The sequence below is a fragment of the Colossoma macropomum genome, unplaced genomic scaffold (assembly GCF_904425465.1).
Source record: "Colossoma macropomum unplaced genomic scaffold, Colossoma_macropomum, whole genome shotgun sequence".
NCBI classification, from domain to species: domain Eukaryota; kingdom Metazoa; phylum Chordata; class Actinopteri; order Characiformes; family Serrasalmidae; genus Colossoma; species Colossoma macropomum.
Window position 1 is genome coordinate 35,619,132 of NW_023494793.1, and position 273,271 is coordinate 35,892,402.

The following is a 273,271-nucleotide window of genomic DNA, read 5'->3' on the forward strand; positions in this document are numbered from 1 at the left end:
AACAGACACAACTTAAACTTGCTCTGGCCTGTGTATGTAAACCTATAAATCTATTAGTTTTAAATCTAAAATCACATTTTAAATGTTTGATGGAGTCTGCCACAAATATTTGCCAGGTGTTTTCAGATATACTCACTGAACAGAATGTTTTTCTAAGCCAACTGTGCTAATGCTAGTACCTAACCCTATTATCCATCGGTTAAGCCTAACTAACCAGGCTAAGTAATTTCTAAAAATATCTAGTTAATGCTAAACATTTAGCCTCAAGGGTCTCAAGGACGTTGTATATAAAGGGACATGTTACCTTGTCATGGCAAATGCAATTCAAGTTTTGGGTTTCACAGTGGCCCTTGTTTGTCAAAGTTGCGTATGGTCAAATCTGATAATGAACAGTGCGCACAAATTTCAACCACAGTTCTATTATTCATCAATTTCATCTTTGGCATATGTGTAGGATCGTAGGATCAAACTCATCAAACTCACTGGTTTGATCATGCACATACACACTCTGAGTTTGTGTAAATATGAGTATAATTAGTTTAACACCCTGAAAAAAACACTTGATTTGCAGTTAACAACCCTAAACTATAAACAATATCATATATAATAACAATAATTAGAATAAAATTAGAAAATAACAACAATACTAATACTTTATGCACATGACAGTCCAGTACAAAAGGGGATGTACATATTTTACATGCACATTGGTATAAACAAATGCTGCAATTAGTCCATATTCATATGCCAATTTAAGACATATTATACTTTGTCTTTGTTTTATACTACTGACATTTGCCCAAAAAATAAACTATACAAAACACAGCTAGTGCAGAAACATCTGATACACAGCATCAATACAGCATTTAAATTGTTATTTTAGGAAAATAATCACACTAGACAATCAAATCTTTCTACCATTCTAAAAATGATGGTTTGTTTGTTTCACATTTTATTCTTTCCAGTCGTCATAATTTTAACACTGTGAAGTTTGGTCAGTAGGTGTATTCACTGCTCAACATCAAACTCCATGATATGTAAATGAGGTGCTGGTAGGCTAGCACTTGATTTCACGCACCAAAGCTGGTTCATCACTTGTGCTCAAATATCTTCTTGAATCCACTTCCTACGAAAGTTTTGCGAATCAGACACCGAGTAGTTCATCATTAAAAGGGATCAAATATTTACTTTTTTAAAGCAATGTTAAAGAAAGAGTCTGTTTTTATGTAAAAAAAATAACTGAATTGAAATGTAATTTAATACAAATGTTAATATTCTGCAGGTGTGAGGAAAAGGCCCAAATGCATGTACTTGTGGACCGTGGCCTTAAATCTAAAATGTAAACACTCTGAAGCTTTGTGGTAATTAGTCTCCAATCAATAATTGAAAATCAATAGCTTCAGTATTCCACACAACAGCAATTACCTTACTTCTTTTGCCTCCTCCTCCCTTTTGAAACCATGAACATACTGAAACACGAAGTGTGGTATAAACTGAAACCTCCAGCATGTTGTTGTACTGAATGCTTACTGAAGGTGTTGATCCTGTGCCTTAAGGCTTTAAGTTTACTGTACTTTGGAGGATGGCTTCTGTCACTGGTGCTAATTCTCTCCCAGATTTCACAGAGCCAGGATCAGGCCTGTAATCCTCTCACATACACTCATCCTTCTGACCCCCTCCACAGGCACACAGATGTGTTAAAACCATACACAAACACAATGATAATATCTTAATCACCGCATAATCATACTCCCACAGAGATACTAATTTGTGATTATTAAACTCCATCCAAACAATAGTAAACAAACGCTGTCCTCACGCATAGGATTACTGATTCTATTGCTGCGCTTCCGTTCGGAGAGCAGAGGGTGCCCATTTGGAGTAGAATATTCAAAACAGTACCAAAGTCAAAGAGATCTTACTATTGAAAAAACGTACAGTAGTACAGAATAAGTGACATTACATAACAGGGCAGCTGAAGCAGAGTAGTAGTTTCAAAATTGCATTGCAAACAAGTTATGCGCCCTTTTAATTCCATCTTTTTTCCCTCCAAGCCAGCGACCTTGTTTGGTCAAATGTTAAAGTCATAGTTGACTATTCATTTCATATCACTCGCAAGCCTGTGGCGTGCAGTGTTATGCAACCAAGCAATTAAAGTGGTGCAGGTAGACTTTAAATGAAAGAGAAATGCAAAGTTATGAAACTAGAACACAATATAAACCCTGACACATAATACAAAGCATTTAGACAGGTTTGTAAGTAATATTGTCACATGTAGGCCAAATGCTCTATTCAATTTTCCTGCTTATTATCTGACCAAGGTTGTACACTGGCAAGTGTGCTCTTCATGTAGACTATGTCCAAAAATCAGGAGGTTTGTAGAATGCAATGTATTCTTTTGAATTTTCTTCTGAAGTCAAGGGTGTTAATCAGGATTTGTCCCCTTTTGCAGCAAAAACAGCCTCTACTCTTTTGGGAAGGCTTTACATTAGATGCTGAAACATTACTGTGAGGATTTGATTGCATTCAGCCACAAGAGCATTAGTGAGGTCGAGGTCAAGTACTGGTGTTGGATGATTGGATCACTCCAGCTCATCTTAAAGGTACTGGATGGAGCGTCATCAGTCCAGAGAACACATTTGCATTGCTCTGCTCCACAGTCCCTCTAGCTGACACGTGGTCTTATATCATCTCTATCTATATCATCTATAGCATATCTATCTATCTATCTATCTAGCTATACACACACATATATATATATATATATATATATTCTGATTCTATATGTGTCTGTGTGTGTCTGTGTGTGTGTATATGCAGTACAATAGGTTGAACACTGTTGTGCAGAATGTAAATAAAAATAGAATGCAATGATTTACAAATCATGTAAATATTGTCGTTGCAAATCATGCAAAGACAACATTTCAAATGTTGAAACTGGGAATTTTTTTTTGTTTTTTTTTTAAATATATGCACATTTTGAATTTGATGCCAACAACATGTTCCCAAAAAGTTGGGACAGGTGCATGTTTACCACTGTATTTCATCACCTCTTCTTTTTAACAACAATCTGTAAATTTTGATTTGTCGGACCACCGGACACTTCTCCACTTCCCCTCAGTCTGTTTTAAAAGAGCTCGGGCCCAGAGAAGATGGTGGCGTTTCTGAATCCTTTTGCACTATTTGCCCGAGCAGTCTTTCACAGAGTGGTGAACCCCCTTCCCCCCCATCTTTACTTCTAAAGACTCATCCTTTCTGGGATGCTTTTTTATACACAATCATGTTGTGTAATGCTAAAAAAAAGTGTTTTTTTTAGCATTACACAACTTTACCAGCCAATTGTTGCCCCCGTCCTGTTGGCATCAAATTCAAAATGGGCATGTATTTTTCAAAAAACAATGAAATTTCTTAGTTTGAACTTAGAAATCACTTATATGTTGCCTTTGTACTATTTTTGATTAAATATAGGGTTTAAATGATCTGCACATTTTTGTTTTTATTTACATTTTGCACAGTGTGCAACTTTTTTGGAAATGGGGTTGTTCTTATTAGGTAAATTGCCTACACTAAAAAATGCTTTCACTTGTGAAGATATTCCTTGTAGTGAAGAAAGCTGATCATATTTTTTTAAACTGTTAATATACAGCAATAGACATGTAACAACTGAATACACAATGTTGGAACATGCAGCCTTAACACATCTCACTTTCAGCGACAAGAATATAATGCTTTTCCTATTTAAGACGATGACGCTGATTTCAAATTAGGTAACATAAAAGAAATCCAATCTGTTGGAGCGATTCTAAAGACGGTGTGCTGTTAAAGGCCCAGAGCTCTGGGAGATATCGGCCTTCTAGCCTCCTCCCATCAGTCGGGTTTACGTAGGCAAATGCTGAATCACTCTGATTCGTACGGTGAAATTTATGCTGATGAGAAACCTTGGTCAGATAATGAGCAGCAAAGTGCGCCTGGCCCATGGGGACTTCATCTGCACTGGAGTCCCCCTTAGGCTTTGTTCTAGAAAACTCCTCCTGTCTGTGATCATTCCTCTGCTGCAGATTATGAGTCTTAATCAGAATCCTTCTTAGAAGTGGCACTAAAGCTTCTCTGTGTCCGGCCAGCTCTCAAACCTAGATAATTACTCCAGCAGCTGTGAAGGCAAATGTGAGAAAAGACGGACACTCCTACTGAACGTCAGACTTGGCCACACGCTCTCTGAAGCATTCTGTAGCCTGGAAGTGAACCTCAACAGGACATGGCCAAGCCTTTAAAGAGCCCATATTGTAAAATGTTCTTTTATTTATTTTGTTTCTCTCAGCTCCACTTATGATACTTGAGTGATTTTATGTTAGAAAAACAATCATAGTTCATTTTTTCATGATCATTTTGCGGTCTCTCTTTGTTCCTCATGCTTAATTACACAGAAGCCACAAATTAATAATGTCTCCACTCTTTGTCTTTTTTACAGCTTCCATTATTTTCAGGAGACTTGCTATCAGTATTTCATAGAAATCTGCAGGGATATTTTTCCACACCTCCAAAGTTCAGTCCTAGAAGTTGGTAACATTCTCTGCTTCTCACGATCCCAATTGCAATTGTAGAGCCATCAGTCGCCTTACAGTACATCACAGATGTCCAGTTTCAGTGTTGTAGTAAAATTTTTCTTTGTTTTTCTTCTATTTTCTTTTCTCAGAAAGCGCTTCTTAACAGCTACACATCCTTTCAGACCCATAGTGCTGAGTTGTCTTCTCACAGTGGAAGGATGGACAGAAACACCTGTGGATTTTTTCAAATCTGAAGCAGCTTGATTTTCTCCTCTCTCTCAAAGATGAAAGTACTGTTTATCTGATGGAGACAGTTTTGATAGTCTACCAGGTCTTGCATGGTTGTTATGAATCACATTTTCTGTATCTTTCAATCATTTTTTGAAGTCCAATTTTGGTAAGTATTGTTTTTTCATTATTTTTTTCATTGTACTCTCTTTTTTTCCTTATGCAACATTATCTTATATCTAATCCCCTTAGAAATATCTCCTAAAAATTAATAATTTGCACTTAATGGCAGTTTTGACTATGAATTAAACAAATGAAGGGTGGTCTCTGACTTTTGCACAGTGCTGTGTGTAAATGACCTCTGCTCTTGTTATCTGTCCCGCATGTGCCACATTCAAAAAACCGTAAGCAACTCCTTATCAGTTCAACATGAATAGCTGGCTGCTATTTTTTGTGATATCAAAAAAAAACAATTAATTTAGGGCAGGATGTTTTTGCAGTTTAGGTTACATCTATGGACTGTGGAGTTAATAGTATGTTTTAAAACAACATTTACATATCACATCAAACATTTACTTCAAAAAAGTGAGAGATTTTTTTGATATACAGGCCCTTTACTGTCCTCCACAAGCAGAGGGAGGGGCCTGGGCAGTGCTGTGACATGACTGGCAGCAGAGAGGTGGTTAAACTGGTCTAGAGCAGCTCAGGGACGTCAGTTTCAGCTTTACGCGTCAGATGTAATCAAAGACGCGGGAGTTTACGCTGGGATTTGCCCCCAAAGCTGCCATGCTGTCTAGTTAATTAATGCAATGGACAGCCTTTAATCTTTAGCCTTTGCTAAGACGACTGATGGAGAGCAGAGGTCAGTAAATCACACCCTCTGCTCCTCTGGCAAAGCCCGAGGAGCCCACACGCATCGTGTTATCTCACGATCAACTTATGGTAGATTTCGCACAATGTTGAATTCAAAGCTCCTCCAAGAACACAAAGCACATCCAAGAATGTTTGGCAGGACGGGAAGCCCCTCATGTGCTTTGTGGTCGCTCCGTGCTTTGTGAGAGATGTAACCTAATTACAAAGATCCATTACATAGCGGGCGATCTTTCAAATTCAGCGCACAGGTTTGTAGAGTTAGCGTAAGCACTAATGCGAAGTACATTAAAAATGATCCCTAAACACAATGGTGTAATTAAGGAGCAGATTGGTCCAACTCTCAGCACCCAAATGTTCCAGCTTTGTTCGTCCGGAACATTGCCATGCTCCGCAGATGAGAGCTCCGCATTGCGAGAATCAGCACAATGCTACCAAGCTGTTATATTGCAATTTGTATGTGTATGATTTAAATAATAGTAACTGTCTAACGAGGTTTTCCTTTATATAAGCTTAATTTACTCAATGTCAGTAAAACGTAAAGCATGTGCCACGTCGGCAACCCTTATTAGTCTGCTGCAGTGGAGTTTGGTGGGCTTGTTATGGGTATTTTCTGGTGCATTATGTCCCCGGTGTGTACTTTCCTTTCTGGCGTATTTCTCTGAATTAGGTGTCACTTTCCGTGTTTGTGCCAGCGGCAATAGCCAATCTAATGCCACAGACAAGAGAGAAAGCAATAGTCGCAGTAATGAGCAAGAGGCAAGGGCCAATTCAAGCACTCAGCAGCCTTTCTAACACTTCACTATAGATATCTAAGCCCACACCTGTTTATCCTCGATATTAGTACAAACATTTATATTTTCTTGTGGTGGCCTGGACGATGACTATGTAGACAAATGAAGACCGAAAGCGAAGACTAATGAACCGACAACTCTCTCTGAATCCATGACACAGCAGAGCGCCTCGATGAGCTAATTAATTCATCTCTTAAAACACACGGATTTGCAGGAGAGGCCTCGTTTCAATAATTCAATAACACAATCACGCAATACCATGAAATGTTTTTAAACGCCGGTGGTACAGATTTTAAGTTGTTTCTGCAGGAAGCCCGCAGTGTGTGGAACCTCGCCTGCTCCGACGCTGGCATGTGAGGTTTGTTTTCGTGTGTCACGGCGCGGTCAGTTCGGAGGAAGTCGTGCGGGGATCAGAGCAGAGCACGGGTACACAGGTGCCCTCGGGGGAAGAAACAGCAGGTGTCCGCTGCACGCCTGCGCTGCTAATTACCGTAGCCCTTGTGTTCTGAATGCAGACTAACTGCAATCACCTTTTGTTGGGGTCCGCAGTTGTTGTCGGTCATTTCCTTTTGAGCAACGTTTTCACTACATTGTTCTGCCTCAAATGTTAAGGTCACTGGTCAGAAACAGTTTGACAAGCGTGTGTGGTTGTGGCCTAAGGAAACACTTATAAGCCACTTCATTAGAAACGACCACCTTGCTGGAGTACAGTTAGAGTGCAGATTGCGCTCTAGCCCTTCAGTTTCTGACCACAGAGCCACTCTTGGCTGGATATTTTTGGGAGGTGGACCAGCCTAACAGTGACACTGATGTTTTAAAACCTCAGCAACACCACTGTGACTGATGCACTGATACCACCACCAGACATATTGCCTTATGAGTGTTACTGCTGGGTCCACCACCCTAATAATATCTTGACAAAAAACAGACCTATTATGAATGGGGTTAAAGGGAGCTGACCAGAGATGGGCTACAGTCCGTAACTGTACACCTAAATAGTGGACCTAGAAGGTAGGTGGACCTAAAAAGCTGAGCAGAATACTGAGTGGATGTACAAAGCAGATGTTTCTAATAAGCGAGTGTATGTTAGCAACAGCTAGTGATGACTGAAACTCTCAGGTCTAAAAAGAGGAATATGCCTATAATTGTGGGTCTATATAGTGGACCTATAAGGTAGGTGGAACTCATGACTACTACATAGGTGATTTCAAGTATATCCCAAATATGCTTCATTTATTTAATTTCTAGACAAATGGACATATTTACCTCTTAAAAAGCCATGGGCCCTAGGTTTTATTACACACTTACTATAACCTAAGAATAGATCAACCCATTTACACTGGAGTCCCCGTAGTTACTGAGTAATAAGCCTTAGCATTTTTTTTTAGATTAGAATAGATTCAACTTTGTCATTTTGCAGAGCACAGAGACAGAGGCAATGAAATGCAGTTAGCATCTAACCAGAAGTGCAAAATACAGTATTATTTACATATAAAGTGCAGAAGGACAGTAGAGTGGTAAAAATATAGATATGCAAGTATAAACGTAATATACATATATGCAGAGTGAATGGAGAGAATGTTAATGTAGGTTGTATGTACTGTGAGAGCAGCAGATGTAAAAGATAAGTATGCAGAGTAAAACATGTACAGTAACTGTCTGTGCAAACATGAATAGTGCAATAATACCAGGAAATAAAGTGCAATAACAGTGCAGTGAGTGGAGAGATGCAGTTAAAGTGACGGTGTGGAGTTCAGCAGGGACACAGCCTCAGGGAAGAAGCTCTTCCTGAGCGTGGTGGTTTGGGAGCAGAGGCACCTGTAACGCCTGCCAGATGGGAGGAGGGTAAAAAATTTATGTAGTATGTAGCAAGCCTGAGATTTTAAGGGGTTAAACAGAAAATTACACAGACGTCTCAATAACTAGAAATAAGATTGTTTTTCAGTATTTCAGTATTTAGTGTATCCACTGTTTGCCTTTATTACAGCTCACATTCTTATCAGTGGATTTTGTAAAGACATCTTCAGAGATATTTTTCCATAGCTGCAAAGTTTAGTCTGAGAAGTTGGTTGCATTTTCTGACATCACAATCTGAGTAATCCCAACACATTCCGTGATTTTGAGGTCTGGATTCTAGGGCGACCAGTCCATTGTTCTGAGAACAGCAGCAATAACACCTGCAGATTTTTTCAGATCTGAAGCAAGAGTGGAGCTTGAGGGATCTCCTATGTCTCAGAGATGAAAGCTTTAAGCACTGTTTATCTGATGGGGACAGTCTTGGTGGACTAACAGGTCTTGCATGGTTAGAAGTCCCATTTTCTCTGTATCTTTTGTAAACTCCTCTTTTTTCACAATTTTTAATTGACTTTTGCCTTTTTTGCCTTTTATTTCGAAATGTTGCCTGAAAAATGAATTTATACTTAATGTCCATTTTGACTAGAAATTAAATTAATGAAAGATGGCCTCTGACTTTTGCACAGTGCTACTGCGAAGGAAGGCCTTGATATGTTGGTCTAGTAGCTCATTTCACTTGTGCTGTACTTTCTAATAATTACCATACAGCCTAATTTGACAATGTGGCTTCAGGAGATACACACTCCACCAAATTAGGATAAGGTTATGTCTCTAAAACAGGAGTCATAGTGGGGCACTGCAATTTCCCCTCATTGCAAACGGAGTCAAGCTCTGTGAAAAACTTTTCATTTGATTACATAATACCTCCACCGGAGAATTTAGCAGCTAGTTTTGCATGGTACGCACCCTGAATATTGATCGGTACTTGAGCGAGTACTTTTAATATGGCTCTATTTGGTAAATCAATATGGGTGAGCCAGAGAGATGAGTCAAATCATTCCGCCATGCATGAGCATGAATTATTCAAAAGCGATCCACCAAACAGGTAAACAAAGGCCAGTTTCAGTTGATTGGGTGTCTGCAGCTCACCTCTTGGGGCTGCGTGTTAGCTGCATGAGATGACATCGTTTTGTTTCCAAAACTTTTGCTGCCAAAAAATTTGCAAGTGTGGCTCAGATTGGTTTTTATTTTTAAGCTCCGGGAGTCTACCGACCTCCGGTTGAAGATGAACCACACGAACGCGGATCCGCCTGAGCCTGAAACAACCATCTGGGCGTTTATTTAATCTCAGTAATATGCACTGAAATACTGAATGCATGATAATGCTCTGACTTTGTACCTTTCATCATCACCCACAGGCTCTGCACAGCTCTAGCTGACTGGCATGTAACTATTATCACCAAATAATGGCTTTATAATCAATTATGATATCCGTAACTGCGTGTTCCGAGGTGAGTCACAATTCATCTGAATATGGAAAGCCTCGTTTTAAACATGGCATATGCTAATGCGCCGAGCGCTCTGAGGAAGTTATTCTCAGGGAGTGTTAAGGTATTCAGAAAGCTGTGCTTCTCCCAGAACAGATGGATTTCAGGTGGTTTGGGACAGGTATAAGTAATGTAGTGGGTCACGGACAAGGACAAAAACAGCCAAAGACTGTCTTGTTTTTCCCACCCGTGCATGACCTTTTACTTTAACGTCCCCCAGGACACAGGCAGATCACTCAATTCGTCTGCTACTCAAGTTACAGAGGTAAAAATATTAGTTGCATCAAATGGGTCAGCTTGGCCGGTCTGCACTCAAGGGACAGAAAACGAAATATATATATTTGTACAAAAGAGCCAGGAGGAATATTATTGAACTGAGAGCAAACTTGCATTTTCTCTCATAAACAATTCATGGCCATCTGCAAAGTAAAGCGAAACCCACCATGCAGTGTTGAGAGCCCTTCCCATCCTGTTCAAAGCACACATCACCCCCTACATTTCAGGAACCAGATTACTTCTGATTGTTTGTTCAAGCGGTGTTTGACATTTTGCTATGTTTGCTGTCCTCTTTTAAAGGTCCCAAGCTTAGAGACAGTTCAGCATTAATACCCTCATAGATCGATTTCAAAAAAATGAAATATGAGTCATCAGCGTCAGTCCGTACTCATGCTTAATTAGTCGGGACACTCACTTTCGTGGTTGAGTTTGTAAGCTCCACAGACAAAAAATTAGACATTTTCATGTTTAAGGTGGTGGTAACTTTAGGCCCCTGCAGACGGGGTTGCTCGAGGATGATCAGGCGATAAATACTTGCGGGGTGTACGACGGGATTCATAGATTGAGAAGAGGTGGTACAGTGCAGCGAATGTCTTGTTTGATGTGATTAGAAATGGGTCAGAAAACAGATGTTAAGGATTGGCAGAAAGGAGTGATTGCATTTAGGTAGTTAAATTTGCAGGTGTATCAAAGCCTACGGTCATAACGGTCTACCAGCAGTGGCAAAAAACCCTACAGGAAATTCTTGTCAGAATTGTGGCCAGACGAAACTGAGAAACAGGAAGCGCTGGCGTATTTCACGGCTTGTGAATAAAAATAGCTTCGCTTTTCTAGGCAAGAAGTCAACGCAGGTCCTTCGCAACCAATCTCTAAAAGACCACATTGCAGGGAACTGCATACCATGAACATATGGCCTTCGCTTACTTCAGCTCAGAAAGTTGTCCGGTTACAGTGCCACAGAACTGCACAATTCTTTGATGCAGGAGTGGCTGAACATTGATGTCATCTACATCCAGAAACTTGCCAAATCGTATCACAGCTGTTATTTGTGCTCTTATATGCTATTAGGTACGTTTCAGTCACAGGTGATCATGCAGGCCCAAATGTTTACATGAAATGTAACATGAATAATAAAGAACAGTGGTGAACTTGCACTGACCACTAGGGCACCTAAGCCAGTTAAAGAGGAATTTCACAGATTTTTCAAAATTTCAGAGTGGTTTGACATGAAATTTGTCATTGTAGATAAAGTTACCAACTCAGATTTCTTTACAGTGGTGATGTAGTTAGTACAGTACATTTATTACATGTACATTTGTAAAGTAGGCAGATGTAGTTATCTTCTTTACTATTCAAAACCACCAGTGAACCTATAGATGACTTTTGAGTTTTTATATGTAATGTTGATGACGGTGTAATAGTGGTAAATTTGAGAACGTTTTCTGTGGGGATTATTTTGCCTCACAACACCCTGCACATGCCTCTCCACTATGAATTGATTTTTAGGACAAAAACCTTCAAAACCTTTTTAAACCTTTGCAAAAGAATGTCTCAGTCATGAGGCAGCATTTGTAAATAATTTATGCAATAATTTTCTGCGAGGGGGCTTCTAGAGGAGGATGTCTGGTTCCTATTATCGCCGCTGTAAACAATTCTGACTCAATGAGTTTCTCTAGAACAGAGCGTCTCACATCAAACCACACTGAACGGCTTTGTTCACATCTTAGCAATTAAATTATGCAGAAATTTGAAAACAAAAATCTGTGGAATTCCCCTTAATCCTGTGACCAAAATTAAAAATGTGTGGCCTGAATAATAAAACATGTTTAATGCATTGTCTTTATAATTAACAAGCACTCTTCAGTGTCAAACATCAGTCAGTGTTGCTCTAAAAACAAAATTTGTTAAAAACTTTACATTAAAGAGAACATTGCATTTATGATGCCAGGAGGACCAGCTCGGCAGATGGGACCACCATGATCACCACCCAGCGACACAAGCAGTGGCTACAGCTGCAATTGCAACAAAATCTGAATTTTATGTGTGTCTGGCCAAACAGGTTTGTTAAAATGCAGAAAAGTATGCAAAAACATGTCCAACACAAGAGGCCAATTAGGACACAGGCTCTGCATTTGTAGTGGCCCAAAAGTGCAATGTTGTGGTCAGCTACCCCTGCTTTGAAAGCAAAAGCACCTTTCCTTGATTAAGCCCTTAAACTGCAAGCCCTTGTGCAGACAAATTTCTGAAAATTAGTAAAATTCATTTTCATTACAAAGTTTCAACACACAACTTACATATTAGCTTCATAGTAATTACCAAACAATTTATTGCAGTTATTAAATAATAAGTCTTAATCTTACAGACTGAATAATTATTCATAGGACGTTTAAAGTATGCTATTTCTACAATTCAGTGGTAGTTTCTCTGATATTGCAAGCATCGATGTACATGTAGGCAATCTCTTTTAGTGACAGCATCATCCTAGAAACGGTTCTTATCAGTGAAGCAGGCAAGGGAAGATAAAGTATCACACAGGGCACGCACAGGGTCTGCCAGCGGTATGCTAGCTTGCCTTGAGAGCTGTAAGACCTGCTTCCGGGCTGCCCAGGGGCATATTCGCATCAGTCTCTGCCAGTTGGCCACTCTAAGAATCACACCATAAATAAACTGATTTGCTACTCAATGTTGGGCTGACTGACTCATGAAAATGTGGAGGTCAGAAGCTGAGATATCATCTCTCCTGCAACTGGCGAGCTTCATCATTAGCTCACCACGTTCATCCTCTATTGTTAATATACGTCCCTGGTAATCTTAACCTTAACCCTTAAACTTGCTGGCATATCCAGCCTTCCTTTCTTCATTCACATGGCAACATATCTCACATACTAATTTCAAAGTAGTCCCTAAATGATTCATGGTGGTTAGGGGTTAATAGGACTAATGGTCATTGACTCTGATGGAAGCTAGCTTCTTTGAAACTAGGCAAATAAATAAGCCCTTTCCTTCAGTGGTCCGTCAAGGCCTTGCCCAAAAACACATGCATGTGCATTACTAGAACAGCTGGATGCTGTTGCTGATAGAGTTTATAAATGGCTATTACAAATTATGCCAGTAAGCGGATGTCCACGTAGCTGAGTAGCTAGCTAATGTTAGCTAACACAAGATCTAGTTTCAGTGTGGCAAGGGGTAACTGGGAGTGAGAATCTAAAAAAATTGGGAGAGTTCCTTTGGGCGGGTATGGCTATGGACTGGTCACTATGGGAAACAACACATATAAATGCACACATTAAGATACGATCGCACATACAAGCTATAAACATCACAACCAAGTCCATTCTTGCAGTAATGTAGCAAGGTATATCGGCAGCCCCCTCCTCCTCAAATGGTACAGCAGCATTTTGCAGATTGTAATTGGGCAGTTAATGAGGCTAGTACAGTGTGTACAGATTAGCCTGTTCAAATCAGCCATGGTGATATGGATGTGGTAGTGTTTAACACAAAGGACGTTGTTGTACGGATAGCATTGCTGAGCAACGTAGCCAACTTAATTCATACGAGAGTAATATGAAAATGAACAGCCTTTTATAAGGCAACCCTGTAAATTCCTTTCTGAAAATGTGTCCCATTCCAGCCCTGCTTGTTGCACCTTGGAGCCCAGAGCCCACTTAGCTTCAGATATGAGCATTTGCTAATTGAATAAATGGAATTATAATAAGAAGGCAAGGTGTGTAAAATCAGAAAGAGTTGTAACTCGCAGGCAAGTTTTGAGCTCTGTAGTCGACTAGTTTGCTTGCATTTTGGTCTTTTACGATCATAAATATAAGTAAAGGACAATTTCTATATTGTTTGTATTGGAAATTGTCCACATTTTATATTTATAATTTACTACATTTTTCCTCTAAGAAGTCACAGAGCAGTGTCCTGGCAGTAATCTTTCCTGCTGCACTTTTGCGGTTAGCTTTAAAGTGGCATCGTGGCGAGTCTGCAAGAGGCTCCCTCAAGTGCAGGAGTGATCAGTTCATGCCGACTGCCAAACGCTCAGGTTCCTCTGGTAAAATGGCCCCCTGCTGAGAAAGACGCTCACTAATGGGCCATGTTTGGAGCACTGCTGAGAGAGATGTGCCTGAACGCTACACGAGAATGCCTTTCATACATTACTGGTGTGTGTGTGTGTGCGTCTTTGTTTCTTCTAGACATTCCCTGCAGACAGCCCCACTGCCGCAACCTCCATGAGCCTGATTGTCTCTCTGGCTCCTCTCTCCCCACCTGTTTCTTCAGGGCTCTCTGAAGTGCCTCATAGCCGAGCGGACTATTTTGAGACAGACCCCGCGACGAGAGATCTCCAAGGGACACTCGCAATTCCACACGCAGCTGCATTGTTCGAGGACCTGTTGGCATCTGTGTGGCCGTTTCTGTGCTGCCACCTCCTCCGTGCATGACTGCCTCGCTGCCTTTTCCACTGGCACAAATAGATGAACAGATTTCCGCTTCATAAACAAGGTTTTGGTTCCACTCTGCTTGTGTCTGAATTACATTTAATCAGCTCCGTGTTCAAATATCTGCTCTCTCCGCCAAGCACCGGCCTATTCTTATTCTCATACGGTAATTACGTTGATGATGACAGCAATAACAGTGGAGGGTATCATTAGTTTTATCAATGTCATTGTTATGAGTGCAGCTGACTCCAACAACCTGTGACTGACTAAGAATTTCACCTCACAGCCAACAGAAAGCTGCGGCTGAGTGGTGGAGCAACTCCGAACTTAATTTACCTTCATTTCTGTTTAAATAAGATGTGTAAAAAGAGGTGTAGAACATATAACCTCATGCTCTTTCTAAGCCATTTTCAATTGACTTACACTACATCTCCAAAAGTATCAAGACACCCATTCTGACTAGTGAATTCAGCTGTTGTCAGCAACAGGTTCAATTGCGCACAGATAGCTTTCGTAATCTTCATAGAAAAGTGCTGCCGATAGAGTGGAGCAGTCACGCATGGGCCTAAGGTCACCATGCCCAAAGTCAAGCATTGGATAGAGGGGTATAAAGCCCCCCAGCAATGGGCTGTGGAGCAGTGTAACTGCATTCTCACGAGTGATAGAGCTCCATCCAAAATCATTAGGATGAGTTGGAGCGGCCAGAACTAATTGTTCATAGTTTTTGTCAAAACATCTAGATTTAAGTGGGTTATAGTTGCAAATGAATTGTGCTTTGTATGTGCGTGAAAAGTCACACTGTTTTTAGAAAATGTAATCAGTTCTATTGTTAGCATGGTGGCAATTTTGTTGTTGTCTCAAAACTAACTAATTTTAATTATGTATAACAGCACAGACCAGCTCAGTAGCAGACCAATTTAAAATGGAAACACAACATTGTCCAGTGACCTAACAAGGACCTTAGGGGATAAAAAAGAATGACAACCCCTGCTTATGAAAAATTTATTTCAATGAATAAAAAATGAAAAAAATGATAATGCAATTTGCTTGTTTACTTCCTATTCTTATGTTTTAAACACGTTGATGCTCTGAAGGCATACCACTATCGCATGTCATGTCTCAAAACAAAGGTTTGTCATTAGCTTGAATGGGATTTTTGCAATGTAAAGCTCCTCCAAACAGTTTCTACGAAAGGATATGTTTGTGAGTGAAGCATAGGTAGGTCAAATGGTGAGTAATGGCATTTCTTGCCGGTATATTCAGAAACAGCTCTTTGAGTTGCAAGGCATTTAGCTTCACAGCCCTGTATCCGCAATTACAGCCTTTCAACAGCACAGGCTACACAGCTGTCTCTCTGTCTCTGTGTCTCTCTCTCTTACATCCCACCTTTTCCTCACATTCTACTCCCTCCATCACTCTCAGTAAGAGCTCTCTAGCTCTCTATTTTGGCATCTCAGTGTCAGCAGATCTCCCACTGCACAGAACCACCAGCTAATGCTGAGGCTAGACTGCCTGTTCTTTTATTTCGATCATATTATGAAAATATGAAGTTAACTTACTAATTCAAGACAAGGCAAGGCTGTAGGCCTGTCTCTGCGCATAAATGTATTCAGTCTTCTGCTCAAAATAGTTCCATCGACAACTATGTCCATGCCATACATAAACAACTGTGTTTGTTAGATAAAGTGAGGAGTCTGAAAGTGTGTTTCTGCAATGTCTATTAAAGAGAGCAAAAAAATCTGTAAAATCTCCTTCACATCCCACTATGCTCAGCCTTAAGACGCTGAATCGAATGTGAAATTACTTGCAGCCTCACGCTAGCATAGACAATACCTTCTGAAAACATGAATCCACCACAAAAATCTATCCACCACAAATAAGCTCTTTACTGGAACTGAGTGTAGCAACAGGTTGATTGCAACAATGTCAAATCCACTCTTGCAAATGAGCTCCTGTAAACAAGGATGGCCAACTGGTAGAAATCAGCCTTACTCTCATTAGCTGGAAGAAGTCACAGAAAATATTATACATAAACCTTATCTGATAGTGTTTTCTTCCTAATGTAACTGAGCCAAGTGTGGGCTAAGAACAGTGGAAATCCAGACTGCTACACACTTACAAAAGATGGTTCTTCAAGGGTTTGTCAGTAAAAGAAATGGTTCTATTTAAAACCATGGATTCTATATAGAATGTGTTGTATATTGTTCTATATGGAACCTCTTTAAAGTAGTTCTGTATTGCACCAAAAAGGGTTCTTTTATTGTTACAATGTCATGTTTGTAACAAGATGTTACAAGATGGTGTTATACAGAACCATATGTAACACATTCTCCATCAATCTGAAGAACCATTTCACCATGCAAAGAACCATTAAACATGGAAATGGTTCTATATTGAACTTATGGTTCTAAATGTAACCTATTCCAAGTACATCTGTTGTAGCTGTAGCAACACCAAATTTGCTGTTAACTATGCTAATGTGTTGCATTCTTTCATTTCTGAAATATTGTGAATTTATTCTCCGTTCAAGATAACATTTACAACATAAATAAAAATTGATAAAATAAACACATTTAAATGCATTATTTGTGGTATAATTACTAATAATCAAAATCAGCAATTCTATCACCAAGAAATGTAGGTTAGCCCTGCCAGAAAAATTAGCACAGACCAGCTGGTCACCACCAAAATCAGCACATTTTGTGTTATGCTGGTCAATAGCACTGAAAGATGTACAGATCACCACCAAAAACCAGTGTATGTTGAGTTTTGGACACTGGTATGCTTGTCAACCAATGCTGGGTATCCAGCTAAACCAGCACCAGACCAGCATTAGACCAGCACTAAACTAAACCAGTTTAGACTATGTAAATCATGCTGGTGTAAGCTGTTTATTCAGCAAGGAGTTAATTCAAGTGTGCTATTGTTAAGAACAAGAGCTTCATATATTGCATGATGCTAATTTCCGCTATTGCCTCACTGTGATTACCTGTGTTGTGTTAGCATCAAGCTAACAGTGTCACACATTTGTTGTCTTACACTGGGTTGAGGCAGCTCTAACAAAAACATGACATTTCAAGCATGGATTACATTCAAGTAACATATTGTTTTATTTTGTTTTTAGAGAATCATTCAGTGATTCAAAGCCTTACACTAAATACTAAAGGAGCAGTTCAGCCTTTTAGCTATCGTTAAGCCTGTTAAGCCGGACTACTTTCAGCATGGTTGTTAAGAAAATATGTTCCCAAATAGCAAACGTATACCTGTCCACTGTTTGCCACTGCTGGTCCACCCTTGGACCACCCAGATTATTGACCTGCATACAAGCTCTAACTTGTTTTTAATCTCCCCATACAGATTTTAAATGCACATAGCCTTTTATTTTAGAAAATAACCTTTTAAAAATAAAATTTTACAACCAAGAGAAAAAAAAAAAAATGACCACACCTAATATAAAAAGATTTCATTGAAAATGTTGTTGCTGACACTGCTAGATTAAAATTGTTTACTAAACTAATTTACAAAGTATAACTAAAGAAAGAAAGGAAGAAAAAGACTGTGAGAGGAAAATGAGCCATGATAAATAGAATTTTGTCTATTACTCTGTTTAACCACCTGTGGGCCACCCAGAAAACACTGAACAAAACGCCAGTAGACCGCCAGCTTTGCCATCAGTGGACCAACAGTGGTCCACTATCCTCTTGCTGTCAGGGTTTAATCAAAACTAGGTTCTTCATCTATCAATGCACTTGGTGGTCCATGTTATCAGCATAACAGTCCATTCACAGCACAATGACTTTTTAGTGAGTTGGAGCATTAATACAGAATTTACTCATGAGACAGTCATGTGTGTGTATATTGAGCATTTTACAACAGCTTAAAACATGGCTCAGCCAATCAGATCTTCAGACTGAATCTATCCATTTTATAACAGTTCGTTAGGGGTGGTCGTGGGCTGGAGGTTAGGGAACCAGCCTTGTGACTGGAAGGTGGCTGGTTCAATCCCTGAGCTAACAGACCATGACTCAAGTAACTTTGAGCGAGGCACCTAACCCCCAACTACTCCCTGAGTGCTGTTGATAGGGCTGCCCACCGCTCTGGGCAAGTGTGCTCACTGCCCACTAGTGTGTGTATGTATTCACTAGTGTGTATGTGAGTGTTTCACTGCACAGATGGGTTAAATGCAGAGGTGAATTTCCCTATTGTGGGATTAATAAAGGGTAACTTATTATTTCATTACTTATTAGTCATGTTTATGAAGGCTAATGTTTAGCACTGGTACCAAACTACTTAACTTTTATGTCCCTTTCCCTCCCTCTTACAGAGTAAGACAATCACACAGGCATGTAGGCCTACTGAAGGCATTTTATACCAAAAAAACTGCTTGCTTAGTAAGATATATGTAAACAATACCAAGTATGCTTGCTCAACCCACTACAAAGACACAGCTTAATGAGTGAGTTAATAGAGCGTTTTGTTCAGGAAGCTTTCACATTACTGTGATAAATAGCTTATATGTTTCACTTTAATAACCTGTTTTACCAGCATAAAGGGAGCCCTAATCTTTCATCTTCTATTGTAATAATAACATAATGGCTCTCCCGCATATGTAGATATCTGTGTATTCCCAAAAGCTCTTATCCCCAAAAGCTCTTCTCCTGGAGAAATTAAAAACACGGCCGAGCGATAGTGCTACGTGCATCCGTCATACCGTAAATTCTCTCTTTTTATGTACAAACTAATTTATATTTTCATTGAAAATATGGAAAGCAATAACAAACCAAAGGCTTAAATCCAGTCCTGTGTTTATTTTGGCTTGCTGTAATCCCTCATCCTTTGGAGGAATCCAGCAGAAAGCTGTCATTCGGAGGGGAGGCCTCAGTTGGCTAACCGCACTGGAAGTGTTGAATATGCAGAGCTATCCGCTGGGCTGCGTCAGTGATTATGGGAAAACTAATAGAGCTCCTGCTCTGTTCTCTCCTCCACGACCTCTGACTCACTCGCTCCTCGTTTATAACCCCTCGGCTGTTTATCATTCCCCACAACAGAAAGCTCCGGATCTCTCCCTCTCGATATCCGTGCTGGAGCCACCGAAGACCCCGGGCACGCATACTTCTGTGTGGGAGAGTGTTTCCGAACAAAATCTGACAAGCTTCACCCGTGGGCATCAGTGTGTCAGAGGAGAACGGGCCTCATCTTTTGAAAGTCGTGATGGTTGGGGATGTACAGTGAAAACACAAGCAGACAAGTTGAGAAGCCTCTAAAATGGGGCTTTATGGCTGCAGGTCTTTGTAGATTATTGTAAGATGAGAAAGAAGAAGCTGGAGGTACTGCAGTCTTTTGAACTGCTTTGTGGTAAAAGAACACAGAAGAAGAAGTAAACTGGTCAAGTCAGTGATGATCTGATAGAATACAGGTAGCAGAAAGAATATGTAGGATATGAATATATGAGGGATGTAAAGTATGCGTTGTTTCTGTTTTAGTTCATAGAAGGCAGAGTTATTACTGGTGGTACACAATGCATGATGAATTCTGTTGCAGATTCTATACTTTCAGTGCATACCACATTTGTTTTTGTGAGTAAATGAAATATTATTATTTGAATTTTCATTTTCTTTATATATTTGCAATGTTTTTGTCATTTCTCAACATCGAAAAAAGTCTCAAAAGCTGTTGATATAGAACCATTTTTACAAATGTTTTTTCAAAATTCCTAAATTCTGTGAAATGCTCTGTTCCGGAGAAACTTACTGATTCATAACACTGTTGCATGAAATGATTGTGTGATGTCTGAGACAGTGTTTTGCAAAAGTTTTGAGATAAAACGTTGCCCTAAAACAATGTATTTTTTAAATATATTGATGGTGAAGAGGTACGTGAAGGGTCAAAGGGCCAAATACTCCCAAAGAAAACATTTTTTTTTACATCAACATTACAAATAAAACTCAGAAGACGTCTAACTTCACTAGCCATTTTGGATCGCAAATAAAATGGCTATATTTTTGTTGAAGACATTGAGACCCCTCGCTCCTATCACTACTACTATAAAGAAATCCGAGTCAGAGTGAGTTTCTACGCCGAACCATTTCACTTCAAAATACTCTGAATGACTTTCTGTACATCTTAACATTTGAACTATGCAGACATTTTGAAACATTGGTGGAATTCCCCTTTAAATAACTTGAGACTTTTAATGGTTAACTGAGCAATTACAATACAATCTATCTTAGTGTCAATCTAGCTTAATGTTCTGTTACAGCCTTTTTTTATCCATGACAATTGACAGCCTTTGTTTATGGGCCATAATACTAGTTTCTTAAGACAAGCCCTTTGTTTCTTAATGTTCTTAACAAGACTCAAATCCAAAACATTTAGATTGCCTTCATAAGATCCTTATCAATTGTTCTAATACTGTTTTTAGCACGTTAACTTAGCCCCACCTTTTTCCCTCAGGGGAATCCACTGCTTCTTCTTAAGGGCCATTCTATTAGCTCGAGTGTGGTGTGTTAGATGAGCCTCAGAGGGTTACGAGATTGAGCGAATATAAGTGTCGACTGTGGCAACAAAATTTTCCCAGAAATTACTGCAAAGTTTCCCAGAAATGACTGCAAATTACTGCATTTCCCTTTTTAAGGCCAAAGCTTTGAATATATTTATAGCAATAAAATACTTTTTTAATGTCTACATCACAATGATTGAATTATGTAAATGTTGGGGGGAAAATGGTGGAATTCCTATTTTGATTTCAGTTTGCTATGTTAAGAATGGGTTTCAGGGAGCAAACTACACCATCTGTTACACATGACTGGTGATACAAGTCTGCTAGCCGGCTATTTAGCAAGCTAAAGGCTGCACAGCCAACAACATAACATACACCACAATTTTGAAGCAAAGCTTATAGCCAGACAAAGCAATTATTTACAATATTTATGTATGTAATTTTCAGACATCTTAAAAAGTATTCTGCATAACTGGCCAAGTTTGCATGATTAGCCAGTTAGCTTGCTGAGGCTAATGTAGCCAACCTTCTCCCCTTACACTGAGAGTGGCCACTTGTGTAACATAGTAATACTACAACTACTACTACTACTACTACTGCTGCTGCTAATAATAATAGCAAGCATTTGATGCTGTTCTAAGCTGGTCTATGCAGGTCTTTGTTGGTCTAAGCTGGTCTGGTTCTGGTTTAGCTGGTCACCCTAGCATAGTCTTGCTGGTTGACCAGCATACCAGCATCAAAACACAATATATTCAGTTTTGGTGGTGATCATCACATCAACTTCCATTGCTGCTGACCAGCATAGCAGCATCCAAAACACAACATATTCGGTTTTGCAGGTGTCAAGCTGTGCTAGTCTATGCTGGCTTTTCTAGCAGGGAGTTCCAGTGCTAAAATCTGATTGGCTGAGCTGCGTTCAAAGCTATTGTGAGATACCCCATATATCACACCTATGACTCACAGCAACTGAATTATGTATTACAGCACCAACTCAGTAAAAACCCTTGTGCTGTTAACAGTCTTTGGCTGTAATGCTGCTCGCATGGATCACACAGTGAAGTAAGAACCTGGTTTTGAAACTGAGGGGCTGACAACTGTTTTTCTGTACTAGAACCAGGCCGATTAGCTAGCTAACAGGCTAAAAGATAGCAAACATGCTAAACACCTCCATCATCAGTATCACAGGCATGAATTAAAGTACTTAGTATACGATTCACTGTACAAGTGCCATATATAAAAAAAAATTAAGAATATGCCACTTGAATGTCTTTACACTTCAAATGTCTGTGCTTTAGTGAGAGCTGCCATAAGCTGGTTTCTATTTCAAGGTTCCTCTTGCGTTCTTGTTGAAATGTCACACAGTACCTCACTCACATTGTTAAAAGTTAAGATAAAGTTAGTGGGGTTTTTTGCTTATTAGATGCTTCCTGAACAAATCAAATGTATCAGGCTGTTCAAACTTTGTCATATTGCTGATTTCACAAACTCTGCCTCTGGTCTATTAAGGCTACTTCAGCTGTGTCTGTAGCGCGGAGAGGAAATTAATGTGATGTGCCATTAAAAGCTCAGTGGATATGAATTAAAAAGCAGTTGACAGCACAAAGGATAAATGCCTTCCTTCCATGAAGTGGAATCAGTGCACTGGTTTCTAGAGCTCTGATAAAAGTGCTGTTGTGAGGGATGTGTGGTTGTGAGTGTTAGTGTGAGCAGTGTGTGGTTGTGTGTGTAGTGCTTGTGTGTATTTCTGTACCATTAAAGTGTGACACTTTCACACCCACACATCATCACCCATCTCACCTTCTTTATAGGACGATAGTACAGCCATTGTCCATTAAGAGGAAGCCTTTAGTTGGGTGGGGGGAGGGGTGGATTCATTATTTGAGATGGTATATATGTAATGATGGTGTGGAATTATCACGCTGATTGCTCTTTCACAGCTATATTTTCCCATCCTCTCCCCCTCTCTTTCTCCCTCTCTCACAACATCAGGTGACATAAATGGCTTTCCCTCCTGCTGTATGTCCATTGGATGCAAGGGAACCTCCATCTGGGAGGCCATCTGCCCATCTGCTCCCATTACCTGTGTGGTCTCCCAGGCCTAAGTCCTTTTTACTCACAGGTGAGTGGTCACACACGAGTAGTCTTTTCTAAAGTGCTTCTTAAAGAAATACTTCAACATTTTCTAACCTAACCTCTATATATCACTTCTGTTTAGTGTCATCAGTTACTAGTAAACCAGAAATATTAGAGCTAGGCCTTCAGTTTAGGCCATAAATGGCAAAACTTGGACAAATACTAAGAAAAAAAACTCTACAACTATACTAACTTCTCCTAGCACCCCTATGGGATGCTAGTAGGAGGACAGCACTAAGCTAATGGTGATTCACATGAATGTTTTTTTGGCCATTCAAGATTAGACACAAACATTCGAAGCTTGTAAAAGATGCATGATTTCATGTCTTATTTGAAACTTGTAACAGATACGTTAACAAGTGTCGTCGCTATTGGACAAACAACTTGTATCTACAAAATGGTAACTTTTCAGGAGACGGAAAAAAACATTTTTAAGTTGTAATAAGCTAATGTAAAAATATTTTATCCCAAGCTATTTTGGACCAATTTTCCAAGTCCATTCACTATGAGATGGTATAAAGGACAGGTAGTGTTTTCAGATGCCAGAAAAAGAAAAACAACAAAAGTGGTGATAAAAGGTTTTGTTCCAACAGCAATTATCTGTTGCCTTGTAGCAGTTTTACAGTGACTCTTTCAGTAAAGAGTCCTGGCATAAAGCTGCCACTGTTTTCCATTTCTAACAGCTGACTGAATCTGGTCACTGGTCAGGCTACGACTTGTACTCACAGTCAGGGACAGATCTAGGACTTCCAGAAGGCCTAATGTGACATTTTTGCTCATAACATTAGTCCCGTTCATAGTAAACCAAATGGGATAAGTTAATTCTACTGTCAATTCCTAATTATGTTTTTGGTTGATCTGACACATTAGGCTTTTAGTTCAGCTCCTGAAGTCCTAACCAATGGGAGAGCGAGCTTGGCTATATCTACTCAGACATAACATGGGAAAAACTGTCCTGATGCGATAATTTTCCATTGGACATTTAAGACTTTAACCCTTTTGTTTCCAACCAATTCCTAACAGCAAAATAAGAGTATTACTAAAATACTGATGGCACAATGAAACTATCAAAAGACAATGCACTAAAAATTATGGATATGTGTTTTTTATTTCACAGAAATCATTAGGCTTTCTCCGAAGGCCTAGAAGACCCTGAGGCTTCGCCACTGTTGATAACCTTGGACAATAATCTAGATGCATAAAAGAACAGAAAACATGTAGACTCAGGGCTCATTTATATTGGAAGTCATTGGGCAGGTGCTGAAGTCTGTGAATAAACTTCTGAAATATCTGACTACTTAATACAAATGTGTACGAAAACTTCAATTGTTGTACTCTAAAGCATGATGAATGTCACTCTAAAGCTGTGATTATGAAGTTTTATCCAACATTTAAACATTGGAGAAACAAAATAAAAAAACAATTCTGGTTACTTTTCTTTTCCCTATGGTTTCCTGGTGACTGTGAGCTGGAAAAAGGGGAGGTCTTTACACTAGGCAAACGTAGGCATCCGCCTAGGGCCCCCATTTGCCAAGGGTCCCAGGAAAATAATAGAAGAAATACTATATATGTTAATATCAACAAACCTATTCCAAAAACATACATACAGTTTGAAAATAGCTGATATTTGTAACTGTGGTGATTATTTCGAGCAACTCCATTGCAGCCTCCCCCCGAGTCATGGCTATAACTACTATACTGTTAACATTCAACCAGAAAATCTTTCCTATGGAAAATTAGTCCCATCGTTGAAAGAGCTAATTAGGGTAATATATATATATATATATATATATATATATATATATATATATATATATATATATATATATAATATTGGGTGCCTCAACCAGTGGGGCACATCAGCCAATAAACAGTAACTCTGCACTATAATTTACAGAAAAATGCCATGTTAAGCTCCCTGAAGAGGATGTTTAGGGCGGATGTGACTCAAGCCAAAACTTGCCATTTAACTAAAAAAAAGTTCAAACTTTTGCATATGACTGTATATAGATTAACCCCTTAAATGGCCGGGGTCCACCAGCAGGCCCCACGTTTTATTACACACTGCTATAACCTAAGAATAGCTCAAACTGTTTGCATTGAAGTCCCTGTAGTTACTGAATAATAAGCCTTAGTATGTAATAAGCCTGGGATTTTAAGGGGGTAACAGATTTTTATAGAATGCATTTACATAGAATATTTACTGATGGCATTCAGCAGTTCATCCTGCCCAGTGCCTTCTATTTTAAGTGTCTTTTGAGGCAGTCGGTTCTCTGTTCTTTACTAAGTGCAGGTAGATATATCAAAATTATTGTCCAAAGTAATCAACCTTATGCTACTTCTACCTCAGATAAGGTTTAGGCTGAAAATTACTCAGTATTCCTTTAAAACCTAATCTCTTTCTTGTTGGTACTAAACGCCTTTATACTGTTTTGGTAGGTATGCAATTTCATAAATGGATCCAATTTGATCTCTGGCATTCACAAATGCTGTTTCTCATGGATGTGTGAAATGTAAATGGCAGTAATCCTTGGCAAAGTGCAGGATCAACAACTCTGCTCCCACTCCACTCCCTGCTAGGAGCCCTGGCATTTACAGAGTGTAAAGACACACACCTGAGTCAAAGCCAGACTGTTAAAAAGACGCACCTAGGGTGCCGCTACCATCCCTTTAATGCCTCGACATTATAGCATGGGTCAGTGTTCATTGTAGCAGAGGGGTTATTTACACTCACCCCTGTTTACATTTCCCATATCTGCTAGTAAACCCTCATAGACACATTGAGAGGTAATAGCGTTCTGCCTGAGTGAGCATCCGCTATCCAGGGCCTCTCCTCATTTTCATGTGGCAACAGACTGACAGTACAGTGCAAACATGCTGGCGTTTATGGCGTCTGGGGAAAACTACAAACAGTGCTCTTTTCAAGCCTCCTAGTTTCAATGCATTTTATACTAAACGTACAGTGTCAACATTTGCCTTTTGTTTTTTAAGGTGTCCTATTTATTCAAATTTAACCAATTCATCCCTTGAGTTAAAGGGCTCACAGTCTTTTACATTTTTTCCCTGAGGCCCACTTCTGGTGTCAAAAATGGGCTGTTTTTAAAGACCCATATCCTATGTTTGTAACAGTTTATGTGGGTTTATGTCCCCCAAACAGTCATAATTCATGACCATTGTTCAACCTCGCTTTATGCGTTAGAGTAAAACAGGCTGGTTAAGCTACTGTGGCTTTAAGACTAATATTTGTAAATGAGCTCTGTTCTGATTGGCTGCCCTGTATTGTGTCTTATTCAAAAAGCAGTCGAGGCTAAAACACTCCTTATAACTTCAGCATAAATGGGCAGGGCCAAACTACTGTAGACTGACATCATGGAAACAGTAAAGCTAAAAAGGGCTGTTTTTGTAGCTTATTTTCCATAAATGGACTGTATGGACTGGAGAATGACTGAAACGTTTTGAAACATTAAAAGTATTACCTTTGTTTTGATTGGCTATGTTGTATTGTGCCTTGTTCAAAAATCAGTCCAGGCTAAAATACTCCTTATAACTTTAATGGGCAACACTAAACTGCTTTAGGCTAAATGGGTAGATATATAAGCAATAGCACTGGCTTTTATGACATCATAAAAACAATACATTCAAAATGGGCTGCTCTTCACTCCAAAGTCAATACAGTTTTCTGTGATGTGGGCCCTTTAATAGCCGAAACATTTACAGCATTTGGCAGATACTCTTATCCAGAGGGACTTACAGTTTAATCATGTTTCAGACATGGGTGATTGTAGCATTAGGATTCTTGCCCAAAGAGTCTTATTGGTATGGCTGCTTGCTTGGGTGGGGAATCAAGATTTAGTGTTGCCCACTGCATTATATCATTCAACATAATACTGACAGTTTTACCTGAAGACCTTTATTGTGGTAATTATTTTATGTGCTTTTTTGGTGGTGGGCCTGGTGTTGGTGTTATCCACTAGGCTATCAATTTTAGTCTGAATTTAAAATAGTTTTGAGGACAAATAAAGAACCAAGCAATGAACATTCCTAGTTCATTCATAGAACTCATATCATGAACCACTGCAAACCTTCTTTTCTCCATCGTAATCCTAAAATCTTCAAATAGTTTGTAAAATTCTACACATCGCATGCTTACTGTACCTGTAATATATACCTGCTATAGCAATTCCAAGTGTTTCAAATGATGGATTTCCACTTCCTGTAATCTGATCTTGCCTTCCTCTCATTTGTTGTATTTTCATGTTTAAAAATATGAATGCAGCAAATACAAATCCAGCCCCAAAGCTATAAGTTTCCTCTACCTGCTTGTGCGTCATTTGATTTTCACCACAGAGTATTTATCTTTTGTTTAGTGTTTTTCCCCTGTTTGTCAAAAGATGCTGAAGACAACAAATCCATTGCCTAATCTTTTTTGCAGTTCGTCTAAACACAGTATAAGTCTGTTGCTAGTGGACAGGTGTGCTGTGGGGGGATTTGATGTATTTTACCTGCAAGGATTTCAGCTTGTGGAGCCGCTGACTGAAAAAGCATGATAAAACCAGATGACGCTAAACCGGTGGACCTAAACCCTGCCAGCAAACAGTATGGAAAAAGCCAGGCAGGTTGGCAGAAACGCACACACATACATAGAGGCATAGATAGTGACGCGCACACACACACACACACATACACACACACACACACACACCATACTTAATCTATCTCTGCCCCCTCCGTTACTGGAATCACCATCTTCTCTAGTAATGAAAGTGTAAGAGGGTTTTAATTCCCTGAGATGGGGCCTGCTGATAGTGGATTAATGAATTCAGGCTGGACCGAAAACCTCCTTCATGCTGTCCAGGCATTTGGAGTGTCCCAAACCCTGAGACAAAGGCTCACGCATGTGTGACATGCATACCTACCAGTATGTAGCACGTACTCTCTCATGAATACATTATCTTACAGTCAGATTAGCATAAGTGCTGCTCCTCAAACTGCTATTTTTCCTCCAAAAACCTGTGAAGCTATTGTGAGCTTGCGGTCATTACTGTGTACGAAAAAAAAATTCCCTGATAGCTTAGAGCCTGATGTATGCAGTTATTAATGCGCCCAATAAAGTCAATGCAGCTGTCAATGCAAAAATTCCTGGCAGTATCTGCTTTCAGAAATAATTGCCTATTTACAAAACCACTGAAGTGTCTCGGCACAAATAGAGTATAAAATGCGAGTGTGATGAGCCTGTGTCAGCCCCGTCAATGCGGCGCAGGAACCTCATGATACCCCCCGCCCCATCGTTCACCTCCTCACCCGTTGCCCAGCCCCCCTCATGAGATTTTGTCTCCCTGGTAGCCCATCGAAAAGCCGTCACACTCCATGCTTTAGTGCCTTCTCCTTTCTCTGCCTACCTTCTTTTGAATATTGCAACACAGGGAGATATCTGTGTCACTGTGTTACAACAGTAAGGAGAGGCCTGCCCTGTGTCTTAATTCAGGCACATTGTTCTTACACTGTACCAGTGGGGATCCCTCAGGGCCTTCTAGGCCTTCAGAGAGGCCTAATTATATCTGTAAAAATAAAAAAGCATGTCTGTTATTTTTAGTTTCTTTTATTTAATATAATCATCCTGCTTGTTGTATTTGAACTCTGCAGTGCTGTAGGAATACTCTTATTTCATTGTTAAGTTTTGGGTGGATTTGGATTTTATCTCAGTAATATCTATGTACAGCCAAGCAAACTCTACCACTGGGAAGATAGCAGACATTAGAATTAACATTAGGATTAGGACATTAGGAGTTTGGCTGACTTTTGGTACATATTGCCCAAAATAAAGGCCTAGTTTTAATAGTCACCTCTGTACTTTACTTTACTGTACTTTAAGTATTTCACTACCAAGTGGTGAATTGTTGTAGGATATTATTATCTCAAATTAAATGCAAAATTTTGGACTAAACAGAAATTACAAAATACCATGACTTATCTCATATTATTTAATCATGCCTGAATAGCCACTGAACAAAAAGCACCAGTTTTGAAATTTATCTGTAAACATTGTGCTGACACTAAATACTGAGCAAATTGATATTATATTCTTTTATATACATATATATATATATATATATATATTACCCCTCCAAAATTCTGCTTCTAATGATTCAATCTCAATTATAAATGTAGACTGATCTGTCCATAAAACCTTGCTCCACATCACAGCTGTCCAGTTTTAGTGTTCTAGTGCTAATTTTCTTCTTCTCAGTTTCCATTTCTCTTTTCTTTTTTGTTACACATCCTTTCAGACTCATAGTGTTGAGTTGACTTCTCACAGTGGAAAGATGGACAGAAACACCTGTGGACTTTTTCAAATCTGAAGCAAAAGTCGAGCCTGATTGTCTCCTCTCTCTCAATGATGAAACTTTTAGTGCTGTTTATCTGATGGTGATTTTAGTGGTTTACCATGTCTCGCCTGGCTGTTAGGAGTCTCATTTTCCCTTTATTTTTGGAAAATCTCATTTTCACTTATCTTCCTTTTCTTCTACAAGTGGATTATCTCATATCTAATCTCCTCAGAACTATCTCTTCTATCTCCTTTTTACATGAACATAAGAAAGAAATTGGAAGGCCGCTGAGGTGTGTTTAGGTAGTCGCTTGTGCAAATGTTATTGTGCCTTTAAAGGGCAACAATGAGTGTCCTTACGTGAACTTAATAATCCGATAACTGCAAAAATCAGATTTTGTCAGTGATCCGATCAATGCATTTACATGCATTTGGGTAATCAGATAATGGGGAAACTCTCGGTCTACATGGGTCAGACAACAATCGAATTTCTGTTTGCAACCAGCCAATAAACTCACAGAAGAAGACGTGAAGTCAACAGATTGTAAAACACCAACCTTCATGCCGCGGCTTTTTTTTTTTAATTGCGCCACTTTACCTGAAAATATTAACATACATCATCTAGAAGATGAAGAATATTTAAACCCTTCATTTCATCAAGCATGTGTTTGGTTTCAGCATCACTCCAAAAGTGTTTTGCTGCCATCTCACTGCTCGCTTATTTCCGGTACCGCCGTCTAAATCTGAAAGAAATCAGAGTAAGAGTTTACATGCACTGAGACATCAGATTACTGGGCTAAAATCCAGCTCTCTTTATCAGATTTCTTCATTGGATTTCTAGACCTTACTTAAAGCTAAGAAATCTGAGTATGCTGTTTACATGACCATTTGAATAATCAGATAACTGCAGAAATCCAGCAGCTTTTGTTGGGAGGACGCAGCTGTATCTCAGTGGTTTTAAGATTAGAAGAAAGGAAGGGTTAAAGTGGGGGTATTATTATATTTAGTGTTGGAGGCTTTTCTGTGAAATGTTTTTTTCTGCTGCTGAGAAATGAATAACATGTACCTATTCTGACTTTGCACAGTACTGCATGGCAGTATAAACAGGCCAATAACCCACACTTCATTTTTGAATATTTGAATATATTTCCCAGGTATCACCATTACATCCTGTTACATTTCCTAGTGTGAGCACACTACTGCCACTAAGGGTAGCTATTACAATATGGAAATATCTCAAACAGAAGTTCACTACCTGGAGGATCTAGTTTCATCAATCACTTATGTCTGCTGAGTTATAATCTCTTGCTACATAACACAGCACAAAGACTGAAATAAAGGGAACATGATGAAGTCTCACTCTGTTGTGTAACCCGTTTCTTAGGGGAACTTCTCAATCCAGTCCTCTAGCCAGTAGATATTTCTGTTCTACTCCAGCTCCCAACACACCTGAGCCAGGTAATCAGAGTAATACAGAAGCATACAGAGTTTTCTATTATGTGGCTCAGGTGTGTTGGTAAGTGGAATACAACAAAACTGTGAACTGACTGGGGGTCTCTGTGGACTGCGTTAGGAACATCTGCCATGGAAATCCAGCGCTGAAACTGAAGAGCTTGCCTTTTTCTGTTGATTGATGACTGTTTTGTAATTTTTCCTACACTGTCACAGTGTTGAATTAAACAGCCCTGCAGATCCCCAGACAAGTCAGCATTAACAGTTGGCACCAATATAGTAGAGGTAACTACTTTCAGGCCTGGATGATTTTACTGCAGATTTCACAGTAGTTGAAAGTGTAACTGGTTTTAGATGAGCGTAAATGGCTAGCTCCTCCTGTGACATTAACCTAAAATCAGTGCTCTCCCTCCGTTTTACTCTACGATCACTCATCCCCAGTCCCAGAAGATGTTACGCACATGAGTGAAAATGGCCCATTCTCTCTCAGTTCTAAATGGCGGAAACACATCCAAAGATATTACATACGCCCACTCCTACTTTGCCTGCGTACTGATCTTTTTCCCCTTTGACGGGCTATTATTTCAAATCACCTTTCATTTGTAGTCATGAAATATCTGCCATGGCCTCCCTGGCGCAATATTGCAATTTTCATTTGCCTATTTGTCTTCACTCATCGACAATTTGCACTTTTATTTATGCGCTGGAAATGATTTAAAGGAAGTCTGGAGGCTTCCCCCCTCTCAGAGGTGGGTGAAGTGGGTCATTTTTCTCTCCCTAAACAGTTAATGGCTTGTTAATGGCTCATCATTTAGTTCTATGATAACTGCTTCTACAAAGTGTGCGAGAGCTCTATTATGTTCATTGTTGAAGTATAATCTGAGCCTCTGTTATAATACTGATTAGATCTGTTAGCTAATTCCCGTTGTACTGCATCATTCGTTCTCTTCCTCTTAGGCCTGTGTCGGTGACAGAATCCCCTTATTTGGAGAACCATGTGGAAAATAACCACGGTAAATGGTCAAACTGGGTTCCAGTTGAGGGGAATCTTTACTTTGCTCCACTGTCCACTACAGTGTTAGGAAAGGTCTCAAAATTTGTGGAAGAAAAAGTTTTCCTGTTATTATTATCTCTAATCTAGAACAATCTAGAACATCATTGGCTGTGTTTACGTGCAAAGATTTTTGTCAATCTGATTGAATATATTCCGATTATAGATTAAGACTGAGGTGTTTATATGCTCACTCTACTCAATAATCTGATGGAAAATCTCCATTTACATGCAGACTACAAGTAATCTGATCTAGAAGTACCACTCAGTGTAGACGTTACCATGACAACGAGCATCACGTGAGTCCAGTCAGAGTGAGACAAGCAGCAGTGGGCAGTGCTTGTATTTTTTAATTGCTTTAAAATGATGTCAGACTCAGGAAAACGTCCTTCACATGTCCTTATTAAAGAAGGCCGAGAGGAAGACGTCGCGTTCTGAGACACATAAACTGGACACCCGTCCCACCGCCGTCTTTTAAAGCTTAGAGCATAAACTTCGTCTCCTCTGCAGACCAGTTTCTGCTCCCACCATGTTGAACTTTATAAACGTTCGCTGTGATGCAACACGCATGCGCCAAACGTACTTAAACTTTCTGATTTGGAATGTAATCGGATACAGGCGTTTACATGGTTATTATTAGTCTGTTTCGATTGAGGTGTTTACATAAACGTATTCTATTCCGAATTGAGCTATTAGTCGGATTATTACGGATTATTAGGCTGCATGCAATTGTGGCTACTGATTATGTGTCTAGAAGGAGCAGATGTATTTACACAGATACTGCTATGGTTGATAATAGGAATAATGGGCAATTATTCCTATTATCTAGGACAATTTTTCTTCTTGTAATTTTGAGACTCTGGCCCTAACTCTGAAATAGACGCAAGTTATGGTGTGTATGTTGAAGCTTAATCTTTACTAAAATAAAACAACATAATAAAGCATGTCGGAACCCCGACACTGTGATCTGAGGGCGTCCTAAAATGTGCAGCTTAGCATAGGGGGCTTTTTGTTCAGGCAGGATATTTGTGTAGTGCATTCAACCAGCACAGCTCAACATCTGTGTTTACAAAACAATCTAATTACACTGTAAAAATGCATGTTAAAAAAAATTGAAAATGTGCTGGCAAAAAGTTACATTTACCAGTACAAGTTAACAGACAATTCCATCTCTACTTTAATGGAAAGTTCTGCTAAATTACAGCACATGTTCTGTGTATATACAGGAAATTCTGCTCACATTTTATTTGGATGGTCCCATATAGACACTTTACGGATACTTAAATCACTTTTTGGTGATATTCAGTTGACTATCAACAACATCAACGTTAGGTTGAGGGTTAGGAGTCGGTGTAGGTTTTGCCTTGAGGTTAGGGTTAGAGTAAAATCTTTTACAGTGAACTTCAGGTGTATTAAATGGATATTTAGTTGAATTTTCCTTAAAGATATACTGAGCAATTACAGAGCATCTACAGTGGACCATCCAAATAAAGGGTTAACTAAATTCCTTCACTACACATCCAGAATATTCTATATTTTTTCAGTTTCATCCATAATAATCAAGTCTATTTCCTCAAAAAGGAAAAATCTTCTGTATCCGTTGTATCAACTGGCTGATAACATCAGCAGTTTTAACAATACCTGTGAAAATATCATTGATAATGTGCCAACAATAAGTGACCTTTCTGAGTTGTGGCATCACCAGGTTTCAAATGTCATATTAATTTTCTATGAGGAGAACTGAGAGCATAATATATAATTAAGAGAAACTAAAATCTCAAAAATACCAGGTAACCCTACCCCCCACCCCCTCCACCTCAGTGGTGCAATAAAAAAAGATTACATGAGGTAAAATCTCTGCATCATCCATGCTGGGGAAACCAGCATAAACCAGCATATGTTGTGTTTTGGATGCTGGTATGCTGGTCAACAGCAATGAAAGTTAGTATGCATTCTCATTTCAGCATCTGCCCTTATATATCTGCTATGCTTTATAAAGCATTCTACTCCTTTAACAAGAAATATTCAGGATTTATCAGTGAGGCCAGCCACTGTCAGCACGTATTAGTTTACTGAGCTAACTGGGTTTCATACACTTAAACAACGTTTACATCAGAGGAATAACCCATAAAGAGATGGGTATTTTTTACAGTGTAGGTACAATAAATGTGGTATTAATGCAAGATATCACATCAGCCAACATGTTTAAAAGTCCAATGAAGTTCAGGTGTGGAAGTCTTGTTATGGTGTGCATGAAATACATCAATGATTGAGCACATTTTAAACCAGTTTTAATCTTTCTCTTTCTCTTTCCTTGCCCTTTTCTTTTTTCTTCTTGCATCTGTCTGCCTATTTCCTTCTCTTTTACCTGTCTGTCTACATCTCTCTCACTCTCTCTCTCCCTCTCTCTCTCTCTCTCTCTCTCTCTTTTTCCATCTCTTTCCCTTCTCATACGCAAAAACTTGACAATAGATGCAATTACAGCAGGTTCAGTGGCATTTCACAGCTTTGCAGGCATATCTGGCCATTTTTCTGACCCTCCCACTCGAATTTATGATTCTCCCGGGTGACAGTCCAGCCAGCAGGCTGTAAAATCGCCACTGCGCTGGTCACTTCTATCTAATATTATGAAATATTTCCCCCTGGGTATTTCAGGACAATGCAGAAAAATAAATATCGGACCAAAGCCAATATTTGACTTCCTGCAACAGACTGCAATGCATCATACTTTATCCACTATTCTATCTAACAAAAATCAATTCTAACAGAGATTTCCCCTGATACAAATGTTATTATTTACTGCTCCAATGCTCTTCCATGTAATGGGTTTAGAGATTTCTGTCATGCTTGTCCAGGGTTTTTTTTTTTGTTGTTCTGGTATTTAGTTTTTTACGTATGGAGTGCAACTAATCTATGCTTTCTATTTTTAAGCAATATAAATTATTCAGCTAGTCAGTTCTGTGCAAAAGTCAGAGACCAAATTTACACTCAAAACCACTTTTAAAAAGTTAATCATTTTCACACAATATTTCTAAAGGAATAACATATAAGATAATCCACACTTGCATAAGGAAAGAATAAGTCAGAGGAAAATAAGTTAAAAAGCAGGAGTTTCCAAAACTGGAGAAATGATTAAAAGATACAGAGAAAATTTGACGCCTAATGTCCGTGACCTGGTAGAACATTTAAATCTTTCATCTTTGAGAGAGAGAAGAAAATCAAGCTGCTTCAGATCTGAAAAAATCCACAGGTGTTTCTGTCCATCCTTCCACTGTGAGAAGACAACTCAGCGCTATGGGTCTGAAAGGATGTGTAGCTGTTAAGAAGCCCTTACTGAGAAAAGGAAACAGGAAAAAAGGTTAAAATGTTCACTAGAACACGGAAACTGGATTTCTGAGATGTGCTGTAAGATTTTACGGAGTGATGAGTCTCAATTTGTAATTTGCATTACTTAGACTGTGAGAAGTAACACGTCTAAGACTGGAAAAACATCCCTGCAGATTTCTTGGAAAAACAGAAAGCAAGTCTCACGAAAGGAAAAGAAGCTGTACTAAAGGGTAAAAGGGGACACAAAGCATACTGTATTAAACAGTTATTATATTTAGTTGTTGTGGTTTCTGTGTAATATTCTGTTAAATGTATGTTTTATGCTTTTCCCTGATGCCCCAGTGACAGTTTCGTACCTTTTTTTCTGAGAGTGTAGTGCTTTAAAACTCTTGTGGCTGAATACAGTCTGATCCTCACAGCAATGGTCTAGCATCTAGTCCAAATCCTTCCCAGAAGGGTAGAGGCTGTTACTGCAGCAAAGGTGGTCAAACTCCCTATTAATACCCTTGATTTCAGAATAAACACTGGATAACCAGGTTTCTAGATTTTTGGACTTATAGTGCAGTTAGTAAAGACTGCAATGGAAACAACGCAAAGTTTCCAGAGAAGCAGGACAAAAGTGCTTCATCCGAAGTGAAAATAATTTTTACACTGCAGTCATCTTCACCCTGGCATCCGTATCCTGTAATCTGCTAATCCGTCTTTGTTTTTACATTTAATTATGTGACATTATATCCAAGGCTTTGACTATAAGAGTGCAGTTCCTGCACCAGTTTGCCTCTTTACCCCATATGGACATATGTTCGTGCACAACTAATGCATTCTAATCCTGGATCAGCGCTGTGAGATCAGGGCTGACTGTGAAGTTATTGTTGGCTACCAGCATACATCATCAAACAGATGAATGGCTTTGCCTTGCTTGTTACAGTGTTCAATTACAGATAAAAATACTCCATAATAACAACATCTTATATGTCGCACATGCAATACATTGCGAATAACTTACGTTGCAGGCGTATCACAGCGGATGTCGTTTGTTCTGCACTGCTGGGCATGCAGACTCTATCAAAGCGTATCTTTAACTTCATCAAAAAACATGTAGAAGTGATTTTTTTTCTTCTTTCACCTTGACCTGTATCCACATCATGAAGCGTTAAAGACATATTCATGTGTAATCTGATGATATACAGTAATAACCTTGTGGCTTCTGAGTCAGCTTTTCATTTATTGTGTAGGGATTCATTCCTCATGGTTATTACCTTTCTAAGGTGCATAAACCTGCTGTAAATGTAGTGAGTTTGAAGCCAGAGGAAGTGACTCAGGGGAAGATGACAGGTAATTGGCAATTATACTGTCTGGATTTCAGCCTCAAACCCAGCAAATATGCAATAATGCAGAACATCAGCATGGCTTGAATCTGTGATGTGCTAAAGGCAGAAACAGAGTGCGAATGTTTGTTTGCACACATTTTTAGGACAAAAACCAGAGAAAAACAGGGCTAAACTATAAGACCAACAAAATGACCCTGTGTTTGTAAAATGCTTGGAAGTGTTCAGTTGGAAATGGGGTGCATGCGACAGGCAAGTTCTTGCAGAGTGGAATATGTGCCACACACACACACACACACACACACACACACACACACACACACACACTTCTAAAATAGAAAATGCAGAAGTAGATTGTAGAAGATCAGGTCAAAGACCAGACATACATGACTCTATGTGAGACTGCATGAGAGATAAATTTAGGATTATCCATGTAAGGTATACGCTATGAAATACCAACATATGTTTCTCCGCTCTCTGTGCTAAAGATTGATGATGGTTGCATTAGCTTCATCTGTGCTCTTGGCACCAAATACAAAGTATAAGTTGAACCAGCAAATTAGTGAGCCAGTCACATGCATCCCATGGAAACGTCCTATGGATACATAATTGGAAACGGGGAATTTTCCATACATTAGTTGTCTGTTTGCAGATATGGCTATGTAAGGTCAGCAGTAGGGATTTTCTGAAGTAATTACCATATGTGCCACATCTAATATACGACACCCAAGCTGTGTAAGTCTCTTAGGAACATAAACAACAGCTAATCTTCCCTGATTGGGTGGTTTGTTTAGACCAGCTATTATGCTGTTTTAATGACTTCAAATTGCTGCAAATAAAAGACAACCTTAAATTTTTTTGTCAGATGTGGTGTTTTTCATAACTGGACACGATTCTATATATATATATGTGTGTGTGTGTGTGTGTGTGTGTGTGTGTATATATATATATATATATATATATGCATATCAGACATAAAGCTTTTACAGGTACATGCATATAATATAGCTGATACATATTATTGCATATAAATACATTTATAATAGAAATAGTATTATTACACATTACCTATACAACACATATGGGACACATTATTATTATACATAGTATAAATATATGTAATAATGTAATGAATATATGAGATACATACTCAGTTACATATTCAGTTTTTGTCATAATTTAAAAATACCTGTTGTCCTTTACATTGTTTGTAAAGTTCATGATGAATGGTCCAAAAGAAATGACTCAAAATGACTTGGAAAAATGTCTGGTTCCATTGCCTTACATTAAAAGTAAAGTATGTTTTTCCTTCTGCTGTAAAGATACCATTTTGGAGATAAGATTATGTGATTATGTGTACTGACACACAGCCTAACTTTATTAGAAACACCTACCCTTACAGTTGCCTTACAGTTAGGGACTGTAGACCATCTGTTGATGCCCAATTCTTTTTAGTCATTCTCTAACCCTTTATCAGTGGCCAGTTTCTGACCACAGAGCTCCTCTTGGCTGGGTATTTTTGGGTGGTGGACTACTTTCAGCCTTGCAGTGACACTGATGTGCATAGAAACCCCAGCAACACCATGGCACTGCCATGTCAGTGTCACTGCTGTTAGGTAACAGCAGTCCTGTGGTCAGAAACTGACCAATAATGAAAAGGAGAGAGGGAGATGACAAATTCTATAATGACCTATAAGGAAGGGAGCTCATAAAGTGGCCAGTGAAAAACAAATCTGTGTGTGCTCATGTGTGTGACAGCGAATTCTGATGGATGGTAAGTAAATGGACAGACAGAAAAACAGCTTATCGATGGCTTGATTGGTCTATTGATTGCCTGCGTGATTGATTGTTTGCTCAATATGTTGAGTCAGAGCAGGTTTGCTTATAATTTCGTTGCCAGCCCTGATTGCTCGCCAGGGAAAACAGGAGCCTATTACAGTGCGGCCTCCAGGACCCAGCGAAACGAAGGCTGATGTTTCCTCTTTACATTTTTAAGGTCAGATAAGCCGTTCTCCTCGTGCTCGGGGTGGGAAAACAAAAACACAAATGTCAGTCGGACTTTTGAGCTGTCAGTGATGCGCGTCTTATTACTGCTCCCCGAGCTGCTATATTTTGGTGCCTTTTTTTAAAGTGCCTTATTCTCTTTTCTCAGAGAGCCACTTCACGGAGCGACAGGCTGCCTTTTGACAAAGGGTCTTCTGCTCTGGTTGATGATTCCGGCTCTGCTGCCTCTCGGCGTGTGACAGCTTCACAAATGAATAGAAGTGTGCAGAGCAGGTCGGCTTCCCTCGCTCCCCTCCACCACACAAAACTCTACTGAAGAGATCCTGTCTGCTACAACTGCCTGATCTAGCATGGCACGTGTATCTGCGTGTGCTGGGGGCGGTACAGTTTGGGGGAATTGTAAAATTGTGTACCTAGAGCTCTAGGTGGAGGGGGCCTTTAAAAACTTTGCTTTGGTGTACAGTTTTACGTGCAGTATACAGTTCATTAGGGAGTACAGTAAGTATACACTGAAAAAATGATGCATTGAATTTACTTGAGTGAAATGTGTACATCATTTCCACAGGCATAAAATACATCAGCATGGGTTTACTTATCTTTGGCAATATTTGTGTTAAGGTAACATATAAATTGTGGAAATTATGTACATATTTGAATCAAATAATTCAATGCATCACTTTTAGTGCAGCTCTTTTTACTTTATTTTGAGCATTTTGAAGAGATGGGAAAGGAGGCCCACAGAGACCCAGACATTTTCTCTATAAACCTGTTCACTCCATGTAGAAAAGAAAAAAACTGTATTTTTTAAATTCTTTGATTCTGGCAGGAGTATGTCAAAATTTCAACTTAGCATCTCAAAAGATTTACTTATTTTCTGAAAATGTTGACTTAGTATCTCATAACAATGGCTTAGTATGTCAAAATAATGACAAAAAGTATTTAATTATTACAAAATGTATTTACAAATAAGTTACAAGTTATTACTAAAAGGTAAGTAATTATTTTAGCATAAGTCATTATTTTGAAACGTCAAAACTTTGAGAAAATAAGTCATAATTTTCAGATACTAAATCAGATTTTCAAGAAATTAAGTTGTTAATTGGCATAGCAAGTCATAATTTTGAGATACTAAGTAAATACTTTTTCTCCTCTACCTGTGGGAATGGGCCTCCTCATCAATCCAACATACTTAAGGCGGAGAAATGACAGCATGTGCTTGATGGGTTACTCAAACTCTTAGATTCCAACATTCGCTGCTGAGTGATAAAATGCTCATCTGTAATGATGCTGATGGAGAGCTTTCTCAGGCACCGCCTGGTTGGTTTATAACAAAGGCAGGCAGCGTTTAACAGGCCATACTGTACATTGCCGCTATGTTAATTTAACCTACATGTAAAGGTCGTGTGTTCAGAGGAAATGTTAAAAGATTCATCAGGTTCGGTTTTAATTTATGAACGCAGTAAAAGAGACTAGCAACATTCAAACATTCAGTTCAAGGTCCAGTCCTTCTGTATCTCCTTGTATACAGCAGTTAATGTAAATGTGTACTTCCAAATATACTTTCTAAGAATATTTCAGATGGACATGTCTGAATAGGACTTTTGTGCATGTATGGACAACTGCACTTAATGTCACATGTTTAAATCTGTAAAACATACAAGATCTCCTTCATAGGTCACCGGCATTTACATGTGGAATCCGAATAAGGTTCACATATGTCAGGCAAATGTCTGAGACCATTAAGTCATGTTTTGTTTTGATGACTGGGTATCAACAGGGACAGATTCCAAAATGCCTAGAGATAAAGCATAGTGCCAAGCAGACTCCTGCAGCTAAATCACACAAGGCGGGAGTCTGTTTTTTGCTGTATGCTCATTAAAGCCTTATCAGAACTCCCATTTTCTGACAACTGCCTCGTGTGAGGCAGACAGAAGGGCTATTTTAATACTAAAACATGGCTATTACTGATGCCATCTCCAAAAAACTCAGTTAACAAGTGCAAAGAGACCAGAGCTCCTGCCCTGGCAGAGCTGAAACATCTGAAATCTCCTGTTTGGTCATATTTGGACTGTTCAGGTCTCTTAAAATAACACTAACCAACACAAAAAGTAACTGACTGGATAGAAACTGTCTATTTTCAACTGGGCGTTGCACGAAACATACCCTATTTCGACAAACAAACGTGTTTGAAAGAAGCTTTTGCTCCTGATAAACAGCCAAAATTAAGCTAATGTACAGTGGAGGGTGAAAGCAGGGAGCATAAATCCCCGCAGGGCTCCAAAAACCTGAGGTTGAACCACAACTCGAGTCGTCCACTCCGCTGAGCTAGTTCTCGCTTTCGTCTCTAGAGAAAACCCGCGTTATTTCTTCCCCCACCCGTATTCCTGACGAAAACCCGCCTCCTGAGATAGGACTGGCTAACAGAATCCTGCTTCTTGCGTTAGGATTGGCTACTTTTCTATTCCATGAGCTGTGATTGGCTAGAATTTCTCTTTCAACATTTAACCAATCCAAACCTTGGTGGCGGAATGCTACCAGCCAATCAGTGCGTTGGTCGCGAGACGCGCCTAGCCAATCGTTACGCAGTCGACCGAGGCTTTGCCTGAATACGGGTGGGCAAAAAATAACGGTTTCTCACACTGGGCAACGTCTCCAGCAAGAAGCGAGAGGCGGGTTTGTGTGTGTGTTGTCAGCGGCGCGAGAGCTTTCAGCGGCGGTAACCAAGGCTATATTAACGGTCACTAAATACGTTAACGGTCGTTAGGGATAAGGCAACAGCAACGACCGTGTAAAACTATTATTTTTAAATCTTTTCAAAGCTACAAACTACATTTTTCTCCCAGAGTGGACCGAGGAACTTTTGTATTTTGCCTGAGGAGTCCCTGTCAGTGTCACTCGAGCGCCGTTTAGCACATGATCCGCAAAGTGTCACACCTTCGTCTCTCCGGCGTGTGAGAGGGACTCGGGGGGAGCTTCTCCCGTTCACCAGATTTAAGAAACTACGTTTCGGACGTTTTTTTCTTCTTCTTGGTTTGTCGGGGAAGAAGTCCCCTAAGTACGTATGCAAAATGAACGTAGTGGTGCTAGAGCTCCAGTCGCGTCCTCAGTAGCTCCAGCTGTAGCTCCCCGTCTGTGGGAAAATAGTGTGGTAGTAGTTTCCAGCTCCTGTAGAAAAACTGTCTCTTTTTTTGTGTTAATGGAGAAATTAAAGAAAGACTGATCCCCCCCTCTCTTCTCCCCCACCCATGACGCAAACTCTCGGATTTTAAGGATTCCAGAGAATGGTAAATGATCGATGGAAAATCATGAACAGTGTTTCAGAGCTCGAAGATGGACAGCAGCACAAATCGCAGGTAGGCAACAAGAAATGAGGCAAAATTTGAACACGAGTTAACGCTAATGGTGCTCACTGTGCACGTCCAGTCCAGGCGAGGATAATGAGTTAGTATTAAATTCCCTGTGTCAGATAATTACGCCCAATATGATGTTATTAGTTCAGAGTTATTCTGAAACACGCCCACCCTTTGGCGAGGTTAATGACTAAGCATAGTTACCTCAATGATGGTAAAGTGTGACTTGTTTTCTAAACCTAACATGACAGATGCTCATCAGTTGTGCTTGTGCTTTGGGTTTAGATGTAATAAAAACAAACTGTTCATTTGACATGCCTGTTTACACAGCTGTGTGTGAAATGCAATAAATCTAGATCTATGGCAGCATCTAATCACCAGCCACAGAAAGAGGAGATGCTGTCAGCTCGCACTTGGGAATGAGCTGCATTTGTGTCATTTACAACAACAGTGGACCGTGGAAAGTTGGTTGCTAGCTAATGGTTTTATAATAGCCTGATAATGCCCTTTGATTAATGGTAGCCATTTGATAATGTCCTTTCTTCCATAAAGCTCATTTCTGTGATGGCCATGATGATGCCCTTTGCCTTATAAGCCCTGATAATACAAAAGGACCCTTAGATTATCAGGGCGATCACTGTCCCCAACTTTAGCCAACATATGGATCTGTTTTCCAGCCTTTCATCATTATTAGTCACTGTCAAGTAGGTCTGGGCAATATGATGGTATTTCACTGTTTTTGTGATAAAGTATGTCACAGTATATCATGGATAGTTAAAGAACACTGACCACTTATAGTCCACTTTAATTGGATATAGTGCAGTGTAGTATGTGACACTTTTAATAAAAGTAATATTACTCATAATTTTGATAGCATTACTGGTGCATTGTGTTGGTTACAACTTATCAGACCCCAGAAAATCTTAATATAGTTGGCTGTGTCTTCAAGTATCATGATATTTTGAGACATATCACCCGCCCGTACTATCAAGGTGAAAAAACTGATAACAGCTATAAAGGCGATACATTTTGTTGTCATAGGTAAGGGATACTATGCTCCCTGCCCACTGCCCACCAGAGAATACACTTGTTTCTGTTATGTGCCGCACACTTATGCACAGAGGAAGACATGAGGGATTATGCTGATCTCAATGTGTCTGATAATTTCACTCCTGAGCGGTGGAACTTCTTGCTGCTGTTTCCTGCATAGGGGGCAATACAGAAAAAAAAATCAAATCTGTGCACAGTCACTATGCTGGTCAGCTCAGCCGAAGGGGCATAATAGCTCTGTCTGCTTTTGCAGCAGTGCTTGTTTTCCTCCCGATGGCGTTCTAGTTAAAATCATTATGGTCTGGCTGTTGTCTACTTTTTCACAGCCACTGTAATCTGGCGTGAGGATTTAGAGGGATATACATACCTCTGGAGCTGGGGATCGGATAAAGGCTATAACATCTGTTCATTAGTACCACAAGCCTTATGCGATTTCTCTTTGCACTCATCTTATTTAGTCTGGCAGCACCGTGTGACTATGAATCCTTACAGTAAGATGTCATTTTTTAACAATCTTTCTACGCTGGGTGTCACGTCTGCATTGTGGCTCACTCCTTTGTTTTGTGTGTCAACGCATTTTTTAATTGCTGCCATTTATTCACCTGCCTCGCCTCTCCCAAGCGTTTTTTGTCACGTGGCACTCGGAGCTGCTCATTCTCGCCAGCTCAACCCACATCCTGCTCCTGTTGTACACAGCATAAGTTATTTCAGGGGTTGCTAATTAATCAGCGTGAATTCATCTGCCACTCTGGCTGCCTGGTGTTTATTAATAAAATATTCTCCCACAGGAGAGAAAGCGGCCCTCGTGGGGCGCATAAAACTCACCTGCCTGAGCGGAGTAGAACAGAGTGCTCAACGTTTGATGGACGCGTTTTGTAATCCCTTCTGTTGCTCTTAGTGCCATGATTTTCCAGTTGAGTGTGATGGGACGAAGCAGCTGGCTGCTGCCCAGTTAGTAGTGTACCTGTAAAAACCGGGTAAAAATAGGGCTTGGTGGGGTCCGGAGGGACGCAGGCTGGCAGGCAGCTACAGGAAGCGTTTTACCTGCTAAGGCCTCTTCTCAGCGGTGTGCAGCAGAGTTATAGTGTAAGCACAAAGCATCTGTGTTTCACACCCTGAGAGATCCATGCCTAAAACACTGTGTCATATTGGTGGCATTGTGCAAGCAATTTGTGTAACAAATGGTAATGAAGGCAAAGGAACAGTGAGGAATTCTTTGCACTAGGACTCATTGCCAGGGCAGTGGACCCCCAAGTAGTATTACTAAAGCTTACCAAATGGCAGAAAGCTAAGCTACAGCCATGTCTGTCATCCAGAAATTAGACCTGCATTATTAGTTTGATTCACATGCAAGTAAGCTTCCCATTAAGCACATATTAAAAAAAGATAATTGGTTTATTTTTCTGTTTTCCAACTGGAGGCATGTCGCTTGGAAAATCCTGCCGTTTGTGGTTTCTCAAAAGCAGGGAGATGCATTTGCCATAGTGCGAAAGACATGAGCTGTGGCAATTATAACTTCCAGACAGCTTTAAAAGGAGGAAACACTCCTGTTCCTGGATGATAGCAGCCTCAGAGTGCTAAAGAGGATTTTATCATTTCATTTCTTTTCTAAAATGGGCCTTTTTTACTTAAAGTGTGGCTGTTATTAGCATTTAGAGATTGAACTGCTGGTTTTGGATAGTTCTCAAGGCTGAACAGCTTTTTGCCCTGATGAAGTGGGTCTTTGAGTCCGTGGAAGAAATTCTGTCCTTGAGCTCAGTACATGTTTGAAGACATTTGAGATGTTGTAGACCACCACTGTCTTTTTTTCTGTCCATCAAAGCTCTCTCCCCCGCTGACACAGCCTTTTGAGGTCAACTTAATCTTGAGATTGGCAAACAAAAGGTGTTGACCAAGTGCATTTTTTTTTGTTTGTCTGACACAATAGACCCAGAAACAGTTTTATAACGTGCACTTCAAACATTTGCGTCCAAATTTGTTTCTAAGGAATGTTTGTCCAGCATGCCAATGCCAATTACAGACTTTATACCACGCAAACCCCCACTGTGCAGTAATGGCAATCTTGACTGCATGGCTGAACATCATGCAGAATGCGTGCTAATTCCAAGCGTTATGAAAAGTGCTACAGTGGAAGAGATGCTTCCTAACCACTATATAAGCCACTATATGAGAGCAGCTTTACTGAGGTTATTATCACATATTGAAATGGTTGAAATGGTCTTTGCATGCAGGTCCACTAATGGCATGGCTTGACACTAATGGCAATGGTATGAATGGCCTGTGACAAATTCCTCACCCAGCTATTTGCTGTTATTTATTTGTCGCAAGCTGAGAAATGTACTCGTGCTAAAAGCCTCAGTTCTTGTATTCTTGGAAGTGGCATCTTTGGTGCTTTTAATAACACCTAAGCTAAAAGAAGATGCTGTCTTATACTCGTTTCATACAATAGCGTTTTGCTGACGTGGTGACAAATCTAAGGGCTATTATGCACCACACTCAGCAGGATGTGCAGTGACAGGTTGTTTAAATCTGTAATTCAGATAAATACATCAGTGACAGAATGACTGAGGTTTGCAAATTAAATCAACACATATCTACCGACGTATTTCTCACCTCAGCTCCTGTCAGTGCCTGCAGCATTCTCTGGATGCTTCCTTCTTTGGCTAAGAGTGATGCCTCTCAGCCCACGAAAACATCTCCCTGATTTCAGAGCCTCACCTCAGCCCAGGCCAAGGCCTATATGTATAATTAAATCTTCTGGCCTTGGTTTCAGCACATTGATTGTGGACGGGTGTGAAATCTAACCGAGTCTCCTGCTGATGGATGTCTTTTGCTCCTCTGTGGCTGTCTGTGTTGAATATCCATCATAGCGTTGCGAGGGAGTAAGAGGAGATACAAAATCTGATGCATGTGCTCCCCCAACAGAGCAGATCAAAGGAGTATGATTGCAGGACATCAACAGCTCTCTCACATGCTGGTTATTTATCAAAATGCCATCAGTCTCTCTCTCTCTCTCCCTGTATTTGTCTCTCCAGTAATGTTTGTGAGTGGCACGCTGTTTCTTGGAGTGAGTGTGTTTTAGTTCATTAACCTCTGACACAAGTTTCAATGTGTCTCTCTTGCTGTGTTTCTGTCATGTTCCCTTTTCATAACCAGGGTTAGTGATAAATAAGTTTTAATTACACTTCACTGTCTCCTTCAAGAGAGTGTCACTAAAAAAGAAAACAAGCTAATTTGCTGGAGGTTGGCTTCTTGACATTTGTGAAAGATACTCCTCTAATTGCCCTCAGTATACTGCCTTGCTTTCACTTATTTCCTTTGGCAGTACTTCTTCCACACGTTTTTCACGAAATGAAGCATGTTCTTATTCCCATTCAACCTGAAAGGGTCCGTATGCCAAAAAAAGTGATAATGAAACACTTGGATGTGACCATGAGCTCTGTTTTTAAGAGTAAAAAGGGTTAGAGCTGGAGCCAAATCTATTCAGTTCGGTCTGGAGTCAGCTGCACCAGTGATCTCAACTTCAGCTTGTCATAGACATTTCCTGATATTTATTAAGAAGAGTTTTCAGGCAATTAGTTTACTTTGTAAACTAAATTTAAGATCTGAATTAATGGAATTAACCTCAGCGCTGGTACTAGTGCTGTTTCCGAATCAGTTTCTCTTACTAACAAAGAACCAGAAGCCAGAAACCTGATCCCGAAACAGCGCTCCTATTTTAAGCGTCTTTTATGAATCCCGACACAGAACTTTTCTGGAAGAACACTCTGTGACAGTAGACATCTTTTAGGATCAATCAATGCGAGCAGAAGCATGTGATGGTGTCGGATTTGATTCTGTCTCAAAGCACCACTTAATTCTCAAGCACTGATGAAGAACTCAGCATGACTCCTTATAACGAAAAGCTGTAGTGCTATCAAGGCATGAGGAGCAGGTTGGTTTGACCAGACATGCCCAAAACAGCATCTTCATTAGAGAGTGCCATGCATGTGTGCGTGCAGTATTTCACAGAGGAGCAGAGCACTGGAACCCTGCTGGAAGCTGTTTCACTTGAAGTCATAAAGAGCAGATATTAATGGATAGCTTGCCCTCTGTAATGTCGCTCAGCCTGTTAGCTCTGAAGGATTGCTCATTAAGGCATCTCTTCTGCTGCTTACGTACACGCTCGTTTCCTTACAAACTGCCAGCATAGATTTCCTACAGAGTCGTTAAGATGCTCCAGAACTCGTGCCCGAACAGAGGAGTCAATCTTAAGTAAACTAGCCATGAACCAATTTCCCCTCGATTTACAGGAAGTATATACCCGAGCTTCACCGAGACTGCAGAGAAATGTGCCGAAGGGCACGTGCCGGTTGTGCTCACGCCCCTGTGGAGCAAGAGCAACGAGTTTTGAAAAATGTAAAATACAGGAAAATAAAGCAGCATGACTGGAATGGTGTGTTTTTCACAATGGGGGGTTTTTTAGGTTGAAAAGATCAACTGAATTGAAAGCTCAATTGATCCAAAATAATTCTGGTGTATTGCCAAAGGGACTGGATGGTTGTTTTTTCCCCCTGTCAGTTAAGTGTCATCAGTTTTGTGTGATGCAGTGCATGGACACATTTTCAATGGAATTTTTGATCAGACCTTTTTTTGTTGTTTTTCTGCTTCAAACAGTCCCATCTGCTATTGTTGAGAGTGCTGAGAGCGTGTTTTGCAAGTCAGAAAATTGTTATTGCAGATTTTTAGATGTTATGCTTACCTAGTCATATGTTTTATGGTATTAATTTCTTTCTAGAGAATAATTAGAGTAATAAATATGAAAAATAAGATTTTTAGAAACACCTATTTGCAACCCTTTGCAATGATGTTCCATGCCTATAAAGTGTAATTCCAATAAATACAAAAGTTCGTATTTGTGACCATATTGGCCAGGTACTTACTGTGCTGTCTGATGAGGCATGACTTTTACAACGACTGGCCCATTTGCGCAATTACAATTTGATACCACTGTCAGGCTCAGGAGACGAAAAGCAGTGAAAGGTAAAGGGTAATAATATCCTGAGCATTGTTCCTATAGTCATTAAACCAGGACCAGTGGCTTAATGGAATCTATTATTAAACTCATCCATATAAGACTCCAAGGCACAATTGTAAACAAGTGTGGGAGAAAATAACAGCACTTAAAAGGCACATCAGACGTGCAGTCCAAGCTGACGCGGAAGAAAGGTAACTGTTCCTCTCAGCACTTCGTCCTTCTTTCTCACTAAACTCTACATATTCACTGCTTTCTCCACTTCTGACTTGCAGTTTTCTCTCTGTTTATGTTCCATTCAATGTGACCCCTTTATTCCCCGTTTGTGTTTCCATAATAAGCCCAACGTCTTGCATGTCGCAAGGGATTCCCTGGCAGCTTTTAAAGGCCTGTTAGCTTAGCCACTGCAACACTGGGGGTCGTCTCCCTGGTGACGTTACCCGGAGGAGGTGCAAATGGCTGTGACCTCTGAAGGCAGCTGGTCACTGACTTCCAAGAATTTAAAGTAAAAACACGCAGAAGATGAAAGTGGAGCTCAAGTTGAAATGCTAAAAGGGGAGGGCAATTACAGTGCTCAGACACAAAGACACAAAGTCTGTTTTATACTTCAGAGCAGCTTTGGCAGCTGTCATCTGGGACAGTGGACACAGAAATAGAATTTATTGTGGACAAACTAATTAGTCTCTGCATCATAAGACCATAACAAGCTCTGTCGTTTAATCAGCTCGGCGCCTCCTAGTGTGAAAAACGCAGAATTCACATCTGCTGATGGCAAATTACTGGGTAATCCACAATGATCCTTGTCTTAAAGTTAAGTTAGTGGTATTGGTAAGCACTAAGCTACTGGTTTCAACATCTTGAGTGCAGAAAACATATTAAATTTAATGATAAATATTTTTTAATTTTGTGTTTTTAATATATTGATTCTACTCACCATGACCGGACTGTTATTCTGCATAAAGGCATATAATGTATTTTAATGTATTTTGATTTTTGTCATATGCTTATAAATATCTATTTTTGTAATGCCAAATCTACAGTATCATTGATATAAGTTGTGGGATGCAGGCTGAAAATGTCGATGATGATTTTATCATTTATTGTAATCAATATGATTCATATATATCAAACAAAACGAAAAACAATGCAACCAAACTGATTCAGTTTGATTCACAACTCTGTAGCGCTGACCAGATCAACATTTTACAGGCTGTCAGTGTCTCTGAACAAGTACTCAAAGACTCGTTCTCAATACTACTCTTAGAAACACCAATATTTACATAATCCATTATTTTAAGGATGTTCATTCAGTTTTTAAATTCAGAATATTCCAGTTTTCTATTTGTAATAATCAGCATTATACATTTATACATCCTTTTTACGATTGACATCCCAAAGATACCTTGAGACAGAAGTGCTGCAGTGTTATATGAGAAGAGGAGACGGAGGAGTCTGACTGGGATTTTGCTTATCTAGATAGCAGCAATGACACAGAAGTAAGTTCAAGATGTAAATCTCTTAAAATCTTTGTTTCTCAGCTCCATGGTGGATAAATTACTCAGGATGTGCTGAGCTAATACGCCTTAATGTCTTTAAAATTGTAGCCAACAGTCAAAATTATAGCCAAACAAATTTCTCTTTGTTCAAAGTTGTTTGCCATTAAAATGTATTTCACAGACTTACCTTGCTTCAGTTTTTCAAAAGTGAAGGGGTGATGTGTGAAATCATAGAGGGGATGTTTGCCTATGTTCAGCCTTTGGCTAACATTACCTGGGTATGACTTGATTTTTTGTAGCCTAATATCACATTTATTGTAAACTAATTGCCTTTTTTCCTTTTTTATGATGAAATGTTTTGTTTAAAACTGTGAAATATAAGCCTCTGTCTCTAATCATTGTCAGGAATCCACAAGAGCGTTTCAGAACCCTGGTGAGGTCTAAAGCGTTAACAAAAGACGAAGCTTCCGAATACTAAATAAGGAAACTAATTCCAACGTAATGGACAAATTATTCGGGCCAGCCCTACGACACTGGGTTCCTGATTCGGTGTTCTCATATTTTGAACAGAATTTAAATGCAGAAAAATCTTGATTACAATCATGTTGTTTCACAGTTTATTATGGACGTTAGTGTTGGGAAGCAGGAGGATTGCTGGAGTGAGTTGATTGGTGCTGATCATTTGCAAACTTTGGTGTTCAAAATATGCAGTTATATTAGATGGCGTAGTAAATGAAATGTCAGTTCTCTATAACACAATGTCGCACCTCCACAGCTTTGAACTGAGATTCAACAATGTCACAATGCTTTGTTACAGCCCTAGCATTAAAGCAAATAGAATAAATGATGTAGAAGTGGATTATTTTCTCCTGAGTGGTTTAGGGGTAAATGTTAAACACTGCAAACACAGGAATACGTCCGTTAGGTGCAGATCCTTGACAAAGCCTATTAAGTGAAGTAACTACTCTCCATTACCTTCAGTGGACTACTTAAATATTTGTTCATAAGGATTATTGCAGTGATGTATGGAGCAGTGGATTAATTCCATAGCAAATTATGTTATTACTTCCATAAGTAGAGCATTTTCTCTCAGTTTATGTGTGTGCGGTTGTATATGTGTGTATGTATGTGCTGCTGCAAAGCCCCTAAATGTGGCTCTGGAGAAGAGCAACGAGAAGGTAACTGAAATGAATGACCCTGATAACCCAACACAGGCTATGACTTTCCAGGTGATAAAATGCTTCCATTTGCTTTTCCTTTAAAGTGCTACCTCGCTGAGCATTTATCTTCTCAGGCACTGAGTTTAAACAATTTACTGTGACACCTTTGTATTGTTGTGCTGGGAAATTTGGCAACGGTGTGCATGTGAGTGCTGCCGTGCAGCGCAATGTCCTCCGGGACTTCTAAACTAGTGAACCAGCTCCTTATCAAGGGCATGGCAAGAGCTGCCTCTGTATCACTTGCTCCATTTTGCCTCTGTCAAATATTGGAAGCACATCACAATTTCCTTTGTAAAATTAGGTATAGCTCCTGCGGCGTTCTCCTCATTTGAGAGTCACAAACGAAAATGTCACAAATGGATTTCCCCTGGTTGTTTTTTCCTCCTTTGAACTGGGGTAAGAAGGCAGTCAAAGACAGCTTGCATTCTCCTCATGTACAAAGATACACAGTGTTCCTCTCACTGTGCACAAACACACGCATAGACATAGTTACACACACACACACTCAAGATAATGTTTGTTTTGGGATCAATTCACAGTGGAGCCAGTGCAGTTATCAATGACTGGTATGGCCCTCTCTTGACATGTTGATGTGTGTGTGTGTTAGGGATGCACTGATACCAACCTTTTCCCTTCTGATACTGATACCAGGGACATTGCAAAAGAGGTGACAGTTCACAAGTTAAAAAAATAATGGGAAAGCTCGTAACGTTCAACACTGTGGCTTTTTACGGGGAATGTTCCACCCTACTTCCCTAAAAAGATACAGTCAGTTTGCAGGTAAAGCCACAAGGGGGAAAACCCTTTGTGGAGATATGTGCAGTAGCAAGAACAAGGTGAAAAAGCATGTTTTTATGCTTTATTTTAGAAACGTTAATGTGACTTTGCGTTTCGCATTTATATGTCTCTCCCTGTTCCCAGAAATAGGTGCCTGGTCTTGTATGATTGACTTTCCTATAGAGACTGTGCCAATACTGATACTAACTCTGTCTAGCCTAGATAGACTAAACAAGATAAGTGTCTGAAAGTCCTGATATTAATTCAAATCCACTTCTTAAATATTTTATTTTAAAGTTCTGTGTCTCAAATAAAACATACTATGCTTGAATGAATCACTAGATAATTTTCCAACCAATTTTTTTTTTCCCAAAAAAATTTTTCAATGTAGGCTATGGAAACAGAAATTGTTGTTACTATTTTGTGAATGTTGACCATTTTTTACATTCAACTTTAGTGAATAAACTGTTTATTGTTACCTGAAATGTTGCAAAAACTTACACTGGAATTGTTTTTTCTGGCATTTATGCATAAAAGCCTCTTATACATGTAAGGAGACAGGAGTGCTTTTAAAATGCATTTTAACAGAGAGGGATATCCAGAAAAAGCTACAGCCTTTCTGAATGGAAAATGCTCACACAGCTCTATATGATAGAGAAACATGATCTCTCACATTCAGTCCAGGTGGAGAAATAATAATGATATAAAAAACTAAAATCAAATTAACAAAATTTCCTTATCAGTAGGTTATGTGAAAGTCAAGTAAGTCAAAGATACAAAGAGATTGCAGCATACATTAAAATTAGAGGTGGAAACACATCAAACAAATTTTTCTTAATAAACCTAAAAAATGACATTGTGAAGTGAGTGTTTTTCAGGAAAGGACATCTTTATGTAAATATTAGCACTAATAGTCAATTTGATTGAAACAAGCTGCTGTAAAGCAAAAATTCCAAACTTTTTTGTACATATTTTTATTTTATCGCTTGCTTTTTGTCCAGGATGTCAATGCTGTAGTCTCGCATTTCAAAGGTGTTACAGTGATACCCAAAATAATATTTTTAGTGCTAATTTTTTGGTTAAAACTATATCATTTGACCGCCCTAACAAAAAATGAGCATGTCCTTCTCGTAATACCTTGCTTCAGTAATCATACGCACACACTTTCTAAAATATGCTGTTGTTGAGCAAACATGAAAGTGTTGATGGTGGAGTCAAAGAGGAGACTGAAATCTAGCTTGAGAAAATGAGGTAAACAACCAAAGAAAAATCTGCTAAATGGAGAAAAAAGTGTCATTTTTAAGCAGCCTAAAGATTCAGGTCACAAAATATCCTACATTAAATATCTTCATGGTCCTTATTCAATAAGTATGTGTGCGCAGGTTATTTATATCACCCCTTTTCCCATGCAAGTTGTGTCTTAGGTTATTTGCTATATTCTGTAGAGGCGTGCTGTAATCATACTTCATTCATGTTGTTGAATATAAATAGTCTGTATACAGCAGGTTACCCTGGTTACCAATAAAATAATCAACAGACCAAACTGATTTACAGCCCCTTTGTCTTGTATTTTCCTGCTATTCTGCAACTGGGCAGTTCTGATCTGGTCACCCTAATAATAATAATACCTTTCGTATAAGTTGGCTCATGTGATTTTCTGTTAATTTGGTGTTTGCAGTGCACTTCCTCTCATACCGTGTGTAGGTGTATGTAACGCACAGGCGACCAGTGCCTCCATTTTTCATGATGCCACTAGTAATATAGTCACTCTGCTGCCTACATGTGTGTGCATGAATTTGAATGTGTGTGTATTTGTGTGTGTGTGTGCCATTTTCCTGTGCCACTGATCTGATATGTTAACTAAGGCCTGGGTGATGGACTGATGTAATCAAATATCGGTGATGAAAGAAGCCAGTTACCATGCTTTAAAGGCGATAACTATCATATGGTAAAGAAAACTGAAAGAAGTGAAAAAAGGACTAATTTCATTTCAAACCACTTGCTAAATAACAGTAAAAATATGTGCATGCAGTTTTATTCTCTTTTTCTGCTAACCAGTGGAGTTTTTTAGGGCATTAGTAAGTCAGACCAGGGTTATTATTGTTAGTTAAAACTATTACCAAAACAAAAAGTAGCAATGAAAAAAAGCTGGCTTGTAAACTCTGATAAATATGAAATGGTCAGTTCTCAAAAATCCAAGAAAACTAAATCAAAACTATGATGTCCACTGCAAAACTAAAATGAAAAAGGAATAACTAAGAAAAAGACTTTAGTTTTTTTTCAGTGGGTTAATGAGAGTTTAGAAGTGTGTTTGTTGTCTTTAAGGTAAGCCGGAGCTGAGCCGAGCTCAGTCTACTGCTGTGTTAATTTTATTATACACTTACCAAGTACCTATCACAGTGTTCATCATAACACAAAACTAAAATGACTCAGCTAAAACTACTACTTTTCATAAAATAATTTTAAAAATCTATCAGTGCACCCTTAAAGCTAACAGAAACTAAACTTCAAAACAAGAAACCAAAATGAAGGAAAATTTCAAAACTATATAAACTGGTTCAGACAAGATGTAAAATGCAGAACATTTAACGTCATGGTTTCTCACAAACGTCTATAGCTGAATACTAGAGTACCTCCAGTGTAGTGATGAAAAACTGCTCATTTGTTTTTATTTGTAGCGCACATGGATATGACTTCAGAGCTCATTTAACGCATGTGCAGCAGTCTAAGCTTTCTCCAGCAGGGAGCTCATGCAAGTCACTCTGCAGGAGCTCATGAAATCTTTTTGCAGTAACAACTTTGCAAATGGGATTTTTTTTGTACAAATATTATGTAAAGCCTTGGATGCAATTCACGACTTTCAAAGTCCTAACAGATTAAGCCTGGTAGCAAATCAGGGTAAAGGTTGTGTAGTGTTTACTTAGCACTTTGATAAAAAAAGATAAAAAAACTGCTAAAAATAGCACAGAATTTAGGTCACAATATTTGTTTTTCTAGCGCATTTTGGATATCGTCAGTACAGTTTATTACAAATTGAACATAATCAGGCTGTTTATTTGGATATAGTGCAGTGCAGTTTGTAAATCATTGAATAAAAATATTGTAGTTGTAGGTTTAACATTATTATTATTATCATTATTGTTATTAATATTATTATTATTATCATAGGATTTTTTATATGTCACATTGTCTGTTCCATCTAATTAAATCTCAGAAAAATGAAAATATTTATTGTGTACATTGTATAAATATTCTATATCCTGAAAATGTCTGGAAGTATTGTAATATATTTTTGCCATGTCGTCTGTCCCTGTTTGGCTCTATAGGAGCTTTTTGTCTATGTCAAAATATTGCGATATGTATTGTCTAACGTGAAAATGTGTTAAAGTATCATGATATAATATTTGTTCCATATTTCTCACCCCTAGCACACAGTGTTTGTGTGTGTATGTGTGTGTGTGTGTGTGTGTGTGTGTATGTGTGTGTGTTTTCAGGGGTTGGGGGACGAGGTTGCCAAGGTAATCAATAGTCCCTTTTCTTAAACAAGAAAATATTGTGTCAATTACTTTGAGATATCGTTCAGGCCTAGAACTAATACAGGTTATGTCTCTAGGTTTTGTGTGTGTGTGTGTGTGTGTGTGTGTGTGTGTGTGTGTGTGTGTGTGTGTGTGTGTGCATGTGTGCTCTTTCCTGGCTGTATGAGTGAATCCCTTGTCCTCCAGTACCTCTGATCTGGTGAGTGAGACAGAGCATAGTGGGGCTGTGTCTCGTGTGCTTGTCCAGCGGGAGCAGAGAGAGAGAGAGGACGAGAGAGCATGGTGACTTATAGCAGCCCTGCAGACAGTGCTTTCTGCAGCCCCAGTGCAGGCTAAAAGACAAATCGGTGCCTGCACACTTCACTGCCTGTCCTTGGAGTGCGCTGACAGGGAAACCTGCCGAGAGTAGGCAGTGTCGCTATAGCCTGATACTCCTCAGATTTACACACAGTGCACAGTCTCTCACACACCCACACACACACAGTTAGGTGCACACAGTGGAGCCATCACCAAGGCTAAATTATGTCATTAGTCAGTTGTGCAGGTCTTAGTTAGGCAACTTTAGTTGCATGCAAATGCGTAAAACATGACAGCAAATACTGGGCACTGAAGAGCCCTCTCATATAAAAACAACTGGAATGTTGTCCACACGAACAGACACACACACATAACCACACACACAAGTGCACCCTGTAGAAGTTCTTTACCCCAAGTCATTTAGAGCTGTAAGAGGCTAAGAGGTCAGCATTGGTGGTGTATGATTAAAATGTGATGACGGGAGTTTGCAGCCCCACTCCAGCCGCAGATGGCTGCAATTTCCTGAGCGAGAGGGTGCTGCCGAGGCACTGATTTCCCCGCTGCACAACCACAACCTCTTATTTCCTCTGAGATGGTGCAAAAGAACACAGAGCTCTTAACACCTTATCAGTAAATACCTTTACATGTACTATTGCACCAATACATGCTTACTATTTTCAGAGAGTGCTATGACCAATCCTGAAAAAGTATGTTGTCACATCACTGGACATTCTTACCTGTCTGTCTCCCTCTGCTTTACCCTCACTGTCAGAGTACACTGTGAGAAAGCATATATATTCTTCCTTCATTGCCTTATTGACACATTTTAGTGATGCAAAGTGGTAAACCAGTTGTTAAATAGCTGAAAAGATGGACTTTGGGAACAATAAAGGGATTTTGTTGACTTGCCCTTGGCTCTGAGGGAACCTTACTATACAGTCTTTAATTTTTAGTCATGGCTATGAGCTTCAATAGCCCAGTGATGAGGGTTTCAAAACCTTCATAGCCTTAAAGCTATAGTTTGGCAAAAAAAAATAATTTGCACAATTTTCTCATTACCTCAATTATAGTCTGAAGTCTTAAGCTCAATTTCTATTGCAAAGCGAATGTGACTAACAAGTAGTGGAAGCTTGTACCTCAGTTAGCATTGTGTTAACTGCATGCCAAATTCATCACACACTTACCTCAAACCATGTTGCGTAGTTAAGTCGTCTCAAATAGACTTTGTAATTAATTAATCTCACATAGGTTTATGTTGATTCTGACGCTGTATGACATTAGGGATGGGTCTGAATCTTTGAATATTCAAATAGTCATGAAAATGTGAAATACTGAATAGTAAATTAGTTTCTCTCTAACATTTTACGGTTTCATTTCGAAGAATTAAGAGATGTCTGACCTTTATGCTCCTCCAGAGGGCAGCGTAGAGCCTGCATCTTTTGTTAGGTCAGAGTTTCTATTTGTTTAGTCTAAAGAAAAAAGCATAGAAAGACTACTGCAGCTGGCTAAAGGCTGCTGCACAGTGAAGGAGAAGCTTCACATTGTCTGAGAGCCTTTGGCACTGCTGCCCAATGCCAGAGACTCTCAGAGGCACTGGCTAGCAGATCAACAAAAAGCTGAAGTTCTCTAACTCTTTATGAACTCAGTGTGTCTTAACTCAAAGGTTTAAGGTGAAATATGATGTGACTAGGCTAGAAACGTTAGCTGAGGTGAAAACAAAACAATTAACATTTGTCTGTTTATCTTAAAGGGCCCATATTTTGAAAAACTCGCTTTTTAAAAATAAAATTTTATTTGATGTAAACATTGATAAAGTTTCACATCATGCTGTTCACTTGCCAGTCTGTGCAGTCCATATATGGAAACTAAGCTACAAAAATAGCCTGTTTTTAATTCATTGTTTCTCTGTTGTCACAAAATTGTGGGTTGAAGGCTTTCATTACTGCTGTTACATTGACCATGTAACTTAACTGCAAAACTAAAGTAAATATATCTTGGCTGATGGATTGTTTAGGGATAATGGGAAAATTGTGCACATTTATTTTTTGCAAAGGTGTCTCTTTAAGATCATTTTTTAAATGAATTTAAAATTCATGTTTGAAAAAAAAGAGAGCATAATTATTCCTGATTGATTGGATTTAGTGCAGCACAGTGTGTGAAATGCTGAATATGAGTAACTGGATTCACAGTTTTTATAGTATTTTAAAGAGTGGCTCGAATTTGTCTGTTTTAACTTATCATATTTCAGAAAAAAGAAATTTTGTGACGTTTTTCATCATGAAATACATCCTGAAATAACAAGATATTACATGTTGACATATCACTCACCTCTATTTTTAGGGTGACTAATCTCACATATGGTGTGCCCTTCTGTATGTGGAGCAAACTTACATACAAGCTGGGCTATGTTAACAGTGTGGGTGGAGGAGTTGTGGGGCAGGTAGAACTGGAGCAGTTTGCTTCTGACAGCCTGAAGCATGAGAAAGATCTCCCTGTGCTCTCTTTAGTAAGCATTTATCATCTCAAACCAGCTAATGAAGCTGTATTCTCCGAGCTAGCACAAACTGTCCTGATATATGTGTCTGTGTGTGTGTGTGTGTGTGTGTTTTGTGTGTGTGTAGCGTTTTCTGCTCTGGTGAGCTTTGGTTGAGCTGCTGTTGAGTCAGTGCCGTGCCTCTCGCTTCTTTCTGCCATCCAGTATAAGCAGCAAGAGAGCCAAAGAGGAAACTGCGCATTTGTAAAGCCATTTTCCAGATCAAGGCTAATCCTTTGCATCTGTTCTGCCCATATTACTAAGACCTACTTGTTGGGATTTCTGCTCTCACTTTCTATTTGTGTGCTTTTTTGATAGGAGACCTCTGGGTAATGCTGTGGCGGGTAGTGTTGCATAGAAGACCTCTTAATCCAGGGGGCGAATGACGTTGCTTTCAGGCATTTTGGCCCTTGCTAGTGTCTAATTTACAGAGCAACTGGGGCTTGACCACGTTTTTAGATATGTGTGCTTTGCTGAGGTCTTGGAGGACTGTTGGTGTCTTCAGATTATGCCTTCTTTTGGAGTTTGTGACTTCTTCAGTACTCACACTGCAAACCCTGTTTGAAATGGCTTGTGCTGATAGGTAGAAACTTTTAATTATTTCTCAGTACAGTGACATCCTACCTGTCAGATGTGTTTGCACTCTATGGTCTTTCATCATTGTGCAGTAGAGTATGCCTTACAAGAACTCCAAAGGTCATACCACAAGCTTAGTATTGTGGTTCAACAGTAATTACAGTGCTTTCTGACTTGGCACTGAAACCCCATGCAAATATATACACTAAGGATAAGAAAACAACTGCTGCATATGTTTAGATGTCAGACTGCTTACTTGTGCACATATATGAAAGCAGCTGCTTGCGGTAAGTACTATAAGAACTGAAGACGAGGTTCTGCATAAGAGGACTAGGTCACTTTAAGATTACAGCCCCCCCTGCACCCTAATGTCTCTTCAGAAGCTGTTAATATAGCCTGTGTCTTCAGATGAGGCATATTCTGGTTAAGATAAAAGGCCTTTTGTTATCATATGCAGTATAAAGTAATGTTATAGGTAGTGGGTCCCCGTTTTCTCCAGACTAGTGCCCTTTCAGCTGTCTGCCCCATTCATTTATTCATTCACCCATCCACATATAAATCTGTTGTGTTGGCAAAAATACAGTCCATTATCCAGATTCAGGAATTAATCAAGTCTGGAAATGCTAGAAGTGGAAAATCCTGGAATGTTTTGGTTTCTGATATGAGATCCATGGTAAGATAATCCTAGACGGCTGAAGGCTTAAGCTCAAGACCTGCTGAATGTATCCAGAGGCGAATCCCTGCTCTCTCACTTGCTTGTAGTATAATGAGAAAGCCATAGTGATGTCCCCAGAGTGTGTAGCTAGCAGATGGATCAGTGTTTGGATTTAATCCCTGACTGTGACAGATAGGTCTTCTCAGTCATATGAGAGGCCTGTGTCTATGTTCACACAAGCAGGCAACAAAGTGACAGGTGGCCGGTTGTTTCCTATGGGAGCGCATGATTTGTAGGTGCCATTTAGCGACAAGCGGCAAGTGACGCTGCAGCAGAGCGACAAGTGACAAGTCGAATTGAAATTTTCTCAACTTTATGCAAATTAACTATGATGTGGTGAAGCAATAATCTAACTGATTGGCTCAAACAAAATCCTCGGGACAACTGTAGACAGGGGGGTCCGAGGTTCCCAGCCTCTGCCCCCGGAACTTTTTGTTCCTATTCCCGACGGTATTGCGTCAAAAATGGAAGACAAGCATATAAACCTGCAAACGTATAACAGTGGTTCATGTTTTAAACAGAACAGTATATAAACAAAAAATGCATATTTTTACATTTTCTTGTCAGAAGTTCGACAGTGTACACACCCACTCACGACAACGAGAACACAAACACACACACAAGAGACAAACTTGAGGTGGTGTTAGCGATTTGTCCTCTCTTAATGTGAACATACGGATAGCAGGTCAGCGGCGACCTTTACCGATATGATAATGGAACAAAATTAAAAAATGCAATACATTCTCTGTTTTCTATGTAGAATATATACTACAAGTATACACAGCTACAGTCTTTCAACTGAATAAATATAGTATATAGGCACTCACACAATCAATACAGTTACAGGCACTCTACTCAACATAAAGCAGATCAGTTTCAGTGTCATCATTACAAGAGGATTATTGTGCATAATGACCAGTGGGACACATAGCAGTGGTCTTACAGCTGTCAGCACCACTGGCCCATAATACAAGCTTACATGGAAGACAGTGGAATATGTGAATTCATTGAGAAACCAAAATGAATCTGACTCCCCTAAATCCTAGGCACTGTATCAAAGTGCAAAACCCCACTACACTGATATCTGTATTCACAGAGTTGCTTTTGGTAGCCATACACATTAAATATTAGGACCAAATATTTTTTCATAGTATTGAATTATTGGATTATGTAATAAAACATGTGGCTAGAGAATTGAGGACCGTTGGCATTGGTGCTTCCTCTTTACCATGGAGACGCATCCGTCCTCTCAATGACCCTTTTTTGTGTCCAAAGTGTCTTGCACTTTGTTTAGCTTTAAATCAAAAGCAACAGCAAGGTGAGACCACAACTCAAGGCCTCCCTATGTGACTCTCCCAGCTCTAAACCTGACACTTCACCTTCACCTTCCCAAATAAGTAATCATGGGCACAGTCATGTGCAGTCCTTCGTGTGTCGACGTGGTTGACCTCCCCTTTCCGAGCCTGCCCTCTCTGCTATCAGTGTCGGCCCGCAGTGGGTGCTATGGCTCTGAAAGACGAGCTGAAGAGGAGAAGTCACTCTGCTTTTGTTTTATGCTCCCCTCATCACTCCGACCCCCCGCCTCCCGCCTTGCTGGCGTCGCTTCAGTGGAGACACATAAAAGCTCTTATCAAATATTGTCTGCGCTCAGCCGAGCGTGGCTCTCTGATCTTGACCTGTCGCTGTCCGGAGCAAGAGGTGCCATCTAAGCGGCCGCTGTCTGCCCGGCCGGGAGAGGAAGTGGGAGGGTGCGAGGACCCCTCTGGGCCTTCCACGGTCACTGCCTGCCTGGTTGGGATGCAGGTTGCGGTTTGCTGGTAGAATGTCTAAGCGGCTGCTTACTCTTTCTATCCCCCAGAAGAGCTCTTCGAAAAGCCCTCGCTCTCACATTGTGGAGGAGCAAGACTGATGCTTTTACAATGGTGCTGCTTAGCTCAGTGTGCTAAGATTTTCTACTATAGGGCTCCTAGCTGTGTTAACAAATCATTTCAGAGTAGGAGTGCCAATCTACGATCAGATTACACTCTCTGTTTATGGTGATCCTGGCCACAAAAAAAAACATCTGATCCTAGATAAGCACACCTGCTATCAGACGCTGTATCAGTGTAAGCCTTTGTTGCTTTGCTGCCAAATGTGACACTCGCATTAGCTACACAGGGGCTGGACACCAGGCCTCCTAATTCCTGCAGACAGCAGACGTTGTTACTTTATTGTAACAAATTGATCTGAAACTGCTCTCTTCTGCTGTTTCGTGATAACTGGAGACTGGAATCTTTTTTGCACATTAATTATCTTTAAAATAAATATGACAGTGCCTGCAGAGGATGCTGTGGTTTGTGGGAAAACGAGCTCTGCTCGTGTGTTATGCTTCGTTTCGCTCTATGTATGCATTGCAAACAGCCACCACACAACAGGACAACAGTAATTCAGTTTGCAGCCCCCTAAAGCATAATGATTTCCACCATGGGTGGGGGGAAAACATAACGATCATATATTTTGTTGTTCTTCAGCAGAGTGATGTTAGCAGCTGTTATTCAGCATATAGGCACAGCCATAGTACACATTTAAATGTAATGGGCGACTTGCCACCTGAATTTTAGTGTGTGGTGTATGGCGGCTGTAGATTTAGACACCTCATGAATAGGCTCCATAGGGGATCCATTGTATTCATAAACACCAGCCTATTACCGTGGTTATGCCATACCTCTCAGTGACTTAATTTTGTTCACAAATTGCAGTCCGGCACATGGGCATTGACTCACTCTGGCATGTATAAAGAGCAAGACAATGAAAATGTTCAAAATGTGCTCAGTAATTGCACAGATGCACGGCATTCCCTGTCAAAGGAAATATTGAAGTGGCAGTCGTAAAACAAACAGGGGGAGAATCTTAGAAAAGAAACAAGGCCACTCTGAAAAAAAGGAAAAAAAAACCCACAAAAAAGATAAGCAGGGCCTCTAGTGTGGCGTCTCCAGTCTCCTTAAGCCTCAGTGTTTGCCCATCAAATCTTATTCACTTCATTTGTCACTATAGCTGCCTTTGTTGCTGTATGTACACACTCTAGTTCTTACACAGAGGAGAGAGTTGTCAACTCCAGGCACTTAACCAAACCTGAATGGATTGAGCTGCAGGGCTTGTATCAGTATCTTCCTTCATTCTCTCGGTCTCTCGCCCTGTGGGGATTTTCGCTCTCCGGTCCCACAGAGTAGCTGCAGAAACAAAGCACCTCCTGTAGTTTATTATTCCAGCCCACCACTCGCAGGCCCAGAGCAATCACAGAAATCAGCACAAAGCTTCACTGAACTAGCTAAAGCCCCCCCCCCAACACCCTCAATCCACTTCCCTCAGTGTGTACCTGCTACATGTACAGCGCTGCACGCCCGCACACATTCTGCGCTGCACACAGTGCACACTTATATGTCATATCGGAACGTGTTTAAATCAGCTGTAGGCCGTGAGAGCAATTTAAATAAATGAAAATTAAATTCCGGAATCCGAGTGCCTTTAAATTACACATTAAAAAATGTATGAAGATGATTGGCTTTGAGCATTATGCTGTTGTTGTTGTTATGAAATGAACTATGCCTGTCTTTTTTATGATAATTGGATCTCAAGCACCAGCAAAACTGGCTTTGTCTCTCTGTTCAAAAACATCACTTTATCAAAATGAAGGGGTTCCGCACAAGCAATTTGTCGATTTCTTTAGCTCTTGCATAATAGCAGCTGCATGCATTTCCATTTCCCTCTGTGTTTATGCACAGGGGTTTTAGATATGGGCTTTCTTATGCTGGAGTTGCATGGAACATAGTTCTGACTTATGTTCGTATGTCAGCTCTGACGTCTTCTTTTCATTCTAACCACCTCTGGTTTATTCATGTGTCTGTGTTTGTGGGCTGGAGTTTCTTTGTAGCCTACTATTTCTGAGATAGAAAATGCATGTGCAGGTTTATGGTGGATACTTGCATTGAATTTTGAGCTATACTTTCTCTCAATCTCATTTCTCTCTCTCTCTCCCTTTCTGTCTCGCAGAGGATGAGCTGTAGCTACCTCCTGTGCACCATCCTGCTCTTTGTTGCTGTTTTACTGGCTGTCACAGTAACTGGTACCATCCTCCTGATGAACCACTACCAGGCACCCTCTGGCCCTGATGCCCCGCCTCTCATCAGCACCAATCAGGACGAGGGCAACGCACTGGTGACAGTAGAAAGAGGTGACGGTTCACGCATAAACATCTTCATCGACCCCAACTGCCCCGACTACAACAACAACTTCTTGCGTCTGGAAGGGGTGCAGACATCACTGCTGCACTCGCTTACCGACCACGACACAGATCTGAAGTCAGTGAAGGGGCAGGACCGGGCGCTGCTAGTCAAACTGGCTGAGGAGGTGGCCAAGCTGTCAGCCCACGCCAGCCAGCTGAAGATGGAGTTCAATGCCCTGAGGCAGGGCCAGGGCAGCATTGGACAGGAGATCAACACACTCCAGTCGGAACAAGGCAGGCTCATCCAGGTTAGAGCTGCTCACTCATTTGTTCACTCATCTAATTTACAGACGAATAGTTCCACTGATGGGAGGAGACGGACCAAAACCTGAAGTGCACTCCCTCACTTGGCCTGGCATCAGTCTTTGCCTTTCATTTCAGTAATACAACATAATCATAATAGGCCAGTCACAGTCTGACCACCCTACAAAATCTGCCCCCCCTAAATGTCTGCTCTGAGAGCAACTCTTAGCATTTATCATTAACTGCTACTTACAGAAGTAATCATGGATGAAGATCATATGCTGACTTTACGAAGGGGCACCAGCCATATTTTATCCTGTGTCAGCATTTTACTAAACCCTATAACGTAGTGTAAGATATTATGATTGGAGCACAATATGAACAAAGAGAATGCTAAGCCTCATTGCACATTATGTAGATTAAGTTCCTACTTTATGATTTATAAAGGACCATAAATGCAGTGCTGCAAATCTTTTAAAGTACGAGGTGAAGAGTTTACCTGTAAGACATACACCGATCAGGCATAACTTTATGACCACCTCCTTGTTTCTACGCTCATTGTCCAATTTATCAGCTCCACTTACTATATAGGTGAACTTTGTAGTTCTACATTTACAGACTGTAGTCCATCTGTTTCTCTGCATACTTTATTAGCCCCCTTTTACCCTGTTGTTCAGTGGTCAGGACCCCCATGGACCCTCACAGAGCAGGTACTATTTGGGTGGTGGATCATTCTTAGCACTGCAGTAACACTGACGTGGTGTTGGTGTGTTAGTGTGTGTTGTGCTGATATGAGTGGATCAGACACAGCAGTGCTGCTGGAGTTTTTAAACACTCTGTCCACTCACTGTCCACTCTATTAGACGCTCCTACCTTGTCAGTCCACCTTGTAGATGTAAAGTCAGAGACGATAGCTCATCTGCTGCTGCACAGTTTGTGTTGGTCATCTTCTAGTCCTTCATCAGTGGTCACAGAACGCTGCCCACAGGACACTGTTGGCTGGATATTTTTGGTTGGTGGACTATTCTCAGTCCAGCAGTGACACTGAGGTGTTTAAAAGCTCCAGCAGCACTGCTGTGTCTGATCCACTCATACCAGCGCAACACAGAGAAACAGATGGACTACAGTCTGTAATTGTGGAACTACAAAGTGCACCTATATAGTAAGTGGAGCTGATAAAATGGAAAATGAGTGTAGAAACAAGGAGAAGAAGAAGGTGGTCATAATGTTACGCCTGATCGGTGTATATGGAGCTTCGTGCATATTTCTCGATGTGTGTGTGTGATGTTACTTGTTTGTTTGTTTTGTTGCTCCACATATATTTGCAGAATATTTTCTCATCGCTTACTATTTTAGTCTTGTCTCGCAGCAGGCATTAATTGCCATTGTGCTAAATGTGTATTGAGAACCAGCGGTTCTTTTCTTACTCGATGTGCAATAAGTGTCTAGAGAATTGTCAGGAAGCTGAGCTCCCTTGCTAGAACATTGTCTTAATATGTGTTAGGCATAGTTAATTATCACTGAGTAACACCCACAAAACAAAACAACCCAGAGCTCAATTAACTAAGAGGCGTAAAGCTGTTTTTGAAAACCTTTTCTGAAGCCTTTGTAACAGTCATTTACTAACATACTCCAGGTAGCACTTGGAAATAGGTAAAAACTAATTTCAGAGCTCATATACCACTTGACACTGTAGTGCTGAAACAGCGACACAAAATGGTTTCCTTATGTCACCCTGCCATCGGGAAATGTGTTTTACTCATACAATAACATAAAAGACAAAATAAATTCAACCCTTGCACAATTAAACTAACTTCTATAGCAGATCATTTGCAGAGTTTAGTGCTTTCCTACCTGCAACACACCTGATTCAGTTGAACTGGTATGTGTTGGAGCATGCAATGCTTCGATCCTTCAGGTATGAAAATTGAGCTGAACTTAATTCTGTTTGTAAGAGTTATGCCACAGCTGTAAAATTTAACCTGTAATAGTGTTATTTCCACCCTGGCGCCAGAGACAGCCAGCACTCTAGGAGACAGATGGGACCAGCAGCTCCAGCATTTAGATCAGCGTTTTATGAATTCAGCCATTGAACTAGGCCCATGCTTTCATTAGATTTCTTCAGCCAGGCAATAAACACAAGGCTCTGTCGGTGGTGAGCGAGGCCATCTCCCGTAAACCTTTGTGGTGTGCTTGGTTATTATTTGTCATATTCTGTTGGACTAGCTTTATTATATGGTGTAGTTCCTTGCTTGAAGAACAGCTAAGCTTTAAGATTTTAATACAATAAAAGTTTTCTTCTTGACCACATGAGAAATATTCTGATATTACATTTACAGCCATCGTATGATGATATAAGAGTCTTCAGGATTAAGCTTATTCCTTAATGGTATAAGGTGTATTTTGTTTATGTACTGTACTTGTTTTTAATGCATTTTTTGTATTTAACTCTCAATTTAGTTGTAGCCTATTGCAAATTTAGGCTTTTCCCTTGTCACATAACACTAAAGCTGGTCTGAGAGGGCCAAAGTAGGCACATGTTTTTTTCACAACTCTCAAGCGAACAAGTACACAGCACTGTCAAGCTCCTCTGCCTCTCCAAAGAAGAAGTCTCAGATCCTGACTCTGACATAAACCAAGCAGCCGTGATGTCTGGAGCATTGCCTAATGGCATGGAAAGACAGGGAACCCTCCCTTTCTCACAGCAAGATTTTGCCCAATTGCTTTCTCTTGAGCCTCTGTGCAACACATTCCTCAGCTGGATCCCAAACTATAATTCTGTTCCCATCTCTGCACTGTACAGCTTTCACTGAGTCAGCCACTCAGGCTCTAAAAAAAAGGCAGGATTGGTCATATTTCTGTAAAATGAGCAAAATGAAACTATAGTACCTCCCAGTTATTATGTATTTTTGTCCTTTCTTAATCAATAAAGGGCTCTTCCTAGAGTGAGGGAAATTGCTGAGATGCTAAGTTGCTTTGTCCTCTGGGTGTCTTTGAAGTGGAAGGGGTAAAGCTTTCATTTGTGGATTCCTCACTACCACAAGCGCTGGGTTATTAAAGAAGCGCGAAGACTCCTGCCTCCCTTCTCATTATCCCTCCTCACTGCCAGAAACGCCATAGCCAAGGAAGTGCGCAAACCGGCCATAGTGAATAGTCCCCTTTTCACTCAGTAACCTTAATGCTACTCCAGAGTAACTTGGGTGTCACATTTTCAATTGGAGGAAAGCTGCTATACAGCAGCTAAGTGATGTGTCAGCATTAGGGCAGAAAGTATTACCTAATCCTTCTACATGAGTTACAGCATAAGTACAGTACTGTGCAGAAGTCAGAGACCACATTTCATTCTTTCCAGTCAAAATGGCTGTTAAGTTCAAGATATTCATTTTTCAGCATCAGAAGAAAAAAACAGGAAACATATGTTTAACAGTAAAACACACGGAAGCCTTAACTACTTAATATAATATTGCTTTGTTTCAGTACTTGGTATGTCCACTTTTTATCTTTGTCACAGGAGACTTGCTTTCAGATTTTCAAAGAAATCTGCAGGGATACTTTCCACATCTCCAAAGTTCTACCTTTGGTTGCATTTTCTGCTTCTCTTGATTCAAATAATTCCAAGCACATTCAGTGATGTTGTTGTCAGGACTCTGGGGTGGTCAGTCCATTGTTCTAACAACCTTTTTTTGTCTATTTCCTTTTCTCAGTGAGGGCTTCTTGACAGCTGCACAACCTTGCAGACTCACACTGTTCAGTTGTCTTCTTACATAGAAGGATGGACAGAAACACCTGTGGATTTTTCAGATCTGAAGCAAGAGTGGAGCTTGATGTTCTCCTCTCTCTCAAATCTGAAAGCTTTAAGTGCTGTTTACCTGATGGTGACAGTTTGAAGATCTGGGGGTCTACCAGATCTTGCACAGTTGTTAATAGTCCAGTTTTCTCTAAAACCTTTTTTTTTGAATTCCAGTTTTCAAAACTCCTGTTCTTTATTTATTATCCAGTGACTTTCTCTGGATTACCATATGTCTGGTCTCCTCAGAAGTATCCTGAAAATGAACAAAACTTGTTGTAATGGCAGTTTTGACTGGAATTGAAATATATGAACTGTGAGCTCAGACTTTTGCACAGTACAGTACACTGATAGAAGAATCTTTCAGTAAAAAACATCAGGGGTTTAGCTTTAATACCTAATTGGCTAAAAGTAGGCATTATAATAAGGCAAACGTTGCATTATAATATGCATTAATACAAATCCATTCATATTGTATGCATTAACAGTCCATTTCATACTGTGTGCATTAACACAGTCCATTATCCATTTCAGTCATCAATATTATCTTTGGTATATAATTTTCCATAAATCTTGCATATCATACAAATTTTATGCTTATTTGAATCTACTTTCTGTGGTTCAGCTTAGTGTTAATGTCCATAGATATCAGTGAATTCTAAAAATAAGAAGTATTAGACCATGTCTTATATGAGTGTATGCATTATATTAGATTAACATAACATTCAAACTGTATACATCATCTGTGTTATAAAGTCGGATGATTAACTGGATAATCTCTTACTGTTGATTTCAACAAAAATATATCACTGTTATGTTTATAAGGCTGGTGTTTATGGCCAAAACATTAGCATATTTAAAAAGCTTCCCTAAAAGCTTCCAGTGAACTGGAGTATAAAGTACTTTCACGGTGGTGGTGAAGATGTTAAAGTTCCCAAAAAGGGAATTATGCAAGTGATGTACGGATCCTCTGAAAGCTACTTGATGAATTACTGAATAAAGATGTGATAACTGTACTCTGTTGCTTTGCACCACTGTAGTTCAGGAATGTGAAAACTCTTCTTTGAAAATACAGAGCTGAATTACTTTACTGCAAAAGTATAAGGACTTTATAAGTAAGACGAAATCTAAAAATAACCTCCAGTGTTCACATATCACCCCATTAATCACTGCTGCTCGCTTTTCTATGAGTATTTTAACCTTGGATCAATTTGCTGCTTTTATGGCTGTGTGGCTGCACTGACCGACAGAATGCTTGATTCAGCTGGAGAAGATGTAGCTGAAACCTCTCCCCTTCTCACCCCATTTCAAGTCTTCCAGAGGCTGGGAAATACACAAGTAGGTCACCACCACGGTTGTGGATCTGGCTGCAGATCTGAGGTGGTGAGGGGATCAGTGGAATAAGTTAAAGGAAGTAGTTCACATTCTGTTTTCTAAGTTTAAGGGCATCTCAGGACTGTTCAGCGTGTCTTGAATGCCTCGCTTTGGTAAAGGACAGATTCAAGTCGAGATCAGTCCTGTAGGAGTACTTAACATATCCTCTAGTTAATTATCAGAGTGGCCTCATTAGAACGAGCGCCACGGGTAATTGCCTGGCAAGTCGGACAGCGTGCGTTCCGCTGGTGATAAACCTTTGTCGCCTAGACAACTCGCTTTTGCCCTTTACCTTGGAGAAGTGGCTGGAAAGAAGGAGACTGTTGACTCATCTGTCAGACAGACGATGAAATTAATACGCACTGGCACTTCCCCTGATCTCCTGGCAAAGCCACATCTGTCGTCTGACAGAAATTGTAGTCGCGGAATTGAAAAAAAAAAGAGACAGTACATCTAAACTTTCTTTGACCTCAATAATTTTCGCTATGCATAGAGATGCAGGCAATCACTATTGAATTGGACTGTTGATTCTGGAGGCCGAACCGCAGATTTTGCTCTCTGGAAATAACAGTCCAGGCTACATCAGCCTCGGGCAGTCTGCCTGATCAACTCAAGGAATATTTTGACAGCACTGAGACTAATTTTAAAGATAGAGTGCAAGCCAAGACACAGCATTAAACCAGCTTGACCATTTCCAATGTCCTTGTCTCAACTTATATAAACTGGATATATATTTAGACCACGTCAAACCTGGCAGGGATTTTCAGAGATTTTCTTCAGAGACACTGAAAGAAAACTCGGCTGCTGTATTTTATAATGGCTTGCTTCAGTAGAGGCGTAATGTAGCGAATGTCTTCAAGCCCTCATTAGAGTGGGTGTGCATTAAGCTTGCTTTGTCATGGCCAGAGGGGCTTTAGTCCAATAAAATGTAACAGAGCAAAGCCAGAACACAGCCAGAACACAGTGGGTTGCAGTGAAGGACTTACTCCTTGAAACCAAGATAAGAACAGAACTGGATTTTGCCCCCAAGCATGCCAGTTAGTGATGTCATGATGATGTAGTGATGATGTTTTAATGAGGGAGTCCTTTATATTGAAGGTTAGATGTTTACAGTGGTCGTATTTAGTTGAAATGAAAGACAGTCTGAACGTTTCCATCCATATTTAAATGGTAGATGAGGGAAAAAAAAACCCAAGCATTTTTCAGTCACAATGGCTGGTTAAAGGACGTCATAGAGTTCTGCAAAAGAACAGAAAAAGAAGAAAGTAAGCAGTAACAGACTGTAGAAATCTCTCTGTGTGTTTTCAATCATTCATGCTGTAAGATTGAAAGTTTTGATTGTTCGGCGCGGAGTGCTATTTTCTATTCCATTTCCACCCATGCTGTTGTGTTCATTAATCTTTCCTTCTCCAGTGAACATCGGCCTTATTTTTTTTTTAAGTGAGAGCTATGTTCCAGACTCAGATGCCCACTCTGTTAGGGAGATTATTGATGATACGGGAGGCTGCAGGAAAGCAGCTTTGAATGTGCCTGTGATTAATGGATGCACCTCAACCAAGCGAACTTATTTTAAATAATGTTCAATGCAGCAACAGCAGCCATGAGCATCGTGCTCCACACAGCTGATAGTATGTTTACCGAGCAGGCTGGGCAGCAGAGATATAAAAGCATGCTTTATCTACCAACAGAGGACCAGTAGAGAGGTGCGACCTGAATTATAATGAAAGACATCTAAATCCAGCTCTCTTTTTTCGGTGCTGCACTTAAAGACCCGATCAGGAATGACAGAAACCGCATGCTTGTTGCCTTGGGACTAATAAGAGCAGGGTAAACATATAAGTCTGAACTGGGCTTTAAAAGCACCGTCAGAAATCCTTTCAAGTTTCTGTTTATGGCAAATGTATTATATAGTCTCGTTGATTCTTGAAGATAATTCCTTTTAGATAATTCTTTCCATTAATCTGGAATAATAGGTTTTTCCTGCTTATGAACAATGCGGTGATTGAAGGCCAGGACAATAACGAAGGACTGCCTTAGTATAAGATGGTGTACATAAGGCAACAGGTTCAGTCAGTGGAGCAAAAGCATCAACAGGTGACACTGCCTCTCCCCTTGTGGTCGTCTTGTAGTTTTCCTTTTTTTTTTCCCCTGCTAGTGGGCCAACCTACTCATGAATGACAGGTAAGCATGGTTGCTGTGGCAACGTACGAGGAGAGGGCGTGTGAGATGAATCCGTGCTGAGAGCAGAGAGCGTTAATGTCCCCACTGTCCGCTCAGGAGGTGACCAGCACGTCAGCTGCCATCATCGTCAACCTCACCAACGGCCACACACACTTAGCTTGAAATGGTGCTGCACACAACACTGAAAAAGCACATGCTCCAACTCCACGCTGGATGTTTGTTCATGTATCCCTAGATGGCTTTGCATTTTTCATGTGTCCAGGGGAAAGAGCAGAGCTTTCAGAGATAATTTTTCCTAATTGGTGCCTGGGATTTATGTATACCCACCTGCCCCACATAGTAAGGCACGACTGAAGTGTAGTCTGCGTCACTCAGAGTCAGCGTTTACTGTTGCACCAGACTGTCTAGCAGCAGACAGGCCATAGCAGCTTTGCTGAGACAGACACAAAAAAACTTGGCCGTAAAAACCGAAAGACCTCTATCCCGCTGTCACCTCCCACTGTGCTGAAGCACAGACTGTCTGACATAGTGTAATTTTACATGCTTAAAGGGAATGTGTGAAATGACTGAGCTCTTCTATTTGCATAACGCTAAGTGTCCAGTTAGCATTATGCAAATACAAGGGCTTCACCTAGTGCTCATTTTTAGCCATATGAGCGTTTCTGGTGAGTTTTTTTATTTTTAATGCAATGCCTAGTAATGTATTGTAACAATATAGTGGGCATCGTACTGTGGTAGCAGTAAGGCAGTGGTCACCAACCCTGGTCCTGGAGATCTTCCTTCCTGCAAAGTTTATTTCTAATCACAATGTACAACACCTGCTTCAACTAATTAACCTCTTCAGAAGTCTTTGATTGGCTGGATCAGAAGTATTAGTGTTAGGAAAGGGGGAGGGCGGAGCTCTTAAATGCTGGTTACAACTAAACTTTGCAGGAAAGTAGATCTCACTCTGTTGGTAATGATTGTATGAGAGAGAAAGGCACATTTTGTTTTTTTGCTAAATAATTTTGAAAGCGAGCAAGATTACTCTTTTATACGAGAAACCTACACATCTCTACTACAAATTAAAAAAGTAAAATTTTTCCAGTGTTCTGCAAACATGACAGCTCACCCCATGGGTGGGATTATTTGTCACACTCTGAGGGACTAGTTGTAATAACAAATAAATCACAATAAATCACTACAGTTATATACAGCTTGACATAGGTGAGCTTTCAAACCAAAATACATAAAAATATATGCGTCAAAATAAATATAGCTAGAGCAAAGAGCAAATAGCAGCACCATGAAACTGAAGTGCATTTTATTTACATGACAACATATGTTATTTTTTGATGAGTCTGTGCAAAGAAACTTCCAAAAAAACATTTATTGAATTTTACATGGAAGGATGTGGGAAACTATGTTGCCACTATGTGGAACACTGTGTTGCAACTAACTAAATTGTGTTATGTTACAGCCACCAAAAAGGCAAATAAAATAATGTAGGCTTGAGTTCTGTGACATATACACAGCTCAGAAATCAGAAAAAACACTTTGATAAAGAAGTTTCTTCTGTAGTACAAAATTTGCAGATGACATGACTAAAAGCATGTTTCACTTAAACCTAATTAATTACATGATATATCCATATTACCCCATGTTATCCAGTTCACCCTATGTTAGATTGTTCCCTGTTCCTCTCTGTTGTTTGTAATAGATTCAATATTGTGTACACTGTGAAGCATCTAAGTTGCTGATGCAGTACTGTAAATATACAGTTTAGATTTTACATTACATATTTTATAGTAATTTGACAACAAAATCACAGTAACTATTGTAAAAAGTATGCTTCTGTACATTTACAGTAATAGTTCACATGTTTTTACAGTGAAAGACTAAAGAAGGTGTAATAACATCATATACTTAAATTTTTAAAAGAACTCACACCTCAACATACTGTAAATTACACGGTAAACTGTTAAGGACAGACATGAGCTCACAGACTTTACAGCAAAATATGATAACATTAAAACTTTAGAAATTATTTACTGTAAATTTACAGCTATTCTTTACAATGTAGTGAACACAGATTTTATTGCCTACAAAAGATTTTTATTGTAATTGTTATCACAAGGAAACCAGCAGCACCAAATAAGATGCCTCATTACTTCATGAATCCTTGAATGATTTGTCTCTCTCTCCCTTCCTCTCTCTCATTCTCTCCAGCTGTTGTCGGAGAGCCAGATCAACATGGTGAAGGTTGTGAACTCAGTGAGCGATGCACTCAACTCTATGCAGAAGGAAACCGGCAATACGAAGGGGCGCCTGAAGGCGGATCTCCAGAGGGCTCCAGTCCGCAGCATCCGGCCCAAGGGCTGCGCCAACGGAGAGGGTAAAGAAACTCCTCATTACCCTGCCATCTTCAACCGGTCAACCAGCTGTAATGAGCCCTACAGTGGATTCAGTCTCTCTATAGACTACCCTTCTGCTGGCCTCTCTCTGTGGGCTCTTCAAGTCAGTGACAGAGGCACACAGAGATGCCTCTGCTTAGACTGCATGTGCAAGATGACACATGTCGAGGCTGCTGTATTTAAAAAAAAGCCTTTTTTCTCTCACCTCAGATGCACTGGCTGGGAGAAAAGTGCTGCATAGAGTTCTTAATGTGGATGATGATGATGTTGGCATGTCCTGTTTCTTTTTCATAGGCTCCCGACCGAGAGATTGCAGTGACATCTACGCCAGTGGACAGCGGGAAGACGGGATTTACTCTGTGTTTCCCACACACTACCCTGCAGGCTTCCAGGTCTACTGTGACATGACCACTGATGGAGGTGGCTGGACGGTGAGTGGCTGCTTGTGTTCGCCAAACCAGTGGTTTTAATTCCTGGCACTGTACAATTTTGTATTGTCCTTGGACTAACACACTTAATTCAGCACATGAAAAGGCTTGATAATTAACTTGATAATTAGCTTTTTACTGCAGGGAAGACCTTAGACCATGAACCATGCAGTGAAGCGTTTCTCAAACTTTGGCTCTGTCGTCCAGCACATCACATTTGAGATGAAGCATTGAATGAGGTTAAAACGCAGAACATTAGCTTTAATTCATGGCTTTTTACATTGGTAATGGGTGAATTTAATAGGAATCACAGCGTGTTTCCCCATACCAGGGTACATGTAAATGGGCAAAACAAAAGTCTACATAAAATGATCACATTGCCAATTCTTTACAATCAGTGGTTGCCTGAAGTCTCATATCCCAAGACATCACCACATGCTGGCTATCTTCCATGGTGATGCTCTGCCAGGCCTGGCATCTGGCCATTTTAGGTTCCCACTTGTGTCTTAGCCAGTTAGAAGCAGTACTGCAGTAACTTCTACTGCAGGAATGATCCTGAACATAGAAGAAAACTTCGTAGTTGCTTTAGTAGTATGTCCTGAGGCAGTGTCCTGGTATAAGACAAAGTGTCGTCCACTTAGTTTGGAGGAGTCTGGTTGAAACTAGACAATTAAAATGCTTTTTATGCACTTCAGAATTCATCCTGTTCTAAACTTTGGTCCCATTATGACCAACACTATCACAAATTTCAAAGCCGTGGGAAAATATCTTGGTTATAGTGACCAAGGTCATTTACAAACCCCACTTTGGCATAATAGGAATATAAAATCTAGTACCAAACCTATTTAATTCAGAGGGGAGGTTAAGCTTTGAAAATTTAGTAACAAACTTCAATATACCAAGATCTTCCTTCTTTTTTCATTTACAATTACGTTCAGCCCTTAAAGCATACGGAATTCCATGGGGAACAAGCCTCAAGCCACATCCAATTTATAGCTGGGTTGTTAATGCGCCACCACGTGGTCTTGTATCAACTATACTCACCTTACTGAAACGTTGTATAAGAAGCTCCCAATTCAGTCTATCTGGGAAAAGGAACTATCTGTTAATTCAATTGATTGGAACATAGTATGGCGAAATATATTTCATGCATCAGAGAACCCCAATCATCAACTGATCCATTTTAATTATTGTCATAGGTTATATTGGACACCACGAAAACGCTTTCTTACAAAAACTGCAGTACATCCCTACTGCAACTATTGTCCACAACAACCAATGGGAACTTTTTTGCACATGGTGTGGGAATGTGGGGATGTTAATGACTTCGGGATAAAGGTTACTACCATATCATCTGCCCTGGTTGGACAAGAAATTCCCGTGGATCCAGCTGTATTATTGCTAAATGATGACTCCAATTTAAACTTAACAGGCAAACAAAGGAAGATGTGACTTGCTGGTTTAACATCGGCTAAAAAAATTATTGCACAGAGGTGGCTTCACCCACATAATCTAAGTGTACGACATTGGCTATTTCAACTGCATGACATAGTCATGTTAGAGTTGGCCACAGCTAGGATTAATAAAGTTAAAACATCTACTCTTGAGACATGGAAACAGATTTGTTGTGATGTGACAAAAAGATTGGAACAAAGGCTATGAGGTACATCTTGTAAACTAACATTCTTTTTTCTCTCTTTTTCATTTTATTTTTGAAATGTCATCCTTTGCACTAAATCTTACTTACTAAATAGTATAAAGTATGTACAGGAAACAGGGATGGATGGACCTGTGGGACGGGGATGATGGGGTGGGTAAGGTGATTTCCTGCAGTTCTGTAATGTTGTGATAAAATGCTGCTTGATTAACAGGAAACAAATTAAAAAAAAAAAAATTGATCACAAAAAAAAAAGAATTCATCCTGTTACTGTCGAGGCAGTCACGTCACAAACCCAAGAGAGTCCGTTCCAGTAATACATGCCTAAGTCACCATGTTTCACAGTTGAGGTGATATGCTTTGGATCGTGAGCTGTTACTTTTTTCTTCACACTTTCCTCAATCCAGCTCTCTGGATCTGGTTTGTCTATCTCTTTATCTACATCAATAACACGTTGTCACAGAACTCTAGAGGCCTTCTGTGAACTTTTTTGTTAACATTTTTGAACTTCTTCTTATCTGTGGTGTGAATCTTCTGCTACACCCTCTACTCTGAATGGTATCCTATGGCTCTGCTCACACCTGTTTAAGGTGATCTGATGATATGTGGACTGTGCTAAGAACAGGTGTGAATGGTATCCAATGCACCTTGGAGAGACATTGTGATCCCATCACTTAAAACACCTTCGAAAGTGCCCACATAGCATTTTGTAGCGTGAACGCTAAAGCGACTATTTTAATCAGTCATCACAATAGAGACGGAAGAAGCTTCTTTCTGTTGCATCTTCACATCTTCGCCATTTATTAGAACATTGTGTTATCAATCCTTACAATCTTAATGTAAGCATTGACATGCAGGGCATTTTTTACTGACAGCAAACACAGTGAGGTAAAATGTGTATGGTACCTTTCCACCTGTCACAAAATCCAATCGCAGATGGTCGCTGGAAATGCATTCAAGATCATAGAAGTGCTAGATGATGCAACCAACTATGCATTTTGCTGAGATGGATGTGAATGTCAGGTTTGAGCAGGGCCTATGACACATCTGTACTTAGATACTTGAGTGTGTTGGTATTTTATAAGACCAGTTTTTCTTTACAAGTGAAAGCCCTCTTCTCTCATCTTGTAGTATAGTCTTCTGTGGTTAGGCAGGCTACTATTGCTAAGCTCATAAGTTTTTGCTTCTTTACATTATACCAAACAGTTGATTTTAACACTCTGGCACTGGCTTTGATATATTGTGATTTTTTTTAGTCTCATGAATACTTTGATTCTCATGTTGAGAGAAACAGCAACAGACTCCACAATCAACCTTAACTCATGTACAATCATCTGTAAACTCTATATAGATATAGACTTTTTTTTTAGCTTTCTAATGCATGAACTAATGATGCAATGACACTCATCTTGCCAAGAAGCAAATGAGCAGCCAATTTACTGCTATATTTTGTCCCTTGAAATGGGGGACTACATATAAAAAGGGTCTATTCCCTTGTGGTTTAGCCAGTATAGCTGTAAATACCATTAAATCACTTTGAAATTCTGCTTTTCAGTCTCTTATTCATTGCATAGTGCCAAAAAATCGATCTATGTACAATTTAAGCCTGTGAGATTGTGTACAATTGTTTGATCGTGTACCTTGACCATCATTGATTGACAATAGTATCATGATGGCACGCAAGTGAACGTGCACTGCTATAGAGTGTATTGAATTGATATCCACAGCACTTTTCTCCAGTAACCCATTTCAGCATGGCAGGTAATGTGGTAGCACCACAGAGAAGCCTGCTTAAACAGGAGACAATGAACATGTGTTTCTGCTCAGGAACCTGTAAGCTAACTTGGTTCTTGGTGTGGTTTGGTAGTTTGTGCTGTAGTTTGGAAGAACTTGATGTAGCCTATCAGTTGCGTCTTCTTGTAGTAGTAATACGATCAGATCTTATTGTGTTAAGTCAGTCTATAGACTACTATTAATCTAGCTGATTATTGTTATCATTCTGGTAGGCTTGGCTGTATTAAGTAATATTTTTAGCAATGTTGACGTAACCATGACGTCAAAATCACTGATCATTTAAGCCTGTGTTAAGCTTTCTCAAGCTAAGACATTCTGTGCATTGAAGACTGTAGACTGGCTTAGCTGTTTAATCAGCTTTCTCATGGTAAAAAAAGAAAAAAGATAAAACGAAAATAAAATGCTGCCTTGCACTGCTATAGAGCATGAACAGGACATGGAATACAGATTGCAAGACAACCATGACTTAATTTTGTGTTTTTTTAATTTGCGTTCTATTGGTGATACTTTTGTCAATCGCCTCAAGCCTAGTGTAATTACAGTTACTTACAGTTAGACTGCAGTGAGTGAATCTACATGAAGATAAACTGTTATTCTCTATAAATGTGATCTTGTTTTTCATATATATTCTGGGGTAAATGTAAGTTTAAATCGCAAAGCAGTAATATGTCATGAGAACTTCAAGTTATTGTATTAAGCTGTGGGCCGAGCCTTGAAGCTGTTTTATTAGGCTGTGGGCCAAGTCCCGAAATTGTTCGTTTTATTGCTCTCTGGCGAAGAACTACATTGTTTTTTGTATTTACATCTGAAATATTTTTGTTAATATGATAAAAAATGTTGGCCATAGAGATTTGCACACATTCTGAAAATGTAAAGTTTAAATTATAGCCTATAAAGGCAAAATGTGGAAAAGAGCATGTTACGCTACACAACTAATAAGATGCTCGCGGATTTAGTTAGAAAAAGAGGCTTTACTGTTTGAAACTTGATCCAAGCTCGTTGTCAATAAACAGGCACAGGTCAAATCCAAAACAATCCAAAAAGGCAAAAAGACAAACATCACAGAAACAGGCGAACAAGACCTAAAGGGCAAAGGCAAAAGTCAAAGTCCAAAGTCCAAAAACACAGTCTAAATACACAAAAGGCAAAAACAATAAAGAACAGGAAAGAAGCAATACCTCACCAATACCTCGCCAACCTAGACGCCCGGGCTCATATACTAACCACTGTAAATCATGTGACAAACAGAACAGGTGTGACAGATTAGGATTCAGGTGAAGGGGAGCGTCCACTGGCTGTGGATGGTTGAGCAGCAGTCACGTGATCTCCAAGGGAGTTCCAGATCCAGAGGAATCTGTGACAGAGAGCTTCAATCAGAGTTCATCTAAAATACAGGGTGATTCAGAAAGCTTCATCCGATTTCAAAATGATTTACTTCACTTGTAAATAATTACAGAACAATGCAGTTAATTGTAAATGGTTTAAGTGAGCATAAAGTTTATTGTGTAATTTTACAAGTGCTCAATATGAACCTCCTCTAGATGTATGGACATCAACGCCATAGTCAAATTCATCCCATACTCGATTGAGCATGTCGGGTGTCGCTGCACTCACGGCTCTTTCAGTGCGATTTCGAAGATCATCCAGTGTTGTGGAACCTACACCGAACGCTCTGAGCTGTTGGAGGTTCACTGCTGACGGAAATCACATTGCACAGTTATGACAGATTCACTCTTATTGAAGTGCAGAACGCAAAACGCTTTCTGCTCAGGGGTCTCCGTCTCCTCACAGACTGAAGGGAGCCAAGTTCCGGTGACCGTCAGAAACTCTATGACCCCCTCTTTCAGTTGGTATGTGATTGGTTTCCAGGCGCCTCACGGTTGTAAAAATATGGTGCTTTGAAATCGGATGAATCTTTTTGAATCACCCTGTACATTGACAGGAAGTGGGCCAGTCATGTTAGTTGTCAGGGGTGGGACAAAACCAGGGCCTTAACACGATTACACATGGAACACAGAGGATTGCTGCAAAAATACCTTTTACTGATAAATTATATTTATTATCTTTCTGATTTCCAAGAACTGCAAAAGGTCGGCTGTAGAAGGATCAATATGAAGTGTCATAATGTCTATTGTTATATATTTCACATCTTCTAAACACATCTATGACCTGCTTTTCTCACGTTACTCATTTAGTCTACCACAGTGGCAGCAGCAGCCACAGGTGATGACAGCCTAGAAAATGTCTTAATTAACTATGTCATTATGTTTACATATGTTTGTATCCATTTTTATATACATGAAGAAGGATGTCTGTGTGCATTCCTGAAAATCATGCTCTATCTATACATTATATTGTCTCTGTTTCTCCAAGTGTGCTTGTTAACCCTCTGAAAACAAACCTGTTTAAAATGGACTGTTACATGCCCATAGCCTCCAATACAGTTGTGTCTGGAATCAGTTTTACCGAAAAAAGTTGGAAAGTGTCTAATCACACAGAGGTAGACCTTAGCACTGGAGACAATTTCTAAAAATATGGAGATTACGTTTATTTTACAATATTTTTCAGTACCAAGTTCACTTTTTTCAAAACACTTCATAGCCCCGTCCACAGAAACATGCAGCTCAGCATTACAGTTCATTTTGTACTTAAATGCATCTTAAAATACATTCATTCCATCAAAACATCAACACTAGTACACTTACAAGAGTAATACTTTGTCAAGGACAACACAGTCACCTCAGAAACACTAATAGCTGTTGGCATTAAGGCAAATCCACTATTTTATGTAAATCTATAAATAATAAAGAGTTATTGGCTCTGTAGATTTATTTTATATTATTCTTTGGCTGATCATACAATAAACAATACTAAAAAGTGGAACAGAGTAGAATTTTTATTGAAAGTATTTATTTGAGTTTAATTAAACCACTTAAATTTATTGTAACAACATGAATGTTTTTAGGTTAAACTGACAAGCCATTTATTTACAGAAAATGAAAAAACAATGATTACATTAGAAACATTAAACAGGAAAATGACATTTATTGTATAGGAACAAATGAAGTAAAAGAAACTAGAAAGAATCTGGTACTCTACATCCTCTAGCAAAGAAAGCAGTCACAAATACTGTAAATGCTTAGTTTACCTGGTGTGCATTATTTGGCCGCATGTTCTCATCCACAACACACCTGTTCTATCTTCCCTGTCTTGCTTATAGAGAGACAAATAAGCACTTGCTTATTATGCTCTGGGCCCGTAATGGACCATCCATCTTGAATAGAAGTGACCCCTTTTTGTAGACTGTCAACACCTGGGTAGGCCAGCTCAGATGGAAATCAATTGTAATTCATAGATAAGACAAACAAGCACAGAGGAGAAAAGAGAAGACGTTTGAAGAAACAGAAGATTTGTATTTAGCATGATCATATTTCCGCTCACACGCTTCCTATTGAATATATAGCTTTTTTCTGCTGCTATAAGAAAACTGTAGTATTAATGATGTAACCCGCATGTCAATGGTCTGTTATAGTTAGCCTCTATTCAGTGGCCTGGTATGTCTTTGTGGTATGATGGACTGATAAAGTACAAATGAATTGTTCTCATACTTTCTGTTAAACATATTTGTGTTACATAATATTTACTACAGTGAAACATATACCTAGTGTGTCTAACCACATTAACCCTCTGGGCTAAAGCAGCTGTCAAGCTGTTTCCTGCAGTTTACTATGCTGACAGTGATTTGCTGGCTATGATAAGGAAAGGGATGCGAGACTTTTGATTTGCCAGTTTGTTTAGTAGCCGATGCCTTTGACTGATTATTTGTATTTATTATTATTAAGTTTGCAAGATTGAGAATGCCAGCAATTGCGACATAGCAAAACTTGGCCCTTAAATCTGAACGGCTACATAAAAATTACTCGCCCCTTAGGCAGTCACACATGAAATGCCGACTCCCGCTCATGTTAATAACACTCACATAGCACTCACACACATAAAGATAACTTCATATGCTAATATTTAAATACATGTACTTGCTATTTCACCCACACACCTTTCTCACCTAACACAAAAACAGCTACTTCCAGACAAAAACACACATCTACACCGAGTACAAGGCTTCATAAAGAACACAGTGTGTGAAAGATCTTTTCTTAAAGTATTACGCTTTCATACATCAAACATACGTCAAAGCACTTTCATATCATTGTCTTTTGATAATGTATTCTTTTCCAACTATAATTATTTTCATTGTTATCTATAAAACAATTTTAAATTGTGATCCCTTGTGTGAAACAGCGATCACACACTTGATTGCTTTTCGGCAGATGTTTTCAAGTTGTATTATTTATTTATTTATTTTTTCCATAACCTAACAGACTCATTTTTAAGACTGCCCTTTTGAGGCTGGGTTTCACTCAGGGTTACAGCCCCTGCCTTACTATGACTGTTCAGGTTCTAAAAGGTGTTTAGAAAAAAAAGAAAAAAAGAACTAACCTGTTTACTCAAATTAAACATTGGCCAAAAACTCAAAACCAGACAAAAAGTGCCTGCCAGTGATGAAATTTAGAAGGCTTTGAGGACTAACTTTCAATTCTGTGTCAGTGGAGAATATTGTATAGAAAGTTTTGAGAGTTGTATGATTTAGCTTGAGCACAGGTGTCATACTGTTGTACTTTTGCAAAATATGGTGGAGGCCTTTGGTAACTGAGCTTCAGATTTGGGATTTTGCTTGGCAAATGTCAGGTAATATTCAAAGAGCTGTAAAAAAAAAAACTGGTGGTCTCAAGTGCCTGGTTTGTGGTGTGGAGCTACTGGGTTATTGCTGTCTCCTGCACTTCTAAAATCCTTCATCTCTACACTGGAAAGAGACACAGTCAGGGATTTTAGAACAGCAGTGTAGCAGCCCTGCATGTGATTTTTTTTCTAAAACAGAAAAGACAAACAGAAGGAGAGTGTTAGAAATATTACACTCCTGAAACTTACAGATAGAGATAGCTGTGACTGGGAAAACCAGCACAAAAAATCTCTAATCTCTAAATCTGTTATATTTATGTTAGGCTGTCTATTTTGTGTAGTTCATCACTATTAATCGTATTTGTCCTATTTGCTCAAATTTGACCCAGAAAAGGATTTTTACCCTTTTGAAAAGGAAGGCGTTTTGTTATAGCTATATGAGTTGACAAATAGGCTTTACCAGAATGTATTTATTATTATGCTGGCGAGTGGTGTCCAGTGTAGTCTGCTGAAGATGCTGAAGTTAATTCTTTAAAAGCCATTTAAAAGCTGTCTTTGAATGTGAGGGCTACAGTCGTGGATTCTGTCATATCAGTAGTTGAACAACTGCCCATCCTATGTGGTTGGATGCTGTTGCTTGATCATGTGCCCACTGCTCTCCAGCCCTCTGGACCAGTTTGACCACCATGAAGCTTCCCACTGTACAGCGCTGTGCAAACCTCACCTGCATGAACTGACCTTTCTGATGATGCTGCTGCTGCACAGACTCAAACAATTTAATTATAACCATTGCTTCACCTGTTTTTCCCCGTATCTGTATTTTAATATTTAATACTAATGTTCAAACCTTATCCTCTGTTCATCTTGCTCTTGTGTTACTGTTTGCTATCCGGTGTCAACCAGAGGAGAATGGGTTCCCCTTTTGAGTCTTGGTTCCTCTCAAGGTTTCTTCCTCTTACTCTTAGGGAGTTTTTCCTTGCCACTGTCGTCACTGGCGACGCTCATTGGGGCTTGGACCCGGATTTTTCTGTAAAGCTGCTTTGCGACGCCTGTTATAAAAAGCGCTATATAAATAAACATCGACTTGACTTGACTTGAGTATAACAGCATGCGAGCAGCTGGGCTTCAGCTTGCACTACTAGGACATTTTAGAAATATATAGGAAAATATAGTGACGTTAGTTTATTATGTGAGTGCATTAAATGCATTAACGCTGACACCACTGATTATGCAGTAGTTACATTGTTTGCAGTACAGTTTTGGCTGACAATGGGGTGGAATATTTGCATCTGGAAAGTGATGCATCTGAAAGGTGTTTTTAGTGAGAATATGAGATTTTTTGGAAACGAAAATGGCCTTGTCATTGTGGAGTAAGTGGACAATGGTTGTTTGAGGTCTCTACAACAGCACTTATAGCAGACTGCAGGCCTTATTGATGTTTTTTTCAATCTGGAAAATAATAAATGAAATACAGAACATGGCTATTTTCTGTTACTAACGCGGGCTCTCAGAAACGACCTCCATGAACAATACCACAGAAAACCTAAAGCCTTATGCAAGCCTGTCTTTGTCATCGTAAGGCTGTTTTAATGCGCCTGTGCGACAAAAGGATTCAGTGGACTGCATATGGTATCTGTTCAGCCTTGTTCAGACATTGAGGATTCTGATCAAGGTGGAATAAGACTGATTACAGTGTACTGCCTGTTTGGAAAGATAACAAGACGACCAAGAGTGGTTTCTAATTTCAACATTTCAACAGTGCAAGCAAACTATGCAAAGCGTCCCGGCATGGCCTCTTCACCCTAGGAGTGATTCTAAGCTGTCACGAAACATATTTTCTTTATTTGCCCTCTCTGTCGCGTCTGAAAGGGGGACATATTGTGCTCAGTGATTGCAGTCAAAGCTGCTTTGCGCATCGAGAGCATTAGCTTAGCGAACTTTCTTCCCCTCGCGAGCACGTCGCCAGCAGTGGGAGCCTGAAGAGGAAGAATGGAGCTGTTATGGGGAATTAATAGTTTCAGTGCCTCTATTCATCATCTCTGGCCTCCAGCAGTTTTTTCTGACGAGGATGCGGCGGGGCTTGCTGGTGCTAGAGAGGAGCAGACTGGGTTCAGACAACTCAGAGGAGGGGAAAGGGAAGAGGATAGATGAGGAAGGAGGGGGGAGTGGTTGTGGTTGTGGTGGCAGTGGGAGAAGGTGAAGATTGTAGTGGTGGGAGCAGGAGGAAGAGGGGAGGGAGCAGGATTTTTCTCCTTCTCTGATGTGCACACGCTGCAGCTCTCTCGGCCTCATTTATCAGACGCATACAAATTAACTGCCTTCATACTGTTTTCCTTCTGCCCTCACTTAAGTTCTCTTGTGTTATTTGATTAATTTAAAATTTCTTCCCTCTTCATTTCCATTCCTGCGTCTGGCATATGAAGAGAGAAAAGAAATCTATTAGAGAGGAGGGGATGCGAGGGAGAGGGTTAGAGGGGGAATCAGAGAGAAAGAGAGAAGGTGAGAGATTAAGAGAGAAAGAGAGAGGGAAAGAGAGCAAACGAGAAGATGAGTGGAAGAGAGAGAAAGACAGACAGGAAGAGAAAGTGAGAGGGAGAGAGAAAGAGGACTGAAGAGAGAAGAAAATGGTGAGAGAGAGAGAGAAAAGAAAGAGGGCTAGAGAAAGAGAGAAGAGGGGGTTAAAGAGAGAGAAAGAGTGATAGCAAGAGGGAGCAAGAGAGAAAGGATGAGAGGGAGAGAGAAATAGAGCAAGAGAGGGGAACAGAAACTTAGAAAAGGGGTGAGGAGGAGAAAGAAAGAGAGGATTAGAGAGACAGGAGGAAAGAGGGGGAAAAGAGAGCAAAAAAAGAAGGAGAGAGAACGAATTTGAGAAGGAGACAGAAATGCAGAGAGAAAGCAAGACAGCAGGTTAGAGAGAGAAAGAAAGAGTGATAGTGAGAAGGACAAAGAGAAAAAAGTAAGAAGAGGTTGAGGTGGAGAGTGAGAAAGGAGAGAGAGGGAGAGAGACAGAAAGAAGGGAGAGTTAAAGAGAAAGAGTGATAGAAGGACAGAGAGAAAAAAGTACAAGGGTGAGGTGGAGAGTGAGGGGAGAGAGATAAAGAAAGAAGGGAGGGTTAGAGAGAGAAAGAGTGATAGAGGGACAGAGAGGGGAGAGGGATGGAAAGAAGGTGGGAGAGAGAGAGAGAGAGAGAGAGGGAAGATGAGAGAGAAAGAAAGATTAGATAGAAAAGAGCAAGAGGCAGAGAGAGAGAAAAAGAAAGCAAGGTAGAGAAAAAGTGAGAGAGAGGGTGAGGGGAAGAATGAGAAATAAAGAAGGGAGTGTAAGAGAAAGAGGGATAGGAAAGGAAGGTAAGAGGAAGAGATGAGGGGAGGGAAAAAACAAAGGAAGAGAGCAGCAGAGTGAAAGAAATGAGACTGAGAGAGACAGAAAAAGAATGAGAGGGGAGAGAGAGAGTGATTGAGACACAGGGTGGGGAGAGAGATGAAAAAAAGGTGGGAATAAGAAAGAAACCGATTAGAGAGAAGAGTGAGAGGGACAGGAAGAGAAGGATAGAAAAAGAAAGAGAGAAAAATTGAGAGAGAGGGGAGCAAAGAGGAGAAAGAGAGATAGCAAGAGGGACAGAGAGTAAGAGAAGCAGGAAGTGAGGGGGAGAGTAAGTGAGAGCAGTTGAGGGGGAGAGAAAGTGGGAAGGGAAAAAGTTATAGTGAGAGGGACAGAAAGAGGGAGGGAGAGAAAGAGGGATGTTAAAGAGGGAGAACGAGAAAGATGGAGGTTAAAGAGGGAGAAACAGAATGATAGTGAAAGGGACGAAAAAAAGAGAGAGGAGAGAACATGAGAGAGTGTGAGGAAGGGAGAGAGAGCATGAGAAAGGGAGGGGAAAAAAGAGGGTCAGAATAAGAGGGGGGAGAGAAAGAAAAGAGAGAATAGGAAAGAAAGTGAAAGAGAGAAAGACAGTATGGTTAGAGAAAAAGAAAGAATGAGAGCAAAAGGGACAGAGAGTAAGAGAAGCAGAATGCGAGGGGGAGAGAAAGAGAGAGGTTGAGGGGGAGAGAGAGTGAGAAGGGAGAGTGATAGTGAGAGGGAGAGAGAAAGAGATGTTAGAGAGTCAGAGAGAGGAAGATGGAGGTTAGAGAGTGAGAAACAGAATGATAGTGAGAGGGACAGAGAAAGAGAGAGAAGAGGGTCAGAGAATGAGAGAGGGGAGAGGAAGAGAGAAGAAGAAAGAACATGAGAGAAAGGGAGAAAGAAAGAGGGGGAAAGACAGGAGAAAGAAATAGAGGGGTTAGAGAGAGATCCAGAGAAAGAAGAGAGAGACAGGGAAAGAGGGGAGAGAGAGAGAGAAGCTCCATGAGCGAGTCAGGCAGACATACATACACAAAATCTGTCAGACAAAGAGGCACAGAAGGCTGGAGAGAGAAAAACAAACGTAGAGCGATGGCTTATGGGGGAAACAGGACATCTCTGCAGCAAACAGTGGTTAATTGGAGCAGATACTTTTTTCATGCCATAATCAGATGTATCAACATCTGGAGGGCAGCTGTGGCTGTCAGGCATGTCTGGGATAATCCCCCTGTTCTACCTCTGACTGTACACAGGTGCACTCTCTGAAAGAGTCCCTGAAACTCTACAGCCTGCAATACTCCCGTGGATCAACAAGCACTACCGAGCTATGGCGAGAAAAACAAGTACACTGCGCTGTCGCAGTGGTTTGTGTATCACTATTCGCTCAAAGGGGTCTTTTATGTAAGCTTCATGTTCAAGGCCTTTCTCTCATTCACCCTGCTGCTTGTAAAGAACATGACATGATCACCACTCTGTTTATACCTCTGTTTTTTGTCGGCTTTTTAAAGACGGAGATTGAGCGAAGTGCTGAGACCATACGGATCTGGGGTCCATCGTTTGAGACCTAGGGTTCGAAAGCCGTTTCTGGAGGCTGTTTGCATAGGCTGCGGCGGGCCGGTAGGGCGTTTGAAAGGATTTGCGCTTCACGTCGGGAGCTCAGTGGCAGGGCATTGCCTCAGCTGCGCAATGCGATGGCACAAGCTCCAGGAGATTCTTTCACACACTGACACACTGCGTTTGCGTCAGGTTCGCGCCTCCGCTGAGCCTGGCTAATAGCGCGGCCGACTCCTGCTGCACTGCGGGATGGCAGCGATGACATTTGGAGCTTCAAAGCTCATTTAACACTGAGGGTCACACACTGTTTCCCTCTCACTCGCCCTCCAGCGTTTTCTAAGAACTTCTGATTATTTCATACTTCAATGCATTGGTTTGTTTTGAAGTTTTTTTTTTCCTCCATACTTGAACTTAGGTAGGGCTAATGTAAGACAAAAATACTAAGTGTTATGCCCTTGGGCCAAACAAAGCTGCAGCCATGGGACATTACAAATGCCCTCTTCACCCTAAAAAAATTACTTTTTATTAAATGGGACACTTTGTAGAAAAAAAATTAATACGTAAAGCACATTGCTTAAAAATAGCAAGTCTGTTTTGATCATTAAAAAAGATTAAAAAAAACTTTTTAATAAAGAGTTTATTCCATCTTGCTGATGGTACCTCTTTAGCCTCGACAAAAGGCCTCAAGTTTTTCTCAGCTTATGAAGGAGCCATACACTGACTATACATTTAAAGCAGTGGTTAATGGGAACTTTTCCGAAAACCACATATTTCTGAAATGGTAACATTAGAGAAGAAGGAAAATTCTTCTTAATTTTTTTCTTGAATATGGAAAAATGCAGTTTTTTTCTGTCCATTCTTCCACTGTGAGTTGGGAAGCTGTTACTGAGAAAAGGAAATAGACAAAAAAGTAATTTGCAAAAATAATTTGCAAATCAAACACAGAAGCTGCTGGTGTTGAACCGTCCACCCCAAGTTCAGACCTCAGCATCATTGAATGTGTTTGGGATTACCTGGATAATGAGAACAAGAAAATACAACCAACTTCCAAGACTGAACTTTGAAGGTGTGGAAGAATATTGCTGCTGATTTCTTTGACAAACTGAAAGCAAGTTTCCTGGAAAGAATGGAAACTGTAATAAAGGCAAAGACTAAACACTATAATCTGGAAAAAAACATTTTATAGTTTGTTTTTTGAGGCTTTTGTGTAATTTTTTGAGTGGTATATTTTTTTCTTCTTTTTTCTAATGAATAATTTAGAGAAGATTTTAGAAAAAAAGATCTAAAAATAACCAGCCTTGTGACCGGAAGGTCGCCGGGTCGATCCCCTGAGCCAACAGTACGTGACCGAAATGCCCTTGAGCAAGGCACCCAACGCCAAACTGTTCCCTGGGCAAGTGTGCTCACTGCCCCCTAGTGTGTGTGCATTCATTAGTGTGTTTGTGTGTGTTTCACTGCACTGATGGGTCCAAATGCGGAGGTGAAATTTCCCTGTTGTGGGCTAATAAGGGTAACTTTAATAAATGAAGGTACAGATGGTCTCTGACTTCGCACAGTACTGTAATTTAAAAACTTGAAAGGTTTGCTTTTCTAGATTTCTGTTAGTACATTCGTCATGTAGTGTTCACACAGTGTAAATGGTATGTGATGTTTCCCAGTGCCACTGGAAAAAAATGAAAATGGGAAAAAAACAGGTTACAAGGTATTTTTATAACTACTTGAAGAAGCCTTTTAGCTGTGAAGGGTTATATTGAAGATGTGAAAGTGATAGCAGCAGCAACCTCAGTACCACAGCAGCACAAAATTCAGATTCCAATAAATTTGGCTTCCGCTGACTTCTGCAGACAACTTCAGAGGGGCAGGCGTCAGCTGAGCTGGCCCGGTTACAAGAGTCTCTTTGAAAGATAGCCTGACACGGGCTGCAATCAAAGCATCGGAGTGGAAATTGCAGTAGCGCTAGTGTCTTACCTGTTTGGAAAAAAGAAAGACATGGTAGGGGAATGAAATATATCAATCTAGTTTCAATTTAGTTTGATCCTAGACCGTTTTTTTACGCTTCCTGCCTCCATTAAAGGCTGTCTCCAGTCTCGTCCGTGCTCTTGCTGTCCCTAGTCCCGTCCTGGCCCTTAGGTAATTGCTGTATTTTTCTGCACTCAAAACTCTGGTACGCAGCTCAGCAGATGGGTGAAAAAAGGGGTCCATTTTTGATGGTGGAGCTTAAAAGGTGATGAGAGATAAAAGTAACATTAATACCAGAGTGGGGAGAAGTCCTGGCATATCTTTCCTTTTCTTTTTCCATCTTGACGGTTTGAATTTTACATGACCACTAAAGGTCTGAAGCTCTAACGATTCTTGGAGTTGCTCTATTTATATTCTAAGAGCTGCTGCTGCGAGCCCGTAGCTTAAGGTTGGTTTGAAATGACTGAATTCTGCATACTCACGCAGGCGGCCGTGCCATTGATCCCACAGAAAGTAATGATTTTCTGCAATTACAGACAGAGTGAAACTGTATTGCTATTCAGTGATGAGAGGAAAAAGAATTATGTTCATCTATGTCAGTTGCTTTGGCAACTACATGCACAACTCAAACGTATCCAATCGAACGTAGCAAATCAATTTTTCATTATTAGTATTATCATTTTTATTTGGTAAAAAGAAGGGAGCAAAAATGAATGCTTTATTTATATCATGCAGTTGCACAACTGAAGGTAAAGTGGCTCTACTAAAATATTTAGCTCTTCTGTAAAGCGAATCATACAAATGCTTGGTCAGAATTACGATTGCATGCACTTTGTGTCGTGTTTCTGGAGTAGAAGTGGTAAGCAGACTCTCAAAGTGCCCTTGAGTTTGAAAGCTCCTTGGCTTCCTTTTCAAACTCGGGACATTTCTCTACGGGAGTTTGTGTTTTGTAATGTTAGTGAATAACGTCTGTGCGTATTTCACCATGAGCTTTGTTTCCCAAGAAGAGCACGTTCTGCTCTTTCATCTACTCAATAAAACTGCAGGCCTTGAGGACATTATTGCTGTCCAACTCCATTATCTATCACTGGCTCCAGTTTCCCGCCGTCACCTTTTTACGGCGTCATTAATCCCACAAGACATTAAGGATTGAGCTATTTGCATAAATCCAAGAGGAGGGACAATAACAATGTACAGAGCTGTGGATGCTTCCTGACTCTATTTCTGATACATTAAGCTCATCTCTTCCAGCTGTGCTTCTTCGAGGAGGTGTGTTTTTCCACCTCTCGTGCATGATAACGTGATCATTTGATGCACTTAAGAATGTGTGTAGTCATGAAGTGAATTTCCATTTTGCCCACTGCATCTAAAATGACATGATGTGAGAATTAAACATGACAATGAGAAGCGCTTCACATCTCTGACATTAGAATATATGCATATAGGCAGCCTGCTGACAAATCCTGTTGGGAAATTAACTCTTCATGATAATAACTTTGCAGTTCTTTCGGATGTTGCTGTATGCTGTGTTATATGAATGAACAGACTTTGCCAGAAAATAGACAGTAATCAATAAATGTAAAGACTAGGGCTGAAAAATGATTTACATAATTAATCATTAACCACATTGTTTTTTGTTAAAGATGATTAATCAAATCTGCTGAAAGTTAACTCTAAACAAAGAATTGTTTTTCATTTAAAAAGCAGTGCATTTTATAATAATTTAACATGAACTGTACACTCTCAGATATAAATGTACTGGACTGTCACTGGGGCAGGACCCCTCTTGTCACTGGGGCGGTACCCTCAAGGCTACATCTCAGTACCTTTAGTCAGGGAACATAACTGTACCATAACCCAGTGAAATTATATTTTCTAAGTGGTATTGGCTCCACACCTCCCGCCTCGTCTCCAGACTTTTTACTTTATTGTTCTGTTTAAAACTTTAAATTATGAAAAAGTACGAATACAAACTTTTCACCTGGAAAAAACTGATTTAAGGTTCACAATTGGACCTTAAAACCACTGTTGTACCTTTGAGGGTACATTTACATTGTTTGTACCTGGATGAACAAAAAATGTACCTGCACTGTACCTTTATTTCTAACAGTGTACCTTTCCACTTTAGTACTGCTGTTCATTGCTGTATACATAGTTCTGCCATGACTACTGTCCAGCATAGTCTACTGAATTACTAAAATTGCTGGCATTATTGGTGTGTTTGGCTTGTAAATAATACTTTGGTTTCAGCGTGTTTTGGTGATAAATTCACAGCACAGTTTGGTTTTATCAATAGAGCCGTCATGGGAACTTGCAATTTAAAAGAAGTATTTCAACAAGATCTCTACACTTGCGGAGTCATTGCAAGAGCAGCTGGGTTTCAGATGGTTTAAAAGGTCAAACTAGGAAAATGTTATCTGCGCTTTAAAAAATGGAGGCGCGGATGATTGATCATGAAATACTTCTTTTAAATGGCAAGTTCCACTGTTGTGGTTGGTATAGTGTAGTGGGTAACACTCCTGCCTTCTACACTGTAGACTGGGGTTCAATCCCTGCCTGGGTAAGCACCCCACACTATACCAAGAAGAGTCCTTGGGCAAGACACCTCACACTACCTTCACCTACCTGTATAAAAATGATCAAATTGAGCATCTGCCAAATGCTGTAAATGTAAAATGTTGAAACATGATGCTAACATGTTAGCTTTGACACTACTAGTGAAGATATACTTCTATGGGACAACTGTAATGTAGTGTAAACTACATCAACAATCCAGCAGGTTTTATGCACTGTATGTTGAAGGAGCAGCATGCTACTTGGAGGAGCTGTTTTCTGAGTGGGGTGAAATTAGTATACTTGGAACTGGAAAGAAAATCTAACTACACTTGAAGGTTTGTGAAGGAAACATACATCAGGCATAACATTATGACCACCTCCTTGTTTCTATGCTCATTGTCCATTTTATCAGCTCCACTCACTACATAGGTGCACTCTGTAGTTCTACAATTACAGACTGTAGTCCATCTGTTTCTCTGTATACTTTGTTAGCCCCCTTTTACCCTGTTCTTCAGTGGTCAGGACCCCCATGGACCCTCACAGAGCAGGTACTATTTGGGTGGTGGATCATTCTCAGCACTGCAGTAACACTGATGTGGTGGTGGTGTGTTAGTGTGTGTTGCGCTGGTCTGAGTGGATCAGACACAGCAGTGCTGCTGGAGTTTTTAAACACCTCAGTGTCACTGCTGGACTGAGAATAGTCCACCAAACAAAAATATCTAGCCAACAGCGTCCTGTGACCACTGATGAAGGACTAGAGGATGACCAACACAAACTGTGCAGCAGCAGATGAGCTATGGTCTCTGACTTTACATCTACAAGGTGGACTGACAAGGTAGGAGTGTCTAATAGAGAGGACAGTGAGTGGACGCGGTGTTTAAACTCCAGCAGCACTGCTGTTTCTGATCCTCTCGTACCAGCGCAACACACACTAACACACCACCACCACGTCAGTATTGCTGCAGTGCTGAGAATGATCCACCACCCAAATAGTACCTGATCTGTGAGGGTCCAAGGGGGTCCTGACCACTGAACAACAGGGTAAAAGGGGGCTAACAAAGTATACAGAGAAACAGACGGACTACAGTCTGTAATTGTAGAACTACAAAGTGCACCTATATAGTAAGTGGAGCTGATAAATTGGACAATGAGCGTAGAGACAAAGAAAAGGTCATAATGTTATGCCTGATCGGTGTATACTGTACCATTGTAAGAGTAGAAATCATAAGCCTTTTTTTACTAATTATAGAATAAGAACTCAAGGGCTATATTTGTCTTCCTGACTCATTCCATGAAAATCATATCATGTTTTAATGTCATGAATACATTCAAGAGCAAAACAGCTCTCTTTATAGCTCTGATGATTAATGTAGCTCATAGAATAAGGGCAAGCCTGCACTAACCTTGAGACATAAAGGGTACAGCTATGTAAGCACTGTGCCTTAAAGACAAAGTAGTCCTACTATGTGACTAAGTCTTTAGATACGTACTGATAAAGACAGTGGGAAGGACCATCACAAGCCTGGGGACACCATACTTTGGTACGTCAGAGTTCAGCTGCTATAATTACGGCTACCCTTCCACAGTTTATCTTCCGAGTGCCCACCGTGCCCATTTATTTGACGAATGTAGCTGTAGAGTGTTAAGTGTCCTGTGAAAAAATGGTGGGGAGACACAGCTGGTATCTGCAAAGTCGTTCGCCCCAGATGCTATCTGTATAATCCTCGATAGCGCGACTGGCTTTTATTGATTTGCTGGTGGAGGAACTGCGAATGTCCAGTGCCACAATTCAATTTGAAGCGCATTAGCGGGTGTTAAATTGCTGATGGGCTGCAGATGGTCCCAATGATTTTGACTGGGCACTTTCCCTGCTCTGATTTAATTGCACACTCTGCATATTACATGATTAATGAGTATTTACAAAATTATGCTGAGGGCGTATTAACCCTTGAGTCATGTGTTTGCCATGTACTTCTCGGAGTCTTATGACTGGAAAGCTCTCTAAATGTCATTTCAAATTAGAAATCATGCAGGGTAATGGATGGCAGATTAAATCTGGTTCATAATAGTAGTAATAACTGTTCAGCGTTTGCAGTTCTTCTCTCTGTAGTTTTTGCTATAATGGTCGTAAGGCTGAGAGAGAGAGAGAGAGCAGGGCGCAATATAATGCATAAGCTCTTTTGCATAGAGCTCGAACGTGGCACCATTGTACAGGGCTGGATAAACATGTTTCGTAAGGTGAAGGGAAATAAGCTTGTATGAGTCTCCGTGAGATGGAATTCTTCATCCTCGGTTTCAAGTTCTCATGTCAGTGGCACTGCTTCACTTCAAAGTATGCTATCTACAGGAGCCTGCTCTGGATTAAGGGCCTGAGTTGATTAGGTGTGAAATGGCTCAGCGGCCTATGAAAGCCTAGCCCTTTGAAGTGTCTGTGCGCTGTCCGGACAGCATTGTGTATTTGGACCAATTCGGTCTTCTGAAAATGGAAGACAATAGGTGCAAGAATGCTGAATTTATCACGAGTTGAAGAACATATGGAATGCCAGGAAAAAACGTGGAAGGCTGACATGCACACATTTGTATGGTTTGTGTCATTCTGAATGAATGAAAGGTGTCGGTGAATGAAATGATACTGTGAATAGTTTTAATTAGCCTGACTGCCTGAGAGGTGATCTTAGTGTGACCTGCTTTTTCCAAGGTTTCTGCCTTTTCAGAAAGGTTCTTCGGGGCGAAAATGTTTTAAATCAATATTCATATTCCAGTGTGTCCTGTTATTCCAGCGTGTCAAAGCACAATTCTAAAGCCTGGCTATAGTTATTGTACACAATAATGCTGTCACTCTTTTGTGGTGAAAAAACACTTATTAAGCTGTATGTATTTCAGCATAGTCAATTCGTCCATTCAGAATGTGAATAATACCTTAAAAGCTCAATCTTGACGTTCTCTCTCATTCTCTCTCTCTCTTTCTTTCTCTCTCTCGTCTGTCCTATCTCTCTTTCTCTGGCTGCCTGCCTCATTTGATCGCTTGTGTTCACAGCCAGGACGAGACGTCCCAAATGGATGTTGGCATGCTGCAGTCTCTTGGTTGCAATTCAGTGCTGTCAGGCCACTGTGACGTAGAGAACAAGCTGGTTTCCTTCTGATCACCACCTCGCTGGCCAATGACAGCTCTAGACTAGGCCCTTAAGTAAACTTAGCCTCTGAGCAGGTTACGCTGCTCGTTAAGTCGTTTACTGTAATAATGGGATTACACGGATGTTCATTTGTAGAGTTCAGAGGAGAAGCCCTTCACAGGTGGTTGAGATGGCTTCGAGCCTCTTCTTTCCACCTTTTTAAACAGGCTGGTCCTCTAATCCCAGGCGCTTAACACTGTAACCCTTAAAGCAAAGCAAGGATCAGGGTCGCCAGAAACCTGTGACACAGATGGCCCTCTTAGAGAGGAGTGACCTCAAATGTCCTTTATGGACTGGCGTTGATTTATACCACTAACATTTTAATGTTTAACATAACAAGATCCTTCATAATGTGGCCTAAATTGACTCATCTCATTTTATTTTCTGTACAAGGCAACGTATTTCATGTCCATTTTTGTTCCAGTTTGAAAATGAACCTCTGAATTGAGTTGTACAGAGCAGCAATTAAGCATAACTTTGATTTGTTGGAGAGAATGAAATGGTTTTGATGAATTAGACAGTCCTCTTTTCTCCTCCTACGTAATTTGCAACACCGTTCTTGTTCAAAAGCAGAAAACGGAGAATGGTCTTCACTCACAGTGTGCATCAGTCTGTTTCGCTCGCACTCCCCCACATTTCTGTCTCTCCTTTTCCCTTAGCTGTGACGTCAGTGCAAATTACTGAGGGTCAGAGAGCTGCAGAGGAGGGTCTCGGAGACGCTGTGAATCCCATCTGTCTCCCTGGAAAGTTAAAAGCTTTGTTTTCATGGTGAAACGGCGTCATTGATGGAGGTGGGCAATTTGGACTGTGCGGGGAACTAGGGAGAGGCAGTAAATTGGAAAGAAAACAAGGGTTTTAAAGCAATACCTTCAGTCTGGCATCTTCCTGTCCCATTTTCTGACCACATCTGTACAGATCAGACTTGCCAGATTTTGGGGTGTGAAGGCTCTGCTCCTTCCCTGTGGCACAGCCCATCTCTTTAATAGAGTGGACTGATTACTGCAGCCACTGATTGTGTGGTGAGGCCGACTTGGAGGCGGCTCGCAGCTCTCTGGGAGACAATAGCTGTGTACGATTGAGTCAGACAGGACACAGCTGCGTGGCTTTGGGCATGCTCTCGCCTCCTCAATCACTTCCTCATTCCTCTCTCCTCGGGTGTGCTTCTGACCCCCCGACTCGCCGCAGAGACACGGAGGAGGTGGAGGAAGCCGTCGAGTGGGGTTGATTGACAGCCCTCAGGGAGCGTGTTGACGAGTGTGCCCTGCCCTGCAAGCGTATGGGCTCTGTTGCCTGTCAGGGTGACAGGAGGAGGCCATGTTTGTTGGCTCGAGATGTCCTCTCCTCTTCCAGCCCAGCAGATTGTTATCTTCAGACTGCTGTGCCCTCCTGGCTAAGGGAGGAGCCTGCTGGGGAATACGAGGCAACAACATGATTTGATTTCTGTTATTTTTGCTGCAGAGCCTCTTTTTTCCTTTTTTCTTTTTTTCCCCTCTCACAGCTATATGAAACCAAGCCTGCTATTGCCCAATAACTCCCCAATGAAATCAAGAGCACACCTCTGCTGCAGCCACACACGCGTGCACATCTGAGAAGTGCTCTCATAAAATGGCATTCGTGCTGCTTGTAATGACACATTATTTGCATGCCTTTTTCATTCTCTTTTGATTGTGAACTTGTTTCTACAAGCTGTCAGACCAGCTATAGGAGGAATTCCATTGGTTATTTTATATTTTTGCATAATTTTGAGATTGATATGCAAACAAAGTCAGAGTGAGTTGATGTGAAATGGTTCATTGTAGAGAAACTTGCTGATTCAGATTTCTTTACAGTAGTGGTGATTGTAATGACAACACAAATATATTCATATTATTTATTATTTATGTGCTTGTGTGTGTGGATGTATTTGTCTGTTTGTCTGTCTGCCCTGCAGTATCCTGCTTTCTGCCCAATGACCACAGGGATAGCGCCCCAGAAGGATAAGTGGTTTAGAAAGTCTGTGTGTGTATTTACTATTTACTATCCAGTGAACTTATACGTGTCTTGTAAGTTTTTATATGTAATGATGATGGTGGTAAAATAGTGGTACATCTGAAATCTTTAGGGACTATTTCACTGCCTTGCATGTACCTCTCTGCTATAAATGAAAAAGTACATTTTAGATCAAAATCGTCTCCTAAATTATCATAATTTCTCAGGCATCAGGCAGCATATTCTTATTTCACTTTGGGTCCGGTCACCACAACTTTGAATGATTCTGACTCCATATGTTTCTCTAGTTTCTGTAAAAGGCTCTTTGAGTCAGCTCTAGTGTTTTTCTAAAAATAATTGTAAATATTTGTTCTTGTCATGCAGTTCGCAAAAATGAAAACAAATTTAGTCAATTTCAGGCAAATTTCCTAATTCAGCATGTCACATTATCCCCCAGCGACTTTAAATTTCAGAATTTTTGGTGGCTATGTGGAATTTCCTTAAACTTTGTAGTAAATGTCCATGAAGATGTGCCACATTTTGTACGCACTATCACTGTTCACAGCCATACCAGCCAATCAGACACCTGTGTGGTCACCTGGCAGAGTCATGCACCGCTGAAGCGCTCAGCGATGCTATGTGAGCCCAGCAGTTTGGGAACAAATACAATAGCAGTTTTCACACACTGTGGAGTCAGTGTGTGCAGACTGGTGGAACTGTCAGGCGACTGGGGACAGAATACACTGGGGACTGGCTTTGACTCAACTAGAAGAAAAAATATGAACAAACTATATCCATTTATTACACTGTTCAAAATCAAAATGCCTTTTTTTACGTAGCAATAGAAATATAGCATTTATGCTGATAATATTTGAAAGCAGTAAAATGCACTAATGGCATTGAGAGGTCCTGTGTCTCCAGGGTATAATTTTATTCTTTTATTCATGGTTCGGCCATTTTTTGGGGTGGTTTTCAATCAATAACTGCCTAAACATAATTGCCACCTCATATACATGCATTCAGAATCAGTTTAGCATGGCTGATAGATTGCTTTCAGCAGGCTCCAAATGAAAAGTTAGTAATGCTTTACAAAGAGCCAGAAACAGATGTTATCTAAACCATGCTTGGATATTCTCTGAATTTAAGATCATGTGACTTCACACCTAGACCAAGTGAAACAATGACCAATATTACGCAGAGATATTAGCCTTGGAAATTAGAGCACTCATTTCCAACACTGCAGAAGATAAATTCAGATACATCATTTCCCATTTAGTTATGAGCTGTGTAAATCATTTGCTCCTGTGCTCTTTTCTTCCTAATGGAATTAACCCTTTGGAATGCATATTCACCAGTGTGATGGGAATGACAAGCAAGTTCACATTCTACACTGCAGTACAATAGTCTTATCAAGATGAGCATTTTGAAATAATACAATACACTCCTTGTTCAAAGAGAGATAAACATGACTGCTAACTTGAAGAAAAGCAAGGATTGTCCCTTGTTTTTTGGATATTTAACACAATTCTTATCTTCTTCATATTTCATACTTTCCCACATTGCCAGAAGCTAAAGGAATGGTGCTAATAGGAGGGAAGTTCGGCCTTTAGAGCAATTATTCATTCCCACCCTCTCACAGGAGTTTTTTCTTTTTTTTTTTTTCTTTTTTATTTTATTAACCCTGCTGCCTCCGGCTGCTCCGTCTGCCACCACAAATCAAAAAGCACTTAATTAACAGATAACTGGGCGAGTCTTAAAGTTGACTCCTCGCTCCCAGCTGGTGGCTGGGGCCGCACAGATCGGAGCTGAAGGCTGTGGAGCCGTTAAACTGACTGTACGCGCACTTGCTATGCTGTACACACACGTCCAAAGCTGGGCTCTCTACAGCGATCGTGCTGTCTAATAACAGTTTGTAGCATGTGGAACAAGGTCATCCCTCTGTGTTATGCCTGCAGACAAAGTGGGGCATCGTGCATGGCAAAGCGGAGTAATCTGGTGCTGAGGCTCATCTGGGCTGAAGGACTAGTGTCTGGTATTGTGTGCTCTGTTGGCAGTGGACATTCATTATAGCTGGAGAAATTGCTTTGGGGACACACTGTGTGAAGACAGGCTCAACCGAAACAGATGTATGGCGGGCACGAAGGGAGATGGTGGGAGCACACATCACACATTTACCCCCACTGGATCTAATGCTATTATAACATACTTCTCTTTTTCTGTGCACCCAGCATATGGGACTAAGCAGTCAGCATTTTCGCTGCAAAGTTATTACAAGTGCCCCATAGCCATACCCATCAATCACACCCAATTTCTCATCTATCTATCTCAGGAGTGCCCAGAGATATGCCAGTCCAAAATGTAGAAATGATTTTTTTTTTTCATTTACAATCTAAATGCTTTTTTAGATTGAAGCCAGCACACAGAACGGCGTCCTGGTGAGAATATTCATATCCATTCTTATGAAATATTAATTGAAACATGAGAATTTCCCTGTATTTTAATTACCTGTTTTATACTCTGGGTACAATAAAGATTTAGAGCACTTGCCGCTGAAAGGTGACTCGGCGAGCAGTTACAGAGATTATGGTGAATAATTAAAATCTCTTTGGTTGTTTTGTGGATTGGGGAAGGAACGAGAGAGGGGATTTATTCAGAGTCGAGCCTTAGCCATTAATTTTTTAATGCGGCCCAAAGCACCTGCATGGAGCGCTGGCATGTTTTATTGAGAGAATTGCTGTGTTTTCCAAGATCTCATGCCCGAAAGGTCCAGCTCGCGGACCTCCCTGTAGAATATGGGTTATATGCTACACATCCTTGCAAATAAACCCGCCTTCAGTTACCCAGAGCTAAACGACCCTAATGAGCTCCTGCCGAGGTGCAGACAGATTGCACTTTCAGAGGCTTTACTTTGAAATGAATGCCAGGTGACAAGGAGGCTACAGATCCCTGACACCACGCACACAAGGAGACAATGTCATTATTTCTAATTCAGGCCGGAGGATGTTTCTCCATCAGTGTGGATTCATTCTTGTCTAGTTTGGGGAGGAAGAGGAGTGGCGTGTGGGAAGTGTCCCCCGGGGCGTTTGTGCCTGTGTGTGTGCCTGTATAAGTGTGTGTGTGTTCTCTTCTTGGCAAGCGCTGCTGAGCGCATGAGGAGGGCGCTGTTCTTGGCTCATTTACATTGATGGCCAGGCTTTGCCTTTGCTGGCATTTTCAGCAGCCATTGATCCACTGCCTGCCTGATTAATCTTCTATAACGGGATCAGCAGTCAATTAGTGTCTGAATTTCACTTTGAATTCCGTCCATGCCTCACCTTCCCACCGTTTCCCCGCAAGGGCCGGGAACTTTCCGCACGTTCTCACTGTTTATCATTTACAGCACACATGCCAAATCTTTGCCATCACTGTAGTCAGATTTTCTGCTTCTTTAGTGACGTGTGGTCACACCAGAGTGGCCATAACATCACAAAACCTAGAGTGGTTACACTTTAGGGCAGTATATTTATTACACCTGACATAGACCTGCATGCACACTTATAAACACTTACATATAAACACTCATATTTATAAACACTTATTCCAGCAGGAGTCATTTGTCAGAAAGGTTGCATTTGCTTTTAACTTGTTAAAGTTGACATAACATGTAAGTCATGTAAGTTTTCCGTGGTAAAGTATAATTTAAGATTTAACCCTTGTGTGATGTTGGGCTCTGTAGGACCCATTTTCAATGTTTACCAAATAAAAAAAAATATTTGTTATTATTTCAACCCCAGATTTCTTGGTCTTCATTTTCTGTGAAGAACATATAAAATAACACATGTTCAGTGTCTTCACATTTATATTACACATGTGGTGCTGGGTGAACCTGCAGGGAATAAAAGTGTGGCGGTGATGTGTCCTTCACTCTGTTCTCCTCCTACATGGCCTGCTGTTAGTGTGTGTGTGTGTGTGTGTGTGAGGGTGGACAACATGGACAGGCTGCTGACTGGCTACAGCTGCTAAAGGAGAACCCTGCGCTGGCCACTTGTGATATTTTAAACATCTGGTATTTTTACATAAATTGTTATGGCTGTATTGATTAAAAAACAATAATGCAGGGGGTCAACCAGACCACTGAGTAACAAACACATCAACACCACACAAGGGTTAAACTGTTACCTCATCAGCATTATATCACAGATATGCACTAAGCTACAAAGTCAGTTGTTATTGTCAGTCCACTCAAAAAAGTGTTAGAAAAATCTACTTGAAAACATCTATAAAGGTTTATGCAGGGTTTTTGTCCTTATTGCTTATGTAATTATCATGTAGCCTTATGAACGCTGCCCTACATACGACTGTGTGGCACAGACAGAGGGCACACCTGAAGGCGAGTGAGGATCTGAGCTAGCAAGCACAAGGTTGGATCGGTTTTCTGAGGATTCAGCAGTTTCGAGAGAGGAGCAGGAGAGAGAGCTGATGGAGGATAATGACAGATGGTGCTTTGGTCTGCTCTCCACATAATGGTCATGTGCGGTCTGAGTGTTAGAAAGGGGAGCTGGATGCTTGCTGTCCAGATAGAGTTCAGTTTCACTCAAGTCAAATACTGCTCAAATAAACATCAGCTATCTCACCGTGTAATGTCAGTTAGCCTCTCAGTGTTTTGGGGGTCGGCTTAAATGTCACGTAATAGGAGTATTAAGTTTCTCTGGCTGCTTATTTTTGATAGCATGTGTTGTTTATTGCTCTGGTGATCATCATCATATATTGAAGTGTATGTAGCAGGTATTTACCTAGCCAGTCTCATGTCGCTCTGAGAGCTGCCCTCTTGAGATCAGAGTTGTAATATTTTACAGACTTTTTTTCTAATGTCTGTTTCCCAGGTGATCCAGCGCAGAGAGGACGGCTCCGTAAACTTCTACAGGGACTGGGCTGCTTATCGAGAGGGCTTCGGCAAGATCACAGGGGAACACTGGCTCGGTAAGCTCTCCTTTCAGCCTAGCAAGCAACAAATACTATACAGAGCTGTTTGAAGTACAGAGACGACCAAGGTAGCTTCAGTCCAGCTGCAAGTATCAGAGCTGTGTGCAGACAGCTGGCGAGCATTATCAAAATCAGGTTTTCATGATTAAGGGCTGTAACTGTCAGTCAAATTTCATGCATTTTTGGGCACTAAATACAGCCCTTGTCATTTAAATTCATTTTGTGAGGATGATGTTTTGCATTTAAAAATGCTTCTTCTATGTGAGCAAGCCAGATTAGCAGCTATTCTTGAGTAAATGGAGAAATTATTGCTGTCCTCACAAATAACTGTTGATGATAAGTGTAATTCACTGAAGAGAGATTAACTGCAATTAGTGTCCTTGAATTGCCGTAAAGACACACAAAAGCTTGCTGAGTAGATTTTCCACCTCCCCACTGGGCAGCTAACTGTATTTTGATGTTGATAATTGCTCCAAATTCATACCTGCCGACATTCGCCTGGGAGAATTACACTGATTTTCAAGTCACTGAGAAATACATTTAAAAAGCGTCTTTTTAAAACAACACAAATGGGCAGTGTCACAAATGTGACTTTTTTCAATTTCACCTCAATTAAAAATATTCATTTTTACACTTCACTGATTTAATGACATATCCAGACATCTTAAGATGAATCACTGTCCCCCAGAGGAGAGTTTTATTGCTGAAATGTGGCTGTCATTCTCTTAAAATTATTTGGGAGAGACAGCATTAGACAAAAAGGAGACATAAGATGCTTCTGGACCAGATAAAAATGATAATAGTTACTCACAGTATCAAAACTGTTTGTCTTGGTTGACAAGTGGTTGAGCTTCTGTCTTTAGTTTAGCTACAGATCAACATAAACATGTTATTATCTTGGCACATCTGAGCACGTGTGACGTTGAGATCTCTATTAAACTGACATGACATGAGATTACTGAGGTCTTTTGCTCAGGAGAAATGTCTGAGCAGCAGGAGACTTAAGCAGAAGTCTCAGTTGTCTTTCTATCTGGTCTCATTGTTCTTTAGGAGAAAGTACAGAGATATTAAGGAGATTAGAGGTGGACAATATGGCGAAAATGTAACATAATGATATTTGAACACATTAATACAGAATTCAGAATCACAATGTTTTGTTTTTCTGAGGTTTGATACCTTGAAACACAAAATGCAGCAGCACTGCCACATTTAAAAAATACTGCTAAACTAGTTCTTCACTGGTCTTTGTGTCTACATTTATCTGAAAGAGGGGCTATTTTTGTTCCTTGTCGTTACAGTAAGGTACTGTAAATTATTTTGGTGCAGTCATATGCTGCCATCAAAGCAAAGGAAGATACAAATGAAGGAAATACCTCTCTCAAAACTGCTGACTTTGCTAATAGTGCCTTAAAGCCGCTGGGACCATGATGCCATTTGCATAATTCCAGCTAGGTTCTGCTAGCATTGATTCACCATTAGGAACAGTGGCGTTTTGAGTAAAGAATTTTTTTAAGTTCTGCAGTGGCAGCGAAGGTGGGTAGGGGCAAGTGTAGATTGCTCCAAGGGGAAGGTAACGAATATAGTCTTCCATAGGGTCCACTGAGGGGAATGCAATCTCTGATCTGTCCAGTTGCTTTTGATACTGGAATGGTGGCATGTCTTATCAGCCATGCACACATTCCCAGCATGTATAAAAAAGCATATCTCTGTGTTTTTGCCACATAACTGGAGGAAGAAAAAAGCATGGTATGGTGTGTTTTTGTGTGCGTGCAGGCTCGCATGCGTGCATGTGATGGACGGTTACTCTCAGACGCCTCCAACATAAACAAGATAAATGGCATTTTCTTTTATTTACTGCAAGGTTGCCTCTACTTCATCAACAGCAGAAGATGGGAAGAGTCTCTTGCAGTGACAGGGGTTGATGCGCGCTGGGTCTTAGCTGCTTCTGCCTGACACCACTATTTCAGGGACAGAGCTGTTGTCTTATTCTGCACAGGCAACACCACATGTGAGAGCCACAGTGTGTGCCATGGACCGTCTGTGTGTGCGCGTGTTTGTGTGTGTGTGTTGTTTTTTGAGACTAAGGCAAGATAATGCGGAGTGACAGGCCTGTCAGGAAGTGACGTCTCCCTGAGATTGACAGGCTCCGTGAGAGGAGACGAGAGGAGGCTAACGTCCCTTTCTCGCTCCTGCTGCGGCTGGAAATGACTTTTCCCTCGGCCTGCTTATTTCGGCTCCTGCGCTGTAAGTAAAACTGGCCTGTAGCGCTGCCTCTGAGACTGGGCAACGACATGGTGCTTGTGTTGGTGGCCACAGGTGCCAGTCCCTGTGGGAATGCTCAGGAAAAGCACTCCTCTCTGGGGTGAAGAGGCTGATGGCCCTGCCTGATGGTAGAGTTGAGCTTCAGAATGCCGCCGCCGTCAATGAAAATGAGCCTAAACCTCCCACGCACTGTAATCAATAAGAGACACAAGGGAGCTGGGGACAATTAACCTCTGGGGCCAAAAAGATGAGCTGGAGAAGCAAAAGAGAAAAAAAAAGAAAAACATCAACAATACACAGCCATCAGGATGAGGTGACAAAGAGAGAGCAGGGGCCACAGCCCCCTCAGCAAGACAATCTTACACAGAGACAAAGAGAGAGAGAGAGAGGGGGAGAGAGAGAGAGAGGGATGTAGCTCAACTCTGAAAAAATAGGACGAAAAACACAGTTCAGGATGACAGCACAGCTTGAAGTTTCACAGCGTTACAGAAACTCTGCCACTACTCATAGCGAATATTCAAATGGGGATCGTTTTAGTGGCGCATTAGCAATCATCAGGAAACACACAAACGCTCAGAAATGTAAGTCGAATATTGGGGGGAGATATGAATATTAATGGGAGACAGTGTATTTTTGTGTCATCAAAGGGGAAGGTTTGAATTACCATTCCATAATTCCATAATTTTCTTTTGTAGTGTATTAGCATATCCATTCAAAATCAACCTAGCAGAGCACTATAAATAAACTTTGCCTTTTATCAGTAATTTTGAAATAATTCACAGGAAATGGTTATAATAAGTCATTCCCACTCCCTCAGAACCCTCCCAGATATTTACACAGAGTGCTAATACAAAGCTCAAGTGCTCATCAAAAGCTCTCCCTTGCTCTCCCTCTCTCTCTCTCTCTCTCTCTCTCTCTTTCTCGCTCTCTCAAGTACCCTCACAAACCGTTCACACACATACACTGTTTCATGAATCTAGGGGTGTGAGAGGGATTTAAAAAAGCCTAGCTTCTTGGCTTTGTTCGAATCCCATTTATGAGCTCTTCTTCTTTAGTGGTGTGCTCTGGTATATGATGACCAGCCCTAAAAAAGACGACCTTAAACTTTATCCCACCGGATCCTGTCTAGGAAGAAGAAAAGAATGTTCTCAATCGCGTTAACCTGATCCTGGACGCGTCCCCGGAGCCGTCACGCAGCACTGCTGAAATCCAGCCCAGTCCTGCATCAGCACAACCCCAGAACCTTAATCCATAATCTCACTGATTCAGACCAGCACTCGCTCCCTGACAAACCCATCGACGAGGTCAGAGGTCAGCACTGTGCTCCGGTCAGAACATAGTTGCCGCTTCCGTTGCCTTGTTCTGGGTGTGGAGCTTCACCCAGGAGAGGAGCTATACGGTATCAGGTTCTGTAAAGGGTTTGTGGTGCAATGCTTTCATAGCAGTGATGAAAGTGTCATTGAGGAGGCCACATCAGAGCCGTTATGCTGAAGTGTAGGTGCGGTAATGACTCCGGCGGCAATTGCTGATGCTTCTCAGCGTATTGAGCCGGAGCTGAGAGGTGACGCCTCATTGCTCATTAGCGACTGTGCTGAATTTCCAATACAGTCTCATCGGTGGTGCTCTCGCATTCCCTATGGCATTGAAACAACAGCATTCAAAAGTGCAATTTGATTATGCACTGTGATCGTGCTGTATCACTGCGAAATTTGGATTGTTCAAAATGCAGTTGTGGGTCCTATATAGATCTGTAAACTTTAATTTGAGTGAAATCAGAAACAGTATTATGAACAAGTGTAACATTAACATTTGAAATCATGATTAAAAGCACACATTCCTTCCTCCAGACTCTATCATGAACTTAAGATACAGGGTGATTCACTCGAAAGAGGCCCTGAATATTCTGTTGTAACTCCTGTTAGGATGAAGCAATCTAAACCAAAAAAAAACGCTACATACCTTGACGTATGTGTAATTGATTGTGTTACATGCGATGCTGGAAGTGATGTCCGTTGTCTGCCAGACACATTTTGATGCGGCGCTCCATGTTCCTAAATTTATCGGCAAACATTAGAGAGGTTAAACGTCGCGATGGCTGTCCGGCGCCTACCTCATCACTCCGACACAGAACATTGCACATCGTTTTGTTTAGATTGCTTTGTCCTAGCGAGAGTTATTACAGAATATTTGGGGCCTCTTTCGAGTGAATCTCCCTGTAGTACCTCTCACTCTCATTCAGTCATTCCAGTGGTCATTACAGTTTGTAGCCCAGTTATGCTCAATCCAAGCACAATCTTAACACTAAGTAATGTACTAGAAGTACATTAATGGTGGTCCCTCATTTTTTCTTTATTGGGCTTAAATAAAGCAGGTTGCTCTCAAGTCTTACAGCCCAGACCTTGTACTTACTTGCATTTGCCAGAAAGAAGGATTGCACGTCTTGTCCTTCAAGATTTAACCATTAAAAAAGTGTTGCTTTCTTGTCTATTGTTTATGTTCATGGTTGCATCACAAGCCTCTGTGGAAATTATTTGAGTGCTTTCACAGAAGAATAAAGGTTCTGCGAAGTGTGCCCCGAAAGACCGGACTGGTGTCTATTGAGATGAGCAGGAAAGCATGATTAAACTCTTTATACTCTCACCTTAATAACTGAAGTCAAAGTGATTCAAAAAATGTTTTTTTAATGTTAAAAAATAAATTCTGTGATGTGGCAACAGAATACAGACGCTCGCGGATGTGAAAACAACAAGTTTTAATATAATCGAGCAAAAAAAGCAAAAAGGGCAGAGCTGAAGTCAGGGTCAAAAACAGGCAGTAAGGTTCAAAACACGGGTCAGTCCAAATCAGGCAACAGTACAAAAGGATCAGGCAAAAGACAAAGTCAAGAAGAACAAAATGTAGGTCAGCAAAACAGAATACAGGCAGTCAGAAAACAACCACTCAGTAGGTCATATCATTACAATACTTCACAATGAACCTAACTCAAGCCCGGGCTTATAAAGGAGACTAACTAGTCATATGATCAAGTTCACAGGTGTTCTCAGTTAGTACTGTGGGGAGTTTGAGCACTGATTGGAGCACGGGCGAGAGTCAGGAGTCATGTGATCTCACCTTGAATTGTGGGCAATGGAGTCCATGTCTGAATCCAAGTCCGAGGGAAGTTGCTCGGTCACGTGACTTCCCTGAGGATTCTGGGAAATGGAGTCCGTCTCCTTGTCAAAGTTCGCTGAATGCGTGACAAATTCTTTGGCATTCCTAATTAATTCACTGCAGTGATTTCACATTATAGTTATTAATTTGATTAGGTGAGAGTTTCATGGACAGTTTTGTAGACACATATAAAGGATATATTTAGATTAAATTGCACAGCCAATAGACATCCCCCACTCAAAGTGTGTTTTATGTGTGTGGGAGTAGTCTGTTTATAGAAAATGACATCTTTCAGTGTACAGTGGATGCTGAGCAGTTTTTGTGCCACCTTCAAGACCCTCCTTCATCCTTATTTTCCTCGTGAGGCATTTGTGCTTTCTACTCCTTCTTCATTCCTTGCATTTTTTCATGCATTTGCTTGCATAGCATGAGGTAAAGGCTTTGGAGAGGAACAGATGATGGGCATGGGATAAAATGGCAGAAGGTGTAAATGAATTATTGTTATCGGTCCAATATCAAAATTTTCACCCATAATTACAACAGACAATCAGATGCCCTATTTTAGCTTGTATATGGATTGACAGACATATTTATTTGTGCTGGACATTTCCATTCTTTTCATTCTTTTCTCATGCCCCTGCTGTAATTAGCACACACACTGTATATAAGTGAAAACAAACTGAGTGTGAAATTTCCAAACCAATCCTGCACCTGAAGATAGAACTGAAAGTGGGGGTTGATGGTGCACTTGTTAGCATTGTCCAATGGAGAACAAGCCTGTCGTTAGGCCATGGATGCAATGTAAGTTAGCATATCTGAAACATCCCTGCAAAAAATCCAAATAATAATAATGTTAATCTTTATTTATATATCACTTTTCATGCCGATGGCAGCGCAAAGTGCCTTACAGACAGGTGATAAAGTGATAACAGTAATACAATACATCATCAAATCAAGTATTGATGTAGAATCTTATAAGAAAATGACAGATCAAATTAAAAGATAAATACCACAAGACATAGAGTTTTTAAGTAAATGCTGAGTTAAAGAGATACGTTTTTAGATGCTTCTTAAAAGTGAGCACTGAGCTTGACTGTAAGAAAAGGTGGAATTGAGCTCCACAGTTTAGAAGCAGAATAACTGAATGAGGCCTCTCCGTGTTTTCTGTATTTTACAGAAAGTATTTGTAGAAGGTCAGTATCTGCAGATCTCAGATCACATGCTGGAACATAAACAGACAGACTCTCTGTGATGTAAGCAGTGCTTTAAGGTGATTTAGAGCCTTAAAAACTAGTAGCAGAACTTTGAAATCTATCCTGAATGATACAGGTAGCCAGTGCAGTTCCCTGTGGATTTTGTGGCAATCCAGTGTCAGAGTTTAACAAGATGTCCCCAGATGGGTATTCTCGTTCTCTTTACTGTCATCTTCCATTGTAAATAGATCTGGAAGCCTAAATAATGCTGCATTTGTATATAGTGTATAGATATGAACTTGTTTTGAAATACAGGAAAAAAGGAGATTATTGGTTATTCATGTTGGTATTGCCCACAACAAGGTGTTAATTTTAAGTTACTGTATTGGTCTATAAATTCCATATTGGCCCATCCTATGTGAAAATGATTTTAATGTGTTCCCCACCAGAGGCATAGCTAAACCTTTTAAAATGGGGTGGCCAGGTAAGACCCAGACATTTGGGGTGACACACTGCTAGGAAAAAAAAAAACTAAATAACACAATGTTGCTGTATTAAATTAAACATAAAAGGTGATTTCCTTTGTTTTTTCTCTGTACATGATTAAATCGGTCCACTATTTCCACATGAATAAAATAGTATATCAATGCAATCATTGCCAAACTTTAAGAAAAACATTTAACTTTAAGAAAAACATTTCATATAGACAGACCACAGAAGTTATGCATTTAGGCTGCCCTCTTTACGGTTTATACAATTATTATAGAATGGTAGCAAGACAGCACTGTGTAAGGTAACCTACAACACATGCGTGTGTTTAACTGTAAAAAGTAATCAGTTAGCATAATAAACGAATATAGCTGAATAATTTTTGATAGTTAATTCATCTTACTATCACATAGCCTCCTTGATAATGTAGCTCACAGAGCAGTACTGCTGGTGGGACCCAGCACACTCATATTTGCTGCAGATTTTCACCATAAAGCACAATTGATGCTTTATTTTAGATGGCTGACTGATGATGGTTGACTGTCTTACCTTCCATAACTGAGCAGAAATGTAGGCAATGTGTGGCCAGAGTTGGCCAATACCACCCTACAATGAACCTTCTGGCCACACATTGCCTACGTCTCTGCCCGCCACACTCTGAATATCGCAGACTGTGTATATCGTCAACTTATGTGTGAGTACGAAATGTTCAGACCAGCAGCATTGTGCTGATTTTGGGTCTTGAGAAATCAGGATGTGAGGTGTAAAGTGCTTCTACACATTTTTTCTCCCGCTGCCCTGCTGAAGCTACTGCACCTCCACTCCAGTGCATACTGCTGACACCAGTAATATTGTAATCCGTTATTCTGTACAGTCTTTCTCTCTCTCTCTTGCTTTCTCTCACTTTCCTACTGCTTTCTTTCTCTCTAGTACTTTTGGCCTTTGTTTTTGTATTCAGATCCTCTTGTCCTGCTGATTTCAGTGAGCCTAGACGGGTTGTGAGTTCTTCACTGATCCAGACTTCATGCAGGCTCTCCCATGTCTGACCGAGTACATTTTCAAAAAGTGGGTTAAAAAGATGGCGCCTCCTCTGGGGTGTTCTTCTCCTGCCTGCTGATTCATTATGCTACAGAGAGCTTCAGTTAAGACACTGCTGTGCATCCTATTAGCCGTGCCAGCCTCAAAATGAGCCGTACTGCCACGGGAGCCCACCACGGCCCACGGTCTGTCTCTGCTCTTGGCTGCGTGATCCGTTGCTCTGGTGTTATTGCTTTATGTGCTTCTTATATAAGCGCTGAACTATAAACTGTCATGAGAGACAGGGAAATAGCCCTTGGGTGAATCTATCTTGAAATGTAGGGCTAAGTCGATTAAACACGATTACTTAATTTAAAAATTAGTTGGATAAATTTGACCTTTTTTGATGATTCAGTGACAGTTAGCGGACAGTTGCTAATGCATCTTTTAACATTTCCTGCTGGCCTCTCTTCTTCAATTCGAAACAGAGCTTGATGGACACCAGTGTCTATGCATTTTATGCCACATTAGTTTTATATTTTTTGTACAACCATGAACTGTTCAAAAATATTCATTGTGATTAATTACATTATTTTGCATAGTTAATCATGATTAATTGCAGTTGTTTTATTTGCTCAAATCCAACACTAATGAGTGTTTTTTATGGATTTAAATAGCAGTACTTTTTCTTACAGCTGTATGAATTGACAAAATAAGCTTCAGTAAAATGTATTTGTTACATGCAGTGTGAACATATGTATTCCTCCATGTTTGTCCCCCATCACGCTGTTACTGAACATTGTTTCAAGTGGAACTGCAGTTGTCAGCTTTATTATTGCTTTTGTTAGTTTGTTGCTTGTTAATTTATCTGTAGTTTTCCAATAAGCATTGTCCAGCATAGTCTGCTGAATTACTGATATTACCTGCATCGGCAGTGTATTTGGCTTGTAAATGAAATATCAGACTCTGCGTATTTCAGTGATAAACAAATTTACAGCATTGCAGCAACAGGAAATAACTAGTTTTATCAAGACAGCTGTCAAAGGAACTTGCCATTTAAAGCTGTTGGAATGAAAGGACTACAGTTGCGAAGTTTGTGATAGCAACATACAGCACGAGCAGCTTGGCTTCAGCGTGGAACTATGGAAGTTTCAAAGGGTCAAACTAGGAAAATGTTTTAAAGGTGTTAACAAATGAGTGCCGTTAATCATTTATTGCATTAATAGTGTGTTGACTTTGGCACCATTTTATTATTTTTTTAGTGAATTATTCCTTGTTAAGCTTTTACAGTAAAGTAGTCCTGGTAGCATCCTAAAAGAATATAAATTTTTAGCGTGCAGTAACTTGTAATAAATTTCATTGTTTGGTCTTTTTTAAAAAAAAACTGATTACTCAATTAAATCATCAAAATAATCAGTTCATTACACACTTACTTATATCGTCAATAGTGACACCCCTAACGGAAAGTGACAGATTGTGACACAGTTATATGTTCTAGACCCTGTGTTTTCGCAGCATCAGATATGCCAGAGCAGACAGTGAGTTCTCCTGCCAGAGCTTGTGCACGCTCTCTTTCAGCTCCCACATGTCTTTGTTTCCTGCTGAAACACATGGCTTGGTCTTGCTCCCTCGCTTTCTCCGTCTTCTCCCTGCTACTCTGCCCAAATCTACCGGAGATGTATGACACATATTCTGCTGACAAGCATATTCACTACTCACTGTACATCTCTCCTTCCCTTCCTCCCTTTCTGTCTCTCTTTGTTCCTTCCTCCCTCCCTCTGTCCTAGTCTCTACACCCCCCTCCGTCACCCCCTGCGTATATGTGTAGTGAGTATGAGTGTTTGTGAAGCTTTGTGTTATGACACTTTTCTATTGTTTACTTTCAGAAAATGCAGCAGCCAGCTACGGAATGACCTCCTTAATATTTCACAGCCCGAGAGTTTCAAAGAACTGGTAGAATCCGCCGACACTCTCTATTGTATAGAGGCACAAGTGTGATGTTTCTGCCAGAATGTGTTAATACAGAATGAATATTTTAGGAATCCAAAGTACAGTTCATGCCGTTGTTAGCCGAATCACAGCAGGGAGGAAAAAGCCATTGAATCTCTCTAGTGGAGAAGAGACTGACATTTCAGGATGAAACGTCGCAACGGCTCAGCTCTATTTTATTTATTTTTGCTCGGTTTAGAAGACATTTCCCACTGTAGGCCTCCTCTTTATCAAGGTAGCATCTTGAATCCACCAATAAATTTTAGATCACTTTTTTAATTTGTGCTGCATCATTGTTCTCCGTCCACACTGGCCAGTAATTTCTGAATGACATCACAGCTGTAGAATGAATGAAACACATGATGCTTTGCATCATGAATGCCCAACATAATTTGCACTTTGTTGCCAGTGTGAAGTAGACGTTTTTTGTCTCAGGGATCGCTTGCTCTTTCACATGCCAGTTTCCATTTTCACTGGCTGCGCTGTACTCTCTGTTGGCTAATGTTTCACTTAGCAGAGAGGAAGAACAGGGGATTGTCATCATGCTCTGGCAGTAAGTGTGGGCAGTTTGCACCTTCAGGGAATCCTTTCCTCAACTGTAGTATGCAAAAGTGATAGATTAATAAAAATGGGCTTTCATCCTGCTACATCATTACACCATAGCTGACTGGATAATGAGATATTTGGTGGTAATAAAGTTAATTTTGCCTCTCACAGTTGACAGAATATGGATCCCTTTTTGCTTGTACAGTTTTTCCCAAAGGTTTTTTTTTCAGGCCAGGTAGTAGATACTTTAGAGTTACAAATGATGTCATGCAAGCATAGTAACAGGGCTTTGATTATGTATGCAAACATCCAGTAGGGGGCGTTCTTGATGGTTTTACTCTTTAAAAAAACAGCAAAGATGAAACACCACACTTGAATTTCACATCTTTTATTATCCTCTATAAGGATGAACACCACTACTTTTTTGTAAAACCACCCAAACTAAAAGTTCAGTTTGCATAAACACTTGTTTTTTCTTTTTTTGGGCAGATTCTGTGATTAAAGCCTATTGTGATTAGGTGCTAAAATTATAGGTAGGTGCTGGTTCTTCAGCACAAACTCGCTTGCTTCAATGTTCAGATCCGCACCAGCCTTGGGATCAAAATTTACTGCATCTTTACATTTGAAAAAAGATTGAGGGTTGTACCTTGATGAATCTTTACTCATTTCTAAAATTGAAGAGTGCATTACCAAACTAGAAAAGAGCCTTTCCAGAAGTTGAAAACTGTTGAACCAAACATTTTTTTTGCAATTTAAGCTAGCATCAGCATGGCTATGGTGAGTGAGTTAGCTGCCAGCCAACGCTGGAGAAGCCAACCAACATGGGACCCCCCCAAATACCAAGGGACATTTCGCTATACCGCTATAATGCTGTTATAGTAGGCCTGCGTTTATGAAAAACCAAATGTCGGTACAACTCCCACAGATTACATTCTCTGCTGACCTTTTGAGTAGTCAAAAAATATTAAACAATTAATTACTTAAATATTGACTTTAATTATAAATTAATTTAATATTGACATGTATATGGCATATTGGTGGGAGAGAATTTGTTCACAGCAGTCCTAGACCAGTGTACATGCACTTTAAGAAGTCTGCATCCTTTCGGTGGGTGCTTAGCTTGAATCCCAACGATGCCACAGCTGTCCATGATAGTGCACCTGGAGTGCTGTGCGGTTTAATTCCTCTCTCATGTCAGTCAGTCTGCAATCTTTGGCGTTTGTCAGGTCAGCACTCTCAAAATGAATTCAACTGTCCAACATCATTGTGTGAGCAGCAGTTTGAATACAGTTCACATCTTGGAGGAAGCTCTTGCTTGCTTTCGCGCTTTCTGATTAGTTGGTGCATTACGATAAAAGGAAATCAAGCAGCAGACGGGATTTAGAAAATACTACATACTAACCTAAAAAAAAAAGTGAATTCACACCTCAGCAGGCAGTTATACACACATGACACCAGCGTGGTCCCTGCTGAAGTCGTTGGGCGCTATTAAAATATTGCCAAATTTTTACAGGGTCTTTATCTGTGATTTATCTGCAAGTATGATCCTCCGGAGGTCCTGAATAAAACATGACCTTGTTCAACATCCACAAAGCGTTCCATTAATCCTCATTTTGATTGTTTGAGGCTCACTACTTATCTTTTTCCACTGGATAACACTGAGCAGACTCTGCTTGCTTTAATGGCTTCCAGTTTTATGCAGAAGCTGGGAATGACAGTGAAAACCCCAGTGATTTTTTTTTTTTTGTTTGCTTGATTTTCTTGACCCATTTTTTTCATTTGTATTTCAGTGTAATGATGATTTGATCTTAGCCAAAGTCTTTGCTCGACACACCGTAAGACGTTAAGCATTTTTAGGCATCTGAATTGGGTGACTAAGTGTTTCTCCATTGATCTCTAAGAAAACAAGCCACAGAGCACTGATATCACACCCACAGTCTTTATTCATACAGTTAGCAAGCATCTGCTTTACGCTGTAACTCCTACAGCGTTTTACTTTAAGAAATGACGTGTAAATTGTGTGAAAGATTACAACCATGGTTCATGCTTTGATTAATTAACTGGCCTTCTTTATTCCTGCGAAGCAAAATTAAATTACATGTTGTGTGAAGCTTAGAGAGATTACCCAGCCAAGGACTGAAATTCTTCTGTTTAGAGGGCCAGATGCAGAGCATGCTGCTGTGAGATATGAGCACTGTTTTGAAGGTAACTGGTTGTACTCCATTTCATGATTCAAAGGCTTAATAGGAGTGATTTTTCAGAGGCCATTATTTTCTTAGTCTCTGCAACCTTCTGGATGCTCCACATGTTTCTTCGCCCCACGGTGCCCATTTATTTAGTTGAACCTGAAAGCAGTAATGAACAGTAATGTGTATTTTGTGAAGCGTTTCAGAGGGAGAAAGAGGCAGCCAGCTGGAGAGGGGAAATCGGGTCAGCACTCTGAGAGATACAGCGTAATGCTGATGTCCCTGATAAGGTTTCCGTTGGTGGCGACACAGTGCTGCCTCGATGCTATCAGAAGAAGCGCTCAGCCCAATTTCTCATCACAAAATGATCGACCATTAGTGCAGCACTGAAGAGGAGCAGAGTCAGAGCCTGCTACCACACTATTAATGACATAAACAAGCTGGGTGCATGTAATTAAGTCAATGTAGACAAATGCAATATTGTTATATGCAGTGTCTATTTACACTTGGTCCTGGTACTTTTTTAATAGAAGTGTAGATTTGAATTATCATAAGTCTTTCTGGAAACAAACTCTTAAAATGGATAGAATGGAGTCAAATCTGATCTGGCCAATTCCACTGGGAGGAGAAGTGTGATTTTTTTCTTCACTTTTTTCTTCAGCTTTTTTGAACAGTTCTACCCCAAGTTCTCTACGTTCTTTCCTCTTTTTACAGTTTTGCACTCACTCCTTAAGCCACAATCGACAAAGCCAGAATACAAAGTACAGCAGCAAGTCAGACACCACCTAATATTTATTTCATTTCCAGTCAGAACAGCCATTAAGGAAAAGTTATTCATGTTTACTTTCAGTGCAGGGAAAAAAAAACAGAAAATAAATATGTCAAATATTAAATATTTCTGTATTTACTTTGTGCACACTTTGTCTTTGCTACAGCTTCCATTTTCAGGAGACTTGCTTTCAGTTTTTCAAAGAAATCAAAGGTATATTTTTCCATACGTTCAGTCTTAGAAGTTGGTTGCATCTTATGATCCAAGTAATGTCCAACGCATTCAGTCATGTTAAGGTCTGGGCTCTGGGGTGACCAGTGGCTATTCTCTTGTTCTGAGGACACCAGCAAAGATTAACCTTTTTTGATTTGCAAATTTTCTTCTTTTTTGTCTGTTTTCTTTTCTTAGTAACAGCTTCTTGACATCTACACATCTTGTTAAATCCATAGCGTTGAGTTGTCTTCTCACAGTGGAAGGGTGGACAGAAGCACCTGTGGATTTTTTCCGATCTAAAGCAAGAGTGGAGCTTGATTATTTTGTCTTCCCTCTTAAAGATGAAAGATTTAAGAACTGTTTATCTGATGGGGACAGTTTTGGTGGTCTACCAGGTCTTGCACAGTTGTTAGGAGTCACATTCTCGCTTATTTTACTTTGGCTTTCCTCTTACTCATGCAAGCTTACATTTAATCTTCTGAAAAAAAAGAATAACTTGTACTTAATTGCCATTTCGACTCCAAATTAAATGAATGAAAGTTGGTGTGTAATTTTGCGCAGTACTGTAAATCTCAGATATTTTGCTCTGCCCCTGCACTGAATTCCATAGCAAGACTACAGCGTGGATGAAGACAGTTGGGATTAAGCTCATTCAGACCAGCTTTAGTTTTGATCCTTGAGTTGAGTCTCTGTACGTGCAGAAGCTTTTGTTGATTGTATGTTCTATGCAATTGGAGCTTGTTGATCTTTCTCCTTCTTTTGTGTCTGGTTTCATAGCACTGTGTTTTCCTTTCAATGTACTTATCCTCAGTCCTACAGGGTCAAGCAGTGACCGCCTCAACCAGAAAACCACTGACGCAAGGAGACGTTATTTCAGCCTGCAAAATTGTACATGGGGAGAAAAAAAAAACAGAAAAACAAGAACCTAATTAAATCTCTCTCTCCTGATTTGCATATAATTGAGCTCAAGGCAGAAAATGGATTTGCCAAGACAGCTCAGAGCAAGGAATGCATGTGCTGAGCATTTTTAATTCATGTGGAGCCTCAGAAAATGAGTGAAATCAATATTGGTCCAGAGGTGGCTGTGATGTGTTGGGAGGTTTAGGCGGGTGGGGCCAGGCTTGTTATGGAGGATGATTCATTCCGGAAAGCTACTGTCACACAGATGCCAGGTGTTCAAAGACCCCATACCAAGACCTGGGAGCTCACAGGCACAGCACAGTCACCTCCGGAGTGCATGAATGTGTATACGTGTGTGTTTGGAATAAAGAGGAGTGTGTTGAGTGCTGGAGGGCGAGTGACTGCGTATGCATTCATGGAGGGTGGTGTGTGTATGTAAGCTCATGTCTTGTGCTTGTCGTATGTGTTTGTGTAGGCGATATGGCACCTGTGAATGTTGATACACTGCGCTGAACGTGGGTTTCTAAACCTGACCTGTCTTATCTGCAGCAAGATTTTATTTTGGCAACCTTAGGACAAATTCTCATAATAAAAAAAGTAATGCATTGAATTTAATTGGTTCAAATGTCTATCTAATTTCCACACCAATAAAACATTTGACATTAACACCATTTTTTCTTTTGCCAATAACATTGTTGCAGACTTCAGCCAAGGAAATTCAATGCATCAGCTTTTTTCAGTAAAGTCAACACATTAAAGTCTGGGGCACTTCAGCCAAAATGAAACTTTTAAACAGTTGCTACATCTGTTGTAAACATGCTCACTTGCATCCTACAGCGGTGCACAGTAGTCTTCAGAGTGAGATTTTCTGGTTCACACACTCAGAAAACCCCCTTCTGATGCCTTTTGAAGGTGACAGGAACTTTTGAAGAGCTACGAGTGCTTTGGGGTGGACTTTTGGGGGCAGGCTTTTTTCTGTTAGCTGGTGAATGCAGACAGAAGTAAGACGGCTAAAAGTTCAGCTAGGGCGGCCAAATATCTTATTGCAGCTATCTAGATACCTTACCTCAGTTTGGCTGAGGTAACGCAAACAAAGATAGAATTGTGTTTGTCAGCTGAGGAAAGAGTTACACTAATGTTAGCTTGGTTGAATTTATTACACTCTAGGTCAGTGGTTGAGCTAGTAGACATGATTAGTTGACACAGCAGGAATTCCCAATGGTTGATCATGTCTTTGCTGGTATTGTAATGAGAGAACATTGATGAGCGAAAGCCTGATATAAACTTGAATTCTGTCAAACCGATGAGGCTGAAGGAAATGATTCTGTGCTACAGAATACTGCATAACACAAGAAATAACATATTAAACTGTAGGTTTAGATGCTCCTTTAAGGCATCCCTAGAAAGTGGTAGAATATACAAATGCATACAGAAGTGGCGTAGCCAGACTGCCCCGATTGAGCTAAACGACCTCTGCAGCAGCTCTTATGTCTAGCTGAGCTGGACCAGCGAAAAGGGGCAGCTGGTGGAAGTCAGTGACAAACTGATTACAGATTGATATCCAGTGTGGTCCAAACAACACAAATGAAGCCTCCTTAGTGGACCTTAAAATGAGAATGAATGCAGCAGCCATTTCAAGTGCTGTTCCAAACTGAAGTGCTGAAAAGCAATTAGCTTCAAAGGGCCCTAAACAGACATCAAGGTTCTTTGTGTTGTTATTACTGGGTAGGATAAACATTGTTATTAAAACAGGCTGGTTTTCAACTTTCATCCCCCATGTAAACATTAATTCCGTTAAACTCTGATATACACTAGTGTTCAGAAATTTGGAATTGCTTGCAGGAACATTTTTCATCAATTTAAATACAATGATAACCTGTACAATGGGGATTTGTATATGACAACAACTTACATTTTTATTTCATATTTCAAGAATAAATGAAGTGAATGTAATGTTTGTTATACTGTCTGCCTTGAAATTTGATCTCCACCTTTGAAAGACAATGAATTCTAGATTAATTGTATTAATTCTTGATGAATTTTATTATAGCTTTATTTTCAATGCTATACTGCTTTCTCAGTCATTTTAGAATAATCTGCAGCTCATCGTTCATCATCGTGGACACATATAACATTTTGCAGTTTTTGTTTACAGCTTCCTAGTGTTGTACTAATTACTTGAAACTGTGAAGATATACAGGACTCACATATTTTTATACATTTATCTGCAGCTGAATTAATTTTATATTACAAAAAGAGTCATTAATTAATACAGTCATTAATGGAACTGCTAAAACTGCTGTTTGAAAAAAAATTCTAAAATCTGATTGGCTGAGCCATGTTGGAATTTTTTGTAAATACTCATATACTTGAATTCTGTATTAAAGGATCTAAAAAAAGAGATGAAAACATCATTAACCGCTATATTGCTTGGCAAACACAGCTTACTGTTAACAAATCACGTAACTTTATGGAACAACTTTATTGTGATTATTATAATTATTCATAACTCACCTTGTGCCTGTTTCAAACAGTGTCAGAATCACTGTAATGTTTGCTCTTTTTGGTATATACAGATGGTCCATTTTTATGCTAATTCTAAAATATCAGCTCAAAACTGAACACATCTGGTTACAGCTGCTGAGCGGCAGAAATCTTTGGTAGCTTTGGACGCGTATGCATGTGTGTGGTTTATGGATTACTGGGCTAGAGAAGAAAAAGGCTCAACAACTGACTGTTATGGCCAGCTTGTCTATTTGGAGAAGACGATGTAACCAGTAGCCTGTTTTTAATGTGCGTCTGCTAATAAGCGTGTGTGCCATGTGGGCAGAGTCTTAAGTCCTGTAATGACACTAAACAACATTTGAGTCTTGTTATGATTATTGTATCTTACTTGTTAATCCAAATGAAGCATTTCTGTGCGTATACTAAGCTCATGTCTACTCCCACTCCTCCTCCTCTTCCTCCTCCATGAGCAGCAGAGCCCCTCCTGCTACACAGATGGAGAAGCCTGATTAAAAATTAATGGCAAAGCCTTGTTGCATGGGGAGAAACGGAGAGTAGCCCTGACTACGCCAGACTGCTTCACTACCACGATGCAAAAAGATAGACTCGGCTCTCTTTCTGAAACATTTTTATTCTATTAACTGCCAGACCAGATACCACAGACCAAAATTCGTTTCATAGCAGTCTGGGTAGTCCTTGGTCCTTCACATGTAATTAAGTCTGTCATATTGTTTATGTCTGTATGCATGTACAAAACAGTCATTTTAGTCATTTTAATCAGCCATTTTAGGTCATAATGTACTCCCCTTCATTCATGCACTTTATTTATGTGGAAAGCCTTAATGATAAATCCTTGAATGTCATGATTCATGCAATAATCATAGCAGGCGATTGCCGCCTTTCAGTCTACTTCTGAGTGTTTTGAAGTTAAAATGCAATATTAAAGTGGCTTTTACAGATAAGTTAATTAAGTACTGTAAAGGTAGTTATTGCTACTACACCTGACACTCAGCTTTAATTCAGAAAAATGGTTCAGATTTTGATATATCTCCTCCAAGAAATTGCTTCGCTTCATGAAGTGAGAGATTCTCTGGAGATTTAATTAAACCCTTAAATTATGTAAATTCTGAGGAAACTGACTATTTAAACATAAGCAGCACGCTTAATTTTTTTCTTTTTTGATGCCTTTGAATTTTAAATGATTTGCCTAGAGATGTGTATTCTTCCAACTCAATAGCCAAGAGCCATCCTCCAAAATTTCACTTGCACTTGGCTGAGAGTGCTCTAATTGGCTAAGCACAGCCGTAGCAGAAGTCTTTAAAATCGGTGCGTATAGTATAATTTTATTCCATAAAGTTACATCATTAGATGAGAGAGGCCTTACATTAGGGCTGCAGAGACATGTTAGTGATTCTAGATTAGAAGAGAAATTCTGACAGTGGCATATATTTATCGCTTCAGGTTCAGGATAATTTTATATCTTAAAAATATGAGGACTGCCACTAATCCAGTGCTTTCATGTGCAGTGTCAATATTATTTGCAGTTCTAGTTGAAGCTCATTTTTGTTACAACTGTTTCATTACAAAACACATTATAGACCACTTTCAAGAATTTTCAAGAAGTGGGCTTTACACATACAAAAAATATTAATGGTGTGTTACAATTAATACCACCTATTAGAGAAACAAAAACATGTTTTGAATTATACATCAGCTGTGATTTTTTTTCAGAAACCTGTTATATGGGTCATTCTACAGAAACGTTTCTATCTATCCATAGGTGTCACGTGTTACCAATCCTCATTGGTGTTACGCATAAGAAAGGTAACCCCAGTGACAGTAACAGCAGAGACATTTTTGATGAAAAATGCATTTTGCAAAATGGCTGCTAGAGAGCATCAAACCACATGTTGTCAATCATGGAATATCCACCAAAATATGTAATTTCATCCATTTGTGTTCAATTACCTCAGAATAAAGTAGGTCACACCAGTGACTTCAGCTAAAAGCTTCGTATGAAATCATGAGCTAAATGAGAAAATTTCTGATAACTGAAAAGACACAGTGGACTTACCATGTGCTTTTCTTCATAGATCTTCAGAAAATTGGTAAAAGGAAGTCAAGTGATGTCATCAGTGTGATTTTTATTTCAAAATAAGAGATTTTATATTACACAGTAACACCAGTGACACGACTCCTGGGGACCACAACTTTCATTATATATTGTACAATATTTATTTGACATTTGTTTTCTTTATGTCATTTAATTTATATATTCCATAGTCACGTATAGATTATTGTAGTTAAAATTGCAGAAAAACATTTGTTTCCCTCAAAATATGGCCTCACCCTTTACACATGACTGTGGGGACGGTGCTTGGAATTCTAGATAATTGAATTAAAAACCAATATTGCTAAATTGATGGCCCAGGAAGGTGTAATTGTTAAAATAACTTATTGTTTTATTTTAAAATATAAATAAATTGTAACCCTAACATGTTTTTTTTAAGTGCAATATATCCGTAAACGCTAGGGACACAAAAATGGACAGTTCTGTAGAATGACCCATATCCAAAATGGATATACAGCGTTTTGGACTGAAACTCATATATAACTGTGATTTATAGAGAAATTTATAAAGAAAACAACAAAACAAGTGTAGCTCCATCATTTGTAATTTCTTAGGATGCAGAGTCTTTGACCTGATAATAATATCTTTTTATAATATCTTTGTTTTATATAGAATCAGTTTTAACATTTTAAGGTGTCCCTCATGCTTTTGAGCTGTTATTAGCCACATTTAGAACTGTATACTGCTTGTATAGACTTTTACACACTATTAGGTTTTAGCTTCACCTTCTAGTAACTCGTGATAGTTAATTTCCAAAATTTTGTAGTTTTTAAGCATTCCTTTAAAGTATGCCTGACGTCTTCCATTATTGGGGAAGCGGTTCGACTAAGGCTACTTTTTACATTTCGTCAAGTTTAAATGAGCCAGCAGTTTTAATGACCTCGAGTTGCCTACATTATCTAATATCATTAGACTACTACGCTTCAGAGACCAAGCTTTCAGCTTCCATTTAGGTGAGCAAGCCTTGTTGAGCATTCATTAGATGAAGGGGTCCTGAGACTACCCTTTGTCATTGTCATTAAGCTATCCAATTATGACGAATTTCATAATTAGCTTAAAGTAGGATTATTTTTAATGTAACTTTTTTCTGGGGTGCCTTGTCTATAATTTAGTTCCATTCGGTGAGGAGCAGCCAGCAACGTAGCTTCATTTCGGATAAGCTTTTCCTGCTGTTATTCTGGATAAAAGAAATAATAATCTTCTTTTACAGAAATAAGTTATTTTTACCAGAAACACAGCGTTCATATTGTGAATGCACACAAGGCCCAACTCTTAAGGTCATCTCTCTCTGTAAAGAAAAAAAAATAGAAACTCTGTTTTATTAAATAATGCCAGGAATTCAGAGGAGTTCTTTGGTTCATAAACACTACAAATCTGAGAATATTAAAGGCCAAAAGGTTTGTGTTTGATTTTGCTGGGTGCTTTGTAGGCTCAGGAAAATGATAGGAGAAAGCAGCCTGTCAGGGAAAGCAATCAATGCCCAAAACAGCAGATATCAAACTGGCTTTGTGTCAACAACACTGGCTGTGTGGAGAGGACACTGACTGAAAGACGTGACTTCTTATTAACTTCCCGTAAAGCTCAAACTTCTGCCAAAGGCGGAGTGTGGTTGAAACGTATATTTAAAGGCTAGTTTCAGTATATTTAAACTACATCCCTATACTGTGGTGTCTGCAGCATGTTGTCTGTCTTTCATCGCAGGCACTAATTTCTATGTCTGAATCTGTAATAAATAATTTACTGCAGCAGTGAGACTTCAAGTTAATGGGGCAAGTTTCCACATGCAAAGTCTTAAAGTTCAGAAATACCCATTTGAAACTGCAACGCTCCCAGTATAGCAGTGAAATGTCTTAAGACTATAAATATGGTATAATTGCTCTCCAGGGTTGTTTCATGATATTACATTTTTCTTTGAGCTAAAGAAATCCTGCAAGTCATTCTCTTTGACACTGCATTATAAACCATGACAAAATGTTTTGAAAATTTTAGCCACCAGGTATTAACAAACAATGCTGAACCACCGATATATAGGTATGTTGATATGGACAGTTCAGTTAGGGAGTGAACTATTCCTCTATGTTTTCATTACATCTTCATAGTCCAGATCATGGCAGTGGTTCTGAATATATCGTTGTATGGTAATATCATAAACAGACCGTGTTTGATGTTCAGTTGGCATAGCAACAGCAATGATTTAACCGATTGTCTTCTATAAACTGCAGATGCGGTAAACACAACAAATCAAATTTTACAGTCTTAAAGAGATTTGTAAAAAAAAATCTCATACACATCAGTTCTCCCTATAAAATCAAAACAGCATGCCGGCTGGTGATTCTGATGTATTACCCCTCTAAACCCTGGACTGGCGCTGTGCTCCATTTGCGGGTGCCTGGGTCGAAACAGCAGTGACCTTCCAGTGTGAATGACCCATCCATTTGCTCCATACAGAGGCCATTAGGGTGGCGTTTATGCTTGGCAGTTTCCACCAACATGCTCAGCAGCTGGTTGGGCTTGCCATACTCATCTTCTTACTGATAAGAAACATTATTACCATCTTTCTTATTACAATGACAGGCTGTGAGCAAAACGGATCCCAATCCCTCATTAGTATTGTGTTATATAGGGGTGAATGAATGAACTTAGACACTTTTACGCGTTATCATCATGTGTCAGTGGGTTTAGTTTTTAGTGGCTCAGGAGCTGTCATTAACTTTAGCTAACATTCCTCTGTCCTCTGAGACTCGCACTTTGGTGCACATTCAGCTGACAGTAATCTACAGTGTTCACTTAAAATTGCAAGTGCATTGTGGAAATCAATGTAAAAAATCACTCTGAAATTTGCTCTTAAAATTCGGACACTAATGACATTTTTCCAGAAGTACCAAAACATTTGGCACCAGAAAAGTGGAGCTGTGCTTTTTACATTGGCCACTGGTTCCGTACCAAAGATTCCAGTTTTACGGCTTTTGGCGCCTGCTTAAGATTGGTACCTAAAGTGTCTTACAGTACCCAAGGCTGTTGTGAAGCTGCAGCCAATGACAATGTAGCAAATTATTTACTCCTCCAGGTGAAGATAAATCACTATTACATGATCAGTAAGTGCACCAGAATGTAAACTAGAATGACATATTGATGTGTCAATTGCTATTTTCAGAATTTCTACTAAGGCCACATAAGATAGGTAAGAAGCTAATGCTAACGCTATTCATGCTAGCCTCAACAAAACCATACAATTCTATGTAATTGTAGACGTCTGTGTGAGCACATAAGTGCAGAAAGATGGACTATAATATTTCATGTCAGCCAGTAAGTTCACTAGCAAGCAAGGTAGCTAATTTACCAAACTAGATATATTGAGTGTATTTTCACTCAGCTGGAGTCTCATATTTTTGAGGTCATTTTCCAGTGCTGGTTGTTTTGGAATTTACATTAATCTGAAATCGATCTGGCGCCTCCACTGGTGTGAATCACCGATCTGAAAATGTGCTTGGGATGCTGTGGGAAAAAAATAGTAAAAAATGAGAGAGTGATTCAGAAAGTTCTTTAGCCCCAAAGACACTCTTCTTATTAATTATACGATTAATGCTAATAATGACTCAGCTCTTCCTGGCATCTCTGTAGCATCTGCTCAGCACAATATGTTGTTTTTGAAATGAGAAGCTCTCTGGTTGGCAAACCTGGCCCCCTGCAGATGGAGCACACTTACCTGACACCTTCCCCTGCGCTCCGGCTGACTTTATGCTACTGTATACAACCACTTCACAGCAACAGCAAATCTCGATTATGCCCAGCAAAACTCGGCCATATCGATTTTCTGTCCTGTTGTTGTAACACACATACACTCTCAGACCACTGCATGGTCTTCAAAGGGAATTCATATGTAGGCAAGTACATTAGTTTCCTGTCAGATGCCCTACCTGCTCTCTGTGAAGCCAGGGTCAGGCATATTAAGTGTGAAAACTTACTGGAATTGGAGTCTGCTATAGAAATATTGATCCCAGGAAGGTGGCCTGAGTTCTTTGGAGTGCCGTTTTGTTCACTGTTAAACAGGAATCGCCCTCGTTTTAATTGAAACCATCACTAGCAGCTGTGAACAGGATGAATCAGGTCAACTAGTCTCCTCTTATATTTACAAAGATGAATGTGGCGCCCATTACAAGTTTAGAATCTGCTTTTTTCAATGAGCTATAAGTGAAAAATAATTAATATCAGATGACTTGCATGCTGTTGTGATTACCGGTGATAACCATGACACATCTGATCCAACTAATCAAGGCCATCTAAAGATATTGATTAGTTCATCTGTAGAATTAAACTTTGCAAAAAGCTGGATCTCCAGGTCTGGGGTTGGGGATCACTGCCTGACACCACATAGCACAGACTAACTTTGTAAATTGTATTCAAAAGTACTTTTACTAAAACTTTCGTTTTATTATGTAACTTTTTATATCCAGCCCAGCAGTTTCTGACCTGACCTCACTGTTGTTTTTCAGGTCTGAAGCGGATCCACACTCTCACCATTCAAGCTAACTACGAGCTGAGGATTGACCTGGAGGACTTCGAGAACAGCACTTCCTTCGCGCAGTACGGATCTTTTGGAGTGGGTTTGTTCTCGGTCGACCCCGACGAGGATGGCTACCCGTTGAGCGTAACAGACTACTCTGGCACAGCCGGTACGGTCCCTCTTTGTCCGAGAGTTTTAGTGTTCAGCTGCTGTGCTGAGAGCTCTATATTCCAGACTGCATCTATTAGATTTATGGGGCAGGAGGAACCCTTTCAGAGATGCATTCTGTAGTCTAAAGACACATGCTGTATAACCGAACTGCACTCTACACAGCTTTTTTTCATCTGGAACAAAGATTGCAAGAATAGGCCAACGTTTGCTATGCCCTGTCTGTAAGGAAATAACTGGAGTTAAAAGTGGTTTATTTTTAGACCATCTGTCATTATGAGATGGAAAAGGGAATATTGGCTAAAGGGCTAAAATGGAATTCAGAATAATACATTATCTTATGTTCTGTCAAGGTCTGTTTTGTGAATTTGAAACAGTACGCGGCTTTGAGCAAGAGTTCAGGCTCTCTGGAAATTTGCTTCTTTCTATTGACGGGAAGTTTAGTGCAGTGCCTAGAAGGGTCATATTTCATAAAGTGTGAACGCTTTGCTGGAAAGAGTGAGTAGTGTGAGGATATTCTAAAATTCACTGGATATTGACGTAGTATCCATTCTCTGTTTTCTTCGGTCGAGAGAGTATATGTGGAAATTCAGCCTAGTTGGGCATTTGTTTCAAGAAAGAATGAGTTTTCACATTCAGAAGAAATTGACCTTTAATTTCACTCTGCTCAGAAGAGAAACCTAAGAATAGAAAGTATAATAAAAATCCATAGATTCATTTAAAGCCTCCAGCCCTGTCAATGCTGATACAATAAGGTATGTATTTCCACTGTGTTGCATGCATGCAAGTGGGTGCTGGTTATCTCGGGCTGTAGCGAGGCAGAGAGAGGAGCGATTTTCCATGCTTCACCTGTGCTGCCGCCAGGGCCTCTTTTTAACATTAATTGGGTCCCTGCACTCTATCAGTCCCGGGTTCTGCCCCCCTGCTGCTGGCCTTCTCACCGGGCCCAGGCCCGCAGCTGACCTTCGGGGTGTGCCAGAAAGGGCAGGGATAATGAAGTGGCGGAATACATCTGTGGCATTCCAATAAAGTGGACAGTTTGCTTATTATGGAAGACATAAACAAACACTCCTATTAACATAAATCAGGGCAAGAATGCTGCTTCCGGTCTGGTCTAATTAGCCAGGATGCCTTTAGGTTCCTGCGTCACAACATACACAGCATTAAATTCCTTTTTTATCCATTCAAGCTTGTTTTTTGGGTTTTTTTTGTTTTGTTTTGCATTTTAATTCAAGGTGTGCTCACAACACATGTGATTCTCACTTTGGTGGTTAGCATTTTGCACTCAAAGGGGACAAGGGCCAGGGAGTAAGGCAGAAACAGATAAGCTGTTACGTTTGGTGTCCAAATTTTGTTTAACGCTGGAACTACAAGGCTAACATTGCTTACAAACACTAAATGTCAACAATCCCTGAAAACTTTTTCATAAATACATCCCCAAAACCTCTCTCAGTCTGCTAAAACTGCATCCAGGTCTTCATTGAGGTCGCACAGATTTTAGAGCACAGCATGACTTACTGTGACCTGTGAAACGAACAACATTCACTGTGTAGCTGAACGCAGAAGGCAGCCATATTAGACAACCGTGTTTTGTGCCAAATTCTGACTGTCCTGCAGAATCCGATTCCCATTTTCTTGCATGCATTTCACACAAGCATATAAATGTTTCAGTTGTAAACTTACACACTATGTTGTCTAAAATATGTGAACACCTGACCATCACTACTATATGAACTTTTTGAACATCCCATTAAAAAAACATGGGCATTAATATGGAGTTGGCTCCCACTTTACAGCTTTAACAGCCTCTTCTGGGAAGCCTTGTGCCCATTCAGTCAAAGAGCGTCTGTGAGGTCAGGCACTGATGTGATCAATGATCAGATCTGTTCATTTGTTCGTAAGTCATACTGCGCCGCAAACCACAATGCCAAGTCTGCTTTGCCTTGATGAAGACCTGGATGCGGTTAAAGCAGGATGAGATAAGTTTTAGGGATGTATTTAAGGAAACGATTTGGGTGACTAATGACTTTTGGTCGTTATTAGCAACATTAACCTAGTAGCTCCAGCGCTGAGCTAAAGAAGCAAAATTTTGTCTCGGTTGATTAACTATATCTGAGGTAAGTGGAAAAGTGTGTAGACTGAGTGTGTCAAAAAAAAGTGTTTTAGCCCAAATTATTCCTTTATGTCTGAATTCAGTTGTGATTTTTGTGATGCAAGCTTATGTTGCTCTCCAAGTATCTGGAACACACTGGAATTTATAAATTATTTGTTGGGATGAAATGCTAACAAGCCATGCAGTTAATAATCCTCACATTTCAAAACTCTGTTTATCAGCTGAGTGCTGTTACAGTCTTCTGATCTGCAAGAGTACGCTCGAGCACTCTGAGGGCATGTATTAGTGGTGATTAGTGAAGTCCTGCACAGACTTCCTTAGCTTGTGCAGAACCACTAACAAAGCTTGTTACTGGGCAAGACATTTATCAAGATCTAGTCAGTGATCTTTTAAGTCATTAAAATTGCATGTGCTAAACATTTAATGCACGCTAAAAGCTAAATCTAAACATAAACATAGCTGTTTATGTAGGGATGCTAATTAAGTTAGAAAGAAGAACAGTGCCTTTGTGAGTTCCTTTTAGCTGGTACATGCAAAAACACTGTTTTTAGTTCCACAGGCCTCTTAAGCTGTGCAGAGGGAAAAATAATTTAAAATAATGGACCTTTTTAATATTTGTAAATGGCTGAGTCAGCCTAACAGTCTTGTCTACTAGCTTCTGTCACAGTAATCACATGCCATATATAATAAAATGTAAGGAAATATAGTATATTGATCATCCTACCACGTGACTGAATCCTTTCGCTTACCAGCAGGATCCAAAGTACTAATATAATCGAACTTAGGAGGCAAGAGAGAGAGATTTTATCAAGTATAAGAAGTGTAAGTAAGGCTATAATAAAAAAGGTCATTTCAGTGAAATGCTTCATTTCAGTTTGACACATATTTCAACTTCCATCTTCAGGGTTTCTACATTGCTAGCCAAAATGCTGGATGAGTGAAATGGTTTCATGGATAAAAAAAGAACAAACACAAACCCATGAAGCAACTTTTCTAAAAGGCAGATTGAGGTCGTGTGGGGGCGAGAAGGCCTGTACCCTCGACAACTTAAATAATAGTCTGTCCAGCAAATGGAAGGCCGCCGCTCTAGAGAGCCCAGCCATCACTGAAATGAGAAAAGAAAAGTTCCGACAGGGGGTTGAGGGGATGAGGCCTGCTGGAGCTGTGATCCACTGCCAATGGCAGGCAGCAGTTCAGCGTATGAGAGTTATTCACCAACAGTCCCCCCGGGCTTCTTGTTTGGAAGGACGTACTTGCATGGGCAATTCTGTGTGGGCCAACCAGACACTAGCAGCTGCCGAAAGCAATAGAAAGTGGCAGCAGTTTAGTTGAAAGACCTCCAGTAAAGACATTGGTGGGGCGTGCACTAGGCCTGTACATTAATTCCACTAGATTGACTCTCTTAAACTTGGTGTAATTTGCCCATTAATCCATGATGTCAGAACAGATAATAGGTGCCTTTTGTCTGCATAAGTGTCTTTTGTTGTACATCACACGCTGTTCTGCTGCGATGGGACCACTGAGTCATAATTCCGTTCTGAGCAAACAGTATGTGTGCTCGCGATCTTTAATGATGTGCTCGTTAATGAAGCACCCATATGATGCAGGAGCGGAGAGAGAGTGAGCGAGAGAGAGAGATGTAGAGGGAGCAGAAAGATGTATGAAAACGTGCAATTACCTGAAATAAGGGTTCTAAACCTTCATAGCCCGTTCTTAGCAAACATCTCCAGTTGCTCCAGCTCCTCCAACCTCAAAGGTAGTGTTAATGACAGTTTTGCTGCCACACGCAAATGTTTTCTCTGCCATTAGGAAGGCCAGGAAAAGAGGAACGGAATTATACGCCAGCGTTTGATAATTTTGTAACAATGCTTGTCCGAGTGGAGGCATGCATAATTCTCCTCTGATGTTCTAATGTATTCATCGCGAGCCTGTTTATGGATTCTTGTGCATGCCTAATGACTCGTATTGCTTTCATGGGTAGGTGGGTCCGTCCCAAGACGTTTGATTTGAATTTTGTGGCCTACCTTCACGCAAACACGCTTCACCCAGCCTTTCAGGTGCTGGAGCTTTGAAGGCTGTTCTACTGAGAGCAAATGTTTTGGTAAAATGATTGACTCGGTGTATGTGTAGAATATTCTGGTATCAATTTGTACACGATCAAAGACGTGTTATGCTTTGAAATGCACTGCCTCGCGAATACCCACCTACAGTCGAGTTTGCTCCTGAGGGAGTTTAAAGGAGGATTCCACCCAAAAGTGCAGCATGTTGAGAGGGAAAAGAATGTAACTGCATCATACTTTCCAGTATGGAGAGCCCTTACTTCTACCTAATGCTTTGCCTGAAGCAAATTTGGGATAGCCTCCCACAGCAGCCTAAGGTTAGCCATCTTGCTCGAGGGCAGTAGCCATCAGCTCAGATGGTTTATTGTGCCATCACGCCTGGTCTTGAAATAAAATAAGTCTTGGAAAAGTGAAAAAATCATTTTAGTCTGCGGGGAGTTATGTCGCCTACACTTGTATAGCAATATTGGTGTAACATAACAATATTTTATAATTTTCAGTATTTAGTGTGTCCACTCTTTGACTTTTTTTACAGCTTCCATACTTTTCAAGAGACTAGCTTCCAGATTTTCAGAGAAATCTGACCTCTAAAGTTCAGTCTTAGTAGTTGACGGTTGGATTTTCTGCTTCTTGTGATCCAAGTAATCCCAAACACATTCCATTGTATTGAGGTCTGGACTCTGGAGTGGTCAGGCCATTGTTCTGAAAACACCAGCAGCTTCTTTGCCAAAAATGTCTACCTTTTAATTCCTTCACTCTTGACAGCTACACATCCTTTCTGACTCATAAGGCTGAGTTGTCTTCTTACAGTGGAAGGATAGATAAAAACATCTGTGAATTTGTTTTAGATCTGAAGCAACAGTGGAGCTTGATTTTCTCCTCTCTCTCTAAGATGAAAGCTTTAAGTGCTGTTTATCTGATGGTGACAGTTTTGGTGGTTTACCAGGTCTTGTATGTTTTTTAGGAATCCCTTTTCCTCTTTGCAAGTGGATGATCTTATACAGAATCTCCCCAGAAATCTTCTGAACTAAATAATTTGTACTTAATAGCTGTTTTGACTAGAAATTAGATAAATGAAGGGTGGTCTCTGACTTTTTCGCAGTACTGTATGTACTGTTCAGGAACGGTTTGTTAACTGTATTAATACAAATTTAAATATCCTCTGATACCATGATATTGTACCAGTATCACCCAGCATTAAAGGGGTTTTACATAGTGGAAGTAGAGTAGGTGTTCAGCATGCCAGGGTGAGACAGATGGTGCCATATTTCAACCAAAAGACCCTGAGTCACTCTCATTACTTAAAGTTAATGCAATCCCTTTTTACACTCCAGCATTCAATTGTTTTACTGGTACCATCACTTTGGTCATTCATCACCTCATAGAACATGCTGATGAATCCACGAGGCACCTGAAACGAATTTATGACGTGTAACTCTGCTTTATGACATGACATAACTATATCAATGGGATCTCCTTGGTAGAAATAAAAGGGCTAGTGTGATCCATGCTGCCGCAGAATGGAATCAGCATCTGTGGAGCACAGAGTCGTGGCTTCACTGTAACGCTGGTAATAAAGGCTGATCTCATCAGCAGGGCCTGGGTTCAGCAGAGCCTGGCAGTGTACAGGCAGAGAGCCGGGATTAGATTAGCCTGAGCGCTCACAGCAACATTACATTCACGAGCCATGCAGTCCATCACGCCGCTTAAAAAGGGCACATTAACCGCTCTGCTCTCTCCATCTTTCTCTTTTTCCTCTTCTGGCCTGTTGTGTTGTCTTCCTGCTGCACTTATCCTATATTCTTATCTCCTTTTGTTGCATTCATGTGAAAAGCTTAGACACGATAAACCTATAGGAACAGGAAGGAAAAAAACGTTTAAGTGGCTGTGTCCTACATTTTTGTTGTATTTTATTTTTCCCTGAGGTCCATTTTTGTGTGGGTTTGTGTCCCTAAAACAGTCCTAATTCATTTTTACATGACCATTTTACAACCTCTATTTCATTGGTTTTCATAACCAACCAAAACAACCAAAACTTGAACACGTTTGCAGTTTAGCTTCCTTGTGTGAGCTGTATGGAATGAGGGATGAATTGTTTTGAAATTTTGTGTAAAGTTTGTGTATTACATCCAACTCTTTCATTTAAAAAAAAATATTTCCCATGAAATGAGACTTTCACAAAACTTCATTAACCTAAACAAATTTGAAAGGTTTTTGGACAGTTTCTGTTGGTCCACTCATTGTAAATTTTGTACACAATGTAAGGGGTAGTTGTTTTCAAATGGTGACATTTTTTTTCTTATGACAAAAAATGTATATAAAGAAACTTCCTTTTAAGTCTTATCTATTCCATCCTCTGGCTGGCTAAAGTCTGATGCTGCGTTTAACTGTTGACAAAAAAACATTGTTTCGTACCTCGTAGCAGAATTGATGTAATCAGCGATGGTGCGCGACCAAAGACAGTATGCAGCCATGTAAATGTAGCCATGGTAATGGCATTAATGGAATAACAGTAGTTTTCTTTAAAGATGTGCACAAGTACTCTGTAGGCCTGTCACAATGATTACATAATCACCTAATCGCAATTATTTAAACTAACTGCAGTCATTTTCCCCAAACTTTAGATTTCACAGTCATGTTATGGCACAATGAGCTAAATATGAGCTTGATTGAGATGGGATTGAGGCACATAAATAAAAAAAGTAAATGCGTTGAGACACCATGGGACTCATGAACACTCAATAAAAGTTCTTCTAACTTGGTACTTTAACATGTTTAGAGGGCAGCATGAGTAATGTTTGGTTTTTATTTTGTTAGATATGTAGCTAATTCCAACATTTTTAGCATGTGTGCTCGCAGAATGAGTGTCTTTGCTTATATTTTCATTCAAGTAAATTTCACTTTGACTAACTCCACACAAGATTCTGTTTAACTGTAGACATTTGAGTAAACAGCTGGGAAACAAGTTGACTAATCAGTTTATTTGGCCATTTTAGAATTGCAGTTGCATACAATGAAACAAAAAAGACAATAAAATTGTTAATCACACTTATTTATGCTGCAATTAATTGTCATCTAATATTTTGTGACTGTGACAGCACTAATACTCAGTTAATCATTTAAATTGGCAGAATTTGAATACTGAAATCAGATATTCGTTGTATTTCATCACGGGAAGACAGAGACCAACATTCCAGTGAAAAGCTGATTTTATGTTTCAGTAGAACAGTTTTACTCATATTCAAATTTGTGAGTAAGTATGTTATGTTGTACTCTGCCTTAATGTGGGTGAGTTGCCAGGGACGTGTTGACTGAGAAGGCAGAGATAGTGCAGCTTTTATTGCTAATAGGCTAGGCTGATGTTAGTTGGGTCCAGAAACAGTTTAAATATATTTCTCTTACAACATCTTGACACATCGTCCAGTGAAGAGGAAAAAAAATCCTGTAGAAGGAGATGATTTTCCATCAGCCTCCAGTGTTGTACCAGTTAGCTGTAGTTAACTGAGGCCGTCTCTTTAATGTTCCTCACCCCACACAAAAACATACCAGTTTCCCCTCACCTGTTTTTGAATAATGAAAACATGTTGTGAAACGTGTTCCTCTCCTAAAGTCCACCTAAAAAGGTAAGCCTACGGTCCTGCTTTAGTTTCAACTGAATGATTATTATTTTTAGCGCTGTTTACAGATATCCGATCATGAACTCTTACAGACACTCAGATGTTAAAATTACTCAGAATGCACATCTCTGTGTTCCTGCCTGTGTGCTGGATGATGGTGTAAGCCCTGTTTTATGCAAAAATTGTTTTGAACACATGCAAATGTTTCTAGTCCTGCATTTTGTTGATGAACTGGTTCATCCAGAGTACCTGCATTTCCACAAAAATCAACATCCGGTTTATTTCACTGCGGCGGCTGATGGCAAAAGTTGGGAAAATAGAGCTCTTGTCCGCTGCGATATGCTGCCTTTGTCATGGCAGAATTCTCCATCTCTGATCCTTTCAATAATAGGGAGTATTTGGTTTGCAATCGTCTGTTTACCATCATAATATAAATGCAGCATAAGTTTGTGACTAGAAGATTAAGCTGTGTTGGCATGTTTTAAGTACTCATAAGCTAATTAACAATGTATCAGCAGATTGTGTGCAACAAAGCAAAGACGCTATGAGGATTATGTGTGGTTTGACACAGTGAATTGCATTCAGCTCTGTTTCCACTGTTGAATCAATCTCATTTATTCAGTCGTTAAATTGCATAATAAAATGTAATAGGACCCAGTCATTCAGTAGTGTTTTTTACCTTTTCCTCCCTACTTTTTGTCACTATCTCACACCCCTATCCTCTCTCTCTCTCTCTCTCTCTCTTTCTCCGATGTCTTAGGTGACTCACTGCTCAAACACAACGGCATGAAGTTCACCACAAAGGACAAGGACAACGATCACTCGGAGAACAACTGTGCCTCCTTCTATCACGGAGCATGGTGGTACCGCAACTGCCACACGTCCAACCTGAACGGACAATACCTGCGCGGCCAGCACACGTCCTACGCCGACGGCATCGAGTGGTCCTCCTGGACGGGCTGGCAGTACTCGCTCAAATTCACCGAGATGAAGATCAGGCCCACCCGGGAGGAGAATAAATGAGGGGACCACAGGATGGACTAAACAAAGGCAACAATGCAAAAGAAACGGAGGAGAGCAGGCCTGTAGGTGTTAGAGACACTAACTACAGAAATGTGTGAGAACTGTGTGATGATGTAGTATGCACCCCTCCAATTTTGCGTGGTTCTGTTTTAAGCCCTCTTTCCAAAGTACCCCACCCCGACCCATCTCGTAGTGCAGTGTTAGTGCTGAAGCGCATTAGGCAACTGTTTTGCTCTCGCTCTCCTGGTCACCTCTCTGAATATTATTATGAAATAATGAAGTTCTTGTCCTTTAAAAAAATACTTGTTGATAAAATTTATAAATAATAAAAAAAAAAATCAGTAGCTGTGGAACTTAGCAAGGATTATGTGTAGACTTTTGTTTCAAAAGACAAAGAATTATCCCTCTTACCCACAGAGATCCAGGGTTGTCTTAGAGACAGAAGACAAGCTTTTCTATTGTTTTATTTTGTCATCTTTTCAGCTAATGCTTTGTCAAGTAGCTGGGTGTGTCAGGTTTGCGCCGCTGCATACCACCCCTGCTTCGGTAACTAGGAGAAAACCGGCTGCCCCCACGTCGACCAAAATGCATAATTGACCTGCAGGGATGCTGAGAGGGAAGACAGTCACCGTGGAGACTCTCAGAGCGATGGGTCCAATCAGAACAATTTTTCACCCTGACAACTCAATGGCACCATAAAGCGTACAGCACGGTTACTGCGAGGCTTATCAATGGAGCGGTGAGGTGCTCCAAAGATACAATGCCGCTATTCATGGAGCGTTCGTTTCATCATGTTGTTGAGGAATTTCTCATGCAGACCCAGAGTGAAAATGTGGATGCATCACTGTAGCATTTTATGGAAATGTTGTTGAAGATCCTGGAATTTATTGAAATGTTCTTAAAATAGTACTAGTTTGTGGTGGAGTGCTATGACTGTACTACTAGATGGCTGACAGAGCACAGCAGACTGCAGATCTTCTCAGTATTTACATCATTTTGAGGCTTTAGCTTAATCTACGTCTGGGAAACTAGCCCTCAGAGCCTACTGGGCCTGTCTTTATTTACACTGTAAAGGAAAATGTCCATCACATCTCATCCACTGTATATTACCCGCATACATCAGGTCACTGAGAGGTGTATGTGTTGTTTTTTCAGCTGCATCTGATAAGGAGAGATCAGGAGGTCCACTATAAGGACCTCCTAAGGTAAGGACATGTCCAATATTGCTCAAATACAAACTACCTATGCCTCATAAAGTTTGGGCAATTACAACCGTCCCTCTCTTGGCAAAGAAATGCTTCTCTTAATCAAACCGAGTTTACAGTGTCCACCCAGCCATTTAATTATTTGGTAGTTCATTTATAAACAATTGATTATGTCAGTTTCAGTACTTAAAACATTTGTTTTTGTACCTTGGTACTGAAAACGTAACAGCTGATTTCACTGTAAATTCTCCCTGATCAAAATCAGCTCATACTGAATGGGTTATGGCCTTGCGCACAGTTCGGTGTTACAGTCTAAGAAACGTGTACGTCTGTTTTCTTATTTTACCTGTTTGTTATGATGATATTTGATGTAATTGTAAAATGATAACTGTCTGAGATGGAAGGTGTCTGCACTTTAAACTAAAAAAAAACCCTGTGTTTCCATAAAAATGTGTCACCTTTATATTTCTATTGAAATAGTGAGAAAGGAAAGAGTTCATTCTTCATAATGGAAATGAAGAAGCCCTGCAAATTCTAGTCACATTATTTTTACAAACATTGAAAATTAAAGAAGGAATTTGTGCTTATTCCTGGTAAAAGGCCAGTATTTATGTGTTGGAAAGCTAACTCACTGTCAGAGGAACTCAGAATTACAGTCGAATGAATAACTGTCAGTGGCCCTTCAAAAGTAATGCACTCAGGCAAGCTGACAGGTCCAAGATTATGACACATTAACTCTCTCAATAAGCAGAGCCTGGGGCCTCAGCTAGCAGTCATTGCTGGCAAGATGAAATGATTTTTTACAGAGGATGATGCCCTATAGATGGAATGGGTTTGACAGCTAAAATATTCCCCTCAGACGCGAGTGGAGGGCTTTTTGTGCTGCAAGTGTTCCCATATTCTAGCATGCGACAACAAACCTAATGCCATTACCTGGACTATTTCACCAGGTTTAGCGGTGCGGGAAAAGCTTTTCACAGACCAACTCGCTTAAGTCTCCTTACCCTGCGTTTGACTGCTAAAGATGAGAGTAGTTTGCAGCTACTTTAGGCTGGCCAAATAGGCAGAAGCTCACAGTCACTTCACCATGCAAAACTAGAGAACACAGTCCTTCCAGGGAAAGGCTGAGCTCTGAGACTCCCTAGGCCTCAGGACCCCCTACTGGTGGTGTCTCACACTGCACCAGTCTCCCATAGGCCTTTACCACTCATCCATGCAAATTCCCTGAGCATGAAATTGCCCGTGTCTTTGCTTTGCAGAAATACGAACGGGTGCTTTTGCTTCTCTGTTCTTTTCGTGCATCCTTCACCTTCTCAGACAGAAACCCCTCCATCTCTACGACCAAATAAAAGAGGGATGCAGAGTTTTGGAAATGAATGGAACAGGATGAGAACCAGATCAGCACTTTCTCTTAAAGGAAATTCAATCATTCAGCATTCGGCATGCTCCAATACAGGCTCTCATATCCCAGCTTAACTTATTTTCTCGTCTTGTAGGCCTACGTTTCTTTCTTTCTTCCTTTCTTTGGGTTTCTGTTCCTTCTTTCTTTTTGTTTTAATCTATAAAACGTGTTTCAATGTTCTGAGTGACATTTAATAAACCTTCAGAATTTCTAAACTACCCCCGCGTTATGAGTCTGGTGTGTTTCCGAGGCTGAGGTAAGCATATCAGTGTGTGGTAATTACTCCTCCATGGTCAGCCGGCACACAGAGGCTGTGGGTCAGCTCATTAGTAAGTAATTGACTAGATCGGCCAGGCATAGATCATTAGCCAAAGCCTCTTCTGTAGACGTTGTGGGCATATCACATCCTCTTCTATATTAGTCAGTCGGTTCTGTTTGCCGTTCACAGAGAAAAGTCCAGCAAAAGAGAGTTCAGGTTCCATTGAGGAGCTGGCAAGCACTGCAGTCGTGTCTTTCAGGTAAGCGCTGTTTGACATTAAAGATGACAGAAAGAGAAACGGGGGGGATTTTTTTATCTGTTCTGTTGCCGTGTAAGGACGGATGGGGACCGATGAGGCTCATTAAAAATCTGTAGGCATCAAACATTCATGTAGCTATGAAAGCCACTTGAAGTCAGTGTGACTGCCTCGTTTCAAGCGACGAGCCATATTTCAACATGACAGAAGAGCACTCGGAGCCTCCCCGAAGAACCAGATATAAAATAGGACAAACTTTACCATTTTTGACATTTTTATGTTGTAATTATAGAAGAAAAGTGCTCAGACGTTCTCAGAACCATGGTAAAGGGCAGCATTTGAATCACAGAACTGTTACACTCCTCTGGAAACCCCCTTAGATTTCTCAGATATTTACATTGTATCAGGTAAATGTCCCCTTACATCATAACGACAACAGCTACGGCATGGTCTTATTGTTCCTGCTTTACACTCACGCAAGTGATAAGCACTGTATAAACACAATGTCATGATTATTCACAGCGACCCTGAGTTAAAATCAGTAGCTCAGAATAGTTTCAGTCAGGTGCGCCAGTCAAATCAATTTCCGTGAATGCTGATGCCCTCAGCCTAGGGGAATGTTCTGAAGCCCTGTAATGAGGTGCTGTCCTTGCTGTAACTGTCCATGAAGACAGTTCTTACCCTGCGATGACAGTGCTGCTACTCCAGCATAGTAGTGAATGACTGCAATGAGTTTGGAAAATACCTGGGAGTCTTCCAAAAGTGGTTTCGGTTATGTTCTTTTCACTTATTCAGTATATGATCTTGGCAGACTTAGTCTGGCTAGGCTAAACAGAGGTCAGTACTCTAACACTTGACTCAGTGGAACAGTGGCGTTGTGGTAGAAAATCCAGGCCTGTCCTGCACTTATAGTTCTGGTATGGCAAGTTTCTCTTTGCCTCAAATGTAGAGGTTTGCTTCTTTAGTTTTGTACTGGAGCTATAAGGGCTAATATTTTAGGCTATTAAGTGATTTCAGGTGATATGGACTTGCTAGCTACATTAGCCTCATAGCTCTACACACTGAAAAAAAGGTTCTTCGAGCAAAAATGACCAAAACCTTCTTCTTTTTCTTCTTCTCCTTTTGATCCTCCCTCTCTCCTCCCACTTCCTTCCTTCTCCTCCTCTTTTTTCCTCCTCCTCCCCTTCTTCTGTTTGTCCCCTTCTTTGCTCTTCCTCCTCTTTCTTTTCCTTCTCCTCATCTTCCTTCTTCTATTCCTTTTTCTTTCTTCTATTTTTCTCCTTTTTCTGCTTGCGTCTTTTTTTATTCCCTTTTTCTTATTTCTCCCCATTACTCCTCCTTCTCGTCGTCCTTCTCCTACTTTCTTCTTTTGTCCCCTCTTGCTCCCCTTTCTTCTTCTTTTTCCTCTTCTCCTCCTCTTACTCCTTCTTCATCTTATGGTTATTGTTGTTATTTCCCCCTCTTCCTCCTCCTCCTCCTCCTCCTTTTTCTCCCTCTCCTCCTTCTCACGGAGGAAGGATGAGCTTGATTTTCTCCTCTCTTTCAAAGACGAAAGCACTGTTTATCTGATGGGGACAGTGTTGATGGTCTACCAGGTGTTGCACAGTTGTTAGAGGCTCATTTTAATCATTTTTAGCCCTCGTTCTTTGATTTTCTCCTTCCTTGTTCAAGTGGATGATCTTCTATCTATTCTCCTCAGAAACATCACCTGAAAAATGAATAACGTGAACTTCATTTGAAATGAAGGGTGGTCTCTGACTTTTTCACAGCACTGTTCCTACAAGAATAAGTGACTCATTCATTTCAGTAACACCAGAGAAGAAGTTCTGTCCTTTTTTCTCTCCTTCACTCTCTCGCTCTGCTTACCTTCTCTTTCTCGTTGGTTGGTGAGTGCGGCAAGCTGAATGTGATGAGAACGTTTCCTGCTAAACTGTCATGTTCTTTGTGAGCAGAGTACGTGTAGGAGGCAGGTGTTAATGCAATACGCCATGAGGCAGCGCTCACAGGACCGGTTCAGAGTGAGGTCGGCCGTTCAATCAGGTTCCGCCGGACCACTTTACATATCCGACACTCAGCAAATCACAAACTCGTCCCTCATCTCCTCTCTCCTGCGGCTTACGTTCTTCACGCCCGTGCTTATCCAGCCCCAGTGAGGGCGAGATTTAAAAGAGTGACCGCCACAACTCGGAGGAATACGCAGCGGCCCTGCGTCCTCCCCGCCAGATATCTTTCGGGCCTTCTGCCCGGGCCGATCGATAACCTGCAGCACGGTTTAGGCTTTTGCGTCACAGCCTTGCTATATGGATCCATTACTGGGTTTGCATGTCTGCATGGTGATTTAGGAGGGCTTGAGGGTCTCTCCTCACCTCCCGCTCCTGCTCGACCTGCAACAGTAATTCTGATGCACTGGGCTCTGCTGTGATTGCAGTTTAATGAAAAACAGGCAGGCATGGCGCGGCTCTCCTATTACACAGTAATTGATTTGTGGTGAAGAATGCTCCCATTGAGGTGAGCGCTTGGCTCGAGTCATTAATCCCTTCAACCTGATATTGAAACCCTCCTGACCCCCCTTCAGTTAGATTAGCCCCCTTTACTGCTCTTCTCCTCCTTCTTCTTCTCCTTCTTCTTCTCCTTTTTCTTCTTCATCTACTCCTCCTCCTTATTCTTCTGATTCTTTTCTTCTCCTCCTCCTCCCACTCCTCCTTGATTTTTTTCTCCTCCTCTTCCTCCTTATTTTTCTTTTTCACTCCTTCCCTCCTCCTCCTCTTCCTCGTCCTCCTTCTTCGTCCTTTTCTTTTCTCCTCCTACTCCTCCTTATTCTTCTTTTTCTCCCCTTCCCTTCTCCTCCTCTTTTTCTTCTCCTCCTCTTCCTCCTCTTCCTATTCTTTTCTCCTCCTCCTCCCGCTCCTCCTTGATGTTCTCTTTCTCTTCTTCCTTATTAATCTTCCTCTACATCCTCTTCTTTCTTCTCCTCATATTCCTCCTTCTTTTCTCCTGCTTCCTTCCTTCTCATCCTCTTTTTCTTCTCCTCCTCCTCCCCTTCTTCTTTTTCTCCCCTTCTCTCCTCTCCCTCCTCTTTCTTTTTCTCCTCATCTTCCTTCTTCTATTCATTTTTCTTTCTTCTTTTTTCTACTCTTTCTACTTTTTTCATCTTCTTCTTCTCTTTTCTTCTTATTTCTCCTCCTCCTCCTCTTCCTCATCCTCCTTCTTTCTTCTTTTTTCCCCTCTTGCTGCCTTTTCTTCTTCTTTTTCCTGTTCTCCTCCTCCTCCTATTCCTTCTTCTTATGGTTATCATTAATATTATTTCCTATTCTTCCCTTTTTGTTCTTCTCCTTTTTCTTGTTCTATTTCTTTTTTCTACTTTCTCTTTTTTCTCAACTTCTTTTTATGATTCTCCTTATTCTTATTAATTTTTCCTCCACCCTTTTTCTTTTTCTCCTCCTTCTTCTTCCTTTTGTCTCCCTCTCCATCCACCTTCTTTATTTTGACCTCCTCCTTTTTTCTCCGTTTCCCTCCTCCTCTTCTTCTTTGTGATCTTGTTCTTATTCTTCATCTTTTTCTCCTCCTTAATTTTCCATTCCTTTTCTTCCTCTTTATTCTTTTTGCTTCTCCCCTTCTTCTTCTTCCTCTTCTTCTTCTCCCAACATCAGCATCTCCATCAATCTCATGATTATTATTATTATTATTATTATTATCATCATCCCCCTTTTTCTTTTTCTCCCCCTCCTCTTTTTTCCACTTTTTGTCTTTCTCTTGGTCCTGCTTCTTCTTTAAGACCTTTTTCTGTTTTCTCCTCCAGTCTCCTTCTCTTCCTCCGTCATTTCTTTTTTCTTCTTCATCTTCTTCTCATTCGTTTTGTTCTTTTTCTTCTTCTCCGAGTGTCTCTTTCTCCATTGATTTTGATCAGGAACAGTTTGATTTTCCATCTGTGCCTCTTCTTCTCTCAGTTTCAGGCAGCTGTTCATGTGCTGAATGTCTGTACGCTGCTGGTGAAACACTGGCCTTAAGTATTTTAGAGTACAGCGCCTGTCAACTTCATAAAAGCTCATTTATTAAACTACACATGAAAGAACTGATCAGCAGGACATGATAATTAGTCTTAATGAGTCCTGCAGAATCATGATGATCATACAGCATGAGCGGTGAGGATAGAGCGCAATAAGAGCAGAACTACGCTATCAGAGAAAATGATCGTCTGTCCAAAAGTCGACATCAGTAGTGTTCGAAATGCTTTGTGCTGCAGATGTGCTGACTCATCATGAACTCTGAGGGGAGAGTTAAGCGTTTTAAAGTGTTAAATATAATGAAAACAGTTTGTTCAGTTAAAACAGTCATGATTTCTTGTAACCAGATGCACTAGTGTATCATAGTGCCGTGAGAGGGTTTTGGCACATTTAAAAAAGTATTAAACAGGAAATTCTACTGATCTGTTAGGAGAGGTTCTCAAACAATGGACTGACCATCCCAGACCTCAACATCAATAAACGTATTTGGGATTATTTAAATCTTGCGAAGCAGAAAATGCAACCATCTTCTAGGACTGAACTTTGGAGGTTTGGAAAAAAATACCTGCAGATTTCTCTGAAAAACTAAAAGCGAGGCCCAATCCCATTTCACCCCTCGCCCCTACCACTTAGCCCTGTGCCCTCTGTTTTTGTGCATTCACGCCTAGGGGTAGGGTGTCCCGATTTTAGTTGAGATAGAGGGGTAGGGCGAAGTGTTAGGGCTATGTGGCCCTCCAAACAGAGGTTTTTCAGAGACTCAATCCAAACAGAGTGTTATGAGAAAAAACGGCAATGGCAAGACGGCGGTGCGAGCGGTGTGAGCGACCAACGAATCCCACAAATGTATTTTCTCTGTTAAAAAATGACGATAACCATTGTATGATCTTAGTTTAATGCCGTTTCAATGTATTATGGTCCTTCATAACAAGCATAAAAATCGCTAATAGTATGCTGATGTCTCGGTGCCTAGCTGGCTAAATTTCCTGTTCCACCTTAAATAGTCAAGCAGTACCGACACCTGAAGCTCCAGAATGTAACTGCCACTCCATTTAAGGCGGAACAAGAAAATTTGAATGAGAAGCTGGCGAGTAGCTGACTTCAGCTTCATATCACCGAAGAATTATCGCACCCCTTTTTTTTGCTGAAATTTACCCTCCTCTGCTATCACTGCAGACTGGCAGGGTCGCCTACAGAGCACCACTAGTGGCCTCTTAATGAAATAATGTTCTTCTTTATTTGAGGGTCGTCTACTTCATAGTGAAGATTTCAACCACTTACCCTTGTAACTCAGTTCGAAGGGGCAAGGTGACACTGGAAAACAAGGGGTAGGGGTAAAAATTAGACATGGGATTTGGCCTAAGTCTCCTGAAAAGAATGGAAGCTGTGTTAAAGGTAAAGAGTGGACACTATATTTAGTTCTTCTGTGTGATTTTCTGTCAGTTTTCTGCTGATGCTTAATGTCCATTCTGACTGGAAATTAAATTAATTAATGGTGGTCTCTGACTTTTGCACAGTATTTGTACACATCTTTACACATCATATCAAAACCATGTAGCTACACTTTCCCCCCATTTTTATGTCCCTCCGTCATCTGGGCACAGCAGCTGCTCTTTGCATTGTGTAAGCATTTCATGTCCAATGGCCCAATGATGGTTCAAAATTCCTTGGAAAAGAATGTTGTTACATTAACATACTCTTTAAAAAGATGTCTCTTCAAGGGTTCTTTAGCAAAGACAGTGGTTCTACATAGAACTATGAACACTCAAAGGACTATTTGCATGCTTAAATGGTTCTTTGCATGGTGGTTCTTCAGATTGATGTTGAATTTGTTGTATATGGTTCTATATATTACCAAAAAGGGTTCTTCCTCTGTTGCAAGCTTGGCGTCATAACAATAGCAGAACCCTTTCTGTGCTGTATAGAAGCATTTTCAAATAGATTCTTTATAGAACAATAGACAACATATTCTCCAGCAATCTGAAGACAACTTCACCATGCAAAGAACCATTTAAGCACGCAAATGGTTCTTTGAGTGTTCATGGTTATGGAGAGGTTTTGTCGGGACAGCCACAATATGCAGAGATATACTGCTCAAATTCCCAGTGAAAATTATAAATAAAATAGATGAAATAAAATAGAAAAGATATTTCTATGATATTTGAAGACGATTCTGTACAAACAGCTTTGTAAAGAAGTGGCCTTGTAGCAAGACTGCTTTAAGAGGCAGGAAGCCAAACAAGGGTTTATCAGGACATCAGCTTGAGGTTTTGAAAGTCTTGAGTAATAAGTGTGACAAAAACAGTGCATCATAACTCCGTCAAACAGATTTCAGAAAGTCTCCAAAATTCTTTCGTTTATTCGTTTAATATCATACGCTTGGCCTGCAAACCTCTATTTATCAATCTAACTTGAGCTCTAAAAGTTCTGCCATCAGTTCCAGTGTTCTGACATACTTTCAGGGCGTTTAATGTATGCAGCCATCTGTAGTACAAATAGAGAATAATGTGTGGTTGAATAAGTGCTTTGAAGATCAAGAAAAGGTCAGGCAGTCGATTAAAGCCTCAATAACAATAAGCCTCTATAGGCTAAGAGGCACACTTAAGGAGAAACCCTGTAGCTTTACTGCAGGCTTCTGCATCATTTATCCGAAGTTGCATCACTGCTGGCTGTCTTATTTACTTTCCTCAGAGTTATCATAAAGAGAAATGAGCACTGCTGGGGTTTCTGACCGCTCTCCTGAGAACGGGCAGAGCGGTTCCCTGCACTTTCACAGCCTTTATCTCTCTTTTGATGGATTTGTGCAGAGCCTCGCGAGCATACAGTGTACAGTGCAGTTATCAGTAATCAAACAGGGCTTTACAAATGGAATGTCGCCTGAAGAGCGGCTCGGTGGCCAGAAACTGACCATTAATTCAGCAGATGGGCTACAATCTCCAACTCTGCACAAGCAAGGCAGGTGTTTCAGATAAAATAGCCATGTGAGTGTATTATATAAGCTAGGCTATATAGCCTATGCACAAAACCTCAGCACTCAGCTTCTGAACTGTTTCAGCACCTGAGCATCATTATTAGACTTATTTTGGACTCACCTTATTGGCCAAAAACACTTGCAGATACTAGGGATTTTCCTCAATGCATACGCATGCAGAACAACTGAGGAAATTAGAATTAAAAAGCTCTTTATCTGGTCTGTAAGCATTTATTTGCTCAGAAATACCTGAATATTAGAATAAATGCACATAATGTTGTTACAAATAGTGATTTTACATGTCAGTGGGCCTCCAATATCACCAATATTCACCAATATATCTTCATAGGTTTGTTCTTAAATTTGGTCTTGAGAAAGGTCCTACATCAGATTCGTGACGTGTTCTTAAACTGCAAAACTGTTCACACCTCTGTGCTCTTGCGTGTGTGTAGATTGTGTTCTTAGCTAAAAACAAATCCCAAATAAGAAAACATTTGTGAAAACTGTGTACATTTTTTTTTGTAAGAACGGTTTGTGAATGAGGCCCAATGCGTTCTCTTAACCATTTCCAAACCTCTCCTCAAGGAAGTCTAGTGTTATTTATGGTTTTCATGACATCTGGTTTGGCTAATCAATATATCATGTATATCTGGCTCACAATATATCAGCTACTGTTTTCAAAACAAGAAAATAATGATCCAATAACTTAATAATCCAATAACTGCAGAAAATCAGATTTTGTCAGTAATCTGATCAACATGTTCACATGCACTTGAGTAATCAGATAATGTGAAACTCCAGGTCAACATGACTCAGACAGTAATGAGATTTCTGCTTTGTAACCAGCCAATAAACTCACAGAAGAAGGCGTGACATAAACGTGATGTAAAGCTCAAACTTCATGCCGCGGCCTTTTTTTGTTAAAACATCCCACAACTTTACCTAAAAATATTAACATACATCATCTAGAAGATAAAGAAAATGTAAATCCTTCATTTCATCAAGCATGTAATTTCAACGTCTGTCCAAAAGTGTTTTGCTGCCGTCTTGTAGCTCGCTTATTTCCGGTACTGTCTGTTTTCGCCCATGCACAGACTGAGCAATCCGAAAGAAATCAGAGTAAGAGTTCACTTGCACTGAGAAATCTGATTACTGAGCTAAAATCCAGCTCTCTTTATCTAATGTCTTATTCGGAGACCTTACTCCGATCTAAAAAATCAGAGTATGCTGTTTACATAAGCATTTGAATAATGAGATAACTGCAGATATCTGACTATGATCAGATTATTGAGTACATGTAAACGCGCTCAATGTTACTTTTTACAGTATTTAGGTTCATTTGCATATATTCTAAAGACAGCAAAAACACAGTTATTATCAGAATAAATGTATTTTAAACAATGTGCCTTTTTAATGCCTGCATTTTTATTTGAATTGAGGCATCCTGGACATGACTCCAACGCTCGGAGTGCAGTTTAACTGTAACACATACATTATGAGGCTACACAGGTAACTACTGTCTGTCTACTGTAAATAACACTGACTAATGATCATGAACTGAGCAGCAAATACAGTGAGGATCAGTGTGAAAGCTGAAGTGAAGAGGGTGAGCAGGTACATTCACACAGGGACTTTCCACATAGACGGATATGACGGAGCAAGCAGAGAGAATATTCTGTGTAAAACAGAGGAGGGGGGGCTGATAGAGAGGAAAACGAGAGAAAGAGTGACAGAAGACAGGCAGAGAAAGAGAAAACAAATAGAGAGAAAGCGAGAACAGCTGATAGAGAAAATATAGACAGTGCAAAGACAAGAGGAATAGAAAAAAATAGAGGAAGGGGGAAAAAGAGACAAAAAAGAAAAAAATTATTCGGGTAAAAATAGAGACGCAGGAAATGAGAGAAGAAAGAAATCGAAACAGAACGAGAGAAATGAGGAGAGAGTAAAAGAAAGAGATTAACAATGTACTTTAACCGCTGAGTCTGTAGATGGTGGATATCTCTCTCTCTCTCTCTCTCTCTCTCTCTCTCTCTCTCTCTCTCTCTCTCTCTCTCTCTCTCTCTCTGTGAATGTGGGTAAATGGTGGTAAAGATCAGTCTGTTTCCGGGTGCTCTGAGGGGAAACCCGGCTGAAATTCACCTCCGCTCGGGTTTATAAGTGTTCCGCTCTCTGTGTGAGCGCTCCAGACGCTCTCGGCCTCGGTGGAGGAGAAGTGAAGCCGTGTCCATGGCGTCCTGCCCCGGCGAGAACGAGTTTCCCTGCGGTTTCCCTCAGAGCATCTGCGACGACCTGCCGCCTCTACATTACCTCTGCAGCAGCTGCAACAACGTGCTGAACGAGGCGCTCCAGACTCAGTGTGGACACAGATACTGCAGAGCCTGCGTGCTCTGGCTTATCAGGTCAGTCAGTAAACTTACTCACCGTGGTCAGTGCACTCGCTCATCAGGTCAGTGCACTCACTCACTCACTCATCAGGTCAGTACACTCACTCACTCACTCACTCATCAGGTCAGTACACTCACTTACTCACTCACTCACTCACTCACTCATCAGGTCAGTACACTCACTTACTCACTCACTCATCAGGTCAGTGCACTCACTCACTCACTCATCAGGTCAGTACACTCACTCTCATTAGGTCAGTATACTCACTCACTCACTCATCACGTCAGTGCACTCACTCACTCACTCATCAGGTCAGTACACTCACTCACTCACTCATTTATCAGGTCAGTACACTCACTCTCATTAGGTCAGTATACTCACTCACTCACTCATCACGTCAGTGCACTCACTCACTCATCAGGTCAGTACACTCACTCACTCACTCACTCATTTATCAGGTCAGTACACTCACTCTCATTAGGTCAGTATACTCACTCACTCACTCATCACGTCAGTGCACTCACTCACTCACTCATCAGGTCAGTACACTCACTCACTCACTCACTCATCAGGTCAGTACACTCACTCACTCGCTCATCAGGTCAGTACACTCACTCACTCACTCACTCACTCATCAGGTCAGTATACTCACTCACTCGCTCATCAGGTCAGTACACTCACTTACTCATTAGGTCAGTACACTCACTTACTCACTCACTCATCAGGTCAGTGCACTCCCATTACTCACACCCTCACTCATTAGGTCAATACACTCACTCGCTCATCAGTCAAGTACACTCACTTACTCATCAGGTCAGTGCACTCACTCACTCACTCACTCACTCATCAGGTCAGTACACTCACTCACTCATCAGGTCAGTACATACACTCATTCATCAGGTCAATACACTCACCCACTCATCAGGTCAGTACACTCAATCATCAAGTCAGTACACTCTATCATCAGGTCAGTACACTCACTCACTCTTCTGTTCAGTACACTCACTCACTCATCAGGTCAGTACACTCACTCACTTAGCAGGTCAGTACACTCACTCACTCATTCTTGAGTTCAGTACACTCACTCACTCATCAGGTCAGTACACTCACTCACTCATTCTTGAGTTCAGTACACTCACTCACTCATCAGGTCAGTACACTCACTCACTTAGCAGGTCAGTACACTCACTCACTCATCAGGTCAGTACACTTACTCACTCATCAGGTCAGTACACTCACTCGCTCATCAGGTCAGTACACTTACTCACTCATCAGGTCAGTACACTCACTCGCTCGCTCACATGATCATCAGGTCAGCACACTCACTATGTCAGTACACTCACTCATCAGGTCAGTACACTCACTCGCTCAGTCACCAGATCAGTTCACAGACTCATTCATTCACTCACCCGCTCAATCATTTACTGACTCAATCATCAGGTCAGTACACAGACTCCTTCACTCATTCACCAACTCGCTCAGGCAGTCTTCAGATCAGTTCACACGCTCACTCACTAACCTACTTGGTCATCAGATTAGTTCACAGACTCACTCCTTCACTTACTCACTCATTCACTCATTCAGTCCTCAGATCAGTTTACAAACTCACTCACTCACTCACTCGGCCATCAGATCAGTTCCCAAACTCACTCCCTCACTCACTCACTCAGCCATCAGATCAGTTCCCAAACTCTCTCACTCACTCACTCACTTGGTCATCAGATCAGTTCCCAAACTCACTCACTCACTCACTCGGCCATCAGATCAGTTCCCAAACTCACTCACTCACTCACTTGGTCATCAGATCAGTTCCCAAACTCACTCACTCACTCACTCTGTCATGAGATCAGTTCACAGACTCACTCACTCACTCACTCTGTCATCAGATCAGTTCACAGACTCACTCACTCACTCACTCGGTCATCAGATCAGTTCACAGACTCACTCACTCACTCACTCGGCCATCAGATCAGTTCCCAAACTCACTCACTCACTCACTTGGTCCTCAGATCAGTTTACAGACTCACTCACTCATCAGGTAAGTTTTGCACTCCTTCATGCCCCGTTTAAAACAATAGGCCTTTTTTTTTGTTTCTGTATGTTTCTATTTATTTGCTTAATCAATCTTTGTTCATGTTAATTACTTGCCTAGACAGACACCAACAAGACAGACAAATCCAATTTATTTGTTATTATTTTTATTTAATAAAGGAAAAAGTAGTCACAATTAGAGATAAAAAGAGAAAATAATGTAAAAAAAAAAACCCAATAAAAATCAATTTACAGATGTTTTCAGTTTTTTATTATTCTGAAAATCGTTTGGTCATTTCATTCTGACCAACAAACGTAATTTTTGCATTTTATATATAAAATATATATTTATATATGTATATATCAGCAGATTTCCATTTATTTTATCCTTTACTTTCCTACATTTTGTATTTTTTGTAGCTTTCTACAAGTAATGTTCATATTTTGTGCTTTTAAACTACAGGAACAACAAGGATCTGGTGTGTACAAAGTGTAAAGAAGACCCCGGCAGTGAGAGTGACTCCAGCATGATGCTGACGCTGGACCACGTAAGTACCTTCTTTATTACGCCTCCGTGATGAGCTTGTTTACTGTCAGATTTGCGTGTGTTGAATTGAGAAAGGCAGCACCCACCTGTCAAATAAGTATTAAAAATGACAAACAGATGACCTCATGAAAATGACCTTTATTGTGCATCACTCCTTTCACAATCTAGAGCTTCTTCAGAATTTCCCTTTGACTTTAAGTGGAGGTGGTGTTTTACTTATATGACATCACAGCCATGTCATCCCTCTTCATGTGCGCACACACGCTCACCTACACCCACACGTGCGCACAAAAAAGTGAACGGAGAGGGAAATTCTGTGTGAAGAAGAGGGAGTTTGTAAAGGGCGCCACAAAACTCCGCCCTGGTTTACCGGACATGCGAGAGCTTAAACCTGGTCTTGGGTCTTAACAGATCTTCCAGGAAGAGAGTGTCATTAACCCTTACAGCCGGTTTCCTGGACATGGATTAAGCCTAGTATTGCACTAAATTGTAATGTCAAGGAGAATTTCCCAGCCTTTTTAGTCCAGGCCTAGGCTTAATCTGTCTGAGAAACCAGCCTAGTGACAATTATGCTGAATTACATTTGCTAGACATGCACAGATCCAATTTTTATGGCTGTTTTTCACGGTCAAATTGGCAGATGGTCAGTTTTTATTAGTCTTTTTTAACTTGTGTAAGCTGAACGAACACGCTCACACATTTCTTTGCCTCAGTGCTTTTCATCGTCTTGCTACAGTGACGATGTGACGATGACGAGTAGAGGGCAGTAATCATTATGAAAGGCCTTATTCATGTAAACATTGACTGCTGGTGTGAGGAACTGAACAACGCTGTACAAAATTTAGATTTTCTTTTGAATAGAACAGAAAAACAAGGGGCAGCACAGACAATTAGTTACTGTATGTGAGCTGATTTGCACATTATGTGCCTCACAGCAATCGGATTTCAGTCTGACTAACCAGGTATGTATTTGACTACTGAGTGTATGCATGTCACAATGTCACATTCAAGTCATGCGTGTCACATTACAATGCAGATACAAATCACACGAAATGAAAACGGGTTCTAAGAGGCCTACCAAATGTCGATGGTGGATGTGCTTATTAGTGCTTGGACACCTGTGACCGTGTGCATAAAACATCTTAAATATACCTGAAGTTAAATGCTGAAGAGATACATGTAAAGCTGTAAATGATCCCTTTAGAGCTGTCGAGAACTAAAGTGCCGAAGCTTCATGGATTTCCACTAAACTCACTTAAGGTAATAAGGTGTTTAAGTGAACACTTGAACATTTAAAAGGGCAAAATTCATTCAGGTAATTCATGCACATGACCACTCGAGTCTTTCTAGCTATGATGTTTCATATCTGCAGAGTTAGTGATGCTGTTCAAGCTAGTGGTCAGTGATTCTCTCAGAGTTTCTAACACTGGTTGCTAGAGTTGGCTAGCCTGCTGACCTGTTTTCTATAAGTTCAAATCAAAGATGTTTGTCACCATAGTAACCATTGAAACACAGTCAGAATGTAGCCATGTGTGTAATAAACCAATGTGTATGATAGTATTAATAAATAAGCGATGTCAGATGATGATCAGAAATAATGATCAGACATCAGACAGAAGTGAAAAATTCTGTTTACCATGATATGAGCCACATATATGTGTGTGTGTGTGTGTGTGTGTGTGTATATATATATATATATATATATATATATATATATATATATATATATGTATGTGTGTGTAATATGGTGACAGATATATATTTATATATAATACCTTTTTTGGCATAATTTGAAAATGCCTGTTTCATGATGAATGGACCAAAAGAAATGACCAGAAATGTCTTTGAAAAAATTCTGGTTCCACTGACTTACATTAAAAGTAAAGTATGTTTTTTCCTTCTCCTGTAAAGCTATCATTTTGGACAACATATATATATATATATATATATATATATATATATGTGTGTGTGTGTGTGTGTGTGTGTGTGTGTGTGTGTTTATTACATATGGTTGTTTGTAAAGAGCTTCTTCTGACACAAATAAATATTTCTCTGCAGTGCTAGTACATGGTAGGTACATGTAGTGCCTATGTATCCAACATGGGCATCGGCTCACAGTTACCATATCAGTGCATCCCTAATATATATATTTATACTTTACATTTTGTTTATTGCCGTTGATTTTCCCTGACTGCTTCTCATTTACTGTGTAACACATTAATTCATATGTACGTGATCTCCACATGCATAAAATATATCAACACATTTTTATTCATATTAGTTTTTGTGTTGATGTGATGTATTTCATTCACGTGGAAGCTGACTCAAGCAAAGTCCATGCATGACTTATTTCAGTGAACTGTATGAACCATGAAGGTTATGACTCACATTCCAGTTAAAGGAAGGTGAGTGTAGAAGAGCCAGCAGGTGAAGAAGCTGTTGAGTTCTTAGACCCCAAAACACTAGCCTGACCTTTGGTCTAGCACCATAGATGAAAGCAGATTTGATCACACCAATAATGTCATGACTCACAGTCTTTGACAGGAAAGTGTTCATAATTTCCCCTCTTTTTCACTGCAGTTCTTCAACGACATGGCCATCAATAAAGAGATTCAGGAGCTGAGGGTGCACTGTGTGAACCAAGGCTGTCCCTGGAGGAGCACCCTCAAGGACTTTGAGGTACTTTCCTTCCATCACAAGTGGAAACCACAGAGTCACGCCTAAACCGCTTTCCAGCACAAAAACAAGGGACATTTTGAAAAGCGTTAATGACTGATCACGATTAAAGGCAGAGTCGAAGGTGTTTAAGGCCATGTTGACTATAATAATTTAGCATTCCTAGCCTATAGTATTACTGTGATCACTACCTGTTTTGCTGCCCAGTTTTTGTGCTTATTGCTTTTATAAAACAACAGCAAAATACAATATGATAAAATACACCAATATTTAATTCATTATTTAATTTATTAACAATAATCACACGCAGAGGTGGGCGGTAACTCAAGGTGATTCACTCAATTCCATGTAGTTAAAGGACCTATATCCTACATATTTGGGTCATTCTCCATTTGGAGTGGGAAACCATGTCACAAAGGTTTCAGGGCATAAAAAGATGCTTAAAATATCAGGCACAGCTCCAGAAGTCGGTATGTACATTTACACAGTTGACGTACAATTAAATAATACTTTTCCCTTATGATTCTCTTTTTCATTATGTTTCATAGTTGCTCTGTATGTAAAACAGCTCATCAGTTGAAAAAACATTTTTAATATAAAACAATATTTTTAAGAGGTTTAACTTTTATTCTAAACAGATTCATGTTTACTTTTTATATCATTATACATTTAAAAAAAATGTATTGTATTTTAAAAATTCATTTGTCACAGAGATTTTGGTCACTGGTGTTATCAGGACTCTTATATTACATTTTACCATAGTATTTTCAGCTCTGTTAAACTGCTTCTTTGGGTCGAGGCTCACCAGAGAGGAAGAACCTCAAGGCCTGAGAAGGCGAGTCCAGAATTGCTCACTTTATTTCATTCATTTATCAATAATTTTGTTTATCAGGCAGCACATAACTTCTATGTGCCACTGGTGTTGTGTGCTTTAATGGCTGGGTAATTAAAAATGAAAATTTTGTCAGAATAATGGCAAATATATCACTTTTATTACTGATTTTAAATAGTTGCGCAAGGTCACCTGACGACCAATGAGTCAGCCAGTTTACACAATCCTCACTTTTAACCAGAATGTCACTGGAGTCACAGTCACCGGTGTTACACCATATTCAGATAATACCAATGACGTGTAAAACATGTTTGGAATTAAGCTCTCCTTTTTGCATATATGATAATAGGAGATGTTAATGGACATATTAAGATTATTTAGTTTTAGGATGAAAGAAATAGATTTTTTTTTAAATGTATCCACCTGAATTCCCACTCCAAATGGCAAATGACCCATTTCTTTTAATTTTATTTTTCTGATGTCCACTTCTGACATTTCTATCAGTTTTTGTCCTAAAAACAGGCATAATTAAGTTTTACATGACTGCTTTACAAACTCTCTTTATATCTTACAATTAAACAGCCTTTCTTTGTTACTGTGCCTTTAAGACCGATATCTGTAAATGAGCTCTGTTTTGATTGCTGTCCTGATTTGTGCCAGGCTGAAACACTCCTTACAGCTTCAGTGTGAATGAGCAGAGCTGTAGGCTGAATAGATGGATGTGGGTAAATTTGTTGGTTTTTGTGACGTCACTGAAACAGTGATTTTCAAGTAGGCTGTTTTTGCAGCTTAGTGTCCTTATATGAACAGTATGACTGGGGAGTGAACAATGTATTTAGATGCTTTAGCAGTGTTTATATATTAAATCAAACTATTGTACTTCAAAAAAAGACAAAAAATTCTGTTTAGCATGATATGGGCCCTTTAAGAAAAACTGTGAAAACACGTTTTTGAGTATTTTTAATTCATAATACTTTTACATCTACTCACAGATGCTTTTAGGGACAGAATTTTCTTTCTGCTCAGTTACATTTCAGTCATTATCATTTAGTTCTTATTTCTGCTATTGATGACAACATTTGCGCTATACAGCTCTGACTGTTGAACAGTATAATTTTATTTTAGATCTAAATCATCTCAAAATAGAAGAACAAGAGTAGAAATAACAGGCTTCAGTTCCTGACTGATAAGTTCCTGTGCTGTAAATTACTCAGTAACTAGTTTTTCCTGGTACGTTTGTCTATGTAAGTTGTTTTCGGCAATGATACTTTCACTTTTACTTGAGTTGTTTTGTAGTGTGTTGTGGGGACTGAAGTGTGAGTTAGCAGTGACTAAGTTGCGAGGAGGCAAAATATAACAAAAAACATAAGCAGTTCGGAAGACTTAAAGGGGCATTCCACTGATTTTTCAAAATTCCGACATAATTCTGTTGTTGACAAAGTCATCCAGACTGTTTTAGTGTGAATCAATGCATTGTAGAGAAACTCACCGACGGATCTTCTTTACAGGTGATAGGAATCAGGGGTCGCAGTATCTACCACACTAATGTAGCCATTTTATTTATTATCCAAAACCACCAGTGAACCTTCACTTATCTTCTGTGCTTTTATAAGTAATGTTGATGATGATAAAATAGTGATAAATCTAAATGCAAACATCTTTCTGCCACGAACGGATTAAAAAAATCTTCTAAAAACCTTCTGTGAGGAAATCTTTAGAGACGTTAAAATCTTCAGACGTCTGGTTCCAATCACCACCACTGTGAGCAATTCTGACTCATTTCCCTAGAATGGAGCATCTCTCACTAAACCACTCTGAATGACTTTGTTTACATCCTTATGATTGAATCATGAAGAAATCTTGAGAAATCGGTAGAATGTGTCTTTAAGACTAACCTGACTTTTTGAGCTAGCTCTAACTAGAGAATAGTTTTTGTAATTTTAATTTATTTTAAAGTACAGCGTAGACTCTGTGGACTCTTTGTAAGATGTTGCAATGTTATTAAGGTTATTAATATCAAAGTGTTATTTGTCCCACATCACCTTTACACTATGTTGCACAATACATATTATAATGGAAACTCGTTTTTTAAAGAAACAAGAAAATCTAAAAATATGTTGTGATTAATGCTATGATATATATTTGCAGTACACTCCCAGAACAAACAATCACTAGGGCAGTACCCCTCTTGTCACTGGGGTGGTACCCTCAAGGGCACATCTCAGTACCTTCATTCAGGGAACATAACTGTACCATAATCCACTGAAATTATATTTTCTAAGTTGTATTGACTCCACACACCCTGTCTCGTCTACAGGATTTTTATTTCATTGCTCTATTTTAAAACATTAGATTATGAAAAGACATAAATATGTACTTTTCCCCTATTCCACCTATTTAAGGTGCACAGTTGGGCTTTAAAACCACTGTTGTACCTTTGAGGGAACATTTACATTGTTTGTCCTTTGATGAATGAAAAATGTACCTGCACAAAACCTTTATTTCTAACAGGGTATGGACTGGAAATTATTTTAAAAAGGAATGTAGTGTACAAAAGTGAAAACAGTGGTCAAATCAGCTGCAAATCAGGCATAGGACCCAGTTTGGATAGTGACACCGGTTGAAGCTTTTGAACAAACAGTACCACTGTGAATAGAAAAGGCATGTTTTTCATCACATTGCTAACAAACAATAGACAATAGAGACTCTGGTGGTTGTGGTTAGGACTGAGTACCTTTTAATACCAGTCGATACCAGTATCAACAGCAATACCTTGACTTTGATACTGAGTCTCAAATGAGACTTTATTTGATGCATTCTTTTATGTACAAAACGAAAGTGGGTGTTGCTTAAACCAGAAATGAGTCACAGGAAGTGGGTACTTTTACTGACCACAATGGCTCACAAGCTTAATCTCGAACTGCTACCTGCTCTCTACCTAGTGTACAATGTGTAATTATGAACATTTGGCTTCTGCACCCAAATGGGGCCGATATGTCCAGTGGGGTATTGTGTACACATGGCTGCATCCCAAATCGCTCCTTGTTAGACATATTATGTGCTGTTTGGGTAGGCCCAGAGTTTCACATTATCTGATTACTCAAGTGCATGTAAACGTGTTGATTGGATTACTGACAAAATCTGATTTTCTGCAGTTATCGGATTATTACGTGCATGTGAACGCGCTCACTGACGCTGATAAATCTGACTACTGAGCTGTTGAGCTCTGGTTAAGTGCGTCTGCTAAATGCTGTAAATGAAAAAGGTTGAAATTTGTTTTATTTTAATATACTAAGCGATATTGAAATAATTTTGTCAGTAAAATATAAAATTTTGATACACATTGTATTGATACACCCTGAACACACTGTATACTGGCACTGTAAACTGGCTGTTAATGACACAAGCACATCTGCTGAGTTAATGTTGGACTGTTGCTGTGATCATGGAGTTCTCTGACATGACCACATGTTGATGAATTGGTGACGGAGTTTCCCCTAAACTGTTGGTCCTAAAAAGTACCTTACCTGGACAGGATGTCTGCTCTCTCTGTGATGTTTCTGATGTGATGTAATATGTAATGGGCCATTTGGGGCTGTAGAAACACACCAGCCCTTTTGCTATGCATTTTTAATTGTCTGGTGCCCCAAATTACATCTGCAGTAGACTGCCGGACTGAGATTTGGATATATGAGCTGGATTGTGTGGTCGGTATTTATACAATGTGGCCACTAAGGCTATTCCAAAGTAGGGCAATTGCTATATCAACCTCAGTCAAACTGCCGAATAAATATTACTGGTTATTTTGGAAAAGTTCACCATTTCTCTTACAGCTCTACTGTGGTTGCTATGCTTGCTACTAAACTCTTTCTCAGTGTGGTTTTCAACAGATCATATGACTCCCAGAACAGAAACGCTAATGATCCTTCAAATTAAAATTGCTCTCAGTGAATAAAAAAAACAGTGTCATTTGCTTGTTTACTCACTATTGCCGTCTCATCGAAGTTGAGGCTTTAATGTAGGCTAATCGTTTATTATAGTACATTATAAAGTGCCATGGATCTAGAATTGCATAGGTGGCAATATAAGGGGTCCAATAAATGTGTTAAACCCCCTGCATTACAGTCCCCAGTGTGGACTAGTGTTGTGGACTGGCTCTTCCAATTTCTTTCACAGCTCTCAGTGTTTGTAGGTGTGTATTTTTTGAGAGTTCTTAGTTCCTGACCCCGGTGATGTCTGACTAATAAAGTTATTTTGGTTTCTTTCACTGCTGCCTGAGGGAGCTGAGCAAAAGGATAAGAGAAAGCATATGCATTCAGTTTTAGGAGACAACATAGTATAAATCTCATTCCAAAAGAATTGGGACAATATGTGAAATGCTAATAAAAACACAAAGCAGTGCTTTGTAAATTTTGTTTGACGTATATTAAATTGATAACAGCACAAAAACACAGTATTCGATTCTTGAGCTTATGAACTTACATGAGCTGACTTTTTTGTCCTTTTTTTTAACTCACACTTTGTAGTTCTACAGTTACAGACTGTAGTCCATCTGTTTGTCTGCATACTTTGTTAGCCCCCTTTTACCCTGTTCTTCAGTGGTCAGGACCTCCATGGACCCTCACAGAGCAGCTACTATTTGGGTGGTGGATCATTCTCAGCACTGCAGTAACACTGACGTGGTGGTGTGTTAGTGTGTATTGTGCTGGTACGAGTGGATCAGACACAGCAGTGCTGCTGGAGTTTTTAAACACTGTGTCCACTCACTGTCCACTCCTACCTTGTCAGTCCACCTTGTAGATGTAAAGTCAGAGATGATAGCTCATCTGCTGCTGCACAGTTTGTGTTAGTCATCCTCTAGTCCTTCATCAGTGGTCACAGGACGCCGCCCACAGGACGCTGTTGGCTGGATATTGTTGGTTGGTGGACTATTCTCAGTCCAGCAGTGACACTGAGGTGTTTAAAAACTCCAGCAGCACTGCTGTGTCTGATCCACTCAGACCAGCGCAACACACACTAACACACCACCACGACATCAGTGTTACTGCAGTGCTGAGAATGATCCACCACCCAAATAGTATCTGCTCTGTGAGGGTCCGTGGGGGTCCTGTCCACTGAAGAACAGAGTAAAAGGGGGCTAACAAAGTAATTGTAGAACTACAAAGTGCACCTATGTAGTGAGTGGAGCTGATAAAATGGACAATGAGCGTAGAAACAAGGAGGGAGTCATAATGTTCTGCCTGATCGGTGTACATAGTACTGAAACACTGATTATTAGGCAAGTGTTAAAGAAATGTAAGACTGCAGTGTCCAAACACCTGGGCACCTTTTGTTTGAACCCACCCATTTTCACATGAGCAAAATTATTGGAACACGTGGCTGACAGGTGTTTCTTGCTGCCCAGATGTGCCCTGTTAAGACTGATTGTTTAAACAGTTAATAAGTTCTGAATGTCTAATCTTGGTTTGAGCCCTGGGCTTCTGACCGCATTTGTTGTTAAAAATGATAAACCAACATGAAGGCTGGAGAGAGAGCTGTCTACAGGAGAAAAGCAAGCCATTTTGAGGCTGAGAAAAGAGGGAAAATCGATCAGAACTATTGCACAAGTATTGGGCATAGCCAATACAACAATTTCAGGAATGGTCTGAAAAAGAAAGAAACCACTGGTGTACTAACAACCAGACATCGAACAGGTCGGCCAAGAGCAATTGATGACAGAAATACTATGAGAGCTGTGAATAAAAACCCAATAACAACAGTCAGTGACATCAACAACAGCCTTTACAGGGCAGGAGTGAAGGATCAAAGTCCACTGTTCGAAGAAGACTTCAAGAGCAGAAATATAAAGACCATACCGCAAGATGCAAACCACTCATCAGCGGTGAGATCGAAGGCCAGATTGGATTTCACAAAGAAATTTTCACAAAGAGATGAGCCACAAAAGCTTTGGAGGGTTTTATGGACTGATGAGACCAAGATTAACCTGTACCAAAGTGATGAAAAGGCCAAAGTGTGGAGGAATAAATCCAGGACATACAGACTCATTGGTCAAGCATGGTGGAGGTAGTGCAAAAAAATTTTATGAACTTTTTTTAATAAAAAGGCAACAATCTCAACAGGAGAAATGTTAGATTTATTGACAATATTTAAGATAATTGTACTTGACGATACCATTTTTTGCAGTGTGTCATGGCTTAGGCTTGCATGGCTGTAATGGGCTCACTTGTCATTAATGATGATGTAACTCATGATGGTTGCAGCAGAATGAATTCAGAAGTCTACAGAACCACTCTGTCTGCCAGTTTACAGAGAAATGCATCCAATCTAATCAGGAGGAAATTGCAAGACAGTGACCCAAAACACTCTGCCAACACAACAAAGGACTTTAGACTGGCCAAGTCAATCACCAGACTTCAATCCAACTGAGCCTGCATTTCACCTCCTGAGGAGGAGCTTGGAAAGAGAAACCCTACAAAAAGCAACAATTGAAAGAAGCTGCTGGAAAAGCCTGGAAAAGCATTGCAAAATAATGCAACAGTTTGGTGACGTCAGTGGGTGATCCAAAGCATACAAACTCATTGGTCAAGCATGGTGGAGGTAGTGTCTTGGCCTGATGCAGTTATTGCAAGCATGGAATATGCAACCACATATTAAGTGTTATGTTATTTGGTGGTCTTCCACCAAATGTGCACTTGTTTAACACATTTAAATGTAAATATCAGGTAATAAAAGCTGAAATTCTGATTTGTCGTCTTATGGTCATCTTTTGATCTCAAGCCCAAATGTTTTCAGTGTGTGGAACAAAACAAAAGAAGTGGCCTTGCCGTTTTAACACTGCATGTAAACATGTAAAAACTGAAATGTACTGATGGAACTTTTAAAACTGTCCTAGGACCACCAGAGTCAGTGTGAATATGCCCTGATCCCCTGCAATGTTGGCTGTGGCCTGATGGTGCTGAGGAGGACTCTGGCCATGCACCTGGACAAAGGCTGTCCCAACAACAAGAGCATGTGCCAAACGTGCTCCTGTGCACTGACCCCTGCAGAACTGCAGGTAAGAGGGCAATACAAAGCAATTACATAATAAACCATGTAGTGTAGTTGGAGTTGTTGGATTATATGTGTTCACAACAGGCCAAAAATAAAATGTTTTACAATTAAGTCTGTTTGCCAGCAACCAACACAACATGACATGTTTACTGATGTTTAGTTTAAATAAAGAGGTTTTTCCAAAATACTATCTTTTTGCTTCAGAAACTGCAAGTAAAAAGGTATTAATACTGAGTTTGCTGCAGAAACAGCCTCTACTCTTCTGACAAGGCTTTACACTAGATGTTGGAACATTGCTGTGAGGATTTGATCGCGATTGGCCTCGAGAGCATTAGTTAGGTCAGGTACTGATTTTGGATCATTAGTTCTGAATCACAACTGATCCAGTCGAAAGGTATTGAATGGAGCTCCATTACTACAGAGAACACAGTTCTACTGCTCCACAGCCCAGTGCTAGGGGGCTTTATACCCCTTTACCTGATGTTTGGCATTGGGCATGGTGACCTTTGGCTCATGAGTGGCTGGTCCAGAGTGTCCAATGCTATTGGCAGTGCTTTTAATGGAGATTATACAAGCTATGTGCATGCAGTTGACACCTGTGCCACCAATGGGTGCACCTTAACCCCTTAAAATCCCAGGCTAATTAAATTACATACAAGGCTTATTATTTAGTAACTACAGGGACTTCAATACAAACTGGCTGAGCTATTCTTAGGTTATAGAAGTATGTAAGGAAATAAAGTTCAAGATTTCTCCTGCATGACCCCAGCCATCACACAGATCTGTTAAATTCCATCTCCAGCACTCTTTTTCCCTTTATTTAACATAATGAAGGATTGATTTAGCTAAACCAGGTATTGGATGTTAGTGGTATTTACAAATAATACGGGGCTGCTGTGAGGAGAGGTTTGAAAAAGGGTTAAATACACTGACATACGTAAAATCACTGCACGTTGTATTAATGTTATTTGCATTTATTGTAATATATTTTTTTTCTCTGAGCAAATAAACACTTACTGCCCAATGAAATAATAGCTTTTAAAATATACAGTTGTACAGATCCTCTACATAGAGCACAACTCTGTACACGTTAATCCCCAATTACTGTTTATTTGCTGAATTGAACATGTTGGAAAAAATCATAAACTGTGGCAAAATTTCACATTTTACATTTTATTTCCAATATGTTAAATATGTTACACTAACGTTCGCTGAGAAATGCAGTATTTAAGTTCCTTGTTCCCTGTGTTCACTTGCACTTGCTTTTGCTTGTAAAATCAAAAGGTTTTGCATACGACTGTATATATATATATATATATATATATATATATATATACACACCGTATAGGCGGTGGGGGATGGCAGGGAGGTCCTTGACGCCATGGGCCCCAGTGGCGGAAACATATTTATATATAAATATGTATATAGCTGTATATAACATATATGCTAATGCTCCTTGGGACGAAATATGTATCATGAAATGATGAACTGATATGTTCTGCAGTGTTTTGGACACACAGCTATTCTCAGGCTTCATAGCGCTCTAGGTATTGGGTCACTCTTTCCCCACTAGCCTGAGAGAGTTTGGGGGTCAGTTTGCCCTTGGTGAAACCCCCTGTGGTTTTGTTTAAGCCATAGAGTCCCCAGTGTGCAGTCCAGACCCCTATTCCATCTCCCACCATGCCCACTGCACCGGCGCTCAGGGACACGGATTAGAGCGGCGAGGAAGAGAGAGAGAAAACTGTTTAAAACTGTTTAAAACCTCAGGACTTCAGCACTGTGGTCTAATCCACACATAAAGGGGCTTCTAGTCTTCTAGAGTGACTAAAATCTCTGAAAGCATCTTCAAATTGCTGTGGGGTTATCGCTGCAAAACGATCTCATACACTTTATATTAAGATACACACTGATAAAAATTAGAGCAGATTAGACTCAGAGATAGATGAGACCTTAAATAACGTTCAGTGTGTCTCTGCTGCTGTACTGCTAATATAATGTTAAAAGGTGAAACATTTTATTTATATTTTTGTGTATTTTTATCTGTAAATAAGTCCTTTTTCCATACAGAAGCATTCATGTTGCAACGGAAATGACAAGAAGCCTGCAAAAGCAGAGAAACGACAAAAGGTAAAATAAAAAATAAATATATATACTTTTAAAAATAGTGTTACTAAACCTGGCCGGACAAGATAAAGCAGTTGTTTTTGTTTTCTACTGAAAGGGGATAATGTTTTTAATGGGTTTCAGATATAACATTTCTATTTGTGTGTATGTGTGTTTCTCTGTGCATGTGTGTGTTCAGGGTTGCGAGTGCAGCACATTTATCTTTTTCTTTTCCTTTTTTTACAGGATAATAAGCAGGCGAGCTCTAAGCGGAAAGAGCCATGCGTCTTCTTTGAGGTCGGATGCACATTTAAGGTAACTCTTTAATACAGTAGTGTTAAGTATCATGACCAAGACATTAGTGCTGATTAATACTGATTTGAGCAACTTGAGAAATTAGTTTTATTTATATGGCGGAGAAAAGGCTTTCATATTTCATATTCAGTTATTATGGTAACACTTTATTTGCAAAGACCACTTTAGATGCTTTGTAGATACTTAATGTACTTTCAAGTTACATTTAACTAAATATCTCCTAAATTGACTGTAGTTTTCTTTAACTCTAAACCTGCTCTAATCCTAACCCTAACTCAAACCAAAACCTAAACCCAACCCTCACCCTGGTTCTCAACCTAATCCTGGTCCAAATCCTAACCCTAACCACACCACTGTTTAGAATCAACTGAGGTTCAGCAGATAGTTTGTTAACAATTTGAACATCTGTAGATAATCTATAGGAGACTATAGTGGACTATCCAAATAAACTGAGACCGTTATTTATAATTGTAACAATTAATTTAATCACCTGGCACATTTATGAAATATGCTTTGCAGGAAGATTAAAATAGATCAAATATAAACAAATAAAATACAAAAATATTTCCTATAAAAAGATAATGGCATTTGATAAGGAAAAAATGAAGTTACCTATTATGCAGACTCATCTGGAACAAATAGAATACAAGGAAAAAATATATAATCCAAAAAGCAATAATAAAGCAGTAAACCATGCATGAAAATATGATGGCAAAATAAAATATAACAAAAATATTGTGTTTAATAAATTAAATATTACTAATTTCCCCAAAACAATTCTTTCCCCAAACACTGCAGTTCTTTAACAGTAGTTTGTGGTTGCCAAGCAACATAATAACTTGACGTTTTAATATTCAATATTAGAATTCAGTCACGGGTGTATTTTGAGTATTATACAGGGTGATTCAAAAAGATTCATCTGATTTCAAAATGATTTTTTTCACTTGTAAATCATTACAGAACAATGCAGTGAACTGTAAATGGTTTAAGTGAGCATGAAGTTTATTATGTAATTCACGTTGCACAGTTATGACAGATTCACTCTTATTGAAGTGGAGAACGCAAAGCGCTTTCTGCTCAGGGGTCTCCGTCTCCTCACAGACTGAAGGGAGCCATCTTCCAGTGACAGTCAGAAACTCTATGACCCCCTCTTTCAGTTGGTATGTGATTGGTTCCTAGGGGCCTCACGGTTGTAAAAATATGGTGCTTTGAAATCAGATAAATCTTTTTGAATCACCCTGTAGTTTCAGGTTGGCCGAGCCACATTTAAAGCTGTTGTGAAATACATGATATATGCATATATGACTGCACACATCAGCAGAATTCTATATTAATGTAACAATATATTAAAAACTCCTCAATATAACCTATATACATTAGAATGAAATGTCGTTCTTCAGGCCCAATGGTGCAACACACAACAGCAACACATTATCCAGGACTACACAGAGCCCAGATACACAGCAGATACAGTGAATAGACCAGACAATAAATATACAGAACAATAAATACACACAACAATACTATACGTGACAACAGAACATACAAATGGACATCATATGTGTGTATATACACACGTACACATATTCGCATAGATTGGTGTAACGCAGCATGTGAGTGATGAAGGAGCTAATACAAACATTATCAACTGTAACCTGTACAGAAAGATTGTGGTCTTATAGCAGCATTCAAATAGTTAAATAATTTAAAGTGCAGGCAAGCGGACCATAAAGTGCAGACCATTATGTTGCCTGGCAACCACAGCTTGCTGTTGATTAGGGCTGGGAACACTTATAAATGTATCAATAATCATTGATGACAGCTATGAAATCAATAAGTAGACCGTATTGTGTTTTTTCTCCCTTTCATCATGCATGCATTATAGTTCTGCTCTGTTCTCTGAATATCCTGTCCAGTCGCAGCGGTGAGCTGCTTTGTGAGCTGTGGTGTGAGTGAGTGTGACACTGACGTGCTGCTATGCAGAGAAAATGGCACAAGAACAGTGTTCTTAGTCCATAATTACAGTTTAATGTTTTTTTTGTCTTGTCACATCAAGACAGTTTCACAGATAAAAAAGCCTAATGCGACTCTTAACACACTGACACCTTCAAATTAATGGATTTTTTTAATTACCCTTACAGAAAAGTCACATGAATTTCAAATGTGAGTAAAAGGCATGTGGTTTTTCGCACATTTCACATGTTAGAAATGTGTTAAAAATGTGTGATTATGTGAAAAAAATAAGTGATCACATTTAGAATTGTGTTCACATTGCAAAAAGCATGTGATCACATGTGGAAACTTGTTTGTTTGTGAAAAAAAGTGTGATTACTTTTAGTAATTAAACATTTGCGTTTGAAATATATGTGACTCTTCTCTAAGGGTTAAACAGTGCAGGAAGATGACGAAGAAACAAATGGAGACATTAAACAGTAAAGTTATAAATTTTCTTTTAACCAGTGAGGCTCGAAGACGTAGACGCTTGGTAACAGCATATTCTGCTAAAGGGTTTAGCGCAGGATCTACAGCAGAGCTGTGAACAGAATAAACGAACCAACTACAGGAGCAACCATGAGCTCTAATGTGAAAGACAGCATCAATATCAATGCTTATGTCAGAGAACTTGTAGAGAGGAGAATTAGAGAGGAGGGCGCTCCCGAGCGAGTCCAAAATGAATGGGTTAAGATGGAGCATTTGAGCAAAATCCTAGTTTGTAAATGCTTAAGCATTTTTAATGTAAAAGAATACATTCATTTCCTGAACACAGAACAGCATAAAACATTTTAACACCGCTGTTATATTTTTAAACGCTTTTAAACTCGAGTTATAGAAATTTAAAACGGCGCTTGATGTACGTTCCTGGCGTCTGTGAGCACGAACAGCCAATGAGCTGCTCTGCTCGCCAACCAATCAGTACTCAGTAGCAGTAATGCCAGTGTTTTACTGCCCGAAACCTGCTGTAGAAAAAAGAAACATACAGGTAAGTTTTTTTTGCTTTTCTAGTGAAATACAAACTTCTATTTTCTAAATTTAAGGAAACGTTCTGGACAAGTAATTAGAAACTAGTATAACTTTTTTTTTTTAGCCGTTGAGCTCCGTTCACGCCCATTCATTGAGGACTCGCTCACGGGTGAATGAGTTTTTTGTTGTGGTTATTATTACTCAAAAATTAAATGACTTATTAAACATTTATGGGTACCACTATACAGTAAGACTACCATTATAAATGGTTTTTGAATGGTTCGAAATGAGTTTATTAATGGTTATATCTGATGAATATGAATATCTGATGAAGCTGGCAGGTTTAATGCTGACTAATGGAGAAGACAAAGTAAGATAAGTAACCAGCAAGATCAGAGGTTTAACTGTAGATGAATGTGGGCTCACTATTTGGCAAGCAGCAGGTCATTGTTGCATTTTATTTATGTCTTAGAACTGCTTATTAATGATGTTAATAACCTAATCATTAATAACCATTAATAAATTAATGTTGAACTATTCAGAAACACTTTAAGAGTGTAGTCTTTTTGTAAAGTGGACCATTTGTGCATTCCATTATTTTACAGTGACTACAAATGTGACTCAGCCAGTGAGATTTCAGAGCCAGAGCTAACCGTTGTCTAATGTTGATTTGCACAGTAACACTGACCATCACTGTTCTTCATGGTCTCCCAGGGAAACACAGAAAAGGTGCATGAACATGAGAGCTGCAACACCGCTGGTCATCTGCAGCTCCTCTTGGAGGCCATCAGGGGCCTACAGTCGTCCGTGCCCTCTCCGCCTGAGAGGAGTGTGCAGTACCCGGCCCTGGACCTGCTCCTTCAGGGCCAGACCGTGGCCCCCCTCAGCCCTCAGACTAACGGAGATCTGGAGACAGACGGCGGGGACGCGGGGGCCAGTGACAAGGCCTTGAGCCTGCATGATGACCAGGCTGAGCTGGAGGTGGGCCAGCAGCTGCATGCCCTGCAGCAGAGACTGCAGATCATGGAGAACATCATTTCAGCACTTAACCGAGAGGTGGAGAAGACCCAGCTGACCGTGGTGGCACTGGAAAGAGACAATCACAACACCATGCAGGTCGTGCAGCACTTAGAGACCGTGGTAGGTCCACTTCAAGCTCATATTTTTACAGCAAAGTAACAGTTGAGCTAAAATTAATGTTGATTATTTTTGCATTGTTTTTTGGTAGAAATTTATTTTTGTTTTTCCACCTCTCTTTATATCTTAGAGGTAAACAGGCCTTTTGTTGCTGTTCCTTTGAGACTCATATGTGTAAGCAATTTGTTTTAATTGGCTGCCCTTTATTGGGTCTCAGTCAAAAAGCATTCCAGGCTGAACAACATTCCAGGCTTGTACAGAAATCCTCAGAAAAGTTGGAATAGTTGGAAAACTATAAATATCAGCTGTTCCTTTCAGATGTGTGGCTCCTTTGAAGCTGAGATATGAGATATTTGCTTCCTGACAGTGAGAAAAAAAACCCAACGTTTAATTCTTTTCTTCACATCACCCTGTCCAATGTCTATTACAGACTGCTGGCACAACATCCCTTATCACTTCAGCGTGAATGGGAGGGGCTTAATCATAGGCATAATTTATGAATGACCTCATCACTTTTTGAAATGCCTGATTTTGTTCCTACCAGTAGAGGTTTTTCTATCCACCTCTTATTTGCAAATTTAGAAAATGTGCTTAAAAAAAGCCTAGAAGGAAAAAACTGCAATTCGGGAAAACAAAGCCTAAAAATCTGCAAATAAGAAAATTTAGGCTTGGATGAAGTGATTGGTTTATTGTTGACTGATAGATAAAGGAGAAATGCATGATGGAAAAGACAGTGATCAAAGCAGATTTTTAGAAAAAGTGTTGACAATGCAGGAACGAGTCCTAGCAGAACTGATTCCTGCATTGGCACCCGCGGGTGTTTGGTGGGTGACGGTGAAGTGGGACAGCAACTCGGCAACATGTTCATCTAAAAACGTCACTCCCTCACCAGCAATGTGATGTGTGACGCACTGGTGACTGTGCAGTGCACTGCCTAAAAATATGACAAAAACCCTTTGAACATGGTTCACTGAGCTACATAATGAGAAAATCCAGCTGTTAACATAGAGGAAGAAGTTATAAATTTCAATTTAATAGCAGTATACAGCTGAAATTAAAGCTGTTAACACATCCCCTACAGAGAACACACTTCTACACATTTTAATACACAATTACTGTTTATTTGCAGAATTTTACATACTGGGGGAAAATAAAGCATAAATTATGGCCTGTGCAAAAGTCACGGCACATTTTATCATTTATGTTTTATTAATTTGTTAAACTCAGAAAATAAATAGAAATTGTGCTCTACAATTTGCAGAATTGCCATATTTGAGTGTGTTCTCTGTAGAGGACGTGTTCACTTATTTTCACCTACAAAATCAACAAAAAGCATGATTTGATCAAGGGTGTTCAAACCTCTGCATATGTTCTGATGGTAAGTGTGTGTTTGTGAGTGTGTGGGCGTGCGGGCGTGCAAGCACATGCATATTCATTTTTTTCTGGCCTGGTCCTCGTCCATGTTTCCACACTTTTTAAAAAAGATTAAGCCCATGTGCTAAACTGCTTTAGGCAGAATGAACAGTCATATTTAAATATGTTCATGGTTATGACATCACAAGCATAATGAACTTGTATATTGACTGCATATATGGACTGTATGGACTGAGTAATGAGTGGAACTTTAAAAACTACTTACATCAAACATTCAGAAAAAAACAAGGAACACTTGGCTTTCCGCGATATGGACTTTCTAATTGGTGCAACTTGTTTGATGAGTAGTGAATGCAGTGTGTTTACTTTGTGCACTTAAAGTTTTTTTTTTTACCTCAATCACAGCCTAATGTGATAAGAGACTCCTAAAGAATGCCATAAAACAGTGAGTGCCTTGTTATTTGATGAAAGTCCATTATAACTGTTACTTAAGTGCTTCACATTTACGATCAGCACAGCGTTCTTCATGAAGTATTAAGAGATTTTATTCTCCTCATACCGGTTGCAAACAGTGTGCTGTTTTCCGATGCAGTCATATGAAGTTGTTGTTCGATACGCAGGCTGAATGATAACCAGCTTCTTTGCAGTGGGTAGACTCTGCAGTGTGTAACCCATCTCTCCTCTGCTGCAGTGCCAGTAAAGCATTTCTCTGTAAACATCCTTGATATTTATATGAAATATCTTCAAATATCCTGTCAGTCTTGTCGGATGGATTTTGGCTCTGCAATGTAGCTGCATTCGTAATGTCATACAGGGCCAGAAAGGAGAGCTATGTCTGCTGCTTGGTTTGTCTCAGAGTTATTTCTTATTACTCAGAAAGGAAAACCCATTGACATAAAGCACACTTATAATAGAGGTCAATGGGTAAGTTGCTTCAGTGACAGCCCATTGACTTCTAAACCACCGTACCATTCCCTACCCACTTCATACAGTCCGTATAAGGAGATTAAGCTGCAAAACAGCCCATATTGAATTCATTGTTTTGTGATGTCACAAAAATCAGCACACTCACATATACTTCACACGTACCCTCCTTGTCAGCCTGCAGCTTTTAGCTCTTTCCATTTACATACAAGGTATAATGAATATTTTAGCCTGGACTTCTTTTTAAATGAGGTACAATACAGATCAGCCAAATGGAGAAGAGGTCATTTACATATATCAGTTTTAAAGGCACAGTAACTAAATCTTCTAAATTCATTAGTTTTTTTCTTCCAGTTGACGAACAGCTTCTTCATGCCATCATGTTTATAGATCCTTAGTGGATTTTAGTGTGGAAGCTCAGTAAATGAGATCCACGTGCTTCTGAATTCAGGATATAGCAAATTAGAAAGTTCACGTGTTGGAGATCATCTTACTTACCATAGAGGAATATGTCACAGATCATTTGTATGTTTATCCATGAATCAGGTTTCCTCAGGTCAAACTAGGTGGTTCATTTCTTCATGCTGTCTCTTATAGAATAAACTGGCATATTCTTTATTTGTGACTCCAATCAATACGATAGCAGGAGAGTGTGAGTTTATATCTCCTCCTGGGGCTCAAAGCAGTCAGGTGATAAAGACACCTCATTATCACTTCGTTCAGCAGCTTGTTATTCCTCTCAGGAAGAGTTGTTTTGCATAATTGTGTCTGTTATTCATTTAAGGATTTGAGATTTCGTGATAAGAAAGAAAGTGGATTAATTTAAGGTTATATAAGGTCATAGATAGATAGATAGATAGATAGACAGATAGATGGAGGAGTGGGTGGGTATATATATCTATATATATCTATATATCTCTATCTATGTATCTATCTATATCTATATATATCTATATGTCTATATCTATATATATCTATATGTCTATATATATATATATATATATATATATATATATACACATATATATACACACAGGCAGGCAGGCAGATAGAGGAGTGGGTGGATAAATACACGCATATATATATATATATATATATATATATATATATATATATATATATAGATATATATAGATATATATAGATATAGATATATATATATATGTGTATATATATATATAGAGAGAGAGAGAGAGAGGAGTGGCTGGACAGACCATCAGACGTTCAGAGAGAAAAAAGACAGATGGACAGACAAACAGACAGATAGATACATAGATACATAGATAGCTAGATAGGTAGGTAGATAGAGGAGACAGATACAGAGAGAAAAGTGGATGTGTAGGAAGAAAGATAAGTATATAACAGACTCTCAGACAGACAGACACACAGACAGACAGATAGATAGATTGGGTAAAAGCTTTTTAATCCTGAAGCTGAGAGTTACAGCAGCACCGCTGAAACTATACTAATCACATTCAAAATAAGGTAGAGCTATGAATTTTACAGGGAATATTACAGTGATGTTTTCAGCGCATACAGACAGAACGGCAGCTCAGAGAACACGCCGTTCTGTTTCACTGCATCTCAAGGCCACCTTTGCTGCTGTATCAGGATACATAACCGCCCTCTGTGATGGTCTTAATAAACGAGGCCTTTTGCCGGTCTTTTTCAGGTAGCGGAGCAGCAGCAGAGACTGATCAGGAAAGACATGCACATCGCCTCATTACAGCAGAGCATCAGCGCGCAGCAGGACGTCTCCTATGACGGCACCTTCCTCTGGAGGATCTGTGATGTCAGTCAGAAGCTGAGAGAGGCAGGCACAGGGCAGAGGAGCAGTCAATACTCTCCAGGTACACACACGTAGCGCCAATCTGCTGCACTGCTCTCAGCGCTCTGCAGCTCACTCTGAAAAAAAAGTGACGCCTGGAATTTATTTCAGATTTGTACATGAATAAAATACATCACATCAGCACAGTTTTGTCTTTCAGTTTAGTAACTTTTTGTATCAACTGTGTTTAATATGTTGTGTTAATGTGGATAAACGATGCATATGTTTTTTGAAAATAGCCATAACAGAGGGAGAGAAATATTTAATGTATGCATGTAAATCTTTAACCACTTGTTTTTTACTGAAATGAATGAAAGTATTGTGCAGAAAAAATAAATATGAGTTGTGATTTATTGCTCTGTTTTTTTTTCAGCCTTCTATACATCCAGGTACGGATTCAAAGTGTGCATGCGGCTGTACATGTATGGAGACGGAGTGGGGAAAGGGACACACATCTCTCTTTTCTTTGTCATTATGAAAGGAGAGTATGACCCACTTCTTTCATGGCCCTTTAAGCACAAGGTAGGACACTGAGTGAATGAGTGCTACTAAGAAAACTGTACACAATGTCTGTATATAACCTGTTCCATACAGTAATACCTGTCCTTCTGCTACACTGTGTAATTACATAATAAATTACACTGTTAGTTTTCTGATTACAAAACCTCAATTCCAAAAAGAGAAAATAATGATTTATAAAATACATTTCGACCTGTATTTAAATGAAAACAGTACAAAGGCAAGATTGTCAGCCTGTCAGCTTCATTGTTAAATATGCACTCATTCTGAAATTAATGCCTACAACATGTTCTAAAAATGTAAGACCAAGAACACTGTGAAATGATCAGAAAACATCCTAAACAGGTGATGCATTCATGCTAAGATATAAAAGGGGCGTCCAGGAAATGCCTAGTACTTTATGAGCGAAGCATCAAGGCTCACCACTTTGCCAAAAATGTTGCCAACATTTAAAAGGACCAACATTCCTCAATGAAAGTATTTCATTGAAAGTATTTCACCCTGTGCTGTGCAAAGCATCATCAAAAGATTCTGGGAATCCAGAGAAGCCTCTCTACAAGGCCGAAAACCACAACAGAAGACTTCATATGGAAGCCCAGCATGTGGTATGTTGCAATGAAAGAATCTACAATTGTAGTCCTTTCATTCAAATACAGTTTTAAATGGCTTTCAGCACCTTCAGAAGACTATGCTGGACAGTGCTCGTGACCTAAGGGCAGATCCACGAGCAGCTCCTGAGGTCTCCTGACCACACTGCTACACACAGACTCAAACTATTTAATCATAGCCATTGCTTCTCCTGCTTTTCCCCTTTTCCATATCTTATACTAATAGTCAGACCTTATTCTCTGCTCATGTTGCTTTCGTGTTATTGTATGCTATCCGGTATCAACCAGAGGAGGATGGGTTCCCCTTTTGAGTCCTGGTTCCTCTCAAGGTTTCCTTCTCGTACTCTTAAGGAGTTTTTCCTTGTCACTGTTGCCATTGCCGACGCTCATGGGGACTAGCAAACTAACAAAATCAACACCAATGTGGAAAAATACAGTTCTTCTGGAGAGCCTCCACCGTGAGAAGAATCCACAAGCTGTATGAAGGAGAATGAGAGTAAGAGGCTACAGTCGTGGAGGAGTGAACCACTGTTCTCATTGGACGTTGTTGATGAAAATGGGAAATTGCATTCGCCGTGAAAATAATCTTGTGATTTTCATGTTTAGGTTCAGGTAAAATATTCAGTGTTTTTGCATCATCAAAATTTATTGTATTAATTGTAACTGTATGCAAAAGTTTGGGCAGCCCTACCGCAATTGTTGATGTAAACACTGTGCAGGAAGCTATTTAACAAAATGTGTAATTTTATTATTATTATTATTATTTTTTGCAAATGTAATTGCACAGTTAGTTCATATTTGATAAAACAGTAATGGCGGCATATGCAAAAGTTTCAACATCACTTCAGCTGTAGTCTCAGAACTTCCCCTTAAAATCCCAGGCTTATTACACACTAAGGCTTATTATTTAGTAACTACAGGGACGTCCGTGCAAACGGACTGAGCTATTCTTAGGTTATAGAAGTGTGTAATAAAAATTTTGAGCATATTTAGGGTTTTTTTTTTAATCATTCTGTCACTGTGGACTGGTGGTAAAAATTGAACTCTTTGGCCAAAATCACTGAAGACATGTTGGAAAAAAGGAGCAGCATTTGATGAAAAGAACACCTTGCAATCTGTTAAGCAGGGTGTGGATCTGTTATGCTTTGAAGTTGTATGGCAGTCAGCAGCACAGGAAGCATTGCACGGGTAGGAAGAACGGATTCTACAAAGCAAACGGGACAGTCTTTCAAGAAACTGAAGCTAAAAACGAGGCTTCTACAACAAAACAGTGATCCAAAACACACCTCACAGTCCACCATGAAGTTTAAGAATCGCAAGCTGACCTTTAAAGACCACTGACTTGGCTGTCATTGAAAATTTGTGGGTAGATTTTAAACATGCTTGGGCTGTCTTTTTAAACAAGACAGCCCAGGAATATCACTGTAAGGAAGAGTGTGTGAAATATTCCTGCTATTCCTGTTAATCTCTAATTCCTGGTGAAGCTTATTTTTTATTTTTTTTCCACTCATATAGATATAACAAAATAAAAACATCTAATGAACAAAAAGGGTCAACTTTGAACAATAAGACAATTGCAATAAACCGTGATAATGCAAAAATAATGCAATTAATGGGGATTAATTACTTGAACAGTCCTAATCAAAATACATTATAGCTTTATCTCTGATGTTAACTGCAGCAGTTTCGGATGCAGTGATGTAGCAGGCCTGCAACACCTTTGCTTATCCTCCCTGTTGTAGTTTTCGCAGTGTCGCTGTGGTGAGTCTCCTTTGACCTGGTTCTCTTCTCCTCAGGTGACGTTCTTCCTCATTGATCAGAACCAAAGGGAGCACGTGATCGACGCGTTTCGTCCTGATCTGTCCTCCGTGTCTTTCCACCGACCCATCTCAGAGATGAACGTGGCCAGCGGCTGCCCTCTCTTCTGTCCCCTGGCAAAGCTACGCTCGCCCAAGCATGCCTACCTCAAGGACGACACACTCTTTATCAAGTGTGTGGTCGACTCCTCCGCCTAAATGGGGGGCATGGCTGGGTGGAAGGGACTGATCTGATTAGCAGTGTAACAAATATTGTTGTGATTTGGTGTAATAAACTAAGAACTTAACCTGGCTGCATTCAAACTTTGATATAATTTAAATAATTAAGTTAATGTTAGATAGATGTTCTGTTAACTCAGTATTAGAGGTCCATGTTTTAAGGTAGCCAGGTTACTTATTTCTTTAAGGAAGCTATTTTTTATTCAGGATGAGCAATAAGAATCTGCCAAGATCAGAACTGGCCAATTTATTGTTTTTATTTTGGTCAATCTGTGCTGCAGTTGTGTGGCAAACTAGTGAGTTAGGTGCTGCTACACCTATGATCAAATATAGCAAAAATTACGCAATACTATATAATATATTGTGCAAAATAGACAGTTGCCACTTTCTTTCAATGTAGCACTTGATTCATGTTATTTAAATAGGCAGCTGATTTTTCATTTGAGAATTTAAAGTTCTAATTAAAAAGCAAATAATTATATTTATATTGAGACTTTAACTAATAAAAACTGCTGGAAATGTGCTGGTGTGTTTTATGTGTTCATTTAGCCCACACAGTGTGATTTTAAGTTTAAAAAAAAAAAGGTGAATAAAAGTCGTCTAAAAAAAACAGCCATTGGCCAGCTCTGCTGTAAAGAAGTCGGGACTGAAATTGACCATAGTAGTTTTACACTGTAAAAAGGGGGGATGCTCCGATGATGTATCACTGATTCGTTTTTATATTGAAAATATTGATGCAGATTGTTTTTTATTTATTTTTTATTATTTTTATGAAATCTGATGTGTATTTGATGCTGAAAAAAATAAATATTGTAGCAAAGAACAAGTAATTGTGCGCTGAAAAAATAAAACTTTGTCCAACGTAAATAAAATCTATTCTGCATTTGTACATTCAAATGAACTTTTTTTACATACTTGACTGAAATTTAAATATTACACTTACAGTGTGCGTATTTCAAATGTTGAGACAACTTAGTAATTTGTGTCCTGTGCTAGTTACTTAAAATTTGGGTAACACTATTTGGAGTGGTCCTTTGTAGATGATTAATAAACTCTTAACAGATTATCAGTAACACATCAACAGCATATCAGTGAAGTAGCAGTAGTGAAGCATCTGAATACACCGAAGTAAATATCTTGTAGATGCTCTGTTGATACATTACTTACATTAAGTAGATGTATTGTTAATATGTTACTTCCAGATACACCTAACCTTACCCAAAACCAAACCCTCACCCTAACCCTGGCCCTAATCCTAACCCTAAACTTAACCTCAACCCAAAACCTAATCCTAACCCTCACCCTGGCCCTAATCCTAACCCTAAACTTAACCCCAACCCAAAACCTAATCCTAACCCTCACCCTGGCCCTAATCCTAAACCTCATATGTTTTTCACATGTTACTGAGAGTCTGTTGAGTGTTTATTTAATCTAAAAGGACTACTCAAAATAAAGTGTCACCAAAATCTGTCTGTAAGAATTCCTTAATGCTGTTTAGAAGCCCACGGCAACAGACAGCAGGATTATAGCAGAGATCTTGCTGATTTCCTCCTCCAGACTTAAAGGGGAATTCCACCATTTTTTTTTACATTTCTGCATAATTTCTTCGTTCAGATCTAAACTTGGTCACATAGAGTGGTTTGAGGCGAAATACCTCATTCTAGAGAACCCGACTCAGAATTGTTTTTTTAGTGGTGGTGAGCCAGACATCTGAAGAGTTTAATGTATCTAATAGCCCCCTCACAGACAGATATTTCATTTAACAGTTATGAATACACTGCCTGGTTCCTGAGACATTGTTTTACAAAGTTTTTGAGGGAAAGTTTTGACCTAAAACACACTTTTAAAAATACATTCTTGGCACAGAGGTACATGCAGTGTTCTAAGAAAAAAGAAGAGAAAGAAATCTCAGTACATTTCTCTACAATTAACCATTTTAAAACATCTAAATGATTTAATTATGCAAAATCAGTTAAACCTGAAAAATCAGTGGAGATTCTCTTTAAACCACGGATGCCTTAACAACTGTACCACTACGCTCTTCCAAGGTTCCCCTGATATTACTTTTACCTCAGTAATTTATTTGTGATAAATAGGAGCTACACTGAGACAGAGTGAATACTCTGCTCTAATGGCAGATCATTTGGAAGGGGAATTCCACCAATTTTGTAAAATTTCTGTATAATTTAATCATTAAAGTGTAAAAAAGTCATTCAGTGGTTTAAAATGCTCCATTCTAGAGAGAATTGAATTGTTCACAGTTGGAACCACATGTCTGAAGAGTGTACTGCCTTTTAAAAGCTCCCTCACAGACAGTAATTACATGAAATGGTCATAAATATGATGCCTGATGCTTGAGACATTGTTTAACAGTAGTTCTGAGATAAGGCTTTGGCCTAAAATGTATTTTTATTATTCCTGGAGGAGAGATTTAAGGCAAATTGTTCCCAAAGAAAACTTATTTTTTCTGATTTACGACTATTTTACCATTAAAATTCCCTTAAACTCCAGTTTGGTCTTTGGCGGTTTATTTCATGCTAATTCAGTCTTGTAAAGATGGTTCTTCAAGGGTTCTTTAGTAAAGGCAATCATTCTTTTTAGAGTTCTATATTGAACCTTTTGCATGCTTAAATATTTTTTTGCATCGTGAAATGTTTCTTCAGACTGACGGAGAATGTGTTGTATATAGTTCTATACAGAGCCTTTTTGAAAATGGTTCTATTGTTACTTGCTTGACATTGTAATAGAAGAACCCTTTTTGGGTTTCAAAAAGGTTCTAAATAGAATCATATGCAACACATTCTCCATCAATCTTGCAAAGTAACCATGCAAAGAAACTTTTAAGCATGCAAATGGGCCTATATAGATCTAATGGTTCTAAATAGAGCCATTGCCTTTACTAAAGAACCCTTGAAGGACCATCTTTTTTAAGTAGGTATACTTCACTGATGTCTGCTTTTTCCCCCTTTACTTACTGCGCTGGTATCAGTGTTGGGATACTACCCATGATGTGACTGCATGCTTAAAAATATGTGCCAGAGAGGGTTTTTTGGAATGATGTCATGGAGGAACTACTGTTGGTTCCCTAAAAAACCTTTGCGTAAAGAACCATTGGCATAAATAAGACGTGATTCTGAAGAACCATTTTAACGTTTTGCATAACGTAAAGCTTCAGTAACAATGTATTTTTTTTTTCTAGAACCAAACCGGGAACCATTCAGAAACCTTTTTATTTCTATTTTTAAGAATGGTGAAACTGATTGGAAAGAAATTCCCATCCCTGTCAAGTGTACTGACCATGCTGTTGATGTGAGGATCTAGGGTCACTCTGGGTGATTCTCAGGTTTCTCACCCATCCCTTCTTTCCTTTTCTACCTCAGGCTAGCATTTACAGGGTTGCAAAACAAGGGCTGATGAAATATGTGAGTTGATTTGTGCTAAAATAACTGAAAGCAATTCTTCTCTGTGGTTTAACGCAATGAAATGATGCGAAATGTGACTGAAAGTGTGTTTTTGTAATAAATCTCAGCGGACGTAACGGCTCGAAGGTGTGGTGATTTACACAGAGTTTAAATTAATCAAATTAAACTGAACAGCGAACCTGGTTTTGAGAGCTCTTTCAAAAATAGTCTGACCAGCTCTGCATCATTTCCAGAAGAATGTAAGGAAAAATAAAGGCTGTATTATTTCACATGTAGTGGTTTATCTGTTTTATTTTGGACACTGAGGCTCACTTTAACTGACATGTAAATACTGTGGTTCTGTTTTAACAGTTCGATTTTGAAGTGTTGTTGCTTCTTTATTCTGTGTAATATTAAATGTATTCATTCTTCAAATCGATTCCAGTTATTTTATGATTTATCTTTTTTTAAACAATGTTTTACAAGTACTAATGGGAATCATATTAGATCTAATATCATAAATTAGTATTTCACCACATGCTGATGGTTTGCCTTGTTCAATGAAACAGATAATGACATTTAATAAGCAGCATTATCAAGCGTATTAATCAGGAGCTTTCACCCCTTTGCCGCAGTGACAGCCTCTACTCTTCTTTGAGGCTTTACATGAAATGTAGGAACACTGCTGTGAGAATTTCATTGTATTCAGCCACAAAAGTGCAAGAGGTATTGAAAGGAGCTTCATTGCTCTAGAGAACACAGTTCCACAGCCCAATACTGGGGGCTTTATAGCCCTCTATAGTCAACACTTGGCGTTGGACATGGTGACCTCAGGCTGTGCAGCTGTTCCAGAGAGTACCATTCAGTTCCATTCAGTTCACTAATTATAGGGGATGACTAGATCCTGCTGCTGGGATCTCAGAAATGGGAGTAATAATTTGGAGATCTGGAATATGAATCATTCCACTGAATTAGTAGAATAGAGCTAGGGGCTTTGGGACTTTTAACTGACTTGGACTTTAGACTATATCTTTTTGCTTTGAGTAACCCTAAACCTTAATTATATTATTATTAAAACAAATGGTTGAACATCCCATTTTGTCACTACTGAGATAATCGCATCACTACTGACACCAAATTTTTTGACAGGAACTGTTTCGGTAATGACAATTTTAGCTAAGTTTGAGCATAATTAAAAAAGCTAGCCAGTTCATGACTAGCAAACACAGCTTTGAACAGTCGTACACAAATAAAATCATCATTTTTTCAGAAAATATTTGTTTGAGTAGTGATAATTCTTAACGTTACACACTGATTTTCAGACATTGGGACACATTTGCTTCAAAACAATGGTATCTAACTGCTCAGTATGTGGCCATGGGTGTGGCTAAAATAAGGCGCCACCCATAGACTAAAACTGTGTTTCGGTATGGACATGAAAACAAAGGCAGCATTTTTTGAATAAAGTTTTTAACTTAAAACATTCTGATCATGATAAATCTAAATCTTTCAACTTCACTTTATAAGAAATCACAAAGAATTTACAACATTCAAAAAATGCAAAAAAACTATTTTCCCAAGTTGGAATGGCTTAGGGTTTGGGACAGACACCTCCCAATATTGACATAGTAATATGCTAAATATATGCAAAATGATTGCAAATATTTAGCATATTACCATGTCAATATACCCTGAGTTTAAATAGATTATAACACAATCCTTGTAAATATCTATAGTGTAAGCACTCCATTGTTTATTTTTTGCTGCAGTTTGAAGTAATATGGTAGAACAGTGCTTATGTAGAGTTATTTAGGAGAAAGTGAGGTCAATGCTGACACACTGCTTCAGACATAGTGGCCACAATGAGTAAATAAACATCCTTGTAACCTAGAGCTGCTCTTTGTCATGTCTGCTTTGGCATGTTGCCTAGTCTCGCTGAGTACATAAGAATATTACTATAAAATGACTGAAATGGGCTTGCCCACTGTGGCCAGATAGAAAGGGCAGCTTGATCTGCCCTCATCCTCAGCAATGTCACCCAAATGTCACACTGCTGAGACAAAAAGATTGAGGTCTACAGCTCATTAAAGGGACACTCCAGCCAAATTAAAAAAGTAACCAGTGGTGCATCTGCCTACTCACCCCTTATAGCAGCGCCACAGTACTGAGATTTCTTGGTTTAAATATTGGGACACCCCCCTATCTGATGACATATCTTTTTAAAAGGTGGATGTAATTTCTGAAAGAGTACTGTAAGAGAATACTTGCTTCAAGCTTTTTGACTAGCTGACTGAATTATTTCTTTAACAAAGAAAAAGTTTGACGACCAACTGAGGTCAGTGCTTATATCACTGGTGCAGGCTAGCACTACAGATTATTTATTAGCCTCTAGATCAGCGGCTAGCATGCAGTATTTCTGAGTATATGTTTAGATTCCCCAGTGATTGTGTGATGTACTTGCATATAGAACAATGATGGACATTTGACATACGACATTGTGAAAATGATACAAAACCATGAATTCTGTCAAACAGATGAGGATAAAAGGTGCAATGCAGCATAACAGGATACTTCGTAGCATAACACATAAGATAAATTTACCTGTTTCAAATGTGTACATCATTTCCATGTGAACGAAGTATATTATGCCAACATAGTTTTGTCTTTTGGATTTACTCATGTTCTGACTGGCCACTTCATTAAGTACACCTCCTTGTTTCTACAATCATTGTCCATTTTATCAGCTCCACTGACCATACTGGTGCACTTTGTAGTTCTACAATTACAGACTGTAGTCCATCTGTTTCTCTGCATACTTTTTTAGCCCCCTTTTACCCTGTTCTTCAGTGGTCAGGACCCCCATGGACCCTCACAGAGCAGGTACTATTTGGGTGGTGGATCATTCTCAGCACTGCAGTAACACTGACTTGGTGGTGGTGCGTTAGTGTGTGTTGCGCTGGTATGAGTGGATCAGACACAGCAGTGCTGCTGGAGTTTTTAAACACCTCAGTGTCACTGCTGGACTGAGAATAGTCCACCAACCAAAAATATCCAGCCAACAGCGTCCTGTGACCACTGATGAAGGACTAGAGAATGACCAACACAAACTGTGCAGCAGCAGATGAGCTATCGTCTCTGACTTTACATCTACAAGGTGGACCGACAAGTTGTATCTAAGAGAGTGGACAGTGAGTGGACACAGTGTTTAAAAGCTTTAGCAACACTGCTGTGTCTGATACACTCTTACCAGCACAACACACACTAACACACCCCTGCTGTGTAATTGTCACTGCAGTGCAGAGAATGATCCACCACCCAAATAATACCTGCTTTGTGGTGCTCCTGTGGGGGTCCTGGCCACCTTGCACTGTTGCCTTTGGCTTGTTCACAGGGGTTCAGACCCAGACTTTCTGTAAAGCTGCTTTGTTGAAATTTGACTGACCGTTGAAGGACATGGTGAAAGGGGGTTAATAAAGTAAGCAGAGAAACAGATGGACTACAGTCTGTAATTGTAGAACTACAAAGAGCACGTATAAGCTAAATGGAGCTGATAAAATGGACAATAAACATAGAAACAAGGTAAGCATACATAATGAAGTGGCCAGTCAGTGTATAATATATGCATGTGTAAATTCTGTTACTCATTTAAATCAAGTAAATTCAGTCTCACTGGCTCATAAGTATCAATACCTCGGAATCCTAATCTCAGATCTCAGAACAGGCCTCATTGGCTCATGTAATTCTCTTCAGCATTATGTAAAAGGAATCATCTGATCCCAGATCAGCATTCGGCCTTCGCCTTTGATAAATATCAGCCATTGTGAAGACAGTCCATTCAATCTGGCACTGCAGTGATGCAGAAACAATGTAGTTATTATTTTTTCTGATTTATGTAACTCTCTCATAAACTCAGTGTATCAAGGATTAAATGACCCAGATCACGGCAAAGTGAATTTTCCTCACTTTCTTTGAACTGAGAGTTGTAGTATGTAAACACTGTTAAACTTCCCCGCCCCCCAGTCCATACAGGCCACATATGGAAATTACACTGCACAACAGCCCCAAGAATCCTTTTTAAATGAATTTAATTGAAATGAATATCATGACAGCCAACAAATTCACATTTTCCCCACCCACTGATGCACAGTGATGTAATCAAAAATCAGATGTTTTAAAGGCAGGCAAAGGTCATTACAATGAGATGGAAGATTACAGGAAAACAATGATTTTGTCTTTTGAATAGTATTACACATGAAATGAACATAACATCTGATAATATGACATGAACTAACAAGGTAAAAACTTGGTTGACTTTAAAGGCACAGTAACAGTCTTAACAATTCTAAGGAATAATAATAATAAGAGGTTGGAAAATGGCCATGTAATAAATGAGTATGTTTTTGTACAGAAACTCACACAAGTGTTATAATTGGAGCTCAGGGAAAAAATAAAATATGAAAAAATAAAGGATAGGGACCCTTTAAAAGATTGAGTTTGTTTTATTTATCAAATACTTATATACTTACCTTATTTATGAAATTAATTTATTGCAGTCTAGTTTTAGTTGTTAGATTTTCCAATACTAGCCCACTTTTATTTATAAATGTGTCTTATAGCAGTCTAGTGTATTTTTTTAATTTTCTCTATACCAGCCCACATTTATTTATTAAAATCTCTTACAGCAGTCTAGTATTATTTTTGAAATGTTTCAATACTAGCCCACTTTTATTTATTAAAAGCTCTTATTGTAGTCTAGTTTTATTTCTTGAATGTTCCAATACTAGCCCACTTTTATTAATAAAAGTGTCTTACAGCAGCCCATTATTATTTTTTTTTATTTTCTCTATACTACCCCACATTTATTTCTTAAAATCTCTTACAGCAGTCTACTTTTATTTCTTAATTTTTCCTATACTAGCCCACTTTTATTTATTTAATTCTCTTATGGGAGTCTAGTTTTATTTCCTAAATTTTCTTATACTCGCCCACTTTTATTTTTTAAATTCTCTTGTAGTAGTCCAGTTTTATTTCTTAGATTTCCCTTCACTAGGCAACTTTTATTTCTTAAACTCATCAGTACTGAGCCTAGTTTTATTTTTACTGATGTCCAGCATGGTCAACGGGAAAGTTCACAGCAAAGCCATTATCATAACTTTTCAATCATAATAATCATCTTTAAGGCGACTTCCACAGTTCTTGCTGTGACGTTAGCTGATCTGAGGTCAGTGTTCAGCTCGTGTCCGTCAGTTCGGCTGCAGGAGGAGCTGCTCTTCCTGCCTGCTGCTGATGATGGAGCTGTGAGTTAATTACATAAGCAAAACGTAAATGATTCGCGGGAAAAGGTGAAAAAATGGCGACTTGCACAGGCACAGTTTGAGCGCTGCACGGCCAGCACACCAGCCCGGGGAGAGAAAACTAACTTTACTCTGCGAATGGAAGAGTGTGCAGCGAGTGGAGCATTTCGAGCATAACTTATTCCTCCTGAGGAGTGGAGAGAAATCAGCACGGTAACACACAAGAAGGGTTTGAATCGGAGCAGCTAGCGGGCTAACTGTAAACCCAATTCAAACTGAACGTCACTGCCTGCCTATATGAGTGTGTTATAGTAGGGGTGAGGTCGGGTTTGGCTCGTAACTGACTGCAAACTACAGTTTGTCCTTATTTTTTGTGCACTGTATCTTAACGTGTGACCCCTCAGCGTGTCTTCAGACTTTCCCTGCTAGGAAAAAAGTGGCTATTTTTGCTTTTTAAGAAGTTTAAATGTTGCTTTTCGTACGTTAGTCAGAGCTAAAGCTGCTCCTTTTGAATCGGCGAGGGGGGAAAGCGGTTAGCTCGATGTGCTAAATAAGACGTCAATGTTATAACTCACTGCAAATACGCGCTGTTTTCAACCAAACGTTGTATTTTTTGCAACGGTTTAGTGAGTAGTCCTGCCCGTGGAGTGCAAGAAAGTGGAAATTGAACTTTATTACAGTACGTAATGGTTTAAAAAGCTGTCTGCACAACCTCGTTCCTCTCAAAAACAAGCGTGAAGTAAGTTAAGTTAACGTTAACTGAACTAATGCAAGAGTATTAGCCAGCTAACCTAACCTCCGTGTGGGTTCGTATCTCCGGAGGAGGGCCATCCCAACTTACAGTATTTTCCACTAGCTTAGCATGAGCAGTGGCTCAGTTATGTTAGTTATGTCTTCGTTTCGTGCAAAGGCTGTCATCTTTTGCATGGCGCTTTAAGACACGGCCGTGTAAAGCAGGTGAAAATGAGTTCCAGCTCTGAGTTAAAGTTAGTTGACATCGTTACTGAAACGGCGCTGTGTTTCTGCTGCTTTTGGTTTCACTCAGTTCTTGGCGGATTTTGAGTCATCCAACAGTCCCTGCTCAGCAGAGGAGGTACTTTTTTCTTTCGACTCTTGCTAAGTGAATCAAAACTGCCCGAGTGGACCGTTTGTGGCATAACTGGCCGCTGAATTTAGATTTGTAGTTCATACCGCAAGATTTCCTCGTGGCCCCCCTGCTTTCTATGTAGGTCTGAAGTTAACGGACAGTGCTGTGAAGAAACAACTGATGGTTAAACAGACCTTGCAGCGCTTACACTGTCCCTCAGTAGCATGAAGCACATGGCCTATGTGTGTTTCCTCACTGAGATTTGTTAAAGCTCTTAAAATCCCAGTCTTACTACGCGCTAAAGCTTTGTTCAGTAACTACAGGGACGTCCACCTGGTTGAGCTATTCTTATAGAAGTGAGTAATAACACTTGGCCCTTTTAAAGGGTTAATTCAGATGATGCTGAGCAGGTGAATCTGGTTTACCAGACTCTGAAATGGTCCAGCTGCAATCTGTGGTTTGATGCTGGGGTCATGGATCAGTGATGAAAGCTAATGTTTGGCTCTTTCTCCTTCAGGAACTGTAGGTGTGCTTGGTAAGTATGTTGGAAGGAGCCTACCGGGACAGCTACCTGGCTGTGGGTCCGGAGGAGCTGGAAGCCAAGCGGCTGCTGCCCAAACGCGAGAAGAGCTGCAGTGACCTGGAGAGCAAGCTGACCGTGGGGCAGTACGTTCTGTGCCGCTGGTCTGACGGCCTTTATTACCTGGGGAAGATCCAGAGGGTGAGTTGGCTACCCTAAAAGTGTTGGGGCACACCTATGTTTTAGGACCTCTGTGTTACAACAGATTGTGTTGTTTAACCGCCTTAAATGCCCATGACCTGCCACCAGGTCCAGGCCACCAAGACCAGTTTGGTCTTTCCTCACAGTTACTGACTGATAAGCCTTGGCAGTATAAGAAGCCTGGGACTTCAGGGCGTTGAAAGGAAATTCCAAAAATTCTCCATAACTCAGTCATCAAGATGTAAACAATTCATTGTGGTTTGATATGACATGCTGCTAGAATTATTCACAGTGGTGGTGATAGAAGCCAAACATACCTGATGTCTGAGACATTGTGTTGTGATGCTTTGGAGATAAACTGCACAAAGGAAAGCTACATGTAGGTCGTTGCAAGGCAGAGTAATACCCAACACATTTTTTTTTCTGGTTCATCAGTGTTGTAACATTGTAATATCGTATCAGCATTGCACTTTGAAAATCAGAAGACACATATAGGTTTACAGATGGTTTTGGATAGCAAGGTAAAATGGCTGTATTTGTATCACAACCACACTACTAGCAAGGAATTTTAGACACATAAGTTTTTATACGTTTTCAGCCCTCTCTGAAAGTCTTTGTTTACATCTCCATAACTGAATTTTGCAGAAATTTTGAAAAACTTGAAGAATTTCTCCTTTAAGAAAGGAAATGGGGGCGCAGTGCCGGTGGTGCTCCTGGAGTTGTCTGATGTAGGAAAACTGATACAGTGAAAGAAAAAGCACTTTGAATTTACATGATTAAAATGTAGCAAGTATTAACACATGAATAACATGTGATACATCAACACAAGTCTTGCAGATTTAAAAAGCAATTGTGATTTGATTGATGTAATTGTGTGCAACCACTTGCCTAATTTTAATCAGGAACCATTTTTTTCAGTGTATTAACATGCTCATGATGACCTTTATTAGATAGATAAGATGTTAGATTTGGGTAAATACATTGGATTTACTTGATTCAGGGGTGCACATCATTTCCATATGAACAACATATGTTCGATGAACACAATTATTTCCAAATGTAAGTCAACTAAAAAGTTGTGTTGATGTATTTAAAATTGTTCAGGTGGTAATGAATATTAGTAGAAAATTCAGTGCATCACTTTTCTCAGTGCGTGGCTGGGCTTTGGGAACAAGGTTAGTTACCTTGGGCCCTCACTTTTCTTTGGGATCATGTATGACGCATGTGTTACTCGTGAATTATGTAAGAGGCAGAATGTTTAGCTTGTGACCTATGGATTAAGCAGTGGATGTTTTAAAGTTATGTGAAGTGCATTGACCACACGAATGGTTTTAATTTACCTCTTTGTAGTTTCAAAGCAAGAGCGAACAGTGTGCTTTGAGTTTCAAAATGTATACTTCATGAGAAATGTATTAAGCAGTAACGTACAGTAAAGCAGTAAAGTCATTGCAAAAGTATGTCGTGTTATATGTTCATGTTTTACTCACCCTTTATGTACCATAGGTGAGCTCTTCAAAGCAGAGCTGCTTTGTCACATTTGAGGACAACTCAAAGTTCTGGGTGCTGTGGAAAGACATACAGCATGGTATGCATCCTTAATTCCTCTTCTAACAGAACTGCTATGCAGTGCTGTAGTATTATGGCCTGTTTCCATGGAGCCATAATAATGCTTTGTGCATGTGGCTTATCTGTGCGTTTGATTTACCCTCATTAATCAGTGCCATATGAGCCAAATGGAGCAAATTTAACACCGTATTAATGAATGTAACCATATTGATCTTAGTGTATTGGTGCGTTATTGTTGTCTTAGGTTTATTCTGTGTGTCATGGGGTATGCATGGTATAACTGCACTGTGCTGAATAACTGTGGTGTTTTTTTGTGTGGAACTCAGCCGGCGTCCCGGGAGAAGAGCCCAAATGCTCCATGTGCTCTGAGATGACTATGGTGTCTGATAATAAAATCCTTATCTGTGGGAAATGTGGAATAGGTGAGTCACTTCACAGCACTAAAAGTGGAGATTTACATGTAGATGGGAGTAGCTTGGGAAATAAAATGTCAACTGCCAAATATCAGCAAAGCACTTTGAGCTGTGAAATATTAGAAAATGTTGTTTGTACTGTTATGAAACACCAGTGGTTTTAATTCACATAATTCAGCCTGCTAAGGGCTGTCATTAGGGATGCAGTGATGTGGAAATAATGGGCATATTTCAGTATCTGATCATTTTTTATGTACGTGTCTGCCAATACTGATAGATGAACGTTCATAAAATATAGCACTTCATCTACCAGGGTTAGCATTACAGTGAAATATAACGTTGTAAGCCTTTTTGCTCTTTTGGAGTACAAGGGCTCTAGACTAACAGCTTCCCATTGACCCAGGTATGATTAAAATGGTGCACGGCCAGTGTTTAAACCGTTTTGGGACAATTCATGGACAATAAACTTGCATGCAGAAACTGTCATAAAATCAGGTGCCAGCCATCCATGCCCACGCTAAATTTAGCAATATTTAATCCACAAACTGTTTTTAGTTCACATTTAAATGACATTCTCAATCACATTTCTACCACAAGCATAATGCAAGTTTAATTAGCCTGTAAATGGGAATTCCCATGTAATATTAGCATCAAGCTAACAGTTACGCTCATTCACGTTTTTAGCATGCTCTACCTTAAACATGGAAAGTTAAAGCCTGAAACAGACAAGTAACGTTTTCTTACTTTGTTGGGTTTTTACCGTCTCTGGAGTCCTTTTCAATAATGTAGTACAGACAAGTACAGTGTACAGTGATGTCATAGCGCCTAAACGTTTAACCCCTTCAGACCCAAATTATGTTCCAGGGCACAGCGATGATCTATCAGTATATAATAATTTTAAGAGTAACTGCAAGACAGCTTGAACGCAATCTTTACAGAGATTGTTTTGCATTTCGCTGCTGTCAGAACAAAACCATGTATCTCCATAGTGGTAACTTTACAGGAGAAGGAAAAAACCTACTTTGCTTTTATTGTAAGTCAGTGGAACCAGAGTTTTTTCCATGTAATTTTGGGTCATTTCTTTTGGTCTGTTTGTCATAAAATTTACGCACAATGTAAAAGACAACGCAAACACACACACACACACACACACATCATCTAAACCGCTTATCCTTCTGGGTCGCGGTTGGGTGCTGGAGCCTATCCCAGCTGTCCATCGCAGGGCGTAAAGGACAACGGGTATTTTTAAATTATGTCAATAACTGAAAAACGACAAAAAAGGAGATACAAGGTTTTGTTCCGACAGCAGCGATTTAAAGAATGCAGTTCATTACAAGGAATAAAGTGATGTTATGTTAACATGATATGTTAACATCACGTATTTAGTTCGAGGGCTTTTGAAAAACACTCATAGAAATGGTGAACACGTAAATGTGTTAAGGAACCATAAATGTGTTTGTATGCATGTGCGTGTGTGTGTGTGTGTGTGTGTGTGTGTGTGTGTGTGTGTGTGTGTGTGTGTAATTTAAATGACTGATCTTTCTTACAGTAAGAAGCAGAGGCTGATAGATACACCCATAGATGCATATTTTTGCCTCATCATGTTTATATATTATTTAATTGACAACCTTTAGAAGGCAGGTATGTATTCCTAGGTATATATTTTTTCCAGTAAAGTTTTTTGGGACCTTTGAAAGGTTTTGCGTGGTTTATTATTGTTCATTCAAGTCTGCAGTTATTGTCTGGCTTTTTACATAACTAGCATATTACTTGAGTACTAATATATACAATATTGATAGCTCTGTATGCCACTTTGTAGTTTCAAACATGTAGGAAAACCACCACTGTAGTATTTCAGTTTTTTTTGCTGTGAGTTCCAAACTGAGGCACAACTGTAGAATATCAGTCTGGTTGAGAATCCATACTGTCTGCAGAGCCAGCAGGAGTATTTTGAGCCTCTCTGAAGCGGTGGAGGCTAAGGCTGCTCGGCATGTAATGACTCATGGGGGGACCTGCAGCTGGCTCTCTTTCTGCACTCAGAGGGATTAGTTCACACTGCGGCTCCACTCTTCATATATTTACAGCTCTGATTGCCTTCAAGACGAGCCGCTTCTCAAACGCTTGTCCTCTCTGTTGTTTTTTCCGCTTCATCCATTTCCGTTAGGCTACCATCAGCTGTGCCACGTGCCACAGGTGGAGAGTTCGGCTGACCTCTCGCCGTGGTTCTGCAGGAAGTGCATTTTCGCCTTAGCTGTGAGAGTAAGTGTGCCTTTATGTCTTACTTTTCTCTGTTCTCATTTTCTTTTCTTTTCTCAATTATAGTTTTTATTGCTTAAAATAACAAGCATACATAAAGTGCAAAAAATATAGCCAGGAATTGGAAAGCAAAGCAAAATATAACAAGACAAAACTCAGAAAACAAAGAAAATAGCAACACTATATAACTAGGTTTTACTGGTCTGGTGCAAACCACAGCTGTAAACCTTTTCTGAACTACCTGCTCCCATTTCGTTCTTTTCCATTTGACTTAGCCAGGCCTCGTAACAAGCACATAACCTTGCAATGACGGCATTGAGATACTGACTCTAGCTGGCGGAGTACAATTTCTCATAATGTAACTCTTTGGCAGGTGGACCAAATGAGGCCGGAGAGGCTCAGAGCCTCCAGCTTGCTGACGTGTGTGTTTCTCTCTCTTACAGAAAGGGGGCGCTCTGAAGAAGGGTCCCATAGCCAAAGCTCTACAGGCCATGAAGCAAGTCCTCACTTACAGCACAGAGGAGCTGGAGTGGGACTCGCTGCACCGCACCAATCACCAGCAGTGCTACTGTTACTGTGGAGGACCTGGGGAGTGAGTGACCTACTCTCTCTCTCTCTCTCTCTCTCTCTCTCTCTCTCTCTCTCTCTCTCAGTCTTTATCTATGTCTGTGTTTTTCTCCATCTCTTTTTGTCTCTTTCTCCATTTTTATCTGTTTCTTTTTGTTTCTTTTCAATCCGTATCTCCTCTTTTTCCATCTTTTTCCATCTTTATCTGTCTTTTGTCCATCTTCATCCCTCTCTCTTTTTTATCTTTATCTTTCTCCTTCTTTATCTTTTCTCCATTTTTATCTCTCTTTCTCTCCCTCCATCTTTATGTATTTGTCCCTCTCTCTCTCTCTCTCTCTCTCTCTCTCTCTCTCTCTTTCTTCATCTGTACCTCTCTGTCTTTCTCTCTGGTTTGGTCTTGTTTCACTTCCTCTCTACCATTCTTGCTCTGTTTTTTTTCTTTCTTTCTCCTTCTCTTTGTCACCTCTCTTTCTTTTTTTCTCACTCTCCCTCCTTCTCTCTCTCTCTCTCTCTGTTTTTTCACTTCCTCTCTCCATCTTTTCACTTCCTCTCTTCATCTTTTTATCTCCCTCTCTCTGTCTCTCTTTTTTTCCCTCTCTCTCTTTATCTCTCTTTCATTCATTCTCTCCTTCTCGGTCTCTGGTTTAGTCTTTTTCACTTCCTCTATACCAGCTTTTCTAAGTCTCTCTTTCTTTCTCTACCTTTGTCCCTTTGTGCATTTTTTAAACTTGTTATTTCATGTCCCTCATTATATTAAGCACAATTAATCACATCAAATTGTTTATAAGACAGAATTGTTGTTTTCCCGTCATTTTCCATCAAAATGTAATGACTTTTACCTAAATGATGCAATGCCTCTAAATAGTGTAAAGCCTTTGAAATGTCTTTTGATTTTTGATTACATCATTGTGCACCAGCAGGTGGGGAAAAATAATATTAACTAGTTACCTCACGTTTCACCTCCATCTTCCGCCTCCCCACCTGTCCAGAGAAAAGGCTTATGTAGCTCAGAGATCCTCCCTGATACCTTGTTTCACTAAAAAAAATCACTGTACTTTAAAAGTCTTATAAAGTCTAAAAGTACAGTTAAAAATGTTAGATGTCTTATTTTGTATTGATAGTCATTACATTTTAAGATGAAGCCTAAATGCTGTGTGAAAGGAATTATTATGTAACATTAAACTAAACAGAAAAGTCCGCCAACTGAAAATATCATGCCAGCAGCGATAAGGGAATGCAGAACTGATAACAAAGTCAAAGACACTGAAAAGACTGTTTAAGGAAAAGAGAGAACAGTTAGTAGAGTTAGATAGAGAAAGATAGTGACAACATATATCATGCATGTATCTTAAAGTGTATATACAACCAGTCTGATTCCATGAATACATGCCATATTTGATATTGTGTGTATTGTCATGCACTGGAAAGTTAATTTTTCTTTGCTGATTTGCTGATGAATTTTTATTATAATCAGTGTGGAAACATTGCAAGTTTTAAGTAACCTAATTACATTCAGCTTGCGAACTTGATTCAGCTTTTAGATGAACTTCACTAATCAGAAGCAACCAAACTGTGACATCACAACAGACAAAAGGCCCATACCTCAGTTTATAGAAAACAAATGCAATTTATAGAAAACAGTCGCAATTTAAATTGAAATCGCAACACTAGTCAGAAAAATCGCAAATAGATATTTTGCCAAAATCGTATAAATATTCTTAACCTCTCTCTCTCTGTGTCTTTCTCTTTTTTCTTTTTCTCTTTGGTGTTTTTCCACTTACTATCTAACAATCTTTCAATCTCTCTCTTTCTGTTCTTCTTCTTCCCTATTTGCATTTCTCTCTTCCAGTCTTCTCCTCTCATCATAATACAGTATGACCCAGCTTCCAGAAATACACCCTCACCCTGCACTAATGGCCAGTTTATAAGGCTCTACCGATCTCTTTGGAGTATATGCTCTGCTTGTTTCACTAAGGGACACAAAGAGAGATCAGCGTGTTAAGCCAAGCTGACCGGCTGCACCAAACGTTAGTGGAACAGTCTGCCCCTCTGCTGCCATTTCCATTTCCCCTGCCCCGCTTTCACTTTATTAGCTTACTCTGCACTTGCCATGCTGTTTGGTTTGGTGTTGTTTGTAATTGCACAGCTCTTAATTGGTCTATTAAAAATTCTCTGTGTTCCCTGTCTGAAAAAAGATACAGTACAGTCTTTATCTTTTTATTCCATCTCCCTCAGATGGTACCTGAAAATGCTGCAGTGTTTCCGTTGTGAACAGTGGTTTCACGAGGCTTGCACACAGTGCCTGCAAGAGTCCATGATGTTTGGAGATAGGTAAGTATTAACCCAAAAAAGCTCAGCTTTTCACAACTATTGCATAAAAAAACCCAAACCTTTTCGTTAGTTCAGTCCGTTTTGTACCCAATTTAGTAAAGAGTTCCCCAACAAACAGCTGAATTGCGGTCCATCGGAAATAGCAGGTCCGCTTCCAAGTGAACTGTGGTTCAATTTGCTGCTTGTAGGGATGCATTTTTGTGATGGTCTGCACCGAAGAGGGAAATCAGCATCAGAGCAGGCTTTTTTCTTTTTCTTAGCCACGTGTGAGCGCTGTCCTGTCCTCATAATCTACCTGCTTTAACATTTTTACGGATGCTCATATCTCTCTTGAAGCGCAGACTGCCTCTATTAATGGCAGATAAGCAATAGCGAAGAATTTGATTTTGCTACATGGACCGCAGAATTTATTTTTTTAATAGGTTCAGCCAGGCACTGATGATCCGATTAAAATTGGCGCAAAATTAAACCCATAAAGAAACAGAGATTAAGTAAGGTTTCTTTTTTATTACTCTGATTGTGATACATCCAGACATTAAGCAGTTCTGTTATTATGCAGCATTATGTGTAGAATTATAAATTGTTTCACAAATACATTAGAGGATAGATATGTATTTTATACTGTGATAGGCTAATAAAAGTTAAAATTAAACATACGTCGTTTTCTCCACTGATGGAGACCAATGTAAACGTATCTCTGCCAAAGTCCTGACCAGACGGAGACCCACATGTATACTTTAATGTACTTTAGATGTTGCGGTGTGAAACCAACCAAACCAAAGGAAAAGATGCATTGTGACAAAACCCCAAATTCAGGTGTATACTTTAGCAAATTACCCGATAAAATAAACTGTGGTCCCTCTGAGCCCCTGGGGGGGTTGTAGTCGTGTTGAAGCCTTAGAAGAACAGAAGAAATGCTAAGATGTTTTTTTTTCATTCCACAAACGTAGAGCTTTTCATTAAATTTAAATCATAATAAAATATCTTGTCGTCTAGTCATTGACAAATGTGATTGAGAATTTTTGAATCCATAGGTTTGACGGTTTTTCTCAGCTTATTTTAATGAGGTACAAGTGACAAGTAATTTGTATCAAATTACAACGTGTCTTTGTTATCGGTAGTGATAACGGCAAAGGGTTAGATTAGCTTAGAGTGCTGAAATTCTCTTCTTCCTGTGAAATGCATCCTTAAGGTGTTTTACAAACACGCCGGTTAGCTTCGTTGTAAGCAGCCAGGACCCGACAGCTGGTCCAAGCTTCTATTTCACTCTTCTTTAATAACTCATAAGCCTTTGGGTATAATAAGCCTGGGATTTTAAGGGGTTAAAAAGAACTGAGGTAATGACAAACCATAATGAAATGTTCTATTGATGGCATCCTGTGAAGAGTGAATTATAACAAATGTATTCAGTGTTACAGCACACACAAAAGAAGCAGCGCGCATTAGGGGACTGTAAAAGATCATAATGGTTGTGTTGAAATAGCCATGTCTTTGCATAAAGCTCCATTCGTTTCCTTTCATTTCGCTTCCTGGTCATTTAAATTCCTCCCCGTCGATTTTCTGTCTCTTTCTGCTTTTATCTCCACAGGTTTTACTTGTTCATTTGCGCGGTGTGCAATAAGGGAGTGGAGTACATAAAACGTCTGGCTCTGCGCTGGTAAATGCCTTCGCACCTCTTTCCTTCACAAACGACTGCTCCTCGTGTCTCGTGTCAAAATTATATAGTGAAAGTGCTGGATATGATTGATGTAGACAATAGCCTCCTGGAGATGTCTCAAGCATCCAGCTATTTTTGAAAGATGAGTACACACTGTATTCCTGGAGTAATTTCCAAGCGTGAAATCATACCTTTTGGCCCAAATCATAAAAACTTCAAATTTGACTTCATGTGTAGTTAGATGAATAAGGGTCAAGCTTTGCTTTATATGGTAGGTCTTCCATTTGCTACATACATCTTGGTCATTTTAGCAGTGGTAGCGAGGCGGTTGATCTTAAGCATGCTGTGTAAGTGCAAATTTTAGTACTTATTTAATGGGTTGAGTTGGTGTTTTTTTTTGTTTAGAAACAACATGAACTAATAACTTTACCCAAGGGGTGGGCAATATGATGATGTGTATTGTTATTATGATAAACTGTGTCACATCACATTACTGTGGATATCGTAATTATACCGTAAAGCTGTTTTTTTCCCATTAAACTGAAATATTGTGCCCTGACATCAGTCTTCTTGAAATGTAGCTCTTCTTTTTAAACTGTCAAAATAAGATTTAAGCTGTCAAACATCAGTACCATGGCAATTTGCAAATCAGTCAACCACTGTTGCCGCTCCCTGATGACAACACCCACCTTGCGCTGCACTGAAAAAAATGAAATATGAGAAGTAGACTGCAAGAAGTTACTTGTAAATTAACCAGGTTGTTGGAATTTTTTACCTCATGTTAGTTAAGGCTGGCTGTATGAGAAACTGTCGCAGCAAATCACTCAAACTATCTGGAGAAAATGAGCCAATATGTATTTTTTTCCCTTTTTTAGCCTGTTTACAGTAGATACTACCACAGCTGTAATAATGCTAATTTTTGCTATCCTGTCTATGGGGTTTCAGCATTATATTAGCACCAAGCTAACGCTGGTACTAACGCTGGTAAAACGTTCTCTTTCCAAAGCTGGATTTAATATTACTTGCTTAAATATAAGATGTTTTATTATCTATATGCTTAGATAATTGTGCTCATTCCTTCCATCCCTTATTTAATTCTGGATTGTATTTGTGTTCATATGCTGAGATTATAAGAAAGATTTTTGTGAAGGTATATAAGCATTTCAGTATCTTTATTGTAATCAGTGAAATTAAGATGACAGAAACAGAGAAGTGTTACTTTATCCTTTTTACTTTTTAGCATTGGAGCCCCCACCATCTTTTCCTCCCAGATAGTTCAGTGTCCCTTCCCATTTCTGAGCATTTTTCACAGTTGAACTAGGGGTGGAGTTATCTGAAACTAGGTGGGATCCCAAATGCAAATAGGGCTTACGACAGGAACTTGAATGGGTTTCAGATGTAAATCAACTAATAGTGATACTAGCAAAGGTATCGACTCTATTTGTAGTGTGGGAATCAGTAATACCAACACCATCATTTACTTTGAGTGATTTCTTTTTTATTCCTCGGCATATGATACAAAAGAACAACACATCTACGTGCAGAGCTTCTAAACAAATACGCAGCGGTGACAGCAAAGCTGAAATAAGTACGGGCATTCGCCAGCAGCAGATGCTTGAGATTTGGTATTTGAAATTGGTATCAGCACTGAAAAGATGGTATCGGTGGATCTATAGTTTCAGACTGACAGGATATGATCAACTCTGTATCCTGTGTCAGTGGACTATGTTCCTCCAAGAGTACCTTCAGATGGTCTGAGCAGCGGATATATTGGAAATTATCAGTGTGGACCAGTTCAGTCAGATTTACACACATTTATAGTAATTTAAAAAGGATAGATGATAGTTTTCCAGCCTAAATTGCATTGTTACGGGCCATAGGGTCTTTGTTTTGCTTTCTTGCTTACATATTTGAAAGACACTCCGTTAAAGTAGTGCAGTTTGCATGGTATGGTAATGGTGTTTCTCCAGCTCTTAAAGTTCAGAATTCCTGATTTAAGCTTTATCCTGCCAGGAAGGTCTCAGTGTTTAAGTGCTCTTAATCTCTCCTCTGGAGATGCATTCTAATTTGGATTCTATACAGCATGTAACAGATTATGTAGATTTTGGCATGGGCTCTCCAGGAAATTAGGGCTTCGTAAACTTTTGCCGCTCCGTCTAACTGGTTTTAAATCACTTCTAAATTTCTGCTGACAAGCTTTTCTTTCTTCTCAAATAGTTTTTTAATTGACTGTTATCTCTCATTGGCAGGGTGGATGTGGTCCATCTTGCCCTCTATAACCTGGGAGTGCAGAGTAAGAAAAAATACTTTGAACTGGAGGAGATCCTCAGCTTCATCAGCAACAACTGGGATCATTTCCAGCTGGGCAAGGTCACACAGCCAGATAGTGCTTTCAGAAAACAAGTGCGCAGGCACAGTACCGATGTGCAAAATCTCCTTGATTGATTGTATAATTGGTAGTTGTTGATAGTTGGAACATGTTCTCAGACAGGATCTTTTAAGTGCAAATGGACGCTGGCAACCACATGTCATTTTTGTATCTCCCCAATTCCCTGCTAATGTCAAACTGCTCTGCTGTTTGCTGTGCTGTCGTGTATAGTATGACAAAAACATCAGCGCTAAATTAGCCACACTGCTGTTTGAGAGCCATAACAGCTACAACAGAAGGCTGTGTGACTCATTTGTCTTCATTCAGATGTGACAGCTCAAGACACCAAGCTAAGGAAACATTTCATATAGTTCCACTTTGCAGGGTCGATTTTTCTCTCATTCTCTTTCTGTTTTACTCTCAATAGCTCACCAACACCCCTCCTTCAGAGAGAGGCCAGCTCATCCTTGATGCTCTTAACAAGTACAAAAGCAAGTAAGACAAATTTTTTCCGCCTTTCTCTAAAGTGGTCGCCCAGCCGGGCAGTCCTAATCTCTCTGGGAACCGCTAATATGATTCAAGGCTTTAAAACCAGCTTCAAATGTCCTGATGGGGAATTGCTGAAACAGTGCCACAGCTGCTTCAGGACTAGTTTGGAGTTTATAACAAAGAGCATGGTAAATGAGCTTGCGCATGGGGGCTAAGAACTTTAAATCTTCTGTCGCAGTAGTCAAAACTGACCTGCCAGTTCCTGTAACTCCTGATCAGGGATTAAAGTATTTTAACTAGAGGTGCACCATCGGAATCATACAGAATTGGAATTGGCTGATTTTTGCTCCTAACGTGACATTCAGTCAGCCAGTTCATTTTTATTTTAGTGTTGATGTACATAATATTAGCCAACTAAGCACACAAGCACAGCATAGCTGTATCTCTGAATTTTTTGTCTGAATTTCATTTTGTGAGTTCAGACCATGCCTTCAACATGTGGTGGTAGTATGAGGGAGGACTGAGGGAGGGGGAAGAACTCTGAGAACTTGGGCTGGAGCTCTGAGCAGCTTCTGTCTGTAGCTAGAAGGCCAGAGCCCCCCTCACAGCTGTGGTAGGACTTATTCAGGACCGAGGAACAGGGAGAAGATGGGGTGGCGGAGGGAATCGCGAACACTTAGTCACGGGAACAGAAGGTGAGGATGTGAATTTATAGGGTGTTAGGTTGGAAGAAGGAGAGGTTTCAGCCATGCTCCTCCCCCCAAACTTATGTTATAACATAACTACATGTATGTCTGTTTGTGTATTAGGCCTACTTACTAGCCTCACTGTTCATTAATTTAGCTTGCAAAGTGGGAGTTTTGGTAAGGTCAAATAAACATTCTTTTTGTGGCCTATTGCTTTAAGAAGAAACGTCGGCTAATAAAAAGGCCAAAAATTAGCAAGAAATTGGAATCGTCCATAAAAATAATTGATGGTGCACCTCTAGTTTTAAGTAAGTAAGTTTTTGTATTTTTAGATGTGAAGCGCCTCATGGACCATGCTTGTATCTTACTCATTAACTCAGGCTGAAGTACTATAAGCACTCAATTAGATTTTGATGCTTCATGTTATCGAAACATTTGTGTTCACAATTTGCACTAATGAAAATGTCAAAATAGTGATAAATACGTATTTCTTTAGGTTTCTGTGTGGAAAGGAGATCAAAAAAAGGAAATGCATCTTTCGGCTGAGGACGCGAGTTCCTCCCAACCCTCCCTCCAAGCTCTTCCCAGAAAAGACCCCAAAAAGCGAGAGCAGCCGGGGCTGCAAGAAAGGAGGCGTGCGGAACGGGTGAGGAGGCTGCACTGAACCGTGCGTTTACTGATTGCACTGCATCACACAGAAGTCTGCGCATGCTTCAGTACATGGCATTGCTTTATGAAGTGTACTTGATTCAGTCATGCCACATTACCTTATATGGTTCACTTTTTATAATGTGTATGAAGTGTTCTTGCTGCAAAGATGCGATACATTTATTTAGTACATCTCATACCTTTTTTTGGGTGATAGATTATATAAACAATTATTTCTGATGTTAACAATTAACTGATGTTGTCTAAGCTCAGACAGTTTGTCTGTGGTGCTTATAAGTAGGGCTGTCACTGTTGATTATATCAGTATTTGCGTAATCTACTCATTATTTTGAGGATTAATTTATGTTTTAAAATGGCAGAAAAATAAATTATACATAGTCTTTCAAACATTTCAAAATAGGTTCCTGGAAAAAGACAAACTAGGAAGGCTTGAAATATTCTGCCAGCTACAGAAACAGAACCTACTGGACACCAATTTATTTGCATTGCTTGGTGTCCAGTAGGTTCTGTTTCTGTAGCTGGCAGAATATTTCAAGCAACGATAGAACGAGAAAACACAGTCGGACTACCAGTGAGCACATTGTTGAAAGCAGGGTTGGGATATCAGAGTCACGTTAAAAACGAATTCTCATACATATTATATATTACCTGTAAAAATTGTAGTCTGCAACCTAATCTGAAAAATTACTAGGATTATTAGTAATGTAGTCTGATTACTTTCTGTTACTTTTGAATCACTTGTCTTTTAAAGTTAAATAATTAAATAAAGGTAAGAGAAAAAAGATTTCAACATGATGACTAACTTAACACAAGGCAAACAGAAAAACTGCACTGGTTTGTGAAGCTAAATAATATGTGACTTTATTGTCTGTGCTTTATATCAGTCAGAAGTCAGACGATCAATCTGATTGACAACTTTTGAGACCCTTTGTCTACAATGATTCTGAAATTCTAAAATCTCTTTAAATAGGGCTGTGTGATAAATTTGTATTGTTATATGAACATGAGTTTATGTGATATGAGTTTCCACGATAAACACATGGTTATGAGTTGCGATTACAGGACACATAACATGATACACACAGCGCCAGAGAGACATTATTACGTTACCGGCACAAACCATTTGAAGCACACTATTTTAATAATTTCTCGCTTCTCTTATCGTTATTGTGAAATCCAGCAGCTTTATCGAACATTGCCTTTTATGTCATTATCATATAGCCCTACTTATAACTGACCATCAGTTCTGTTCTATCTATTAAAAGGCCTGCGCTGGCTCATAAGCGTTTACTCCTGTGTTCCACATTATTTTTCTTAGTTAACGTTAATTCACTTCAGTGCGTTTCAGCAAAAGTTAGACAGTTTTATGTGGCGATAAAACGAGGATATTTTTTTTGTTCTCATTCTTCTAATTTTTAATGGCAAAACTAAGATCTGCAGCATTTCCCTGGAGATATCTCAATCAGGGAGTTACTTGATGCAAAAAAAGCTGCAGATCTCAGTTCTGCCAATAAAATAAAATACTTGCTAAAATTTCTATAGATTGGCTGAATAAAAGCCATAAATAGCTGCTATGGAGAATAATTCTTCATATTTCTCTGCTGTTGTAACCCCAACCCCTTACCAACATGAAAAACTCTTCAAATCTACACAACCTATGACCTGTTTATCATTCGGGAAGGTGAATTTCGATGGAAGGCAAATGTTTGCATGTATGTGATTTGAACGTAATCTTGTCAGTAACCACTCTGTTTTTTGTAATTCTTTACTGTACTGTAACTGTACAGTTATGTAAGCCTGGTCGTAAGTATACTTATAAAGAACTCCAGCTGAAACCTGCCCAGTGCAGTAGACCAGTCACAGTCAAGGGAAGGTCTATGAGCAAGCGATTTGGTGATAAGCACCAGTTACAGTCACAGTGGAGCTTTCAGAACAAACAGCTCACACCAACACGTCGTTTTGGCCGAAAAGAAATGTTCTGCTTTAAAGCGTTGAAGTAACTGCTGGCTTTACTGTACGAGAGACCAGTAAGAGAATTTAAAATATGTATTATAATTATTTAAATTGATAAATAATCGCTGTCATTTCATTGAGAAGGTAAATTTTAAGTTTTACGTTTTTAAATCGACTGATTTCAATAAGGTAATCGTAAGAGTCCTATGAGAAAAGCTGTTCTTATAAAGGATGAGAGGAAGCTAAAAAGCTTAGCCTGTATATACTTTCCTATGTATTTTACCCATGGATAACCTCATCTCTGAAATGTAGCTGTTCATTAAGGGTGAGAAAATTACCCTTAGCTATTATGAACGTGTAACTGTTTGTATTATTGCCTGCGGTTGATTTGTGTCTAAATAATAGCACCGGTGTTTACTCAACACTCTCATAGAGCGGGTGAAATGCTACATGCGCCGAGTCTCGCAGCGCTATCGTTTTCATCTCGCTCAGGAACATCCGAAAATTGTTTTACTTATTAGCGTTGCTTTGAAGTGTTGATTGGGATTAAATTGCCAAGAGGGGAGGTAATTATGGCAGGTACCCCCTGCCAGTCGCTTTTCTCTCAGAACCAGCGAGTTAAAATGAGCTTCCCATTGCACCCAACTGTTCTCCTCCCAGCAAACAAACGCCTTACTGAAAAAAACATCTTTTTTTGCCAGATTTTAATTCAAATTTGTTTCTGGGTCTCAGCAGTTTATCTTGCCAGCCCTGCCCATCTTAGCATTGTTACAAAATACATTTGTTTGTCTAATATTTGTGTTTTGTGTAGTTGTTCAGTATTATTATTTCAGTGGGGGAATTTTAGACTTTGAGCAGGAATTCATCATAAATTCAAAGCTTTAACACTGAAAAATAGAAAAGTAGTTTATATTCAAATGAACATCTGTAATTCAAGATGTTTTTGGGGCCTTTGAGTCTGTTTAACCAATAGTAATGACATGTTGTGCATGTTTGCAGAAAGGCCTGAAAGGAGTAATTGGTGGGGAAGCTTATTTATTTGTCGTTGTGCTGAATAGTGATGATTAAGTGAAGTTGTTTTTCGCCTTTGCGTCTTTGTGGTAGCTGTGCTCCTATGGAGAAGCGGAGGAAGAAGAGGTCTAAATGGCTGCTGGAGGATGCTATTCCTAATGTAAGCTCTTCACCAGCTTGCTTTTTTTTCCCCCTAACCTTCTTACTGCAGTGCACAAGCTGAAGTGTTCTCAGCTCTACTTTTCTTGTGCTGTTCAAAATTGCCTATCTATCTTAAACTGTCATAGCACTGAAAAATGAATTGAAATCTGAACCTTTTTTTCCGCTATTTCCAAAAAGCAGTAGCTGTAAGGCCGTCTCCTCTTGTATTCTCTTCTGAAATTTTGTTCTTTTCAAATCTTTTGTATCTTTTCTCAAATCTTTTTGAATCTTGTTTATTCTTCAGTCTTCTCAAACCTTCTCTGCTCAAACCTTTTCTTCTCTTTTCAGTCCTCTCTTTTCAAATCTTCTTTTCAGAAACTCTTCTCTCCTCTAATCTTCTCGTATCATCTTTTCTGTTCTAGTATCTCCTCTTCTCTTTTTTCCTCTTGCCTTCTATTCCCTCATCTCTTCTTTGCTCTTTCTTCTTGAATCTTCTCAAAGCTTTTCAAATCTTCTCTCGTCTTCTCGAATCTTTTCAAATCTTTTCGAAACTTCTTTTTCTTTCTCTTCTTTTTTCCTCTCTTAAAATGTTCTCTTCTTAAATCTTCTCTCTTCTTGTCTTCTTTTGTCTTGTCACCTCTCCTTTCTCATGCCTCCATAAGCGTATTGACTTTTTAAGTCTCACTTGTCTCAAGTTCACTTTTAGTTTAGCTGTCTCCTCTCCCCTCTCATTCACACTTTGATGTCTCTTCGCAACATGATGGTCTTATTTCCTGGCCTTCTGATCTGCCTCATGCCACACAGACCTCGCGTGTCACTATGCTCTCTTGCTCCCCAACTCTCTCTCTGTCTGACTATTCTTAAAGGGATTACATTGCGCTTCTGAAGCATTTAACTGACAAATCCTTCAGAGAGGTCTCGTCCCCAGACATGTTTTTCTTTAACAGCAACCTTCTGACACTCCAAGCTAATAGCACAGAATGGCTAATAGCATGACGAGTGGCCTGAAAGCAAAAGCTTCAAAGAGCTCATTGGAGTTGCAGTAATAGTGCTGACACCCATAACCCATTGTAGTAAGGGCAGAGGTAATTATACCTGAGTGTCAATGAGTCAGAGCAGGATAATGGACATTGTGTTGTCATTTAATATTTCGTGTGGAACGTTCTCTGCAGAATGAGCTGATGTCGACCTGGAGCTCCAATCATCACATGGCTAATATCTTTGACTTCACACTCGATGAGCTGCAGAGCTTGAAAAGGTGAGATGAGCCTGTCGGGTGGAGGTGCGTGGGTCAGCGCCCACACTTCTAAAGGAAAAGACCCAGCACAATTAAATATCATAAGACTGACAGACTATCTCCATGCAAAATGATCAAAATTCAAAGGTTTTGTCTTCTTTTTGTATATCATTTGCTCGATTTTTGCGTTTTTGAACCTGAAACCTCTCGCTCACAGCTCTAAGTCAACCAAAGTGGACTATGTACAAAGTTTAGGTTCCATAATTATGTTATGATCAGACATTAGCAAACAATGGCTTTTACCACTGTTGAACTGCAGGGCATTTTCATGATATTTAGTTTTGCTGAGGTTAGGGTTCAGATATTCATGTATCAGTGAAAAGTACATTGATATTTTTCAGTGTTTCAACTGCACTGCACTAAATTCAGTTAAACAGGTCTAGTTATGCTCTCTTTGGAATGAAGCATCCAATTGATCAATGCTCTTTAAGTACTGACGTTATCCATGATACGCTCAGAAATGCGTATTGTGACATAATTTATCATGTAAATGTTGTCGTATTGCCCACCTCTACAATATAGACTATGTAAATGACATTAGAACAGTCAGTAATATGTAACTAACTTTTCTAACAGATTAGATTCCCAGATTCATCATTTTCCCATCCAAAATTGTTTAGCAGAGGCTAAGACATGGAAGACTGCTTCTCTTTGTCTGTGCGCTTTATAATAATTAAATCTTTTAATAATAACATAGTTCCAGTTCCACACCTCTGTCTCTTTCTTGCTCTCTCTCTCTCTGTTGACATGTGGCATGCTTAACCTTTCTCCATCGCTTTTTGAATTGAATTAAACACCCATTTATTGGCTTCCGAACAATCGCATTCATTTGCATGTGTTTCCCTTTAGAAAAATCTAAAAGGTTTACTCAGTCTTATTTTTCTCCTCCTCCAACAAAAATCATTTTTATCTAGGCGGTGGCGGGTGAAGTGATTTAATTACACTTCTCAGTAAAGGTTATCGCCTTCTGAGCAGGCCAGAATAATAAGCGCGTGGTAAACACTGTAGGGACAATTGGAGCACAGCCCCGCTTTCAGACGCAAGAAAGGGAATCTGTGAGGGCTTGTTGAAGTCTAGAAAGGAGCTTCAAATAGAGTTTGGTCCTTCTAAAAAGGCCATTTTGGTTGACTCCCAAAGCTGTGAACTGCATTGAATACAGTCTTTTGAATCCTGATAAGTTCTGTTATGCTCCCAAAGACCAGGGAGGTTTGTACTGGCAGTTGGTGTGATTAAAGGCTGTGCTGTACTGTATAAGCAGTTAGTCTTTGTTTTCGGCCCCTCAGTAGCTTCTGAGATGGTGAGAATGAGACATATATATACGAAACATTTCATGGAACTATAAGATTCTCAACTCTGTTTATATAGTGCACTTTAAAAGTATCTGAAGACATCTCTTTTTCTTTCTTCTCTCTCTCTCACTCTCCCTCTCTCTCTCTCTCTCTCTCTCTCTCCCTCTCTCTCTCTCTCTCTCTCTCTCTCTCTCTCTCCCCCCCTCTACTTCTCTGACTCTCCCTCTCTCTCTCTCTGTAGCACTAGTTCAGGACGGACGTTCAGTCTGGATCAGGACTCCACAGATGCTGCCAGCACCTCAGGCTCCGCCACCACCAGTGTGTCCTATGACTTCAGGTATACTTTTTCAAAAGTCTTCTTTATCCTTCTTGTAGGCCTGTTGGTATTTCTCCTTGGCGCAGTATGAAGCTTACTGGCTCATGGGTCACATAAGGACTGTATGTATATTCACTCCAAACTGCCTTGAAGTTGAGAAAAACATTTCCAGGCATATTGGTTTATCTAAACCAACCTCTCTGTGTCTGTGGAAAGCTATGTGATGACATTACTATTTACTCTGTCCACTGCAAAATTTACTCGCAAATTTTATCAATTGTTGCCTGATATATTTAAAGTAACAGTCATTACACAGGAAATTAACCTGAACTACAACATGAAAACAGGCTGTTTTAGCATGTCTGAGATAATGGCAAAAAGCCCTGAGTAAGAGTATTGAGATTGAATATTCCTAAAGCCATAATGACATAAATTCTGTATTCTAGCAAAATCTGTCCTGACTCTCACAGGCTTTCGTTTTGTTTGGCTCCACAAATTAAGTCTGGCTTCGTCCCAACTGGGAACCGTTCCTGTGACCATTTCTTTTAATCTGACCAACCAGTGTGTTCCTCTGAGCTACAGGGACATGGGTCACTATTGGGGGAATGCCAAATTGAATTCATAGACCATAACATTGAGAAAGCTCACAAGGTTTCAGATGGTTTGTACCAGGCTATAAATACAGTCTGTACGGTCCAAAGGACCGTGCTAGAGGTTCTGTGCCCAGTTGGATAAAACATTAATTCTTTCAGATGATTGCTTAAGGGTCAGATTTCCATAACCTAAGTAAATTAAATAAATGCTTTGCATAAAACAGCTTCAATGTTTTCATTGGGTGATGAACATTATTGAATGTAAAGTTTAATTGATGCTATAGATGTGGCCGAATGGCCAGGACTCATCAGTTGGTCAAAACGTTGATTACACACTTTATAACCTGAAATTTATTGGATTGAATTGAAATTTATTTAATGATGAAAAACACACATAACGCTACACAACAGCCATTATACATTCTTCACATAATCTAGGATTAAAACACAATAAAGCCCTAAATCTTTTTTCTGTTGTCCTTTTCACATAAAACACACAAACATATTGAACATCACAGAGCAGTAAGCACAACACAATACAAGACACACCAAGATTAGAGACAGTGACAGAGTGGCTTTCCTGATTAAATCATTTGTTTAGGTGCTCTTGAAAGATGATAAAACATAATAAAAACTAAGACTCTGCTTGCTTACATATTGCTGGATAGTCATCCTTTTGAACTCAGTTTAAACATTCTTTCTGATGGGCTGCATTCCATGCATCTATAGCAAGTTTGTTCCAAAGCCAGAATATAAAAGCATAATAAAAAAATATGTGTAATATATATAGAATATATGCAGAATATAAAAAAAGTATTTGTTCCCAGTTGTGTTTTAAACCTGAATGGGATACAATTTGTGGAGCTGCCTTGTGTATAGTGTGCATGAGTGTCTCTAACCATAGAAAAGTAATTTGTTAAGTACTTTGGGGCTCTATTTTTAATTATTTTATTTTTCTTAACATATGCAGCACTCCCTTCCACTGCTAAAATGAGTAAATGTTCAATGTGGATGTAATTTTAAAACAACCCTGAGCAATTTGTTTTGAGCTTTTTGTATTTTATTGAACAGTATCTGAGTTAAACCAGTGTACCGTGAGATGACCACATAATCTATGTGACACTGAACTAGAGCTCCAGCCAACATTCGCAAAACCTAGTTTGCATTGCAATCCAAATAGTTACTGAAGAATAGGGATGTAATAGCCTTTTAGGCATTTTAAGGGTGTAAATAATACTAACCAAATAAAACTAAGGAAGCAAATTATCTATGCAGTATTTTAGTTTTGATTGCTTATTTCCCAGTGTAGAGGTGGTTGTCATAATCAGTATTTGATATCAGATTACAAGAGTTTACTATGACACAGGTGTTTACTTGAGGAAAATGATTCAAGAAAACAGTTAAGGGAGAACTTCAGGCCTTTTGTGCAACTCAGTCCTTCAGGGTTTTCTTAAGGGGTAACTTTACTTATAATGTTTATGCACAAACCTTCAGGTTGCTATTTTTGTGATTGGGCTCCCAATTAGAGCTTGACCAATATATTGGTGGGCTGATAATACTGGCCGTTATTGATGATCTGCAGTTTCATTGGAATCAACAAAAATATTGCTGATAACGCGCTGAAAACTAGCACTTTTTTGGGTCACTACATTAAACTTATAATGCAGAACCTTTGTCACTTGTTCCTCTGAGGAACCCAAATGAAAAACACAAAATATCATGTTTAGTATAGCAAAAACTCCAGAGTGGGGTTCCTGCAGCGTATTGCATTTCATTTTAATTCTTCAACGTAACCTGCATGACCATATGAACAGCTACCTGGGTGTGAGTCAATCTGCACATTGCTAATTGAAACAGAACTTCACTGGGTCTTTAGCTTTGACTCCTTTTTAAAACTCTTGTTTGAGCTTTTTGAGTCTGTCTCTTTCCTTCCTGGTTCTCTCTCTTTTTTACCATTCCAAAGCATTCTCTTTCTGGTTTCAAAGCAGTCTGTTCAACCCACGCCAGCCCAGTCTAACGTTTGATTGCTCTCAGGTGGGTGTGTCCCTTTCCCTTTCACCTTACAGTGCAGAGTAATTAGTAGAGCTGGAACACAGGATGCTGTCACTGCAGCGACTCACCTGCCCTGTCTTAGCCAGCCTTGCCCTGGAGTCAGGGGAGAGTGGCAGCCGTCTGTCACCTCACCCGGCGCTGGATTAACCACCCCTGACAGCCTGCGGAGAAATATGATGACAGATTATGGGCTATTTACTGTGACGGGCACTGGTAGATCAACAGAACTCCTTTGTGGCTCTCTCTCTCGACTGGAGCCTCTTAGACAGTCTGTGAGGAGAGAACTCTAGGTTCTAGCTTATGGTGAAATTGGCCTGTGGAGATTATGGCCATAATACTGTTTTAGCAGTTCAGGGCTGTGTGTGAATGCTGCTGGGCCATTTTACAAACACCACCAAGTGCTCTGTCCTCTTGTGTGTGTGTGTGTGTTTTTTATTCTTTTTATATTTTTCCTTTTTTGTCTCTCTTTTTTGCTTTATTTCCTGGGAGAGTTTTGAAATCTGACGTTCCAGGACATTATTGACATTCTGTGACGGAACTTTTTTTTGTGCGTCATGTTTTTTCATCTCCGCGTTCCAGTGCCGCAATTTATCCTCGGCGTCTGAAGCTCATCTAATTCCCGGCTGTGACGCTCCACGTCCCCTGGGCCAGTTCAGGATGTAGTCAGTAATCGGTTTCATTCCTTTTTTTTCCCTCCTAACCCAGCACTGCTGCATTCAATTTGGCCTGCTGTGAGAAACCAAGGGCCTATGCTTACAATAACAGTATGTGTGTCTGTGTCTGAGAGAGGGAGAGAATAGAAGGGACTTGGGAATGGTCTCCGCTGACGGTTTTATTTATTTTAGGATGTATGCTGCTCATTAGTATTCTCTCTCTGCTCAGCCTGTTTGGAGAGGATGAGAACATACACAACTTGGGGTGTGTGCATATCTGTATTTGTGGCTGGAAATGTTGGCGCGAGTCGATGCAGGCTTTGGAATCCCAGGGCCGTCCCCTACTGTGCCTGCTCGCAGTGGGATAGATCAAACACGCCACTTACATGTATTTGCTTCCCATGCACCACTTTCATGTACTAATACTGCAGCGCTCCAGTTCCTGTTTTAGCAGCTCTGATCATTCTCAAACCCAGCGACTCGGTGCGAGGTTTTCAAGTCCTGCTCTGCACATTTCCCCTCAGTGTCTAGGCCTGTAGGCTTAATATGGTTTTTATGAAGATTTGGAATGTCCCGAAAAGATTTACTGAAGAATAAATTAAATAATGGGAAGTCCATCTATACCATATGACCTTTAAATGGTAAAAGACCCAGAGAGCCAGGCAGCTGCTCCATAAAGCAGAACTGAAATATCTTTTAGTGAACTAGAGCCACATCTAGTGGCAGAAGATAGTGTAACTACTTCATTTCAGATGTGAATAAGCCTGGTTGATGCCTAAAAAATTATATTTTCTTGCTAAGAAAAAAAAAAATCTGAATTCTGTTTTCCACACATTTACCAGGAGATTTTCTGTCATTATAGCGGAGATGCTCTGGAATTTACAGTACTGTGCAAAAGGCATACCTTTCTTTTTATTTAATTTGGCGCTCAAAATGGCCATTAAATGCAAGTTACTTCATTTTCTGCATCAAGAAAAAAGAAAGAAACCATATTTACAGAACATTACACAGTAGCCAGAACTACTACATATGATATTCATGCTTTTCAATATTTGTTGTGTCCACTAAAGGAATTTCTACATCTCTGCTGGTTGCATTTTCTGCTCCTCATAGTGGATGTAATCTCAATTACAAATTTAGTCCATAGAACCCTACTGCATGTTTTAGATGTCCAGGTTTAGTGTTTTAGTGCAAATTATCCTCTTTTTTTGTCTATTTCCTTGTCTCAGTGTTGGCAGCTACACATCCTTTCAGACCCATATTGTTGTTGTCTTCTCACATTGGAAGGATAGACAGAAACACCTGTGAATTTTTTTTTAGATCTGAAGCAAGAGTGGAGCTTGATTTTCTCGTCTTTCTCAATGATAGCTTTTTATCTGATGTTGACAGTTTAAGTGGTCTGTCAGATCTTGCACAACCTGTTTTCTCTTTATGCTGCAAAGGTTTTTTTTTTAAACTCCAGTTTTGGAACTTCTGGGTTTTGCTTTTCCTTTGACTTTCCCTTTTCTTATGCAAGTGGATAATCCTGTATCTAACCTCAGAAATATGTCTCTTACTTAATGGCCATTTTGACTGGAAATTAAATAAATGAGGAGTGGTCTCTGACTTCTGTACAGTACTGTAGCTGTAGATATCTGTGGAAAACCAGTAATATTTTCATCGTTTTACAGCTGATCTTATTGTTCCTGACACTTAAGCTGTTTGGAAAATGTTAGTTGCAATCTGGGAAGCCCCCAGCAAAGACCATGGAAAATTAGCTTTACCAGTGCCCAGTGACTTATTAATGCTTTGTAACAATCCATTATTTTAACAGTCCTTGGTCAATAAGAGTAAAAGAGAGTATAGCATTTAAATATTGTAAATGTTATTTAATATTAGATCCTTTTAAAGGATCTGAGCTGTCAGTTGCAAATTTAGCATTATAGCGTACTTATTTATAGCCGTGCCAGTTGCTTGGACTTTGCCTTTGTGGGCTCAGCACAAACAATAAAACACAATACACCAATAACAGTAACAATTACAATCCGATTACGTTGCTCTGTCATCCAGTCCTAGATGAGAAATGGGTCTTGGATGAACTCCAGCGTGAGAGCAGTTGAGGATAACTTGTTCTGGCACTGATCCATTGATCTTCCATGTGTGCAGGAAGAACGTGGGCAGTCGGAAGAGGAAGTTGCCCTCGTCCAATTACAGCGTGCTGGCCAGTAAGAGGGAGGTGATGGAGAGTGAGCTGAGCCCTGTGGGTCTGCCTGGCGACGAGCCACCGGGCGCCATCGACAGCCACACCTTCGAGAGCCTCAGCGAGGACGACTCTTCCCTCTCTCACCTAAAGTCCTCCATAACCAGCTACTTTGGCGCTGCAGGCCGGCTCACCTGTGGTGAGAAGTACCAGGTCCTGGCCCGCAGGATCACCCCAGAGGGCAAGGTGCAGTACCTGGTGGAGTGGGAGGGCACCACGCCCTACTGAGGGTTTTAAAAGAAGAGGAGGGATCAGTTTTAACACAGTGTTCTCCACTTCCAGTCCTGGAGGGCCACAGCACTGCACAGTTCAGGAGTTCTGTGTTTGTTCTGCTCTAAACTCAAAAAAGGCTCTGCTGGGCAAGGACACTTAGCCGGTCCAAATTGTCCAGAATTGTGGAAAGTAGGGTTGCACGATATATTGTTTGAACATATTACCACAGTATTACCCTTTGCAATATTCTTTGCAATTTTGCAATATATTTTGCAAAAGACTGCGGTTTGCAGATGAGCCAAATAAATAATCGTGTGATCCAAAAACTTAAAAAATATACAGAATACTGCATTATTTAAATTAACATGCAATAATAATGCAGGTCGATGTTTTTTCATATCAAATCAAGGGCTCACCAGTATGTTTAAAATCTGTTGCGAGAGACATATTGCAAACTCAGCATGTAGAAATATAATCTCAGTATGGTGTTTTGTCCATATTGTGCAGTCCTGATTGGTAGTCAGTGTCACTGTGAACACTCTTTAATGGATAATGTGATGTCAGCGATGTGGTGCTTCTGACAAACTGGATCGTCTGCAGTGCTGTGACCCTACAGGTCTGGATCAGAAGAACGCTGGTTCAGACAGAGCGTCACATTGCCCAAAGTAGTTCTCTTTATTTTACTCTTTTCTTTACAGCTCTAAACATCCAAGTTATAGTTTTGTTAAAATACCGTAAGTGGGAGAACATTCACATTCTATGCTTACCCCACGTTGGGTACTGAAGTGTTTTAATTCATCGTCACAGTGTTCTGTTGACAGGGCACTACGAACAGCACAAAACTTGTTGTTTGGTTCACAGTCTTAGCATGTAGTACTTAATATTCACGTATTTTTGTAGTTTCATCTGTTTTGGTTGTAGACTGGTTCTCACGTTTTTCAATGAGACCATCCTCCATGGTCAGAATAATATGTATTTCATGTTCCTTTCCAGTTAAGGTGTTATGACAACGAACAGCTGATGAATGTTAACCCTGTATCCGAGTTAAACTTACAAAATATAAGCTGTACTCCTTTTCTACCTAAAGGTGGCAGTATATAGACCCCACCCCACCCCCCAGGCTATATTGCTCAAAAAGGCCTTTAACAGCCAGAGTTATTTTCCAGTATTTTATTTTTGGGATGAACAAAGTTAATCTGTTCTTCATAATGTTGTTAATGATACATAATTGATATTTTCCTTGTTGATCATATCATTAGATTTGATATTGTTGAAGTTTCAGTTATGGTCAGATGATTACATATAAGATGGATATCTGGGAATGATACAGACCTTTTAAAAATGTCTACAACACTATAAACAATTAGACAAAGAGCGAGTGTTGTAAACGTCTTGTTTTGCAGAAGGAATGGTACTTTTGTATGAGTTTTATTTTTGCACACTCTAGATTAACAGAAAGGAAACTCTGGTTGTGTTAGTAGTTTTAAAATGGTTTTAGTCTGCACTTTCCTCATTTTTTTCCGTCATAGTTTGCGTATTTGTAGGTGAAGGCGTAACCAAAGCAATGCAGATACTATTGTAAGAATTTGTACGACAGTATTTCCAGTTGTGCCTGCATTCCTCCAACATGGCGTGTGTAGTACAGAGCATTTAGACTGCCGGTGCAGTTACAGAGCACTTATAGTGTAGTAGAGCATGTAGTAGGTGTAGTATTGGTCCTGACAGCACTGTGCCATTCAATCGACTGGAATAAGTTTACCTGATCGAATTAACACTTTGTCGTAACAGCGAGCGTTAAATTTAGTATCACATTGCCTTCAGGATGTCTACAGTGTACATCAAAACAAAATAAATTACAGACTTATCAGGCTTTAGATGCAAAATGGGGCTACTTTACTTAACTTTTTAAGTCCATGCAAAAAATTCTACGGTTTAATCTCCTCTTTTCCGTTTATCGTGTGATTTCTCAGTGCTGCTGTTGCATTTATTTGATCTGTAAAGATCTAACAAAGAGGAAAATGCATGGGTTTGTGTTTAGTTTGTGCCACAAACTAAATTTTTGAACAAGAAAATGCATGAATAGGAATATTTACAGGGCTGATTATAATTGGATCGTTCTGGTTTTGTTGTCACTCGCTTGCTTCACTTGCTTCATTGTATGGCTAGACAGTATGACGATATGTTATTGTTATCATGATAAATTGTCACAATATGCTTCTCTAAATATGTCATACTTCTAGAACACAGAAAAACTATCAGAAATAAGATTTAAAACGATCAGAGATCCTGTAAACAAAAAGAAGTATATGATGATATGATATCAGTATTTTTACAACACTGAACAACTGGATAGTTTATAAATAAGACAGATTTAAACCAGTTGTAATTAGAATTAAACCAAGTGTATAGTAAATAAATACACTGCATGGTAACACATATTGAAAGCGTTACACTGTTTGGATGTCAGCCAATAATACTATTTCTTATAGCTTTTGTTTTAAACATGTCTGCTGTTTTGCTGGTGCATTCTGTTCCAAATTGTTCATAAATTTTAGAAAAAAGTAAATACTGTGATACGTATTGTGTATAGTGAAGAGTTTAGTTCAATATCATGATGGTATATTATGCCATGATGTTTTTTGCTGCATCACAGAGCCTTACTTCACAAGTTAAATCAGGTGTGTTAAAGCAGAGAAAACTGTGCAGTGCTATGGTTCTCCAGGACCAAAACTGTCCATCCCTGGCAAATTTCTTGTTAGTGTAAATATCCATTTGCAGCAGAAAACTTTCACTGTCACAGCCAAGTCAAACCACTTTTATTTTACTCCTATAGCATTTTGAATTTTAGAAATATGTTCTGTAATGTCGTGTCATTTCCAAAGAAATTCTTCCTGACGGTTTTGTTTAGCTACAGCTTGTATACGAGTCCTAAGGGAGGGTGGATTTCACCTTTCACCTAGTTTCAGTTGACTGGAAAATTTACGTTGGAAGTATGATCTCTCTGTGTATCATATTAGTACGATGAGTTTATCGGACATTATTAGTTTTTACAGTGTTAAAAAAGATTAAATATACTTTATTATTTACATGTATATAATTGGAGAAACGTTTAGCCCCCTTTATCGTATTGCACTATTAACACGTTTTCTCAGCTATGCAAGCTATTATTGGTTAATTGATTTGTCATATATTTTATAATTGATTAGAAGAGAAAAAAACCTTTTTATACAAAGCACTTACGTGTGCATCTTGTTGATATATAAAATGTTTTATTGAAATATTTCCCCAACTAAAAAACATTTATGCAAATTCATACAAATTCCAGTACAATAGTTAAAGCATAACACAAAGCATAAGTCAAATTTTAACCTTGTAGATCATCAAGTTTAAGTAACGGTTGATAGTTCAGCTGCTGATTCTGAAGTTGTTTCTAATCTTGTGGTTATGATGTTAAAGCTCAAGTCAGGAGCTGCTGAAATGGCCCACGTGTGGCTGTGTAGCCACCAAACACCACCAAAAAGCCCAGTGAGAATGTTTCTTAAAGCTGCCTGGATTGATTGGATTAGCAGACTGAAGGTGGCATCCGTTTCCCTGCCACTTTGTCTTGGCTGCTTTCCGTTGGGAGATGACTGAACATCTTTAGTCCTGTAGAGCAGCTCAATCATCCAGACGATGATCTCACAAACCATCCTGACGGGGCTGAAAGTAAACTGAAATAACCATGTAGTGTTTCCTACAACAGAGTTGTAATGTAACTTGCTTTAAGCTGTACATAGGGAACTTATAGGTCTTTTTTCGCCTATATTCATGTATGTTAGATGTGTTAACATAGGTTTTGCAATATATAATAACTGGTGTTTCATTCATGAACAATTCACTCGAGTTTTAAACAATAAAAAAGCATTTTGTCAGAATGTGATGCTTCTTTTTTTTTGTTGTTGTCACTTCTGGACTTAGCTTGGCCCATGATCCGTATCAGTGTTTGCTTTCCACGACTACTGAAACCAGTGCCATGCGCAGAGGCCATTAATCTGCTGAACATTGTTTGCTCTATTATTATCTATTGTGAGTATATATTCATGTGAACTACAACAGCCTGTAAGAGCGTGCAAATATTGATTATGGCTGTTTGCCTGGTCTTTTTATATCAGACTTCAGGCCTGTTTGAGGACTATTTTAGTAAAGCTTATGGAGATAATTTGACCAAGAAGTTTGAATAACATGCTGGATAACAAAAAAGACAGCAGAGGGCGCCAGAGTCACATTCACAGTAGCTTAGACCACGACTTAAAGGGAAATTCCACCCATTTTTAAAAATTCTTCAGAATTCAAAGATTTACTTTGAATTTATTTTACAAAGATATATACAGTCATCCAGAGTCATTTGATGTGAAATGGTACATTGTAGAGAAACCTAACAACTTGTTGCAGTTTCTTTACAATGTTACCAGAGGTCTGAAGAGTTCAGCTACGCTGGTTTAAAACTTAGTTAAAATCCATTAATGGCAGAGATGCAGACGAAAACAGTAACGTTAGCCAAAGAAAACTTTTTTTTCCAGATTTATCATAATTTCATCCTTATCAACATTCAGAACATGTATGTTCATAATAGATGATAAAAAAATGGATTTTTTGCGATGTATACATCCTCTGGTTCCTATCACTACTACTGTGATAGCCCTGCTGAAAAAAGACCATCAGGATCAAAACCTGGTTTTGCTTTGTAATGGGAATTGGCTTAATGGTTACCATGAGAGACCGCTAGTTTCCTGTGGGACACCTTTAGATCCCAAACCATCGAATGCTTCTGGAATCAAGCCCAGAACAGCTCCCTGGAATTATATACATCTATCTGATATTTCTGTCAAAATTGAGTTATTCAATGTTCTTATTCTGTGAACTACTTAACATTATGTCAGGTGTATTTTGTCTGCAGTTTTGGACTCTTTATCTAGAAAACAAAAAGTTTCTGTCTCCAAAGTCAAACTCTAGCTTATATAAGTTCTATAGCTCTATAAGGTTCTGTCTGTGAGCCAGTCAGCACTTCGAATACACACAAGAGGACCAATCAGGTTCTGTTTCTTTGTCATATCGCTGCACTGCTCAGTGACTGCAGGAAAAGTTTATAAAACCTTTACGAAACATGAAAACGTTGCTGAAACTCCGCCTGTCTTCTTGCAGTTTTTTAAAACAAAAAACGTCTTATTGTCTTGTAATTATTATTTTCAGGCCTTAAGGATAATTAAATAGTGAACATTTGAACTGATGGGCTCTTAATTACAACATAAACATTCATTTCATTCAATCGTCCATCTTTTCTTTTTCTTATTTCTCCCAATGTAAGATATTTTGGATTAGAGTCACATTTCTGATATAGAACAAAACCTCACACTGCCTTTAGACTGACCGGCTACACTTACCTGCTGGGACAGTTTATTACAGTAGCTGGTTGCTGTCTAACCTAAAGGAAACTAATGGGTCCTACCTAAAACTGACCTTGCACTGGACAAAATATTTAGAACTGACCTTTATACTTAATCTGCAATGCTTTTTTGAATAAGAAAAAGGATGATGTGTCCTAAAACAAGAAGTAAATTCATTAAAAAATAATAAAAATAAATGCCATAAAAATGACGTAGAAAGCATTAAATGTAACTGTTCTGATAGATGTAGACACAACACTAATTTTGTTTTAAAACAAGTTACGAGTGTAAACTGTGTTCCTTTTAAAATCATTGCTTCTTTTAATGTTTTGCCATATAGAACCTTATAATTCCAAGCAGAAAGTGAGTTCTTAGGATTACAAGGTTCTCTCTGCAGTTGACCTGTTCCAAAAAACAAATGTAATGGGATTTCGATATTGTACATTTAGTGTGTCGTTTTCATGTATGTGTTCCACCTATCAGTTTTGGAATCCAAAATATGTGAAGCTCAATATCTCAAAACTGCTCCGAACGCAGAGAGAACCTTATAACTCCAAGGGGACGAGCTGTTGATGCATTTAGATCCTTTTCACTGTGATATCAACCCAGGAGGAAAACACAAAACACCATAAGTGACTATTGGACACCACCAGGAATCAACTTTTAATGGTTTCCATGATTTCTTGCAGCAGGGAGTAGACTTCCCAGAGGAAAGAAGAATTCTCCTCTTGATCCCAGGTACTTCTCCTAGACCTGGTTAGGTCCAGTTTGAAGTCGTGAAACTTAAACCATTTCCACCTGTTTCTGAAATTTGGCTCCTGAGAAATAACCTTCAGATTTTCTCACTTCGATCAGAATATTGACTTAACTCTTTAGTGTCTGACTCGTCCTCAGCTGAATAATATCTCCATAAGAACAGTGCTGGATCTCATCGTCATCTGTCAGTGCAAAAGGAGAACGTCTCATAGAGAAACGCTGAGGTTAATCTCCTCTTCTGGTTATCAGAGATCAGTGATCCTTCATTAATATAATATTGAGATCTGCTTTATTTCTCTGATCTCAAGAAAGATTCTTTTTACCCTCTGACTTGGTTTGTTTCTCTACACTGAACCGTTTCGCAGCAGAGCAGTTTGAATGGCCTTGTTTACATCTCAGTCATTGAGTCTGTCGAAGTCCCTTCCAGCAGCGTCGCTCTGGGGTCCATGTTAGCTCATTAGCTTGAGTTTATGAGGAGGTACCTGTTAGTCCCACTCTCTATCTCTCTCAACAAAGAATAATTTGACATAAGAGGAGATAAATACTTGTAACAAATGGTCAGTGAATGACCAGGGCTTTCATTCTTGTCAAACTTGTCAAAACGCGAGCAGACAAAGAAGGCCGTGGCTGCTCTCCCAGGAGCTAATCCATTAATCTCATTAAGGTGTTAGAGGACGTTAGGTCGCTGCTAGCCTCCACTTCGAGCTGGACTTATACACAGGGGTCACTTTTCCTCCTGACTGAAAACTCTCTGTTTCTCCGCTTACTGCTCTGGATGTCGGGCTGATTTGGTTAGCATGGGCTGAGGTAGCTAATACAGTCTGGCTGCTGCCAGTAGGTCCAGTAACTGAGGTAAGCTTGTTTGTTGTGAAGCGAAGTGATAGGGAGCTCTAAGGAGACCGAGGAGCTCCACCATGGAAAGGTCAGCGCCCATCACGACCCGCTGTCAGCACCAAGGCTGGATGGGAGTGACCGGTAAGTCTCCACGCTACACTGTTTTCCCTCTCAGCTCAGCAAGGGAAAGGCCGTTTAAAGCCTCTTAACCACGCTGTGGACTTCAGTTTGTGGCTGTTTACACTCCAGGTTTGTTAATGTGCTTTCTCTCCACTGTTCTCTGGCCTACAGTGCCTATAGGGAAATCTGATATATGGCAATATTTAGCCTTCAAATATATGACATATTAACATATGTGGATTTCGCTTATAAATCCAAATTACATTTATCACATATGGACATATATGTGACATACACGCCAACTTACTTGAAACTGGCATTTGCAGATATGGGACATATAGGCCCTTTCTGCCATATATCAACATATACAAATATGTGTAACACACATATTTAACAATATATAGAAAAGCTGGATAAAAAACATTACTCTAATATATTACTCATATATGTTAACATAGTGTTGTGTTTGATATATATATATATATATATATATATATATATATATATATATATATATATATATATATACATACACATATTATATATCATTAAAACATGAAAGTAATTAAAATATTGATTCCTGACACATTTAAAAAATGTAATATTCAAAAGAAAACAGATAATAGTAACAGTTATAACTATACTGGGATGAATTCAACCATGTATCAGACATATATGTATGATCTATATGTTATGCATATATAACCATTGTTGCAACGTGTATGTTCTTATAATTTAAAATATATGCTCAACTGGTTATGATATAGCATGGTATGTGTATGTATATATATATATATATATATATATATATATATATATACATGTGTGTGTGTGTGTGTGTGTGTGTGTGTGTGTGTGTGTGAAACATGCAGCAGCCAAGTGCATATAAGTGGGGTGTCTATCAATATTGCGTTATCGTTCTTAAAAGTACCAGCTATAAAATTCCAGTTTATGAAAAAGATACATTTGAATTGATTGTTTTTTACCAGCTTTAATTGCATAATCATGACAATTTTATCATTTTCACATGTTGCAGAGATGCATTTGTGCCACAGCCGTTCTCAGTTTTGTTCACTTTATGCATTTTCCATTATCAAGTCAGGATTTTGTAAGAGGAGGAGACTTAGTCTGATTTTCACTCTCAGATCTATAGAACAGCTCAAGTTGCAGACCATCAGAGCAGGAGCTCAAATCTTAATCAATACCCATAATGCATGCTGTTAGATGTAGTAAAAGGCTGTTATAATCAGATGTGTGTCTGCTTTGCAGATATGAAAGGCTCTTCAGTCCACTGGATATCTTGTGGCCAGCCGTTAGCAGAGCCCACTGGATGGAGGATAAAGTTCTGCCTGCTGACTGAGTGTGAGCTGGTTCTGCTCGACAAAGCAGAGGTGTGTTCTGTGGGGTGCTGAAGGGGAGGCTGGGATTCGGCTGATTGTGTTCCCAATCAGGGCTTTACCGACGGGGGGTTATGATAAATATGAAAATTGTATGTTTTAAAGTGTATGTTATGTTGTTATTCCCAGCGTGCTCCTGCAGGACTTACAGATTCCTGATTGGGGTCTTATATAACAGTTCTACTAACTGAAGGTTTCATATGGAAGGTCTTATTTTTCAGTATTTTTCTGTTGTAGAACCAGACTGATATATTGGTTGGCCAGTAATGTGCTGATGACCTTCGATTTTATTGGTATCGGTAAAGAAGCCCAGACAATTACTAATTTTTCTGTCATCACTAGGATTTACACTCGTGTTTTTCAGACTGGTGAAGCACCATCATGGATAAAATAAAAAAGAAAACATCTCAAATGTTTGCAAACCTCATCTTTAGCATGAGAAAAGCATTATACTTTTCCTTTTTCTGTGAGGAGGACTGATGAAAAAATGACAGATAAAGAGGTGCTTAATAGAAGCCTAAGCCACAGCATTCATTCATTCATTCATTCATTCATTTATGTATTTATTTGTATTGTTTAAGATGTTGTTTAATTGAGTTTAAGAAGTATGACCATAGAGAACTGACCCATCAATCATTAAAGCCCTGTATAAATGAAACAGTATCCAATCAATAACTAAAATATATACATATAAAATCGATCAGCTGATATTACTGGATGTTGAAATTTTTAGCCCCTTTAAAATCAGTACTGGTTTTACCAGAAAATTTTCAAATCTGTTTTGCCCCAGTCTGTTTCTTTGTTTTTCAATCTGTTTCTGTCTACTTGTCTAGCTACTGTAGCCCTAAACAGTATTTAGATGCTTATGTTCTTTAGTAGTTATACTATACTTTATTGTTAAATAAGCATTGATAAATAAGGCTGAGCAATACAGCAAAGATATACCGTTACGTTACGATACCAGATGATACAATACAATTACATTATGAAGACTTTTTAGCGATACATGATATTTTTTATACGTCTTTTTGTGAACAAGTAGGAACAAACAAACTGAGCCAGCTAAGCAGTGGTGCCACATCTAAAAACAAGGCTATGGAAAATGGTGCAATAGGCTGACAGCTACTGATTATTAGGCTGCTTCTGTACTTTCTGATTGGTTAAATATGCGGTTATGATATGTTTTAGATACTTGCATTTGTTCAGTTTTCTAGAGCTACTGATGATAGTAATGATATTCTCGGAAAAGCTAATCATGACGTAATTAATCACGATGACATATCGTCTTATTGTCCAGCCCTGTTGGTAAAAGTTACCTTTTGAGGCACTGAGGTTCTTTAGGTTACTTCATAAAAAGATTTAACAGAATGGTGTCAAAGAAAAAACACTTTTAGCACAACATCAAACTGATGTTAGACTCACTGGAGTACTGTAAAGAGATGGAGACATCAAAGTCTGGGGCTGTTTTCCTGACAGTGATGGGATCATAAACTCAGCAGTGAACAAAGACATTTTGGATACAAACTTGCAGAATAACAACATTGATCTCAAACAGCTGCCTCCTTTAAAAGAGTACTTTGCCGAAAAGAAAATGGCAGTTTTGGAATGGTCTATTTAAAATAGATGCAACTTGGTTCGCCATTTTGTTTCCGAACACGATGTACTTATACATTTTTGAGTATGGTGCAAAATAGGGCCAGCACTTCAGAAAACCACTGTCTGTAAATACAGTTTGTCGCTGCATCCACAAATGCAAGGTAAAACTCTAAGATGCAAAGAAGAAACCATATATAAACAGGATCCAGAAATGCTGCCACCTTCTCTGGTCCTGAGCTCATTTAAAACAGACTGAGGGGAAGTGGAAAAGTGTCCTGTGGTCCGACAAATCAACTTTTGACATTCTGTTTGGAAATCATGGACAGTGTGTCCTCTAGGCTAAAGACCACTCAGCTTGTTATCATTGCACAGTTCAAAAGCCGGTATTCATGATGGTTCAGGGGTGCCTTAGTGCACATGGCATGGGTGATGTGCACATCTGTGAAGGCACCATAAATGCTGAATGATATATACAGGTTTTGGCAAAATATGCTGCCATCCAGACGACGTCTTTTTCAGAGAAGGCCTTGATTATTTCAGCAAGACATGTCTGACCACATTCTGCATGTATTACAACAGCATTGCTCCATATTAAAAGAGTCCAGGTGCTAGACTGACCTGCCTGCAGTCCAGACGTGTCACCCACTGATAACATTTGGCACATTATGAAATGAAAAAAACGACAAAGGAGACTCCAAACTGTTGAGCAGCTAAAATCCTGTATCAAACAAGAATGGGAAAACATTTCACTTTCAAAACTACAGCAGTGTCTCCTCAGTTCCCAAACACTTACAGAGTGTTGTTAAAAGAAGAGGTGATGAAACACAGTGGTAAACATGCCCCCGTCACAACTTTTTTGGAATGTGTTGTTGGCATTAAATTCAAAACAGGCATATATTTTTCAGAAAAACAATGAAACATTTCTTGGTTTCAACATTTGATATGTTGTCTTTGTAATATTTTCCTTTAAAATATGGTTTACATGATTTGCACATCATTGCATCCTATTTTTTCTACATTCTGCACAGCATCCCAGCTTTTTTTTGGAAATGGTGTTTATATATATATATATATATATATATATATATATATATATATAATATAATATTTTTTTTCTTTTTTCATTAAGCTTTTTATTGATTTTTTTCAGCTGAATTGTATTTAAATTTTGAGGAAATACTTTTATTTTTATTTTTATTAAAGCATGATGTTTTAAAGTCATTGAGTAATCATGTTAAATAATCATGATCTCAATATTGACCAAAAAATCTCGATTATGATTTTTGCGATAATCATGCAGCCCTAGCAGAAATGTCTAAATACTTTTTGGGACCACTGTATCTGTATATCTGTAAGTATTTAACTCCTGTGTTGGGATATCCTTTATACTGACAGGGAATATTGAACAACCCACTTTGTTGTAAATATAGCAAAAAAAATGTTTTTTTTCTGAGATGTTCCCCTGTGCATTTCTGTACTGACCATAAATAACTGTAGGGGGCAGCACATATCAACAACTGTACAGGCTGAGAATAGCAGCAGAGCAGTGGAGCAGATCAGTTTCAGCATCAGCTTTTCCAACAGAAACTGATGTTTGTCTGTCATATTTAGTGTTTATGTGCGAGTTTATGTTGCACAATCATAATCTAAGTCTCTAGGCTGACCTGTCCATCTGAACTGCCCCCAGATCAGTCCACTGCTGTTCCGAGAGAGGCGAGCGGAGTCGTGTACTGTGTGGCTCCTCAGGCACAGCACCAGTCTGCCACGGAGACAGCAGCTCCATAAAGACCAGAGCACCCAGACCACACCCAACAGTGAGTGCAGTGGGAGAAACAAACGCGTAAATGAATGCATAAAGAAATACAGCACTTTTACAGTCGCACAAAGAGCTTTACTTGGAACTCTGACTGACCGCTAACACGTCCACTGTGTGTGCACCCACTGATGCACATTTTGGCAAGTAGTCCAGCAAGAAATGAATTGAACTAACATAAGATGATTAGTGGTTATGAAAAGGCTTTGTTTATTTAATACAGCAAAACAGGTGCAATCTAATAAATAGAGCTTATAAACTAAGTTTAATTATGACACATTGACATTCAATCAGATGTCAGTATAGACAGACTTTGTTAAAGGGGAATTCCACTGAATTTTCACAATTTCTGGTTTAGATATAAACAAAGTCATTCAGATTGATTTGATGTGAAATAGTTCATTTGTAGAGAAATTTCCTGACTTAGATTTCTCACAGTGGTGGTGATTGGAACCAGACGTCCTGATGTCTACAGTGCTAATATAGCCTTTATTTGCTACCCAAGTTCACCAGTGAACCTACAGACGCTTTTTGAGTTTTAATATTTTTATATTTATGTACTGTTGATGGTAAAATAGTGGTCAGTCTGAAAACATAAGTTTAATAAAATTTCTTTGGGGACTATTTTGCCTTACAATTTCCTTCTTGTATCATTCCATAATAAATTGATTAAAATAAATTATTAAAATATATTTTAGACCAAAAATTTGATCACAAAACTACTGTGAAACAATGTCTCAGGCATCAGGCAATGTATTCATAACCATTCCATGTACTAACTTTCAGAGGTGTTAAACTCTTCAGACGTCTGGTTCCTATCACTACCACTATGAACAATTTTGACTCGGTAAGTTTCTGTGGAATGAAGGATTTTGCGCCAAACCAGTCTGAATGAGTTTGTTGACACATTAGCGATTTAATTATGCAGAAATTGGTGGAGTTCCCCTTTAGCTAAGCATAAAATGCAACTGCAGTTAATGCTGACAGTAGTACTGTTCCCAGCATTACTGGACTGTTGGCCTTTACATTTTGGTCATAATATGAGATACTGCAGATTCAGATTATTGAAGAGAAGAGACAGAGGAAGAGACCAAGGGGCGTCATCATAATACAGATTTGAATTTCAGTCCAGTTTTGAACATTCATATTTCTGATTTTTTAGTACTGTATTGAAGTCGTTACACTCTTAGTGTATTTGACTTTATGTAAAACAGCATTTTGGTAGTGTTTAAATGCAGCAGCTGTTATGTTTGTTCAGGCCGTTTGTGCTGAAGAATATTTTTATGACTATCTTGCTGCCCTTAGAATATATACAGTCATTTGCGAAAGTTTGAACACCCCCTTTAAACAACATGTATTCTACAAGGAACAAACTCCCCACAATTTAATGCACAATTACTGTTTATTTGATGAATTTAACATATCTATATAGTTTTTTTTTCTCCCAATATGTCGGTTCTGTTTTTGTTTGTGTAAGCTGAATGCTCAGCATACCTTTACAGCATATTTCATCACTCCTGCAGCTTGTTGTTCTGCTCGCAGCCAACAATGTTATCTTGCCTGCACAACGCAGGTGTTAGCGAGGGTGTCTTGATACACGTGTAAACCTTTTGGTTTTCTGAGTGTTTGAAAAGAGCCCGAATCATAGAAACATAACTTTTCTTTGCTCTTTTGCAAAAAAGTTTGATACACTGATGAGATGTAAACACTGTTAAAGTTTCCATTCAACTTTAACCATTTCCTCTCTAGTCCATGTATGGAAACTAAACTGCAAACACAGCTTATTTTGAATTCGTTGTGGTTGTGATGTCACAGCCGTGGACACATTTATATATGATTGACGTTTCAGCAAGTTTTATGAAGTAACAGCTTGTTTTATGTATTTTAGCTTGGATTCTTTTTTTGAGTGAGGCACAATGCAAGGCATTTGTGTGCAAAAGTTTGGGCACCCCTGGTCAAATGTAATGTTTTGTGGATTTTCTTAGTGAAAGTGGGTTTACACGTCCTCTACAGAGAACACTCTTTTGCTCATTTTAATGTACAAATGCACAAAGGTGGCCTGTGCAAAAGGTTATGGCACATTTTATATGTATAAATATTTTATTTTATGTGTTATGTTTTCCAATATGTTCAACTCATCTTGTCTTCCACCCAGTGAGCGCTGGAATAGGTTTCAGCACCCTGCGTGACCCAGGAGGATAAGCGGTTTAGAAAATGTGTGTGTTTGTTTAACTCAGCAAATAATTAGAAATTGTGCACAATAATTTGCTGAAAAATTACATATTTAAGTTTGTTCTCTACAGAAGTCTGGAGAGGCCATGAGCTGTTGCTATAATTTTCTGGATTGTTGTCTTGAGATAACGAATTGAATATCTTGTGATCTCAAGATAACAACTTTATCCTTCTGGGTCGCTGGAGCCTATCCCTGCTGTCATTGGGCGGAAGGCAGGATACACCCTGGACAGGTCGCCAGTCCATCGCAGGGCAGACAGACAGACATACACAATTTAGCACGTCCAATTGGCCTGACTGCATGTTTTTGGACTGTGGGAGGAAACCGGAGTACCCGGAGGAAACCCACGCAGACACTGGGAGAACAGGCAAACTCCACACAGAAATGACCCAGGCCATTCTCGCTGTGAGGCGACGGTGCTACCCACTGCGCCACCGTGCCGCCATAACTTTATCTTTATCATAATATAGTTAACTCAGTATCACAAGGTAGTTAACACACTATCTCAAGATAACAACGTTATCTTAACTATATTAGATCACAAGATAGTTAACTCATTATTTCAAGATAACTTCGATATCTTGTTCACAAAGTAGTTAACTCATTATCACAAGATAACTTTGTTATCTTGAGATCACAAGGTAGTTGTCATTATTTAAAAATAACAACTTGGTAATCTTAAGATCATAAGATAGCTAACTCGTTGTCACAAGATAGTTAACTCGTTATTTTAAGATAACAACTTTGTTATCTTGAGATCACAAGATAATTAACTCATCACAAGATAACAACTTTGTTTTCTTGAGATCACAAGATAGTTGACTCATTATCTCAGGATATTCACAGAAAATCAGCAAAACATGTAATTTGAGTGTTCAAACATCTGAATATGACTGTATACTGGACAAAATTAGGAGTAAACAGACATCAGAAAATGGTCCTGTACAAATAGAAGAAAATTAAATGTATGTTTTTGTACATAAAATTAATTAAGTGAGAGGAAAAAATACAAGAAAGATGTAGAATATGTGACCTTTAAATTGTTTTGAATACATACTACACTGATGTACTCTGAGAGAAAAGAGAGCATTTTGAGGCTCCAAACAGAGTCAGCTGGACTGAACTGGAGGTCTCTCTCTCTGTCCAGATCCACCCCAGTCAGGCCACTGATCAGTAATCTGCAGTGGGTGGCATAATTCCGCTGCCGTTACAGGACGCCTTTTGTTCAGAATTGGCTAATGGTGCTTCTGCTTACAGTGCTGCTCTGGTTTGGACTGGCCACTTCATTCTAAAATGTCTCCTTTGTTAGCCGTTTGAAAAGCTTTCATGGACTGAACACACTCCATCATCCTCTGGCAACAGTGTGGAACTTCGAGTTCATGCTGCAAATGAAAATGGATCAGTGCATGTGCCGTATTAGTTCAGTGAGCTGAGAGGAGATTATGAATGACCAGGATTGATGATGCAGACTGCAGCAGATTATTTCAATTAATTTACTGTACGTGCTTCACTCTGCTGCCTTACGGTTTGATTTAGAATCTCACGGTAACCGTCCAGTGCACCATTACACCTCTGATTCTGTTATGAATCAGTACAAGTCGGTGAAGTTTGGTCCCTTTAGACTCAGAATATTACACATGTATGGTACTGTGCAAAAGTCAGACTTTATTTATTTAATTTTTATTCAAAAGAAAATTAATTGAAAAAAATCTGAAGTTTCTGAAACTGGAGTTCAAAAAAATAACCTGGGAGACCACCAAAGACCCCATCAGAAAAACAGTACTTAATGCTCTCATCTTTGAGAGAGAGGTGAAAATCAAGCACAGGTGTTTCTGTCCATCCTTCCACTCAACGCTATGAGTGTCATATTCAGTGTCGAGACGCCCTTACTGAAAGGATATGTAGTTGTCGAGACGCCCTTACTGAGAAAAGGAAATAGGCAAAAAAACATTTGCAAATCAAACAAAAAGGCTGCTTGGTGTAATGGAACGATCGCCCCAGAGTCCAGACTTCAACATCATTAAATGTGTTTGGGGTTACTTGAATTGTATAAAGCCAAAAATGCAACCAACTTCTAAGACTGAACTTTGCACGTGTGGAAAAATATCCCTGCAGATTTCTATGAGAAGCTGAAAGTGAGTCTACTGAAAAGAATGGAAGCTGTAATAAAGAAAAGGGGGCAATGCTGAATAAATGTATATAAAATGTAGTTGTTCAGGCTTCTTGAGGTGCATTTTGTTTGTAGTTCATGGCTGCTCTGATTGGAAATGAAATTTTTTGACTTTTGCACAGAACTGTACATGTTGAAACATGTTTTGCCTGATTGGGAAAAGCAATCTCTGAGTGAAGCTCTTAGTTGATGTGTATTTAGTTTTATATGTAGTGGATGAAATGTGTGTGTGTGTGTGTGTGTGTGTGTGTGTGTGTGTGTGTGCGCGCTCAGTGTTCTTCTAATCTATAGGTCAGACAATAGCAGGCTCTTGCTGAGTCAGGGAGTGCCTGTGTGAGGGAGTGTGTGTTCATGTATGCATGTGTTGGGAGGACACTGTACTTACAGCACTGCTAATTGCAATTATTTTGACATTTTTTAAATTTTGGTTATTAATTGTAAAAAGTGGCCCTCAGAAGTGTAGCTATTACTGTCACTGTTGCTATTCTATTGAAATCTAGTTATGTAATGAATTACATAGTTACGTAATTAATTACATGTACATTTGATTCACATTCTTTACTTACATCACAGATTTTTGTTTCAAAATAATGAAAAAAAAAATAATGAGGATTTTCTTTCTACACATTAAGACTGGATCCACAATAACTTTTCATCATATTCAAATGACAATAAAATATGTCTACTACTCGCAAACACAAACATCATATGAATTGAAGGCTTAGAATCTGCACTTTCAATATAATTGTTCTGCCGTTACATCATTGAATGAGCTACAAATGAGAAATAATTAGTACTGAATTACATAATACATTTGCTGTTGCCTGCAGTATCTGCAAATTCTAAGAGTTGAAAGAAAATATGTGCCCAGCGTCACTGAAACATTCTTCTCTCTTGAATGTAATGAATGTGTCATCAATAGTGATGAACTAAAATGAAAATGCTTGACTGAAACTCAAATTCAGATCAAATTGACTGTCGGTCTGAAAGCCAAAACCTAAAGATTTTTTTATTTAAAATAAAAAAATGTTTTTAATAACGTTTATTTGTTTTCAGTGAATTTTTAAAGGGGAACTCCACTGATTTTTCCAAATTTCTGCATAAGTAAATTATTGGGCTGTATATTCAGAGTGGTTTGGTGTGAAATACTCCTTTCTAGAGAAACTTACTGAGTCAGAATTGCTCACAGTAGTGGCGATAGGAACCGGATGTCTGAAGAGTTTAATGACTCTGTAAGCTCCCTCAGTGGATGTTGTTACATGAAATGCTTACAAATACACTGCCTGAGGCCTGAGATGTTGTTTTATTTTGCTTTTGAGATAAGATTTTGGCCTAATAATGTTTTCATTTTGGAGAGGTATATGCAGGACATTGTGAGGCAAAATAGTCCCCCAAAAACATCTTTTTCAGATTCACCACTGTTTTACCATCATTAACGTTACATGTAAAAACTCAGAACACATGTTTAGGTTCTCTGGTGGTTTTAGACAGTGAATAAAATGGCTATATTAAAAAATATGTTTTTTAGTAAAGGCAGTGGTTCTATTTAAAACCATGAGTTCTATATAGAACCATTTGCATGGTTTATTGCATGGTGAATTGTTCTTCAGATTGATGGAAAATGTGTTGTATATGGTTCTATATTGAACCTTTTTGACAAGGGTTCTATATAGCAGCATAAAGAGTTCCTCTATTGCTACTACGTTAAGCTTGTCACAGTAGCAGAACCCTTTTTGGTGCTACATAGAACTCTCCTGTAAGTGCTAGATTTTGACACCTTGTTATAGTCCTATGTATAGATGTAAATTCATATCTCTTGTTGTTATTTTTTTAGCTGAGAACTTTTGGCCTTTTTTTCTTTTTTGGCTGAAAACTGAAAGTGCCACTTTTGGTTTTTTTTGAGTAAAGTATATAGTACAGTATAGTGGCATTTCTATTATACAGCAGTATTGATGACAGAATGAATGCCATAGCTACAGACTTTTCACACAGCATGACTGTGACAGTGTTCATTAATGTCAACTTGTCACATTGAAAATAGTGATGCACCGAATTTATTTAATTCAAAGTGCACATCAGTTCTACATGATTTAAATATATATATGTATATATATGTATACATAAAATATACATAAGCAGGACTATGCTGATGTATTCTATTCGTATGGAAATGATGAACACATCTGACTCAGGTAAATTCAGCACATACTTTTTTGAACGCCTGACGGCCTGATTACCCGATTTTGATGCAGAGATGCGCAAAATGCATTATGTGTGGCCTTTCATGGTTGATCACGTGGCTCAAAGTCGTAATGATAATTAGAGTGATGAATGATGCAACCGCACGGTCTTTACCTTTTTCTCTTTGCCTCTAAGCCGGGCTGAACCTCACAGTGACCTCACCTCGACGCGTTTTTGGATACAGTGTTTTGGTTCGGATTAGAGTCGTGATTGAAATTTTGGTCAGGATCCGGCTGAGGATTAAGGCTTGCGGTTGGGTTTCAGAGGTTAGGGTTAAGCACACAGCGTAGGAAGTTGGTCTGCCATTTCGAACAGGCTGAGTTTAAAGCTGTAGAAAGTTTCTCTCTTGCTGGAAACTTTTCACAGCCAGACCAGTTTACTGGCTCTCTGTAATGATCTAATGCATGTACAGGTTAGAGGAGCAAGTGACCCTGGAGGTGCACGAGAGAGAGAGAGAGAGAGAGAGAGAGAGAGAGAGAGAGAGAGAGAGAGAGAGAGAGAGAGAGAGAGAGAGAGAGAGAGAGAGAGTGAGAGAGAGAGAGAGAGAGAGAGAGAGAGAGAGAGAGAGAGAGAGAGAGAGAGAGAGAATGCTTTAACTCTTAGTTATTGCGCGGCTTAAACAATTCCAAAGCAGTTGGTAGGGCATTGCTGTGGTATTGCAGGTGGTTGCTAGGGCTGCTGCTGAACGGTTACTATGGTATTTTAAGTGGTTGCTAAGGTGTTGCAAACCTGCTGCTATGGTATCACAGGTGGTTGCTAGAGTGTTGCTGAGTGGTTGAGGTGGTAGGTGTTGCTAGGCAGCTACTATGGTTTCCCAAATAGATGTTAGGATGTTGCTAGTGTACTTATATTATCATTCTTCTGTGAGAGAGAGGCTTGGAATTGATAGAGAGAGAGAGAGAGAGTTAGAGAATAAGAACGAGTGAGAGAATTTTAGAATGCTTGGATAAAAGAGAGAGAGTGAGAGAGAGGTAGGGAGAAAGAAAGAGCTTTAGTGTATACAGGGAAAAAGAGACAATGAGAGGGAGAGAGAGAGAGGAAGAGCAGGGGAGAGAGAGAGAGTGAGAGAGGAAGAGCAGGAGAGAGAGAGAAAGAAGGTGAGAATGAAAGAATTTTAGCAATAGTTGGATAAAAGATGAAAGTTGGATAATAGAGTAACAGTGAGAAGAAGAGAGAGAAGAAAATAGAGAGTGGAAGAGCAAGAGAGAGAGAGGAGAAGGAGACTAAGAGTGAGAGAAAGTGAGGGAATAGGCAAGAGACGAAAATAAAGAGAGAAAGTGAAAGAAAAGGAAAGAGCTAGAGCTTTCGAGATGAGTGTGAAAACAGTGTGAGAGAGAGAAAGCAAGGGAGAGAGAGAAAGAATGAGAGAAAGAGCAAGTGAGAGAGCTTTGGAGTGGGAGAAATAAGAGACTCTGAGAGACAAAGAAGAGCGAGCAAGAGTAAAAAGTAAAAGACGGAAGGAGAGAGAGAGAGAGAAAGAAGAATTTTAGAAATAGTTGGACAAGAGACAGTGAGAGAGACAGAAACAGATAAAGAGAAAAAGAGAGAGGAAGAGAAAGGAAGAGCGATAGGAGAAAGAGCATTAAGTTGAGAGGGAGAAAGAGATAGTGTGAGAGAGAGGAGAAATAAAAAAGGTGAGAGAGAGTGAAAGAAGTGAATAAGAAAGAAAGGGCTTTGGAGTGAGCGTGGAAAAAGACGAGGTTAGAGAGGGAGAGAAAGAGAAAGGGAAACAGTGAGGGAGAGAGAGGAAGAGAGAGCAAGGAAGAGAGAGAGAACAAGAGAAAGGGAGGAAAAAGTAAAAGAGTGAAATAAGGAGAAAGAGGATGAGAGGCCGAGAGAGAAAAAGAGAGCGTGCTTTAGAGTGAGAGGGAAAAAAGAGACTGAGAGAGAAAGAGGAGAAAAAAAGCTTAAAAAGGAAGGATAAAAAAGCTTACAGATAAAGGCTTAAAGAGAGAGAGAAAAGGCGAGAGAGATGAAAGTAAAACAAGACAAGATGAAAGAGAGCGAAAGAAATAGAGGGAGAGATCTGGAGCTTTCAAGATAAGTGGAAAAAGTGAGAGAGAGAGAGAAAAGAGGATAGGGAAAGAGAAACGTGAGAGGAAGAAGAGTGAGAGAGAGTTTTAGAGTGGAGAAAAAAGACAGCAGGAGAGGGAGAGAGAGAGCGAGAGAGCTTTAGAGTGAGGGGGGAAGTAACAGAGCAGTCAGAAAACTGAGTAAAAATCGTGCGCTGTGGCTTTAAGTGTGTGAGAGAGAGAGGGAGAGATAGAGAGAGAGAGAGGTAGAGAGGCCCTCAGCAGCAGTTTGAGTTCAGCTCTGCTCTCTCACACACACACAGCTCCGCTCACTCAGACACACCGAACTGGAGGCAGCGCGGCGCGTCTGGAGCTCATCCGCCCTGCAGCTCTTCACCACTGCTGCCACGGCAACACGCTCAGCATGAGCCCACTCAGCTCCCTCTGAAGTTATGGAGCTGGACGACGCGGCCGGGCTGGACGGCCACCATGGTGAGGGAGACTGTTTTGAATCACTTTTAACTGAGCTCACAAACACACAGTCCAGCGCTCATCGCCGCCTGGTTCTGAGCTCTTCTCTCGAGTGTAGTAGTGGGTGATGTGCGCTGGATTGTGTGCTTGTGTCATCAGGTCTGTTAAAGCGATCAGTGCTGGTTGGTAAGCCTTACACTGTTTCTTTTTACGGGCGCTTGGCTTCTTTTGTCTTTTGGGAGAAAAGCACCAGTTAGCTGCGCAGGACGCCTGTAATTACATCCTGAACTGTGCTGCTTTTTACTTTCCTCATAACGCTGTCTGTCTGTGTTCGGGACATGAGGACAAGAGTGGAAAAACTGCAGAGAATGTTTTCCGAAGCTACCGTTCCTTTAAGAGTGGGCCAAAACTTTGACACATTCTCAATGTTCACTACATCTTACCAGAATTCTGTCTCAGGAGTAGATGCTGGCCTAATTTTCTTTTATCAGTGTAAAAACACAAGCAGCTCAGACTGCACGCAAGTTTGTGATTAAAGGGTCCATATTGTGTAAAACTGAATCTTCTTCTTTGAAATAAAAATTTTTCATGGAGTATATATGCACTGTATAAGTTTAAAAACTTAGCATTCACTCCCCAGTCCATATGTGGAAACTAAGCTGCAAAAATATGATTTGATTCGAATTTGTTAATTTTGTGATGTCACAACAACTCATTTACATGTCTACGTTATGGCACAGTTTATTTAATGTTTAATTTTTTCCAATATGTTAGATTCAGCAAAGTTTGTGCATTAAAATTTATAGAAAGATGCCATATTTAAGTTCCCAGTAGAGGATGTATTAACTTTATTTCTCCTAGAAAATCAACAAAATGTGTCATTTGACTGGAGCTGTTCAAACTTTTGAATGTAACTGTACGTATATCAGTCTTAAAGGCACAGTGATGTAGCCTGTTTAATACTCGTAGGTAAAAAGAAGGTCCTGATGTAAAAATGGTGATGTAAAAATGAATTATAGCTGTTTTTTTGTGCATAAAGCCATAACAAATTTGGATCTCCATAACAAATTTGGACCTCAGGTGGAAAAAATACATCACAAAATTTAGGCTGTGGGCCCTTTAAATGAAAGGTAGGCCCAAATGGCTTGTTAGACTGACCTTTACTACACGGATGTACCCTGAAAAGTACAAAAGAGAACATTTTGAAACTCCAAACACATCAGCCGGACCGCACTGGTGGTTTCTTGTTCAGTCCAGATCCGCCTCTGGCAGGCCACTGAGCAGTAATCTGTGTTTTTAATGGAATGTGTATTTCCTTCTCAACGTGACGGTTCGTCCACATTGTTGCGTGCTGTAACTGTGGAGCATGAATGGTTCTAACAGAGTTTTCATGACGTGCAGTGTTCAGAGATGAAACACACTCCTTTCATCTGGACAGAAAGCACCAGCTCCTTTCTTTTAAGACAGAATGAATCACGGTGGGCCTTTGTGTAACACTGTGACGCATGAAGGGTCATGCTGGTGTGACAGTCATGAGGACAGAGTGACCAACACTGAGCCCACTGCTGGTCATTTTGAAGACAGTGAAACGCTTTAAAACCTTCTTGGTTGCCTAAAGGAATTGTTTTCCCATACATTTTCCCCCTTACCCCAAAGTTTGTTGGTCACCAAGACATGTTGAGTGTCTGAAATCTGCTTGTTTTAGTTGTGCATTGGAGCTACAAGGCTAAGAGGTCATGGAAGCTTATAGGAACTTGTTAGCTTTGTGCAAACTGCATACCAAAAATGGAAAAATACAACTTCTGTTGTAAACTTGCTTACTTGCATCCTATATTGGTGGTGTTGTCCCTGGAGTGAGTTTTTCCACTGCTTTCATGTGGGCGGTTTAAAATTTTATGCTTGTTTGTTTTTGTTAGCTGGCGAATACAGAAGGAATAGTTAACAGAACTGCTAGGGAGCTGAATATCTTATTGCAGTCATATAATTGTAATTATTATTGCCATAGAGAGAGTAAATTACTCAAAAGACAGAAACAACTCGTCAGATGAGGAGGGAAAAAGTTAGTGAAGTAGCTACCTGGCTATTTTGATACTTTACCTCAGTTTGTCTTCTTTTCTCTGTCTTAAAGTTAAAAAAAAAAGTCTCTGGTTTCCATTTTTTGCTGAAAAATAGAACCGCTGTTTTCTTTACAGATTCAAGGACCGAGGTAAGAGTTAGAATAATGCTAGCTTGGTTGCATTTATTAGCCTGTAGATCAGTGGCTGGGCTAGCAGTCAAGATTGGTTGACACCTCAGAGATTCCCAATAGTTATATGATGTATTTGCGTAAAGCATGCTGGGTATTGTAGTGAGAGAACATTGAAGAATGAAAACATGAAAACAATATAAAATCAAGAACTCAATGAGGCTGTGGGATAAATGTTGAACTACAGCAAGGGTGTCAGACTCAACCACTAAAAGGGCCATATTAGAAAATCTAAACAAATCCATGACCCCAACTGGCCGTTGTTTATGCCAAAGCTGCAACAGCAAAATAGGCACTGAATACTTGAACGATTCAAAAATAATTTTTAATAAAAATAAATTGTTTTATGTAACACGATGGGCTACATTAACTACAGATAATTGTAAAATCTCTATAAATGTCCCCAGGAAGTAGTTTTTTTAAAGCTGCCTGTTTGCTTGAACTAGACACCAGGAATCTGGGTTAGTATTCACATTATGTTGCAGTGCATGCTGGGGATTGTAGTGCATCTCAGGGTGAAATGGGCTGGTAATAATAGAAAATTAAAATACATTTTGCAGGCTGAATAGGGTGGTGCCACAGGCCTTACTTGGCCTGCAGACATTGAGTCTGACACATTGGCAGTGCATAGCGTGACAAACACCATGTTAAACTAGCTAGACCTGCTTATCTAGTTTCCAGCACTATGATCTGATAATGATAAACATGGACACGAGTAGGGATAAGATTCAAGATCGTTTCTATTGCTGTGTTTGCTATGTGGTGTACCTCGGTCCATTTGTATAGATAACAGTATGTCATGATATTTCTTTACATTTATCGGCCTTTTGAGAAAGCCTGGTTATCATAGTCATAATTTGCTTGCGCAGTAGCAGCTTCAGTCTCTTCTCCTCCGTTTGTCAGTTGTTTTGTCTCGAACGGCACAGGTGTTTATTGATGTTGGGTGCAGCATTTAAAGCTTGGTAAAGCCGCTGAAATCAAACAAAACGAGAGAAGCACACGACTCGCTGGGTTTTTTTATCTGCATGCTTCACGAGAGGCGCAAGAGGCTGCCTGCTCGTAAAAAATGTTTTGGTTGAATGAATATTTAATGAAATGTGCTCTTTTTTTTGCCTGCGCGAATGCTGGAGAAGTGTTGGCATTTAGTTCTCCTTTGAGAGAGGACTCTGTGAACTGGAGTGAACGCTGGAGCACCTTCTGTTTCGTACAGAACACAAAACTGTTTTTATCAGTGCGAAGCCTAAACGTTTGCTGGGAACACTTTCTTGTTTTGTCTGCATGATACGGAGCCACATAGGCTGCGAATATGTGGCAATGACGAGATGTTGAAAGCGACTTATTTTGCTGAATCTCCACAGAGGATTATAGGCCCAGACATGGGGCTTCATCTTGACAATCTAAGACAAGAACATAATCCTGATGACATATCAAGATGAGTGTAATCTTCTTTAATGTAATATCAGCGCATACATTGCTTATGCCCTCTGTCCTGCTCCTTATGGTTCTGCTGCCCTCCTCATATGGTGCTTAAGGCCCCTTCAATTTATCAAGGCAGGAAGTGCTAGCTGCTCCTCAGTGTGAACATTCAATGGAGGCATCTTAGGCTGTAATGCTCTGCCTAGTTCAGTTCAGTGTACTTATATAGAGCTTTTAACGACAGCCATTGTACCAAAGAATCTTTCCAGAAATGTGACTGCAGCCCCCAGTGAGTGATAGAAAAAGAAGAACCCTTTATAGGCTGGACTGTCTACTCTATGGCTATTTAGGCAATGCCTCCCCCGGCAGTTATTTCCAGTCAGACAAAGGGCTGTATTACAGAAATTTCCTACACTGAGTCCTAAATTGAGATCTGACAAAGTCAAGATAAGGATTTTCACCAATTCATATTGCAGAAGCAAATCTTATCTTAATTGCTGCATCTTATCTTAACTCAAGTTAGGAGATGCTGTGACAATACACACACAGCTGAAATAGCTGCGAATTAAAGTGAACTTACGCTGCCGTCACAGTTGCCTAAAAACAATAATATTCTTTTTTAATACAACAGCTAATGGAAGGAATGGCAGCTTGAAACACTAGTTAGTTTCTCCTAACGTTAGGACAGTATTTTGGAAATTGTGTCTAGTTACGATGCTTCTGTAATACAGTTTTCTTAACTGAAATAAGGATAAGATCTTAACTGAAGTTGTCGTGGTGAATAAACATGCAAGATAAGATTTCAGAGTTGTGATCTTTCTGTAATACTCCTGTAAACTTCTGTCTAGTTGAATGGGGAGAAACTGAAGGCCAGAGTAGCATTTCAAAAAGTGTTTCAAAAAGATGTTGAAATTACTGGTAAAATCAGATAAAAGTGGCTTGAATAATGTGTAATCTTTAGCATTAATAGCATAAATATGTTGTTTTTCAGGTTGTTCTGGCCACTACTTATGTGCATATCTCTACAACGAGGGCACCTTTTTGTAGGGACGCAGGAAGTGGGGGGCTGGGGGGGCTGCAGCATTCCCAGATTCGTCAGCCATTTGATGTGTCAGTTTTGATGTGTCTCTTGCAACAATGTAGCACATTAGCTCATTCTGTTTAATGAAAATGATCGAAAAAAGCAAACCAGCGAAAAACAAACCAGCAGGAAACAGTTGCGTCAGTGAGCTTAATGAGTGTAAAATTAAAACATACAATTATGTTGGCCAGTATCGGCCACAAAACTTTCACTTTTCATAGCAGTTGGGGCCTTATGATTACTATCTATGAAAACATGGTAGGTTTGCTGTGCAAACTGAATGATCTAGAAATAGTTTAGAGTTTCATGCAGGGGTTGACAGTCAAGCTAATGTTTAGCTAATTATACATCATAAGATACAAGCAGTTTGTGATTTTCTCTGCAGTCTGAAAAGCAGCCACATGCACCACTTTTTGAACAACTGCCTTAAAAGTGGTCTAGCAGGTCTAGAGAGCAGGTGGAACTAAAGTAGGAGCACATCCTCAGCATTGTATTAATCTACCAACATGCACTGCAGCCTATTATTATGAAACACTATCCAGCCTCTTATAAGTGGCTGTATGAAGCTGTTTGTGAAAAGGTGCTCTTTAGAAGTGCGGCATGAGCTTAAAAGGATCCGTTAGCCTGTTCCACTACTGTGTTGCAGTTGGTATAACTTGCTGTGACTGGCAGTTTTGAAGTTGTGAAAAGTAAGTTACAGACTCTCTTTTAGAACATAAACAGCATCTACAATGTCAGGGAAAAAAAAACACTGGACAAAAAGAATGTTTTTCTTTCAAAAGCATTTGGCAATTTCCTTAAAATGTATAGTGCTATGCGAAGTCAGAGATGATGGTACTAGTAATTCTTTGTTTAGGAAATATTTTGAAGAGAGCAGAAATAAGCTAATCTACTTGCATAAGGAAGAGTGAAATCAAGTTCCACTCTTGCTTCAGTTCTGAAAACAATCCACAGGTTTTTCTGTCCAAGATGTTGGTGTTCAGAGTCCAGACCTCAACATGATGCAGTGTGATTACTTGGATTGTGAGAAGCAGAAAATGCAACCAACTTCTAAGACTGACTTTTGGAGGTGTGGAAAGATATCCCTGCAGATTCCTTTGAAAAACTTGAAAGCAAGTCTTGCCAAAGAATGGCTGTAGTAAAAGTTAGGAGTGGACACACTAAACACTGAAAAATCTGATATTATATTTAGTTGTTGAGGCTGTTGTGGGGGTGTCTGTTAAATATATGTTTTCTGCTTTTTTTTCCTGATGCTGAAAATAAATAACTTGTTTTTTTCATTTTGACAGGGTGATCTCTGGCTTTTGCACACTACCATAGATCAAACTTATTTTAGCTTGTTTAAATCTGGCAATAAACTGCATTCTCTGAGAATTTCCCTGGCATCGATGTAAATCATAAAGATAAAATGTGATAAAGAATTTGATTCTCAAGCCTTCCACTCCCTTCGCACATCAACATGTGAGCTAAACCCACAACTCTGGCTAGCTGGAAAAAACTCCTTTGGAATCACAAAGAATCAAGAATGCATGGGATAGTTGTTAATTAGTTGTGGGCAGGCTTATGGCTTTTACTCTTTTAAAGGGCAGCAGACTGGAATGTATACGTTCCTCTGTTTGAAAATGTGTCGTCTCCACATTTGTATGGCTTCAATGAATTAAAGACCTGGCGATGTGTGTGGAGTGATGGAAAACAATGCTGCTTTTATACAGGACCTACATTTTAGACATACAATAGAGCTCCCCACTTCAGCAAGACAATTCATGAACAGTAAGAATAATACTCGACATTCCTTCCTTTAAAATGGCCTGTATAAATTCATTGTGATGCCATATCTTAACTGTATTTGCCGTTGAAAGCTTCCAGATTAAGGCTGAGTTCTATATGTGTGTCTCTTTGGTGGCAGGCTGGGCTGGTTGCCATATGCTGCATTTACAGCATTATTTCTTTCACCACTGCTGGGTCTGATATCTTTTTGTTTGGGTTATTGACCCTTTGCACTTTATTGTGTACATTCACAGTGTATTCCTGAAAGTTCTGGTGCATCGCTATTGATTTCTAGAAAACTACAGCCTCTGCTTGTCAACCACAGTAAAACTAAAGTGGTTCAGTAAGCTCAGACTCATCACCCAAAGGACAAACGCAGGATCATGCAGTCCGACCTCAAGCTGGAGTCCTGTGTGCATTAACTCACTAATAACTGGGTTCTGTGGGTGCTTAATGGACATGGGGAGCACAGTTGTGTATGTGTGCTAGGGGTCGGATGGGGGCGAGGTCCATGATTTTCTCTTTACTACCATTTTTCCTTGAATTTTAGCAAATTCCCTGGCTTGTGGGTTATTCAAACTCCACTACTGCCGGGGAAGAATGACCCAGCTGGTGGCCTTGTCAAAGTCTGCTGTCGCAGTGTAAAGTCCCCAGCTCATGGGCTAGTCAGACTCCACTGTTGTGGTGTGAAGTTCCTGACTAGTGGCCCAGTCTAACTCTGCTACTGCCAGGAAAAATGACCTGGTTTACAGCCTAGTCAAACTCAGCTGCTCCCAGGAAAAATAATATGGCTTGTGGCCTAGTTCAACTCCACTGTCATGGTGCAAAGTTCCTGGCTCACAGACTAGTCAAACTCCAATGTCACAGTACCCGGCTCATAGGCTAGTCAGACTCCAATGTTGCGGTGCAAAGTCCCTGACTCCTGGCCTTGTCAAACTCCACCACTGCCGGAAGAAATTACCTGGCTCATGGCCTAGTCAAACGCTACTGTGGTGAAAAGTGACCCGCCTTGAGGCCTGGTTAAACTCCACTACTACCAGTAAAAATGACCTGGCTCGTGGCCTGGTTAAACTCTGTTGCTGTGGTGAAAACTGACCTCACTTGTGACCTTGTCATACTCCACTACTGCAGTAAAAAATGACCCACCTCGCGGCCTAGTAAACTCTGCTACTGCTGGGAAAAATGACCCAGCATGCGGCCAAGTCAAACTCTGCTACTGTCAAGAAAAACAACCCTGCTCGTGGCCCAAACAAACTCGTTGAAAAGTGACCCTCCTCGTTGACATACTCAGATTCTGCTACTCTGTGAAAAGTGATCTGCCGGGGGCTCCCGAGTGGCGCAACTGTCTAAGTGTTGGCCGTATCATCAGGAGATCGCGAGTTCGATCCCTGGTGATGCTGCAGCCATCCGTTCTTGGGAGTCCAAGAGAGCACAATTGGCCTCGCTCTCTCTGGGTGGGTAGGATGGCCCCTCCTTCTCCCCCCATCACTCAACGCGATGCTAGTCAGCACAGGCGTCTGTTAGCTGACGTAACAGATCTGGCGGTTGGCGCTTTCCTCCGAGCGCGGTTCAGCTGTCCAATGACGTTGCGTGAGCGGCAGCTCGAAAAGATGCGGTGGCTGGCTCGGAGGAAGCCTGTGTTAGCCTTCACTCTCCTAGCGTTGATAGTATCGTGTGATTGGGGGAGTCCTAACTAGCGGATGGACCTGCCTTACACCCTAGTCCACTACTACAGTGAAAAATGACCTGCCTCATGGCCTAGTCATACGCCAATGTGATGCAAAGTCTGTCGACTGGTCTTTCATTCATTGATGGACATAAAGTTAAAAAAGTTCCCTCATGATTTATACATTTTAATGCAATATCCTACCAAAAAATCTAAAATAAACTAAATAGCCATCTAATGTTAGCTAATAACTACACTGCCTTCCCTAGCTGCCAAGCATATATCCATATTTTTAGCTGAAGTAGAATTACAGTTTTGTTTTAGGGCAGCGATAGAGCAAAAGTGTTTGTTTGCTCCCCTCTAAAAAACGTTGGGCTGAATGTGCTCCACTTGCTCCATTGTTTAGGCGCTGATGCCATTTCCATATCTTGAAAAATGCATACTGTAGTGTTTTCCTTCACGAAAGTGACGCGTGGGCCATCCCGGACCGGCCGGCCAGTGACATTTGAAGCTGGAATTCCTTTGTGAGGAACCCGAGTCCAGCTGCCTGTTGTATGGCGGACCGGTTTGCTGACCTCATGTGCTGCACACAAGTGTCTTTGTGTGGGAAACAGCAGCTGTCCAAATCCCTAAGCTCAATCCTCTCTCTGTTCCGGAGGACGCGGAGCAGGATGTTGAGGCTAGCGCAGTACGAATGGTCACGTTCACAGCGTGGTCTGCCTGTGATCTCTTCATCAGCCTCTTCATGAGCTCTTAAGTGAAAAGACGTCTGCGGAGTGCTGTTTATCGCTCTCCTCTCTCTAGTCACTTGGCAGAGTGCCTTTACATATGGAGGATGTAATACTCTATTACTGTATCCTTGTACAAACATATCTACTGTAAAGTACAATTATTTTATTAAAATATGTTATTATTTCTTGACATTGTCATGAACATTTTGTTGATAGTCCTTTTTAGCCTATTTAGTATGTTAGGGTTGTTTTACATAGTAAAATTTTTATGCAACTTTAGTTTCATGCAACTCAGTCCCAACAGTTGCAACTGTCTTAGCTTTTTAAAGCAGTTTCAAAAAACAAACTTTCAGACGTTTCAAACTTTTCAATTTCAGTTGACAAAAACAACAAAGATTTTCTCTTGCAATAATGTTGTGTATTTGTTTGTACCCAGTTAGGCTAAATGGCTTGTTAGCTTTGCTTGTTCTGCTTTGTTAGCCTGCTGTATCAGGAGCTGTGAAGCTAGGATTGTCAGTTTGTTCCTCTCTTACATGATTAAATGATACAAAGATGCAAATATAGGCTAAATATCAGTGGTCTTCGACTGCTAAACATGAAATCTCAGTGTTCTTTGTCCATTTGTAAGGGCAGAGGTGGGGCCGGGTAATCCTGATCTTGATCTAGCCTGAGCACTCTGTCTAGCTTCTCTGTCCAAACCCCTGAATTGCTGGACCCACCTCACTGTTGCTAGGAAGTACGATGCCCAGGGCTTTTATCACTGTGGAAACTTTGTTTTGGCTGTCAGCCTTGCTGCATTAGACTGATGTATGGTTCTAATTCTCGCTCGTCATGTGAAACAGATGTCACCTTTTCTTGCTTCCAAGAGAGATACTTGATGTTATTTGCAGTGTCAGGTTTTTACAGAATAAATGATAGTGTGATAATTTAGCAAGGATGAGTGGCAAACTGCATAGCCTGGAAATAAATCAAAGCCATTTTATTTGGTTTATCATAATATATTATGACATATACATTATGTTATATAGCTGTGTATTCTACCAACAGTATGATTGAAAAGATGTAAAGTGACAAGCATCTGTTGATATTGATTGATTTTGATGATTTTCGTTTTGATGTATTATTGTGAGGCAATGGCATTTTGGTAATACCTGTGTGAAGGTGTTATGCAATATGCAGATTGTCTATCTATATATCTATCTATCCATCCATCCATCCCTCCATCCATTCATCTATGTATCTAACTGCTCTGCATTAACCTTTTGCATAAAGCTTTTTGTCACACCGAGAAACTTTTAATAATAATGTTGTGCAGTTTTAGTTCAAGCTCTAGTAGCTAAGCCCCATTTAAACAGTACTGTTCTAGTTGTAATGGTGAATTCCCGTTTAAACAGCACTGTTTGAGCTGTAATGGCGAAAGTTCCTTTAACTGTACTGCTGGAGTAGCAACGGCAAAGGCCTATTTAAACAGTACTGTAGGACCTAAGGCTGGTTTAAACAGTTGTGTGGTGGCTGTAATGGGGAGGTAGCGGAGGCTCTTCCACATTGCTCCTGATTAAAGAGTGGGAGAGCAGGCTGGGCCTCTTCTCACCACACTCCCCAAAGCCTGTGCTCTGATTGGCTAAACATTACTGAGGAATTTAGGCCTCCGAGGGGCTTGTCCATGCTCCCTCCCCAAAACAAAACGAGAGAGAGAGAGAGAGAGAGAGAGAGAGAGAGAGAGAGAGAGAGCGCAGTAGCTAGGCCTCCAAGCTGGTCATGAAAAGGGGAAAAAATTACCACTGTCCCCTTTTGTCTTTTTTTTCCCCCTCTTCTTTTCTTTCTAAAAAAGTAGGGGGGGCAGCCCACAGCCCAGAGCGGAGGGCACACTTTAGGGGCTTTTTGTGGTGAACTCTGGCTGTGAGGACACAGGCAGCAGTGTGATGGCAGTAGCAGGCAGGTTGTGTTTATTGGCCTTGCTGGAAGTGCCTGGTTGAGTCGGTCAGTGTTTTTGGATTGGAAACTGAATAAGCACTGAAGTCATGTTTGTGTCCTGTTGCTGTACCTGTACAGCCTGCTTGTTTTCTCTTTCTCTCTGGGGTCAGTTGCCTTCTCTGCTGGACAGACAGGGGTTTTAACAGTCTGTTCCATGACTCTGAGCAGCTTCAGTGGTTAGACCCGCTGCTGACAGCTCAGATGAGCTGCTGTGGACATCCTGCTCAAATAAGATCAAATCAGTAATGAAAACCAATGAAAATGTATACCTGTATGTTAACTTATAGGAGTATGTAGGTATTATTGCCATTTTGCTATTATATTTAAATGTAATTTCAGTATCATATGATTAATTACATATTGGGTTATTATTATATTACATTTGATTCATGTTCTGTATAGGGATGCACCAATACCACATTTTCCCCTCCGATACTCTTATTGATACCTGATCCTTTAGTATCGAGTACCGAGTACCGATACCGATACTAACTCTACCTGAATTAACTCACCTATAACTCCTGATATTTATTCAATTACATTTAAAAATATTTTATTTTGGTAAAAACTATGTTCTTCATCACAAATAAAGCATACTCAGCTTGGCTACATGGCATTTACGTGTTGGATTATATTTATTAGATGCTTTTTAGATGTTTTTTCCTGGCTTGGTTGAAGCGACGGCCCATGAGACCCAGCTGCTGAGCGATATAGTTAACCGACGGAAGTGCACCATAGGCGGGACTAGTGGATGCACAGGCCCAGCTTGCAGGCTGCTATGCTAAAAGCTAAATTGAGGCTAAAGGATATCTTTAGTATCAATGCAACACTAGTTCTGTATCAGCAGGTTGTTTTCCATTTGTTTTAATGTCCACAAATGACAAGGATGTTTTTTCTGCAACAAGTGTCCGTGCACAACAGTAACCTTATCTCACTTATCAAATTCAGGTCATAAAATCTCCTCCTCTTATAAATACGAGTGTGATTAAAAAATTATTTATTTATTTATTTTTTTTTTGAAGTATGTTAAACTCGATAACATACGCGATAGAAAAATGATATGTAAGTTTGCTCCTGTAGAAGATGTGTTAAATTACTTTAGCTTACAAGGTCAGTAATAATCAACTATATTGGCACCCTTCATGAAAATGAGCTAAAATTACACATGCAGTGAGTGATATTTTGGGCTTATACAAATGGGTAAGCATTTGTCATGCTTTTATTGTCAAAGAAATGTAGATTCCATAAATATTGGTAGCCCAAATTTCAGTGGAGCCTCCCCTGGCTAGAATGACAGAACTCAGCCTCTTTCTGTAGTGTTTGACAAGCTTGGAGAACACTTGTGGAAGGATCTTGGACCACTCTTCCATGCACAACATTTCCAGCTCATTGAGATTCTTGAGTTTTTTTCTTGTACACTGCCCTCTTCAGTTGAGACCACAGATTTTGAATTGGGTTGAAGTCTGGAGACCGAGAGGGCCATTGCAAAACCTTGATTTTGTGTTGCTGCAACCATGTCTTTGTCGATTTTAACGTGTGCTTCAGGTCATTGTCTTGCTGGAAGACATAAGCATGGCCCAGTTTCATCCTTGTGACTGAGGCAACCTGATTTTCAGCTAAAATGTTCTGGTATTAAACAGAATTCATTATGCCACTGGATTAAAGAGCCACCACCATATTTTACTGTGGGTATAAGGTGCCGTTCTTTGTACTCTGTCCCCTTTTTCACCAAACATGACGATGGTGTGCATGGCCAGAAAGCTCAGTGTTTGTCCATCTGACCACAACACATGATTCCAGTTGTAATTCAATGTTGCTTGGCGGAGTTCAGACGCTGGGATTTATGTCTTGGTCTCAGCAATGGCTTCTTTCATGGAACTAATGCAAAAAGCTCCTGGTCATGGATGTTGCGTCTCAGCGTTGATTTCAAAATGGTGAAACCCTAAGATGCAACTGAACTTTGCAGCTTCTCTTTGCCTCCCTATGCATCCTCCTCACTGTGCCTAGGGCCAATATGTGGATCCTTCCTGGTAAATCTGCGTGTTACCTCATATTTATACCCCAGTGAAACAGGTAATGGTCATAGACAACAATAAAGTTTTCCCTCAATGTCACACATACCTTTGATTTCATTTATAGTATTCTTCAAGGTTGCCAGTAATTTTGCGACATATGGTTGTTGACAGAATTAACTATTCCAGAGGCACAACGACACCTCTGTAAAAATTACTTTTATTGAATGAATAGTTAGCAATTACTCCATCTACTACATTTGATTAATGTTTTTGCTCACTTTCCAATATTTCTGGCTGGATGTTACGTAATTTGACCAGGGATGTTCAAACCTTTGCTTACAGCTACACATTTAGCTCATTGTAAGACAAATAGTACCCAAAGAACACTTATTTTTTTCAGATTTACCACTATTTTTCCATTATCAGCATATGAAAAGGAGATGAGTGTGGCTATATTTATGTTGTAGACATCATGACCACTGGTTACTATCACCATCACTCTAAAGTGAACCATTTCACATTAAAACGCTCTGAATGAGATGTACATCTCAGCAACTTGACTCAGTTGTGCAGAAAATGCAGAAAAATTGGTGGAATTTGCCTTTAAAACTCCACAGTAAAAATAAAACAGCCAATTAGCCCAGTATCTTATTTATTTATTTATTACTTACGGTTTTTTTTTAGCCTTAATATCCATATCCAGTTAGCCATATCTCTGGGCCTGTTGCAAATAGCATTTATTTGTGACTTTTTCCATCTCAAAGTAGCCTTCAGTGCCCTAATATGTGTATAATGAGTGCATTTGTGAACTAGAGCTTCTTCCAGCAGTCAGTGAACGAGCTGCACGGTTGTAATCCATCTTGAGGAGTCACATTCCAGCACTTTGAAACAAGCCGCAGAAATGTGCTGGAGCTTTAACAGACCGTAAATTCGTGGGGAAGCATGGGAGTTGTTCTCTGAGCTGCAGAGCTCTGGCTCTGAAGCTGTGCGTATTAGCCCTATCAGCAATTAACGTTTTATGATGTAGATGCTTTGCATTGGCTGGTGAATAAATTGGTCCTGTAGGGCAGCTTTACTTTTTTCTTTCCTTTTACTCTTTCCTCCTGTCTTTTGTTCTCTCTCTCTCACCCACACTTTCTCTCTCCTTTCTTTCTTATCCCAGACTTTGTTCTCCTCTCTGAGTTTGGGTGCTGCCTGGTCTGTTGTAGCCCCTTCCTTTGAAACCTGTGGTGACGAGACAGCTAACATAGTGCTTCTATTGATCCTTTCTCCAGGCAACTCCACACAACAGCTGAGCGAAGGACAGTCCTCAGAAAACAGGCAGCGCTCTCCTTCCTCTGAGTTAAATATAGGCCTTCCCTGGCCCTCGGCTTTGTGCGCTGGCTTCAGTGTCCTTGCTGCATGGCACAAACCAGTCACTCTAATTCACCAGTCTCTTGATGATGCTCTCGCTTTATGAGAGTGTTATTGTCACCATGCTGGTCTGAAAGTGGACTGTGCGCTCTTGTGGTCATAACACAAGCTATCACTGTCCATTATATTGGTAATGAAGTAATCTAATAATTATTTTAATGATTAATTAACTAATCAGTTTTTTAAAAGGCCAAATAACAAAAGTAGACTTAAGGCCTAGTTACACCGCATGTCTTTTATTGTTTTTCTGAAGATCAGTTTTTAATGCAGAGGAATCTTCACATCAAATCTGTCAGAGAATGCAGGAAGAAAACACAGGAGATTCCTCAAGTAGTAGCGACAATTTATCCTTTTTTCTTTGAGCACTTAAACTACATGGTGCACACACTGAGTACCCCCAATTTTACAACAAACAAACGATTGGCTACTGGCAGTCATTATGTTGTGCTAAGGCGGTCATTCCCCTGTGTTTTAGCTGTGGTCCACCATATATTTTCCTTTACCTCCACATTTTTATAGACAGCGTGTTGCTTGTTGTATAAACCTTTGCTTTGCCATAAGCAAAATGAGCTCTCCTGCTGCATTTGTGATACATGTTTGCTTGGAGTGCACCCATGACAATGGAGTCAGAGCTGGTTAGCCTTATTTGTTTTTTGTTTTTTTTTACTTTCTTTTTTCTCTGATTTTCTCCCCAATTTAGTCATCTCCAATGCCACCCACCAGTTAGGACTCCCCCAAACACACAATACCACCAGTGCTAGGAGGGCAAAGGCTAGCACAGGCTTCCTCCGAGACCTTTGAAGCACCACTGCTCATTCAACGTCGTTGGACAGCCGATCGTGCTTGGAGGAAAGCACCAACCGCCAGTTCTGTTACATCAGCTAACGGACGCCTGCGCTGACTAGCATCACGCTGAGTCCATCCTATCCTCCCAGAGAGCGAGGCCAATTGTGCTCTCTTGGACTCCCGGCTACGGATGGCTGTAGCATCACTAGGGATCGGGCTCACAACCTCCTGATGACAGGGCCAACGCTTAGACGGATAGCCTTATTTTTAACACATTTGTTCAACGCAGAAAATCTCGTCAGCTCCAAATTAAAAATTTTTACTCAGCGTTGCAGTTTTGGATATGATGTAAAAGATGACATTAATGTGCATGTTTGTTTTCAAAACTTGATGTGCATTTTTCCCAACTGTAAAATAGTGCAGACCTTTAATTTAATTAATATGCATTAAGCATGCATAGGGTTAGGATTAGATTATTGGAAAAATGTGAACAACATAGTTATTCATTCCATACCATGTTTGGAATTAAAATATACAGGCTAGTTTAGTTGAGTAGCAATTTTCAATCTTTTTTTATTATTGAGTAGTCACAATGAATAAATTAATTGAGACAGCTCTGAATTATAACTAATCTTACACCGCATTTTTGCGAGTAAGGTCTACACATTCCACACATTTTAAGTCAGTGCAACTTGTGCCTTAAAATGCCTTCAGTGTGGACAGTGGAGAGTTTTTCTGCCTGGGCTGGCAGCAGCTCTTGTTGCCTGCGAGCCTTTGGGCCTGGTTTCATGCAGGCAGGCTAATGCAGCTCCTGGCAGGGGCTCAGGGGGGCTGCTGGAGGGAGCAGGTGTTGTTTGGCACATTTCGTGTGTGCCACTTTGATGGTGGGGAGCCCATTGTGCAAGCATTTAATTAGCATAGCAAAGCGCGGAGGAAAGCCAGAGGCCTCTTAATTGAGTGAGCGGAGGACCTGAGCTTCACTCTCGAGGGTGCGTGCACGCTCCTGACCCTGCCAAACCTCCAGCCACAGAAAAGTGTACTTGTTGCTTTTCTCATGCAAAATTGTTCTTCTGAAGCCAAGCAAGATGATTTCAGATTACGTTGATGACTGCTGGAGCAACACTTTTGTGATTTGGTTTTCTCTTGATAAAGAAGGATGGATGATGTCCACAGTGAGTCCTGTTTATGAAGCTGTTTATGAAGCTTGCATATTGCAAAATGTACACGTTTGAAAATAAAGATGCCAGAAAGAATTCTGTTCAGTAAACCCCCCTGCGGATTCACTTTTGGGTCCTCAAAGCAAAGAACAATGGATGGTTTTCTGAAGAACCGTTTTTGTAAATGAGATCTGCAAGTGTGAAAAAAATTTTGATGCAAAGGATCTGAACAAGTCTTTTTCCTAGAACTGTACATCAAAGCTAAGAACCATTTAGGGACCTTTATTTTTAAAGGTTCATGAGCTAAGGTGCAAGTCGTCACTCGATGGAGGTTCCTTATGTCCTATGTCCTTGGTTACACAGTCTTACACAGTGCACAAAGAGTTGTTTGAGCGATGTCATAAAAGGACCACTTTTGGTTCCTTGAAGAACCTTTCAATGGAACCATTACAGATCCATTTCTGTAAATAAAAGTATGAAGGTATGAAGAAGACTGCTGATATTCATTCCTACACTACTTGATCCTTACGAATTAGGTTTTCTAATTTAGGTTTACTTGTGGAATTCTGGTTCTGATCTGAAACTTTTAAGCTAATGGTGAAACTTTCTCATAATTAGGTGCAAGTCAGTTTCTTTTCTGTCCAAATTGACAGCAATTCAGAAAGAATGGACACAAGTTGACCACAACACGTTGAATTCCTCCACTAATAAGCAACTAACTAGCATTAGCTGCTAGTATTTTGTATCTGTTGTGCTGCGATTACTGCAGTCTGACAAAGCAGACTAAACACTGGTACAAGCACAGCTGTTATGTCAACATTAGCTGGCTAGCCGGCTGGATGGCTAAACTGAGTAGCAAATTAGCATTGTTATTTGTTAAGCTTGGCGAAGCTTCACATCATTACATGGTACATTATCAGCTCCATTAAAGTTTGTTTCCAAGGTTGCACTGTTGCAGCTGAGTATCAAACAAGTTTCAAGTGAATTGCAAAAGACTTTACATTAGACTTTACGTTTCTTTAGCTGCTTGAAGCTAAAGGTAAGTCATATGGCCGATGCTTTATAATGCTTTATAATTTATCTTGATAACAATAAATATCGCCTTATTGCCCAGCCCTTCTTGAAACTTACATGAAACTAAATTTCGCGATGCATAATGTGAAACTTTTAGCCTGCTACAAATACCTTTACTTTGCTCTGAGGTGAACAGAGTGCAGTGGATGGATGTTCCAGAAACAGCACCAACTCCTGAACAGCTGAATATATTTGCATAGCTGGAGCCACAGCTGCAACCCAAACCAGCAAATCGGTGTTCATTATCGCTCCAGATTCGGTGGATACGCTGAAAACTTGAAAGGCCGAAAAGCCACTTATCAGCTGTTTCATCGCCGAAATCACCTTGAAAATTAATTACTTTGATTCTGCTGATAATTTACCTTTTCAGCAGCTCCTAATAACGATTTTCCAATGTGAGCAAATTTCCGTGTAGACATTTCTTGACGAGTAATGTGCATTCACCACAGACCTGATCAGAATTTTGCCCGTAGCAACGGCCTGTTGAGCTTTGGCCTCAAGGATGTAGCTGCCAGTAAGCTGTGACTAAATGAGCTATTGTTTTTGGTTATAGTACATCTCATACACTTTCATTTAAGCCCTCTATGAATAACGTTCTGCAGTTTAATAACAGAAACCGATTTGGTGTGTGCTTGAGAAATTAATTACTGCTGATTAGACATAATTACCTTCAACTGAGGCTCTAATTGTAGGCTGTACTTATTACTTTTACAAAGATGAAGATAAGATTGTGTAGACGGTTACAGGCTGTTCTTGCAAACTGAATTATTTTGGTTATAAGCAATACAGCCAAGTGCACTTTCTGAAAAGAGGCACGAGAAAATGATGTTGCCTTTGTAATTGCCATAATTATTGTTAGAATGACTGCCAAGTGTTGTTGGAGAGAAACTGGGTCAAAAATGTTATATACAAGCAGTTGTTGCTGAGTTTAGTTGCTGAATTTGCTGGCTCTGATACAGAAAACAGTAAATCTGTCAGAGACTATATATATGACGTCCTTGAGTTTAGTGTTCCACCCTGTCACACCAACTTTTTTGCCGAAAAATGATGCCCTGTCACATTTAAATGACATGTTGAAGAGTTACTGACATCATGTAGGGCAAGTTTTAAAGGAGTAGTTCAGCGAAAAATCTGATTTACCCAATTTTCTACTTACGCCAGATTTGGTCGTTCAGCCAAGACATATTTTAAGTCCAAATATTGCTTCTTTAGTTCAAAACTATGTTATGAGGCTAATGTTGCTATCACTACAACTCAATAGTCACCCAAATAGCCCAAATTATTTCTGTAAAAATACATCCCCGAAATTTCTCTCAACCAACTCAACTGCATCCAGGCCTCCATTAAGGTTGCACATACTTGCCAAAGTGGTTTAGAGCACAGTACAATTTACTGTGAGCTATAAAAACAAGTATATCTTCACTGCTACAGGCAGCCATTTCAGACACTGCCTGAGCTGATATTCACAAAGCAGGACTGATCTTAGATCAGATTTTTTCTGTATTTATGACAATCATTGTCACAAATCTTGATTCTAGATCAGCACTTCTACTCCTGACATGGTTTGTGAATACAGACCCCGCCTGCAGTTTTGTTCATTATAACATTTTGTAGTAAGTCATACTGAGTCCTAAACAATTTTGGCAAGCCTGCCTGATCTTAATGAAGATCAGGATGTATTTAAGCTGAGAAGTTTTAGTGATGTTTTTTACAGAAAGAGTTTGGGCTATTTTGGGTGACTATTGAGTAAGCATTTGTTAGCATTGTTAGCAGTACTGCCCTGGTTCTGAACTAAAGAAAACTCATGTTATGTCTGAGCCAGTCATGTACACCTGGGGTAAGTGGAAAATCGTGTAAATTAGATTTTTTGCTAAACTGTTCCTTTAAAGTTGGTAAGTTATACCCCTTTTCAACACTGATACTTTCTATTTTATGCATCCGTGACACCTTCCGTCCAGTGACTGCTGGGATAGGCTCCGGTTCCCCCCTGCAACCCAGAAGGATAAGCGGCTTAGACAATGTGTGTGTATGCATCCTTAACTTGGTCCGTAAAGCGTGTTTATGATTTTTGTGCAATATTCACAAAAAGTTATGTAAGTTACTGTTGAAAACTGTTCTAAGAAGGTCTATCACAACATAGAGTGTGGCAGCCAGTTTAGCCTGAAATATTCCACCCAGTCACATCCCTCTCATCACAACTTCAGCGTGATGGGCTTGTACCCATCAGTGCTATTTCTCAGCATTACTGAGGTGAGAAGCCTCTTTTTGGTAATAATGTTATGTAATTGAAACCACGGGACATGTTGTGATTTCTTGACATGGAAAAAAGAATCAAATAAGCGTTTTATACTGAATTTCTTTTGTTAAAACAGTGACAATGAACCAGTGACAATGTTCTAAATGGAAACTTGACAGAGTGAAGAAAAACTTACGCAGTAAGTTATACAGTACTGTTCAAAAGTCAGAGACCACCCTTTATCTATTTTATTTCCAGTCAGAGCTGCCGTTAAGCACATGATATTCAATTTGATGTCAGGAAGAAAAGCAGAAAACATATATTTGACAGAAAACTACATGGAAGCCTCAACAGCAAAAAATAATGTCACATTTTTCAGTATTTAGTGTTTCCACCATTTGCCTTTTATTACAGCTTCTGTTCCATTCTGTTTCGGTAGACTTGCGTTCATTTGAAATCTGCAGGGATGTTTTTCCGCACCTCCAAAGTTCAGTCTTAGAAGTTGGTTGCATTTTCTGGTTCTCTCAATCCAAGTAATCCCAAACAAATGCAGTGATACTGACTCTGGGATGGTCAGATTCCGTTCTGAGAACAGCAGCAGCTTCTTTATTTAATTTGCACATTTTCTTCTTTTTTGTCTATTTCATTTTCTCAGTAAGAGCTTCTTAACAGCTGAACATCCTTTCAAATGGATGGACAGAAACACCTGTGGATTTTTTCAGATCTGAAAGCTTGATTTTCTCAAAGATGAGGGGTTTAAGTGCTGTTTATCTGATGGGGACAGTTTAGGTTGTCTACCAGGTCTTGACTGGTTGTTAGGAATCCCATTTTCTCTATATCTTTTCATCATTTTTGGGTTATAGTTGGATTATCTAACCTCCTCCTAAAAAAATAATAGCTTTAATTTAAAAAATGAATGGCCTTTTTTACCAGTAGTTAAATAAATGAAGAGAGGTCTCTGACGTTTGTACCGTACATGTTCAGGGCAGCTGGTGTTTAAAAAAATTGGAAGAATTACAACAAAATCTATTTATGTGGCCTCTTGAACTGAAATGACAGATTCGTCTGGCTTGGCAGCAGCCTAGTGGTTAAGAATATACGGTAGTGCTTATACAGCTGCTCATTTAAGCCCTTAGTGCTCAGGACATGGCGAGAGTGGAACAGTGGTCAGTGTCCTGCTGGTCTTTGTGTTGTCCTGCTGTAGCATGGACCTGGAGCCTCAACACATCGTGGGTTTGGCACTAAAACTGACCCCCTGGCTCTCCTGCCGCGTGTAGTTTTATGAGAGGAGGGTTGGAACATGCAGAAAAGTGAATTTTAGCGCAATAATCTAAAAACGTTCCTAAAATATTAATAGCATCAAAAGGATGTCTAAAGGCCTGGAATTCTAGCTATTAAATTTGCAAATATCCATCGTGGGCTGCGGTTTTTGCATCTTTATGTAACTCAGACAGGGCAAGCTCACACACTGAAAAGGGTTTTTTTTTATGTCTCTTTGATGTTCACTGACTTGTTTCTTCTAGGTCCTGTTTTTTTTGTTTTTTTTTTAGCTAAACATTCAACGAGGAATCCATTTTGCTGTGAAGTGAGCAGATTTGCATGGTGGGTTTGTGTTGGTGTGGTGCAGTAATGAGGGGCTGGCCTGCTGCTGACTCACCGCGCTGCTGACTGGGGGAGTTTACAGAGGAACGGAGTTATTTGGGTGCTGTGTTTGTGTCAGTCTGATGAAATAATCACAGGTTTTGCTCCGCTGCTGTTGGCCTGGGCGGAATGTGTTCTCTGCAGCCGCAGGATTTAGATTGTGGCCTTCTCCTTTAGCCTGCTTGTTTGGCCAGAATGCAGTGAGCCAAAGTCACCCCTCCAAAGTTTGGAATCACTTGTCATATTAATCATATTTGTTATTTTATATTAAACAATATCCAAAATCTTGTAGATTTAAGTATTATGTAGACACCCAAAATTAATTTAAGGTGTTTTGGGAACAGTTGGTAAACAATAAATAAGATACTGTAATGATTTTTATGATTTTTTTTTGTCATCTTCCATCTTCCGTTTTTTAAAATTCTTTGATTTCTGATATTCATTTTATACTGTTTTCTCTGTTATTTTAGAATCTGTTCATCATTCTGGATACATCTATATCTTCTTACTGTTTTTCCTACTAATTATTTAAAACCTGTGAAGTTGCTCAGGACTAGCATGTTAGAATCGATTTATACATTTATGTGCTTACCCATGGGCTGCTCGCAAATGCATTCTTTTATAACAGCTGTTGCCATGTTGGACAAGTTTACAAAATCCTGTTTTAAAATCCCCTTTAACCTTTAAAATTGAACTCTGTTGTTCACTGTTGGGATGTAACCAAATAGTCTTAGGAATATGTATTCAGAATACAAAAATTAAGTGACTGTATTCAGTCTAAGTTACATTTTGTAAAGGTAGTATTCAGAATGCAGTTACTTTTTACATCTTTAGGAGAATACTTAGAATACTTACCAACCAAATAGAAAATACTACAATCTTCAAAAGAAACACCATATTATTGTTTAATTGTTTTATTGTTTTATTATTGCTTATTAACTAATTTTAAATCAGTCCACAGCATGTAGCAAACATGCTTGTTAGACAAATTCTAAAGAGGAACTCAAAACGGCTTGTAATGGCTTCTTTACAAACACTGAAGTTCCTACTAAAGCCTGAGTAGACTGATAAATCAAGGTGATAATCAGTTATTAAAGTCTTTTGAGGGATGATCAAACTAATAATCTCCTCAGTAGTGGACATGTTTTTGTGAGTAATAAGCTTAGCATCGCTGGACTGAAGCAAGTGGTGAGAGACAAAAAAAGTTGAGAATTTTAGGAATTTAATTTCAAATGTAAACAACATTGCTCTGTAGGATATGTTGGTTGTCACTGTTTATAAAACCAATTAATGTCCCTGATCCTTGAAATTTGCCATTTTGAGATATGAATATGGCATTCATGTAAATTTCATAGATTTTATGAGTTTGATGAGAAAGGGGAGGGGTCTCCAGCCAGCAGAGAATTCTGAGAGAATCCTTCCTCTCCCCCAAACACAGCACAGCAGCAGCTTATGGACATTATTCAGCCAACCCACAGATATAGTATTTCACTTGGACGAATTAGAACTACAATAATGTTACCGAAACATGAAAAGAGAGCCACTTGTCATGAGCAGTGAAGTAATTTTTACAAATTCCTTTAAGCTCATCTGTTTTTTGGCCAAAACAGTTGAGTCTTGATGACAAATTGTAATGGTTTGCAACCAAGACAATCAGCTACCACTTTGTTTTTTGTCTGAAATTGATTTGAATGATTTCTACTGACCGTCATAACTGCTATGAGAGCTATGCCACCATCTACAAATTACATCACAAATAGTGATCATCGAGGTCCAAGCACAACACAACCATTATGGAGCAAGTAGAACACAAATGATGAGCAAAGTGGTCTCTATTTGTAATAAATGTGGGATCTGAAAAGAAGATGTCTGCAAAATTTCATACACATTGAACTAGATAATTCGACAGTGGACTCAGAGTGCACCACTATCTACCACAATCTTTTTGTTAAAGTCACTAAAATATTCTCCTAGGAATGATGCCGCTGGACCCCGCCATAGGGGACTGGATTCTAGACTTTTTTCACTGCTCATGAATTTTCATTTCTGTCTATTATGAGACATGAATAAAGCAGTCCAACAGGCCTACACAGTAGGGGTGTCACAAAATAAAAATTGTTAATTCTGTCCAATACGATACAGTGGTATATTGATTCAATACGGTTTTTGATACAGCAAAAATAAGGAGTGACTGAAAATGGGCCTCGTTAATATGTTAATGTTTGTATTCTCAGAAAACTACAATATCTGAAACAAATGCATTGATTATTAATGTCTTGATCTAATACGTTAGCCCAAGCTAACACACTAGGCACAAGCTAACATGCTAGTCACGATATAATGACACAATACAATATGTTGTTACATCCCTTCTACAGAGTGAAAACATTCTAACAGTATGTTATAATGATGCCTCCAAAGCTCATGCGTTTGTGAAAAAAGCTCAGCTGTGGAAAAACTTGGTCTGAAAGAGCTGCATGTGGTTCAGGTACATTGAAAACTTTGATTCCAAACTTTTGGACTGTACTAGCTGCTGGGTCAGCCTCCACGTGGTCTTCCTTCTGCAGGATGAAGCAGATCTTACGAGCTTCAGGACACCAGAGCAGCCAGTCTGCCAGCAGGCCATGTGTAGGGCTCTGATTGAAGTCGTGTGAGGGATTAGGGTCTGGCTGCATGCACACTGCCCTCCTCTCGCCTGTCGACACGTCTCTGTGCGTTAATAGTGAGGAAGTAGTATGTCAGTGCTTCCTGTGGGCCCTTTCCAATAAAGCCTGTGATGGGCTCCAGTTATTTGGTTTCGCCGTGGATGCTTTCGGTGTATTTGAAGAGCGCTCTCAGGGCCTGAGGCACGGGGTGCACGCTTTAGGACACACCGTGTGCGTGAGGCAGTAATTGGATTTTGCAGCAGCGTGCTTCAGACAAACCAATTTTACTTTGTGTTCAGTTTGTTTCATTAGCTGCTCAATATTCTGCTTGCATTTGTGCTGTGTATTGTTTGTTCTTTCCTTTTGTAAAACACCAAAATCAATCATGCATTATTCTCTGCGCTCAGACATTTCCACGTACAGGATTAGTCAGACTTTGGGATGTTCCATCATTCTGTCCCAGTACGAAAATGATGCTTCACTATAGCCTGTTTTATTTGTTTGACTTCTGGCAGTGGAGACGTGCATTGTGTAAGCTCATCCTTCACAAACAACAGTACTTTCAGTGCGAGTTTAGTTTGTTTTGTGTTTGTGTTCACAGCGCGTAATCTCCAGCAGTAGAGGGTCCAAGTCCAAATTCATTCCTCCTCTTGTACATACTCGAATACTGAGCAAACATGAGAGATTATCATCCAGCAGTAATCATGCAGCCATACAGCGTGTCCCCGCCTCCCCCCCCCAGCCAGCCGCTCAGTGGGAGCACATGACTGGCACTCAATGAGCATGAATGTTACAAATGCGACCCAGCTGGCCGTGAGGCTTAGTTTACTTTCACTCTGACAGTTTCTTACCCTGTATGGTGATGCTGTTGGTATAAACTTAATGTCCATAGGTCATGGGGTCAGATGTCAACCCCCTGCCTAAATATTTCCCATTTCTACATCAGTAATTACATCACTGAGGGCTACACAGATTGAAATAACATTGAAAATGAATTGCGGTTGACCTATCTGTGCTCACCCTAAAAAAGTTTTCTTTCGTACCAACTGTTGCGATGTTTCAAAGAATGAAGGCAAAAATTCCATTCTACCTAATAGATAATGCTCTCCCATCATGCTAAAGTGTGTAATTATAGCTAATTGAAAGTTGAAAATAACCAAAAATAATGCACCCAGTGAACAATATCTCAATTAGAGGTCTATCAGGGCCCCAGACTACTGCTGAGAGAGTCCCAATTATTATTTGCGAGTAATAAATTAATTAAGTCGCCAGTGACGACAGATAGCAACTTTGGATTATAATTTTTTTATGGGTAAATATTTATTACTGTTGTTCTGTATTTATTATATTTTTTGTTTTTATATGTTTTCTTTTATGATTTTTCATCTTAAAATATAACTCATAGGCTTTAGCGTCACATGGACGCGTCCGCCTATCAAAAAAAAGCCTGTGAGCTTGTGGGATTTCAACCAGAGCGGCAAAATGTGACAAAGCAGATGAGCCGAGCTGAGCTTTTTGCACTGAACATCGGCATGTAGAAAATGGCAAAGATTTTTCTCACACAGTCTACGTCTCTGTCAGACCTGAAGAGGTCATCTGCTCAACCCCAGTCTGACTCATGGCCAATGAACTAGTGACACACACAAAGATGTATTGAACAACCGTCCACTTCAAGCACTTCATGCAAAGGTACAGCCACAGAAAGATTTCAGAACTTCTTGGCTTCAGGAATTTCCGTGACTCAGGTATGATAAAGCAGACTATATTGAGAATTCTGTTTGAAAACAAGCAAGGATGTAGCTGGGAAAATGGATTTTTTTAATGGGAATGAATCATTTCAGAAAAGATACTGTGAGAAAACAGGGCAAGAGTCAAACCTACCTAAAGTGAACTCCCTTAGCCAGCGGAGTGTTTCATGCATGTGAAAAAACAGCCAAGAATACAAAGAGCTAAAAATTAAATTCAACACAGCCTACATAATAACATGTGAAGAACTACACTCCACCAAATTCACCGCCCAAATCTTGTAAATGTAAAAAAAAAAGTGGACTATATGTGTCAAAGGTGAATGATAATATGTATTGACAAAAATCAGGCACAGTGGAAGGCAGAGATACTTCAATCAGAGAGCTGATCTAAGTGTTGTTTTTTGGCATATTATTATTTGGCACTTATTGGCACCTGATTTTTTCTTTTTGGAGCCAGTGGCTCCATAAGCTACTTTTTTGTGTGGAGCCCTGCCTATATAGCAAAAGTTTAATATCATAACACTCCAAGACGTTTTCTTGAGACATATCTGTCTATTGTTTGGTAAGACAAAGAAGAAACAATAGTCTCACATTTAAAAAAAAATACCCTCAAGAATACAGAGATTTTTATTCAGCGTTTTAAACGCTGCACTGCAGTAAATACAACACAATTAATTATCTCTTATTTTTTAATGCAACATACCAGTGATCAGTGGTCTTTAAGTACTGACATTACTCTTGTTATGCTCAGAAAAGCCATAACGTGACATAATGACTTAATATAATGGAATTTAAAACTATTACAAGAAGTGATGTCATATTATCCAGCCCTTATGTTTCACACATACACAAAATAAATGTCACTTGAAATGAATAACACTCTCAATTTGGTATTTTTGACAAAAACTTACACTTGCTTCAAAAGAAAGCATTTGTGGACAAAGCTTGGGTCAGTTCTAAGCATTTGCAGTATTAGCTGATCATTCAACCTGTGTCAAAGTGTGTAGTAGAGCTGCATGATATGGAAAAAATACTATTGTGATGTTGTAATATTGCTACATATTACAACAGCAATGCATCTTGCACTGTATTAACAACACATTAGTGAATCAATAACATGACCTGGGTAAAGATTGGCTTGCATTATTTTGACCAATTTACTAATAACATCTGTTAAATGATGTGAGGACCTTGATTTATCAGAAAACCCACAGAAAATCATCTGGAGCCGTGATTGCTTAAGATATCAACGAGATTTCAAAATAATGATTAACAAACTATATTTTGTGCAAGCCTAGCATGGAGCAGTGAACCTTCACCTGGAGGAGATGCACCTATTTCTCTCTGTGTGGGGGAAGAATGTTTACAGCCAATTACAGAGGCAGACAGCACCTGAAACAGCATAGCTCTGTGACCTCAGTGTGTTGTAAGTGCACAAGTATGCATTAAGGAATGAGCCTAGGCTATAATTACATAGTTGCATCAGGGAATGCGATACATGATAAAATCAGCTGTTTCGCAAGGAGGGAGACAATCTTCTTGCTGTACTTGGAAACTAGACGTTATTAAGTATTTGTTGGGTGTGTGTGTGCCACTTGTGAGTGAAACCATACAGTGGGTACAAAAGACGATCTAAAGTGCTGATCTAAGTGATGTTTACTGTGCTCTTATTGCTTGTATGCAGTTAACCTTGAAGCCAGTTCCTTTATGGATCTTGAATCTCACAAGAGAGACTTTGTTAGATCTTTATGAGCCTGTATAGCAGCAGCCCCAGTGCCAGAACAACTTTGTCGTATGGGCCATTCATTGTACGTCTGGGGGCTGGGGTGCTTTATAAGTTTGTATACATCTACTACAAACAATACAGCCACAAGGATATGGTACTGATGTTGGCCGATTGTTTCTGGATCACAAACTCCATTCCATCTCATCCCTTATGTATTGGTTGAGGTTCCATCATTCCTGAGAACACAGTTTGACTGTTCTACTACCCCTCTAGTCAGTGCTTGGCATTGTGAACTTGGGCTTATGTGCAGCTGCTCCAGAACATCCCTTTCTATTGGCTGTGCTTTTTTTAATGAAGATCACACAAATTATACAAGCTGTATGGGCACAACTGAACACCTGTGTCAGCAATTGGTGCAGCTTAAAGTAGCTAGAACTTCGCTCATTGGAAGGGCTGTATGGATACCTTTAAACATATTGTGGTGTCAGCAAAGAAGAAGATGTGGGCGAATGCTCTTGTATTGAACAGGTGGTTAGGGAGAACCAACACTCAGCACTCCAGAACCGGTCAAGATAGCAGGCAGGTCACTTCTAACCCACACAGACTACCCCACAACCCAACACAGAATAACACAGATAACCTTCAAGTTAACAACCACAACTTATTTACAATAAATGTTTTTCCTACCACGAATCCCGGACTATTTAAGAGCCTTCTCGGAGGGCCACTCTGCATGGCCACGCCTCCCGCGGCATGCCTAAGCCAATAGCAGAATGCTACAGTATTTATGAATATGCAAATATGTTGCTTATGTTGGTAATTCTACTGCAGGGGTTCAGAACACTGTCTGTCCCGCATAAACAGGTTTAATATGAAAACATATTTATACACATCAAGGTTAATACTTAGGCACACAACTGAAGTATTTTGAATGTAAATAAATAATTTGATAAAAATATATTTGTATGCTGTTCTGTACTGAGCATTGCATGCCCCCAAGCCTAAACTCTGAAATTGCATTAAAAAGAACACTTAAATATATTAAAATAAACTGTTACTGTTAGAGATTAGATTTTGAAGTTTTAGTGTTGACTAATTTAGAGAAAATACTGAAACTAAGTAAACGTAGTTTTTAGAAAAAAAAAAAAGTCAGTTTCCTAGGCTAAAGCATACTGAAGAATGTTTATGTCTTACCTTTGATGACTGAAAGAAGACCTTTCTAAGCTGTTAGTAATTTAAGGTTCTGTGCAGGTACAGTTTTCATTCATCAAGGTATAAGCAATGTAAATGTTCCCTCAAAGGTACAACAGTGGTTTTAAGGCCCAACTGTGAACCTTAAATAGGTTTTTCCAGGTGAAAAGTATATTTTTATATCTTTTCATAATGTAATATTTTAAAACAGAACAATAAAATAAAAGCCTGGAGACGAGACGGGGTGTGTGGAGTCAATACAACTTCAATGGATTATGGGACAAATATGTTCCCTGACTAAAGTTACTAAGATGTACCCTTGAGGGTCCCACCCCAGTGATGAGAGGGGTGCTGCCCCAGTGACAGTTTCAGACCTTTTTTTCTGAGAGTGTACATAGTCAGTTAAGGTAGTTTACTGAAAGTGCACTGTAACATTAAGCATCAAATTCACAGACTTTTTTTCACAGCAACTTTTTTGGAAGTGGGTGTAAAACAGAGCACTGTCAGGCTTCCTCACCTTTACAGTCTAGGAAGTCTTTTGACCGGAGCTTTGAATTAAAAATATTTCCACAGGAAATGCTAAATGCTGAAGAGCTAAAAGCTCAACTAAGGTAGCAACAGTTGCCAAGCACTTATTGGAGGACAAGGAGAATAAGGGGGATTAGTATTGTGCAAAGTGCATTTGAGATTTGAGATTACTTAACAACGCTGTGTGGTTTGAAAGTGTATTTACAGGCATATGCACAATGCTAGTTAGTGGGCAATTAACTTCCATTAACTGTTAGCTACATTAGCCTCATTGCTCCAGGGCAAAACTAAAAAAGCACATTTCAGTCTCCAAACATGTCTTGGCTGAGGAGCTACACACTTAAAAAGATGTTTTTTTTTTTGAAGGTTCTTTAGAAGAGAAAATGGTTCTATAGAACAATGAACACTCAAAGAACCCTCTGCATGATTAAAGGGTTTTTTGCATTGCGAAAGAGTTTCTTCAGATTGATGGAGAATGTGTTGTAGATGATTCTGTACAGAACCTTTTTGAAAAGGGTTCTATATAGCACCAAAAAGGTTCTTCTATTGTTAAAAGATTGACATCATAACAATAGAAGAACCCTTTAATCATGCAGAGGGTTCTTTGAGTGTTCATGGTTCTATAGAACCATTTTCTCTTCTAAAGAACCCTTGAAGAACCATCACTTTTGAAAATGTACATTTGGGCTGTGGAGAAAATTAGATTTAATCACTAGTAATCACTTTAACGGTTCCTTTAAATGAGCTGTACAGAGTTTCCTTGAGCTCAGTCTGAAGTTAAACACTGAGCTCAGATCATTGTATCACACTCTCACTTTAACTTTAACTCTCACTGAACTCGCTCTAGCGTCAGTCCGGTTCTGTTTGTTTGCTTTAGGTGAGAGTGATTCACGTTCAGCTGTTAGATCAGTGTTACAAAGGCTGCCAGAAGTTTAATCAGCATTTATTACCTCTCCAGGCTTTCAGATTGTTGGGATTTTTTCTGCAGTGAGCTCATTTAAACTCACGAGGATGGAGAGTACACGTGAATACCATTCATAGCAAACATTCATCACTGAATGCATAATGTTTCAAGTGCAGAATACTGTACAATACTTTGTATGTCCTTTCAGAATGAAGTATACAGCAAGAGGCATAGCTGACTGGATTATATATTTAAAAAGCATTTATTATTATTATTATTATCATTACTACTACTACTAGTGCTACCGCTACTACTACTATTATTACTATTATTATTCACTTGTGCTGATTTAGTACCAACATAGTGTATAGTGCATGTTTAAATGTATAATGATTTGTTTTATTTTTATTTTTACATATTTTATTTTATTTTTATTTTTTTCTCCATGATTTTTTCACTTACACTAGTCTTTATTTATATTTATTTCACTTATGCTATAAGATACTATCATTATAGCTGGATTTGTTCCAACATTAACGATTTTTAAAAATGTATTTAATTTAATTATATTGGTCCACATTTGCTTATTTGCTTTACTAGGTTGGTAAAGACATTTTAAGTGTGTAATGAGTTTAATTTCAAGTGAGTTTCAAGTGAGTTTAAGTGTGTAATGCAGACTGTGTTATTGCTGTTTATAGTGAATTATTGCAGTGGAACAAGTCTGCAATAGACCCTAATGTGCAGTTCTGCTTCTGTCCAGAAGGGGGTGCTGCCTGTAAACGTTTTGCTCTTTTAATTCTATCTAAACCTGCACTGTGCCTGTGGCAGAAACGTTATGTCTTGATAGTATTTGCTTGCAACTCACTCCCCAGCACGATTTACAATTCAGCTCCCTGAAGCCTGATATTTACTGCGGAGCAGTTTTTGCGCTGCGAGGCGAGAGGCCTGCTCAGATGAGTGGTTGAATACGAGGGTCTCCTGAGGTGATGTCCAGTGCAGGATAGAGACACAGGAGCTTACAGGGCTTTATTGATAAATCATAGCGGCTGTGAATGGGAAAGCCCTGCAGGTACTCTACACTCTCTCTCTCTCTCTCTCTCTCTCTCACTCAGCTCATTGAAAAATACGGTGTGATGTTGCTGGTATTAAATCTCAGTGCAGAACTGCCTCCTACGCTTGAGCTGACAGTGTGTTCACTTAACTGGTGCCAAACTGAAGGTCGTTCACACTCCAGTGGAGATGGGCAGGAGTACCCCATTCACTGAATATTTCAGATCTCCTTAAAGGACCACTGAGTGATACTTTTTGGGCTCTTCTCATTCAAAAGTTTGGAATCTTTTGTTATGTAACTTTTAATAACTCTAAAATAGTGACAGGAGAAGGAAAAACATTCTTAACGTGTAATGGAAGTTAATGTAAACAGAAATTCTTCCAGGTTGTTCTGGACCATTTCTTTTGGTCTGTTCATCATGAAACATTGACAGTGCAAAGGGTAAATGGGTTCAAATGATGCAAAACATAAAAGACTACAAAAATGGAGATACAAGTTTTTTGCACGACATTGAGGATATGTACTTATTTGCAATTAAAAAACATGTAATTTGACTAAAGGGGCCAAATTTAGTTTGATTAAATTTACATTAAACTTAAAATTTGTAAACAGTGCAGCGTTGCTGTTTATTTGCTAAATGTAACATATTTGAAAAAATAAACTATAAAATGTGTCCGGTGCAAAAGTTTGGGTGTTTTCTGATTTATTTCTTATTCAGCAAAATCAGCAAATAAATAGAAATTGTGCACTAAAATTTGCAGAAGAATGCCAGGTTAGTTCCCTGTAGAGGACCTGTTAACTTGTCTGAGTTTGGACAGTACATTTGATTTTCTGATTGTCATTTGATCAGGAGTACCAAAACTTTTGCTGTACTTTATTTAATTATTTAATAGTTTTAACTACAAGTTATTAAATGATTAATAACATCCTGGCACTTTGTGGTGTGATCACCACTTCTGAAATATGAAGCATTCTGGGTGTTAATTTGATTAAAACTTAACTCTTAATGTTCTGCAGCTTTTTTCAGTTTTTACAGAACCGTCTACAGCTCTTCTCATCATTCTGGACACTACAATGATTGCGTTTGCATGCACTTAATAATCCAATAACTGCAGAACATCAGATTTTGTCAGTAATCTGATCAACATGTTTACATGCACCTCAGTAATCAGATAATGGGGTCTACATGAGTCAGACAGTAATCGAATTTCTGCTTCGGAACCGGCCAATAAACTCACAGAAGACGACATGATGTAAACGTAAAGTTAATTCTTGACGTGGCTTTTTTTTTTTAAAACATCGCGCCACTTTACCTGAAAATATGAACATGCATCATCTAGAAGATGAAGAATATTTGAATCCTTCATTTTGTTGAGAATGTAGTTGGTTTTAACGTTGCTCCAAAAGTGTTTTGCTGCGTCTCGCAGCAATGCTGCTTGGTTGTTTCTGGTATTGGCGTCTGTTTCTGCACATGTGCAGACTGAGAAATCTGAAAGAAATCAGAGTAAGGGTTTACATGCTCTGAGAAATCTGATTACCAAGCTAAAATCAGGCTCCCTTTATCAGATTTATTTAATTGGATTTCTAGATCGGAGTATGGTGTTTACATGACTAGAATAATCGGATAACTGCAGAAATCCGATTCTGATCGGATTATTGAGTACATGTAAACACACTCAATGTCTTGTTTTTTTTTACAGACTTCTGCTAATTTTTTGAAGCCTGTGAAGAACTAGCATATTAGAATCATGTTATATATTTATCTGCAACCAAATTGATGCCCTGCTCATAAATGCATTCTTTCGTAGCAAGCTTTACTATAACTCCATTCTTTCTTTACGCTTCCTTTGTCATTTTAGCATCATCTGCAGCTCTGTTCATTATTCTGGAAACATCAATTATTTCTTAACTCTTTTTTAAAGCTAGTTTCCTGCTAATTATTTGAGACTCAGAAAGTTGAACTTTCCCAGCTTTCTGTCCATAAGTCTCCACATTTTGCCACCATGCAACATTCCACACTTTCCACCAGCGTGTAAAATTCATTGTTCTTCATATTTGATAAAGTTTTTGAAAATGTCGACTCATTATAGGTGTGTCTAGCCAAAAGCATGTTCACATAACCTATGCTGAAATCAAGGCTGTTCTGCTCGGCTGAAGAAGCCCTGCATATTCCATTCACTGGATATTTTATCTACCCTAAAGCCCCTCATGTCAAAATGAATAGAAAAGGACAAGCCAGGTTTTGCACTAATGAAAATACTGAGGCTCTTGGAATCTTTTCTTTCTTTCTTTTTTCTCTTTATTCTGTCTTTTTTCACTTTATGCACCCTTCCTATAAAGTTTTTTCCTCTTTTTAGCTGCCTGTTTTGAGGTGGCTTAGTGGGACTCGTATATTCACCTTGTGGTGATGGGATTGATTTTTTGTGGAGAATAGGTGCTGCTTGTTATTGATTTGGTTCCTTCATTTAAGGGGGTTGTTTAGCTCTCTTTTTCATGGGGTTCCAGGCTGCTTATTCTGTTTCCTTTGAAATTATTTGGCCTAACATGGGCTGAGAGATCCTTTTAAAGATTATAGTGGCTTTGTGGAGTTTGTTTTGCTCTGATCTGCAAAACTGTCCCTTTCATTTGCTCACATGTGAGACATTATGGGACATGGGACACATAGTGATTGAGGCATTGTGTGATCTGACTGATTATTCACTATTTACTTTTGATTCTTGCTGCTGTGAGTTCCACACTGACATCTGGATTCAGCTCAATTTCAGGTTGTAACTCAGATGAAAGGGAGGTGTATCTTTACCAACTCCAGAGTGATACTAAACAATAGTATACGGATAAAATTTAACAAATCCCCAAACTAAGAGTGGAGTGATGATCTGGACTGCTAACATTACCTTCGCTTTCATTAACAGACTTTTGTTTCCTATCTAGTTTGTGGCTAAAGTAGCTTTGAGTAATTAAGAATTTTCAAGTCACTCAAGGCACATGTAGAGTTTACACATGCATATTCCACTCAGGCTCGGACAGGTTTAACTCAGTGGCATATTTCATTCGGTTACAGGTACATTTGACTCAGCCACTGATAAACTGTTTTTTACATCAGTATGTTTCACTCAGTTACTGACACATTTCACTCACCTACTGAAACACTGTTTTTCCCTAGCGTATTTAACTCAGTTAACATATTTTACTTTTACTCAGATATTGCCTTATTTCATTCAGATACTGTCATTTTTTGTTACTGACATATTTTGCTCAGTTACTGACATGTAACTCAGTTACTGGCATATTTAACTCAGTTACTGATGTATTTAACTCAGTTACTGTCATATTTCACTCAGTTACTGACATATTTGACTCAGTTACTGACATATTTCACTCAGTTACTGACATATTTCACTCAGTTACTGACATTTTACTCAGGAACTGACAAATTTCACTCAGTTACTGACATTTCACTCAGTTACCGATTTACTTAACTCAGTTACTGATTTATTTAACTCAGTTATTGTCATATTTCACTCAGTTACTGACATTTTACTCAGTTACTGACATATTTACTCAGTTACTGACGTATTTAACTCAGTTATTGTCATTTTACTCTTTGTTTTTTATTTTTTTTATTTTTATCTGTTACTGACAGATTTCTCTCAGTTACTGACATATTTCACTCAGTTACTGGCATATTTCACTCTTTTATGGGCGTATCTCACTCAGCTACCGCCGTTTACCTCGGTTACTGACATATTTCACTCAGTTACTGACATATTTCACTCAGTTACTGGCATATTTCACTCTTTTACGGGCATATCTCACTCAGCTACCGACGTTTACCTCGGTTACTGACATATTTCACTCAGTTACTGACATATTTCACTCAGTTACTGGCATATTTCACTCTTTTACAGGCGTATCTCACTCAGCTACTGACATTTACCTCTGTTACTGACATATTTCACTCAGGTACTGACAAATTTCACTCATTTACTGACATTTACTCAGATACTGACGTGTTTAACTTAGTTATTGTCATATTTCACTCAGTTACTGACATTTTACTCAGGCACTGACATATTTCACTCAGTTACTGACATATTTCACTCAGTTACTGACAGATTTTACTCAGTTACTGACATTTCACTCAGTTACTGGCATATTTACTCAGTTACTGACGTATTTAACTCAGTTATTGTCATATTTTACTCAGTTACTGACATATTTCACTCAGTTACTGACATATTTCACTCAGTTACTGACAGATTTTACTCAGTTACTGACATTTCACTCAGTTACTGGCATATTTACTCAGTTACTGACGTATTTAACTCAGTTACTGGCATATTTCACTCTTTTACAGGCGTATCTCACTCAGCTACTGACATTTACCTCGGTTACTGACATATTTCACTCAGCCACTGACATTTACCTCGGTTTCTGCTATCTTTCACTCTACCACTGGAAGATTTGACTATAGTTAGCCTTTAAGCCAACATTGCTGGCCAAACTTGCTTAGTCGCTGAACTAATGTAATTATTACTGTATTGCACTGTATTATCTCACACAAACATGCTTAGTATGTCACATGGCTTAGCTTTTAGCTGGAGAACAGTGAGTTTGTGAAGAGGTAGTTAGCTAATACTGAACAAGGAAAATTCAGTGCTTTTATTCCATTATGTCTATAAGATTTGAGGATAAACTGAGTTTGAGCTTGATGTTTACTGGCACTCTCACTGCAGTGTGCTATTGAAGCAAAGCTACATCAACAAAATTAAATTAAACTTCCTTTCAGATCTGCTTTCCTTGATTTAGTCTGATCTTGTAGTCTGATGGATGCACATGCTAGTCAGCTCTGCCATCTCTCTCTCTTTCTCAGAGTTCACTGAGGGGTCAGTACTCTTTATCCCCTCCCCTGTTCTCAGACAGAGGCTCAGCATGCCGCAGTCTGATATACTGCCACCTTGGCGCTAACACGCTAACTCAAACTCACAGCTCCACTCATCAGCTCGCCAGCTGCACACACTGTCAGCCAGCCTCTTCAGTTATTCCCTCAAATCTCTGCACTCCATCCACTCCCAAATCAACACACTTGGACATTTCAAGCTGTAGTGGAGCCGGTTAGCGATTGAGCTATTAACCCTCAGAAATCACTAGTGATAACAGGAGCATATTTATAGTGTGATATTATTTATATCTCACTTCTGGCTCAATTAACCAAGCGAAGAGGCTTCTGTCAAAAGTGTGGATCCTAAACTTTTAAACCATATCACATTTGTGTCCATAAGTAGAAGAGGGGGTATTTTATTCTGATTGAATTTCATGTTTTTTGTTTCTTCTGGGTTCAAAAGCAGCTGAAAAAGTTATGAATGCGGACTCAAACCTGTCACTAACAATCTGAATGCAAATGTACTTCATTAGGCAGACTTTATAATTATTATCTAAATGTTTGTTTAAATAACTTTATAATTAATCATCTAATTGCATAATTTGAAAAGCATAGCAGAACAGTTTTGCTTCTAAGCGTTTTGGGATTGATTGACATCAGTAACATCACAAAACTGTCCTACATTTCATTATTAAACAAACTATGAATGTAAAATACGTGATGTTCTGTTGCTGTGCTTTGTCCAGGTACCAGAACGCTGGCCTGGTGATCATGCCCATTCTTGTGAAGACAGAGTTTGCCAATGCTAAGCTCCTTCCTGTTTTCAGACCTCATGCTGCAGGTTATGCCATGAATTATATTTTGCAATAGTGCGAGACTGAACTTGCTGCGTGTTTTAGAGCTTGTTGTATGATAGCAGTGGAATTCTGTTCTGCTTCCTTCTGGTTCGCAGTATGGATTTGGATTTAGACAGTTTTTGTCTCTATCGGCCAGTGACTGTTAGAGCTAGGCTTTCAGTTTAGACCAAAATGTCAAAACTCGAGGAAATAGAAATCCTCTACGTTAATGCTAATTTCTCCTTGCGCCCTCATGTGATTCTAGTTGCTGTTGGAACTAAGCTAGAGGTGATTCACACGAACATTTTTTGGCCATTCTAGATTAAATGCAGGCATTTGAAGACTGTAAAAGGCATTCCATGTTATATTTGATTAGATGACCCTTATTAGACCCACAACGGGAAATTTCACCTCTGCATTTTAACCCATCCGTGCAGTGAAACACCCACATACACACTAGTGAACACACACAGACTAGAGGACAGTACACTTGCCCAGAGTGGTGGGCAGCCCTTTCCGCAGCACCCAGGGAGCAGTTGGGGGTTAGGTGCCTTGCTCAAGGGCACTTCAGTCACGTACTGTCGGCTCAGGGGATCGAACTGGTGACCTTCCAGTCACAGGGCTGGTTCCTTAACCTCCAGCCGATGACTGTCCCCAACATATATACATTTGAAGCTTGTAATAGACATGTTAATATATCGCTGTTGTCGAAAGAAAACCTCGTATTTCCATTTTTGACATTTTTCAGTTTGAAAATACCTGTTACCCTTTACATTTTGTGTTAATTTCATCATGAATGGACCAAATGAAATGACCCAATATTACTTGGAAAAATTTCTGCTTCCATTGACATTAAAAGTAAAGTAGGTTTTCCCCTTTCCTGTAAAGTGACCATTTGAAGGTTTTCTTCCAACAACAGTGATATGATTTATCTTGTAGTAGTTGTATAATGACTGTGGCGCAAAGCTGCCTTGTCCATTTCTAACTTCTGGTGCATTGATCAGGCTACCACTCATAGTCACGGACAGAGATATATGTAGAACTTTTAGAAGGCGAAAAGTAATGTTTTCTCACAAAATTGGTCTTGGTTTTGTAAATCAAAATGTGATTGGTTGATTCCACTGCCACTTTTATTGGTTAATCTGACACATTAGGTTTTCAGTTCAACTCCTGAAGTTCCAGTCCTTGTGGGCCAAAACACTGCAGACTTCAGCACACTGCCTAAACACACCTGATTCAGCTCATCAGCTAATTAGCAAGGTCTTCATGAACTGAATTCAGAGTATTAGATGAGGGTAAATGCTAATCTTTGCAGCACTTTGGCCCAAAAGGTCCCCAGTTTAACATGTCAGCCCTAATCAATGAGTGAGGTCACTTGGTTGTATCCATCTAGATACCATGAAAAAAAATCCTGATGAAATAATTTTCCATTGACTGTTTCAAGAATTTAACCCCTTTGTTTCCAACCAAAATTTAACAATGAAATAATAGTACTACTATACTTGCATAGTTTAAATGTAAAAATGTATATTTATATTAAGTAAAAATGAACTATAAATTACCGACATGTGTTTGTTTTATTTTATGTAAATCATTAGGCCTAGAAGGCTCTGCTATTGGTTCAGTATTGTTTTGTAGAAAGAAAAATATCCTTTACATCTTTGCCACACTTTTGTCATTATTTAATATGAATGAAACAAAAAGAAAATCGTCTAATAATCGTCTAAAATCGTCTAAATTAAATGTAAATTTGTTATGCAACTGTGGTATTAATGTAGTGTAACTGTAATAAATCTAATTTTGTAATTACATTAAATACGACAACAAAATGACAACAATAACTGTTTGTCCTGCAATATGTAATTTACTATATAATTACATTTAACTAATTGCGTAGTGTAAATTGAATGTATACGAAAAATAAATAATAATTTGTAATTCTGGAACTCTAAGGGTTAATCTGGCCAGTCTTTGATTTGTGTCTTGTGTGTTCTGCAGTTACTATGGGACTGCTGTGTATTTTGCAGGTATTTGAGATGTTCCTCTGCTGTTCATGTTGGTGTATGAGAGTGTGTGTTTGTGTGTGTGTGTGTTTGTGTGTGTGTGTGTGTGTGTGTGTGTGTGTGTCTGTGTGTATCACAGGTCATTAAAGTCTCAGGGGTCCGAGTTCAGATGTCAGGTCACAGCTTACTAAACTTGTCAACACATTCAGTGTGTGTGCTCAGACTCTGGTCATGACTCGCAGCCGTTGTGTTTACATTTTAATTTACATTTTTAGAGTCCTATGCAAAAGTTTGAACACCCCAGATGACACAGTTAATTGATTAAGTGAAAATAAGTTCACACATCCTCTACAGGCAACTGAAGTATGGCATTATTTTACAAATTAGTGCACAGTTTCTTTTAATGTACTTGAATTAGAAATATGTGAATAGTCAATTATAAAATGTGCCCTAACTTTTTCACAGGCCATATTTTATGTTTGTTTTTCCCTCAGTATGTTGAATTCAGCAAATAAACAGTCATTAAAATGTGCAGAAGTGTGTTCTCTGTAGAGGATGTGTTACCTTATTATCACTTAGAAAAACAACAAACCATGTAATTTGGACAGCAAAACTTTTGAAATGACTAGATATGCAATTATATCAGTGCACAGGCCTGTGCTGAAGATACAGTCTTCTTTTTCGGGTAACCGTGTGGAAAATAACTGTAGTAAGTTGTTAACCCATATTGGGTTGATATTTATTTAAAAAAATTACAAAAACAGTAGAAAAACGTTCTCATCCAGTACTTTTGAGACCATTCCTTAGCACTGAAATGCAGTGATGGCATATGGGGTGGGGCTTAATCTTTGTAAAAAAAAATAAATAAATAAATAAAGCTGATTAAAAATGATAAACGCACATGTCAGTGAAATTGTTGTTGTAGTATGTTGTCACCTATAATTAATTAATATAAGTAGTGTGTAAATTGAACTTGAGCTTCGTTTATCAACACTTTCCAGTGATACTTCCTATGTGCTATATCTGCACTTTGTACTATCTGAGTCCCTCTGCTGATGTGGAGCTTCTCTTCCGCCCTGTGCGGGAGCCTTTAGCCGACTGCAAGAGATTTTTTTTCTCTCTTTTTTTTGTATGCTTGATTTTCATCTACACTTCATTTGCTTTGCTTCCCTGTTTGGACTATATAGATACAATATCTGACCAAAATATCAGATGCAGGCTCTACATTGCACTCTGGTGGAGTATAGAGTTCAGACATCCCATAGTTCTGAAATGAGAGTATTTCATGGTGGAGAAAAGCTAATCTGCACGCATGCCTTGTAACATAGACCTTTAAGCTTTTTATACAGGAATGATATCTGCCTTCAGCACCGTGTTCAACCAGTGCATCTCAACAGCTGCATTTCTTCATCAACCTAATCTATTTTAGGTACCATAAATGTGGTATTAATCAGCTCACCCACCCTGTCGAAAAGTTTAGTTATAGTCATGTGTCATGAATACTTGTATCTTTCTATGAAATAAATAAATAAATAAATGACTGTTTTCTAAACCAGTGCTAAATGTTTTTTAACATTATTGGGGGCTGTTACCGTGGTAACTCCGTCAACCGTTAATTACATAATTAAATACAGAGTTATATATATATGGACTACTTTTACATTTGGTTTACATTCTGTGGAAGTGCTTTTTTCCTCCAGAACTCAGTTTCACTCTTTTGGTAGGAAGTGGGCATATCAACACCTGCTGTGTTTACGGTCATTACAGAGAGCGGCATCATGACCATTAGCAATATGCACTAAAAACAAACAGCCCGTAGTTTACTGTGTCTTACAATAAACACAAACAAGCAAGATGACACAAAATCAATAAATTACAGGGAGGCTTTCAAAGGTTCACAACCTCAAAGGAGCTTCACATTTATAGCCATACTGGCTGTAAGCACTTGCTAAATAGCATCAGACAGACAAGCTGACAGATGGAGCGGAATCACCTGTCAGGCTGCTGATGCACAAGTGGAGTCATTGACAAGTAAACTGTCAGATTGTAGGGCAAATAGCCTTCATATTTAAATCCTTTGAAGCCTGATGTTTAGCTGATGAGAAAGTTAAGGTGTTAATGATGCATTAACACAATAAATAATTAACGCCACTTATTTTTTTACACCATTAATGCATTTTTCTAGTTTGACCCTTCGAACCATCTGTAGTTCCAGCCTGAAGCCCAGCTGCTCACACACTGTTGCTAAAACTCTGCCACTGTAGTCCTTTTATTTCATACAGCATTAAGATGGTAAGTTGATCCCTTGCGAGATGGTAAGTTGATCTATTGCAATGCTGAGAATTGTTCATTACTGAATTATGTTGAGGCTGAAGTATCATTTACAAGTGAAACACACCACTGATGTGGCAATATCAGTAGCATCAGTACTGTGGACAGTGCTTGCGGGAGAACTACAGATAAATCAACCCCCCGCAAACAAACAAAAGCAAAAATAGACAGCTCCAGTTCCCCTGAAAACATGATGTAACATAGTGATATGAGAGTAAGAGGCTACAATTGCAAGGCAGTTAGAACATGCAGCCTCTGTTGCTCTCACTGGACATCGGTGATAAAAATTGGAAACTACGTTCACCCTATTTTCAAGTTTACCCTGCGCTCATGTGATTTTCATGTTCAGGTTCAAGCTGAATTACACTCTTAGGTAGCTTACTTTGTCCACTCATATAGCTTATAACAAAATGCACTGCTTTTTAAACAGAAGAATTTGAGCAAATAAGGCAAATGCAGTCAGATCAATTGCAATTAACTACACAAACTAATGCGATTGCTTCACTGTCAATAATACTATACCATAATAATACACATAAACTTTTTATATAATTCAAATCATAAAACAATAACTTAGGAGGACATGAACGTGGATATGCGACCCATGAAAATAAATGTGGTATAAATCGAAAGTTTAAATTCCACACTTTTACTTGTTTCAGTGAACTGTGCCTGAGAAATGATGAAACATAAGGTAATAGGAGGTGTTTCAAGGCCTAAGAAGGTTACTTTTGTGGAAACAAACTGGCTGTTCTCTTTCAGCTCTCATGTTTGCGTGTACACGCAGAAAGCATGATGCTGACCTTGCCCAGTGTCCTTGAAAAGGAAGAGGGAGAGTTAAGACAATGCTCAGTTCACATGAATTTGTTTTGGAACAAACTGGGAGCAAACCAAAGGTGACCCTTGTTAGTTTGTGTTCCTTGTTCATATTAAACACCATTTGTAATACCATAACATATAAAAGATAAAATTAGTTTTCCCATAATTTTCTGTCAGAATGTACTGACTTTTACCCTGGCTATAAAACATTTGTTTTTTGATTACATTACCGTGCACTATCAGGAAAGGAGCGATCAGATTAACTAATAATAACACCTCCCTCTCCTACTGCCGATAACACAGTAACACTCAGCAAGTTCAGAAACATCACAGTATGGAAGGAAAATGTCTTGATATCTGATTGACGTTGACTTTAACCCCTTAAAATTCCAGGATTATTTCATACTAAGGCTTATTATTCAGTAACTACAGGGACTTCAATGCAAACTGGCTGAGCTATTCTTTACAACAGCGTTTTAGGACCACTGTTAAAAAAAATTAAAATAATGGACTTTGAGAATAAAGTCCTAATATTTTGAGAATAAAGTCTTTTTTTTTTTTAGAATAAAGTCTTATCTTATTATTTCTACAATAAAGTTGTATTGTTACAAGAATAAACTCGCTATATTTGGAGGATAAAGTAGGCTAATTGTTGAGGAGCTGCCATAACGTGTTGGGGCCTCGGTTGCTGTATCGTTGTCGCTGAAGATGCCGAGTCTGCCGGAGTTCCGCCCCTTCTGGATCGATCGTTTTCATTATTATTCTCATTGTCGCCTGTGACACTACATGCCCTCTTCGAATGGCATGGAAATGTCACCACCAATAGCCTTGTAGAGGAACACTGCCTGCAAGTTCGAGAGACAATGTCCTCCAAGTCCGTCTGGTTCTTCATTTTAAATTAACACAGTTTCTGGCGCAGCCGTTTCAGCAGTTTCTTATACTCATAAAAATCAGGTGGCAGGAGACCCTCACTTTAACACAAGGAGGTTGCTAACTTTCATTTTGCAAACTCTTTGGCCACAATATTATGACTTTATTTTCGAAATACTACAATTTTCTTCTAGAAACTATGACATTTATTCTTGAAGTCTATTTTTTTTTGTTGCCCTAAAGTGGTGTCATAATTCTTAGCTTATAGAAGTGTGTGATAAAACTTTGGGCCGGTGGGCCGTTTGAAGGGTTAAATGAACTCAGATTGCCAGTCCACTGTTTAGATGTGCTAGTTACTGCATGTGGTGTGAACCTGGCTGTCTACACTAGATTCACCAGCTGATTTATGA

The 273,271-nt window shown here is 39.5% G+C and overlaps 3 protein-coding genes across 4 annotated transcripts; all 3 read left to right on the plus strand.

Moving 5' to 3' along the window:
• Positions 1-41,283: 41,283 nt before the first annotated feature.
• On the plus strand, positions 41,284-134,499 carry LOC118813827 (fibrinogen C domain containing 1). The gene is made up of 8 exons (XM_036579384.1): positions 41,284-41,663; positions 41,879-41,961; positions 63,202-63,681; positions 73,227-73,392; positions 73,706-73,842; positions 101,443-101,539; positions 125,386-125,565; positions 134,115-134,499. Exons 2-8 carry the CDS (start codon positions 41,890-41,892, stop codon positions 134,375-134,377), a joined length of 1,395 nt encoding a protein of 464 aa, XP_036435277.1. The 5' UTR covers positions 41,284-41,663; positions 41,879-41,889; the 3' UTR covers positions 134,378-134,499.
• Positions 134,500-146,502: 12,003 nt separating this feature from the next.
• traf1 (TNF receptor-associated factor 1) lies at positions 146,503-174,717 on the plus strand. Its single transcript, XM_036579385.1, has 10 exons — positions 146,503-146,870; positions 149,351-149,435; positions 152,015-152,113; positions 159,835-159,996; positions 162,060-162,119; positions 162,342-162,410; positions 166,086-166,511; positions 170,479-170,656; positions 171,008-171,156; positions 173,558-174,717. Exons 1-10 carry the CDS (start codon positions 146,698-146,700, stop codon positions 173,774-173,776), a joined length of 1,620 nt encoding a protein of 539 aa, XP_036435278.1. The 5' UTR covers positions 146,503-146,697; the 3' UTR covers positions 173,777-174,717.
• A 7,778-nt stretch (positions 174,718-182,495) lies between these two features.
• On the plus strand, positions 182,496-212,973 carry phf19 (PHD finger protein 19). 2 transcript variants are annotated; one of them, XM_036579386.1, is made up of 15 exons: positions 182,496-182,705; positions 184,097-184,300; positions 185,804-185,885; positions 186,193-186,288; positions 188,444-188,538; positions 188,979-189,127; positions 191,338-191,433; positions 193,022-193,090; positions 195,340-195,460; positions 195,886-195,953; positions 197,130-197,279; positions 200,360-200,426; positions 201,580-201,665; positions 203,235-203,330; positions 208,753-212,973. In XM_036579386.1, exons 2-15 carry the CDS (start codon positions 184,121-184,123, stop codon positions 209,072-209,074), a joined length of 1,677 nt encoding a protein of 558 aa, XP_036435279.1. In that variant the 5' UTR covers positions 182,496-182,705; positions 184,097-184,120; the 3' UTR covers positions 209,075-212,973. The 2 variants fall into 2 exon arrangements, with proteins under 2 accessions (XP_036435279.1, XP_036435280.1); XM_036579387.1 differs by lacking the exons at positions 182,496-182,705; positions 184,097-184,300; positions 185,804-185,885; ... (1 more) ...; positions 188,444-188,538; positions 188,979-189,127 and adding an exon at positions 191,111-191,129.
• The last annotated feature ends 60,298 nt before the right edge of the window (positions 212,974-273,271 follow it).

Coding starts and splice junctions, on each gene's coding strand:
- LOC118813827 (XM_036579384.1), top strand. CDS start 41,890: ATGGTAAATGATCGATGGAAAATCATGAACAGTGTTTCAGAGCTCGAA. Junction 63,682..73,226: donor AACAAGGCAGGCTCATCCAG/GTTAGAGCTGCT, acceptor CATTCTCTCCAG/CTGTTGTCGGAGAGCCAGAT. Junction 101,540..125,385: donor CACAGGGGAACACTGGCTCG/GTAAGCTCTCCT, acceptor GTTGTTTTTCAG/GTCTGAAGCGGATCCACACT.
- traf1 (XM_036579385.1), top strand. CDS start 146,698: ATGGCGTCCTGCCCCGGCGAGAACGAGTTTCCCTGCGGTTTCCCTCAG. Junction 149,436..152,014: donor TGATGCTGACGCTGGACCAC/GTAAGTACCTTC, acceptor TTTTCACTGCAG/TTCTTCAACGACATGGCCAT. Junction 166,512..170,478: donor TGCAGCACTTAGAGACCGTG/GTAGGTCCACTT, acceptor GGTCTTTTTCAG/GTAGCGGAGCAGCAGCAGAG.
- phf19 (XM_036579386.1), top strand. CDS start 184,121: ATGTTGGAAGGAGCCTACCGGGACAGCTACCTGGCTGTGGGTCCGGAG. Junction 185,886..186,192: donor GTGGAAAGACATACAGCATG/GTATGCATCCTT, acceptor TGTGGAACTCAG/CCGGCGTCCCGGGAGAAGAG. Junction 195,954..197,129: donor CTTAACAAGTACAAAAGCAA/GTAAGACAAATT, acceptor GTATTTCTTTAG/GTTTCTGTGTGGAAAGGAGA.